A 283,452-nucleotide genomic window follows, 5' to 3' on the forward strand; every position below is an offset into this window, starting at 1 on the left:
TTCCCAGGCACATTAGCAAGGAGTTGGATTAGAAGTAGAGCAGCTAAGACTAGTACTGTTTTCCACATGGGATGCCAGCATCAGGGGCGGTGGCTTAACCTGCTGTACCACAATGCTGTTCCCATAAATGGCATTACTTTGTCTATTAAGTTGCATCTTTTTTCTTTACTTAAAAGTTTTGGGTGGGTATAACACATGATACTTGAACTCCTTCCTTGGTGTACAGCCACAAAAAAGATTAAGCATCCAAAGAATTGGGAAAGAGCTCTTTCTATCCTGCCATGGGAACCCTTTCTATCCTGCCATGGATGGTGGGCACCTGAATTCCGTGGACATATTGCCATTAGCGCCTCCTTGTGTGTTTAGTCCCCATTGGCCAGCTGCATGGAGAGGGAGGGAAGATATAAAAGGAAGATAGGGTGTAGCTTGGGAGAAGGAAAAGCCTGGGATGTTAATAACAGGGCATGTCTTACATTGATCAAGCAGCACAGGGTTCCTGGTTACACATCCCCTTGTAGACGACAGCTGGAAAAGTGGTCCAGTGATGTTGCTTAAACTTCATGAGGAACAGCTGTGTGGAATGGGCTAGTGCCCCTGGAAAAGGCAGATGGTGAGGGGGCAGGGGACTGACAGTACCCACTGTAAATAAGAAAGCTGAGAGTCCTCAAACTTCTTGGCTGTGGGAAGAAAATACCTTAGCATTACCTGGGAAGGAGATGAAGTGCTCAGTCTGAGCCACCAAATACAGTGCTGTGTAATTTGTGATAGTGAAGAAGTTGGGATTGCTCCTTGTCTAGCATGTCCTGTTGAGATGGTGGATGCAGTTGTAACCCTTGTAGAGCACTTTCGTTGTTAGGATGATTTTATCTTTAATGGGTTGCAGTTTAATGGACTCTTTAAACATGCCCATCATTGCTCTCCTTGCTCCCACTCACCCCACCTTCCTGGTATGTGGAAAGGAGCAGAAACACCTGCAAGTCTTCCCTAATTCAGGCCAGCTGATTCAGATTTCTCACCTGACCTTGTCCTCTTGTTCTTCTTCCTACCTTTCTCTCCTGCATACAGCAGTGCCACCAACTTGCAGACTATACCTAGGGCTGTGTCTGTGGCTTAGCCAGGAATGAACTCAGTTTCCTGCCAACAGGTTGAGGAAGATCCTCTGAAGGGAAATTTCCCTTTCATGGGTCTGTTTTTGGTTGCCCGGTGAGGGTCCTAGGAGAGTCTGGGGGGTGTCTGCCCTTCTTTAGGGCCTGGTTGCTGCCTAAGGATCTTGCAAGGAGGTGGATTACATGGCTACCAGGGAATAAAGTCAGTTTAGGCTCCAGTATTATTCAAGAAACGTCCCAAAAAGTTCAGAAGATGCCGAGATGTCCACCTGGCCACATTGCAGTCACTGCTCCTCCTGGCTGGGGGGACCTTTGTGAGTACAGCTCTGAGTGTGGCAGATGTTCTCTTAGGCTGCCCTCCTGAAGGCGGGGTTTTCAGCATGGACCTCACAGGGACATCTACTCAGCTCCTGGGGCTTCTTCACTTAAACACATAGGGTTGCAGAGAAACTGACATAGGAACTGATTAGGTGCTTTTCAAATGGAAGCTTTAATAGTTTTCCTGGGGTGATTATTGTGGCACAGTGAATATACAGCCCTTGGATACGCACACATCCCTTTTTTTAAACTTTTATTTAATAAATATAAATTTCCAAAGTACACCTTTTGGATTATAGTGGCTTTCCCCCCCCCATAACCTCCCTCCCACCCACAACCATTTCATCTCCCACTCCCTCTCCCATCCCAATCTCCATCAAGTGTCACTCCCCCATTCGCGGAGGAATGACACTGGACCCTGTGCTGTTCTTTTGTCTGCTCGGCCCTTTCCGGGTTTGCTGCTGGTCCTTCCAGGGTTGGCTGTCGACCCCTCCACCTCCGTGGAGGGGCGGCTCCCCCTGCCACTTTCCCCACTTCCGCGGAGGAGCGGCACACCGCCGGCCGGCTCTCTCGGGGGCTGCTCAGGTGTTCCTTCAGATGTTCCCTGTGCATGTTGTCTCTCTCCTCCTTTATAGTCCTCTTCCACCAATCCCAACTCTGCTACCCACACGCCGAGCACGCTGCTCTCCTCCAATCAGGAGCAGGATCAGCTCCTGCAGCTTGTCAAACTGATGAGGCAGCTGCGTAGAGGTTGTTTGGTCTCTTTCTCTCAGCGCCATATTGTGGGAGAGCAGATGCATAGAATAAGTCTTAATTCCAGTAACTTAGTCTAGTCCGAGTTGCTCCCCACAGTTCCCCCTTTCTTTTTATTCTTTGGCGTTGATACGCGCCTGTCTTCGGTGCCCCACGGCACACACTCTGCTCTGCTTGCTGGAGTTGCCCACAGGTGCTTACAAGCCCTACCAATCAGGCAAACCAAATCCGAGTCCTCTCTTCGCCATGTTGTGAGGAGGTTTTTAGGCGCTGATGCGTGCCTGTGTTCGGTGCCCTGCAGCGCATGCTCTGCTCTGCCTGCCGACAGGAGCTTACCACCTTACTAATCAGGCAGACCGAATCCGAGCCTTCTCATTGCCATATTGTGGGGAGACTTATTGATGTTGATTCGTGCCTATCTTCGGTGACCTGTGGCGCATACTCTGCCTGCAGGTGCTTATCGCCTTACTAATCAGGCAGACCGAATCCAAGGCCTCTCATTGCCGTGTTGTGGGGAGGCCTTATTTTTCTCTATTTCTCTATCTCCAGGCATTCCTATTTCTCTTATTTTACTTCTATCTGCCAGCATTCCTATTTCTCTCATTTTACTTCTATACTTCTGTTTCTCTTATCCCCGTGGCTTCCCGGCGCCCGCCCCGCAGTGGCTTCTCAGCGCCCCGCACCGCAGCAGCTTCCCGGCTCTGTGCAGCTTCAGCCCGCGCTTCTCTCATTTGCGCGGCTTCCTGGCTTCGCGCACACTCCGCGGTCTCCGCGCCCTTCGCGCCCGCACCATGGACTCCACGCCAGCCCCGCACTCTCCTATCTACTTGCGCCCCGTGCGCTCTCTCCGCTTGTGCCCCGCGCGCTTTCTCTGCGCTCGGCAGCTTCCGTAAATCACGGCCTAGCTCACATTTCTGCTTCTCAGTTTAGTTTTCAGTCTAAGTTCCCCGGGCTAACCTGATGAATTCCAACCTAGCTTATGTCTCCGCTTTTCGGTTTGGCTTCCCGTCTTTTTGCTCCCTGGGCTAATCTGATGGATCCCAACCTAGCTTACGTCTCCGCTTTTCGGTTTGGCTTCCCGTCTTTTGCTCCCTGGGCTGACTTGACAAATCCCAACCTAGCTTACGTCTCTGCTTCGACCTGCCCCCGCGGCTTCATTTTCCCTAGCTTATATTTTTCTCTACACGGTACTTTTCCTAAGTTTCTTCCAACAATATTTCTCTCATTTCTCCTGGCTTCTCCCCACAGTCTGTATCTGAGTCTAAGTTTTTTCTAGCTTTCACTTTCAACCTTAGCTTTCTCCTAGGTTCTCCCTGTAGTCCGTATCCGAGTCTAAGTTTCTTCTAGCTTTCAATTTCACTTTCAACCTTAGATTTCTCCCGGCACTTTTTCCGTCCGGCTTTCCCCTAGGCTCTTAGCTAGTCTCTCTCTCTGGTATTTTCCCGCTTTTTCCTGCTTCTTCCCTCCTAGGTTTCCTATCCGTGTCACGGCACCATTATGTCACTCCCCCATTCGCGGAGGAATGACACCCTGTGCTGTTCTTTTGTCTGCTCGGCCCTTTCCGGGTTTGCTGCTGGTCCTTCCCGGGTTGGCTGTCGACCCCTCCACCTCCGTGGAGGGGCGGCTCCCCCTGCCACTTTCCCCACTTCCGCGGAGGAGCGGCACACTGCCGGCCGGCTCTCTCGGGGGCTGCTCAGGTGTTCCTTCAGATGTTCCCTGTGCATGTTGTCTCTCTCCTCCTTTATAGTCCTCTTCCACCAATCCCAACTCTGCTACCCACACGCCGAGCACGCTGCTCTCCTCCAATCAGGAGCAGGATCAGCTCCTGCAGCTTGTCAAACTGATGAGGCAGCTGCGTAGAGGTTGTTTGGTCTCTTTCTCTCAGCGCCATATTGTGGGAGAGCAGATGCATAGAATAAGTCTTAATTCCAGTAACTTAGTCTAGTCCGAGTTGCTCTCCACAATCAAGATTCATTTTCAATTCTCTTTATATACAGAAGATCTACTTAGTATTTACTAAGTAAAGATTTCAACAGTTTACACCCACACAGATACACAAAGTTTAGAGTACTGTTTTAGTAGTAGTTTTACCATTGATAAACATAGTATAACACATTAAGGACAGAGATCCTACATGGGAAGCAGGTGCACAGTGACTCCATTGTTGATTTAACAATTGACACTCTTATTTATGATGTCAGTAATCACCTGAGGCTCTTGTCGTGAGCTGCCAAGGCTATGGAAGCCTCATGAGTTAACAAACTCCAATCTTATTTAGACAAGGCCAAAGTCACAGTGGAAGTTCTCTCCTCCCTTCAGAGAAAGGTACCTCCTTCTTTGATGGCCTGTTCTTTCCACTGGGATCTCACTCACAGAGATCTTTCATTTAGGTCATTTTTTTTTTTTTTTTTTTTTTTGCCACAGAGTCTTGGCTTTCCATGATTGAGAAACTCTCATGGTTTTTTTTTTTTTTTTGCTGGATCTGAACACCTTAAGGACTGATTCTGAGGGCAGAGTGCTGTTTAGAACATTTGCCATTCTATGGTCTGCTGTGTATCCTGCTTCCCATGCTGGATCATTCTCTCCTTTTTAATTCTATCAGTTAGTATTAGGATACACTAGTCTTGTTTATGTGATCCCTTTGACACTTAATCCTATCACTGTGATCAGTTATGAGTTGAAACTGATCACTTTGACTAGTGATATGGCATTAGTACATGCCACCTTGATGGGACTGAATTGGAATCCCCTGGCATGTTTCTAACTCCACCGTTAGGACTAAGTTCAACCGAGCATGTGCCGAACTGTACATATCTTCCCTCTCTTATTGCCACTCTTATATTTAACAGGGATCACTTTTCAGTTAAATTTAAACACCTAAGAATTATTGTGTGTTAATTAAAGAGTTCAACCAAAGGTATTAAGTAGAAAGAGAAAATACTAAAAGGAATAAAGTAGTAAGTTGTTCCTCGACAGTCAGAACAAGGGCTGATCAAGATATTATTTCTCATAGTGTCCATTTCACTTCAACAGGTTTCCTTTAAGGTGCTCAGTTGTTTGTCACCAATCAGGGAGAACATATGATATATGTCCATTTGGGACTGGCTTATTTCACTCAGCATGATGTTTTCCAGATTCCTCCATTTTGTTGCAAATGTCCAGATTTCACTGTTTTTTTTTTTTTTTTTTTTTTTTGCTGCTGTATAGTATTCTATAGAGAATACATCCCATAATTTCTTTATCCAGTCTACCGTTGATGGGCATTTAGGTTGATTCCATGTCTTAGCTATTGTGAATTTAGCTGCAATAAACACTGAGGTGCAGATAGCTCTTTCATTTGCCAATTTAATTTCCTTTGGTTAAATTCCAAGGAGTGGGATGACTGGGTTTTATGGGAGCATTATATTCAGGTTTCTGAGGAATTTCCAGACTGACTTCCATAGTGGCTTTACCAGTTTGCATTCCCACCAACAGTGGATTAGTGTACCTTTTTCCCCACATCCTCACCAGCATCTGTTGTTGGTAGATTTCTGTATGTAAGCCATTCTAACTGGGGTGAGGTAAAACCTTATTGTGGTTTTGATTTCCATTTCCCTGATGGCTAGTGATCCTGAACATTTTTTCATTTGTCTGTTGGAATTTGGATTTTCTCTTTTGAAAAATGTCTGGCCGGTGCTGTGGCTCACTAGGCTAATCCTCCACCTGCAGCGCCAGCACCCTAAGGTCTAGTCCCAGTGGGGGCGCTGGATTCTGTTCCGGTTGCTCCTCTTCCAGTCCAGCTCTCTGCTGTGGCCCAGGAGTGCAGTGGAGGATGGCCCAAGTCCTTGGGCCCTGCACCCACATGGGAGACCAGGGGAGGCACCTGGCTCCTGGCTTTGGATCAGCATGGTGCACCAGCCGCAGTGTGCCAGCCGCAGCGCACTGGCAGCAGCAGCCGTTGGGGGATGAACCAACAGAAAAGGAACACCTTGCTCTCTGTCTCTCTCTCTCTCACTGTCCACTCTGCCTGTCAAAAAAAAGAAAAAGAAAAAGAAAAATGTCTATTGAGGTCCTTGGCCCGTCTCTTAAGTGGGTTGTTTGCTTTGTTGTTGTGGAGTTTCTTGATCTCTTTGTAGATTCTGGTTATTAACCCTTTATCTGTTGCATAGTTTGCAAATATTTTTTCCCATTCTGTTGGTTGCCTCTTCACTTTCCTGACTGTTTCTTTAGAAGTACAGAAACTTCTCAATTTGATGCAATCCCAATAGTTAATTTTGGCTTTGACTGCCTGTGCCTCACTGTTCTTTTCCAAGAAGTCCTTGCCTGTGCCTATATCTTGCAGGGTTTCTCCAATGTTCTCTAATAATTTGATGGTGTCAGGTCATAGATTTAGGTCTTTAATCCATGTTGAGTGGATTTTTGTGTAGGGTGTAAGGTAGGCATCTTGCTTCATGCTTCTGAACATGGAAATCCAGTTTTCCCAGCACCATTTGTTGAATAGACTGTCCTTACTCCAGGAATTGGTTTTAGATCCTTGATCAAATATAAGTTGGCTGTAGATGTTTGGGTTGATTTCTGGTATTTCAATTCTGTTCCATTGATCTATCCATCTGTTTTTGTACCAGTACCATGCTGTTTTGATTACAACTGCCCTGTAGTATGTCCTGAAAGCTGGGTATTGTGATGCCTCTGGCTTTGTTTTTGTTGTACCAGGTTGCTTTAGCTATTCGAGGTCTCCTGTGCCTCCATATGAATTTCAGCATCATTTTTTCTAGATCTGAGAAGAATGTCTTTGGTATGTTGATTGGTATCTCATTGAATCTATAAATTGCTTTTGAGAGAATGGACATTTTTATGATATTGATCCTTCCAATCCATGAGCATGGAAGATTTTTCCATTTTTTGGTTTCCTCTTCTATTTCTTTCTTTAAGATTTTGTAATTCTCATCGTAGAGATCTTTAACGTCCTTGGTTAAGTTTATTCCAAGGTATTTGACTGTGCTTACAGCTATTGTGAATGGGATTGATCTTAGGAGTTCTTTCTCAGCCGTGGCATTGCCTGTGTATACTAAGGCTGTTGATTTTTGTGCATTGATTTTATATCCTGCTACTTTGGCAGACGCTTCGATGAGTTCCAATAGTCTCTTAGTAGAGTTCTTTGGATCCCCTAAATAAAGAATCATGTTGTCTGCAAAGACGGATAGTTTGACTTCTTCCTTCCCAATTTGTATCCCTTTAATTTATTTTTCTTGCCTAATGGCTCTGGCTAAAACTTCCAGAAATATATTGAATAGCAGTGGTGAGAGTGGGCATTCCTATCTAGTACCAGATGTCAATGGAAATGCTTCCAACATTTCCCCATCCAATAGTATGCTGGCCTTGGGTTTTTCATAAATTGCTCTGATTGTATTGAGGAATGTTCCTTCTATACCCAATTTGCTTAGAGTTTTCATCATGAAAGGCTTTTGTATTTTATCAAATGCTTTCTCTCATCTATTGAGATAATCATATGGCTTTTCTTCTGCAGTTTGTTAATGTGGTGTATCACATTGATTGATTTGCGAATGCTGAACCATCCCTGCATACCAGGGATAAATCCAGCTTGGTCTAGGTGGATGATCTTTCTGATGTGTTGTTGCATTTGGCCAGAATTTTATTGTGGATTTTTGCATATATGTTCATCAGGGAAATTGGTCTTTAATTCTCTTTCTCTGCTACATCTTTTTCAGGCGTAGGGATTAAAGTGATGCTGGCTTCACAGAAAGAATTTGGGAGGATTCCCTCTTTTTCTTTTTTTTTTTAAAGATTTTTATTTATTTATTTATTGGAAAGTCAGAGCTACACAGAGAGAGGAGAGGCAGAGAGAAAGGGAGACAGAGAGGTCTCTTCCTTATTTTTTTTTTAATTTTTGACAGGCAGAGTGGACAGTGAGAGAGACAGAGAGAAAGGTCTCCCTTTGCCGTTGGTTCACCCTCCAATGGCCACCACGGCCGGCACGCTGTGGCTGGCACATCGCTCTGATCTGAAGCCAGGAGCCAGGTGCTTCTCCTGGTCTCCCATGTGGGTGCAGGGCTCAAGCACCTGGGCCATCCTCCACTGCACTCCCAGGCCACAGCAGAGAGCTGGCCTGGAAGAGGGGCAATCGGGGCAGAATCCAGCGCCCTGACCGGGACTAGAACCTGGGTGCCAGCGCCGCAGGTGGAGGATTAGCCTATTGAACCGCGGTGCTGGCCCTCTCTTTTTCAATTGTTCTGAATAGTTTGAGAAGAATTGGAGTTAGTTCTTCTTTAAATGTCTGGTAGAATTCAGCAGTGAATCCAACCGGTCCTGGACTTTTCTATGTTCAGAGGGCCTTTCTTAGTGATTCAATTTCTGACTTGGTTATGGGTCTGTTTAGGTTTTCTATGTCCTCCTGGTTCAATTTAGGTAGGTTGTATCCACGAATCTATCCATTTCTGATCGATTTCCCTGTTTGCTGGCATACAACTCTTTGTAGTAATTTCTGATGATTCTTTTTATTTCTGTGGTGTCTGTTGTTACATTTCCTTTTTCATCTCTGATTTTATTGATTTGGATCTTTTCTTTTTTTAGTTAGTTGGGCCAATGGTGTGTCAATTTTATTTATTTTTTCAAAAAACCAGCTCTTCGTTTGGCTGATCTTTTGTAATTTTTTTTTGATTCAATCCTGTTGATTTCTTCGCTAGTTTTAATTATTTCTCTTCTCCTACTAGTTTTGGGTCTGGTTTGCTGCAGTTTTTCTAGATCTTTGAGGTGCACTGAAAGCTCATTTATTTGGTGCCTTTCCAATTTCTTGATGTAGGCACTTATTGCTATAAACTTTCCTCTTAACAGTGCTTTTGCTGTATCCCATAAGTTTTGATATGTTGTGCTGTCATCCTCATTTACTTCCAGAAAGTTTTTGATTTCTTTTTTGACTTCTTCTATGACCCAGTGTTCATTCAGGAGCATGTTGTTCAATCTCCATATGTTTGTATATGCTCTAGGGATTCCTGAGTTGCTAATTTCCAGCTTCATTCCATGGTGGTCTGAGAAGATGCATAGTATGATTTCAATTCTTTTGAATTTGCTGAGACTTGCTTTATGGCCTAGTATGTGGTCAATCCTAGAGAAGGTTCCATGTACTTCTGAGAAGAATGTGTATTCTTTATGTGTAGGATGAAAAGTTGTATAGATATCTGTTAGATCCATTTGGTTTATAGTGTTGATTAAATGTGCTGTTTTGTTGTTGATTTTCTGTCCAATTAATCTATTTCTGAAAGTGGAGTATTGAAGTCCCCTAATACTACTGTATTGGAGTCTAAGTCTCCCTTTAAGTTCCTTAACATATCTTTTAAATAAACTGGTGCCCTGTAATTAGGTGCTATATATTTATAATAGTTACATCTTCTTGTTAAATTGATCCCTTAGTCATTATATAGTGCCTCTCTTTATCTCACTTAACAGTTTTTCTGTTAAAGTTTATTTTGTCTGATATTAAGATGGCTACATCAGCTCTTTTTTGGTTTCTGTTGGCATGGAATATCTTTTTCCAACTGTTCACTTTCAGTCTGCATGCATCTTTGTTGGAAAGATGTGTTTCTTGTAAGCAGCAAATAGATGGGTTTTGTTTTTTAATCCATTCAGCCAGTCTGGGTCTTTTAATTGGGGAGTTGAGGCCACTTATATTCAATGTGCTTATTGATAAGTAGTGACTTTGCCCTGCCATTTTTCCAAAGATATTTCTAATATATGCTTTGAATTTCCTGTGATCCTTTACTGGGAGATTTTATTCCTTTACCTTCTTTCATATTGATGACGGTGTTTCTCTGTTTCTGTGTGTAACATGTCTTTAAGCATCTTTTGTAGAGCTGGACGAGTGGTGACAAATTCTTTCAATTTCTGTTTGCTATGAAAGGTGTTTATTTCACCTTCACAAATGAGACCTTTGCAGGATATAATATTCTGGGCTGGCAGTTTTTTTTCTTAGTACTTGGTCTATGTCTCACCATTCCCTCCTAGCCTGTAGGGTTTCTGATGAGAAGTTTGCTGTGAGTCTGATGGGAGATCCTGTGAGAGTAATCTGGTGTTTCTCTCTTGCACATTTTAGGATCTTTTCATTATTTTTCACTGTGGTGATTTGATTAAAATATGTTGTGGTGAGGATCTCTTTTGGTCATTTTTATTGGAGGTTCCATGTGCTTCCTGTACTAGGATGTTTCTTTCCTTCTCCAAAACCAGGAAGTTTTCTGCTACTATCTCACTTAAAAGGCCTTCTAATCCTTTCTCTCTCTCCATGCTTTCAGGAACTCCTTGAACCCATATGTTGGTTTTTTTTTTTAAGTATCCTGTAGATTCCCAATAATATTTTTTAGATTTCTAATTTCCTCTTCTTTTCTTTGGTTTGACTGTATACTTCCCTGTGCTCTGTCTTCTAAGTCCGATATTCTGTCTTCTGCCTCACTGATTCTGTTTTTAAAGCTCTTAAATGTGTTTTTTATTTGTTTTATTCAATTCTTCATTTCATTTTGGTTTCTCTTCAATATCTCAATTTCATATTCTACTAAATTCCTCATTTCAATTTCCTCCTTAAGATTTCATTTTCATGAAAAAGATTTTCTGTCCTTTCCTGTCTGAAATTCTGTAGTTCATGCATTTGTTTTTGAGAACTTCTAAATGTTCTAATCATAAATTTTTTGAAATCCGTATCTTGAATTTCTTCTATCTCATCATCTTCATAATCTTGTATTGGAGTGTCATATTCATTTGGGAGCATCATGATGTCTTTTTTGTTCTTGTTTCCTCAGTTTTTGTGTTTGTTGTTTGGCATTGTGGAGATATTCTTTGGTTTCTTTTTCTTTTTTCCACTGTGGTGGCTTTTCTTGTTATACTATGACTCTAGATGAAGTGGATTGTCTGCTGTTGGTGAATCTCTAGAGGTTTGTGGTGGGTGTGGCCAGAGAGCCCTATTCAGTTCTTCAGGGTTAAGGGTGTGCCAAGGTGACACACTCAGATTTGGCATGGTAAATCTTCTTTCTCTCTCTCTCTTTTTTTATTCTGAAGGGAAGTAATTCTGCTCAGCTGAAATCTTCTCTTCAATGGCAATCACTGCCTGAGTGCTAGCCCCAGTGGGTATAATATTTGTCTACTCTGTCCCAAGGACCGCACAAAGGATCTGTGCAGTCCTCAGTGTAAGCTCAGATTCCCCTGAAATGTCTCTCACCAGGCAGTCAAGGCTTCCCGAGTTTGTAGTGTCTCCCACTGAGACTACTCACGTGTCAGCCACACTGTGAGTTCTCCCACACACCCTGTTTTTTTTTTTTTTCCACAGTCCAGGTTCATAAGCTCTACACATTCACTAGGTCTTAGTCTAAAGTTATTACTTCCCACCAGAGTCAGGTTTTTCTTTTTGGCTGTGGGCGCGTGCAGCCCCGAGCTGGCGCAGCTGTTACGTATGTTCAAAATGGCACCTACTCTATTGTCTTACACGCCTTTGTAAGGTGTTTGGAGAGAGACAATCACATCTGTACTGTCCCTTTTATTTTTTTCTCTCCTCTAGTTAGGCTGGTATACTTTCCCCCACGGGGCTTCAAGCCTCATTCCCTCTAGGCTCTTCCTGCCACTTTTCCACCAGTGTCAGACTACTGAGGTTTCACCTCACCTCTCTTTCCAGTGCTGGTGCAGAGGAAACTCTCAGCAGCTGGGCTCCCAAGCCATAGGCACCTGTGTCCTTCACATAGATCCACCGTGTCCCTCTAATTCTGGAAGAGTTTCCTCTGCAGTTTTTCCCTAACTCTTCCCTGAGACTACACTATCTTCACTTTTATTAAGCTATCTTTTCCTGGACTATCAGTGAGCTCCCTCCTTATTCTGCCATCTTGGATCCCGCCCAGTGCCCACATCCCTTATCAAAGTGTTTTCAATACTGGCTTCCTGCTAATGCATCCTGAGAGACAGCAGACTTAGTACTCGAGTTCTTCCTGCCACCCACATGGGAGACTCTGATAATATTATTGGTTTCTAGCTTTAGCAAATTCCATACCTGACTCTGTGGGCATTTGTGGAGTGAACCAACAGATGGAAGACTGATTTCTGTCTCTCTCTGTCTCCCTCCCCCTCTCTCATCCTGCTTTACAAGTAAATGTAAATAAATAAATAGATAGAATGAGAACTTTCCTACTCAATGGATTCATGTTTCATATGGGCTGTTTTCTGCATTCTGCAAAAGTCCCTGTTCACAGCCTAAATTGACATTTTCTAACTTTGACATCTTAAAATAGTGCTGCTGCTAATAAGTTTACTCTCCTGTCTAAAACAACTGAAATACCAGTAGACAAAATACACAAAAGAATACTTTAAACATGAGAAAATAGGGAAAATGGCCATGTTGGGAAGCAAGCAGTAAGCCCCATCACTGCTGCACCTCCTTGCTGTGATAGGGTTTCCAGGTTAGGCACAGGGAGCAGATGCAGAGATCTTCAGTGGGCACTGTGAGATGAGCATACTGAGCTGAGGGACCAGGGAAGCCAAGAACACATGGAGTCCACAGGGGGGGAACCAGGGTGGGAATAGCAGAGAGAGTGAGATATGGAGAACCTCAGAAGGTGCCTGTCTAGTACATGACACAGTGCTGATTCCTGCAGGCATACTAGGAGAAGACCTATTGTCAGGGAAAAGCACTTCAAAAGCAGAGAGGGAGGCATGCCTGTCTCTCACACTGGGCTGGAACAAGGCCTGTTCCTCAAAGACAGACTTTTATAAATGCAATTGCTCACAAACAAAACATCATAATTCAGAGTGTCAGGGCACTAGGGAAGCTTTTGCCTGAGTAGTGGAAACTGATTAGCTGTAGACTGAGATTGCTCTACAACACCTAAAAATCATAAAACCAAGGATCTAAATGACCAAACTTTTCCCCAGCAACTTAACTGCATCCATGAACAGAACTCAAAATTCATATGAGCACAAAATAAGCATCAGTTGGTAAGATCAACTTGACCCTAATGGGTCACCATCAAAAGACAGGGAAATTACCACAATTGAAGGGACACACCAGCCATGTGAAACTAAGATAATGATGTAGATGTTAGAATGAACAGAGACAGTAAAATCATTGAGAAACTGCATCCCATATGTTCCAAAAATCAAGGAGACAAAAGGAAGAGAAAGAAGGCCCAGTGTAACTTTTTTTAACCCAGAAACCATTTATTTAAGGTATATAAACTTTATGAATTTTATATACACCAATTTAGGACATAATGATTCTTTCCACTCTACCCTCCCTCCCATCCATACTCCCACCCTTCTTCCTCTTCCCTCTCCTATTCCCATTATTATTTTTTACTAAGATCTATTTTCAATTAACTTTATACACATACGATTAACTATAAACTAAGTAGAGTTTAACAAATAATATGAAAATAAAACACCTGTTCCTCAACAGTCAAGACAAGGAGCTGTTCAAAGTCATCATCATCACATATCAAAGTGTTAATTTCATTTCTATAGATTACCTTTTAGGTACTCTATTAGTTACTACAGATAAGGGAGAACATATGGTATTTGTTTTTATGGTATTGGTTTACTTCAGTAAGTATAATGTTTTCCAGTTGAAATCATTTTGTTGCAAATGACAGGCTTTCATTTTTTAAAACATTGTGTAGTATTCCATTGTGTACATATACCATAACTTCTCTATCCAGTTTTTAGTTAATGCACATTTGGGTTGATCCCACATCTTAGGCATTGTGAATTCAGCTGCAATAAACATAGGTACAGATAACTCATTCATATGCTGATTTCATATCCTTTGGGTAACTTCCCAGGAGTGGGATGGCTGGATCATATGGTAGGTCTATATCCAGATTTCTTAAGTATCTCCATACTGTCTTCTACAGTAGCTATACCAGTTTACATTCCCATCAACAGTGGATTACAATACCTTTTTCCCACATTCTTGGCAGCATTTGCTGTTTATTGATTTCTGTATGAAAGCCATTCTAACAAGGGTGAGGTAAAACCTCATTGTGGTTTTATTTGCATTTCCTTGATGGCTAATGATCCTGAGCATTATTTCAAGTGTCTGTTGGCCGTCTGAATTTATTTTCTTGAAAAATGCCTGTTCAAGTCCTTTGCCCATTTCTTGACTGAATTGTTTGTTTTGTTGTTTTTTAGTTTCTTGAGCTCCTTATACATTCTGGATATTAAACCTTTATCAGTTGTATAGTTTGCAAATATTTTCTCCGATTCTGTCAGTTGCCTCTTCACTTTGCTGACTGTTTCTTTTGCAGTGCAGAAGCTTCTCAATTTGATGTAATCCCATTTGTCAATTTTGGCTTTGATTGCCTGTACTTCTGGTGTCTTCCAAGAAGTCTTTTCCTATGCCAATGTCTTGCAGGGTTTCTCCAATGTTCTCATAATTTCATGGTATTGGGTCATATATTTAGGTCTTCTATCCATTTTGAGTGGATTTTTGTGTAAGATGTAAGGTAGGGTGTTGGTTCATAATTCTTCACGTGGAGATACAGTTTGTTTAGGTTTTCTATGTGTTCATGGCTCAATTTGTTAAGTTGTAAGTGTCCAGGAATCTATTCATTTCTTCATTTCCATTTTTGTTTGCATACACCTCTTGTTAGTAATTCCTGATGGTTCTGTTTATTGCTGTGGTAGCTGTTGCTACATTTCTATTTTTATCTCTGATTTTAAATATTTGCAACTTCTCCCTCATTTTTTGGTTAGTTGCATCAATGGTGTATCAATTTTGCTTAATTTTTCAAAAAAAAGACAACTTTTCATTTCACTGATTTTTTTGTACTTTTTGTTTCAATTGTGTTTATTTCTTAAATTTTTTTTATTTGACAGATAGAGTTAAACAGTGAGACAGAGACAGAGAGAAAGGTCGTCCTTCTGTTGGTTCACTTCCCAATTGACCACAACGGCCGGCACTGCACCAATCCGAAGCCAGGAGCTATGTGCTTCTTCCTGGTCTCCCTCCCATCCTCCACTGCCCTCCCAGGCCACAGCAGAGAGCTGGACTGGAAGAGGAGCAACCAGGATTAGAACCCAGTGCCCATATGGGATGCCAGCGCCACAGGCTGAGGATTAACCAAGTGAGCCATGGCACTGGCCCCATCTTTAATTTTAATTTTATCTTTCCTCCTACTAATTTTGGGTTTGTTTTGTTCTTGTTGTTTTTAAAACCTCTGCAATTATTAGCTTATCAGTATCATCCAGGACTCAGATGTTCAGTATTCCTCCTGAAATTATGCAAGCAAATCCAAATGAAAATAATCTAAATCAAAATTATATAACAAAACAGCACTCCATCAAAAGCAATTGTAAAATTACAAGAATGCTATTTTAAAACATTGGCACTTTAAGAGAATGATAATCTCAAAAACCACAAAATTGCCAAATTGTTCTCTAAACTGCTAGGTAGATAAACATGATTGTAATGAATTAAACTTTGTAAAGAATAATCAAATAAATTGGATAAATCATATAAGACACTAAGTTTTAAGTGTCTTCTTCCTTAAATGGCCACTTGATTTTTAAAGAGGCAAGCCACAATATAGGAAAATACATCCTACTTTGAATGTGGCTTCCTAATTTCAATAGCTGGCCTAGTTAATTAAAGCTATTTTTAATGGAGAGTCTCAGATTCCTGAGCAATCCATAGTTAGATAAATGGGGGAGATATGGAAAGCCAGCACTTTTGTAGCCTCCACTGGGACTAATGGACAAGAAAAACTATTTCCTATACAGTCTTGTGTTTTAAGCTCACACTTTTGGGGACACATTCTCAAGTCTTTTTTTTTTTTTTTTTTTTGACAGGCTGAGTGGACAGTGAGAGAGACAGAGAGAAAGGTCTTCCTTTGCCGTTGGTTCACCCTCCAATGGCCACCACGGCCGGCACGCTGCGGCTGGTGCATTGCGCTGATCTGAAGCCAGGAGCCAGGTGTTTCTCCTGGCCTCCCATGCAGGTGCAGGGCCCAAGCACTTTGGCCATCCTCCACTGCACTCCCGGGCCATAGCAGAGAGCTGGCCTGGAAGAGGGGCAACCGGGACAGAATCTGGCGCCCCGACTGGGACTAGAACCCGGTGTGCTGGTGCCGCAAGGCGGAGGATTAGCCTATTGAGCCACGGCGCTGGCCTCAAGTCTTCTTTAATGTGGGAACTGCAAAATATAACTGCTATTACATGGTAATTGGAGTTAAATTTAGAATCCTCAGGTAAAGATTAGAATACACTTTTCTGTTAGTCCTTCAAGGACAGATTTTCAAAATGCTTGATTCTAATAATTCCATACTACGAGTAGACTGGTTACCCTTCACTTGTAGATGTAAGTGGGTTATGTGAAATCTGTTATTAGCTGATCAAAATTCTGTAGTTTCAGTTATAGATGCAAGCAATCTGAATTTAACTTCTACTAACCCATCATGATATGCAAGGTGTGTAGACAAAAGCTTTCTATCTGCTAACTACATGAAAAGATAAATAATTGATGTGATCCAAAGTTGGCAAAAGCAAGACTAGCTCATTCTTAAGAAGAAAAATTTCAGACCTATGAAAATGACAACAATACCAATTTTTTAAAAGATTTATTTATTTATTTGAGAGTCAGAGTTACACAGAGAGAGGAGAGGCATAGAGAAAGAGAGAGGTCTTACATCCGATGGTTCACTCCCCAATTGGCCAAAATGGCCAGAGCTGCGCAGATCCAAAGAAAGGAGCCAGGAGCCAGGAGCTTCTTCCGGGTCTCCCACGTGGGTGCAGGGGCCCAAGCACTTGGGCCATCTTCTACTGTTTTCCCAGGCCACAGCAGAGAGCTGGAACGGAAGTGGAGCAGCCGGGTCTTGAACCAGCACCCATATGGGATGCCAGCGCATCAGGCCAAGGTGTTAACCCACTGCACCACAGCACCAGCCCCAACAATACCAATTTAAAAACTGTATTTACTTAGAAGCATTCAGAATGTCAACAAAACAGCTACAACTTTTATTTTTGCAATTACAGAATGGGATTAAGTTAACAGAACAAAAATTATTTTGTATAAGCTGCATCAGAGACAACTGAAAATGAAAAACTACTGTCCCCTATATAACTAATTTGTGCTCTGCACCAACAAGAACCTGATTTAAATTTCCATGCCAATTTACAAACCCTTACCAGGCAAGGTTAGTGGCTATTGAAAATACCACCAGGACAGGGCTATCTAAAGACACATTCAGTAGTGTGTTAACCATACAAAAAAAAAAAAAAAAGGAAAGAAACTGTACAGCTTAAAAACAAATCTTACATAGCCCTAAATTTCAATTTTTTTTTCTTCAAAGGGAGTTGTGTACGGGGGGTTAAATGCTTTATAGACAACGGAATAAAAAACCTGCACTAGAACCAATTTATTTATCATCATCTTCTTCATCTTTCTCCTCCTCATCCTCTTCATCTTCCTCTTCTTCCTTTTTTTTTTTTGCTGTGTCAGGTTTCCTTTACCTCAGTACACAACAATATCCTTTTTGTGTTTTTCCTTCAATTTAGCAGCCTTATTTTCATAACATTGCTTGCTACCTGAAACAGTATTATTCCACATCTCTCCCAGTTTCTTTGCAACATCACCAATGGATAGGACAGGATGTTCTCCTTTGATTTTTGGGCGAAACTCAGGATAGAAAAAGAAAAAGGGTGAATTGGGATCCTTGGCCTTCTTCTTGTCTCCCCTTTAGGAGAGATATAAGTTTTCATTTCTGTTTCATAATGAGCCTTGTTCCCCTTTGCCATGTCTTCAAATTTTCCTCTCTTTAGCAGACGTGGTCTTCCACCTCTCAGTACTTCTTAGAAAACCCTGAGAAGTTGATGCAAGCATCTATGGAGCTCAATGTAATGTCTAATGTTGGTTATCTAGGTCCTTGAGATGCATTGATAGCTCTTTCATTTGGTGTCTTTCAAATCTCTTCACGTAGGCACCAATTGCTATAAACTTCCCTCTTAGCACTGCTTTTGCTTTGGCCCATAAGTTTTGATATGTTGTAATGTCATCTTCATTTGTTTCCAGAAATCTTTTGATTTCTCTTTTTAATTCTTCTATGACCCACTGTTCATTCAGAAGCATGTTGTTTAGTTTCCATGTGTTTGCAAATGTCCTAGAGATTCTTGAGTTGTTGATTTCCAGCATCATTCCACTGGGGTCAGAGAAGATGCATGCTGTGATTTTGATTTTTTGAATTCACTAAGACTGGCTTTATGGCACAGTATATGGTCTACTTAGTGAGAGTTTCATACACTGGTGAGAAGATTGTGTATTCTGCCACTGTTGGGTGAAAAATTCTGTAGATATCTGTTATGTCCATTTGGTCTTTAGTGTCAATTAACTGTTGTTTATTTGATGATTTTCTGTCTAGTTGATCTGTCCATTACTGAAAGTGGAGTACTGAACTCCCCCAATACTACTGTATTGGAGTCTATGTCTCCCTTTGGATCCATTAACATTTATTTTAAATAGTCAGGTGCCCTGTAATTGGGTGCATATGCATCTATTATAGGCACATCTTCCTGTTGAGTTGATCAATTCATCATTACACAGTGCCCTTCTTTATCTCTTTTAACAGTTTTGCTTGATTTTTTTTTATTTTGTCTTATACTGGGATGGCTACACCAGCTCTTTTTTGTTAGCATGTAATATCTTTTTCAACCCTTCACTTTCTGAGTGTATCTTTGTTTCTTTGTTCGTGAGACGGTTTCCTGTAGGCAGCAAATTAATGTGTTTTTTTTTAGTCTTTTCAGCCAGTCTGGAAGGTGTTTAACAGGAGAGTCGAGGCCATTTACTTTCAAGGTGACTATTGATAAGTGACGACATGCTCTGGCCATTTTTCCATAAATATTCCTATTGTTTACTTTGCATTTCCTTTGTATTTTTACTGGGAGATTTTTCTGCCTTCACCCTCTTTCATAGCCATGACCATGTTTCTGTGCTTCTGTGTGTAGCCCATCCTTAAGCAACTTTTGTAAGGCTGGATGAGTGGTGACAAATTCTTTGAATTTCTCTTTGTTATGGAAGTTGTTTATTTCACCTTCATTCATAAATGAGAGCTTTGCAGGGTACAGTATTCTGGGTTGACAGTTTTTTCCTCTTAAGAGTTAGACTAAATCTCACCATTCTCTTCTATCATGTAGGAGAGTCAGCTGTGAGTCTAACTAGAGATCCTCTGAAAGTAATCTGGTGTTTCTCTCATGCACATTTTAGAATCTTTTCTTTACGTTTTACTGTAGAAAGTTGACTCCAATGTGTTGTGGTGAAGATCTTTTCTGGTCATTTTTATTAGGAGTTCTATGTGCTTCCTGGACTTGGAACATTCCCCACTTTGGGGAAGTTTTCTGTTATTATTTCATGAAAAAGGCCTTCTTATACATTTTATCTTTCTATGCATTCAGGAACTACTAAGGCCCATAAGTTGTGTTGTTTGATAGTGTCTCATAAAGCTCTACCATTGTTTTTAATTCCTCTAATTTCTTCTCCTGTTTTTGGTCTGACTGTAAAATTCCCAGAGATTTGTCTTTAAACTCAGATATTCTTTCTTCTGTCTTACCAAGTCTGTTGTTAATGCTTTCCACCACATTTTTTATTTAATTATTGAATTCTTCTTTCTAATATTTCATTTTGATTTCTCTATAAAATCTAAATTTCATGGGGGAAAACCAGGGATCCCTGAGCATGTGGATCAACCCACAGCAACTGCCCAGTGACCCAGCCAAACCCTGTGCCCTCCCATGCAGCCATAGTATTTCCACAGTCCCAGCAACGTAACTTTAAGAAATGAGAACTACCATAAGTAAATGGAAATGTACTGCTTGGTAGAAACAACAGATTAGAAACTGCAAAGAAAAGGACAGGTAATGTGAAAGCACAGCAAAGAAATTATCCAGAGGAAAACATGGAGAGAAAAATTTATCAATTTTTTTTTTATAAAAAGCAGGTAGGAGCAGCCTTAAGCTGTGGGACAACTGAAGCTGCAAATCAGAGTCCACCAAGGGGAAGAAAGCACAGGTAGAAAGACAATGAAGAAGCAGTGACCAGACATTGAGCAATCCTAACCTGATTTATGAGTCCATGGTTCCATGGAAAGCCATATATCCAAGCAAAGAAACAGAAAGACATGATATAAGGGCCCTGCAGAAACTTCCTAACAGCAGTAAAGAGAAACAGTGACAAGTAGCCAGAGGAGAAACCCATGTAAACTATCCAGGGACAAAGACAAACAGGGAATCAGATTTCTCACCAGAAACAACACAAGTGAGAATACAGGGGAGCACCTCTTCTAATACTCCAGGATGAAAATTCTCCATACAGAATCTTACACCTTGCAGTACTTGCAAAAAAGAGATCATGATGTGCAAAATAAAATACATATAATAATAGAATAACAGTAATGAAGGGTAATATAGTTGGATTATCTTATTAGATATATCTCAGCATATGGGATGTGGCAGAATATCAGTATAAGACAGAGACTGTTAAGTAAAAGATATGTAATATGAAAATATATGTAAATATGTAAATTTTATGCAATAAAATTCACCCGTTGTAAATGTATAATTCCAAATTATAGAGTTGTTCAACCAGTTCCATCATCCAACTGTGGGGACACTTCCTTGACCCTTGCAAGTCCTGCTCCCTACTCTAGCCTCAAGCCACCTTAATCCATTCACTGTCTGTATAAGTGTGTCTTTTCCAGAGATGTATATAAATGGCATCATATAACATGGAGAATTTGATTGGCTTCATTCATTTGGCATAATCATTCTAAGTTTCCTCCATGCTGTGGCATGTAGCACATATCTAGCTTCTTACTGATGTTCTACAAATAAACCACATTTTATTTGTCCATCTATTGGCAATAGACACTAATGTTTCCAGTTTTTGCTCATATGGTAATATAGTCACAAACATCTCAAAATGCTTTTTCTTTGAACCTATATGTTCATTTGTATTGGATAAGATTTTTTATTCACTTTTAGAACTGTCTTTCATTATACTGAGTTGAAAGCTTTCTCTCCATATTGTGACTATAATATTTATTTGCAAATATTTTCACCTGCTCTGTAGCTTTTAATTTTTTTATATTTTTTTAAGATTTATTTCTTTATTTGAAAGGCAGAGTTATTGGAAGAGGGGGAGAGACATAAGAGATCTTCCATTTGCTGGTTCACTCCCACAAATGGCTCCAACAGCCAGGAGCCAGGAACTTCTTCCAAGTCTCCCATGTGAGAGAAGGAACCTAAGCACTTGGACCATCTTCTGCTGCTTTTCCAGGCACATTAGCAGGGAGATGAATCAGAAGTGGAGTAGTTGGGAACCAGCAATCATTTGGGATGCTGGCATCACAGACAGCAGCTTTACCTGCTGTGCCACAATGCCGGCCCCTATGGTGTCTTTTGAAGCACAGAGTTTTTAATTTTAATGAGATCCAAATCATTAATTGTTGCAGTTGATTTCTCAACAATGTTGCAGTGGATTGTGTCTGAGAGGAGGAGTGTGGTGGGGGCAAGAGGCGCGGAGTCACCACACAGACCCTCGGAGTCAGGTGAAAGCTTGCAGAATGGAAGCTCTCAGGAACTTCCCTTCATTCCACTCTGCTCACACAGTTGCTATGGTCTCTCATCCTGCAGCCTTCTTCCTCGCCACAGAAACAGCCTCCCACTCCTCCTCCCTGTCACTGATTCTGGGGACCCTTTCCTTTTTCACTGAGCTTCCCAAGTCTTAGGTCCAAACCCTGCACCCAGAGCAATATTGTCACCTCCCACTCCTACCTGCCCAGACCTTTATTTCTAAACATTGTTTCTGCTGTCCTGAGAATCCACAGTACATGTGTCTACAAAATGAAAAGGAAGTACAGGCCAAGACTCTTCATGGAGTAGGGGGATCTGTCTGCTGAGTCAGAAACCAGCTGGCCCAGGTCATTTTGGATGAGATTTCTGTAGATGTTAAACCTGAATGGTACAGGGAGGACGTGACTGAAAATACAAGGATTAGTGCATGATGTGTTACCCTGGGTCTACACATCCCGTGTACGCACTTTTGCTTGATGGCTTTCATAAAAGTTGCACAATCTGCACATTTTGGTTTGAGTTTTTTTAACCCACAATGGCTTAGATTAACATAACACAAGATCCTGTATTTCTGCTCCTTCTTGTATAACTCAGAGACATGGATGTCCCAGGACATCTTCACAAATTGAAAGCAACTCAACATTTCAGGCATGGAAAGCCAAGACACTTTGGCAAAAAATGTCCTACATGAAGGACCTCTGTGGGTGAGACCCAGTGGAAAGAGGTAGCCATCAAAAAAGGATGTACTTTTCTGTGAAGGGAGGAGAGAACTTCTACTTTGCTTATGGCCTTGTCTAAACACTGATGGAGTTTGTGGACACAAAAGGCCTCCATAGCCTAGGCAGCTCATGTCAAGAACTTCAGGTGATCACTGACATCATACATAAGAGTGTTAATTGTTAAATTAACAAAAGGAATCACTGTGCATTAACTTCCCATACAGGCCCTCTGTCCTCAATGAGTTTTATTATGAGAGTTTAGTGTAAAACTTGTTCTCAAAGATTTATTCCATTTTAGTATATTAAGTAGAAGATATATAAAGCCCTTGTGTCAACTGTGTGTATGTGTGTGTGTGTGCAAATTGCTGAAATCTTTAGTTAGTATAGAGCTGGTCTTCTGTGTATAAAGTTAATAAAAATTAATCTTAGTGGAGAATGGGACTGGGAAAGGGAGAAGAGAGAGGAGGAGGGGTGGGAAGGTGGGTAAAAGGGCAGGTATGGTGGGACAAATCACAATATTCCTAACATTGTACTTATGAAAGGCATGAAGTTTGTATTTCTTAAATAAAAGGTTTCTTTGAGAAAAAAAGCAACTCAAATGTACATCAATAAAAGAATGGAAAGACAAAGTCTGATTTTTTTTCATTGACACTGAGAATAAGAAACTGACGACTACCAAATCAGTAAGTTTAAATGACAAAAGCCATCAAGTATAGGAAAATAAACTCTGAGTAATAACAGATTAAAACCCAGACCTGTTCAGAGCACACAAGAAGCAGAAAATTGTAATCTATAAAAAGAATAGAACATTATGAAGATAAGATCATAATAAGTGCTCAGGGCAGGGAAGGAAGAGAGATAGGAAAGGGCATCTTGGAACCTTCCAGAAGCAACCTGTATTCTAGGTATTAATAGGAGTGCAGGATACATTAACTTGTTGCAATTTGTTAAGGGGCATATTTTTGTTTTATATACCTTTCTGCATATTGGTTTACACAGCTAAAGAAAATTTATCATTTATGCCAACATGATATACCAGGAAACAAACTGTGAAGAATGCAGTTGGGTTATGTCAATCTACAGGGCACAATAAGGTGTGAGGGTCACAATGTGCATAGGCTGCACTGGGAAATTACAGGACAGAGGAAGTATAAAAGATGACCCCTGGTCCCACCCAGATCAGTGACAGTGCTGGCACTGCAGGATGCTCCTTGTGTACACTGTGCTGGCAACCACAGACATGACCTGATGTCCCTGCACTGCAGCATTGCCTCTGTGGATTCAGGAACCCTTGGCATTCTACAGCCTTGAACTGAGATATGAACTCTTTCCAGTGGGTGACAGATGTGCCCTAATTTATGAAGCCTGTGCAAGAAGCAAGTGTGGTGAGCCTGGCAGAGTAGAGCATTTCCCATTGCTCCAGGTATTCCGAACTGAGGGCAGCTCCTGGAGAGTAGGACTGCTGGAGTGTTTCAGGTGATGAAGAGGCTTTTGGAAATTAGGCCCCAAAGCAGAGGAGAATGGTTGGTGGTTTCCAACAAAGTCTCACAAACTTGGAAATAAGTCACAGCCAGAGAAGGGGTAGTACCTACATCCTCATTCTGGTGTGTCCCTACAAGCCATCTCAAACACAAACTTATGGAATGGGGTGCACTATATGTGCACACATGCACAGGCATGTACATACCCATGTGCATGTACTGCACACACACACACACACACACTCCCATGCACACAGTATCTGACAGCAACAGCAATGAAGCACCAATGAGGTGCAGGAAAAAAGGACCCTCCACACAGCCAAAGTTGCTACTCCTCTGCAGTCTGCAGAAGTTTGAGGAGCTGTGCCAGACAGAAAGTGCAGGGAGCTGTCAATGTGAAGGGAGGATCAGGATAACCAGAAAGAAGAAAGGGATCTTGGAAGCTCAAGGTTAACAAAGAGGAGGAAGACTGGCTCAGGTGAGGCTGAGAAGATCTATTTGGCCAAGGCCTCCACTCGTGGGGGAAAAAGGAAATGAGCTTTCACCGAGGGCTTCTGCAGTCCCCACTAACGCTTACTCCGGCAGACGGAGCTGCCCAAAGCCCATGGTGGAGCCATCACCAACCCACCTCCATCCCTGTGCCACCATATGCCTGCCCCAGACACTGGAGCTACTGCTGTCATGACGATGCCCAGGCCACAGACCCCCGCATGGCCAACACTGCTCACGTCCATGGTTCAGAACCCAGCACCACCCCTACCGCGAGGCAGCCTCCATCCCAGCTCTTCATGTGTTCCCGGAGCCCAAACCAGTCACCTCGCATGCTCGCTCCCGCCATGGTCTCCTCTCCTCGGCGGTCACCCCCAGTCTCACCCCTGCTCAGCCCGCCCGTCGCCTCATTCTCTGACCCGCACAGCGCGTCTCCTCCGCCCGCACTTCACCTCGGCCGCAGTCCCTCACGCCACGTCTCTGCCCCGAACCTCCTGTCATGTTACTTCTCGCCTCCTCCGCCAGCCCCGACACTTCCGTCCGGCCTCCTCAGCCGGCCAGCAGCAGTCCTGTCCAGTCCTGTCCCCTCTGCCTGTCACACACGTCACTTCCTGTGTCCTGGGCCCACCACGTCACATCCCCCCTGGTCTCCTCAGCCCGCCTCGTCCCGTCCGCCTGCATATGCAGTATCTCAACGCCTCCCTGACTCGGCACCGTGTACGCAGTCGGAAGCTGCAGACACAGGACGTGCGACACCCACATGGCCTCACCTGGAGGAGCAGCCTCACGTCAGGACGTCCGTCCTTGTGCGCGAGAACACGCGTCACGTGCCGCAGGCTCACTTCCTGCACAGCACCGCAAGGTCTCCAGGACCCCGCACGCCTGCGTCCCGGGCCCCGTGCGAAGGCCGCACCCGGCCCCAGTCGGGCGGCGGTGCTGGACTTGGTTCCAGGGCCCCGGGAGTCCCAGGGCCCACTCCGGCCGGGGCCTCCACAGCAGCCCTCAAACGGCGGGAAAGGCCACGTGGGCAGAGGCCACGCCCCTCGTGCGTCATCGGCGCAGGCCCCGCCCAGCCGCGCCTCAGCGCCGCGGTCCCTCAGGCGGCTGAGGCCGCGCGCACCGACCGCACAGGGACGCCTCAGCCCTGCCTTCACCCTGGAGGACGTCGGCGGCTGGAGCCCTTGAGGCCATTGCTGGGGACACCTGCTCGAGGGAGAAGCCGCCGAGAGCCAACACCACGGCCGGGCCCAGGAGCGGAGGCGGCCTGGCGGGATGGCGCTGAGGAACAGCGTTTCCGGAGGGCAGAGCGCCGACCCGGCCTCAGAACTGACGCTCAGAGGGAGGAAGACGAGGGAGCGGCGCGCACAGCTTCCTGGGAAGAGCGAGGTAGGGAGGGCGGTGGCCGCGTGCAGGGGCTGGAAGGCGCGCCAAGGCCCGGCGCAGGCGCCCAGGCCGGCGGTGCAAGCCCAGGTAGCCAAGCCTTGGCCGCCCCGCCGGGAGAGGAGTCTCAGAACACCCTGCGTGGATCGGGCGGTAGGAAATGCTGCCTTCGTCTGTCCAGTCTCTCACAGGAATGATCGTTTCCTTCTGCGCGTGGGCGTGAGCGTCCTTCAACCCGCGAGCTTCGAGATCTGTCAGGGTTTGGTTGCACCGGACAGGAGCTGGAGACGTGTCCCTAGGAGCCCTGTCCTCCGTGTCTCCCGGAGCTGCGGGGTTGGAGGAGGCGCAGGGCCCTGGGGTGCTGCAGCACAGTACTTTAAAAATGAGTTTGTGGTTTACATCCTCTTTTTTTTTTTCTTTTTTTTTTTTTTTTAATTTTTTGACAGGCAGAGTGGACAGTGAGAGAGAGAGACAGAGAGAAAGGTCTTCCTTTGCCGTTGGTTCACCCTCCGATGGCCGCCGCGGCCAGCGCGCAGAGGCCGGCGCACCACGCTGATCCGATGGCAGGAGCCAGGAGCCAGGTGCTTCTGGTCTCCCATGGGGTGCAGGGCCCAAGCACTTGGGCCATCCTCTACAGCACTCCCTGGCCACAGCAGAGAGCTGGCCTGAAAGAGGGGCAACCAGGACAGAATCCGGCACTCCGACCGGGACTAGAACCCGGTGTGCCGGCGCCGCAAGGCAGAGGATTAGCCTAGTGAGCCACGGCGCCGGCCTTTTTAATTCTTTTTAAAGATTTATTCATTTATCTGAAAGTCAGTAATATAGAGAGGTGGAGAAAGAGAGAAAGATCTTCCATCCGCTGGTTCACTCCCCAAATGGCCGCAACAGCAGGAGCTGTGCTGATCTGGAGCCAGGAGCCTGGAACTTCTTCCAGGTCTCCCACGAAGTGCCATCTTCCACTGCTTTCCCAGGCCATAGCCGAAAGCTGAATTGGAAGTGGAGCAGCCAGGACTCAAACCAGCATCCATATGGGATGCCAGCACTGCAGGCAGTGGCTTTACCTGCTACACCATAGCGCCAGCCCCCCTCCACCCTGCTTAAATCATATGTTGAAAAATCTGGCCTTAACTCCAGAGATTTAAATTAATACAATACTAAACAGGATTTTGAAAATGAATCTGCCCTCCCACAAGGGTCAAAGCAATTTTGGGTCTTCTGTGCTTCCACATGAATTTTAGTGTTGTGTTTTCTAGTCCTGTAATGAATGATGTTGGCAGTTTGATGGCATTTGCCTTGAGTCTGTAAATCGCTTGGCTAGCACAAATATTTTCATAATATTATTTCTTTTGGATGTGTCTTCTCTTCATTAGTCTTGTGATTTTCTTTGTAGAGATATTTTACATCCTTGTTTAAATTTATTACAGTTTATTTTGTAACATTTGCAAATGGGGTTGCTTGTGTAATCTCTTCTACAATAAATTCATCATTGGTGAGTAAACATTTCTTTGCATGTTTATTTGATTTTGTGTATGCACCTTTATTGAAGTTGTTTAGTGTTGGTTGTTAGTCTCTTCACAGAGTTTTTAGGTTTCTGTCTATGCAGAATCATGTCATTTGCATACACAGACTATTTGACATCCCTCTTTCTTATTGGGTGCCCTTTATTTCTTTCTCTTCCCTTATTGCTCTAAATTTTCCAGTATTATATTGAATGAGAGCCATGAGAGTGTGCATCCTTTTCTGGTTCTAGTTCTTAAAGGAAATGTTTTCGGCTTCTCCCCATGCAATCTGTTGTTGGCTGTGGGTTTTCCTATACAGTCTTATGCAACTTCCATCACTACATTGGTTCAGTTTTATTATAAATGGAGGTTTGGTTTACTTAATGCTATTTCTGCTTTAACTGACATTATTGCAATATTTTTCTCATTGGTTCTGTTGATGTGATATATTATGTTCATTGATTTGTGGGTTTCAAATGGTTCCTAAATTTCTCGGATAAATCCCACTGGATCATGATGTATAATTTTTGTTTTTCTCTTTAATTTTTTTTGAATGGCCAGCATTGTGGCATATTCGGTAAAGTTGCTGCCTGTGATGCCAGCATGCCAAGTGTGAACCACTTCAAGTCCCGGGTGTTCTACTTCCAATCCAGCTCCCTCCTGAGGTGCCTGGGAAGGCAGTGGAGGATGGTCCAAGTACTTGGGTCCCTCTGCCCACTTGGGAGACACAGGAAAATCTCCTGGCTTCGGCCTGGCCCAATCCATGCCATTGGCAGCCATTTGGTGAGTGAACCAGGAGATTAAAGATCTCTCTCTCTCTCTCTCTCTCTCTCTCTCTCTCTGTGTGTGTGTGTATGTGTCTCCTTCTCTCTAATTGCATTTCTAGTAAATAAATAAATCTTTTTTAAAAATAAAACTAATAAGAATTGTCTTTGATGTGATATTGGATTAGATTTCCTAGACTTTTGTTGAGAATTTTTATGTCAAGGATGTTGGTCTGAAGCTTTTTTTTTTTTTTTTTTTTTTTTTTTTTTTTTTTTTTTTGTTATATTCTTGTGTGCTTTGTGGATCAAGGTAGTATGGCCTCATAAAATTAGTTTGGAAGCCTCATACCCCCTTTAAATGTTTGGAATAGTTTGGCTAAGGCATGTACAGAGAAAAACTAACCACATGCCCCATTTGGACACAAGCGAAGGTTCTCAGGGATCTGGACACTCACTAGGAGATGATGGCTTCCTGTCCTCATGGTGGTCTCTGGAACCTCAGCAGTGTATCTTTGGCCTTGACCCTGGCCTGCTGACAACTCTTGCACTGGGGGGACATCCTGGGCAATCGCTGTCCTCTTTCAGTGCACCAAGAGCTACCCTGCCTAATTGGGGAAGGACATGAAGAGCTGTCTAATCCAAATGGCAAAACCACACAGTGTCACTGCTGTTAGCAGTTAGGGATGGAGGGTTCTCTCAGTGTTAAAATTCAAATTTAACCAAGGGACTGTGATCACTACTTATCCCACCGTGGCCATGATGTGCAATCAAAGATCTGCAGAGCTGTGGTCAAAAGTAAGTTATCTGACTCAAGTTGGTGGTAGTAATCCCTCCTGGACCTTTTCCTTCATACCTGCCTCTCTGTCTTTCTATTTCCTGCCCCCATTCCAATCTTTCCCTCCCGCTCTCTTTAATTTTCTCTATTCTCTCCCTACTGCTATATTGTTGCCATTTTCTCCTCCTTGACTGACACATTGTACCCTCTTTCCACCTGTTGCATCCCCCTGGCTAAGTCAGCAACATTGTACTAGGTAGAGCACTCTGCATGAGTTCAGATGATGCCCTTAATGTTCCCATGATGGGAAACTTGCTTCAATGCCAGCATGAAGGTTCAAAGAATATTCACTTTTGAATGTCTTTCACATCCTCCCATTCTGAGATCCTCTAGAACTAAAAGTTTACTGGCACCTCAGGCCCTTGTAGCAAATATTTTCTTTTTTTTTTTTTCCACTGAGGATTTACTAGGCACTATCAGGTGTCAGGTCCTGCTCTGGAAGGGATGTGCATAAGAAGCACATCCTAAGTCCTTTGCTCATGAAACTCAGTTTTGGAGTCACTCAGAAGGAGCAGCAAGTGCCCTCCTAATTAATTGTGCCACAATTTTTTAAAACTGAAAATATGAATATATGTTTGTTAGGATATTCACAAGAATGAATGACACATTTGTACTGTCATGTGATAAAGAATCCATTTGACCTATGGTATGGTAGGAGATGGAGATAAGAGCCCTTAAAGCTCAAGTGTCCACTGAAGACATTGCTATTCACCAGAGAAAGGATGCTTCCGCGGATTCTATCATCTGCACTATGTCTTCCAGCTAGGTCTACCATGATTTTCCCAGATTCCTTCATTCTAGAAAATAATAGATCACTGAATTTCTTCCTACTTTATTATTGTAGACAATCCTGGCAAAACCACCAGGTCTTCACTCCTCTCTAAAATAATCTTACCGTGAGCATCTTCATACCCTCTCCTTACACATTTCCTCTAAGATTCCTAGGTTGTGTTACCTACCTTGCTGCAGCAAGCTCCAAACAGACCCAATTTGATATAAGGTGTATCTAATGTTATTCTGGGAGAGTTCACAGGTATGGAGATCCTGCCCAGATGCAACCAAGACTCCCTTTGCTAAAAACAGATCTTCCACCCAGTAAGAATCTACAAAGCACATGAAATCCTTTGTGTCTCAGTCTTCTAATAGTCACTCTGTGGAAAGCTGCAATGCATACTTTGAGCCTAGTATGTACTCTGATTATTTGAGTGCAGCCCTTCAGTGTTAGGTTTTATTTGTGTTCCTAAGACCAGTTGCTCCTGATATTTATTGGTCATCTGATCCTGATCTTAGTATTCTTTGGTGAAAAGCTTATGGCCTTGTAAAATTCACTGCTGTTTCCCAAGTGATAACCCAGTTCCTTGAGTCTCATTGTTCTGTAACAGGAAATGTCTCCCAGGGAGAGGACAGGCGCAGCCCCAAGGAGTCCTTTCTCTAAGGGGTGTTGCCTTTGGTCACTATTTCTAAACCCTTCAGGAACTTTCCCCCAGGTCTTATCTCTGTGTCCATTAGAATTTCCCTGTTCAGTTTTATGTCCCAAAGGTAGGAGGGCTCACTGGGGATGACTTCTCTTGGGGCAGGTTTTAGAGATGTGTGGTTTCACAGGCACCATTCTAATCAGCCAGTCTCAGAGGCCTCATTACTGTAAACTGCATCATCTGGGCCAAATAGCTACTTTATTCTTTTTTTTTTTTTTTTTTTTTTTTTTTGCTTTTTTTTCTACAGATCCTATTCTTGCCTATTTTCTTCTTTCTTCTAAGTCAGGGATAACATGGGTTGTTTTATTTATTTGCTTTAGGTGACAAATGAAAAGTGTGCTTGAGAGAACAGCATGATGTTCATGCACCTGTGTTTCTAACTGGCAGTTTCACAGAACAACTGTGCCTACAATGACCACTTTACAAACCATTGATAGGAGTAAGACTGCTCCTTTCAGACGCTGTTTGGAATTCAAGGACAGCAAAAGAAAACTCGACCTGCCAAATGCTCAGCTTTCTTTGATGAGTAGGACGGGTTTGCAGTCGCAGCTTTTCTTTTACAACTGTGTCTCTAAAAACTTTAACCAAAGCCATTGAGGAGTTTCAGAACATCAAGCAGTTGTACTTGTGGCTTCATGAGAGGGCTGCTCCCCTGTTCTTGTTTGTCTCTTTTTAGTTTTCCAGATTATGACTAGTACATACCTCTTAAATTTGATTCTGTTCAGATCCCTATGACATTTTTTAAAGATTTATTTATTTATTTATTTGAAAGGCAGATTTAACAGAGAGGCAGAGGCAGAGAGAGAGTTTTCCACTGTTTAGTTCACTTCCCAAATGGCTGCAACAGTCAGAGCTGGGCCAATCCAAAGCCAGAAGTCAGGAGGTTCTTCCAAGTCCCCAACATGGGTGCAGGGGCCCAAGGACTTGGGCTGTCGTCCACTGCTTTCCTAGGCCGTAGTAGAGAGCCAGATCAGAAATGGAGCAGCTGGTACTTGAACCGGTGCCCATATAAAATACCAGCACTGCAGATGGCAGCTTTACCTACTATGCCACAGTGCCAGCCCCTCCCTATGACATTTTAAAGATTTCCCAAACTCTCAGATGCAGAGAAAAAAGATGTGTTAAAGAATTTAGGCTTATCCTGGGCACACTCCCTCCAGACTTCCCTGATCACCATGTTTTGATAAGGCCAGAATACCAATACTTTGATTGGAATAAAAGAATTGGCATAATCCTGCTAATGATTTACAAAGTAATGCATTTTAAGATATTTATTTTTAATTTTCTATGATCATATCTGTCAAATTTTAAACAAGGGTTTATAGGAGAACTAACACTACCATCCAAACTAAAAGAGAAAGGAAAATATTAAATTTGTAATATGTGTTGTTTTCTAAATTGTATCATGCTCAAATATTAGCATTCCCAGGAAAAAAATAAGAGAGAGGTTTAATTGTGAGTTAAGCTAATATCGTTGGTTAAATTTGCAGGATTTAGAAACTGAATACATAGCGATGGGTATTTGACCTAGCCCAAGGTCCTAGGCTTATTGACTGGTTCTGGGTCCTGGCTCCAGAAATTTACTCCTAATGCACATGCTAGGGTAGGTGGGGTAGGTCAGATGGGTAATTATGATGGCTCAAGAAATTGGGTTCCTGCCACCTGCCTGGGAGATTTTGATTTAATTACTGCTTTCTGTCTCTGCCTCAACCAATACTAGCCCTTGTGTGCTTTGGGGCAGTGAACCAATAGGAGATTACTTGAGCTCTTTCTGTCATTTTGTCTCTGAAACAAATTAATTTAAATTTTTAAAGAATTCCAAAATGAATACACAGAGCTTTGGCTGTATTTCAATTTGATTATTAATGCAGAGGTTTATAAATTACCTTTTTGAAATGACCTGAAATATTCCTCATAAACAAGTAAATATTAGGACACATTAGAGTGAGTTAATACTGATTTAGAGACAACACCATGGATCATTTCTCAAATTTTTTCATATAAAAATTCTCTTATCACAATATTTTAACTAGTGCAAATTCATGATTAGGAATTATGATAATGTGCAGTGCTTTTGAAGTGACTTTACATTATAGGTTTGTTTTTGTCATATTACATTTGAAACCAAGAATATAAAATGTATGTCTGCTGAGAAACCAAAAAAAGAAAGGTAGCAAAACAATTCTAGTTTTTCTTTCCATTTGTTTTGTTTCTTTTTTTTTCTTTTAGTTTTGTTTCTTATTTGAAGGAAGCAGTATTGTTTACTTTTGTCAAATTTGGTATTTAATTAATACTTTATAGACAAAAATCCATTGACTATTTATCAAGAAAATTATTGCAGAAGATTAAGATCATAAATCCAATATAATTAATGTAGTTTTATTTAATACACTTATAAAATTATATATTAAGACTAAAGTTAAGAGGCTGGCATTGTGGCACAGAGGGTTAACACCCCGGTCTGAAGCGCCGGCATCCCATATGGGCGCTGGTTTGAGACCTGGCTGCTCCACTTTCTGATCCAGCTTCTGCTATGGCCTGTGAAAGCAGCAGAAGATGGTCCAAGTCCTTGGGCCTCCACACCTGCATGGGAGACCTGGAAGAAGCTCCTGGCTCCTGCCTTCGGATCAGTGCAACTCCAGCCATTGTGGCCATCTGGGGAGTGAACCAGAGGACAAAGACCTCTCTCTCTCTCTCTCTCTCTGCCTCTCCTCTCTCTATGTAACCCTGACTTTCAAATAAATAAATAAATCTTTAAAAAAATACTAAAGTTAAAAATCTACATTTATCATCTATTTGTATATTTATATATCTCTGTAAGTCTAAATATAACACAAACAATATTCAAATCTCTGCTAAAAATCTTCAGTTGTGATCCAAAATATATTATATCAGTTGGGAACCAAAAGAAGTGAATTACAACTTGGGTTGTTTTTCTGTAAAATGTGTCAGGTATTCTATGTCACAGTGGTACTTCATTTTTATCATTACAGTGGTCTGCTAGGCCTTCATTACTTTGAGCATGCTCCTAAATAATTTTAACCCAAATTACTTAAAGGGTAAAGTTCCAGTTGATTATTATTTCTTGTGTTGTACTTTTTTTTTTTTTTTGACAGGCAGAGTGGACAGTGAGAGAGAGAGACAGAGAGAAAGGTCTTCCTTTGCCGTTGGTTCACCCTCAATGGCCGCCGCGGCCGGCACACCGCGCTGATCCGATGGCAGGAGCCAGGAGCCAGGTGCTTTTCCTGGTCTCCCATGGGGTGCAGGGCCCAAGCACCTGGGCCATCCTCCACTGCACTCCCGGGCCACAGCAGAGAGCTGGCCTGGAAGAGGGGCAGCCGGGACAGAATCCGGCGCCCCCAACCGGGACTAGAACCCCGGGGTGCCGGCGCCGCAAGGCGGAGGATTAGCCTAGTGAGCCGCGGCGCCGGCCGTGTTGTACTTTTTAAATATTGCCTGGACAGAACAAAACATTGGTAACTGCTGCTTTCCTTTAGAGACTATGTCTTATGTTTACATCTTTTCTCATTTGATAACTTTAAAAACAATTATTGATTTATTTGAATTGCAGAGTTACAACAGAGTGAGGGAGAGGGAAAGGGAGGGGGGAGGGGGAGGGAAAAGGGGAGGGGCAGAGGATCTTCCTTCAGCTGATTCACTCCTTAAATAGCTGCAATGGCTGGGACTGGGCCAGGCCAAAGCCAGGAGACTGGAACTCCATCTGGATCTCCTATGTGGGTGGAGGAGCCCAAGGACTTGGGCCATCCTCTGCAGCTTTCCTAAATGCATTGGTGAAGAGCTGGATCAGAAGTAGAGCAGCCTGGACTTTGTGCTGGTCTGCAGCACAATGAACCAGGTTTCCTGAAACAGAGAGTGGGAATGGGGAGGACAAGGACGCAAAGAATGGAGCCAAGACAAATCCTGATCAAGGCTCATTTATTCAACAAGTCCAGTAGTATTTAAACATGACCAGTTGTATACAAGAAGGCACACAAAAGATTTACATATCTAAAAGACTTTTGGGGTTACAAAGAGTTCCCGACAAGGTTCTTCCACTTAACAGATTGTAAAATGTTATCAATCATTGATTACAAGGGTATAATAAAACACCTAGGTGATAAATGCAGGTTTCAGGTGTGACTGCTTATCTGCATCATCTCTTGTGAGAAGTGTAACAGTGAGATAGGGGTCTTCCTGCCTCTTCCTGGAACCTCCTTAGCCTTTTGTCTGTGCCAGGATGTCACCATTCATATGTTTAAGCGTAGACAAAAGGGGCGACTGCCTGTGGCTGCCCACAGGACTTGAGTTGGCACCCATATTGGATGCCAGCATTGCAGGCAGTAGCTTAATCACTGTACAACAACACTGGCCCCTCTCATCTGAAAACTCTTGATCTTGACTTTCTCAATTTCAGAAAAATAAAAGTGGATGACAGCATTGATTTTCAGTTGAACTGCAAATATTCTGTCTTATCTCTACATCTCTTGGATGGCATCTTCGATTCTGAGCCAAGAAAGGGGAAGTTTTATAATCTGTTGGTTAAAGGTAAACTTATCCTGGCAATTCCTCCAGCCCCAGAATCAGTTTCTTTACTGGTACTGCTCAACTGGCCTTACCTAAGTTAGCTGGGCTTGGTTATCTGGCTAAAGAGATCCAAGAATCCCTGCTGGGAAGTCCAGGCTTGAGTTCTGTCCTGAGCAGAGAATCCTCACGCAGACCCTGGTGGCCCTGTGTGTCTGTGTCTGAATGCTTGGAGCATTGTGGGGGTGGTTACCTCTGTGACCTCTAATGCCCTTCTAAACTCTCTGGCTGTACTTCTCCTCTGCCCTGCCTCTACTTCAAAGTGTACCTGACTACATTCTGGAGTCCAGTGAGTCCTTTAAATAGCCCAACTTGCTCAAACTTTTCACTTAGTTTAGTAATATCTTCTATGACTAACTTATCTTTGGATTTTTTTTAAAGAGGGATCACTAGAAATCAGAGATTTATTTTAAAAATAAGTAAAAACATTGATATTTGTTTCACATTCTCCAAATTTTAATTAATTTGGAGCTGTTGCACAAACTCTTCTGTTTACCAAATTAATAAGGAAGGGATGGAGGAAGAAAACTGACAAATCATAGTGAAAATTCTTCTCGCTTTAATCATGTATACATAAATATATTAATATAAACGCACATCAACATATATGTATGTATTTCTCAGGTTAAAAGAAATATACCATGTCTACATAAATGATCATAAAATAATTATCTACTAAAATATCTTTTTCTATGACTTAAGCATTTTTATCAATGGAAAACAATCAAACTAAACTTCATGGAATAAGTTAAAGGCCATGAAATGCATTATTGCTATCATTGTCTCTTCAGATACCACTGTCCTTACATTGAACACAGAAATTCTTCTTTCCTACTTGAACAAGAAAAATCCCTTGATTATTTAACTTATTTTAGGGAACTATCTGCATTTTGTACAGATCTTTGAATATTCCTTTTCTTTTTTAAAAAAAGTTTTATTTATTTATTTGAAAGCCTGAAATACAGGCAGAAAGAGGAGGAGGAGAGAGAGAGATCTTCTATCTGTTGATTCATTCCACAAATGGCTGCACTGACCAGGGCTGGGCCAGACTGAAAGCCAGGAGCCAGGAGCTTCTTCCAGGCCTCCCACGTGGGTGAAGGGGCTCAAATGCTTGGGCCATCTTATGCTGCTTTCCCAGGCCATTAGCAAGGAGCTAGACTGGAAGTGGAGCAGCCAGGATTAAAATCGGCACCCAAATGGGATGCTGGCACTGTAGGCAAAGGCTTAACCTTCTATGCCACAGTGCCAGCCCCGGATATTCCCTTTCTAAAGCATGCATTCATTTCACCTGGTCTGAATTGACCAAATACCTGTCTCTAGACCTGCCTAGAATATGATATTGATCCTTAACAATACTAGTGAGGGTATTAACTAAAAGTAAATGATGTTATATAACCTTGTGTCTCTGAGTTGCTTAAGAACAGCATACATCAACCTGTGTTTAATATTAATAATTAGATTTATAATTTGCCCCTGGTTTTGGTGCAGCTTGTTGGGGCTAAGGTTGGTCATATGATGAAATATGTCAATGAGACAAGCTCATGCTAAGACACTCTCTCCTAGAACAGGCTGCAGGCTTCCCAGTAATGAGGGGTTCATAGACAAAATAGTGATTTGATACCTGACAGCAAGGCATGCTTACATCCCATAATAGAGTGCCTGGGTTCAAGTCCTGGTTCCACTTGTGATTCCAACATCCTGTGAATGCACAGCCTGTGAGGTGGCAGGTGAAAGTTGAAGTACTTAGGTCCCTGCCACTTACTTGCTAAACCCGGCTTGAGTTCTTGGCTCCTAGCTTTGTTCTGTCTCAGCTCCAGCTGTATGGGCATCTGTGGGAGTGACCCAGCAGATGAAAGATCTCTCTGTCTCTGTTTCTGCCTTTCAGATAAAATGAAAGCAAAGCAATCAATATTTTTCAAAGGTAACTATTTGGCTGTAAAAATTTTTGAAATCCACACATATAAATGATCTTTAAGGTGTTTATGAAAAATGCATGTATGAAAAAAGTATGCATGGCTGGCGCCACAGCTCACTAGGCTAATCCTCCGCCTGCAGCGCTGGCATTCCGGGTTCTAGTCCCGGTTGGGGCGCCGGTTCTGTCCTGGTTGCTCCTCTTCCAGTCCAGCTCTCTGCTGTGGCCCAGAAGGGCAGTGGAGGATGGCCCAAGTCCTTGGGCCATGCACTCATATGGGAGACCCTGAGGAAGCACCTGGCTCCTGGCTTTGGATCGGCGCAGTGCTGGCCGTAGCGGCCATTTGGGGAGTGAACCAACAGAAAAGGAAGACCTTTCTCTCTGTCTCTCTCACTAACTCTGCCTGTCAAAATAAATAAATAAATAAATAAATGAAAATTTAAAAAATAAAAAAGTATGCATGAATTTCAAAAAATTTGCACTCAAAGAGACATAAATTTTAATTCTGTTTGTCCACAAACTTTCTAAGGTAATCTTTTTTTTAAAGATTTAATTTATTGAAATCTTTACTTAATGTATGCTAAACTGTATATAAAGAGAATCGAAAATGAATCCTCATGTGAATGGAAGGGGAGAGGGAGTGGGAAAGGGGAGGGATGCGGGTGGGAGAGACGATATGGGGGGGAAGCCATTGTAATCCATAAGCCATACTTTGGAAATTTATATTCATTAAATAAAAGTTGAAAAAAAGAAAGACTATAGAAATATGAGGAAACTGCGTGCAATCCTAATAAATACTAGCTGTCTATAGTGGCTGAAGTACATCCAAAAGAATGCCAATCAGTCCAACATCCAACAAGTATCTGAAATGCATTATCATATTTTAAATTTTTAATAAAAATGACAATTCATATCCAATTCATTATAATTAATAAAACATATTCAATTTCAAAAAAAAGATTTATTTTATTTGAAAGTCAGAGTTACATAGAGAGAGAAGGAGAGGCAGAGAGAGAGAGAGAGATCTTCCATCCACTGGTTCACTCTCCAGTTGGCCACAACAGCAGGAGCAGCACCAATCCAAAGCCAGGAGCCAGGAGCTTTCCCAGGCCATAGCAGAGAGCTGGATTGAAAGTGGAGCAGCCAGGACTTGAACTGTGGCCCATATGGGATTCCAGTACTGCAGGCAGTGGCTTTACCCATTACACCACAGCACTGGCACCTAAGGTAATCTTATACTGTTGCCTTTGAAAAATGTGTCTTATGAGTTTAAACTTTCATAGTGGCTGTACCAGTTTACATTTGGATCCAACAGTGGATTAGGGTACCTTTTCCACACATCCTTATAAGCATTTGTTGTTTGTTGATTTCTGCATGAAAGCCATACTAACATAAGTGAGATGAATTCTCATTGTGGCTTTTGTTTTGTATTTTCCCGACTTAAAGCAATCCTGACCATTTTTTCATGTGTCTGTTGGCCATTTGGATTTTGTATTTTGAATGTGTAAGTTTTTGCCCATTTCTTAACTAGGTTGTTTGTTTTGTTGTTGTTGAGTTTCTTGATCTCTTTGTATATTCTGGTTATAAATCTTTAATCAGTTGTATAGTTTGTAAATAATTTCTCCCATTCTGTCAGTTGCCTCTTCAGTTTGCTGAGTATTTTTTTTAAAGATTTATTTATTTATTTATTTATTTGAAAGTCATAGTTACACTGAGGGAAAGAGAGGCAGAGCAAGAGAGAAAGAGAGAGGTCTTCCATCTGCTGGTTCACGCCCAAGTTGACTGCAACAGTCGGAGCTGCACTGATCTGAAGCCAGAAACCAGGATCCAGGAGCTTCTTCTGGATCCTTCTCCCATGAGGGTGCAGAGAAGCCTAAGGACCTGGGCCATCTTCTGCTGCTTTCCCAGAAGTGGAGCAGCTGGGACTCCAACCAGCGCCCATATGGGATGCTGGCACTGAAGGTGGCAGCTTTACCCGCCTCACCATAGCACTGGCCCCTGCTGAGTGTTTCTTTTGCAGTACAGAAACTTCTCAATTTGATGTAACCTCATTTGCTAATTTTGGCTTTGATGGCCTGTGCCTCCGGGGACTTTTCTAAGAATTCTTTTCCTGTGCCAATGTCTTACAGGGTTTCCCCAATGTTCTCTAAATAATTTGATGATATTGGGCCGTAGATTTAGGTCTTTAATCCATTTTGAGTGAATTTTTTTGTAGGGTGTAAGGTAGGTGTCTTGCTTCATAATTCTGCATCCAGAGATCCAATTTCCACCATTTGTTGAAGAGACTGTCCTTGCTGCAGGAGTTGATTTTAGCTCCTTGGTCAAATGTAAGTTGGTTATAGATGTATGGGTTGATTTCTAGTGTTTCTATTCTGTGCCATTGGTCTGTCCATCTCTTTTTATACCAGTACCAGGTTATTTTGATTTTAACTGCCCTGTAGTATGTCTTAAAATGTGGAATTGATATGCCTCCAGCTTTGTTTTTGTTGTTTAAATTGCTTTAGCTATTCAGGGTCTCCTGTGTTTCCATATGAATGTCAGCATCATTTTTCTATATATGAGAAGAATGTCCTTGGTATTTTGAATGGTATCACATTGAATCTGTATATTGCTTCTGGTAGTATAGACATTTTGATGATATTGATTCTTCTAATCCATGAACATGGAAGACTTTTTTGTGTGTCTTCTATTTTTTAAATATTTTGTAATTCTCTTTATAGAGATCTTTGACATCCTTGGTTTAATTTATTCCAATGTATTTGATTTTTATTGGTAACTCTTGTGAATGAGATTGATTTTAGAAGTCCTTTCTCAGCCATAGCATTGTGTGTATATAAAAAGGCTGCTGAATTTTGTGTGTTAATTTTATATCCTGCTACTTTACAATACTCTTCTATGAGTTCCAATAGTCTCTTGGTGGAGTCTTTTGGATCACCTATATAAAGGATCATGTCATCTGCAAATAAGGATTGCTTGACTTCATCCTTCCCAATCTGTATCCCTTTGATTTCCTTTTCTTGCCTAATGGCTCTGGCTAAAACTTCCAGGACTATATTGTATAGCAGTGGTGAGAGTGGGCATCCCTGTCTGGTTCTGGATCTCAGTGGGAATGCTTCCAACTTTTCTCCATTCAATATGATGCTGGCCGTGGGTTTGTCATAAATTGCCTTGAAGGAATATTCCTTCTATATTAGAGTTTTCATCATGAAAGGGTGTTGTATTTTATCAAATTCTTTCTCTGCATCTATTGAGATAGTAATATGATTTTTGTTCTTCTATTTGTTAATTTGCTATATCACGTTGCTTGATTTGTGAAGGTTGAACCATCCCTACATACCAGGGATAAATCCTACTTCATTCGAGTGAATGATCTTTCTGATGTGTTGTTGGATTTTATTGGGTAGTATTTTGTTGAGGATTTTTGTGTCTGTGTTCATCAGGGAAATTGGTCTGTGATTCTCTTTGTTGCATCTTTTTCAGGTTTAGGAATTGAGGTGATAATGGCTTCATAGAAAGAATTAGGGAGGATTCTCTCCCTTTCAATTGTTTTGAAAAGCTTGAGAAGAATTGGACTTTGTTCTTATTTAAATACCTGGTAGAATTCAGCAGTGAAGCCATTTGGACCAGGGCTTTTCTTTGTTGGGAGGGTCTTTTTTTATTTTATTGTATCTCATAAATACAACATTAAGAACATAGTAATTCATTCCACCTTACCCACCCTCCCACCTACCCTTCTCCCCACTTCCTCCTTCCTCTCCTGTTTAGTCCAAGAAAGAAAGAAAAAAAGAAAGGATGAAATAAAAAAAAAAAAAACTAAGAGAAATGTTCCTGAACAGTCTAGATAGGGGCTGTTCTATTACTGCTTCTCAAAAGTGATTTTACTTTTTTTCCCCATTCCTCTTTTCCCTTCCTTCCTCCCCCTTCTTTCCTTTTAGAAACTTAATTGTTTTTAAAGAACCCAAGGATTGGGCTGGCGCTATGGCTTACTTGATTAATCCTCCACCTGTGGCGCCGGCATCCCATATGGGTGCCAGTTTCTAATCCTGGCTGTTCCTCTTCCAGTACAACTCTCTGCTGTGGCCTGGGAAGGCAGTGGAGGATGGCCCAGGTGCTTGAGCCCCTGCACCCACATGGGAGACCAAGAAGAAGTAACTGGTTCCTGGCTTCGGATCGGCACAGCACCAGCCGTAGCAGCCATTTGGGGAGTGAACCAACAGAAGGAAAACCTTTCTCCTGTCTCTCTCTCACTGTCTATAACTCTACCTGTCAAATAAATTTTTAAAAAGATTAAAAAAAAAAGAACCCAAGGATTATATGCCTTTTGTGAGCTCTTAAACATAACTATAACTTATGAGACATAATAGTATCCTCCATTTAATAAACTATAAAGAAGTAATTCTTGAGAACAAGCTTTACTATTAAGTCTTACGGTACAACTCTTTGGGGATAGAAGTCCTGCATGGGAAATTAGTGCACAATGACTCTTGTTGTGTATTTAACAAATAACAATCTTATGTATGATGTCAGTGATCATCCAAAGCTCTTGACAAGAGCTGCCTAGGCTATGGAAGCCTTTTGACTCCACACACTCCAACAATATTTAGACAAGGCCATAAGCAAAGTGGAAGTTCTCGCCTCCCTTCAGAGAAAAGTACATCCTTGTTTCGTGGCACTTTTTTCCAGGGATATCACCCACAGGGCTCCTTTATGTGGGACATTTTTTGCCAGAGTGTCTTGGTTTCCATGCCTGAAATGTTCCCTCTGAGCTTTCCAACCGGACCAGAGTGCTTTAAAGTCTGATTCTGAGGTCAGAGGAGAGGGTCTTTGTTACTGATTCAATTTCCATCTTGGTTATGGGTCTGTTTAGGTTTTCTATGTCTTCATGGCTCAGTTTAGGTAGGTTGCGTGTGTTCAGGATCTATCCATTTCTTCTAGGCTTTCCAATTTGTTGTCATACAGATCTTTATAGTAATTTCTTATAATTTTTATTATTTCTTTGCTGTCTGTTGTTACATTTCCTTTTTCATATCTGATTTTATCGATTTAGGTCTTCTCTTTCTTTTTTGGTTAATTGAGCCACTGGTGTGTCAATTTTGTTTATTTTTTCAAAAAAACAGCTTTTTATTTGGCTGATCTTTTGTATTTTTGTGGTTTCAATTTTGTTTCTTCTCTAATTTTAATTATTTCTTTTATACTAGTTTTGTATTTGATTTACTGTTGTTTTTCTAGGTCCTTGAGATGCATTAATAGCTCATTTATTTGGTTACTTTCTGTCGCTCCCCCTCTTCGTGGAGGAACGACACTAAGCCCTGCCTAGGCTTCACATCCGAGTCACGGCACCATTATGTCGCTCCCCGTTTTCGTGGAGGAACGACACAGGACCCTGCGCTGTTCTTTCGTCTGCTCGGCCCTCCCCGGGTTTGCTGCTGGTTCTTCCCGGGTTGGCTACTATCCCTTCCACCTCCGTGGAAGGGCGGTTCCCCCTGGCCACATTCCCCACTTCCGCAGGGGAGCGGCACACCGCCGGCCGGCTCTCTCGGGGGCTGCACAGGTGTTCCCTCAGATGTTCCCCTTAGATGTTCCCCGGTGCATGCCGTCTCTCTCCTCCTTTATAGTCCTCCTCCGCCAATCCCAACTCGGCTGCCCACACGCCGAGTACGCTGCTCTCCTCCAATCAGGAGCAGGTCCTACAGTTCATTGGCTGAACTGGAGGCAGCTGTGTAGAAACTGTTTTCTTCTCTCCCAGCGCCATATTGTGGGAGAGCAGATGCATAGAATAAGTCTTAATTCCAGTAACTTAGTCTAAGTCCGGGTTGCTCCCCACAGATCCCCCTTTCTTTTTATTTTTTGGCGTTGATACGCGCCTGTCTTCGGTGTCCCGCGGCACACACTCTGTTCTGCTTGCTAGAGTTGCCACAGGTTCTTACAAGTCCTATCAATCAGGCAAACCGAATCCGGGTCCTCTCTTCGCCATGTTGTGAGGAGGTTTTTAGGCGCTGATGTGTGCCTGTGTTCAGTGACCTGCGGCTCACACTCTGGTCGAGCCGCCTGCTGGTGCTTACCACCTTAATCAGGCAGACCGAATCCAAGCCTCCTAATTGCTGTATTGTGGGGAGGCCTTACTGATGTTAATTCGTGCCTGTCTTCGGTGACCTGCGGTGCATAAGCTGCTAGCCGCCCGCAGGTGCTCACCGCCTCCCTAATCAGGCAGACCGAATCCAAGCTTTCTCATTGCCATGTTGAGGGGAGGCCTTTCTATTTCTCTATTTCTCTATCTCCAGGCATTCCTATTTCTCCCATTTTACTTCTATCTTCCAGCATTCCTATTTCTCTCATTTTACTTCTAAACTTCTGTTTCTCTTATCCCTGCGACTTTCCGGTGCCCGCCCCGAGGCTGCCTCTCGGCGGCTTCCCGGCTGAGCCGCTTCAGCCCGCGCCTCTCTCATCTGCGCGGCTTGGCTTCGCGCGCTCCGCGGTCTCCACGCCCTTCGCGTCTGCACCACGGCCTCGCGCCAGCCCCGTTCCCTATCTATTCACGCCCCGTGCTCTCTCTGCACGCGGCGGCTTCCGCGAGTCACACAGCGTAGCTTGCGTCTCCGCCACTAGCATTCAATCTAAGTTCCCCGGGCTAACCTGGCGAATTCAACCCAGCTCACGTTTCTGCGCCTTTCGGTCTAGCTTCCCGTCCTTTGCTCCTCAGGCTAATCTGACGGATTCCAACCTAGCTCATACGTCTCCGCTTCTGGTTTCAACTCTTCGCCCCCCATTCCCGGGCTAACTTGAGAATCCCAAAGTGGCTTTCGTTTCCGCCTCGGCCTGCCCCCCGCGGCTTCAATTTCCCTAACATTTTTCTCTACCCGGTATGTTTCCCCAAGCTTTCCTCCAACAATACTCCTCCCTCATTTCTCCTGGCTTCTCCCCACAGTCCGTATCTGAGTCTGTTTGTTCTAGCTTTCACTTTCGCTTTCGACCTTAGAGATTTCTCCCAGCTTCCCCCCGTAGTCCGTATCCGAGTCTATGCCTAGGCTTTCAATAGCTTCTTCCGGCACCTTTATCGTCCGGCTTTTCCCTAGGCTGTTTGCTAGTCTCTCTCTCTCCAGTATTTTCCCATTTCTTCCCGTTTCTTCCCTCCTAAGTTTTCTATCCGTCCTAGGTTTCCTATCCAAGTCACGGCACCATTATGTCGCTCCCCGTTTTCATGGAGGAACGACACAGGACCCTGCGCTGTTCTTTCGTCTGCTCGGCCCTCCCCGGGTTTGCTGCTGGTTCTTCCCGGGTTGGCTACTATCCCTTCCACCTCCGTGGAAGGGCGGTTCCCCCTGGCCACATTCCCCACTTCCGCAGGGGAGCGGCACACCGCCGGCCGGCTCTCTCGGGGGCTGCACAGGTGTTCCCTCAGATGTTCCCCTTAGATGTTCCCCGGTGCATGCCGTCTCTCTCCTCCTTTATAGTCCTCCTCTGCCAATCCCAACTCGGCTGCCCACACGCCGAGTACGCTGCTCTCCTCCAATCAGGAGCAGGTCCTACAGTTCATTGGCTGAACTGGAGGCAGCTGTGTAGAAACTGTTTTCTTCTCTCCCAGCGCCATATTGTGGGAGAGCAGATGCATAGAATAAGTCTTAATTCCAGTAACTTAGTCTAAGTCCGGGTTGCTCCCCACACTTTCCAATTTCTTGATGTAGGCACCAATTGCAATTAAGTTTCTTCCTAACACTGTGTTGCTTTATCACATAAGTTTTGATGTTGTATTGTCATTTTTATTCATTTCCAGAAATGTTTTGCTTTCTATTTTGAGTTCTTCTATGGCCCACTGTTCATTCCAGTGCATGTTATTCAGTCTCCATATGTATGTTTATGTTCTAAAGTTTCTTGAGTTGTGGATTTTAAGCTTCATTCCATTGTTTTCAGAGGAAGATGCATGGAATGATTTTGATTTTTTTGAATTTGTTGAGGCTTGCTTTATAGCCTAGCATATGGTCTATCCTAGAGAAAGTTCCATGCACTGGTGAAAGAATGTGTATTCTGTCACTGTTGGGTGAAAAGTTCTGTAGATATTCATTATATCCATTTGGTCTATAGTGTCAATAAACTCTGTTGTTTCCTTGATGATTTTCTGTCTGGTTTATCTGTCCATTGCTGAAAGTGGAGTTTTGGTGTTCCCCATTAATATTGTATTGGAGTCTGTCTCCTTTAAACCCACTAACATTTATTTTAAATAGCAGGTGTCCTGTAATTAGGTTCACATATTTTTATAATAGTCACATCTTCCTGTTGGATTGATCCCTTAATCATTACACAGTGCCCTTCTTTGTCTCTTTTAACAGTTTTTGTGTTGGTTTTTCTGATATTAGGATGGCTACACTAGATCTTTTTTTGGTTTCTGTTAGCATGGAATATCTTCCTCCATCCTTTCACTTTCTGTCTGCATGTGTCTTTGTTGGTGAAATGTGTTTCTTGAAGGCAGCAAATAGATGGGTTTTGTTTTTTAATCCATTCAGCCAGTTTGTATCTTTTAACTGGAGAGTTGAGACCATTTACATTCAAGGCACTATTGATAAGTAATGACTTGGCCCACATATTTTTCCATAAATATTCCTGTTGTTTAGTTTGGATTTCATTTGTACTTTTACTGGGAGATTTTCTGCCTTCTCCATCTTTCATAATGATGACCTTGTTTCTGTGTTTCCTTAAGCATCTTTTGTAAGGCTCAATGAGTGGTGACAAATTCTTTTATTTTCTGTTTGTTATGCCAAACAATTCAGTTTTTAAAATAAGTGAAAGACTTGAACAGGCACTTCACTAAGAGGATACACTGATGAGAAATAAATACTTGAATCATCATTTGGTACTTGGGGAATAAAAATTAAAATATCAATGATATACCACAGAAAACCTATTAAATTAGTGTAAATTAAAACTAATGATAGGCCGGTGCTGCAGCTCAATAGGCTAATCCTCCGCCTTGTGGCACCGGCACACCAGGTTCTAGTCCCGGTTGGGGTGCCGGATTCTGTCCCGGTTGCCCCTCTTCCAGGCCAGCTCTCTGCTGTGGCCCGGGAGTGCAGGGGAGGATGGCCCAAGTCCTTGGGCCCTGCACCCCATGGGAGACCAGGATAAGTACCTGGCTTCTGCCGTTGTCTCTCTCTCTCACTGTCCACTCTGCCTGTCAAAAAAAAAAAACTAATGATAATAGTAAGTCCTGTCAATGTTGTGAAGCAACTACAACTTATATACATTTTAATGGTGATTCAAAATAAGACAATCACCCGTGCGGCAAGATGGTGGAATAAGAAGGGAGCACACTGATAGTCCAGGAAGAGACAGTTTAATAAAAGTGGAGATACTGCAGATTCAAGGAAGAGTAGGGGAAGAAACAACAGAGGAAATTCTTCCGGAACTAGTGATTCATGGTGGACCTGCGTGGAGGGTGTGGGAGACCACGGCTCAGGACACCAGCGACAGAATCAATGCACCAGCACTGGAACACGAGGTGAGCCTCAATAGCCCAAGACACCGGTGGGAAAGTGGAAAGAGGAGACTAGAGGGAACGAGGCTTGAAACCCCATGGGGAAAAGTTCACCAGGCTAACTAGAAGAGAGAGGAAAAAAAAAAAGTACCGGTATGGACACAAGTTTCTCTCTCTCCGCTCACCTCTCAAATGCGAGCAAGACAGAGCAGGTGCCATTTTGGACATACGTCATTAGCAGCGCGACCTCAGGACTGCACCTGCCCTCAGCCAAGCAGAAAAACCAAACTCTGGTGGGGGTGAAATAACAGGAGATTTGGACCTAGTGAATGTGTGGTGCTACTGAACTGAGACTGTGAAAAAAGAGACGGTGGGTGAGAGAACTCACGGAATTCATGTGAATACTCTCCAGAGACGCTACAATTTGGAAACCTTGGCAACCCAGTGGGAGACTGCAGGAGAATTTGAGCCCACGCTGAGGGCAGAACAGATTCCCTGTGTGGTCCTTGGGAAAGAGCTTCCGATCTCTGGCTCCTGTGGGTATATCATTTGCCTGTTAACTACCTTCAATTCCGCTCAGCCGTGCGGAATTATTTCCCTTCTGAATCAAAAAATAGAGAGAGAGATTTACCACGCCTAACTTGGAAGTGTCACCTTTGGCACACCCTTAACCCTGAGGAACCAAACAGAGCTCTCTGGCTACACCCATCTCAAGCCTGTAAGGCTCCATCAAAAGCAGACAGTCCACTTAATACAGTCATAGTATAACAAGAAAAAAACACCACAACGAGGGAAGAAGAATCCAAAGAATATCTCCACAATGCCAAGCAACAAACGCAGAAATTGAGGAAACAAGAACAAGGAAGACATTATAGCACTCCCAAATGAATAAGACACCCCAAGCCAAGATTATGAAGATGAAGAGATGGAAGCAATGCAAGATATGGATTTCAAAAAATTTATGATAAGAATAATTACAAGTTTTCAAAAACAAATGCTTGAGCTACGGAAATCCTTACTGGACAGGATAGAAAATCTCCTTCGAGAAAATGAAATCTTAAGGAGGAATCAAAATGAAATGCAGAAACTAGTAGGACAGGAAAGTGTGATAGTGAAGAGAAATCAGAATGAAATGAAGAACTCAGTAGATCAAATGACAAACACATTAGAGAGCCTTAAAAACAGAGTCAGTGAAACATAAGAGAGAATATCAGACTTAGAAGACAGAGCACAGGAAAGTTTACAGTCAACCCAAAGAAAAGAAGAGGAAATTAGAAATCTAAAAAATATTGTTGGGAATCTACAGGATACTATTAAAAAAACCAACATTTGGGTTCTAGGAGTTCCTGAAGGCATGGAGAAAGAGAAAGGATTAGAAGGCCTTTTTAGTGAGATACTTGCAGAGAACTTTCCAGGTTTGGAGAAGGACAGAGACATCCTAGTACAGGAAGCTCATAAAACCCCAGTAAACATGACCAAAAGAGATCCTCACCACGACACGTTGTAATCAAACTCACTGCAGTGAAACATAAAGAAAAGATCCTAAAATGTGCAAGAGAGAAATGTCAGATTACTCTCAGAGGATCTCCAATCAGACTCACAGCAGACTTCTCATCAGAAACCCTACAGGCTAGGAGGGAATGGTAAGACATAGCCCAGGTACTAAGAGAGAAAAACTGCCAGCCCAGAATATTATATCCTGCAAAGTTCTCATTTGTGAATGAAGGTGAAATAAAGACCTTTCATAGCAAACAGAAATTGAATTTGTCACTGCTCGTCCAGCCCTCCAAAAGATGCTTAAAAATATGTTACACACAGAAACACAGAAACACGGTCATCAATATGAAAGAAGGTAAAGGAAGGAAACCTCACAGCAGAAGATCACAGGAAGTTCAAAGCATATATTAGAAAATATCTTTGGGAAATGGCAGGGCAAAGTCACTACTTATCAATAGTCACATTGAACGTTAATGGCCTGAACTGTCCAGTTAAAAGACACCAATTGGCTGATTGGGTTAAGGAACAAAACCCATCTCTTTGCTGCTTACAAGAAACACATCTTTCCAACAAAGATGCATACAGGCTGAAAGTGAAAGGCTGGAAGAAGATATATAATGCCAACAGAAATGAAAAAAGAGCGCGCATAGCCATCTTAATATCAGACAAAATAAACTTTAACACAAAAACTGTTAAGAGAGACAAGGAGGAGCACTATATAATGATTAAGGGATCAATTCAGCAGGAAGATATAACGATTATCAATATATATGCACCTATTTACAGGGCACTGGTTTATTTAAAAGATTTGTTAAGGGATTTAAAGGGAGACTTAGAGTCCAATACAATAGTACTGGGGAACTTCAATACTCCACCCTCAGAAATAGATTAATCGGACAGAAGATCAACAAGGAGACAGTATATTTAAACGACACTATAGCCCAAATGGATCTAACAGATTTCTACAGAACTTTTCATCCTACACTTAAAGAATTTACATTCTAATAGTGAGGGCGTGCACCAATAGTCCGGGAATAGATAATTTAATAAAAGTGGAGTTACGGTAGCCTCAGGAAAAGGATCAGGAAAAAATTGCAGAGGAAACTCTTCCAGATCTAATGGATGTGACACGGAGGACCTACAGGGAGAGCAAGGTCACCAACGGCGTGGAAGCTGAGCCACGGGAGCCGAGCCGCAGAGTCTGCGTGCCAGCGCTAGAAGGGGAGGTGAGACAAAGACCACATGGACATTGAACAACATGCTCCTGAATGAACAATGGGTCGTAGAAGAAATCAAAAAAGAAATCAAAAACTTTCTGGAAGTAAATGAGGATAACAGCACAACATACCACAACTTATGGGATACAGCAAAAGCACTGAAGAGGAAAGTTTATAACAATAGGTGCCTACATCAAGAAATTGGAAAGGCACCAAATAGATGAGCTTTCAATGCATCTCAAGGATCTAGAAAATCTGCAGCAAACCAGACCCAAATCTAGTAGGATAAGAGAAATAATTAAAATCAGAGAAGAAATCAACAGGTTGAATCCAAAAAAACATTACAAAATATCAGCCAAACAAGGAGCTGGTTTTTTGAAAAAATAAACAAAATTGACATCCCGTTGGCCCAACTAACTAAAAAAAAGAAGAGAAAAGATAACAATCAAAATACCAAAGACATTCTTCTCAGATCTGGAAAAAATGATGATGAAATTCATATGGCGACACAGGATACCTCAAATAGCTAAAGCAATCTTGTACAACAAAAGCAAAGCTGGAGGCATCACAATACCAGATTTCAGGACATACTACAGGGCAGTTGTTATCAAAACAGCATGGTACTGGTACAGAAACAGATGGCTAGACCAGTGGAACAGAATTGAAACACCAGAAATCAATCCAAACATCTACAGCCAACTTATATTTGATCAAGGATCCAAAACCAATCCCTGGAGTAAGGACAGTCTACTCAATAAATTGTGCTGGGAAAATTGGATTTCCACGTGCAGAAGCACGAAGCAAGACCCCTACCTTTCACCTCACACAAAAATCCACTCAACATGGATTAAAGACTTAAATCTATGACCCGACACCATCAAATTATTAGAGAACATTGGAGAAACACTGCAAGATATAGGTACTGGCAAAGACTTCTTGGGAAAGACCCGGGAAGCACAGGCAGTCAAAGCCAAAATTAACTATTGGAATTGCATCAAATTGAGAAGTTTCTGTACTGCAAAAGAAACAGTCAGAAAGTGAAGAGGCAACCAACAGAATGGGAAAAAATATTTGCAAACTATGCAACAGATAAAGGGTTGATAACCAGGATCTACAAAGAAATCAAGAAACTCCACAAGATCAAAACAAGCAACCCACTTAAGAGATGGGCCAAGGACCTCAATAGACATTTTTCAAAAGAGGAAATCCAAATGGCCAACAGGCAAATAAAAAAATGTTCAAGATCACTAGCAATCAGTGAAATGCAAATCAAAACCACAATGAGGTTTCACCTCACCCCAGTTAGAATGGCTCACATACAGAAATCTACCAACAACAGATGTTGGCTAGGATTGGGGGAAACTAAATTGGCAAACAAACAGGCTGTCTGCACATTAATGTTTATTGCAGCTCAATTCACAATAGCTAAGACCTGGAACCAACCCAAATGCCCATCAATAGTAGACTGGATAAAGGAATTATGGGACATGTACTCTATAGAATACTATACAGCAGTCAAAAACAATGAAATCTGGTCATTTGCAACAAAATGGAGGAATCTGAAAAACATGCTGAGTGAATTAAGCCAGTCCCAAAGGGACAACTATCATATGCTCTCCCTGATCAGCGACAACTAACTGAGCACCAAAGGGGAAACCTGTTGAAGTGAAATGGACACTATGAGAAACAGTGACTTGATCAGCCCTTGTCCTGTCTGTTGATATATAATGTAATACTTTATCCCTTTTAGTATTTTTTTTGTTCTAGTACTATTGGTTTAACTCTGTAATCAACACACAATTATTCTTAGGTGTTGAAATTTTAACTGAAAAGTGATCCCTGTTAAATATAAGAGTGGGAATAAGAGAGGGAGGAGATGTATAATTTAGGACATGCTCAATCGGGCTTGCCCCAAATGGTGGAGTTAGAAACTTGCCAGGGAATTCCAATACAATCCCATCAAGGCGGCATGTGCTAATGCCATTTCACTAGTCCAAGTGATCAATTTCAGTTCACAGTTAATCACACTGATACGTGTTAGAGTCAAAGGCATCACACAAACGAGACTAGTGTCTGCTAATACTAACTGATAGAATCAAAAAGGAAGAGAACGATCCAACATGGGAAGTGGGATACACAGCAGACTTATAGAATGGCAGATGTCCTAAATAGCACTCTGGCCTCAGAATCAGCCCTTAAGGCATTCAGATATGGCTGAAGAGCCCATGAGAGTATTTTAGGCATGGAAAGCCAAGACACTCTGGGGAAAAAAAAAAACCACCTAAAGGAAAGATCTCTGCGAGTGAGATCCCAGTGGAAAGAACAGGGCCATCAAAGAAGGAGGTACCTTTCTCTGAAGGGAGGAGAGAACTTCACTTTCGCTATGACCCTGTCGGAATAAGATCAAAATCAGTGAACTCAAGAGGCTTCCATAGCCTTGGCAACTCATGACTAGAGCCTAGGGAGATTACTGACGCCATAAACAAGAGTGCCAAATTGTTAAGTCAACAACAGGAGTCACTGTGTACTTACTCCTCATGTGAGATCTGTCCTTAATGTGTTGTCCAATGTGAAGTAATGCTATAACTAGTACTGAAACAGTGTTTTTACACTTTGTGTTTCTGTGTGGGTGCAAACTGATGAAATCTTTACTTAATATATACTAAATCTATCTTCTGTATATAAAGATAATTGAAAATGAATCTTGATGTGAATGGAATGGGAGAGGGAGCGAGAGATGGGAGGGGTGCGAGTAGGAGGGAAGTTATGGGGGGGAAAGCCATTGTAATCCATAAACTGTTTTGGAAATTTATATTTACTAAATAAAAGGTAAAAAAAATAAAATGAGCCAATCCTTCTGATAAAGTTTTGGCAGTTTCTTAGCAAGTAAACACAAACTTACCAAATGAACAAATAATCCCACTCTTACATATTTACCCTAGAGCAATGGAACTTAATGTTCATATAAAATATCCTACACAAATGTTTACAGAAGTTCTATTCACAGTCACTCCAAACTTGAAACAAACCAAATACCTTCTATGGGGCAATATAGAAACAATCTCTGATATAAATATATATTATGGAACACTACTCTGAAATAAAAGAGGAAAATTTTTATACACAGTTGCATAGATGAGTCACAAAGGCATGCTGAGTGAAAAGCCACTCTCGAAAGATTACATGCTTATAATTCTATTGATATATTCATGTCAAACGATACAGCTATAGTGATGAACAGGTAGTTATTTCCAGGGTAGTAAAGGGAGAGTGTGACTATAATCAGGTAGATTGAAGTTCTCTGGGTCATGGAGCTTTCTGGTATCCCCATTATGGTATAGGTTATACAAATACATACATGTGCTAACATTCATAAACAGGAAAAAGTCAATCATAATAAAAAACAGAGTAGCATAAGTTAACCAACATTTAAGCATGCACAGCTTACACAATATGCACTTTTAAATCCATTTACAAATGATGTTGAATTCTCTTCTACCTGAGCTCTACACTGCCCGAGCCTAGTTTAATTACTGTGTCTGCTGGCTAATTATGTAGAAAGCAGCAGGATCACAATCTTTAACCAGCTTTGAAGCCATCAGGATCAAAGCTCTCATTTTACACACAGCACCGTCTTTTTGAGGAACACTGTAATGAATATTTGTTCATTGTTTCCCTAACGTTTACCTGTTTCCCAGCTGACCCTCATTCCAAATTTAAAAATTGCTTCTAATTATCTTAAGGCCACCAGTCTTTTATTTCCTTTCACCACTGTGATTGATTTGGTGATAGATCCATGATCCAAGAAAGGCAATTGAGGACAACATGACTGAATTTCTGCATTATTGTGTAAGTTAGAGAATAAGTGAAATTTCCTTCTCCTTGGGTTGATGCTGCCACCATGTCACTCCAAGGACAGGCATAAATACTTTTCAGTGATAATGGGAGAGTCTGCTGACAGATAGGGGAGGCAGAGAGACAGCCTGCAATGTGGTAAACTGGTCCTGGCCGTATTTGTTTCTCTAGTGTAGTGGTTCCCAAACTTTACTGGAGATAAAAATTAGAAATTTTCTCCTGGTCACGCTGCCTTCGGATCTCCAGGGAAATACTGGAAAACTGTTCTAGTCTCCCTGAATTTAGCCTTATTGCTAGAATTTCCAAGAATTATGAACCAATAAACTTCCTTTTTAGTTAAAGTGAATTTAACATAACGCCTTCATTTCCCACGAAGCACCTTGACTGCTAGACGTTAGATAAATTTGTTTCCTCTTTTTAAAAAAAAATATCTTTTTTAGAGAAATAAGTATACATTTCTCAAGGGATTATGTTATTTAAATGCTCTGATGACATTCAAAAGACAATCATCCTCAGGATTTCCTGGACAATCTGGAAAAACAAGATTGAGATATAGATCTGTCGATCTCTCTTTCCTCCCTCTGCTCCTCCCTCTGAGCCTCCTCTTTTAACTAAATATGCCTGAGACACCTTTTCAGAAAGACTCTCCCTCTGGTGATCAGAGCCACTCCTAGCAAGTTGAAAGCTCAGGCTCTGTCTTCAAGATGGACCTCAGTGCTACAAGTCACCGCATTCCTCTGGGTGATGGAAACAGCATTCCCATCATCGGACTCGGTACCTATTCAGAGCCTAAAACGGTAAGCTTGCTCTCTTCCCATTGTGTGTATATGTTTAGCAGTTGTCTAGAGCAAAATGTAATCTGTTTCTGCTTGAATCTTTTTGATTAACTTTTTGTAATAGTGGAAGCAGCCTCCAAGGAGTACTGTGCCTGAACATTGAGCCAAAGTTTAAACTAATCAGTTCAAGGTTACAACTAGTTTGGATATATGGGCGAATGGAATCTTTCCCTTCACTGAAATTCAGCTGAATACTGATGACTAGAATGACTTGAGGCACATGGCACTTGGATTTTACAGCTGTTGATGCTCATAAGAATAATGTCTTTCCTCAGTGCAGCTCTACAGGAAAGACTGATTCTCAGAATAAACAGTGGCATATGTGAAATGCTACTGAAATTTCAGCAATCATGTATGAATGAATTTTGTAAAGCTGAGTATGATTTAACCAGGCAGAGAAACAGAGCTGAGGCGCGACATCTTGGGAGGAAAGGTGAGTATAGACACAACAAAGATGTATGATATGTCCAGGGAAGGCCGAGCACATGGTGGTTGGCATGTGGAATTAATAGTGGAGGTGATGACAGCTGGATCTGAAAATGCAAGTCAAGCCTGGATTATCACTGACCTTGAATATCATGCTTAGGTGTTAGAACTTTGTTTTATAGAATGGAGAAATCATCTGTGTGGCAGGTATTTGACCTAGTAGTTAAGACACTAGTTAAGATGCTCGTGTCCCATATCAAAATAACTTAGTTTAATACTCATTTCTGGTTGCTGTCTCCACCTTCCTGCTAAAGCAGTTCCTGGGAGGTAACCATGCTGGCTCGCATAATTGAGTTCCTACCTCCCACAAGAAAGATCTAGATTGAGTTCCTGGCTCTTGATTCCAGTCTTAGCCTAGTCTTGACTGTTGTGGACAGTTAAACAGTAGATGGGAGCTCTCTCTCTCTCTAAAAAAACGAACATTTTTTTAAAAATTGAGGAGAGGAGAAACAGCATCACTGGATCTATGTTTCTAAAAGGTAACTGTGGTGACCACTTGAGAAATGGAAGTTAGGAGCAAAACTAAACCAGAGACATGATGATACATTGTATCACAATCCCACATTCCACCATAATTACCCACTTCCTTTGGGGCACAGCAAAGAAAATCACTTTCCCAACAATTACTAGTCTGTGCCCTTGACTGCTTCCTCTTCTTTCTTTGCTCATTGTCTTTGTATGATCTATTCATAATCTTGGTTTTTACTACGGACACGTACTCCTCAATGTGTATTTCCTGTTATGTTTGTTATATCTCCCTCATGCAGCCACAATAGAACCACCTGGGACTTATTTAATATACAGTTTCTTGGTCCTCCCCTCCAAACTAGTAAATATGGTTCTATAGGGTATAGTCTAAGAATCTGCATTTTAACAAGTTCCTTGCAGGGGAGGGGAATATAGGGAGCAGGCATTTGGTTCAACAGTTAAGAGGCTGCTTGGCATGCCCTTATCCCCTATTGGAGTGATGAGATTCAACTCCTGGTTCTCAATTGTAGCTTCTTGGTCATGTGTACCCTGGGAGTTAGTAAGTAATGGCTCAAGGAGTTGGGCCCTACCACCTACATGGAAGACCTAGACTGAGTTTTGACTCCTGGCTTTGGTCCGGTCTAGCACCACCAGTTATTTCAGGCATTTCTAGAGTGAACCAGATGGGAGATCAACCTAGCAACCTAGTGCTCACGCTCGCTCACTCTCTACCGCCCCCATCTTTCAAAATAAAATTAATTAGTTTAAAAAATAAAGTTCCTCAGGTACATCGTATGTACAGGCAGTTTTTCACTCTGCTTTCTTCAGGCAATTCTAACTCAACACAACAAAACTACACTGACCATCCTCCCTTCTCAAACCTCCTAGCAAATAACACTGCCACTAGCAATGACAGAAACCAAAAATCTGATTATGCCTTCACCCTGCCTGCTTCCTCATATCTCTCCTTCCTTTTCACACAGCTTTCAAATGATTGCTAAAACTTTGTTGACTTTTTTTCTCAAATACTTCCAATTCACACCCTACTGTGTATACACATTGTCACGTGTACATTCTTATCTTGGGTTATTCTTCCAGTTTTGTTTCTTTCCAATTAGTTATCTTATCCAGGCTGGGACTTATCAGAATCATTCTCAGACCTGAAGATAATTGTGTCATGGCCACACTTAATGCATTTCAATATCCCCCTATTATTTATGGAGTGATGGCCACTCTCCTTGGCTGTACACAGAGCTTTTATGGTTTAGCTAAGACTTGTCAGTCCAGATACATCAACCACCACTCTCCCACCTTTTCCTATTTATAAAAACATTACTTAAATCCCTTGAATAACTTCCATTTCTTTGAACTTTCTGCCTTCTACCTACAACACTCCTTTTCCTCATGTGCTCATTTTGTAATTTCTACTAAACCTTCAAGATTCAGTTCAAGGAATACATTCTCTGAGCAACCATCTCCTAGCTGCCACACCTTGACTGTCCTACATGGTCACATAGGACTTTGGGCTAGATTCTGTGTAGCACTTATCACATTGCATTGGAATCATTAATTCCCTATACTCTTCCTCACCAGCCTGCAAAATTCACCAAGAAAGGGACCATGTTTTGTTCAGCTTTATATTCCCAGGATAGGTCTAGTATGTAATGGCTATTCAACTAATTCTTGTCAAACTAATGAATGAGTTTGTAAGAGGGTAAGTTGTCGCTCCCCCTCTTCGTGGAGGAACGACACAGGACCCTGCGCTGTTCTTTCGTCTGCTCGGCCCTCCCCGGGTTTGCTGCTGGTTCTTCCCGGGTTGGCTACTATCCCTTCCACCTCCGTGGAAGGGCAGTTCCCCCTGGCCGCATTCCCCACTTCCGCAGGGGAGCGGCACACCGCCGGCCGGCTCTCTGGGGGCTGCACGGGTTCCCTTAGATGTTCCCCATAGATGTTCCTGGTGCATGCCGTCTCTCTCCTCCTTTATAGTCCTTCTCTGCCAATCCCAACTCGGCTGCCCACACGCCGAGTACGCTGCTCTCCAATCAGGAGCAAGTCCTACAGTTAATTGGTTGAACTGGAGGCAGCTGTGCGGAAGCTGTTTACTTCTCTCCCAGCGCCATATTGTGGGAGAGCAGATGCATAGAATAAGTCTTAATTCCAGTAACAGTCTAGTCCGGTTTGCTCCCCACAGATCCCCCTTTCTTTTTATTTTTGGCGTTGATACGCGCCTGTCTTCGGTGTCCCGCGGCACACACTCTACTCTACTTGCTAGAGTTGCCACAGGCTCTTACAAGTCCTATCAATCAGGAAAACCGAATCCGGGTCCTCTCTTCGCCATTGTGAGGAGGTTTTTAGGCGCTGATGCATGCCTGTGTTCGGTGCCCTGCAGCGCATGCTCTGCTCTGCCTGCAGGGGACTTACAAAACCTATCAGGCAAACCGAATCCAAGCCTTCTCATTGCCTTATTGTGGGGGAGACTTATTAGTGTTGGTTCGTGCCTATCTTCGGTGACCTGCAGCTCATACTCTGGTCGAGCTTTGCTGGCGCTTACCGCCTTAAATCAGGCAGACCGAATCCAAGCTTAATATTGTTGTATTGTGGGGAAGCCTTACTGATGTTAATTCGTGCCTGTCTTCGGTGACCTGCGGCGCATAAGCTGCTAGCTGCCCGCAGGTGCTCATCGCCTCACTTGATTAGGCAGACCGAATCCAAGCTCTCACATTGCAGTGTTGTAGGGAGGCCTTTTTATTTCTCTATTTCTCTATCTCCGGGCATTCCTATTTCTCCCATTTTACTTCTATCTTCCAGCATTCCTATTTTTCTTTTACTTCACTTCCAAACTTCTGTTTCTCTTATCCCTGCGGCTTTCCGGCACCTCGCCCCGCCGGCGGGTTCCCGGCTCTGCGCCGCTTCAGCCCGCGCGCCTCTCTGCGCGGCTTCCCGGCTTTGCGCGGTCCGCGGTCTCCACGCTTAACCCTTTCGCGTCTGAACCACGGCCTACGCCAGCGTTCCCTATCTATTCACGCCCCGTGCTCTCTCTGCACGCGGCGGCTTCCGCGAGTAACACAGCGTAGCTTGCGTCTCCGCCACTAGGATTCAATCTAAGTTCCCCGGGCTAGCCTGGCGAATTCAACCCAGCGTACGTCTCCGCCCCACGATCTGGCTTCCCGTCCTTTGCTCCCCGGGCTAATCAGACGGATCCCAATCTGGCTTACGTCTCAGCTTCTGGTTTCAACTTTTCGCCCCCTATTCCCGGGCTAACTTGAGAACCCCAAAGTGGCTTTCGTTTCCGCCTCGGCCTGCCCCCCGCGGCTTCAATTTCCCTAACATTTTTCTCTACCCGGTATATTTCCCAAGCTTTCCTCCAACAATACTCCTCCCTCATTTCTCCTGGCCTCTCCCCACAGTCCGCATCTGAGTCTGTTTGTTCTAGCTTTCACTTTCGCTTTCAACCTTAGAGATTCCTCCCAGCTTCCCCCCGTAGTCCGTATCCGAGTCTATGCCTAGGCTTTCAATAGCTTCTTCCGGCTCCTTTTTCGTCCGGCTTTTCCCTAGGCTGTTTGCTAGTCTCTCTCTCCGATATTTTCCCAGTTCTTCCCGTTTCTTCCCTCCTAAGTTTCATATCCGAGTCAGGTTTCCTATCCGAGCTGGGTTTCCTATCCGAGTCACGTTTCTTCCCTCCTAAGTTTTCTATCCGTCCTAGGTTTCCTATCCGAGTCACGGCACCATTATGTCGCTCCCCCTCTTCGTGGAGGAACGACACAGGACCCTGCGCTGTTCTTTCGTCTGCTCGGCCCTCCCCGGGTTTGCTGCTGGTTCTTCCCGGGTTGGCTACTATCCCTTCCACCTCCGTGGAAGGGCAGTTCCCCCTGGCCGCATTCCCCACTTCCGCAGGGGAGCGGCACACCGCCGGCCGGCTCTCTGGGGGCTGCACGGGTTCCCTTAGATGTTCCCCATAGATGTTCCTGGTGCATGCCGTCTCTCTCCTCCTTTATAGTCCTTCTCTGCCAATCCCAACTCGGCTGCCCACACGCCGAGTACGCTGCTCTCCAATCAGGAGCAAGTCCTACAGTTAATTGGTTGAACTGGAGGCAGCTGTGCGGAAGCTGTTTACTTCTCTCCCAGCGCCATATTGTGGGAGAGCAGATGCATAGAATAAGTCTTAATTCCAGTAACAGTCTAGTCCGGTTTGCTCCCCACAGTAAGTGTGTGTGTATATCAGAGTATCGAAATGTAAATGGATATGATATAATAGTTAAAATTTATGAGTCCTTAACATGAGCCAGAAACTCTTTTAAGAGTATGTGGTCTTTTTTTAAGGATTATTTATCTATACAAAAGTCAGAGTTACAGAAAGAGGAGAAACAGAAAGGGAGATCATCCATCTGCTGGTTCACTTTCCAAATGGTCGCAATGGCCAGAGCTGGGCCAGGCAAAGCCAGGAGCCAGGAGCTTCATCTGTGTCGCCCACATGATTTCCAGGTACCCAAGCACTTGAGCCATCTTCCACTGCTTTCCCAGGCCATTAGCAGGGAGTTGGATTGGAAGTGGAGCAGCTGGGACATGAACTAGTGCCCATGTGTGATGCTGGCATCTCAGGTAGTGGCTGAACTTGCTGGGTCACAACGCCAGCCCCTTAAATGTTTTATATGACATTCATTCTTTTTTTTTTCTTTCTCTTCTTTTATTTTTTTTTATTATTATTTTTTTCATTGTGTAATGTAATATTTTTTTTTTATCTTTTATTTAATGAATATAAATTTCCAAAGTACGACTCATGGGTTACAATGGCTTTCCCCCCCATACCGTCCCTCCCACCCACAACCCTCCCCTTTCCCACTCCCTCTCCCCTTCCATTCACATCAAGATTCATTTTCGATTATCTTAATATACAGAAGATCAGCTTAGTATACCTTAAGTAAGGATTTCAACAGTTTGTTCCCACACAGAAACATAAAGTGAAAAATAATAGATGATTTTTTTTAAATGATGATGAAATCAGATCAGACCTATTGTCATGTTTAATCCCAGTGAGAGTCAAGTTGGGAATTAATAATTTCTTTTTTTTTTTTTACAGAAGATCAGTTTAGTGTACATTAAGTAAAGATTTCAATCGTTTGCACCCCCATAGAAACACAAAGTGAAATATACTGTTTGAGTACTCGTTATAGCATTAAGCCTCAGTGTACAGCACATTAAGGACAGAGATCCTACATGAGGAGTAAGTGCACAGTGACTCCTGTTGTTGACTTTACAAATTGACACTCCTGTTTATGGCATCAGTAATCTCCCTATGCACCAGTCATGAGTTTCCAAGGCTATGGAAGCCCCTTGAGTTCTCCAACTCTTATCTTGTTTAGACACGGTCATAGTCAAAGTGGAGGTTCTCTCCTCCCTTCAGAGAAAGGCACCTCCCTCTTTGAAGACCTGTTCTTTCCACTGGGATCTCACTCACAGAGATCTTTTTGCCAGAGTGTCTTGGCTTTCCATGCCTGAAATACTCTCATGGGCTTTTCAGCCAGATCCGAGTGCCTTTAGGGCTGATTCTGAGGCCAGAGTGCTATTTAGGACATCCGTCATTCTATGAGTCTGCTGAGTATCTCACTTCCCATGTTGGATCACTCTCCCCTTTATTTATTCTATCGGTTAGTGTTAGCAGATACTAGACTTGTTTATGTGCTCCCTTTGACTCTTAGTATGACATTCATTCTTAATATAATCATCCTAACATAAACTACATAGCCAGTTGATAGATAAGGAAACTGATAAACAGAGAGAGTTAAGTTGCCCCAAGATTATATTGCTAAAGGACAGATCTGAGATTCAAATCCACATGGTTTGAGTCTAGACTCTATGCTCTGAATTTCATACTCTATTGCCATTGACACACACACACACACATACACACATAAAATTCTGTAGGGTTCAAGGTGCTGTCTCTACCAAAAAATATTAAGTGCGTACTGTGTGCCTAGTAATATTAAATCCTTGGACTGGAAATATTCATAGTGATCACATGCCATTCCCACAAAAAGTTGTAATTGACTTCAGAAGAGGAGGCACACTGCATAGAGAATTTGGCCTAAGAATGGAGATCACACATATGCCAACCACATTTGTAATCAGAAATATTACCAATTGACGTGTGATCTATTTGATTAACCAGTGTGTTCCACAAGATCAAAAACTCCGATGTTAAGAACATATAACAATTTTTTGGAAGATCTGAGGTAAAGAAAGTTGTAGAGCTGGGGTTATGGAGGGAGATGAGGAGTGGGGAGAACAGAGTATCTCAGAAAGAACAAACTCACATTTTTCTGCTCTGAGTCATACAACTGATCAACACTTGAGTCACCACCCCAGTAAGATGAGACAGAAACTTACACTCTCTCTGCCCAGTTTGATCACCCCAAAATAAAATCTCTGGATTAGCTATAATTTCAGAATCAGTCTTAGTCCTAGAGTAGCACTCAGATGCCAAAATTTGATGTTCTCCACATGTGACTGACAGTCTTTTCAAATCCATTAATTCCATAAGCAATAGATGGTGAATGCCATTAACTGGGATTTAGTCACATTCTGTGTGCAGAGTTAAATCTGTCAGTGTTTGTCCTGGGAGCCTGTTCAGTTTTTGTTGTTTTTTTTTTTTGTTTGTTTGTTTGTTTGTTTTTTGACAGATAGAGTTAGACAGCGAGAGAGAGACAGAGAGAAAGGTCTTCCTTCCATTGGTTTACCCCCTAAATGGCCGCCACAGCCAGAGCTACGCCAATCCGAAGCCAGAAACCAGGAGCTTCTTCCTGGTCTCCCACGTGGGTGCAGGTACCCAAGCACCTGGGCCATCCTCCACTGCCTTCCCGGGCCACAGCAGAGAGCTGGACTGGAAGAGGAGCAACCGGGACTAGAACCTGGCGCCCATATGGGATGCCGGCGCCTCAGGCAGAGGATTAACCAAGTGAGCCACAGCGCTGGCCCAACCTGATCAGTTTTAATAAGGAAGTTAGAGGATGCCTGGGTAAGATACAGGAAGGTGTGCAGGGGAATGCAGGGATAGGAGCTGAGTGGGGAAGACTGTCTATATAGAGCATGTTGGGTTGAAACTGAGAAAGCAGATTGGAAGAACATTATGTGGCACTGTGGGAAACTGAGAAGCCCAGCTTCCCCTGTCTTAATACCAATTTCTTTTCCTCTAGATATGTCCAGCTTCACGCCTGAACTCAAAATTTTTTTATGTAGGCCGGCGCCGCGGCTCACTAGGCTAATCCTCCGCCTAGCGGCGCCAGCACACCGGGTTCTAGTCCCGGTTGGGGCGCCGGATTCTGTCCCGGTTGCCCCTCTTCCAGGCCAGCCCTCTGCTGTGGCCAGGGAGTGCAGTGGAGGATGGCCCAGGTGCTTGGGCCCTGCACCCCATGGGAGACCAGGAAAAGCACCTGGCTCCTGGCTCCTGCCATCGGATCAGCGCGGTGCGCCGGCTGCAGCGCGCCGGCCGCGGCGGCCATTGGAGGGTGAACCAACGGCAAAAGGAAGACCTTTCTCTCTGTCTCTCTCTCTCACTGTCTACTCTGCCTGTCAAAAAAAAAATTTTTTATGTAACCAACATTTAGCAGCACAAAACACTCTGTGCATGACCTAACCACATTAATAACATCTATAACCTAATTACACAAATTTGTCCCATGGGACAAATGGGAGGTGGGCTCAGGTCCTTTCTTCAGAATGTGTCATCCTTTAGAGCAGGGTAGGAAGCCTTTTTACTGCCAAGAACCACTTTGATATTTATTTATAATACCAATGGCAGGTCATACAGAATTATGAACTTAAAAATTTGCCTGGTATAGATTAATTGAATTTGAACTCCTGACTGTGGTTGCTTGACAGGGCCATACCAAATGATTTATCTGACCTTATATGGCCCTCAGGCCAGATATTCTTCACCCCTGCTTAAACCTTTCTTCCTTTATTCCCAGTGCCTATCTAATTTCCTCTCTTCCTATCAACCCAGGGGACCCTATTTCATCTGGGAAAGGTAGAGCCTTGTGCTCACATCGAGTATCTTTGTCAGACCTGTACTTAAACTAGGAATGTGTTGAAGGCATCCCACAAACTCTCCCTGGACTGGACAGGGAGCATAAATAAGTGTTCTGGTGACCTAAGTCTATTTCTCAGATTTTCTTCCGCTTTCCCATTTAAAAAATATTTATTTGCAATATTTTATTCAAATATTTTATTTGAAAGGCAGAGTTAGATAGTGAGAGGGAGAGAAGGCGGGGACAGAGAGAATGAGGGAAAGAGAGAGAGAAAGAGCTCTTCCATCTGCTGGTTTACTCCCAAAATGGCCACAACAGCAGAGGCGGGGCAAGACCAAAGCCAGGAGCTTCACCTGTCTCCCAAAAGGGTACAGGGGCCCAAGGACTTGGGCTCTGCTGCTTTTCTCAGGAGCATTAGCAGGGAGCTGGATCAGAAGTAGAGCACTCAGGACGCAAACGGGCACCCATATGGGATGCTGGTGTTGCTGGAGGTGGTGTCACCCACTATACCAGTGTTGGCCCCAGCTTTCTCATTTTGAGAGTAGGCATGAGAGCAAGAAATGTTTTTATTTTTCTTTTTTGAATTTTTTAATGATTCATTTATTGATGTTGAAAGTCAGAGTTGCAGAGAGAGGGAGAAACAGAGAGGGAGCGAGATCTTCCATCTGCTGGTTCACTCCCCAGATAGCCACAACAGCCAGTGCTGGGCCAGGCTGCAGCCAGGCGCCTGGAACTTCATATAGGTCTCCTACATGGGTAGTGGGGACCCAAGAACTTGGACTATCGTTCTGCTGTTTTTCCCAGGCCATTATCAGTAGCTGGATTAGAAGTAGAGCAGCTAAGGCTCAAAATGATACCCATAGGGGATGTTGGCATCACAGGCAGTGGCTGTACCTGCTATGCCCCAAAACCAGCCCCTATTTTTTCTTTACTACAAGCAAAGCACCAGCACACCCTCAGTAGACTTGTTGAGGACACAATAAGTAGATCTCCAGAGATCATGTACTCCGTTCTACTGCAGCCAGTTGTCAGGCATAAACAGTACTCCAGTTGTTCCCTGGTTTGCTAAATTTTTTGAAATTTTATTTAAGCTATACAAGTTTCATGTATTGCATATATATGGATTTAGGAACATAGTGATACTTCCCCTCTTACCTCCCTCCTGGCCACACTACAAAACTACTTTCTACTCACTCTCACATTCCCAATCTTAATTTTTACAAAGATCTATTTTCAGTATACTTAATGATTGTATAGTTAACCCTACACTAATAAAAGACTTCAACAAATAGTATGAAGAAAAAAAAAAACAAATACTGTACCTCAATAAGATAAGGGCTGTAAGAAATCATTGAATCTCAAAATGTCTATTTCACTCCAATACATTACATTTCAGGTACTCTATCAGTTACCTGAGATCAGGAAAAACATATGATGTCTGTCTTTTGGGGACTGGCTTATTTCACTAAGAATAATGGTTTCTTGTTGCATCCATCTTGTTGCAAAAAACAGCATTCCTTTTTTTTTTCTTAACAGCTGAGTAGTACTCTGTAGTGTATTCATAATGTACGTTCTTTATCCAGTAAACAGTTGATGGAAATCTGCATTGATTCCATATTTCAGCTATTGTGAATTGTACTTTAGTAAACATGGAGGGTACAGATAACTTTCCTACACTGATTTCTTTTGGTTTGGGTAACTTCCCAGGAGTGGGATTGCTGGATCATATGGTAGGTCTATATTCAGATTTCTGGGGTGTATCCATACTGTCTTCCACAGTGGTTGCACCAGTTTACATTCCCACCAGCAGTGGATTAGGGTACCCTTTTCCCCACATCTTCACCAGCATTTGTTGTTAATTGATTTATGTGTGAGAGCAGTTCTAATTGGTGTGACCTCATTGTGGTTTCAATTTGCATTTTCCTTATGGCTTGTGATCTTGAGCATTTTTTCAAGTGTCTGATGGCCATTTGAATTTCCCCTCTTGAAAAAATGTCTGTTCAAGTCCTTTGCCCATTTCTTAACTGGATTGTTTATTCTGTTGTTGAATTTCTTGAGCTCTTTATAGATTCTGGATGTCAACCCTTTATCAGCTGTGTAGTTCACAAGTATTTTCTGCTATTCTGTCCATTGCCTCTTCACTTTGCTGAATGTTTCTTTTGCAGTGTAGAAACTTCTCAGCCTGATATAACCCCATTTGTCAATTTTGGCTTTGACTGCCTGTGGTTCTGGGATTTTTTTTTTTTTTTTGACAGGCAGAGTGGACAGTGAGAGAAAGAGAGAGACAGAGAGAAAGGTCTTCCTTTGCCGTTGGTTCACCCTCCAATGGCCGCTGCGGCCGGCGCACCGCGCTGATCCGATGGCAGGAGCCAGGTACTTATCCTGGTCTCCCATGGGGTGCAGGGCCCAAGGACTTGGGCCATCCTCCTCTGCACTCCCTGGCCACAGCAGAGAGCTGGCCTGGAAGAGGGGCAACCAGGACAGAATCCGGTGCTCCGACCGGGACTAGAACCCGGTGTGCCAGGGCCGCAAGGCGGAGGATTAGCCTAGTGAACTGCGGCGCCGGCCTAGTTCTGGGATCTTTTCTAAGAAGTCTTTGCCTGTGCCACTGTCTTGCAGAGTTTCTTCAATGTTCTCTAGTAATTAGAGGGTATCGGGTTTTAGATTTAGGTCTTTGATCCATTTTGAGTGGATTATTGTGTAAGGTGTAAGTATGGGTCTAGTTTCATACTTCTGCATGTGGAGATCCAGTTTTCCTAGCACCATTTGTTGAAGAGACTATCCTTGACCCAGGATTGATTTTAGCTCCTTCATCAAACATAGTTTCTTGTATATGAATGGGTTGATTTCTAGAGTTTCTATTCCTTTCCATTGGTCTACAAGTCTGTTTTTGTGCCAGTATCAGGCTGTTTTAATTATAACTGTCAGGTAGTATGTCTTGAAATCAGGTATTGTGATGATGCCTCTCGCTTTGTTTTTGTTGTATAAGATTGCTTTAGCTATTCAGGGTGTCTTGTGTTTATATGTGGATTTTAGACTAATTTTTCTAGATCTGTGAAGAATGTCATTGGTATTTGGGGAGGGATCACATTGAATCTGTAAATTGCTTTTGGTAGTGTGGACATTTTGATAATGTTGATTCTTCCAAAACATGAACATGGAAGATTTTTTTCATTTTTAAATGTCTTCTTGAATCGAGTGCTGTGGCATAGTGGGTAAAGCTGCTGCCTGCAGTGCCGGCATCCCATATGGGTGCTGGTTTGAGTCCTGACTTCTCTGCTTCTACTCCAACTCTCTGCAATGGCCTGGGAAAGCAGTAGAAGATGACCCAAGTCCTTGGGCCCCTGCACCCATAAAGGAGACCTGGAAAAGGTCCTGGCTCTTGGCTTCAGATTGGTGCAGCTGTGGCCATCATGGCCATCTGGGGAGTGAACCAGCAGATAGACTTCTCTCTCTGACTCTGCATCTCTCTGTCTGTAACACTGCCTCTCAAATAAACAAATCTTTAAAAAAGAAAAATAAAAAAGTCTTCTATTTTTTTTTTGTTTTGTCATTTTCATCATAGAGATCTTTTACATTGTTGGTTAAATCTATTCCAAGGTATTTAAGTCTTTTTGGAACTATTGTGAATGGGACTGATCTTAAAAGTTCTTTGTCAGTGGAGGATGACCCAAGTCCATGGGCCCTACACCCTCACGGGATACCAGGGGAAGCACTTGGCTCCCAGCATTGGATCAGCGCGGTGCGCCGGCTGCAGCAGCCATGGTGGGGTGAACCAACGAAAAGGAAGACCTTTCTCTTTGTCTCCCTCTCTCACTGTCCACTCTGCCTGTCAAAAAAATTTAAAAAAAAGTTCTTTGTCAGCCATGGCATTCTCTATATATACAAAGGCTATTGATTTTTCCGTGATGATTTTATATCCTGCCACTTTACCAAACTCTTTCATGCATTACAATAGTCTTTCAGTGGAGTCTTTTGGATCCCCTATACATAGAATCATGTCATCTGCAAATAGGGATAGTTTGATATCCTCCTTTCTAATTTTCATACCTTTTATTTCATTTTCTTGCCTAATAGCCCTGGCTAAAACTTCCAGGACTGTATTAAATAGCAATGGGAGGGCGCTGGTTCTGTGGCATAGCAGGTAAAGTCACTGCCTGCAGCACCAGCAAACCATATGACCTCCAGTTCAAGTCTCAGCTGCTCCACTTCTTTTTTTTTAAACTTTTATTTAGTAAATATAAATTTCCAAAGTACAGTTTATGGATTACAATGGCTTCTCCCCCCACAGAAACACAAAGTGTAAAATACTGTTTCAGTACTAGCTATAGCATTACTTCACATTGGACAACACAAAAAGGACAGAACCCATATGAGGATTAAGTACACAGTGACTCCTGTTGTTGACTTAACAATTTGACACTCTTGTTTATGGCGTCAGTAATCTCCCTTGGCTCTAGTCATGAGTTTCCAAGGCTATGGAAGCCTCTTGAGTTCGCTGACTTAGATCTTATTTAGACAAGGTCATAGTCAAAGTGAAAGTTCTCTCCTCCCTTCAGAGAAAGGTACCTCCTTCTTTGATGGCCCTGTTCTTTCCACTGGGATCTCACTCGCAGAGATCTTTCCTTTAGGTGGTTTTTTTTTTCCCCCAGAGTGTCTTGGCTTTCCATGCCTAAAATACTCTCATGGGCTCTTCAGCCATATCTGAATGCCTTAAGGGCTGATTCTGAGGCCAGAGTGCTATTTAGGACATCTGCCATTCTATAAGTCTGCTGTGTATCCCACTTCCCATGTTGGATCGTTCTCTTCCTTTTTGATTCTATCAGTTAGTATTAGCAGACACTAGTCTCGTTTGTGTGATCCGTTTGACTCTAACACGTATCACTGTGATCAATTGTGAACTGAAATTGATCACTTGGACTAGTGAGATGGTATTGGTACATGCCACCTTGATGGGATTGTATTTGGAATTCCCTGGCAAGTTTCTAACTCCACCATTTGGGGCAAGCCCGATTGAGCATGTCCTAAATTATACATCTCCTCCCTCTCTTATTCCCACTCTTATATTTAACAAGGATCACTTTTCAGTTAAAATTTCAACACCTAAGAATAATTGTGTGTTAATTACAGAGTTAAACCAATAGTACTAGAACAAAAAAAAATACTAAAAGGGATAAAGTATTACATTATATATCAACAGTCAGGACAAGGGCTGATCAAGTCACTGTTTCTCATAGTGTCCATTTCACTTCAACAGGTTTCCCCTTTGGTGCTCAGTTAGTTGTCGCTGATCAGGGAGAGCATATGATAGTTGTCCCTTTGGGACTGGCTTAATTCACTCAGCATGTTTTCCAGATTCCTCCATTTTGTTGCAAATGACCAGATTTCATTGTTTTTGACTGCTGTATAGTATTCTATAGAGTACATGTCCCATAATTCCTTTATCCAGTCTACTGTTGATGGGCATTTGGGTTGGTTCCAGGTCTTAACTATTGTGAATTGAGCTGCAATAAACATTAATGTGCAGAGAGCTTTTTTTTTTTTTTTTCCTGCTCCACTTCTAATCTAGCTCCCTGCTGTGGCCTAGGAAAGCAGTGAAAGACGGCCCAAGTGCTTGGGCCCCTGCATCCTGGGTCTCCCTGCATGGGAGACCCAGAAGAAGCTCCTAGCTCCTGGGAAGTGAACCAGCAAATGAAAGACTCTCTCTCTCCCTCCCTCCCTCCCTCCTCACCCCTCCTCTTCTCTCTCTCTCTCTCTTTCTCTCTCTCTCTCTCTCTCTCTCTCTCTCCCTCTCTGCCTCTCTGCCTCTGCCTCTACCTCTCTGTAACTCTGCCTTTCAAATAAAATAAATAAATCTTTAAAAAAAAAGCAGTGGGGAGAGTGAGCGTCCTTTCTGGATGCGGATCTTAGGGGGATGCTTCCAGCTTTTCCCTATTCAATAGGATGCTGGGCATAGGTTTGTCATAAATTGCCTTGATTGTGTTGTGGAATGTTGAGGAATGTTCCTAGCCTTCTCCCAGCCAGGTTCAAAGTCAATGGGGACTGCAGATTGTTCCCTCCACTCTGGATCACATGTGTACACAAGAGCCTCTGGCCAAATGCTGCTCTCTCTGCCTGCCACGCCATCAGTACTGCTGAGAAGATGTCATCCTATTTCAGCTAGTTGCTGTGTACATACACAAAATCTTTTGCAGCACCCACCCAAGCCCAAAATGTCTCCCACTCTCTCAGCCAGGCAGTGGGCACTGTGTGGAAATTGGGGTAAAATAATGATGTCCCCTCAACTTCCACTGGGTCGATGGGCAACTGCTAGCAACCACTAGCCCCCAGGGCTCCAGTCTGGACTCATGCCGTGCTCTGGCTATTTCACCATGGGCTGCTGCAGACCCACCTCACCTCCATCTCCACGCTGGTACCTGCTCGGCCCTTGGCTGCTGCAGCTGTCCACTGTGTTCATGTTCATGCTGCATGTCACACCCTCCATTCTCTTCCTCTTGTAGGAATTCCAGTGTGGTAGTCTCTCCAATTCTCCTCTTTAGAGTGCACTTACCATACCCTTTTCTCTAGTATTTATCCCTAGCCTAGCACAGTATGTTGTTCCCTAATCTGCTATCTTGGAATCTCCCTCTACTAAAATTTTTCAGGGAAGGCTGAAATTATAAACACGTAAGCAGTGGCATCTCATTCAGGTTTTTGTAAAAGTTGAGATGGCCTGTTATTTTAAGGGCCAAAGAACAAAAGAACAAATTCAATTGGTGTTTGTTTGTTTTTACTTCTAGAATAGAATGTGTCCTGGATTCTTGTTAGTACCTGTGACCCCTTCCTAGTCACACCCCTGCCATGGAAGCCTTGGCTTTTGGAAATCAGATACCAAGGACTGACTTCTGGGGTGTGCTGGGCAAATCCCCTCCAGAGGAAATACATGTTGTACATCAAGCTGCAAGGATGCTTTGGTGCTGGGGGTAGAGATAACAAAAAAAATTACAAGGAGGAAAGTATAAGTTCTTGTTACAAAATTTTTAACCTGCCAAACTTAAAAAGAACTAAAATGAGAACAGATGGCAGATAGAATAGATAGAATAAGTGAAAGAGCATCTGTAATAAATGAGAAAAATATGAGTACTGGAACTGTTTCCAAACACCACCTCAGACTGGTTGTAGGCTTTGGTGTAGAACATGCAAGCTGTGTCTGCTAACCCAACGTGGAGAAAGCCAATCACTGACCTTGAGATGGTGGAATAAAGTAGATATCTATTGCATAGTGAAGATCAAGGAACCAGTCAGTTATTGCTTAATTTCCAGGCTCCCTGAGGAGTTGGGAGTGAAGATTTTCATAGATTGAAATTGGGACTGAGAGGTGTATGATCAACTTGTATCTAACTTCCTGGTTGGTCAGTGGAACTTGTGACCTTCCATTTATTGGTCAGTGTTGCTGTACTCTTTAAGGAATTTATGGTGGCCACATGGGCACAAGTGGCCTGGGGTTTACATCAAAGCAGCAGTTACATTCTGCCCAGACCTGCAATTCACAAAAACCAAATCACCCCAGGACAACACTGGCCATCAAGGTTCTAATCTGAAGGAGAAGTAAATGACTCCTTGAATTCAGTAATTAGAACTTTGTAAGACTAACTGGATCACTCCCTTAGGTCAGTTTATTTCTTTTGATAAAGGGAAGGCAAGGACATCTTAGGCTAAGGGAGACAGACAAGAGTCTAGGTCCTGCTTTTATATAATGGGGGTTCAATTTCAGAACTAAGTTGATGACTGTGTGTTGCCTAGAAAAGAAATAACTTGTCCAGTTGACAAATCACTGAGGTAACTATACAAAGCTTGACTACCAATTGGATCCAGGCAAAGGACAGAGGGTAGTAGGTTTAAGACCATAAATAGGCCGGCGCCGTGGCTCAATAGGCTAATCCTCCACCTAGTGGTGCTGGCACACTGGGTTCTAGTCCCGGTCGGGGCGCTGGATTCTGTCCCGGTCGCCCCTCTTCCAGGCCAGCTCTCTGCTGTGGCCAGGGAGTGCAGTGGAGGATGGCCCAAGTGCTTGGGCCCTGCACCCCATGGGAGACCAGGAGAAGCACCTGGCTCCTGCCATGGGATCAGCGCGGTGCGCCGGCCGCAGCGGCCATTGGAGGGTGAACCAGCGGCAAAAGGAAGGCCTTTCTCTCTCTGTCTCTCTCTCTCACTGTCCACTCTGCCTGTTAAAAAAAAAAAAAAAAAAAAAAAAAAGGCATTTCAAACTCAGGTTCTTACATTTCTTCGACCTAAGGTTTCTTTTGGTTTTCTTTTTTTCTTATTTTTTTCTTTTATAAAGAGAACAAATGTCATATATTTCATATATACACTTTTAAAAACAAAATGACACCTCCTTCATTCCTACTCACCCCTCTCCTTTCTTATTTTTCTTTTAATTTTTACAATGAGATACTTTCAATTTACTTCATAATCACAAGCTTAACCTCTCAGTAAATAAAGAATTTAGCAAGTGGTAAATAGAAACATCCCTGTTTCTTAGGAGTATAGACAAGGACCGTAAACAAATAATCAAATCTTAAAATGTCAGTTTCATTTACATATATTATATTTTTGCACTCTGTATATTAGTTACCACAAATCAGAGAAAACATGATATTTGTCTTTTGGGACTGGCTTATTTTACCCAGCATAATGGTCTCCAATTGCCTCTATTTTTTTTTTTTTTTTTTTTGGTGGAAGACAGGATTTCTTTCTTTATTACAGCTGAGTGGTATTCCATCATGTATATATACCATTATTTCTTTATCCAGTCATCAACTGATGGACATTTGGGTTGATTCCATATCTTAGCTATTGTAAGTTGAGTTGCTAAAAACATGAGAATACACATAACTCTTTTACATGCCTATTTAATTTCCTTTGGGTAAATTCCCAGGAGTGGGTCATATGGTACATCTATTTTCAGACTTCTGAGGAATTTCCATTTCCATATGGTCTTCTATGATGGTTTACTAGTCTATATTCATACCAACTGTATATTAGGCTACCTTTTTCCTCACCAGTATTTGTGTGTGTGTTTTCTTTTATTTTTGGATGATAGCCATTCTAATTGGGGTGAGGTGAAATGTCATTGTGGTTTTTATTTTTATTTTCCTGATGCTTGGTGATTCCTGAGTGTTTTTCATACATCCTCTGGCCATTTTATTTCATCATTTGTGAAACAAGCTAAAATCACTCCCTTGGAGAAAGGATAGTCTCTTCAACAAATGGTGTCTGGAAAACTGGATTTCTGCAAGCAGAAGTCAAGACCCCACCTTATACCATATATAAAATCAACTCACAGTGGATCAGTAATTTAAACCCAAAACTGTAAACTATCAAATTACTAGAGAAAAACCTAGGGGAAGTACTGCAAGACATTGGCATAGGCAAAAATTTCTGCATAGATTTAAATGTTTTTGCTGAAAGAATAAATTTATCTTTGATTTCATTTCCCACAAGCACTTTGAAATGTCCTTATATGATCTCTGGTACGATAGAGCGTGCTGCATCAAATGACCTGAATGGCAGGGATGTCTGTGGCAAAGCCTGGACCTTCTGCTGAGCCCTTTCCCACACTGTGCCTGCTTGATCCTGACACTGTTCTTGTCACTAAGTACACTGGTAGAGAGAGCCTGTGAGTGTGAATCACACTGCTTCTAAATCCTCAGGAGCCAATTCTGGGCTTTATACTTCCTTCTTAATACTTTTGCAGTCTGCAATGATAGCTATGATTTTTTTCTTAAAAGAACTTTGCAGCAGTCTTTCAAAAATTCACACTTAATTGCTTGTCTTATGCAACTTTGGCAATACCCTATCAGCAGCCTATCTAATTTTCCCTTAAGTTAGGGTTGCCAGATTTAGCAAATAAATGTATAAGATGCTCAGGTAAATTTAAATTTCAGTTTAAAAATTGATAATTTTAATAGAAGCATACCATATCTAATTTAATATTTTGGTTGTAATTATACCAAAAATAATTCTTGCTCATCTGAAATGCAAATTTATCTTGGCATTCTTTCTTTTGGAAACTACCCTAAAATTTCATGTCCATAACCATGTCCATAGCTCTCTGTAGGTCATGTTCTCTGGCTAACACTCATTAAGATAACTTTGGCCACCTCACTTTGGAGCTTAACTGCTACCATGCGGCCCTATTGTTGAAAATTCTGTCATTTCTAATTTATCAATCAGCCCAGATCTGCAATAGCATCTCCCACAATCTGCCTTGGTCCACTGAGGACAGCTGTAACTGACCTCAATGATTTTGGTGTTTTTTGTTTTTTGTTTTTTGGTTTTTGGTTTTTTTTTGCTGAACTATTCCTATATTTTGACAAAAGGAATGTCTTCTGGGCCCTGCTGCAGAACATAGACCATTGTTGGGTTTTCTGGCCTGTACAGTATATTCATTCTCACAGTATATTTGTTCTCTTCTCTGAGGGTTTTGATCCCTCTCCTAACCATTTGCCATGGCATTTGTGGAAAGCCAACATCATTTAGTGTGGATCATTACTTTTTCCAAGGTTTCAAGAACTTTGCTGGTGGTATGTCTTTTTGGTGGTATAATATTCTTTTTTAAGGTGTTAAGTCATACATCAGAGGATAAGATTCCTGTATTAATAAGCTGTCCTTTATCCAGCCTGATGTTCAGCTGTCTCTTGGTGCAGTACCCCAAGAGCCACCCCTATATTTACTCCCCTACTTCTCTTGTACCTATTGTCTAGGTCTGCCATTCCCTCAGTATACCATCTTCTTCCCTTAGCAAACCCACGTTTCTTCCATAATAGATTGCCGAGATGTCTTGTGACTTAATCGTGCTTGTTGATCTGGTGGCTAGGAGAAGATGTACAAGTAGATCCTGCATGGAACACATGTTGCATGCAGAGCCTGCCACATCATTTTCAAAGGAAACAGGGAATGCTAGCCATTAAGAGGGAAGAGCAGATCACTTAAGAAGTGCTGCATCATTTCTTCTACTCTATCTTCCTTTCCCTAATTCTTTTCATCTCGTCTTTTTCCAATGTTACCTTTTATTTTTAGATTTTGTACTATATTTTTGTTTTCAGAATTGTTTTGTTGTTTAGATCTTTCCTAAATCTTTTATGGCACTTTTCACAATTTCCAGTTCTCTGAAGTTGCTTTCAAGTTTGTTTATTTTTTAATCAAAGCAAGCATACATGCTTTTTTTTTTAATTTGAGAAGTTCAGAGAGAAAGCGAGGAGCGGGGAGAAAGACTCCTCATGGCTATTTCACTCCCCAAATGCTCTCCAACAGTTGGGTTTTTCACTTGTCAAATATCCCCAAGAGTTGGAGCTGGGCCATGTAAAAGCTAGGAACTCAGTGGATCTCCAGTATGGGTGACAGGGACCCAACTACTTGAGTCATTACCTTCTGATGTGCAGAGTTTGCAGGAAGTTCAGTGAGCAGAGCTGGAACTCAAACCCAGATACTTTGTTGATATGGGATGTGCCACTATTGAGTTTAAATTAAATCCGTATGTATTTTGCATAGTAACCCCTTATTAGATATATGCTTTGTGAATATTTTCTCCCACTCCATGGGCTGTCTTTTCAGTCTGTTTCCCTTGTTGTGCAGTCCTTTTAGCCTGATGTGGTCCCTTGTGCTTTTGGTGTCATATCCAAGAAATCATTACGTAGTCCAATGTCATGACTCTTTTCCCTTTCTTCTAAGATTTTCAATTTTCTGTCAGAAATCTTTAATGCACTTTGAATTGATTCTTCTGTGTGGTGTACAAGTCCAACATCATCTTCAGGGTGATGCCAATTTTAAGTATCTGTGGCTGTGGTTGGGTGTTTGGTTGTTCCTGCCAGCTTTCACTATGGAATCTTATTTTCTTGGGTATCTTGATTCATCAAGAGTGCAGGTAAATGCTCCTAGAAAAAAGTAATTTTTAGCCTGCCTTTTTAAAACCAACTGTTATCTGTGCTTGCTTTACCCAGGTGCCCTAACACTTTCCAGTACTACCCAGTGACAATAATAAACTGGTCACAGATTCTGGAAGTGAGGGATAAAATTCTCCCGGGAACTAGAACATAGCCTTTGTCTTTACTTTCATTTTTTATCTCATAAACTCATTTTTGCATTCATATTTTCCACAAAAAAATCTCTGATAGATGCTTCCTGTCTTTTCAACATTTCAGTATTAAGACCAGTTTTTAAAAAGTTTTAATCTAACATTTTTTAATAAGTGCAAGGTGGTGCTGTCACTTTCAACGACAGAAGTCTTTGTCTTATTGCTCAATGAGATTACCCTTAACTCTGGAGTCAGAATTTAAAAAGGTTTTTTTGTTTATTTTTATTTATTTGAAAGACAGACACCTAGAGTGAGAAAGGCAGGCAGACAGAGATCATGCAACTGCTGATTCAATTCACAAGTGCCTGCAACAACCAAGGCTGGCTGGGCCTGACCAAATCTAAGATCCTATAATGGATTCTGGGTCTCCCAAATCCAAGAGCCTATAGCTGAGTTCTGGTCTCCCATGTGGATGGCGGGGATCCAAGTACTTGAGCCAGCACCCGCTGCTTCCCCTGGGTACACATTAATGGAAAGTTGGATTTGGAAGCAGAACTGGAACTTAAGCCTCGGCATTCTGATACGCAATTCAAACGTCCCAAGTAGCATCTTAAATGCTGTGCCACATGACCATCCTTGTAATCAAATTTTTGTATTTTAGATATCACCTACTTAAGTATCCAAATATGGTGTCCTGTTTGATATTTCTGATTTATATTAAAATGGATTTTTCTAAATTTATTTTAGAGTTTATGAAAAATATATTTTTGTTACTGCTATGAATTAGAAAGAAGGGCTTTTCTCATATTCACTTTTCCAACTAGTTCCTCCAGATTCGTTAGAATAATGCACCAAATAGTCATTTGTCTCACTACTGCTTTTGCCTATTGAGAGAAAATATATTTATGAAAAACACCAGGCACCCAGGCTTAAGAACAGGCTCCTTGATGATGCCTGAATAACTAAGACTCACTTGCTCCTGTGCCACACTCTTCAATAACACAGTATCACCCATAGACTATGTCAGACTGGACAGTGCGTACCAACTGCTACCTCAGCTTCTCCTTCCCTTTCTCACCTCTCTCCCCCTGCCCCCAATTCTCTGCCCTGTGCTTCCTTTCCTAGATTAATCTTTGAAAATACAAGCATATACTTAAATACCATTGATTGGGGCTTATCCTTTTGTCTCTTGTAGCTCTCTGCATCTCAGTGAACCAGTGGAGAACTCTCTTTTTCCCTCTTCCTTTTAAATAAAAATCAATAATAATACATCTTAAAAATTAAATCTTGGCCGACACCGCGACTCAGTAGGCTAATCCTCTGCCTGCAGCGCTGCCACCCCGGGTTCTAGTCCCAGTTGGGGCGCCAGATTCTGTCCTGGTTGCCCCTCTTCCAGTCCAGCTCTCTGCTGTGGCCAGGGAGTGCAGTGGAGGATGGCCCAAGTCCTTGGGCCCTGCACCCACAGGGGAGACCGGGGTCGGGGTTGTGGGGGCTGGCTCCTGGCTTCAGATCAGCGCAGCTCGCCGGCTGTAGCAACCATATGGGGGTTGAACCAATGGAAGGGAGACCTCTCTCTCTGTCTCTTCCTCTCTCACCGTCTAACTCTGCCTGTCAAAAAAAAAAAAAAATTAAATCTGTACCTACATATGTACTGGCTTTTTCTTGTCATTTTTCCCCAAACAGTTTAGTATAATAATCTTTTACACAGCATTTGCATTGTATCAGGAATTATAAGTAATCTAGACATAATTTAAAATGTTCAAGACACAATCAGTTATATGCAAAAACTACACCATTTTGTGTTATGCATTTGAGCTTCACGAAATTTTGCATCTTCAGGCAGTTCTGGAATCAGAACTGCCAAGGGCAGCCGTACGGGAAACTGAGTGATTTATAAATAACAGAAATTTATTTTATTGTAGTTCTGGAAATGGGGGAGTCCAAGATCAAGTTCCTAGCAGGTTCGGATCCTGTGTCTCTCTGCTTCCTAGATGGCACCATTAACACTGAATTCTTTGGAAGGAGGAGCACTATTTCTCACACAGCAGAGGAACAAAAGAGGGATGAACCCTGCAGGCCCTGTTCACAGCGCTGTCATGCTCTGTTCTCCCATTAGGCCCCCCTGCCCACACTGCTGCCCCAGGATCACATTACAACAGGAAGCCAGAGGGGCCAAAACATTCAAACCACAACAAATGGGTAATCTCTACTCAAGCGTAAAGAATCTGCCAGGGCTTTTGTCCTGTCAGTGGCCATATATTCTGATTCTTACGCTTAATGCAGATAAATAAAATGAAAATGATTTATTTACTAAATTTGATAAAAAAAAATATATCTTGAAATTGCTGCAGTATCTCCCAGCAGTCTCCACTTCTACCCTGCTTTACTGAGGTAGGCGTGACAGACAATGGGCTGCATATTCTGAAGAATGCATTTTGAGGAGTTTAGCAGATCTGTGCACCTGTGAAACTGGCACCACAGTGATGGTAATGAACTCAGCCATCAGGCCCAAAAGTCTGCTCATGCCACAGTGTGGTGCCTTCTTCCTACTGCTACCCCTCCCCTGGCATTCAGTGCCCTGTGTTTATCCCTACAGAGCAGTTCCTGTTTTCCAGCATTTTGTATACATGGAATCAATAGAGTATTCATTCTTGTGGGTCTGGTTTTTGAGATTCGTTGCTGTTGTGTGTATCAACAGTCCATTCTCCTTTATTACTGAGTCATGTTCTATTCTGTTTTGTTTACCTAAACCTTTATAATTCAGCCTTCTCCCAAGAACTTAGCCCCCCCCCCCCATAATAATGCTTTCCTGAATCCTCCTGCCCTGACAAGACTGATCAAACCAATTCTGAAGCCACATAGCTGAAGGCAGGCTTGGGATGAAGGAGTCTCCTGCTGAGGAAGGAAGGCCCCTGGAAGTCATTCCCTCCTATCACCAGACACCATTTTTTTTTTTTTTTTTTTTTGGACAGGAAGAGTAGACAGTGGGAGAGAGAGAGACAGAGAGAAAGGTCTTCCTTTACCATTGGTTCACCCTCCAATGGCCGCTGTAGCCGGCGTGCTGCGGCCAGCGCACCACGCCGATCCAAAGCCAGGAGCCAGGTGCTTCTCCTGGTCTCCCATGTGAGTGCAGGGCCCAAGGACTTGGGCCATCCTCCACTGCGCTCCTGGGCCACAGCAGAGAGCTGGACTAGAAGAAGGTCAACCGGGACAGAATCCGGCGCCCCGGCCAGGACTAGAACCGGTGTGCCAGTGCCACAGGCGGAGGATTAGCCTAATGAGCAGCGGCGCCGGCCCAGACACCATCTTCTGGTCACCAGTGAGGAACTGGGAACTGTCAAACAACTGTTCTGACTAATGATGACTAAACTACAGGCAACACTCATTTTTCTTCTCTCCAACCCCAACCTCCTTGTCATTTCAGACCCCTAAGGGGAGCTGTGCGACATCAGTCAAGATTGCCATTGACACGGGGTACCGACACATTGACGGGGCCTACATCTACCAAAATGAGCACGAAGTGGGCGAAGCCATCAGGGAGAAGATAGCAGAAGGGAAGGTGCGGAGAGAGGATATTTTCTACTGTGGGAAGGTGAGTTCTCGCCTCCACCCCCACCCCGACCCTGTCTCCTTTGTCAATGGTAGGTCCAGTACCTCCTTTCTCTGCTGAAGAAACTTGAGCTTGCCGAGGGGAGGAGGATGTGCTCCCTGTCCCTCACCACTGTGCTCTTCCTCACTGTGAGCCCCTGAAGGGGAGGGCAGAGCTCTTTCTTCATCCCTGGCTGTTGATTTAAGGGGGCTTAATGTGAGAAAAGCCGAATCTACAAAGCAGAACACTTGGGCAGTGACAGGAAGAGTGTTGGTTGTTCATATCCCATAAGCCTTTGCCAGTGCTGTCTTTAAAAGAGCAACCTCCTTCAAGTTTGTATGTACCTGCTTTTCTGTAGATCACCATTTTTTAATTGAGATCTAATTCATCTACCATAAAGTTCACCGTTCTTATCAGGGGTTTTTTGTACATTGACAAACCTGTGCAAGCATCACCTTTACGTAATTGTACAGCATTTGCATTACTCTAAAAAGATACTCCAACTCTGTTAGCAGATATTTTCCATTTATTTCTCTATCCTTGTCACTTGGAAGCCAGGAATCTGCCTTGTTATGTCTTTATAGTCTTTCTGTTCTGGACATTTTATACAAGTGGTATCTATGATACATGAACTTTCACATGTAGCTTCTTTTATGTAGTAGTATAATGTTTTTAAGATATACCCATGTTAAGGCAAAAAGGTGTACATCTTTTTAAAAATATTTATTTATTTAAAAGGCAAAGAGAGAATGTGGGATTGGAAGCGGAGCAAATGGGACTAAAAGAGGCACTCTTATTTGAGCTGTGGGAGTCTGGTGGCTCAGAGGGTTAAGCCTGCTTCTCCTGCATAACTTAAGACTTAGTAATTCTCTAATTATACCTTTACACCTACACCAGAGAGCACTTTTGTCTTACTTAACTACTGTCACTTGTAACAATATCCAGAGTACCGCTGTTTATGATGGCTGAGAACTAGAAACAAACCAAAGCCCCATCAACAGTGGAATGGGGGAATGAAACCAGCTGCTTCTCCCCGGACCTCCCTGCCTCAGAAGCCAGGAGGTCATGGTGCTGGCTAGGGTCCTAGGGCACCCCTGTGCTGAGAAACCTAGCTCCACACACCTGTCTGCAGGAGATGAAGGAAGAACCCAGATTCCCAGAGTGCACCAAAGGGGAACCAGGGACATAACCAGTGGCTCCCAACAGAGGGAGCCCCACCAGAGAGTGGCTGCCAGTGCTCAAAGGAATAAATTCTCGGCCCATGGATTTCCAGGAAATCAAGACAGCCTTCAAGGTTGAGCAGCGTTGGGTTGGCAGACAGGTGTTATCTGTCATTCTATTTTTACTGATAATGAGATCCGTGCAGAGCTGAGACAGAGAGAGCAGTGACAGGACTGATGACCACGGAGGGCCTGGAACAGGGAACGGGACTGCTGGGCAGTCAGCGAAGCCAGGTACTCACTCACGTGAACATGTGGGGAAAGTCAGGAACGGAGGCTTGGAAATCTGGGGTGGCGTTTGTTGAATGAAGCTGTGATGAAGAAGACTAACTCTAATACTGAAGACGTCCCTGTAGTCGTGCTTGACTGTGGCTTTGACCGCTGCCATCACAACCTTTTTTTCAAACTTTTATTTAATGAATATAAATTTCCAAAGTATGGCTATGGATTACAATGGCTTTCCCCCCATAACTTCCCTCCCACCCACAACCCTCCCCTTTCCCGCTCCCTCTCCCCTTCCATTCACATCAAGATTCATTTTCAATTCTCTTTATATACAGAAGATCAGTTTAGCATACATTAAGTAAAGATTTCAACAGTTTGCTCCCACACAGAAACATAAAGTGAAAAATACTGTTTGAGTACTAGTTATAACATTAAATCACAATGTACAGCACATTAAAGACAGAGATCCTACATGAGGAGTAAGTGCACAGTGACTCCTGTTGTTGACTTAACAAATTGACACTCTTGTTTATGGCGTCAGTAATCACCCTATGCACCAGTCATGAGTTTCCAAGGCTATGGAAGCCTTTTGAGTTCACCGACTCTGATCATATTTAGACAGGGTTGTAGTCAAAGTGGAAGTTCTCTCCTCCCGTCAGAGAAAGGTACCCCCTTCTTCATCACAACCTTTTTTAAGCAATTTTAATCTTTCAAAGGTAGACCTCAATGGTTGGGAAGTATACGAAGACAAATTAAACCTTTTATGTCCTTTTGTGTTTCACTCGCAGGAGTACACACTGAACTGACATTTAACCTCATCTTAGTTATGGTGCTCGCAAAACAAAGGAGGACATCAAGTAGCCCTTCTTACACAAAAATGATATCCCTTGTACACTTTGTGCCTTCTATGAGTAAGACTTAAAATACAAATTACTGTTATGTTTTTGGATTTTTTTTAGAGTTTGAAGAAGGCAAGGAGGTGGCAAGGTAAGCAGAAAAGACTTTTATTGAAGACTAAACAGCACAGCAGGGGAAAAGTCAGGTTTCAGCCTGCCAGGACAAGGGGCAGGAGGTCTGAAGGAGAGACTTGAGCCTGCTAGGCAGCGGTGGCAGCCAATTTATGCTCTTTATTGGTAGGGGCCATATGAGGTGGGCCTGAAAGGAGAGAAGGCCCCCTTGGGTCAGCAGTGTCCAGTGTGTGGTGTTATCAGCTCAGGATGTCCCTAGGAAGGAGTTGTGAAACTCAGAGTCAACCTAGAGGAATTTTAGGCAATAAAATAGCACAATGTTATCTTCAGGGCCATTATGCTTGTGCTCACTTTTACAAGATATGGAGTTAACCATTTGAGCCCCAACAACCTAGTAAGTCCTAACAATGATAGCATGTTGGGGTTAGGGATACCCACTTCCTCTGTGCTTACAGGTTTTAAATTTCCAAACTGTTCTGTGACCAGATGTGAAGAGGACTCTGTCTAGTCACTTCTTGTACAACTTGCCTGGTAAAAGAAATTCATGAAATGGATTCCTAGCAGTGTTTTAGTATTTATCAAATAACATCATTTCCTACAGAAAGTTAAGAAAGCTTAGGCTTTTTTAAAGGCAGAGTGACAGATAAGAGAGAGAAAGAGAGACAGATCTGGTTCACTCCCAAATGGCCACAACTGGGGCTGGGCCAGGACAAAGCCAGGAGCTTCCTTCAGGTCTCCCATGTGGATGCAGGAGTCCAAGGACTTGGACCATCTTCTGTTGCTTTCCCAGGTGCAGTAGCAGGGAGCTGATCGGAAGTAGTACTGCTGGGACTTGAACTGGTGCCCATATGGGATGCTAGCACTGCAGACGGTAGCTTAACCTGCTGTATTACAGAGCTGGTGCCAGGTTTGTTTGTTTTTTTTTTTTTAATTGGATGATACAGCACTTAGCTGTCATTCACTTTTCTTAACTATTGTATATATTTAATTCTGTAAGATAAGATTTTTATACATTGGTCTTCCTTAGCAATCATATATTGGCAAAGAAAATGCAGAATGTGAGACACCAGTATGTCTGACTTCATGCAATCATGATGAATCAGACGAGTTGAAAACCTTGATATTTTTGGATTATTATCTCCACTTCTTATTTAGCTCCCTGCTGGTGCAACTGGGAAATCAGTGGAGGATGGCCCAAGGGCTTGGGCCCTTGTCACTCATGTGGGAGGCCTGGATTGGGTTTTAGGCTCCTGGCTTCTTCCTAGCCCAGCTACAGCTTTTTCACCAATTTGGGCATTTAGACAGTAGATGGAAGATCTCTTTCTCTGTCTCTCCCATTTTCTCTGTCATTCTGCCTTTCAAACAAATAAAATCTTCAAAAAATTAACCGTATCCCCTATGTTATATCTTAATGTTAGCCGTCGCAAAGCACACCGGACACCGGAGTAAGGGAGAGGGTTTATTGGGGAACAACCTACAGACCAGAGTGAAGGGGCGGCGAAGGAAAAAAGGGGGTGCGTGTCTGGAATGGGGGTCTAATATAGTTTTTCCAGGGGGTGGGCAGTGAGGTAGGAATTAGGCAATCCCATTAGGTTGAGGGTGGAGCTAGGCACAGGTGATTTGGGCTATGTGGCTACCTGGCTTTCAGTAATGGTGGCTGGTACCGGGGCATAGAATGTAGATCGCGCCACAGATAAGAGACTACCCCTGCGCCAGTTGCCTAACATTCCCCCCTTTTGTTTTTTATAAAGCAGGCATTGTATGGGATAACAAACGCCCAGGAGGGGAGAAGGGGGCGATGGTCTGTCTTCCATAGCTGCTTCCTGCTGGCCCAGGCGATGAGTCTTAAGTTGTTGTTGTTATCTCCTGGGTGGGGAGCCGAGCATATCCCTGCAGCAGCACCTGGTTGACAGCCTGGTTGGTGAAGACTTTGGTTCGCTCCATGATTACTTCCTGTAAACACTTAAATAGACATGGTAATGCAAAAGACAGGGTTAAAATAGCGGCCAATGGTCCTAGGAGTGGCATTAACCAAGTGGCCAGTGGACTCCATAAGGGAGAGGAAAAGAGAGATTCTCCGGACCCTAGGGCAGACTGCTTTATAGAGGTGGCAATTTGCTGGAGCTTGTTAACATTTTGCTCTACCTGCCCTGATTGATTAACATAATAGCAGCATTGTTCTCCCAGGAAAACACAAGTTCCTCCCCTTTCAGCTGTTATAAGGTCCAGAGCCCGTCTGTCTTGTAACACTATGTTTGCCAGTGAGGTAATCTGGCTTTGGAGGCCTCGAATGGCATCTGCGGAAGTTTCAATGGACCTAGAGATCGCCTCTCGTAATTGCTGGAGCTGCTCTTGGAACCGGTTGATGGACATAATGTTGTGGCCCAGAGCAGTTCCCGAGACCACCACGGAGAAGAGGGAAGCTGCGAGGCTGACTCCAACCAGGACAGGGAGGAGGACTGCTGGTTTCTTGCGGACAGGGGGATTAACCTGTAAAAGAAACTCTGAGTAGTCGTATAATGTCAGATTGGGGGAGAGTATCACCAGTACACATGGGCCAGGTGTAGAATGGTTAATACAACTGTACAGGGTGCAGTTACAGAGAAATGGGGTTCCATGTGGACTAGAGAAGGAAGCTGTGGGATTAACTGTTATGTTAATAACACAAGGAATGTTAGTGGGCCAAATCCCGTTGGGTTGTTCTGTTATGGTGGTAGTCCAACACATTGTGTCCTGGCCTCCAGAATGCAAAGGAAGATGACTGATTATTCTCTGAGGATTGGGGGTGCAGGAGTTCCTAGAAGCAGGAACATTGGTGAGCAGGGTAGCTGCAATAAGAGGTTCCTGAAGAGGAGCACATATAAAGCATTGTTGTTGATAGAGAGCCGGGGGTAACGTAGAGTTGGGTAGTTGATAAAGTAAGGCAAGAGACAGATTGATAAGTTGTAGCCATGTTGGGGGAGGTTTGGCTGGGTTAATTAGCTGGGACAGGTGTTCAGAGGATTTCTTTACCATATCGACCACCACGTCCATGGGAGCTGTCGGGAGTTGAGTGTAGATCCTGATAATTTTTATGGTTCCATGGGGATCTCGCAGGTTATTTCCTCTGTACAAAGTGACAGATCCCTCGACCCCATCTTGCCAGACCTGAAGGTGGGGGTCGACTATGGTGAAGGCTAAGAGAGGTTGGGTCCAGTAGTCGGGGCCTAACTGTGGCCTCCTATTTAGAGTGGGTTTTCCCTGGGGAAGGACCTTATAAAATTGTTTTCTGGGGATGCCCTGTCCTTGGTCGGTGTAATAATAGTTACAGGACCATGATGAGCACCCTTTCCAATAGTTATCATTACATGAGCCTTTGTTATCCTTAGTTAAGCACAGATAATATGGATTTGCTATGAAGTGAGATAAACTGTATCTAGCCCAGTCATAACAGTTAAGTATGCAGGCCTGAGCAAAGTTAAAATATAAAGTGATCGGACCTGCACAGCCTGTGGTGGGGCAAAAGGTCACACTGAGTAGTTTGGGTGGGTGGAAGTAGTGTATATCTGAAATTGCCATGCATAACGCATTCCAGGGGCTGCTGCAGATGTGGGACTGACACAGAGGAGTAGAAGGAATGATATTATTGAGAGTTTCATTGTGGTGTATAGAAGAGGGAGTGAGACAATAGAAGGTATGGGAAAGTGTAGATCTCGGAGGGAGTGAGGTCTGAGAAGGTTCCCTGGAAGTGTAAGTCTTCAATATCCAAAAGGAGCTGAGAGGGGTCAAGAGGTAAGGAGTGTGTCTGATACTCTTCCCACAGGAGTTGTAGGAAGATCTGGTAGTGGTGTAAGAGGGGATCAATACTTATCCGGAATTGGAATTGGCGGATGGCTGGATGATTATTGCTTCTCCAAGGTGGGTTCATTAAGCACAGGAGGATCTGGGTTTTCAGGTATCGTTGGCAACGGAGCCTGAGACTGGGTAAACTTGGCTTTGAGTGGCCCTGTGGGAGTAACTGTATAATGAGGGGGAGGAGAATGCTTAAGGTGGGTGAAGTGGATCCAGTGAGGGGTTCCCTGCAACTTTGCTGCAGTAGGAGTAGTGAGAATAACCCAGTAAGGTCCAATCCATTTAGCCTGTAGTTTAGTGGGAGTGGGAGGTCAGGAGAGGTGTGAAGAGGACAGGAAGACCTCATCTCCCACTGTGATGGGAGGAGAGCTGTCTGAGGTAGTTGGACTTGGAGCTGGGCAGTGGGTGTCTGTATATTTCTGTAGCTCTGATTGGAGAAACCTAAGAGGTGAGAGTAGATGGGATGGTAAGAGTGAAGATTGAGAGTGTACAGTTGGAGGGATTAAGGGACGTCCGTACATCAGTTCAAAAGGTGAAATATTGAGAGGTTTTCTTGGAAGGGCCCTTATACAGAGCAGGGCCAGAGGAAGTAGTTTAGTCCAGTCCAGGTGAGGCTCAAGGGAAAGTTTAGTCAGTATTTTTTTTAGCGTATGATTTGCCCTTTCTACTTTTCCTGAAGATTGAGGGTGGTAAGGGATATGGAAGTGCCAGGGGATGTTAAGCACCTTAGTCAGCAGCTGAGTTACCTGAGATGTAAATTCAGGACCATTATCTGACTGCAGAGAGCTAGGAACCCCGAAACGGGGGATAATTTCCTGAAGTAGGATGTTGGAAACGGTTAGCGCCCGTTTGTTAGTAGTAGGGAAAGCCTCGACCCACCCAGAGAAAGTATCTACCAACACCAAGAGATATTGAAAACGTCTCACTCTGGGCATATGGGTGAAATCAACCTGCCAGTCAGAGGCAGGCAGGTGTCCTCTGGCCTGATGAGAAGGGAAGGGTGGAGGATGGAGGTTAGAGTTAGGGTTTGTCCTTTGACACACGGAACAAGAAGAGGTGAGTTGTTGAAGATATTTGGCATCTTCTGGTGAGAGAGGAAGGGTCTGTTTGACAAATGATAATAGAGAGGAGACATTGGGATGAAACAGGTGGTGGAGATAGAATAAGATAGCCCGAGTGGAGGGCTGTGGAGACAGCTGGTCCTGAGGGTGGATAGCAGGTGGAATGAAAGATGCAATGGAAGGAGTAGAGGACAGCGCCGCCTGACGAGCTGCCTGATCTGTCCTGTTATTACCGGCAGTGATGGAAGAATTATCAGTCTGATGAGCCTTACAGTGGACAAGTCCAATTTTTGTCGGAAGATGGGCTGCCTCTAGGAGAGGGGTTATGAAAGTAGCGTTGGACATGGCTGTCCCTTAGTAGTAAGAAGGCCTCTTTCCTTCCAAATAGCTGAGTGGGATAGGAGAATATGGAAGGCATATTTTGAGTCAGTATAGACAGTAATAGTTTTGTTTCTTGCCAGAGTAAAGGCACAGGTTAGAGCATAGAGCTCAGCCTGCTGATTAGTGGTATTAGAAGGGAGTGGTCCTGCCTCTACGATGTCAGTGGTTGAAACCACAGCATATCCTGCCTTTTTTGTTCCCTCATGAAAGATAGAGCTACCATCTGTGAACCAGACTAGAGTGGGGTTAATGAGGGGACCCTCCTGGATGTTTGAGAGGTGAGGTAATAGATGTTCAATAGTCTCAATGCAGGAGTGGACAGGTACTGAATAATCTGCAGATGGAGGAGGAGGGGGAAGGAGAGTCGCTGGGTTAAGGGGAGGACAAGGTTTAAAAGTGAGGGTAGGGTCCTCAATTAGCTCTACCTGCAGGGCCAGAGTGCGAGATGGTGGAAGAGACTGAAGGCCTTTGTAAGTCAGAAGCTCTGATAAGTGGTGTGAGGAGAGGATGGTAAGTGGTGAGCCAAAGGTGAGTTTCTTTGACTCTTGTATGAGGAAAGCTGCTGAGGCTAGCACTTGTAAGCAGGGTGCCCAACCCTTAACTGTGGGATCTAAAGTTTTTGAGAGATAGGCCACAGGAGCAAAAGAGGGACCCGCTTGATGTCCGAGAACTCCCAGGGCTGTTCCCTGCTTTTCGGTGACATAAACAAGGAAGGGCCGTGTGAGATCTGGTAAGTGTAAGGCAAGAGGCCTGTAGGATAGCCTGTTGGAGCTTACGATACTGGGAGGTAATTGGAGTCGCAAGGGGCTCCTGGAGGGGCCCCTTTGCGGCTTCATAGAGTGGACGGGCTAAGAAGGAGAAGTTTGGAATCCAGGATCGTAGAAATCCTGCCAGGCCTAGAAAGGAAAGAATTTCTTCCTTGGTAGAAGGAGGTGGGAGGTCAGCTATGAGGCGCTTTCTGTCAACAGTGATAGATTTGAGGGTGGGGGTAAGATGAACCCCAAGATAGGTTACCTCAGGCACACAGAGCTGTGCTTTGGCGAGGGATACCCGGTAACCTCTGGCTTCTAGGAAGCTGAGGAGAGTAGCAGTCTGTTGTTGGCTATCTATCTCCGAGGGGCTGCAAAGGAGGAGGTCATCGACGTACTGGAGAAGAAAGGAAGGTGTTAGGTCCAGGGTGCCCAGATCACTTGCCAAGGCCTGACCAAAGAGGCTGGGGCTATCGCGGAACCCCTGAGGGAGTACAGTCCAGGTTAGTTGAGTGGACACTTGGGTGTTCGGGTCAGTCCAGGTGAAAGCAAAGATGTCCTGAGAGTTAGGATGTAAAGGGATGGTAAAGAAAGCGTCCTTTAGATCCACGACAGAGTAATGAGATGTGGATGAAGGGATAGAGGAAAGGAGGGTGTATGGATTGGGGACCACAGGGTGTATTGGCACTACAGCTACGTTAACAAGGTGGAAGTCTTGTACCAGGCGAAAGGACCCATTAGGCTTTTTTACTGCCAGTATTGGGGTGTTGAAAGGGGAGCTAGTCTTGCGTAGCAGGCCCTGATGGAGAAGTTTAGAGATTATAGGCTTTAAACCTCGGAGGCTGGAAAGGGATAGAGGATACTGCTGCTGGGAAGGGAATGTGGAGGAATTTTGTAACTTTATTTGGACGGGAGGATGGTGGGCTGCCACTGTAGGGTGGCTAGTGTCCCATACCCGTGGGTTGACTGTGGACAGGGGTCCTGACATGGGTAGGGTGGCTGGGACCAGGTTATCTTGAGAGAGAAATAGTAAAGAGGGAGGCAAAGGCGAGCTGGAGGACACGGCCATAGGCTGAAGGGTAAAAACCACCAAATCGGTAGAGTATGTCCCTCCCCAAGAGGGGGGTGGGACAATGAGGTATAACAAGGAAAGAATGGGAGAAGGGTATCATATTAATTATGCAAAGCAGTTTTGGAGTCTGTAAGGGTCTATAAGGCTTTCCCTCCGCCCCGACTATGGAGTTGAGGCAGCAGAGGTAGGCCCCCAATACTGGGTAAGGGCTGAGAAGGTTGCCCCTGTGTCAATAAGGAAAGAAATTTGCCTACCTGTTACCGTCACAGTTACCCTGGGCTCCCGCGAAGTGATGGCCGTAGTCGGGTGGTGGGAGTCCGGGCCCCTTCAGTCCTCAGTAGCCAGCCCTAGAATGTCAACCTGGGGCATAGGTGAGGAGGATAGCCTACTGCCTCGATGGACAAGAGGACAGTCCACACCCCAGTGGCCCTTCTGGCGGCATTTTGGGCAAGGACCCGGTGGGCCTCTGGGATTAGGACACATCCTGGCCCAGCGACCCGTTTGGCAACACTTGAAGCATGGACCCGGAGGGTTTCTGCTGTCGGCAGGGTTCCTGCAGTTAGCTGAGTTACTGGAGGTAGCAGGTTGCTGGAAAACCTTGGCCAGCATCTGGAATTTTTGCTTTTGGGCTCTCTCGTCCCTCCCATTATATACTTTAAAGGCCACCTCTAGAATTTCTGCCTGTGGAGTTAATGGACCCTTCTCAAACCGCTTTAACTTTGCCTTAATATCTGGAAAACTCTGAGCAAAGAAATGATTCATAAGAAGACTGCGGCCATCGGGAGACTCCGGATCCAGACTGGTATATTGGAGGAGAGTCTGCGTTAGGTGCCGCAAAAAGGCAGAAGGATTTTCTGACCTATCCTGGATAACTTCTCCCAGCTTATCATAATTTACGGCCTTTCTGGTGGATTTCTTTAGGCCGGCTAACAAGCAGGTGATAAAATGATTTCTGGCTGTTACACCACCAGGAGAGTTGTAATCCCAATTGGGGTCTTGCTCCGGGACCGCGTCTGCACCTATGGGACGGGCAGGGTCCGTCTGATGGATCTCATCTGCGTGGAGACGGGCTTGTTCCCAAACTCGCCTTCGCTCTTCTGGAAGAAGGGTATTATAGAGAATCATAAAGATATCATGAAAGGTCAAATTATAAGATTGGCTCAAGCAGCAAAATTCCTTAATGTACGCTGTTGGGTTAGAGGTAAAGGAACCCAATTTTTGTTCGATCTGTGAAAGATCAGCAAGTGAGAAAGGGACATGGACCCTTACGATGCCCTCCACCCCTGCCACCTCCCGTAGGGGTAGCATGGAAGCGGGCTCCTTGGCTGCTGCTTGGGAGCGAGTGACTCAGGGACTGGGAGCAGGGGGAGGTAGGGGAAGGGCTTGAGGGAGAGGAAGGGCGGGGATGGAATATGGATCCTGGAAAGGGCAAGGGGGGAGGTTGAAGTGTAGATTGGGTTTGGGATAAGGTTAAGGGTATGGTGGGTGTGGTGGGAGCCGGAATGCCCTGAGGATGAGATAAGCAAGGAACTGGCAATAAGGTGGGGGAGGCACGGTAGGAGTGGGGGTAGGAGCTGAGGAGGAAGTACACGGCAGACAATAGTTTTGAGGAATAGATAAGCAAGAGGCTTTCGATAAAATGGAAGAGATTGCAGTGAAGGTGGGAGCAGTGGCTGACCCCACCCCCTGGAATTCGGTGGGAGGGGGAGGTGAGGACGCAGCCAGGGCTGGAGCCGATGGTGGACTCTGCATCTGCTGCGTGGGAGATAATGGCGCTGGAACTTCAGCCGCTGAGGCCTCGGGAGGCGGCTGAGTCGGTGCCTGTAGATTGGAGCGATACGGGGGAGGTTCGTCTGCAGGATCAAAGGAGGTTAGAGATAGGGAACGAGATTTTCTGCTCAGGCCTCTGACCCCGAGTGGGAGTCTTGGAGACCAGAAGGACCTGAGCGGGAGAGCAAGAAGTACACAGGGAAGGTTTAGTTCGAAGATAGGAAAAGGCTTGAACGTATGGAATCTCCCTCCATTTTCCCGAATGCTCACAGAAGTGATAAAGGTCCTGAATGATATCAGGGTCAAAGGTACCGTGGAGAGGCCATCCCAGTTGGCTGTCAAGGTCATACTTGGGCCACACCCGATTACAGAGAAAGATTAGGCGTCTCTGCTTGAGGGCTGGGGCCAATTTGAGAGGGACCATATTACTTAAAAGACAACCAAGAGGAGAATCAGATGGAACGCGGGAGGAGGAATTTCCCATGGCGACTCAGTAGGTCAGATCAGTGGACAGCAAGCGTCCTTGAAGTCCTGGCCGTCTGACTAGGAGAGGAATGGGAGCAGAAGGCGGGGTTGTCACCCAAGCGCCCACTGGAGCCCAGGGCCTAGCCTGTAGAGAGGCGAACAGAGATGGAGTCGTCACTCACACCCACTGTTGCCTGGACACAGTGTCCATAGAGGCTAAAGGCCTTAAGTAGAAGTAGGAGTGGTGGCTAGAGTTCAGTGCTATGACCTTTACGAGAGTAGTCAGGCGAGTATTCGACAGTAGACCACCACTCAAATAGCACTCGCCGTGAGGAATTTTCATCCCGTGTCTTACCTCAAAATTTGGAAGGCCAATGTGTGGATGGAGGTCGCGGAGCGATTGGTGGCTTGGAAAGAGTTCCGGAGATGTGCTTCACAACTGGCAAAAATCCAGGACCCCAGAGCACTGGAAGATGCTGGATTACCAATATAAGGCTATCCGAGTCACGGCCCCAATGTTATATCTTAATGTTAGCTGTCGCAAAGCACACCGGACACCGGAGTAAGGGAGAGGGTTTACTGGGGAGCAACCTACAGACCGGAGTGAAGGGGTGGCGAAGGAAAAAAGGGGGTGCGTGTCTGGAATGGGGGTCTAATATAGTTTTTCCAGGGGGTGGGCAGTGAGGTAGGAATTAGCCAATCCCATTAGGTTGAGGGTGGAGCTAGGCACAGGTGATTTGGGCCATGTGGCTACCTGGCTTTCAGTAATGGCGGCTGGTACCGGGGCATAGAATGTAGATTGCGGCACAGATAAGAGACTATCCCTGCGCCAGTTGCCTAACACCCTAGGTATAGCAGTCTTAGTAGTATCTGGACAGACCTCTTAAGTTAAAATCATGGATACTGTATTTCCTAGCTGTACAGACTTGATGAAGTTTATGTACCCACTATTCATAAACTGCTACTACTTCAAACCCATTGGGCTCCATGAAAACATTCAATGTTTGTTGATTGAATACCATGTTACAAATCAGAAAATCTGACAGACTAGAAAGAAAATGACCTTTGAGGCCACTTGATATATGATTTAAAATCATATGCCCTATGTTTGAACTTGCCACATGCTATTCGAAATATTGATTTCTCTGAGTCATACCTTCATTTTCAATACTATGTAACTGATACTACCTCCTATGATGATCTGTGCACAAAAGATAGAGTTAATTTGCTGTGGTTATTTTCTTGTTAGGTGATGAGAACATATTTTACTCCATTTGTTCTTATATTATGAAATCACAGCTAGGAAATTTTCTATGGAAGGCCAGATAGAAAATATTTCTTCTTCCTCTTCCTCCTCATCCTCCCCCTCCTCCTCCTCCCCTCCCTCCTCCTCTTCCTTCTCCTCCTCCTCTTCCTTCTCCTCCTCCTCTTCCTCTTTTTCCTCCTCCTGCCCCTCATCCTCCCCTCCCTCCTCCTCTTCCTTCTCCTCCTCCTCTTCCTTCTCCTCCTCTTCCTCTTCCTCCTCCTCTTCCTCTTCCTCCTCCTCTTCCTCTTCCTCCTCCTCTTCTCCCTCTTCCTCCTCCCCCTCCTCGTCTTCCTCTCCTTCCCCTCTTCCTCCCCCTCCTCCTCCTCTTCCTCCTCTTCCTCCTCTTCCTCCTCTTCCTCCTCCTCTTCCTCCTCCTCCTCTTCCTCCTCCTCCTCTTCCTCCTCCTCCTCTTCCTCCTCCTCCTATTCCTCCTCCTCCCCCTCCTTCTCCTCCTCCCCCCCCTCTTTATTAGCATAGAGTTCTTTTTAGTATTTTCCTTATGATCCTTTATATTTCAGTGGTATTGGTTGTAATATCTTCTTTTTCATCTCTAATTTTATTAATTTGAGTTTTGTCTCTTTTTTCTTTGTTAGTCTGGCTGGGGATTTACCTACTTATCTTCTCAAGAAAACCCTTTTTTGTTTTGTTGAACTTTTTATTTATTTCAATTTCATCTATTTCTGCTGTGATACTTGCCTCCTGCTGATTTGGAGTTTCATTTGTTCTTGTTTTTCTAAGTGTTCAGGATGCATCATTAGATCTTTAATTTTAAACATTTCTTTTTTCTTTTTATTTTATTTATTTGAGAGGTAGAATTACAGACAGTGAGAGGGAGAGAGAGAGAGAGAGAGGTCTTCCATCCACTGGTTCACTCCCTGATTGGCCACAACAGCCGGAGCTGAGCTGATCCAAAGCCAGGAGCCAGCAGCTTCCCCTGGGTCTCCCACAGTTGTAGGATGCAGGGATCTGTCCTTTGCCCCGCACGATGCCCTGACTCTGACTATGGTGCTGCTAAGAGCAGAAAAGAGGCACACTGTGCAGCTTTTCCCTGCTGAGTAAGGTGCTCTGCATGGGTGGAGAAGGGGAGAAAAGGAAAGCAGTACAGCTTCCTTGCTCCAAGCCCGGAAGTTGCTCAGACCCCAGTCAGCTCTGCAGGCTGAAGTGAAAGTCAGTGGGTGGCTGGGGAATTTCTTCTTTCCTAAAACTGCAAGCGGCAGGGCATGTGGCAATGACTTCCTACCTTGGCTTGGGAAGGTGGTGGCTCACAGCTGGCAGCTGACGGTACCACATGGCTGGCAGCAGCAGTGTCTGTCTCTCTCTTCTTGTCCTGGAGTCTTTTTTTTTTTTTTTTTGCTTCACCAAAATTTTCATCAGTCAGATCCCTGTAAACATAGTCCTTCCTTTATTCTTTTTATATCCCAGAGCAGCTTAAGTGTGGCTATACCCTATTCAGCCATCTTGGATCCATCATTTTTTTTTTAAGATTTATTTTATTTGAAAGGCAGAGTTATACAGGGGGAGAGAGAGAGAGAGAGAGAGAGAGAGAGAGAGAGATATCTTCCATCCACTGGTTCACTCCCCAAATGGCTAAACAGGACTGAGCCAGACCAAAGCCAGAAGCCAGGAGCCAGGAGATTCCTCCTGGTCTCCCAATTGAGTGCAGGTACCAAACATTGGAGCCATCCTTCATTGCTTTCTCAGGCACATTAGCAGGGAGCTGGATCAAAAGTGGAGCAGCTGGGTCTTGTACAGGCATCCATATGGATGCGGTGCTGCAGGCAGTGGCTTAACCTGCTATGCCACAATGCTGACCCCAGAAGCTTAGGTTTGTTTTACTACAACTTGTACATAGCTGTAGGACAGGGCACATTCCTTACTTCCAAGGTTTCTGTAGGGAGAATTAGAGGTTCAAAGGCTGGCAGAACTTTCAACTTTATTTGGACATCATCTGAGTGTGGGGGACAAGGATCACATCTCATGACAGGAATTTTGTGTGTTCTTCATTGCATGTTATTCATCATGGAACTGACATTAACAAAGTTCCCAACAGTGTAACAATGAAAATTATTCTGTTCACATTTTGCTTAACATTGCAAAGTTTTTGTTACGTTATTAGACTAAGTGGATGTTTAGGGTAAATTAGAAGAATGAATCTAATAGTTGAAGTTCTTACTTGTATTTTATTTTCTTGAATATTTTTTCCTTGGCTATTCGTTTAAGAAACAATGGAAATCATTGCACTTTGGTCAGAAAACTAATAAATGTATCTTATGGAAAATAAGAGTTTGCACTTAGATAGAATGATAACAGCAACATCAAATAGGCCACATTGATAACAAAAAACATTTTCCACTGCTGTCTCCACATTGAGTTTCTCTTCACTGTGCTTTTAGAGGAAGAAGGATTAGTCTGGGTATCCCATGGCACCATACATTTTATACATCTAAGGCTCACCTATTTCAGGATGAAAACCAAGCCTTAATATTCATTATGTAACACTATGGTAATAAAGCAGATTCAAAATATAAACTAACAGAATTGCCTGGAGTCTGAGAAGAAGCAAATGAGAACAAAAGAGCAGGAAAAGGAACTTAAATGTATGCAATAATTTAACATTTCACCACTCTTCTGTACCCCTGTTCTAAGGTGAAGGATTCCTTGAAACTACACATAACCATATCCTTTGCAAATTTGTAACATGTATTTTGTCATAGTGGCAGGAAAATGAGGTGACAGGCTAGGTCAGGATATCTGCTAGATGCATGTTCCCTAGTTTCATAAGAGGAAAAATGAACATGCTAAGGGCCAACTAGGAAATTATCATGGGTCAGGGGAAGACTTTGTCCTTGAGTTGTGCATTCTGTGGTCAAGTAGATATTGATATCTCTTGTACTATATTTGGGTAGTTTTACTTGGATATCAAGAATCTTTATCAACTCCTTTGATATTCAAATGATGCTGCAGCATAAGCATACTTTTGTGAAATGAGTGAATAAGATGTAGATTAATGCTTTACAAAGAAAAAGAGCTGTAATATTGTATATAAATAAGCTAATTCTCCCCCTTTGATTCTTTCAGCTGTGGGCTACACACCAAGACCCAGCGATGGTGCAGCCAACCCTGGAGAGGACACTCAGTATCCTCAAGCTTGATTATGTGGACCTTTACATCATTGAAATACCCATGGCCTTCAAAGTAAGTTCAGATGCTTACAAATAGGTCTCTGTAACCCAGTGACTATGAGCCAACAGCTATAGGCAAGAAGCTTGTTAGCATCCCTGAATGTGACTCAGTTTTGTTAGTATGGTTCAGAGCCTGAAAAATGCCAAAAAAGATTATGTTAGCAGACTTAGCTCTGGACCCCAAGTTTCTTGATTCTAAATTCAGTGTGGTTTCTTTTCTAAAAAAATTTAATTAAGTTATGCAAGTTTCATGTATTTCATATACACAGATTTGGGAATGAAGTGACACTCCCCACCCTCCCTCCCACCCATGCTCCAACCCTCCCTCCTCATTCCTCACATATTCCCATTCTTAATTTTTACAAAGATCTATTTTCAGTTTACTTAATCATTGTAGTTAACCCTACACTAAGTAAAAGAGTTCAACAAATATATTAACAAAAAGACGTACTGTTCCTCAATGGAAGAGACAGGAGCTGTAAACAATCATCGAATCTCAGAATGTCTATTTCACTCCAGCATATTACATTTCAGGTACTCTATTGCCTTGGATCAAGGAAAATATATGATATCTGTCTTTTTGGGACTGGCTTATTTCACTAAGTAAAATGGTTTCCAATTGTGTCCATCTTGTTGCAAAAGATAGTATTTAATTTTTTTACAACTGAGTAGTACTCCATAGTGTATTCGTAGCATAATTTCTTTATCCAGTCAACAATTGATAGAAATCTAGGTTGATTCCATATCTTAGCTATTGTGGATTGTACTGCAATGAGCATAGGGGTACAGATAATTTTCCTATGCTGATTTCTTTTGGTTTTAGTAAATTCCCAGGAGTGGGATTGCTGGATCAAATGGCAGGTCTACATTCAGATTTCTGAGATGTTTCCTTACTGTCTTCTACAGTGGCTACACAAGTTTACATTCCCACCCACAGTGGACCAGGGTACATTTTTCCCCACATCCTTGCCACCATTTGTCATTTGTTGATTTCTATATGAGAGTCATTCTAACTGGAGTGAGGTGAAACCACATTGTTGTTTTGATTTGCCTTCCCCTGATGGCTAGTGCTCCTTAGCATCCATTTTCTCAAGTGGCTGTTGGCCATTTGAATTTCCCCTCTTGAAAAATGCCTTTTGAAGTTCTTTGCCCATTTCTTACCTAGACTGTTTCTTTTGTTGACTTTCTTGAGCTCTTTATAGATTCTGGATGTTAACCCTCTATCAGTTGTGTAGTTTGCAAATATTTTCTCCCATTCTATCAGCTGGCTCTTTGTTGAATGTTGCTTTTGCATTTCATAGAAATATAGATTTGAAGACTTCACAATGGCCTTAATAACCACAAGCTTTTGTTAGATAGTGGTTTCACAGATAAGACAACATCCCTTAAAATCTTTACATGCTTTCAGTAAATTCGCATTCAGTCTGCTTCATGAATGATAAAAACTAGAAATCTTACATGGTCCCATTTTTTACATCTATTCCTTGGCCTATGGATTTTTGTCTCTTCATATAGTACCTGCTGGTTTTGCCCATCTGCACAGGCCTCAGCTTAGTGGCATCCCTTTTGGTCTCATTTGAAATAATACAAAACAAGCAGGCACAGGTAATGTTCTCCTTGCACCCATGTTGCATCCCCTTGGATGGTGCACCTATGTCGGGCAGAGCATCTGTGGCCTACAATCTTGCCTTCAGATGGAACTTGAGAACTATTATTCACCTAATATCCAATCACAAATCAACTTCAGTGTGTACTGACTACTTAGGCAGGTTCACTGTGCAATGGTTATTTAAATATCCTACTTCATCTTGGGCTGTAGTTTCTACCACTTGCATGAATCCAGAGAGATAGAATGCTCACATGACAAGTTAAGTGAACAACTTAATAAGTACAGGCAGGCAGCAAGGGACAACAGAAGCCCAGGATTCATGCAAGCGACTTCGCAGGCTCAGGAAAGTGCCCAAGGTGAATGGAGTCTCATCTGTGCATATACATTGGATGCAGATGAGGAATTCCAAGGAAACCCATTATGGATTTTAGTTTGTTGGTTTGTTTATCTCTAGGGTATACAGGGGATATAGGGTATATCCCTAGGGTATATATAGAACATCCTGTTTGGGGAGGGACAAGAAAAGACGTGGGGCTATTCTAAATATTTCTGTTTATCTTAAAATGTTGCATCCCCAGTACACTCTGCAATCACTCTTGAGAACTACAGGTATGAAAGGGAGAAGAGCCATCCAGGGACTTGTCCAGCACCAATCTTTCATTTCCCACTAGGCCGTTTACAATCCTGCCTTGGATGACACTGATTTTTCTAACTCTGCAAAGCTCAGATCTCACTTTTTACTTTCTTACAGTGCATCCCAAAGCATACAGAACCCATTTTAGCAAAGCATCATCTGATCTCTCATCTGACAAGTCCAGTAGCAATAAATACATTTATCTTTCTTACACTATCTGACTAAAGGCTACAAAATTGGTCAACTAACCCAGTGTTTTTCTACTAATATGCTAAAGCCGCAGCCTTAGCAAGTTCATTGTCTGAGTCTTAGGACACAACAGGGCAATAATTTATGTCATGTTATTGTATAGCAGAAATAGCCACATCTCGGCTCGAGACAGAAACATCCTCACTGATCACAATCCTTAGCCACTTCTGCATTTTTAGGTACATTATTTGCAATACTTGAAGACATCTGAATTAGTCATAACTCTGATTATAAATGACAGAGGTCAAAATGAAATTGGCTTTAGTTAAACAGGGGCATGAAGAAATCTGAGGAGTGTCTAATTCAGGTACAGCTTGATCCCAAAGTGCAAACTATGTCTGTATTTCTGGCCCTTTCTCTGTTTCTGTCTTCTGGTTGGCTTCTCAGAACTTCTTGTTTGTGGATTGCAAAATGACTGTCAACACACTAAGCCTAAATTCTTAGTACAAGTGAGAATTCATAGAAAGAGAGAACATACAGGTGAGCTCCAGGCCAAAGCCAGGAGCCAGGAACTCTGGTCTCCCACAGTGTAGCAGCTACCCAAGTGCTTGGCCATCCTCTGATGCCTTCTCATTTGTATTAGCAGGTTTGCTGGGTTGGATTCAGAGTAGCCACAACTCCAATATGGATGCCAGCACCACAAGTAGTGGCTCAACCTTGCATACTATAACAGCAGCCCCCTCCATTTCCATTATTTAGTTCCCAGATGTCCTGTGACCTGTGCAACAACTCTTCCAGGGTGAAAGGGGGATGGAATGCAGTGAATTAAGACAAGAGATTATGGAAAAATGAGGGGCCGAGGAAGCTTCTCCCTGAGCAGAGAAGGAACGTCTCTTTGTCTCTCCTGGCAGCTTTTATTCCCTCCAGAACATTCAGTCTTGCTGCATCAACAAAAGTCTGTTTGCTCACATCAGCACAGTTTTGTTTATTGGCAGTATGCTTCAGGCTATCTCTCCCAAGGCAGAGGAGAACATCTAGTGTGATAAACAGACCCTTGTCCATTATCCTGGAACAAGACTTCCAAGGCTTTCAAGGTGGGAGCCTTCCCACAATCTAAGGCCCAAGAGAACAGATCCCATCATCCTCAGCCTTCCAAGGGACGCAGCCATGATGTTCCTGTCTCTCTTCTGAGGAGATTGCTGAGATGGCACCCACATGGTCCCTGGCAAAGATATAAATGAAATAATTACACTGTTCTGTTTTGCAGCCTGGAGATGAAATCTATCCCAGAGATGAGAATGGCAAGTGGTTATACCACAAGACAAATCTATGTGCCACATGGGAGGTAAGTTCAAGTGGGCTTTTATTTTAGAACAGTTTATTGTAAACAGTGATCTGGTTGATGTTGTCAAATTTATACTAACAGGGCATGTGTTTCAAACAATATGTACAGATGCATGAAATCTCTACTTCCTGGAGCTGAATAATTCTTACTTTTGTTTTACTGGAAGACAAAAATTACAAGGAAAAGGAGGAGGAGGGTGTGAAATGCAAAAGAAAATGTAGAAATATGTTTTAAGATCAATTTTTTAAATTGAATTTTAAAGAGCCAATAACCAGATGTCTAAAAGAAAACCTTTAAAACAAGAGGATGTATGAGTGACTTGGAATAATTCTGGATCCAGTTCTGAGCCAACTGCTGACTCCTCTCCAAGATCACAGAGTGGAAACTGTGGGAAAACAAGGAGAAACTTATGGATTCATAGTGGGGAGGGAAGTTTGGAAGCTTGTGAGGTAGTTTTACAGCTTTGACCTGGAATAGGAGGCAACCCAAGGAGCAGTAAAGGACATTCGTCATAAGTATGGGAGAGGAGCTACTGAAGCTCTTTCTCCACTTCGTTCTCCCCTGCCATAGCCCGGGGGCAAGTATTGCCTGCTCCAAACACAGGTACAGACTGAGGACTCACGGTGAGAAGTCTTCAGAAATCACATCAGAGCAGCAGTGTTCCAGCGATTCGGGAAGCTGAGAAAAACACAAGTCACTGACCTCAGTCATTTGTTTCCAGTCACTCCCATTCCACATTCCAGAGCCTGGGAAGTCACACTGTGATGAATATCTCTTATTTACTCCCCCTGTGGGTAACAGTTGACGACTTATCTGTGTAAAGAAGTGGATTTTCAGGTGCTGGGCTCTACACCCAGGAGACCACGTGCTCACTTCTGACCTCAGTGTTGCTGATCGGTCTGCCTGGAAGGAACTACCTGGTAAGGTAGCAGTATCCCCAGGAGAAGATAGGTCCACAGTCAAAAATGACAGGGCAGCTCTAAGATTGCAGATTTAAACTCAGTGACACCAACAATCACAGAAAATGTAAATTTGTCTAAGTACCCCAATTAAAAGGCAGAGGTTGTCAGAATAGATAAAAACCATATTTCACTACATATTATATATTATTAGCTCATTTTAAATAAAAAGAATCAAACAAGATAAAAGGAAAATGTTTTCCTAAAAGGAGAGAAAAATGTATTAATCTAACAGTGATCTAACAGTGATCTAAACAAAGCTGGGGTGACTATTTTAATATCAACAAAGATTTCAGGATCCTCTTTCAGGTCCTTGGTTCCGAGATGACAAAGAAAAAAAGGAACAACGGCCGTGCGAAAAAGGGCCGCGGCCACGTGCAGCCTATTCGCTGCACTAACTGTGCTAGCTGCGTGCCCAAGGACAAGGCCATTAAGAAGTTCGTAATCCGCAACGTAGTGGAGGCCGCCGCCGTCAGGGACATATCCGAAGCGAGCGTTTTCGATGCCCGTGTGCTTCCCAAGCTGTGTGTGAAGCTGCACTATTGTGTGAGCTGCGCCATTCACAGCAAGGTGGTCAGAAATCGATCTCGTGAAGCCCGCAAGGACCGGACGCCACCTCCGCGATTTAGACCTGCTGGTGCTGCCCCACGGCCTCCACCAAAGCCCATGTAAGGAGTGTAATCTTTAAGGGCTGAAGAAAAGTTATCCTCTGGAAAAATAAAGTGGAATCTATGGTTAAAAAAAAAAAAAAAAAAGATTTCAGAGCATATAGAGCAAATCTCAAGGAATTTTAAATTTTTCTAATTATGCAAAGTATTCTCTCTGATACAATTGGAATATAATTTGAAATCAGTAATAAAAGGTTGTTTTATAAATCACGAAATATTTAAATAGCAAGAAGTATACATGTAACTCATAAGATGAAAAAGAAATGAAATGTATTTTATCTGTAATCCATATATTATCAACACACTTTGAAGTTCAATTTTAGCAGAAAAATATTAAATATTTAGAGGTTGATAAAATCTGTATGAGCTATACAGTAAAAACATCATATTACTGAGATAAGCCAAAGATCCAAATGAATGGATAGATATACCATGTCCCTTAATCTGATTAACAAAGTCAGTCTTGATAAATTTATCTATAGAGTTAATGTAATCCTAGTCAAAATCCCAACGAAAATGGAAATCTAATTCTAAATACAGAAATGCACATAGCTTATAATGGTCAAAGCAAGTTTGAAAAAGACAGAAGTTTGGAACACTTATACTAGTTTTGAGAATTGGTGCACAACTATAGCAATCATGATATGCCATAGAAGTATATAGATGGATGTCTAGATCAATGGAATACAATAGAGAGGTCAAATATGTGGTCATAAATATTTGTGGTCAGTTGAATTTTAGCAGAAGTGCCAAGGTAATGTAGAGGGGAGGGAGAATCTTTCCAAGCTCACACCAGGTTGTAAGAACTGATTGTACAGTTCTCTTTATAATTCACACTCAGTGATATCATATTATTAGCTGAGTGTGAGTGGTTGTACTATAGACATTTTGGCACAGAAAGACCCACATTGAAATCCCTAGAAATGATAATCTAAGTTAGAAGAGCAAACATCTGGCCAGCGCTGTGGCTCACTTGGCTAATCCTCCACCTGCAGTGTTGGCACCCTGGGTTCTAGTCCCGGTTGGGGCTCCGGATTCTGTCCCGGTTGCCCCTCTTCCAGTCCAGCTCTCTGCTGTGGCCCAGGAAGGTAGTGGAGGATGGCCCAGGTGCTTGGGCCCTGCACCGCATGGGAGACCAGGAAGAAGTGCCCTGGCTTCTGGCTTGGGATTGGTGCAATGTGCCGGCCGTAGCAGCCATTTGGGGGATGAACCAATGGAAGGAAAACCTTTATCTCTGTCTCTCACTCACTAACTCTGCCTATCAAAAAAAAAAAAAAAAAAAAAAAAAAAAAAAAAAAAAGCAAAATTCTAAGAGTTGCTCCCAAATTTGTGTAAAGTAAAAGTCATCAAATTGAACTAATAAAGTATTACCTATAAAAATATTTAATTCAAATAACAAGAGGAAAGTTACCCATAATAAAGTATACTTAGATTCTATGTGCCATTAACATCACAGATTTTAGGGGTAGATCAAGGTGTGTGAACATGGTAAATTCCTACCCGTATTAGTCAATATATACTGAAGTATAAATAGTGTATATAAATGTGTATATATATATACATATATATTTTATATTCACACACACACAAACCTTTTGAAAATAACAAAAAAGTTAAAAAGGAACATTAAAAAAGTAGGATACAGCTCTGGCCATTGCAGCCATTTGGGGAGTGAATCAGTGGATGGAAGATATCTCTCTCTGCCTCTGCCTCTGCCTCTCTCTAGCTCTGCCTTTCAAATAAATAAATAAATCTTTTTTAGAAAAAGTGGAATAAACTGAAATGGAAATGAAGATGACAGAAACAGGGGTATAAGCATTTAGCCCTGCTGTTAAGATGCCCATGCCCCAAATGATATTACCTGGGCTCAGCTGCCAGCTCTAGCTTCCAATTTCAGTTTCCACCAATGCTGAACATAGGAGCCCCTGGTAATGGCTCAGGTAATTGAGTTTTACCACCCAAGTAGGAAACCTGGGTAGCATTCCTGGGTCCTGACTCTGGTCACAGCCTAGCCTTGGTTCTTTCAGGCATCTAGGGAGTAAACCAGTGGCAGAACTCATTCATAATTTGTCTGTCTCTCTGCCATTCAAGTAAGAAAATTTATTTTTATTATTCATGTTTATATAACTATGTGACTATATATTTTCCCTTTGGAATAAAGGAAAACATTGATAAATCTAGCATTATAAAGATAGATATCTGACATTTTTTCACTTACAAAGAAGTTAATGTTGTATATTATATATATCTGTGCTTATTATATATACAAACATACTTGTGAAAGAGAACAGACAGAAAAAGACAGTTTTGCATCTGAATAGAACAGTGTATGTTTTTCACACACACTGAAACATTTATAAAAGCTGATCGATTACTATGCTATAAATAAAGCTTAACAAATTTCAAGAAATAGGATTTTATTGATGTACTGAAATAAATTGCAAAAATATAAGGGGACAGTATGAGATGCAGTATTTCACAAATTCATTCCATCATGAAATGCTGCCTCTCCCCACCCCTAAACATTTAATTTGGCTTCCTGTGAGGCCTCTTTCTTGACCTGTTGTCTCTTATAGGCTTTGGAAGCTTGCAAAGACGCTGGCCTGGTGAAATCCCTCGGGGTGTCCAACTTTAACCGCAGGCAGCTGGAGCTCCTCCTGAACAAACCAGGACTCAAGCACAAGCCCGTCTGCAACCAGGTACAGCTTCAGTTTCTACCGCGGGTGGAGGGGACCCAGGGCAGCGTTTACTAAGAGAGCAGGCTTGGACCAGGGGTCAGGAGGTCTTGTGGCTCCACAACAACCTCATCACAGGACTCTGGGGACACCTTTTGACCTCTCTCAATTTATGTCACCTAACAAAAAAGTTTTGAAAGTTCAAATCACACAAAAAGAACCAAAAACTTTTTGAAGAAGAAAACTTAATGAGAGGGAATGAGACCTGCCAAATATTGCAACATAACATAGAATGTTTAAAATAGTGCAAAGCTGGTCTAGGAAATGATATACAAGTAAGTGGAGATCAACAAGCACCTTAGAAACAGACTCCAATGTAATAAAACTTAATATAAAATAAAGTAATACAAACTGATGGCACAGAGATTTTTTTTTAGTAACTAGTATGAGGAAAATGAGTATATTTAGAAACAAATGTAGATAGTTACCTCATATCACACTTGGAAGTTTATGTCCCTTCTGATAAGTAGTTAAATAAGATAGTGATTTTAATACAAGAAAAGAGTGTTAGCTTCTAGAGTGATAAAAACCATAGAAAGATCACAAAAACAATAGTATAGTTTAATAGTATAAACATCTAGAAAGAATTAAAGAGCAAAGAAAAGTAAATAATAACATTTTCAGAAATTTAATAGAAAAGGGGTTTTACATTCTTATGAATTAAAAACCTAATTAAAATCAGTGGAAATAATCAATAAAAACATTAATACTCAACAAAACAATGTACAAAGGAAATGAAGAGAAATTCGTGAAAGACAGAATTCACAAAACTAGCCAATGTGAAGGTACTTCAGAAGTTCATGGAAAACGCCTATTATGAAAAAATCATGCATGGATTTCATGATTTTTTTTGCAGAAAAATAAACTTACCTTTAATTCTATTTTTCCACCTACTTTTTAAAGGGTCTTGATATATGAAAAATACTTAGCTCACTGTTTATTACTGAATTGTAAATTTAAGTGTGATTCTGCATTGCATATTAAATTAGCATAGTTTATGTTTTATATTTACTATAATGCTGCATATAAGCAAGTGATGTTGTGCCAGTGAATGCAAATTGACTCAGTCTGACTGGAAAGCAATGTGGCAATACCTATCAACAGTCTTAACAAAGCTCACAGGCTTTCGTTTTTAGGAGTCTATTTTAATTAAAGTATCTCAGTTCACCCCCATGGATTTAGGTATGTGTTTATCACAGCATTGTTTATAAGGGGGAAAAATGGAAATATTTGAAAAATTAGGGGAATGTTAAACATATAAAAACAGCAGATATTCCTGAATCATTTTGGAAAAAAAAAAAAAAAGAAAAATGAACGTGCTATTAAGGAGAAAGACCTAGATCCAAAATGTAAAATATAGTATGGGGTGAATATGTTGTTATTAAAGTGGATTTGGAAGCTGGTGTTGTGGTATAGTAGATTAAGCCACCACCTGTGATGCTGACATTCCCTATAGGTGCCAGTTCAATCCCACTCCCTGCTAATGCACCTGGGAAAGCAGCAGAAGATGGCCCAAGTACTTGGGCCCCTGCACTCATGTGGGAGAACCAAATGAAGCTCCAGGCTCCTGACTTCGCCCTAGTTCGGAACTGGCTGCTGTGGCCATTTGGGGTAGTGAACCAGCAGATGAAAGATCTATTTATTTTTCTTTCTCTTTTTTTTTTTAAGATTTATTTTATAGCCAGTGCCGCGGCTCACTTGGCTAATCCTCTGCCTGTGGCACCAGCACCCCAGGTTCTAGTCCCGATTGGGGCACTGGATTCTGTCCCAGTTGCTCCTCTAACATTCCAGCTCTCTGCTGTGGCCCGGGAGGGCAGTGGAAGATGGCCCAAGTACTTGGGCCCTGCACCTGCATGGGAGACCAGGAGGAAGCACCTGGCTCCTGGCTTCAGATCGGCGCAGTACACCAGCCGTAGTAACCATTTGGGGGTTGAACCAACACAAGGAAGACCTTTCTCTCTGTCTCTCTCTCTAACTCTGCCTGTCAAAAAAAAAAAAAAAAAAAAAAAAAAAAAAAAAGGTTTATTTTAAAAATCAGAGTTAGAGAAAGGGACAGAGAGAGAGGTCTTCCATCCTGCTGAAGGCAGGAGCCAGGAGATTCTTCTGGGACTCCCACGTGGGTACAGGGACCACAGCACTTGGGCCATCCTATGCTGCTTTCGCAGGTGCATTAGCAGGGAACTGGATAGGAAGTGGAGCAGCCAGCACTCAAACCTGCACCCATCAGGGATGCCAGTGCTGCAGGCAGCAGCTTAACCTGCTATGCTACAGCACCAGCCCCCTCTCTTTTTCTCACTCACTCTCTCTCTCTCTCTCTGTAACTCTGCCTTTTAAAGAAATAATAAAATTAATATTTTTCAAATAGTGGATTTTTTTAAAAGTAGATTTTACTGACGAACTTTTAAAAACATTACGTAAAATGCATTTGATTACAAGAAGCTAATTTTGCGCTGCCTCTGTTTTCCATTGCAACCATGTAGGTTGAATGCCATCCATATTTCACCCAGCCAAAACTCCTGAAATTTTGCCAACAACATGACATTGTTATTGTTGCATATAGTCCCTTGGGGACCGCTAGGAATCCAGACTGGTAAGTAATGCTGCATGTCTCTTCAGGAAGTAAGTCCTTAAGTGTACAGAATGAAACTAATGTCAATTATTTTATTGGAATCATTCCATTTGGCCATGTTATCTTAATCTATTATGTCCCATTGTCCTAAACAGTCCACCTGTAAAGAGTTATTGAGCAATAAATATACCTCTTCTGGTAACTTTGAAATAGCTAATATGTCACTGAAATATTAACACAATTGAAAGCCTGAGACTTTATGAGTTTAAAAAGTAACGATCTCTTCAAGGCATTGTCTTACATATGTTAGAGCTAATAACACCCATCTCCATGCAATGTGCAAGAATTGATTATCTGGCCGGCGCCGCAGCTCACTAGGCTAATCCTCCGCCTTGTGGCGCCGGCACACCGGGTTCTAGTCCCGGTCGGGGTGCCGGATTCTGTCCTGGTTGCCCCTCTTCCAGTCCAGCTCTCTGCTGTGGCCCGGGAGTGCAGTGGAGGATGGCCCAGTGCTTGGGCCCAGCACCCACATGGGAGACCAGGAGGAAGCACCTGGTGCAGTGCGCCGGCTGTAGCAGCCATTTGGGGGGGTGAACCAATGGAAGGAAGACCTTTCTCTCTGTCTCTCTCTCTCACTGTCCACTCTGCTTGTCAAAAAAAAAAAAAAGAATTGAATATCTAACATCTATGGAATTATAAGTGCCTGGTATATTGAAAAGGCCCAATAAATATTCATTCAGTTGTTATTTGGCAGAGTTTTTATAGTCACATTATGAAATACTTGAATTTTTTGTTCTTTTTATTGAATGTTGACACTCTTTAAAGATTTGTTTATTTGAGAGATAGAGTAGCAGACAGAGGGAGAGACAGAGAGAGGTCTCCATCTGCTGGTTCACTTACCAAATGAACAAAACAGCCAGAGCTGTGCTGATCTGAAGCCAGGACCCAAGAGCTTCTTCTGGGTCTCCCAAGTGGGTACAGGGGCCCAAGCACTTGGGCCATTATCCACTGCTTTTCCACGCCATATACTGTATGAGCTGTATGAGAAGAGGAGCAGCCAAGACACTAACTGGTGTCCACGTGGGATGCCAGTGCCACAGGCAGAGGCTTAGCCTACTACACCACAGTGTTGCTCCCCAGTGTTGACACTTCTACTGTGATGTGTTCCACTAATTTAAGTAGAAATGTATCCATTCCAAGACAATTCTGATTGTCATTCTGTTCTTCCACTTCAGTCTTTTTGCCTTTCCCTATGTGTCATCTTTAGCTGTCTCTCTAAGACTCATCAGAACACTATTATTACTTACCCTCCGGAAGAGGCATCTTCATAAACTTTCTTCCTTGATCTTCTCATACAAAGAGCAACTCTTCATTCAAGGGATTCTGTCACTTAGAGAAACTGATTACAAGTGACCTGCAGTGTCCTGGTGGGTCACCAGATAAAGAGGAGACAGGTAACAGAGGAGGAGGAGGTTTGGTTAACACTTGGTTGTCATCTCTCTGCCTAAATGTGATTTATGTCTTGATTTTTTGAAAGGGTGAATACATCTCTCCCGCCTTTGTTAAAGGACACACTGCTGAACTCACTGGGCAAAAAGTACAAGAAGACTGCAGCCCAAATTGTTTTGCGTTTCAACGTTCAGCGAGGGGTGGTTGTCATTCCTAAAAGCTTTAATCCTGAAAGGATCAAAGAGAACTTTCAGGTAAGAGGATTGCTTTTGGAAATGTGAAAATATGGGTACGTTTCTTGCCTTTGCTTTCAGAGCATGTCCTATTTGGCTCACTAAGCAATTTGTAATGCTGTGTTGCTTTATTTTATACAACTGCCCATATCTTTGTATAATTCCCAGTACTTCATGGAACATTCTCTAGGATTGACCATATGCTAGGGCATAAAGAGAGCCTCAACAAATTCAAAAAAATTGAAACTATGCCATGCATCTTCTCAGACCATAGCACAGTGAAACTCAAAATCAACAATCCAAGAATTTCTACACTATATGCAAACATATGGAGAATGGACAACATGATCCTGAATGAACAGTGGGTCATCGAAGAAATCAAAAGTGAAATCAAAAGATTTCTAGAAACAAATAAAAAAGATAACACAACCTATCAAAACCTGTGGGACACAGCAAAAGCAGTGCTAAGAAGAAAGTTTATAGCAATTGGTGCCTACATCAAGAAGCTGGAAAGGAACCAAGCAAATGAACTCTCCATGCACCTCAAGGATTTAGAAAAACAGCAGCAAATCAAGCTCAAATCCAGATGGAGGAAAGAAATACTAAAGATTAGAGAAGAAATAAACAGAATTGAAACAAACAAACAAACAAAAAAAACAATACAAAAGATCAACAAAACCAGGAGCTGGTTCTTTGAAAAAATAAACAAAATCAACACACCATTGGCCCAACTAACCAAAAAAAGGAGAGAGAAGACCCAAATCAGTAAAATAAAAAATAGTAATGGAAATGTAACAACAGACACAACAGAAATAAAAAGAATCATCAGAAACCACTACAAAGAGATGTATGCTAACAAATTGGGGAACCTGGGGGAAATGGATAGATTCCTGGACACATACAACCTTCCTAAACTGAGCCATGAAGATATAGAAAATCTAAACAGACCCATAACCATGGAAGAAATTGAATCAGTAATAAACGCACTGCCGAAAAAGAAGAGCCCAGGACCGGATGGCTTCACCACCAAATTCTACCAGACAGTTAAAGAACAACTAACCCCGGTTCTTCTCAAATTATTCAAAACAATTGAAAGGGAGGGAATCCTCCCAAATTCTTTCTATGAAGCCAGCATCACCTTAATTCCTAAGCCCGGAAAAGACACAACAGAGAAAGAAAACTTCAGACCTATCTCACTGATGAACATAGATGCAAAAATACTTAACAAAATTCTGGCAAACAGAATCCAACTGCACATCAGAAAGATCATTCACCCGAACCAAGTGGGATTTATCCCTGGTATGCAGGGATGGTTCAATATTCAAAAGTCAATCAATGTAATACATCACATTATCTCAATAAATGCAGAGAAAGCATTTGACAAAATACAACACCCTTTCATGATGAAAACCCTAAGCAAATTGGGGTTAGAAGGAACATTCTTCAACACAATTAAGGCAGTCTATGATAAACCAATGGCCAGCATCATACTGAATGAGGAAAAGTTGGAGGCATTTCCATTGAAAACTGGCACCAGACAAGGATGCCCACTCTCACCATTGCTATTCAATATAGTCCTAGATGTGTTAGCCAGGGCCATCAGGCAAGAAAAAGAAATTAAAGGGATACAAATGGGAAAGGAGGAAGTTAAACTATCCCTATTTGCAGATGACATGATACTATATATAGGGGACCCAATAAATTCCTATAAGAGACTATTGGAACTCATAGAAGAATTTGGTAAAGTAGCAGGATACAAAGTCAATGCTTAGAAATCAACAGCCTTTGTATACACAGACAATGCCGTGGCCGAGGAAGAACTTCTAAGATCAATCCCATTCATAGTAGCCACAAAAACAACAAAGTACCTTGGAATAAATTTATCCAAGGATGTCAAAGACCTCTGTGATGAAAATTATAAAACACTAAAGAAAGAAATAGAAGACAACACAAAAAAATGGAAAAACCTGCCATGCTCATGGATTGGGAGAATCAGTATCATCAAAATGTCCATTCTCCCAAAAGCAATTTACAAGTTCAATGCAATACCAATCAAAATATCGAAGACATTCTTCTCAGATCTAGAAAAAATTATGCTGAAATTCATATGGAGAAACAGGAGACCGCAAATAGCTAAAGCAATCCTTTACAATAAAAACAAAGCCGTAGGCATCACAATTCCAGACTTCAAGACATACTACAGGGCAGTTATAATCAGAACAGCCTGGTACTGGTACAAAAACAGATGGATAGACCAATGGAACAGAATAGAAACACCAGAGATCAATCCAAACATCTATAACCAACTCATATTCGACAAAGGACCTAAAACCAACCCCTGGAACAAGGACAGCCTCTTCAACAAATGGTGCTGGGAAAACTCGATGTCCATATGTCGAAGTATGAAGCAAGACCCCTATCTTACACCTTATACAAAAATCCACTCAACATGGATCAAAGAACTAGAGATATGCCACAATACCATGAAACTAATTGAGAGCATAGGGGAAACCCTTCAAGACATTGGAACTGGCGAAGAATTTCTGGAGAAGACCCCAGAGGCACAGGTAATCAAAGATAAAATAAACAAATGGTATTACCTCAAATTGAAAAGTTTCTTTACAGCAAAGGAAACAGGAAAGTGAAGAGGCAACCAACAGAATGGGAGACGTGATTCACAAACTACACAACAGATAAAGGATTAACAACTAGAATTTATAAAATGATCAAAAAACACCACAAAATCAAAACAAACAACCCAATAAAAAATGGGCCAAGGACCTTAACAGACATTTTTCAAAAGAGGAAATCCAAATGGCCAACAGACACATGAAAAAATGTTCAGGATCCCTAGCCATCAGGGAAATGCAAATCAAAACCACAGTGAGGTTTCACCTCACTCCGGTTAGAATGGCTTACATACAGAAATCAACCAACAACAGATGCTGGCAAGGGTGTGGGGAAAAAGGGACACTAATCCACTGTTGGTGGGAATGCAAGCTGGTAAAGCCACTATGGAAGACAGTTTGGAGAGTCCTCAGAAACCTGTATATAGTCCTACCACAGTACCCAGCCATCCCACTCCTTGGAATTTACCCAAATGGAATTAAAGGGGAAAAAAAGATCCATTTACACCTCAATATTTGTTGCAGCTCAATTCACAATAGCTAAGACATGGAATCAACCTAAATGTCCATCAACAGATGACTGGATAAAGAAATTATGGGATATGTACTCTATGGAACACTATACAGCAGTAAAAAAACAATGTAATAAGGTCATTTGCAACAAAATGGAGGAATCTGGAAAATATCATGCTGAGTGAAATAAGCCAGTCCAAAAAGGATAAATATCATATGTTCTCCCTGATCGATGGCAACTAAACCAGCATCTAAAAGGAAACCATTGAAGTGAAATGGACACTATGAGAGACAATGACATGATCAGCCCTTGTCTAGACTGTTGAGGAACAACTTACTATTTTATTCCTTTTAGTATTTTTTGTTGTTGTGTTGTTGCTCTGTTTGTTCTACTTAATGCCACTGGCTGAACTCTGTAATCAATACACCATTATTCTTAGGCGTTTAAAATTAACAGAAAAGTGATCTCTGTTAAATAGGAGTGGGAATAAGAGAGGGAGGAGATATATAGGTTGGCACATGCTCACTCGGACTTACCTCCAATGGTAGAGCTAGAAATGTGCCAGGGGATTTCAACTCAATCTTATCAAGGAGGCATGTACCAATGCCAGCTCACTTGGTAAAGTGATAAGTATAAGTACATAACTGATCAAAAAGATAGGGTAAGTGTTGAAGAGAAGTCACAAATAAGACCAGTGTATGCAAATAAGGATAGAATTAAAAGGGAGAGAATGATCCTGGGGGGAAGCAGGACACACAGCAGACTCATAGAATGGCAAACGCCCCAAACAGCACTCCGGCCTCAGAATCAACCCTTGAGGCATTCGGATCTGGCTAAAAGGCCCATGAGAGTCTCACAGGCATGGAAAGCCATGACACGGTGGCAAAAACAACCTAAATGAAAGATCCTGGTGAACAAGACCCCAGTGGAAGGAACAGGCCATCAAGGGAGGCGCCTTTCTCTGAAGGGAGGAAGGAACCTCCACTGTGATACGGCCTTGACTAAACAAGTTCAGAGTTGGTGAACTCAAGCGGCTTCCATAGCCTAAACAGCTCATGGCAAGAGCCTCGGGTGATTGCTGATGTCATAAATAAGAGTGCCAATTGTTAAATCAACAACGGGAGTCAATGAGTACAGGCTCCCCACGTAGGATCTCTGTCCTTAATGTGTTTTACTATGAAACTTAAAAACAACACTACTAGTCGAACAATACCCTATACCTTGTGTGGTTGTGAGTGCAGCCTGTTGAAATCCTTGCTTAGTATATACTAAGTTGATCTTCTGTATATGAAGGTAATTGAAAATGAAACTCAGTGAAGGGCGGGATGGGAGAGGGAGTGGGAGAGGGGAGGGCAGTGGGAGGGAGGGAGGTTGTGGGGGGGCCACAACAATACAAAAGTTGCACTTTGTAAATTCACATTTATTAAATAGAAAAAGAAAAAAGAAAAAAAATCCCGAGTACTTGGGGATTGATTTGCTGCTTGTTATTCATCTCCCTTCAATCTTCTTCCCCTTCTCTGTTGACTCTGGACACTCTCTACTCATTTCTACACAACAGAAATGTATAAGGTTCGACATTCATTATAAACTATCTCCTTTCTCAATGACTCTAGTAAAATTTGGAAACAAATTTGAAAATTATTACAAAAGATCACTTAGACTTCATGAATGTTAATTGTCTTTATTTCTACTACATGTAATTTGTGACCAGCATTGTTTCTTCCAGCTGAGAAAAGAAGGAAATAGACTACAGAGTAATTAATTACCACTAGACTAAATTCTAGGTATTTTACAAATAGAAAAGTAACAGTTCATGGAGGGAGGCACCAAGATGGTGGAATAGAGAGGGAGCTTACTGCTGTAGTCTAGGGGAAGATAGTTAAAAAATGGTGGAGTGCAATCTCAGGGAAGAATTGGAGAGAAAACAGCAGAGGAAGCTCCATGCAAGTTAGAGGAACACTGTGTACCTAATGTGGAGGCTGTGGATGGACACAACACAGGACCCCAGCAGCTAAGAACCATTCTCCCAGCACCAGCTTTGGAGAATGAGGTGAGACCAGACTGCAGCAGCCCAAACCACTGGTGATAAAGCCACAGGAAGAAAATGGCATGAGTCTGGCTTGGAGCCCTGTGAAGGACAGTATACGTGTCAATCTAGAGGAAAAGGCCGGGGGCACATTTCTCTCTCTCCCTGACTGCCTGGCACTGGTTTCCTGTAACTAGCCAAGAGAGGCAGGCGCCACTTTGGACACACATAACAGCTGTGCCAGCTGTTACATATGTATGAACATTGTAGTCAAACTCTCCACAGTAAAAGGTAAAGAAAAATCGTAAAATACGCATGCAAGAAACACCAGATTACTTTCAGAGTATCTCCAATTAGACTCCCAGCTGACTTATGACACCCAGCAAGCAGCTGAGAGGGAACACCTGAGTCAGACTGGAAGAATTAAGAGAGGGCTGGGTGCTTGGGACTGCGGCAGCCTGTGTTCTGGGACTGTGAAAACCCTGGGGCTGCTTGTGAAGGCACAGGGTGTGGCTGGGTCTTCGGACAGTCACTGTGGGTGGCTCCACACACTGGAGGCTCCTTGACTCCTGATGCAGGTCATTGCTGTGGGATCCGTGCTCACACCAAGGATTGCACAGAGCTTTTGTGTGGTTCTTGTGGCAGCACAGATGAATATTCTATTTACTGGGGCCAGCACACAGACATTGTTCTCCTTGGAGGAGTGGAGGTAAGCGTGAGACCACGCCAACAGAACTAAACCTCCACTCAGGAAAAAAAAAAAAAAAAAGATTTACTGCACCCAATTTGGGAGACACCTTGGATACCCCCCTCACCCTGGAGTACTGAACAGAGCTCTCTGGCCACACCCAGCACATGACGGCGTATTCACTAAAAGAGCAGACAATCCACTAATCCACAGAGGCATAGTCCAAAGATAAAAGCCACCACATGGAAAAATAATAAACTAGCAAGTATCTCCACAAATGCCTGAAAATAAATGCAGCAACTCAAGAAACAATAAGGAAGACCAAATGACACCTCCAAAGGAACACAACAGCACTTCAATACTAGAATGTAAAGATGAAGAGATTAAAGAAATGCCAGAAACAGAATTCAAAAAATTGATTTTAAGATTACTTAGAAGTAATCATAAGGAAATCCATGAACAAAAAAAATTCAACCAACATGAAAGAATATTTTTCTCATGAAATTGAGATTTTAAAGAGAAATCAAAATGGCATTTTGGAAATGAAGAATTCAATTGAACAAATAAAAAATGTGGTAGAAAGCTTTAACAACAGAATTGGTGAGGCAGAAGAAAGAATCTCTGGAAATTTTACAGTCAGACCAAAAAAAAAAAAAAAAGAATAAATTAGAAAACTAAAAAACAGTGTCAAAGATCTATGGGATACTATCAAACACTCAACATACAGGTCTTAGGAGTTCCTGAACGCATAGAAAGAGAGAATGGATTAGAAGGCTTTTTTGGTGAAATAATTACAGTAAACTTCCCTAATTTGGAAAAACAAAGGGATGCCCAAGTACAAGAAACACATAGAATTCCTAATAGACATGACCAAGAAATCTCTTCACCACAACACATTGTAGTCAAACTCTCTACAGTAAAACATAAAGAAAAGATTTTAAAATATGCATGAGAGAAACACTAGATTACTTTCAGAGGATCTCCAATTAGACACACAGCTGACTTCTCATCAGAAACCCTACAGGCTAGAAGAGAATGGCATGATATATTCCAAAGCTTAAGAGAAAAGAAACTGTTAGCCTAGAATACTGTATCCTGCAAAACTGTCATTTATGAATGAAGCTGAAATAAAGACCTTCCATAAGAAACAGAAATTGAAAGAATTTGTCACCATATCCAGCCTTACAAAATATGCTTAAGGATGGTGCTACACACAGAAACACAGAAACATGGTTATCACTATGAAAGAAGGTGACAGCAGAAAATCTCCCAATAAAAGTCAAAAGGAAATCCAAAGTATACAATAGGAATATTTATGGAAAAATGGCAGGGCCAAGTCGTTACTTTTCAATAGTCATCTTGAATGTAAATGGCCTCAATTCTCCAATTAAAAGTGTGGGGAGCAACCCGGACTAGACTAAGTTACTGGAATTAAGACTTATTCTATGCATCTGCTCTCCCACAATATGGCACTGGGAGAGAAGAAAACAGCTTCTACACAGCTGCCTCTTGCCAACTTGAGTGCTGACCTCCAGGAGCTGATCCTGCTCCTGATTGGAGGAGAGCAGCGTGCTCGGCGTGTGGGCAGCCGAGTTAGGATTGGCGGAGGAGGACTATAAAAGAGGAGAGAGACGGCATGCACCAGGAACATCTAAGAGGAACATCTAAGGGGAACACCTGTGCAGCCCCCGAGAGAGCCGGCCGGCGGTGTGCTGCTCCCCTGCGGAAGTGGGGAAAATGGCCAGGGGGAACCGCCCTTCCACGGAGGTGGAAGGGACAGTAGCCAACCTGGGAAGAACCAGCAGCAAACCCGGGGAGGGCCGAGCAGACGAAAGAACAGCGCAGGGTCCTGTGTCGTTCCTCCACGAAGAGGGGGAGCGACAAAAAGATACAGACTGATTGGATGGATTAAAAAATAAGACCCAAATCTATTTGCTGCCTATAAAAAAAACACATCTCACCAACAAAGATACATGCAGACTAAAAATGAAAGGATGGAAAAATATATTCCATGCTAACAGGAACCAAAAAAGAGCTGGTGTAGCCATCTTAATATCAGACAAAATAGACTTTAACACAAAAACTGTTAAAAGAGACAAGGAATGGCACTATGCAATGACTAAGGGATCAATCAACAGGAAGGTGTGACTATAATAAATGTATGCACGCCTAATTACAGGACACCTGGCTATTTAAAAGAAATGATAATGGATCTAAAGGGAGACATAGACTCCCATACAGTAGTAATGGGTGACTTTAGTTCTCAGTAAAAAAAATAAGAATTGGGAATAGGAGAGGATAGAGGAAGTAGTTTAGGAGTAAGGGGTGGGAGAGTGGGAACAGTGGGAAGAATCACTACCACTGTGTTCCTAAAGTTGTATTTATGAAATGCATGAAGTTCATATACCTTAAATAAAGTGTTTCTGGTGGAAAAAGAACCACAAAGGCAATAAATAAATAAAAATTAAAAATAAGAAAAAGCTACAGACAGCTGAGCCACTGGGCTGACTCCTAAGAAAAAGCTACCCCTGGCACAGAAAAGAAAGAAGTACCATGCAAAATTAGTCAGTTATTCATTAGTTAAAAATTTAAATTTCAAAGTATGTTATGTGTTCACCCCACTCATAATTAAAGAGAAATAAATATGGAATTGTGTTTGTTCCCTCATATAGAAAAATAATGAAAATGTTTGATAATATTTGAGAAAACAGGCACTTTCATATACTATGGTTGGACACATTAATTGGTATAAGGTTTAGAGTAGTAGGGGATCATTTTTTCAGTCCCATCAATATTCAAATGCACTTATCCATTGGCCCAGCAGTTTTATTCTGTAAATGTATTTGCACACATATGCATACATACAGGTTTATTTGTTTCAGCTTCATAATTCTTTACAATCTGGAAGTAAACTTCAATAGGATTTTGTAATAGAAAATCTGAGATATTTGTACATGAAAATGCTGTACAGATAATTAAAAACATGACATGGGAAGATATACATGAAATTTAGGTAACTGTATTTTCAGAGATTGTCTGATATCCTGTGACAGAATGCAAATCAAACTCAAGCAATGAAAAAGTGACATAAATCCTTGGCTCACAGAAATGTACAGTCCATGGGTAGATCGGACATAGCTGGACATAGGTACTCAGATGCTTTATAAAGGGACTTTATTCACTCCCTCCTTCCCTCTCCCTGTCTCTTTCTGTCTTCTGGACAAAAACATCCCTAATAGCTCCATGCTAGTCAGTTGCTCACACTCTGTAAATGATCACAGATAGACTTCTTTTTTTTTCTCCACCTAGTGGATCTGTTTGTCACATACCGTTCCTCCTCAGCACAAGAATAGGGGTAGAAGGACAGGGAACATATCAGGGTATCCTACTCACTAGACAGAGTGACCCACAAGGGGTCAACTGGGGATTACCAGAGAGAAAGCATTGATCTATCACTGATAGAAGTCTATCTGTAGGGCGGCGTCATGGCTCACTTGGCTGATCCTCTGCCTGCAGCGCTGGCACCCTGGGTTCTAGTCCCAGTTGGGGCACCGGATTCTGTCCCAGTTGCTCCTCTTCCAGTCCAGCTCTCTGCTGTGGCCCGGGAGTGCAGTGGAGGATGGCCCAAGTCCTTGGGCCCTGCACCCGCATGGGAGACCAGGAGGAAGCACCTGGTTCCTGGCTTCGGATCAGCGCGGTGTGCTGGCCACAGCACGCTGGCCGCAGCAGCCATTGCGGGGTGAACCAACGGAAAAAGGAAGACCTTTCTCTCTGTCTCTCTCTCTCACTGTCCACTCTGCCTATAAAAAAAAAAAAAGACATACAGATTTAAAAGGAAAATGGTAGTGCAAATCACAGCCAATTCTCACTCATCAGTCTATAGACTGTAACCATCAGTTTTGTTGAGTATGAAAACAAAGAGCTACACAATAGAAGATTATGCTCTCTTAGAGCTGAGGTAAATTAAACTTTTGGAAATGTGTTAAAGCAATAGTAAATATCAACAAAACAAAGGGAAAGGATAAAACTAAATATTTTGACTATAAAAAACAGTAAAAATTATATAATAAAAAGTTAAGCTAAACTGTCAGCTTAAAAAATAAAAACTAAATAAAAATGAAGAAAACTATTAAGAAAGAGCTAGAATATTTCAAAAGTTAAAACAACAAAGCAAAAGCATCAAATTATACCACCCCTGTCCATCTGTGTTGTATCATAGACCTCTGTTTGGGAAGAGTTTAAATCTTGGCTCACTCTGCCTTTCTCCACCACTGCTCTTCTGATAATTCTTAGTGAATTCAGTATCCACACAAATAGTTAGTTCTCTTTGCCTGACAATTCCTTGGTCACATATTGATCTAGTACTATATATTTCATCCACTAATTCCCATGATTATCCCATGGAAATTACAATCATTATCACCTAATAATTCCTCCATGACCTCTTTGTGTCACCTAGAATTTGGACTCGCTCTCTGGGCCTTCTCCTTGCCCTTCGCGATCTGGTGCAGTTCTGTGGAAGGAAGGGGCACGCCTCACCCCCAGTGAAACATGGGATACATGTTGCTTAGGAGAAGGTTTCAACAGAGATAACCTAGTGGAGAAAGGAAGGGCTGGAGTAGGGGAGGGAGGTGGAGGGAAGCGAGACCAATTCTACACCTGTGGGGGCAGCAGCTGCTTTGGGTGGGCACTTTCAGGGAAGAAGAATCCCAGCAGGCCCAGGCCAGTCGATGACCGCTCACACCAGCTCATCTGCTACTCTGGCAGCAGGGTAGTCAGCAATAGCTGAGCCTGGTAGCCTTGGCTGGATGAGTCACAGACCAAAAGTTCCATCTGCTCTGAAGTCGCTGGAAGGTGTTGAAGTTTCTCTTCTCCATCTTGAATTTTTTTACCTTCTTTTCCTTCCCTCCATCAAATTCATCATCCCAGGCATCAACCATGCTCTGGGTCAGGGCCAGCCTGCTGTCTTCAGTAGCATCCCTGCTGACTGCAGACACTTCCCCATCCCATGTCAAAACTTTTTTACCATAAGCTCTATCTGATGAACATTTGAGCAACTCCTGAACCACATCGGATTTTTGCTTTCTGTTCCAGCAACATTCCCCTCTTCTTGAAATATTTACTGGGAGGGGAAACTGCAAGAGAGTTAGGCTTTGAGAGGAGGATCAGGAGTTCAGCTTAGTAATATGAGGTTCTCACTCACTCATGATAATTTGTGCCATGAATATAAGATAAAAACATTGAAAACTGATCCACATAAACCAAGGAAAAGCACCACTTGCTATTCTTACAGTTAATATTGCAGCACTGGGTTAAGTCCCAACACCTCCACGTATGGCCCAGTTTCTTGCCAGTGCACCCAGGAAGGCAGTAGAAGATGACCCAAGTACTTGAGTCTCTGCAACCAGTGTGAGTCCAGGTTGGAGTTCCTGGATCCTGGCCTTGCCTTAGCCCAACCATTTGGGGAGTGAACCAGAAGACTGAAGAGCTGTTTGTCTCTGTCTCTGCCTCTTTCTTGGTTTCTCTGCCTTTCAAATAAATAAATAAATTATTTTAAAACCCCAAGGAAAAATAATGTATAGAAATAATGTAGGGAGAGGAATTAGTAAATGACCTGAAAATTTAAACCAAAATTTATGAAAAGAATTGTATTTCCTTTATTCTCAACAAAATGTTACATTTGCATATGAGCATTAACAGAAAAAACAAAGTGAATCAGTGTTGATTTTCTAAAATTATTTGAAAAATTATACATGTCCTTCATTTTACAGCTTTTTAAAAAATGCTTTGCCTCTAGATTTTCTTTAATTTTTTAAAATATTTATTTATTTGAAAGTTAGAGCTACACAAAGAGAAGAAGAGGTGGGGGGGGTCTTCCACCCGCTAGCTCACTCCTGAATTGGCCTCAATGGCTGGAACTGCGCCTATCCAAAGCCAGGAGCTTCTTCTGGATCTCCCACATGGGTGCAAGGACAAGCACTAGGGCCATCTTCCACTGCTTTCCCAGGCTATAGCTGAGAGCTGGATCTGAAGTGGAGCAGCCATATAGGATGCCAGCACTTCAGGCAGCAGCTTTACCCACTATTCCATGGCACCAGCCCCTCACAAGGAGTTTTACAGAATGATAATAAACAGAATAATTCTCATGGAAAAGTTGGAAAGTGTCATCTAAAAGAGATTTCTAATCCTTTGATTTTTTTCAAATCATATCATTTAGCTGTGTCTAACAAAGTAGATTTAAACTATGTTGGATTCTTACTTGAAAATTATTGTGCCTGTAATTAAAACAAGTTTCCAGCATCACTGTCACTGACTCCATGAAGTCCTGCATCCTTGTAGGATTTGCAACTTCACGTTGCCTTTTGGTCCCACTGCCCACCTGGCTGGATTCAAAGGATAGCACGTATGTTAAGCAAAAAGAAAGTTTAAGGATTCATTTGTGAGTGATTGGCTCATTCAGGACTATGATTATGTTATGAAAATTTTTGTTCTATACATAATATCATAAATGCAAGTACTTGGACAGTAAACCAAATAAAAGGGTTCCCTGAAAATAGCACTTGAAAGCAATCCATGGAGAAATGATCAAGCAAATCATTGTGAATGTTACACCTCATTGTGAATACCATGGTAAATGAATAAAGTAAGCCCATGTATTTCATGGAAAACATCCTGAGTTAGTAGGTAAACACTATGGATTAATGAAGATGAGTTAAAAGTACTGCCTCTTCCTCTTAATGTGTTTAATATGTGTGTGGGGGGGGGAACACTTGTGAAGGGAAGTAAGCCTGGGAACCTCCTTTTTTTTTAAAAAAAAGTGTACTCCTTTATTACACAGGATATTTTAAAACATACAAAGGAAGAGCCAGATGAAACAATACACAGGGCGAGGTCTGGAAGGGTCCCGAGCTACAGGAGGTTTCGTCCCTGTGAAGTTGGGATGGGATCCTCATGCACGCCTAGCTGGAAACTCAGGGTTTCTCACCATTCATTCCATGCGTGTCTGTGTGCTTCTGTTGGGTCTGCTTCTTTACACAGACCACATAGCTATGCACTACTCAGATAATTAAACTTTACACATCATCAAATATATTAAAAGTTAAAGGTTAGAAAGATAAAAGTATACAGTAAGAGAAGGCAAATTATCAGCAGATAAGGCAAATGCTAAAAATATAAATAAGTGGAAATATAATCAAAATGTTTAAAAAGGACAATTATAAAAGTATAGTATGGTGCCTGGCACTGTGGCTCACTAGGTTAATACTCCGCCTGCGGCGCTGGCATCCCATATGGGTGCTGGGTTCTAGTCCCGGATGCTCCTCTTCCAGTCCAGCTCTCTGCTGTGGCCCAGGAAGGCAGTGGAGGATAGCCCAAGTGCTAGGGCGCCTGCACCCATGTGGGAGACCAGGAAAAAGCACCTGGCTCCTGGCTTCGGATCAGCGCAGTGCTGGCCATGGCGGCCATTTGGGGGATGAACCAACGGAAGGAAGACCTTTCTCTCTGTCTCTCTCTCTCACTGTCTGTAACTCTACCTGTCAAATAAATAAATAAAATCTTAAAAAAAAATTATAGAGTACATACAAAGTATTTGAGTATATTTTTAAAAAAGAAAATGGAGTTAAAAAGGCAGCCAAGACACTGAAAATGATGAGAGAAAGGATTTCAGGATGAAGCAAAGAAAATTAAAAGTTAAAAATAAGCAAATTTAGAAACTGGGAAATATTTCTTTTAAAAGGTATAAGAAGGGAGGCTGCACTGCAGCTCAGTAGGCTAATCCTCCGCCTTGCAGCACCGGCACACCAGGTTCTAGTCCCGGTCTGGGTGCCGGATTCTGTTGCGGTTGCCCTTCTTCCAGGCCAGCTCTCTGCTGTGGCCAGGGAGTGCAGTGGAGGATGGCCCAAGTGCTTGGGCCCTGCACCCCATGGGAGACCAGGAGAAGCACCTGGCTCCTGCCTCTGGATCAGCGCGGTGCACCAGCCACAGGGCGCCAGCCGCGGCGGCCATTGGAGGGTGAACCAACGGCAAAGGAAGACCTTTCTCTCTGTCTCTCTCACTGTCCACTCTGCCTGTCAAAAAAATTTTTAAAAAGTATAAGAAGGCAGTGGTCAAGATTCAAAAACTCAGCATCTTATACAGAAATAATAATGATTCTTCACACTGGAATTTCAAGCGAGTTCCTGAACATCTGCTGTTTGACAGAGCATTTGGAATGTCTTACAAAAATGTTCTCAGCAGGATTATCTCAGAGATGAAGGGTTGAGCAGAATGTCAAGCCCTGCTTCCCCTGGTGGCTCCAACAGCAGCCCCAGCCTTCTCAGGCACCTGTGGAGACGCTCCTATACCTGAGGAGGGCGCCCTCTGCTGGCCATACTCTCTCACCCCAAGCTTAACCCTTCCACCATCAAAAATGTTTTGTTCTGATTGTTTCAGATCTTTGACTTTTCTCTCACTGAAGAAGAAATGAAGGACATTGAAGCTTTGAATAAAAATGTTCGATATGTGGAACTGCTCATGTAAGTTTTGGGGGATTGTTCATCAGAAATTTCCCAGTGGCCAACAGGGCTCCTACACACCCTGACCCATGTGTCCACAGAAAATGCAGGCTCAAGGATAGTGGGTTGCATGTTCTGAATATTAAACACGCCTGGGTGAGATATGTACATGTGGGGAGAAGAGTATGGGCAACAGAGGGACTGAGTGGGACTGGAGAATGATCCATGAAATTGTCAGTGACTTGGGTACCGGCATAGCTGTGTGACTTTTAGAGTGAATTTCTCCCTCTGGGGTTGTTTTGGCAGGTGGCGTGACCATCCAGAATATCCATTCCATGACGACTACTGACTTCAGGGAATGTCTGCACAGACTGTTCCTCCCCCTTAGTGCCCAGACCCTGAGATGCATGGTTCCCACAGAGGTGGGCATGAAACGGGCTGTATAATCCTCAGACCAAGTGTTAACTGAATCACACTTTTTCCTGATATAAGTGACTTTGATTTAGCTAGATTGAAGAAAAAAATGTTCAAATCAGATTAAATAATTATTTGGAAATTATCAGGTAATATTTTGTTGATCAATGTCTTCTAAGTCCCAGACTGAAAAACATCATGCTTTAAACAAGATTTCAAAAGCAACATACAAAGACAGTAACTCATAAAGCTGGATACCGCCATCAGTACTTAGTTCTTTAGCAGTTAACAGGACAACAGAGAGGGAAGAGAGCTGGCAGGTGCTGGCAGTAGCCTAGTAATGCCCCAGAGACAGTTGAGATCAATGTTTGCCCTAACAACAAGGATTGATTTACTGCACCTTGAGTACACACAGAGGGATAAGTGCAGAAAAGTCTTAGAGCATCATGAATATACCAATAGCCAGCAAAGCACTCAGGATATCGTTGCTATTTTTGTTTCCATCCAATTTGTGTTTTTGTAGCTTTTATCCAACTTGAAGGATGGATTATTACTGGTTCCCTCTTGCATCCCTTCCAGGGCCTGAGATCTCACACAACAAGTGACCCACACTGGCTCTTTCTTATCATCCTCCATGAAGTGTCTTAAGACAAAAAAAACCCACACAAATAAACTATATATCATGAAATTGGTCCAAAATTGCTGTTTTAAAAGAAAATCTTTTTAAAAAAGGCTTTTAAAAGAAGATAATTTGTAAAATTATTGTACTTAGGACTAAGTGCGTTATTTAGATTGCTATGTGAAATTTGAGAAAGTAGCAAGTTGAAAAGCAGATTGGTAATTTTACTATACATAAACTTTTGAAAAGTGAGTAAAAATATTAGAATTCAGCAATAGAGACCCAGCTATTTACAATTCACCGAGAGAGATGTGTATTTTATTTGTAATAAGTACTCACAGTTTTCAGCAATTATATTTTTTCAAGGTCAGTTGTTTATTTATCACCTTCAGTGCTGAAGACATATATTTTGAGAATTTACCACTGTAAATGCTTTTATGTATACTCTTTGTTTTGCCTGATGCTAATATAAACACCTACAGTGCTGTCTTAGGAAAATATTTTTTTTCTGCCACATGAATTTCCATTCATTCTCTAAGGTAGGGGGATTTGATTCAGTGAAAGGGCCTTTGGTTGAGCCTGCACTGTCAATTTATTATTGGGAGGAGAGGTTAAGGGGTACCACACTGCAAGAGCAGAAAGCTGAGTCCTGACCCTGCTGTCCCAGCCCTACAAATGCCCCAGAGGTCCTGCCCGGAGACAGAACAGAGACAACACCTATCAGACTGCTCTTGAAAGGATGCCATTGGAAAAGTGTCTCACCATCTTGTGTCCCCACAAAGTTCCTATGTTGAAGTCCTAGCACCCAGACCCCAGAATGTGGCCTTATTGGAACATAGGGTTATTGCATATATAATTAATTAGATGAGGTCGTACAGACAAAACCAGGAGAAATTCACCCTGTGAAGATGAGGCAGACTGGGGTAACACCTCCATAAGCCAAGGAACACCAAAGACAGCCGGCCACTACCAGGAACCTGGCAGGAGGCATGGTGCACGTGCTCCGTACAGACCTCAGAAGGAACCCCCACCCCTATGCTGACACCTGACTGCAGACTCCCAGCCCCCCTGGTCGTGAAACAACGGATTTCTGTGGGTTGAGCCCCCCGTTGGGTGGCACTTTGCTATGGAGGCCTGCAGAGTAACACCATTCTTCAGTAGAGATTTCCAGTCCCTCCAGCTGACATCTGCAGTAAAAATCGGCTAAGCCCAAGGATTGATAACCAGTAGTCATGACCTTCCTGGGGACTTTTGCAACCCCAAAATGATGTTTGCTTTTAGAAAAGTCAGTGTTTCTATTGTATGGCCTTTGATCAGCTATGGAGTAAGAGCCAGGACTTCCTGCCCCAGCCTGCACAATGGTTCTTGGCCTGCCTACCCTAACTGTTGCCACAAGGGCCTTCCCTGGGCAGTCCACAGCACAGTCACAGACAGTCCACAGCACTGGGGTGCCAGGAGAGTGGCAAGGCAACAATGCCATGTTCTCAGCCTTCGACACTTTGTCGTGTGCACATTTTGAGGCCAGTTATGAGGATTCATGAAGGTTGAACAACTTGCATGTCCCAGACTTGCCTTCTCTCTCTGGAACTCGTAACTTTCAGGCTTCCACTGCTGACTTCCCCCATTTCTGACCATTGCAGGGTAATAATGGAATCTGGTATCTTGTGGAGCCCTGGTCCTTAACTATGAACCTCCCTCAACTTTGAACGTAGTCTTGATGCTTCTGCCTCCACATACGAGATCTCCAAGTTCTGTTTCATTTCATTCAAGAGAACAGGCTAAGAGAGTGACACCTCACTAGTAGGTTCACCCTCTCACAAGGGCATCTGGTGGAAGCCTTTCTCACTGGGTAACATCTCCTCTGGCAGAGCCATACAATGTAGGGGGATTCCCACCATTCTGTGGTCTCCTCAGGGTCCCAGCTCGAGGTCAGGCTGCCCTCCAGCATTGGGGCAGACCTCTCCTTTTGCAAGGTGCGTGATGACTTGACTCAGCAGCTAGAGGTTGCTGCAAGCTTATCAGACCCTCTCATAAAGGTCACATTCTCTTCCTTGCTTTCCATGCACCTCCTCCTTAAACCAAATCTTTTTTTTTTTGTCAAGATTTAACTGAAGGCCAAAGGAAGCATCTACCACAGATCTCCTACCCCCGTCCTAAAACTGAGTATTGTCCAGCTAATGGTCTAAGTTGCAAAATGTAAGCATGTAACCTGTTGTTTTCAATGATAGGCAATGTATCCCACATTGTGCTTCAGCCACGTTAACTCCATCATTTCTGAATTTCATGGATTTCCACTTGCCCTGCCTCACTTCCAGCTAGCTGTTTTTGCAACAGGATTTTTTTTAGTTGATAATCAAATTCTAACTCATTCTAATTTAAGCAGAAAAAATGAGTTCAAAATTCCCAAGAATTGGCACCAAAGAAACACATGGATAAGGTGGCTGTAATCAGCTAGAGCTAGAGCTCAAACAACCTGCTCACAGCTTGCATGTTTTTTATTCTTCAGACATGTTGTCTCCCAACAGATAACAAGCCAGTGCTCAATAACCTTGAGCTCTCCTATGGCCAGCTTATGAGAGTCATTTATAAGAGTACTGCAGGGGAAATAAGTCCTGGCAAGAGCTCTTTTTGACCAGCGCACATCATACTTGAGGCAAGCACAATGTCCTGTGACAGCCATACTGTCAGGACCTGGGATATAAACTAATCTCTGAGCTTAGGAAGGAAAGAGGAGGGACACGGAGACTGAGAGAGTAAAAAGAGACAGCAAGAGGATGGGAGGAGGTGGAAAGAGAGGAACATGGAGGAGAAATGAAGGGTCCCACCTCCTTCAGCCCCAACTGAATTCTAAGGAGTAGATTCTCCTAAGAAGGAGGGAAGTATTCCAAGCAGACAAAATAGCAGATGTCCACACAAGTACTTTCAGTGTGTTGGAGCAAAAGGTGGTTTTAAAAATGATTTATTTATTTATTTATTTGAGAGGCAGAGTTACAAAGAGAGAGAGAGAGAGGTCTTCCATCCGCTGGTTCAGTCCCCAAATGGCCACATGGCCAGGGATGCACTGATCCAAAGCCAGGAGCCAGGAGCTTCTTACAGATCTCCCATGTGGGTGCAGGGGCCCAAGCACTTGGGCCATCTTGTGCTGCTTTCCAAGGAGCATTAACAGGGAGCTGGATCAGAAATGGAGAAGCCAGGATTCAAACCATCGTCCATATGGGATGCCGCCATAAGCAGAGGCTTAACCTGCTACACCACATCGCCAATCCCAGAGCAAAAGGTTTTAGTTTTTGCTCCATTACTTCAGATTTAAAAAAAAAATGAAACCATGGAGATCTGTACCAGCACTGAAATTCAGGATTGACTACCTATTAGAGTGTGTAAATGATAAAGTATCAAAGTATAATTTTCAAAACCCTAAGATGAGGGTGGACATCTGGACAGTACATAGTATCTCTCTGACCACTGATGGGACTGGGGATGAGTGACTAAGATCACCCTGTGGGATCTGTATGATGAAGTCCCAATAAAAATGGTCAGCTCAAAGCGGCAGTGAGTTTCTCTGGCCGACTTACTCTGAAGGTGGTGTCACACATCATTGCTAGGAGAAGCACACTTTGCCCATGCAGCTCTACTGAAAGAGAACATCTGGAACTTTGTGCCTGGTCCTTCTCCTGGACTCTTCTCTGTGCTCCTTTTAACCCCTGGCTCACTTTCATCTGCATCCTTTCACAATAGTGAATCATAACCATGACTATAACAGCTTTTCTGAGTTCTGTGACTCCTACTAGCAGCTGAAATTTAGGATGATCTTGGGGACTGCTTAGCATAAATAGTTATGGCTCCCTGGAGAACCAGATAGTCCTTGAGGAAGTTGCTAGACAGTGTCCATCACAGCACTGACAGTGTACACAACAGTTCCTTTCACCCATGAAAAGTTAGGGTTCTTTTTTTCATTTTTATTTATTCCTATTTTCTATTTGAAAGACAGAAACAGAGATAGAGACCAAGAGACAGAGTGATATATTCCAAACACTGGTTACTCTCCACATCTCTGCAATAGATAGGGGTGGAATAGGCAGAAGCCAGGAGGCAGGAATGGTATCTGGATCTCCCAGGTGGGTGGCAGGGACCCTAGTATTTGAGCCATCATCAGCTGCCTCCCCATATATGCATTAGCAAGAAACTAGGTTGAAAGCATTGGAACTAGAACTGATTGGTATGTGCGCATCCCAAGTGACTTCTAAACCACTGAGCTAATAGCTTGTCCCAGATTTTAAATAAGTTTTTTAAGACATATTTGGTTTTTTTTTTGTTTTTTTTTAACTTTTATTTAATGAATATAAATTTCCAAAGTACGACTCATGGGTTACAATGGCTTCCCCCCCATAACGTCCCTCCTACCCGCAACCCTCCCCTTTCCTACTCCCTCTCCCCTTCCATTCACATGAGGATTCATTTTCAATTCTCTTTATCTACAGAAGATCAGTTTAGCATACATTAAGTAAAGATTTCCACAGTTTGCTCCCACACAGAAACATAAAGTGAAAAATAATAGATGACTTTTTAAATGATGATGAAATCAGATCAGACCTATTGTCATGTTTAATCCCAGAGAGAGTCAAGTTGGGAATTGCTAATTTCTTCTTTTTTTTTTTTTTTAACAGAAGATCAGTTTAGTATACATTAAGTAAAGATTTCAACAGTTTGCACCCCCATAGAAACACAAAGTGAAATATACTGTTTGAGTACTCGTTATAGCATTAAGCCTCAATGTACAGCACATTAAGGACAGAGATCCTACATGAGGAGTAAGTGCACAGTGACTTCTGTTGTTGACTTTACAAATTGACACTCCTGTTTATGGCATCAGTAATCTCCCTATGCACCAGTCATGAGTTTCCAAGGCTATGGAAGCCCCTTGAGTTCTCTGACTCTTGTCTTGTTTAGACAAAGTCATAGTCAAAGTGGAGGTTCTCTCCTCCCTTCAGAGAAAGGTACCCCCTTCTTTGAGGACCTGTTCTTTCCACTGGGATCTCACTCACAGAGATCTTTCATTTAGGTGGTGGTGGTGGTTTTTTTTTTTTTTTTTTTTTTTTTTTTTTTGCCAGAGTGTCTTGGCTTTCCATGCCTGAAATACTCTCATGGGCTTTTCAGCCAGATCGGAATGCCTTTAGGGCTGATTCTGAGGCCAGAGTGCTGTTTAGGACATCCGCCATTCTATGAGTCTGCTGAGTATCTCGCTTCTCATGTTGGATCACTCTCCCCTTTATTTATTCTATCGGTTAGTGTTAGCAGGTACTAGACTTGTTTATGTGCTCCCTTTGACTCTTAGTCCTTTCATTATGATCAATTGTGAACTGAAATTGATCACTTGGACTAGTGAGATGGCATTGGTACATGCCACCTTGATGGGATTAAATTGGAGTCCCCTGGTATGTTTCTAACTCTACCATTTGGGGCAAGTCAGCTAAGACATATTTGTTTATTTGAAAGGCAGAGTTACAGAGAGAGAAGGTGAGACAGAATGATCTTCCATCTGCTGGTTCACTCCCCAAATGGCTGCATCAGACATAGCTGGGTCAGGTTGAACCCAGGAGCCTGGAACTCCATGGGGGTCTCCCACATGAGTGGCAGGGCCCCAGGCACTTCCACTCTTTTCCTAGGCACATTAGTAGAGAGCTGGGTCAGAAGTGAAGCAGCTGGGACATGAAATAGATATTTTTTTAAAAAATTTTAAAGATTTATCTATTTTTACTTGAAAGGTGGAGTTACTCAGAGGGAGAAGCAGAGGCAGAGAGGGAGGGAGGGAGGGAGGGGCGGAGAGAGAGAGAGAGAAAGAAAGAGAAAGAGAGAGAATGAATTTTCCATCTACTGGTTCACTTCCCAAATGGCCATGACAGCTGGAGCTGGGCCAATACAAAGCCAGGAACCAGGAGCTTCTTCTGGGTCTTCGATGTGGGTATAGGAGCCCAAGGACTTGGGCCATCTTTCACTGCTTTCCTAGGCACATTAGCAGGGAGCTTCATTGGAAGTGAAGCAGCTGGGACTTGAACAAGTGCCCATATTGGATGCTGGCACTGCAAGTGAATGCTTAAACTACTGTGCCATAGCACCGGCCCCTTTTAAAATTTTTTGCCTTTTCCCTGAAACTAACAATCTAGATGTCAACTGTTTAATTACTACATTTATTTAAGTAGCAATGTAAGACCAGAAACATAGAAATCCATTTCCCTAGATATAGTTATACATTCTTTTTTCACTTATTTAAATACTTCACTAACCTTACCTATATCTCAAGTAATTTTTCATTTTTATTTGTCCTTATTGGAAGTTTCCTCTATTTTAGAAATCTCTGCCTGCCATTACTCATCCTAGAATCTGTATCTAGTGTTTTTGTGGGTTTTTAGCATTTTTAGATATAATGAGCAAATGAAAATATTAATTTCCAAGTTATGTGATGGGATTTTTTTAAATTATTTTTTACTTTTTTAATTTTTTTAAATTTTTTTGACAGGCAGAGTGGACAGTGAGAGAGAGAGAGACAGAGAGAAAGGTCTTCCTTTTCCATTGGTTCACCCCCCCCCCCCAATGGCCACTGCAGCCAGCGCGCTGCTGCCGGAGCACCGCGCTGATCCGAAGCCAGGAGCCAGGTGCTTCTCCTGGTCTCCCATGTGGGTGCACATGGGCCATCCTCCACTGCACTCCCGGGCCACAGCAGAGAGCTGGACTGGAAGAGGAGCAACCAGTATCGAATCCAGCACCCCAACCAGGACTAGAACCTGGTGTGCCAGCGCCGCAGGCGGAGGATTAGCCTAGTGAGTCGCGGCACTGGCCTGGGATGTTTTGATATACATATTCATTGTGAAATTATTTACACAGCCAAGTTAGTTATATCATCACCTCACATAATTATCTTTTTCTTTTGTATGTGTAGTAAGAATACTTAAGATTTATGATCTTAGCAAATCACGATTATATAATTCAGTAATATTAACCATACTCACCAAGCTATACTTTTATTGTCAGAATTACTCATCTTTAACTGCAACTTTGTACTCTTTGACCTTCTTCTATGTCTCTCACCCCACCCTCCCACAACCCCTAGTAACTGCCCTTCACTCTGTTTCTATGCATTCAGCTGTTTTGAATCCCACATTTAAGTGAGATCACAGAACATTTGTCTTTTGGGGTCTAACATTTTTCACTTAGTTCAGTAGACTCCAGGTTCATCCATGCTGTTAGACACTGAAGGATTTCCTTCTTTATTAATGTAAATCATATTCCATTTTGTATACTCATATATACCATAATTCTTTATGCTCCTATCCATTGACAAAAATGTTCCCATATCTTGGCTATTGTGAATAGTACTGCAGTGAGCAAGAAAATGCATATTTCTCTGTGTGTGTGTGTGTGTTACTCTGCTTTCAAATAGATGAAAGGTAAACATTTTAAAGTAAGTTTATAACAATAATTGGCAGGGCCGGCACTGTGGCGTAGCCGGTAAAGTCGCTGCCTGTGGAGCCAGCATCTCATATGGGCACCGGTTCGAGACTCAGCTGCTCCACTTCCAATCCAGCTCTCTACTATGACCTGGGAAAGCAGTGGAAGATGGCCTAGGTGCTTGGGCCCCTGCTCCCACGTGGGAGACCCGTAGGAAGCTCCTGGCTCCTGGCTTCAGAAAGGTGCAGCTCCGGCCCTTGGAGCCATCTGGGGAGTGAACCAGCAGATGGAAGACTTCTCTCTCCCCCGCTCTCTCTGCCTCTTCTTTCTCTGTGTAACTGTTACTTTCAAGTAAAATAAATCTTAAAAAAAGATACTCTTTAAAAAAAATAATTGGCTACATTAAAAAAGAAAGATGCAAAATAAGTAACCATGGATAAACTAATTGGTTTCCTGCTACCCATGTGGGACCTGGATGGTGTTCTTAAATCCTGGCTTTGGTCTGAACCCAGTTGACTGTTGTGAGCATTTAGGTAGTGAACCATTGGATATAAGCTATCTTTGTCTGTCTCTGTCTCTCTGCCTTTCAACTTAAAAGCAAAATTAGCTAACTAAGAACAACAGAGAGAACGTTGAAATAAATGAAACCAGAAATGAAAGATGAGCTAATACTGCTGATACCAAAGTAATACAAAGGATCATTGTAAATTATATGAATAATTACAGACAAACTGGATGATCTAAAATAAAACATACATTTTTAGAAACATACGACCTAACAAGATTGAATCATTAACATGCAGAAAATAGGAAATGAGCAGTAAAGAGATCAAAAGTAATTAAAAATCTTCCATCAAAGATTAACCCAGGACCTCATGTTTTCATTGTTGCATCTACAAATATTTAAAGAGGATTAATGCCAATTCTTATAAAACTCTTAAAAAATGAAAAGAAACTTCCAAAATTGTTTTGGCTAGCCCAAAATTACCATCATAGCAAAACCAGACAAGAGCACTACAAAAAAAGAAAATTACAGACCAATATCCCTAATGAACATAGGTCCCAAAAGCCTCAATAAAATACTAGAAAACCAAATTCAACTGCATGTGAAAAGGATATCCATCATGATCAATGTGGATGTATCTCTGAGATGCAAGGATGGCTCAACATATGCGAATCAATCACTGTTACAAAATTTATTAACAAAATGAAAGATAAAAATCATATAATTACCTCAATATATGCATAAAAACCACTTGACAAAATTCAATACCCTTTTAATGATAAAAACTCTCAACAAGTTAGGTATAGAGAAATGTACCTCAATACAGTAAAGGCCATATGTCACCAGCCTAGAGCTAACATGGTACTCAACAGTGAAAAGATGATGACCCTTCCTTTAAGATCAAGAACAAGACAAGGATGCCCACCAAAACACTATTGTTTTTCCTACTCTCACACAACACTTCTGACACCAAATGGGTGGAGTTTTTCCCTGTAGTCCAAACAGTTCTCTACAGCTACACTTGGGTTTTCCCCAATTCAACACAATCCAATTCTGACACTGTCCACCTGGAGAAAATGCCACACTGCACAGATTAGGAGCTCAGTCTCATCAGACTTCGTCCACTGCAGATGGCAGGCCCAGGCTGTGACTTGTGCTTCTGACCAACTGGCAGTAAATCAAAGTTCCTCTAATTTCCTCCTTAGGTTCAAAATACAGGGGCTGATGGAACTCAAGGAAGCATTACTTACATGTATCTATTTCTGACCAAGGGCATTTTAAGGACACAGATGATGCACACCCTGGGAGGCAGCAGGTGGGTCCTTGTCAACTCAAGCAGTTGAGTCCTTACCACCCACAGTGGAGATTTGGATTGAGTTGTGAATTCTTGGTCTAGCTTTAGCCAGTGGGTTTTGGAGAGTGAATCAACAGATGAAAGATATAGATAGATAGATAGATAGATAGATATCTGTCTGCCTATCTCTATGTATCTGTCTCTGTGAATATCAAACAAAATGAAAATAAATAAAATTTGAATACTCAGGAGGGCTTCCAAAGATGGCAGCATAGGGAGGGAGCTTACTGCTCTAGTCTAGGAGAAGATAGTTTAAAAAGTGGACTGAGTACAGTCTCAAGGAATAGTTAGGGAGAATACAGCAGAAGAAACTACGCAAATTAGAGGGACACAGTGGACCTACGTGGAGAGCATGGATGCTCACAACTCAAGACCCCAGCAGCCAAAAGCTTCTGCAGCAGTATTGGAAGTGAGGTGAGACCAGACTGCAGCAGCCCAAGCCACTGGTGATAAAGCTGCAGGAAGAACCTAGAGGGAATCCGGCTTGGAGCCCTGTGGGGAATAGTGTACCTGCCAAACTAGAGGAGGAAAAAAGAAGGGAGGGGCCTTTTCTTTCTCCTTGATCGCCCTGCAATGGTATCCTGTAACATGTGATAGAGCAGGTGCCATTTTGGATATACTTAACAGCCGTGCCAACTTGTGTCCACACTCAGCAACCAGCCAAGTAGAAGACTCCTGACTCTGGTGAGGAGAACTAACAGGGGGCTGGGTGCTCATGACCGTGGGAGGCTTGCGTGCCAGGACTATGAAAAATCAGGCTGTGTGGGAGGCTTACAGTGTGGCTGGGACTTTGGGCAGTCACTGTGGGAGAGTCCACACACACAGGGCTCCCTGGATTCCTGGTGAGGGACATTGCTGGGGAATCTGAGCTAAGATTGAAGACTACACAGATCCTTTGTGTGGTCCTTGTGGCAGAGCAGATGAATACTACACCCACTGGGACTAGCACTCAGGCACTGGTCTCATTTGAGGAGAGGAGCTCAGCTGAGTAGAATAAACCTCCCCTATGATAAAAAAGAGAGAGAGAGAGAGAGAGAGGAGAGATTTACTATGCCAAACCTGGGTGCTTCACCTTAGACACACCCTCCACCCTGGAGAACCAAACAGAGCTCCCTGGCCACATACACTATACACCTCTAGATGTTCAGTGAAAGAAAACACCCACTAATCTACAGAGACATAGTACAAAGATAAAAGCTCCCATAAAGAAAATAAAAAGAAACCAACGAGTATCTCCACAAAAGCACCAATTCAAGAAACAAGAGGGCCGGCGCCACAGCTCACTAGGCTAATCCTCCGCCTTGCAGCGCCGGCACACCGGGTTCTAGTCCTGGTCGGGGCACCAGATTCTGTCCCGGTTGCCCCTCTTCCAGGCCAACTCTCTGCTGTGGCCAGGGAGTGCAGTGGAGGATGGCCCAAGTGCTTGGGCCCTGCACCCCATGGGAGACCAGGATAAGTACCTGGCTCCTGCCATCGGATCAGCGCAGTGCTCTGGCCGCAGCACGCAAGCCGTGGTGGCCATTGAAAGGTGAACCAACAGCAAAAGGAAGATCTTTCTCTCTGTCTCTCTCTCACTGTGCACTCTGCCTGTCAATAAATAAATAAATAATAAACAAGAATAAGGAAGAATAAAGAAGACATGATGCCCCAGAAGAACACCACACTTCAATACTATATTGTGATGATGAGATTCAAGAAATGCCAGAAATGGAATTCAAAAAATTGATCATAATATTACATAGAAGTAATCAGAAGCAAATGCATGAACTACTGAAATCTGTACATGACATGAAAGAAAATTTATCCTACAAAATTGAGATCTTAAAAAAAATCAAAACTAAATGAAGAATTCAATAAAAATGCAGTGGAAAGCATTATCAACAGAATCAGTGAAGCAGAAGAAAGAATATCCAACTTAAAAAACAAAGCACAGGACGGCACTGTGGTGTAGCGAGTAAAGCCTCTGCCTGCAGTGCTGGCATTCCATATGGGTGCCAGTTCAAATCCCGGCTGTTCCACTTCCGATCCAGCTCTCTGATATGGCCTGGGAAAGCAGTGGAAAATGGCCCAAGTCCTTGGGCTCCTGCACCCGCATGGGAGACCGGAGGAAGCTCCTGGCTTCTGGCTTCGGATTGGTGCAGTTCCAGCCATTGCAGCCAATTGGGGAGTGAACCAGCAGATGGAGGACCTCTCTCTCTCTCTCTCTCTCTCTCTCTCTCATTCTCTCTGCCTCTCCTTCTCTCTGTTTGATTTTGACTTTTAATAAATAAATAAATCTTTAAGAAAAAAAAAGGCAAACCACAGGAAATTATACAGTCAGACCAAAAACAGAAAAGGAAATTAGAAAAGTAAAAAAATACTATTGGGAAATCTACAGAATACTATCAAATGACAAAAATACGGGTTCTAGGAATTCCTGACGGTATGAAAAGAGAGACAGGATCAGAAGGTCATTTCAGTGAAATAATAACAGAAAACTTACCTAATGTGGAGAAATAAAGGGAACATCCAAGTACAGGAAGCACAAAGAACTCCTAATAGACATGACCAGGAAAGAAATTCACCACAACACAATGTAATTGAACTCAACACAGTAAAAAAATTAAACAAGGAAAGTTGCTAAAATGTGCACAAGAGAAATGCCAGATTACTTTCAGAGGATCTCCAATTAGACTCACAGCTGACTTCTCATCAGAAACTGTACAGAAAAGGAGAGAATGGCTGAATTCTACCAGACATTTAAAGAACTAACTCCAATTCTTTTCAAGCTATTCAAAGCAAGTGAAAGAGAGGGAATCCCCCTCAATTCTTTCTATGATGCCAGCATCACCTTAATTCCTAAACCTAAAAAAGATGCAAGAGAGAGAATTACAGACCAATTTCATGATGAACATAGACACAAAAATCCTCAACAAAGTCTAGCCAATAGAATCCAACAAAACATCAGAGAGATCATCCACCCAGACCAAGTGGGATTTATCCCTGGTGTCCAGGGATGGTTCAGCATTTGCAAATCAATCAATGTGATACACCACATTAACAGACTGCAGAAGAAAAACCATATGATTATCTCAATAGATGCAGAGAAAGCATTTGATAAAATACAACAGCCTTTCATAATGAAAACTCTAAGCAAATTGGGTAGAAGGAACATGCGGATCCGGCTGAAATGCCCATGAGAGTATTTCAGGCATGGAAAGCCAAGACACTCTGGGGGGAAAAAAAAAACTAAATGAAAGGTCTCCACAAGTGAGATCCCAGTGGAAAGAATGGGTCATCAAAGAAGGAGGTACCTTTCTCTGAAGGGAGGAGAGAACTTCCACTTTGACCATGGCCTTGTCTAAATATGATCAGAGTCAGTGAACTCAGGGGGCTTCCATAGCCTTGGCAGCTCATGACAAGAGCCTAGGGTGATTACTGAGGCCATAAACAAGAGTGTCAATTTGTTAAGTCAACAACAGGAGTCACTGTGCACTTACTCCTCATGTGGGATCTCTGTCCTTAATGTGCTGTACATTGTGATTTAATGCTATAACTAGTACTCAAACAGTATTTTTCACTTTGTGTTTCTATGTGGGTGCAAACTGTTGAAATCTTTACTTAATGTATGCTAAACTGATCTTCTGTATATAAAGAGAAATGAAAATGAATCTTGATGTGAATGGAAGGGGAGAGGGAGTGGATAAGGGGAGGGTTGCGGGTTGGAGGGACGTTATGGGGGGGAAGCCATTGTAATACATAAGCTGTACTTGGAAATTTATATTCATTAAATAAAAGTTAAAAAAAATAGGTACCATTTATCTAATACTTATTATATAAAGAGTAGTTAGATGTATTATTTTTACTAAATACACAATAAAAATGAACACATTCAGTGTTTTGAAAAAAAAAAAAAAAGAGAGAGAGAAGGAACATTCCTCAACACAATCAAGGCAATTCATGACAAACACACAGCCAGCATCCTATTCAATGAGGAGAGTTGGAAGCATTCCTGTTGAGATCTGGCACCAGACAGGGATGCCCACTCTCACCACTGCTATTCAATATAGTCCTGGAAGTTTTAGCCAGAGCTATAAGGCAAGAAAAAAAATTAAAGGGATACAAATTGGGAAGGAAGAAGTCAAACTATCCGTATTTGCAGAAGACATGATTCTTTATATAAGGGATCCAAAGAACTCTACTAAGAGACTATTGGAACTCATAAAAGAGTTTGGTATAGTAGCAGGATATAAAATCAATACGCAAAAATCAACAGCCTTTGTATACATAGACAATGCCATGGCTGAGAAAGAACTTCTAAGATCAATCCCATTCACAATAGCCACAAAAACAATCAAATACCTTGGAATAAACTTAACTAAGGATGTCAAAGATCTCCACAATTAGAACTACAAAACATTAAAGAAAGAAATAGGAAAAGACACACAAAAAATTGAAAAAATCTTCCATGTTCATGGATTAGAAGGATCAATATCATCAAAATGTCCAGTCTTCCAAAAGCAACTTACAGATTCAATGATATACCAATCAAAATACCAAAAACATTATTCTTAGATCTAGAAAAAATGATGTTGACATTTATATGGAGGCACAGGAGACCTCAGACAGCTAAAGCAATCTTATCCAACAAAAACAAAGCCAGAGGCATAACAATACCAGCTTTCAAGACATACTATGGGGCAGTTATAATTAAAACATCCTGGTACTGGTACAAAAACAGATGGATAGACCAAAGGAACAGAACAGAAACACCAGAAATCAAACATCTATGAATAACTTATATTTGATCAAGGAACTAAAACCAATTCCTGGAGCAAGGACAGTCTTTTCAACAAACGGTGCTCTGAAAACTGGATTTTCACATTCAGAAGTATGAAGCAAGGCCCCTACCTTACACCTTACACAAAAATCCACTCTACATGGATTAAACATCTAAATCTATGACTTGACACCATTAAATTATTAGAGAACCTCAGAGAAACCCTGCAAGATATTGGCACAGGCAAGAAATTCTTGAAAAAAAAAACAAAAACCAGAAGCACAGGCAGCCAAAGCCAAAATTAACAACTGGGATTATATCAAATTGAGAAGTTTCTTACAGCAAAAGAAACAGGAAAGTGAAGAGGCAACCGACAGAATGGGAGAAATTATTTGCAAACTATGCAACTGATAAAGGATTAATAACTAGAATCTAAAAAGAGATCAGGAAACTCAACAACAACAAAACAAACAACCCAGTTAAGAAATGGGCCAAGGACTTAAACAGACATTTTTTCAAAAGAGGAAATCCAAATGGCAGACACATGAAAAAAATCTTCAGGATCACTAGCCATCAGGGAAATGTAGATCAAAACCACAATGAGGTTTTACCTCACCCTAGTTAAAATGGCTTTCATACAGAAATCAGCAAACAACAAATATTGGTGGGGATGTGAGGGAAAAGGTACCCTAATCCACTGTTGCTGGGAATGCAAACTGGTAAAGCCTTTATGGAAGACAGTATGAGATACCTCAGATCTGAATATAGACCTACCATATGACCCAGCCATCCCATTCCTAGGAATCTACCAAAGTGAAATTAAATTGGCATATAAAAGAGCTGTCTGGACATCCATGTTTATTGCAGCTCAATTCACAATAGCTAAGACATGGATTCAACCTAAATGCCTTCAACAGTAGACTGGATAAAGAAATTATGGGATGTGTTCTCTATAGAATACTATACAGCAGTCAAAAACAATGAAATCCATTCATTTGCAATAAAATGGAGGAATCTGGAAAACATCATACTGAGTGAAATAAGCCAGTCCCGACCAGCGCCATGGCTCAATAGGCTAATCCTCCACCTAGCGGCGCCGGCACACTGAGTTCTAGTCATGGTCGGGGCGCCGGATTCTTTCCCGGTTGCCCCTCTTCCAGGCCAGCTCTCTGCTGTGGCTCAGGAGTGCAGTGGAGGATGGCCCAAGTCCTTGGGCCCTGCACCCGCATGGGAGACCAGGAGCACCTGGCTCCTGCCTTCAGATCAGTGTGGTGCGCTGGTCACAGCGCGCCAGCCGTGGTGGCCATTGGAGGGTGAACCAACGGCAAAAGGAAGACCTTTCTCTCTGTCTCTCTCTCTTTCTCTATCCACTCTGCCTGTCAAAAAAAAAAAAAAAAGAAAGAAAGAAAGAAAAGAAATAAGCCAGTCCCAAAGGGACAGATATCATATGGTCTCCCTGATCTGTGACAACTAACTGAGCACCTAAAACAAAATCTGTAGAAGTGAAATGGACACTATGAGAAGCAATGACTTGGGGCCTGCAATGTAGCATAGCAGATAAAGCCACCGCCTGCAGTGCTGACATTCCATATGGGCGCCAGTTTGAGTTCTGGATGCTCCACTTCCCATCCAGCTCTCTGATATGGCCTGAGAAAGCAGTAGAAGATGGCCCAAGTCCTTGGGCCTCTGCACCCGCATGGGAAACCCAGAAGAAGCTCCTGGCTCCTGGTTTCGGATCAGCACAGCTCCAGCCATTGCGGCCAATTGGGGAGTGAACTAACGGATGGAAGACCTCTCTCTATCTGCCTCTCCTTCTCTCTGTGTGTAACTCTGACTTTCAAATAAATAAATAAATCTTTAACAAAAGAAAAATAAGAGAAACAATGAACTTGATCAGTCCTTGTCCTGTCAAGGAAAAGCTTATTATTTTATTCTTCTTACTATTTTTCTACTTAATATCATTGGTTGAACTCTTTACATTACACAGAACTATTTTTAGGTGTTTAAATCCAATTGAAAAATGATCCCTGTGAAAAACAAGAGTGGGAATAAGAGAGAGGAGATATACAGAATGGAAGAAATTATTTGCAAACTATGCAACTGATAAAGGATTAATAGCTAGAATCTATAAAGAGATCAAGAAACTCCACAACAAAACAAACAACCCAGTTAAGAAATGGGCCAAGGACTTATAAACAGACATTTTTCAAAAGAGGAAATCCAAGTGGCAAACAGACACATGAAAAAATGTTCAGGATCAGTAGCCATCAGGGAAATACAATTCAAAACCACAATAAGGTTTCACCTCACCACAGTTAGAATGCCTTTCATGCAGAAATCAACAAATAACAAATGCTGGCATAGATGTAGGAAAAAAAGTACCCTAATCCACTGTTGGTGGGAATGTAAACTGGCAAAGCCACTATGGAAGACAGTATGGAGATACCTCAGATCTGAATATAGACCTACCATATGACCCAGTCACACCACTCCTGGGAATTTACCCAAGGGAAATGAAATCAGCATATGAAGGAGTTATCTGCACCTCCATGTTTATTGCAGCTCAATTCACAATAGCTAAGACACGGAATCAACCTAAAATGCTCATCAACAGAAGACTGGATAAAGAAATTATGGGATATGTATACTATGGAATACTACACAGCAGTTTAAAAAATTAAATTGGTCATTTGCAACAAAATGGATGAATCTGGAGAACATCATACTGAGTGATATAAGCCAGTCCCAAAGGGACAGATATCATATGTTCTCCCTGATCTGTGACAACTAACTGAGCACCTAAAACAAAATCTGTAGAAGTGAAATGGACACTATGAGAAGCAATGAATTGAGCTGTTGAGGAACAGTTTTAGTTTTTTTCTTTTTTTTCTTCATAATATTTGTTGAACTGTTTACTTAATATAGAGTTAATCATATGTGTATAAAGTCAAATAAGGATGGATCTCATTACAAAACAAGAGTGGGAATAAGGTAGGGAAGAGGGAATTCGTAACTGTAAAGCTGTATAGTTCTGCATACATTCCTACAGACTTTCTTCTAAGAGTTTAAAAATTTGTCATGGGACCCCAAATCCCATTAAGCTGGGTGGAAAAAAATGCCATCTTAAGATTTAAAGTCATCATATTAAGTGTTAAAGTGATCATATAAATAGGATCAAGTGTCTGGTAATAATAGATAGGTAGAATTAAAAAGGAGAATATATTCCAACAAAGGAAGCAGTCCACACAGCTGACACATAGAATGCCGACTGCATTAAGTAGCACTCTGAGCTCAGAATCAGCCCTTAAAGCATCCTGGTCTGCCTGAAAAGCCCAGGCATAGAAATCCAAGACAATGTGCCCCCTCCCCACCAAAAAAAGTTCTACATGAAGGATCTCTGTGAGATTCCAGCGGAAAGAAGTGGCCATCAAAGAAGGATATACTTTTCTCTGAAGGGAGGGGAGAACTTCTACTTTGCTTATGGTCTTGCCTAAATACTGACAGATTTTGTGGACTCAAAAGGCTTCCAAGGCTCAGGCAGCTCATGTCAAGAGCCTTGGGTAATCACTGATACCATACATAACAGTGTTAATTTTTCAGTTAACAACAGGAGTCACTGTGCACTAACTTCCCATGCAGGTCCTCTGTCCTTGATGAGTTATATTTTGAGAGTTAATTGTAAAACTTGTTCTCAAACAGTTTGTGTGTTTGTGTATGTGCAAATTGTTAAAATCTTTACTTAGTATAGAGTTGGTCTTCTGTGTACAAACTTAATTGAAAATGAATTTTAATGGAGAATGGGTATAGGAAGGGGCAGGGCAGGAGCAGGAGGGGTGGGAGTGGGTGGGAGGGTGGGTATGGTGGGAAGAACAAGTATATTCCTAAGGTTGTACTTATGAAATTTTTATTCATTAATAAAAGGTTTCTTTGGGGAAAAAAAGAAAGAAAATAAATTTTTTTAACTTTTATTTAATGAATATAAATTTTCAAAGTACGGCTTATGGATTACAATGGCTTCCCCCCCATAACGTCCCTCCCACCCGCAACCCTCCCCTTTCCCATTCCCTTTCCCCTTCCATTCACATGAGGATTCATTTTCAATTCTCTTTATCTACAGAAGATCCGTTTAGCATACATTAAGTAAAGATTTCAACAGTTTGCTCCCACACAGAAACATAAAGTGAAAAATAATAGATGATTTTTTTAAATGATGATGAAATCAGATCAGACCTACTGTCATGTTTAATCCCAGTGAGAGTCAAGTTGGGAATTGATAATTTCTTCTTCTTTTTTTTAACAGAAGATCAGTTTAGTATACATTAAGTAAAGATTTCAACAGTTTGCACCCCCATAGAAACACAAAGTGAAATATACTGTTTGAGTACTCGTTATAGCATTAAGCCTCAATGTACAGCACATTAAGGACAGAGATCCTACATGAGGAGTAAGTGCACAGTGACTCCTGTTGTTGACTTTACAAATTGACACTCCTGTTTATGGCATCAGTAATCTCCCTATGCACCAGTCATGACTTTCCAAGGCTATGGAAGCCCCTTGAGTTCTCCGACTCTTATCTTGTTTAGACAAGGTCATAGTCAAAGTGGAGGTTCCCTCCTCCCTTCAGAGAAAGGTACCTCCTTCTTTGAAGACCTGTTCTTTCCACTGGGATCTCACAGAGATCTTTCATTTAGGTGTTTGTTTGTTTGTTTGTTTGTTTTTTTGCCAGAGTGTCTTGGCTTTCCATGCCTGAAATACTCTCATGGGCTTTTCAGCCAGATCGGAATGCCTTTAGGGCTGATTCTGAGGCCAGAGTGCTGTTTAGGACATCTGCCATTCTGTGAGTCTGCTGAGTATCTCGCTTCTCATGTTGGATCACTCTCCCCTTTATTTATTCTATCGGTTAGTATTAGCAGGTACTAGACTTGTTTATGTGCTCCCTTTGACTCAGTCCTTTCATTATGATCAACTGTGAACTGAAATTGATCACTTGGAATAGTGAGATGGCATTGGTACATGCCACCTTGATGGGATTGAATTGGAGTCCCCTGGTATGTTTCTAACTCTACCATTTGGGGCAAGTCAGCTTGAGCATGTCCCAAATTGTACATCTCTTCCTCTCTTATCCCCACTCTTATGTTTAACAGGGATCACATTTCAGTTAAATTTCAACACTTAAGAATAACTGTGTATTAATTACAGAATTAAACCAGTCATATTAAGTAGAACAGACAAAAAAAACTACTAAGAGGGATAATGTATTAAGTTGTTCATTAACAGTCAGGGCTATGCTGATCAAGTCACCGTTTCTCATAGTGTCCATTTCACTTCAACAGGTTTCCTTTTTGGTGTTCAGTCAGTTGTCACCGATCAGGGCGAACATATGGTATTTGTCCCTTTGGGACTAGCTTATTTCATTCAGCATGATGTATTCCAGATTCCTCCATTTTGTTGCAAATGACTGGATTTCGTTGTTTCTTACTGTGGTATAGTATTCTAAAGAGTACATATCCCATACTCTTTAGAAAATAAAATTTTAACACAAAAAATTGAAGAGTGGTGTGCCAGGAATAAGAGACAGAGCCCAAATATGTCTATCTGATTATATCACAACATCACACTAATTCTTCCTTTTTATTAATTTATTTTTTTGAAAGGCATTGTGACAGAGATTGAGGGAGAGACAGAAAGAGAGACGTCTTTCATCTACTGATTCACTCCCAAATTCTGGAAACAGGTGGGGCTGCTAGGCAGAAACCAACTACCAGGAACTCCATCCAGGTATCCCATGAGGGTGCAGGATCTCAAATACTTGGACTATCTCCTGTTGCCTCCCAGGTGTGGTAGGAGGAAGCTGAGTCAGATGTAGACAAGCAGGGACACAAGCTGGCACTGAGTATGAGAAGAAGGTGACTTAACCTGCTGTGCCATGGCACACACCCTCCACCTACACACTTGTTCTTCCCTCTCCTTCTCAACATGGTGTTGGAAAGTCTTAGTCACAACGGCTGGACAAAAAAAAAAGTAAGTTACCTAAATCAGAAAGGAATAAGTTAAATTGTCTCTATTTGCTAATGACATGATCTTATTTATGGAAAACCCCAAAGACTCCACTAAAAAACTCTGAGACCTAATAAACTCAGTAAAGTTTCAGGCTAAAAAATTAACATAAAAAGTCACTTGTGTTTCAATACACCAACAATAAATTACCTGAAAAAGAAACTAAGGAAGCAATCACATTAACAATAGACTCAAAAGAAATCAAATACTTAGCAGGAATAAATTTGATCAAGAAGTGAATGATCTGAAAATTATAAAATACTAATGAAAGAAATTGAAGAAGAGGAATAAATGTTTTCATGAATTGGAAGAGGCAATATTAATCAACATGTCCATATTTACCCAAAGTGATGCACAAATTCAATGAAACCCCTATCAAAATTCCAATTGAAATTTTTCACAGAAATACACTAAAATGTATATAGAAAGTCAGAGTTACATAGATCAGGGAAAGACAGAGAGAAAAAGAGATCTTTGATCCGCTGGTTCGCTCTGTAGATGGCAGCAATGGCCAGTGCTGAGCCAGGCCAAAACCAGGAGCTGGGAGCTTCATCCAGGTTTCCCATGTGAGTGGCAAGGGCCCAAACACTTGGTCCATCTTCCGCAGATTTTCATTAGCAAGGAACTGGATCAGAAGTGGAGCAGCCAGAACATGAACCAGTGCCCATATAAGATGCTGGTGCCATTACCCATGCTCTTCTTCTGATCCAGCTTTCTGCTACAGCCTGGGAAAGCAGCAGAGGACATGGCCCAAGTGCTTGGACCCCTACACTTTCGTGGGAGACCCAGAAGAAGCTCCTGGCTCCTGGCTTTGGATCAGCCCAGCCCTGGCCATTTTGGCCATTTGGGGAGTGAACCAGCGAATGGAAGACTTCTCTCTGTGTCTGTAACTCTGCCTCTCAAATAAATAAATAAAATTTTTTTTTTTAAATCCAAACAAGGGCTGATGCTTTGGCATAGTCAGCTAAGCTTACTCCTGCAGTGCCAGCATTCCATATTGGCACCAGTTTGTGTCCTAGATACTCCTCTTCAGATACAGCTCTCTGCTATGGCCCAAGTGGGTCCTCTCTGTCTCTCCCCCTCTCTCTGTTGCTCTGCCTCTCAAATATATATATATATACACACACACATATATATATACACACATATATGTATACATATGTGTGTGTGTGTGTATATATATATATATATATATCTCCAAATGAAAGTTCTCAGAGTTTTCTTCTGATACATAATAAGAAAATTTAAACATACATGATTTGGATAAAATAGCTTAGCACAAATTATTTTTGCACAAAGACAAAATAACAAATGTTCTGTCTCTGGTAGTATCCCAATAACCTCCAGGATATGCAGCTTTGCAGTCACTGCCACTGAAGCTTCTTTACTGGAAATGTTAACAGAATGCAAATGAGAGGATATGGATTGAGGAGGAGCAGGTGAGAACCGCCTGGAGTGCCGAGGTGTTCTGTCTCCTGACCTGGGTGCTGGTGGTGGTGTGTGTGTGTGCACAAAAAAAACCCCTGAGCTGCACCCTGGAGATTAGTGTGCTAAATGCACTTTCCTGTCTCTCTCCCTGTGTGTGTATATGTGTGTATGTGTATACATACTCTCTATATATATATATATTATAATTTAATATATAAACAGCAACTTTAATATGCAAGAAAAATGTTTCTTGTCAAGAGAGGTATAGGGCTGGTGCTGTGGTGTAGCAGGTAAAGCTGCTGCCTGCAGTGCCAGCATCCCATATGGGTGCCGGGTCAAGTCCTGGCTGCTCCACTTCCGATCCAGCTTTCTGCCATGGCTGGGAAAGCAGTAGAAGATGTCCCGTCTTTGGGCCCCTGCACCCAGTGGGAGACCCGGAGGAAGCTCCTGGCTCCTGGCTTCGGGTCAGCACAGCTCCGGCTGTTGCAGCCAACTGGGGAGTGAACCAGTGGATGGAAGACCTCTCTCTCTCTGCCTCTCCTCTCTCTGTGTAACTCTTTCAAATAAATAAATCTTTTAAAAAAAAGAGAGAGAGAGAGAGAGAAAGAGAACTAGACGTATAGTCCAGTATTATTCACTTTGTATCAATCACCTTTTCCTGTGAATATCAGGGTGACTTGGGGAGATTACAATATATCTTCACAGTTCAAATTTGTAGAGTAGATAAGTATCATTTCTCGGCCTTTTGGCTAAGATCAAGTGTAGGGTAGGTATATAACTTAGATGACATTGAAGGTGTTGTATCCCAGCTATGATTCATTAACAGGACAAAACTTTGTTTACTCAAAGGTATTTTTAAGAAAAATTATATGGGATTGGGGGAAGCCTTCACTGCAATGGTGTCCTTTGGACACCCACATCATACATCAGAGTGCCAGTTTGAGTCCCTGCCATTCTGCTTCTGATCCAGCTTCCAGGTTAATGTGCACCCTGGGAGTCAGCAGATAATGACTCAAGTATTCGAGTCTCTACCGGTTATACAGGTGACCCGGACTGAATTCTCAGCTTCTGGCTTCAGCCTGACCCAGTCCTGGCTGTTGGAACCAGAAAATGGAAGTTCTGTCTGTCTATGTCTCACTCTCTTTTTCAAATAAAAAATGAAAATAAATAAGTGAAAAGCAAAAGAAACAGAAAATCTAACATTTGATGGGTGAGAGGAACTGTCTTGTGCACTATCAGTGCTCTTATGGACATTGTCTAGCAGCTTCCTCAAGGACTGTCTGGTTCTCCCTAACTATTTATGCTACAGGGCCTGAAGACCAGCATAAATTTCAATGATTTGTCAGGAGGAGTCACAGAACTCAGAAATGCTGTTATACTCATGGTTATCGTTCATTACTGTGAAAGGATGCAGACGAAAGTGAGCAAAGGTAAAAGGATCATAGAGCAGTGTCCAGCAGAAGGACCAGGCAGAGTTCCAGATGTTTTATTCCAGTAGAGTTGTGTGGACAGAGTGTGCTTCTCCTAGAAATGATGTGTGGCGCCACATTGCTGGTACTCTGAGCAGGGAGACTCCCTGCAGCTTCTGGGTGAACATTTTTATTGAGACTTTGTCACATAAATCCCACAAGGCTGACCTTGCTCACCCATTCCCAAGGCCCTCAGTGGTCAAAGTGATACCATGAGGGTGAAGGCCTCCCCACCATAAAGCACATCATTAGCATAAGCTATCTGACGTGGCCCTATGTCCCAGCTTAAAAGAAATAAAAAGCATTCTTCTCAGGAATGGCATTCCTAGGGTTTCAAAGTCATCTCCCAAGAGAAGTCAAGGGCCAGAACTTTCTTGGAAATGTGCAGAGTTTTTGATCCTTCCAGATCCACTGTGTGAAACATCGGAAAGGATATTCCATAATTCTGATTTTATAGAATAAGAAAATTTAATTTTGTTTTTTAATTGCATTTTCTTTTTTATTTTTTTAAACTTTTATTTAGAAAATATAATTTTCCAAAGTACAGTTTGTGATTTACAATGGCTTCCCCCCCCATAACTTCCCTCCCACTCGCACCCCTCCCATCTCCCGCTCCCTCTCCCCTTCCATGCACATCAAGATTCATTTTCAATTCTCTTTATATACAGAAGATCAGTTTAGTATATATTAGGTAAAGATTAGGCCGGCGCCGCGGCTCACTAGGCTAATCCTCCGCCTTGCGGCGCCGGCACACCGGGTTCTAGTCCCGGTCGGGGCGCCGGATTCTGTCCCGGTTGCCCCTCTTCCAGGCCAGCCCTCTGCTGTGGCCCGGGAGTGCAGTGGAGGATGGCCCAGGTGCTTGGGCCCTGCACCCCATGGGAGACCAGGAAAAGCACCTGGCTCCTGGCTCCTGCCATCGGATCAGCGCGGTGCGCCGGCCGCAGCGCGCCAGCCGCGGCGGCCATTGGAGGGTGAACCAACGGCAAAGGAAGACCTTTCTCTCTGTCTCTCTCTCTCACTGTCCACTCTGCCTGTCAAAAATAAAAAAAAAAAAAAAAGATTTCATCAGTTTGCGCACACACACAGAACATAAAGTGTAAAATACTGTTTCAATACTAGTTATAGCATTAATTCACATTGGACAACACATTAAGAACAGAGATCCCACATGAGGAGTAAGTACACAGTGACTCCTGTTGTTGACTTAACAATTTGACGCTCTTATTTATGGTTTCAGAAATCTCCCTAGGCTCTAGTCATGAGTTTCCAAGGCTATGGAAGCCTCTTGAGTTCGCTAACTTCGATCTTATTTAGACAAGGTCATAGTCAAAGTGGAAGTTCTCTCCTCCCTTCAGAGAAAGGTACCTCCTTTTTTGATGGCCCGTTCTTTCTACTGGGATCTCACTTGCAGAGATCTTTCATTTAGGTTTGTTTGGTTTTTTTTTTTTTTTTTTTTTTTTTTTTTGCCAGAGTGTCTTGGCTTTCCATGCCTAAACTACTCGCATGGGTTCTTCAGCCAAATCCGAGTGCCTTAAGGGCTGATTCTGAGGCCAGAGTGCTGTTTAGGACATCTGCCATTCTATGAGTCTGCTGTATATCCCACTTCCCATGTTGGATCGTTCTCTCCCTTTTTTATTCTATCAGTTAGTATTCGCAGAAAATTTAATTTTGAACTGCAAAAGGAATTGTTTCAGAAAACTGGGAGTAATAAAAATGATTATTGTGCAATCAAAAGGCTAATGGTCTTGTCTAGTAGAGATATAAGTTTTATTATGTCTGGAAAGAAAAGATAAACTCAAGGCTGATTTGGTTACTGACCTTTGGAAGATACTGTTTTGGTATCTAGTGAAGAAAGCCACTTCACTTCTGCACTTCTTTGCTTCCAGTTCTGCAAGGAATTTGAATTCAGTTCTTGCTTATACTAGTTTGAGTTGGGTTTCTCTTACTACCAACTAAAATATCCTGATACAATAGTTCCTAAAAGTGGGACATGGCAAGTGGAAAATCCTGGAATTCAGAAGTGACTGAGTTAAACATGGCTGAAGCACAATGTGGGATACAGCTCTCATTGGAGTCAGCACGGCTATGACATCACTGAAAAATAACAGGTTACATGCTTGTATTTTGCAACTTAGGCCATAAACTAAGATCTAAGTTTTAGGGATGGAAGAGAAGATCTGTGGTGGATGCTTCTTTTGGCTTTCCATTAAATCCTGACAAAAAGAAATAAGTGTTCAAGCTGGAGGTGCAGAAACATAAATGGGCAAGGAATGTGGCCTTCGTAAGAGGGTCTGATAAGCTTGCAGCAACTTCTAACTGCTGAGTCAAGTCATCACGCACCTTGCAAAAGGAGAGGTCTGCCCCAATGCTGGAGGGCAGCCTGACCTCGAGCTGGGACCCTGAGGAGACCACAGAATGGTGGGAATCCCCCTACATTGTATGGCTCTGCCAGAGGAGATGTTACCCAGTGAGAAAGGCTTCCACCAGATGCCCTTGTGAGAGGGTGAGCCTACTAGTGAGGTGTCACTCTCTTAGCCTGTTCTCTTGAATGAAATGAAACAGAACTTGGAGATCTCGTATGTGGAGGCAGAAGCATCAAGACTACAGTTCAAGGTTGAGGGAGGTTCATAGTTCAGGACCAGGGCTCCACAAGATACCAGATTCCATTATTACCCTGCAATGGTCAGAAATGGGGGAAGTCAGCAGCGGAAGCCTGAAAGTTACGAGTTCCAGAGAGAGAAGGCAAGTCTGGGACATGCAAGTTGTTCAACCTTCATGAATCCTCATAACTGTGGCCTCAAAATGTGCACACGACAAAGTGTTGAAGGCTGAGGACATGGCTTTGTTGCCTTGCCACTCTCCCGGCACCCCAGTGCTGTGGACTGTCTGTGACTGTGCTGTGGACTGCCCAGGGAAGGCCCTTGTGGCAACAGTTAGGGTAGGCAGGCCAAGAACCATTGTGCAGGCTGGGGCAGGAAGTCCTGGCTCTTACTCCATAGCTGATCAAAGGCCATACACTAGAAATACTGACTTTTCTAAAGGCAAACATCACTTTGGGGTTGCAAAAGTCCCCAGGAAGGTCATGACTACTGGTTATCAATCCTTGGGCTTAGCCGATTTTTACTGCAGATGTCAGCTGGAGGGACTGGAAATCTCTACTGAAGAATGGTGTTACTCTGCAGGCCTCCATAGCAAAGTGCCACCCAACGGGGGGCTCAACCCACAGAAATCCGTTGTTTCACGACCAGGGGGGCTGGGAGTCTGCAGTCAGGTGTCAGCATAGGGGTGGGGGTTCCTTCTGAGGTCTGTACGGAGCACGTGCACCATGCCTCCTGCCAGGTTCCTGGTAGTGGCCGGCTGTCTTTGGTGTTCCTTGGCTTATGGAGGTGTTACCCCGTCTGCCTCATCTTCACAGGGTGAATTTCCCCTGGTTTTGTCTGTACGACCTCATCTAATTAATTATATATGCAATAACCCTACGTTCCAATAAGGCCACATTCTGGGGTCTGGGTGCTAGGACTTCAACATAGGAACTTTGTGGGGACACAATTTTCCTATAGCAAGTGAGAAACTTCAGAGGGGCATGAGAGGGAGCAGAAGTGACTTTGGAAAGGCAGGTCCCACTGTTCTTCTTTCTTGACCTTCCTAATTTCTGTCTCCAACAATTCCCCCATCTGTGAGGACTGAGATAGGAATCCCTTCCTCCATGTTTAGAAGAATTTTCTTCCTTGGTGGATCGTGGGACTCTTTTTCCAATGTGATCCTTTAAACAATGGTCTGATAGGTGTTGTCTCTATTCCACCTCACTTAGGACCTCTGGGGGCATGTTGCAAGACTCAGGCAACGTGGATCAGGATTCAACTTTGTGCTCTTCCACTGTGGTAGCCCTTTTACTTCCTTCTCTTCCCATTGCTAGATGGACAGTACTCAACTGAAGGCCTTTTAAATTTTTGAATTAAGATGATTCTTCCCTTTTACCCAACTTAGAAAATGGAGATTCATGTGGAGAAAAATCATTCAACTTTTATTGTTTCTTGTGAGCAAAATATTTTCCACAGGACAGAATTGTACAAATGTTAGATCACTGGAAACAAGTTTACAAATCAGATTTTTTTTTATTTGAAAGGCAGAGTTACAGAGAGACAGATCTTCCATCTGCTAGTTCACTCTCCAAATGGCTTCAATGGCCAAGGCTGGGCCAGGGCAAAGCCAGGAGGCAGGAGTTTCATCTGGGTCTCCCATGTGACTGCAGGGGCTCAAGGATTTGCACCGTCTTCCACTGCTTTCCCAGGTGCACTAGCAAGGAGCTGGATTGTAAATGGTGCAGCTGGGACTCAAACCGACGCCCAAATGGAATGCCAGCATTGTAGGTGGTGGCTTAACCTGTGCATTCCAATGCTGGCCCCTCAAGATCAGACTTTTGTAATCAATAAAAATATATGTGTAAGCAATGGAAATTATAAGAAATTGGTTTTGAAAAATATAATTTTTGAAGAACTCACCTTATGACAGTGACCTATAAGACATCTAATTAACTTATCTGTAATGCTGAATTCTAATAGTCTTCTTATTCGCTTTTCAAAGATTTATGTAAAGCAAATCACCAGTGTTATTTTCAGCTTGCCACTTTTCAAAATTCATATAGCTATCTCAATAACACTCAAAGTTGTAAGTATAATAATATTATGTCATGTCATCATGCTTCCTAAATCCTCCTTTTAAAATATATTCTTTTAAAATATATTCCTTTAAAATAGCAGTCAGTACAATTTCTTGATACAGAGTTTATTTGTGCATGTGTTTTCTCAAGTCACTTAATAGTGGTTTTTGATGGCTGTGGACAAGGGGGATAAGACAGAGTCAATGCGAGTCATCAGTTGTGTTAGAGCCCAGGCCTTTTAAGGATGCAAGATAGAACTAGTAATAATCCACTCTCCAAACTGGGTAAAGGCTACAGAAACACACATTGGATGGAACAAAATAGCAGCACAACAATAGCAGTAAGATCACCAGGGCTTTGTCTACCACTGTGTTAATTACATAGCTCAATTTTAAGACTTTTTCCACACTTAGCCCTCTACATCTACTCATGGTGGGACAAATCATTTCCTTGTTAATCATGCATGTGTGCATCTCATCTTGGCTGTGTCTGCATTTCAAGGCCACTGTCAGGACACTGGTACCTGCAGGCTCTCCCCACTCTTGGTTGTCCTGTTAACTGCTAAAGAATTCAGACTACCAACAGTAGTACCCAGATTCATGAGGTATTATCTTCACATGTCTTTTAAATATTTTCTAAATCTTTCCATATGGAATGCAGAATACATTGGTCTTTGCACTGTTAGCTAATAATTTCTAAAGAATTATTTCATGAGATCTGAACAGTTTGTGTTAAAGTTCAGCTAAGTTAAAGTCATGGTTGCTACACAAAAGTTGGGCATCATTCCATTACCACTTTTTCTGAGGACAGTGAGGCCCCTTTCTTGTGCGCATCTTTGGGCACTTGTAGGGAGGAAGAATCTGAAGTCAGTATTCATCATTAAATGGATATTCAGGATGATCACGCCACCTGCCAAAACAACCCCCAGAAGGAAGAAGTTCATTCCAGAAGTCGCACAGCTGTGCGGGTTACTCACACCCTTGGTTATTTCATGGATCACTCTCCCACTCCACTCATTACCCCTCTGTTTCTCGCATGCTTCTCCCCTCTTTTCCCTCAAGCCAGGGCCTTTTCCTGCAGCCCTGGACAGTACCCTTGGTTGTAGGTGTGAGTGTGGGTGTGAGGTTGGTTACCACATCAACATTTTACTCAGCACAACAACAAAAAAACTAGAGGTGAGTCCCGCCTGTCTGTGTTTTCAGGACTTTGCTCAATTCCATCCTCCTCTGCTCTCTTGACCCTGGCTCCCACCCACTGCAATGAACTAAATAAACTTTGCTCTTCAAAACTCCTTTTATGGGTCTGTGTCACTCTCTCCTCATCAGTTTTTACTTGCTGCTCTCGCTAGACCTCCTGAGTGTGGAAAGTTTTAAAATCTACAAAGGGAACAAGCAGTGAAGTGTCCATTACTAGTGATTGTGATGATGAAACTGTATCTTAAATAACAAAGGTGAAACAGGCTATAAAAGGTCTGGAGTGGGTATCCCTGACATGGTGCTTGTCCAAGATTCAGTTCTTTCCAAGCTACCATGAACTAAAAGTATAAAACAAAAGAGGCTCTCAAATGTAAAAGATCAACTAAATGAAAAACAGAAAAAGATTCATGACCCTAAATGATAGTTTGCTGACTCATGCAGCCTAATATTTGCTTCATCTTGTTAGTTTTCTAGGTATTTCCTGCACAATAGATTATTCTCTCCCAGTGTTACTAGAACTGGTATTAAATAGGTGGAATGTCTGACTGAATCATGTCACAAATGTCTGTGAAATAATCAATACAGTGGTGGATTGATTGCATCTTGCTATTACATCTTGCATCTTGCTATTTCATCTTAATTTAATGACATTTATTAAATAAAAACTGGCTGTCCTGAAGAACTATTAAGTCACCTCTAACTATCTGTTAGTTCAGTCAAAATGTTATGAGTTTGTGTTTTCTTTTTGTCTTGAGGTTGAGTACTACCTTTTGATATCACACTCTTTCCCTGGAAATCCACACTCACAAGTTTTTACTACAGTGGTTCAGATATTCAATATTAGCCCTACCAGAGTACCTTCCACCTTATCCAAAAAAGGAGAGTCCAAAGGATAAGTGTCCAAATCTTCTTAATGAGCATTTTCTAAATGCCACTAAAGTTAAGATTACAAAATGAAAATGACTGTTTAGGTGATGAGAAAAAATGGAAAGATTAATAGAGAATGATGAAGAAGAAAACAATGTGTGTATATGCAGATAAGTGCATGTGTAAAAACTGTATTTTTGTCTTAAAATTGTAATATTTAGAGAAAAAATGGCCACCTAGGTGGATTAACTGATTGTGGCAATACTCTAAAGAAATATAAGGAATTCTGCTTGTGGGAAGTTAGTTAATAGGTGGATCTAGAAGCTCTAATTCTTATAGGTAAGAAATTTGCAACTGAAGGTTCTTTCTTCCCAATCTGATTCTCTTTCTAGTACATTACAGTGCCTTTCTTCCAGGAACTTTTTCAGTTAAAAGATTTTTATATCAATTTGCTCTAATTTATGCATCACTTTGCTTTTGGAGAAGAAATAAATATATTTGGATACTTTTGCCGCTGTTGTTTTAACATATATACATCAAGAGTTAATTCTCTAACATGTATACATTGCATTAATTGTTTAACATGTACACGAGTTAATGCTCTAACATATGTATGTTATTAGCTAATTCTCGAACATATGTACATCATGAGTTAATTCTCTAACATATATGCATTATGAATTCTCTGACATGTGCATAGTGAGTTAATTCTCTAACATGTGCATATGAGTTAATCCTAAAACATATATACATAATGATTTATATATATATGTATTATATGAATTCTCTAAAATATCTATGTAACGAGGTAATTCTCTAATATGTATTCAATGAGTTAATTCTCTGATGTATATACATTATGAATTAATTCCTTAACATGTACATAATGAGTAAATTCTCTAACACATGAACATCGTGAGTTAATTCTCAGAGTTCTTAGCATGCCACACTTTAAGCCATGAAATGGCACAAATCCAGGATTCTCTTAAATAAGTGTAGGCTAACATTTCTCAACCTTTTGGCTAAGATCAAGTATAAATAGAAGTTTGGGGTTGTAGGAATTTTGGGGGCAAGGAGGCTTCAAAGAATTCATGGACAACGCATGTTATCTAATACCATTTTCACATGAACTTTTTGAATCCCTCTCACAATGTATATATCTCACCCAGGCGTGTTTAATATTCAGAACATGCAACCCACTATCCTTGAGCCTGCATTTTCTGTGGACACATGGGTCAGGGTGTGTAGGAGCCCTGTTGGCCACTGGGAAATTTCTGATGAACAATCCCCCAAAACTTACATGAGCAGTTCCACATATCGAACATTTTTATTCAAAGCTTCAATGTCCTTCATTTCTTCTTCAGTGAGAGAAAAGTCAAAGATCTGAAACAATCAGAACAAAAGAACATTTTTGTTGGTGGAAGGGTTAGGCTTGGGGTGAGAGAGTATGGCCAGCAGAGGGCGCCCTCCTCAGGTATGGGAGCGTCTCCGCAGGTGCCTGAGAAGGCTGGGGCTGCTGTTGGAGCCACCAGGGGAAGCAGGGCTTGACATTCTGCTCAACCCTTCATCTCTGAGATAATCCTGCTGAGAACATTTTGTAAGACATTCCAAATGCTCTGTCAAACAGCAGATGTTCAGGAACTCTCCTGAAATTCCAGTGTGAAGAATCATTATTATTTCTGTGTAAGATGCTCAGCTTTGGAGCCAGCATTTTGGTGCATCCCCTTAAGCCACCACTTGCAATGCTGGTGTTCCATATGAGTGGCACTCTAAGTTCTAGCTGCTCTATTTCCATTCTGCTCGCTGCTAATGCACCTGGGAAAGCAGCAAATATGGCTCAAATGTTTGGGTCTCTGCCACCAGATGGAGTTCCAGACTCCTGGCTTCAGCCTGGCCCAGTGTTGTGGCCATGTGAGGGAGTGGACCAGCTTGCAATGGAATAGTCTTGCCCCTCCCCCAAACCCACCACAGTTGTCACTCTCTTTCAATTAAATAAAATAAATCTTTTTTAAAAAATGGTCAGTTTTTTATTTTGGACTACTGCCTTATACTTTAAAAAAAATTTCCTAGTTTCTAAAATTGCATATTTTTTGAAATTTTGATTTTTTTATCTTGAAATATGTTCTTATATAGTTTTCAATGTTTTGCCTACCGTTATATTTTAATAGCATTTTCCATTTTAATTTTTCTTTATACTTATATACTTTGCACATACTCTGATTTTTAAATACATTTAATGATTTGTGAAGTTTAATTATCTGTGTAGTACCTAACTATGTGGTGTGTGTAAAGAAACGGACACCACGGAAGTACACAGACAAGCATGGAATGAAAAATGAGGAATCCGAGCTACCAGGTGAGTGAGCAAGAACACAGCTATGGGAGTAATGCACCTCGGCTTGTCAGGGACAGAACCTCTTGTGATTCAATCTCTCTCCCTCTCTCCCTCTCTGTGTGTGTGTGTGTGTGTGTGTGTAACTCGGCCTTTCAGATAAATTCATTAATTAAAAATGTACTTTGGTAGACACAGAAGAATATTATTTAAGGGGCTGGTGTTGAAGCACAGTGAGTTACATCACTGCCTTCAATGTGGATACCCTATAAGGGTACCAGTTTATGCCCCTGCTGCTCCATTTCTGGTATACTTCCCTTCCAATGTACCTGGGAAAGCACTGAATGAAAGTGCTTGAGCCCCTGTACCTAGGTAGGAAGCCCTGGATGGAGTTTCTGCTCCTGGCTTTGGCTTGGTGCAAACTTGGCTGTTGGGGCCATTTGGGGATGGGAGCCAGCAGACAGAACACTCTCTCTTTCTCTCTCTCACCATGCCCCAGTTTCTCTCTCTCTCTCTCTCTCTCTCTCTCTCCCTCTCTCTCTCACTACCTTTCAAGTAAAATAAGTAAATTTTTCTAAAAAAAAAAAAAAAAAGAATGGTTTGAAAAAAAATCAAACAATTCGGAATTTCATTCAGTTGAAGCCTTCCAAAGATTTTAGAATTGTTCTCTTTATGATCATTCTGCAAAACCCCTTGTGAAATATAGAATATCATGGTGTACAATTTTGTCAAACATTTTTTAAAAATCAGCAATGAGGGCCGGCACTGTGGTGTAGCAGGTAAAGCTGCCACCTGCAGTGCCGCAATCCCACATGGGCACTTGTTCTAGTCTCAGCTGCTCCACTTCTGATCCAGCTCTCTGCTGTGGCCTGGGAAAGCAGTGGAAGATGGCCCAAGTGCTTAGGCCTCTGAACCCGCATGGGAGACCTATAAGAAGCTCCTGGCTCCTGGCTTCGGATGGGCTCAGCTCTTGCCATTACAGCCATTTGGAGAGTGAACCAGCAAATGAAAGACCTCCTTCCCCTTCCCCTTCCCCTTCCCCTCCCCCTCCCCTCCCCCTCCTCCCCCCCTCCTCCCCCCCCCCATCCTCCTCCTCATCCTCCTCCTTCTCCTTCTCTGCAATAATTTTCAAATTTGTTTCCAAGTTTTACCAGAGTCATTGAGAAAGGACATAGTTTATAATGAATGTCAAACCTTACATATTTCTGTTGTGTAGAAATGAGCAGGGAATGTCCAGAGTCAACAGAGAAGGGGGAAGAAGATTGAAGGGAGATGAATAACAAGCAGCAAAGCAATCGCCAAGTACTGGGAATTATACAAAGATGTGGGCAGTGGTAATCAAGCAACACAGCATTACAAATTGCTTAGTGAGCCAAATAGGACATGCTCTGAAAGCAAAGGCAAGAAACGTACCCATATTTTCACATTTCCAAAAGCAATCCTCTTACCTGAAAGTTCTCTTTGATCCTTTCAGGATTAAAGCTTTTAGGAATGACAACCACCCCTCGCTGAACGTTGAAACGCAAAACAATTTGGGCTGCAGTCTTCTTGTACTTTTTGCCCAGTGAGTTCAGCAGTGTGTCCTTTAACAAAGGCGGGAGAGATGTATTCACCCTTTCAAAAAATCAAGACATAAATCACATTTAGGCAGAGAGATGACAACCAAGTGTTAACCAAACCCCCTCCTCCTCTGTTACCTGTCTCCTCTTTATCTGGTGACCCACCAGGACACTGCAGGTCACTTGTAATCAGTTTCTCTAAGTGACAGAATCCCTTGAATGAAGAGTTGTTCTTTGTATGAGAAGATCAAGGAAGAAAGTTTATGAAGATGCCTCTTCTGGAGGGTAAGTAATAATAGTGTTCTGAAGAGTCTTCTATTTTAAAAAAATATTAATTTTCTTTATTTGAAAGGCAGAATTACAGAGAGAGAGAGAGAGAGAGAGAGAGAGAGAGAGAGATTGATCGTCCATCCGCTGATTCACTCCACAAATGGCAGCAACAACTGAGGCTGAGTCAGGCCAAAGCCAGCAGCCAGCAGCTTCATCAGATCTCCGATGCAGGTGCAGGAGCCCAGGCATTGGGCCATCTTCTGCTGCTTTCCAAAGCACATTAGCAGGGAGCTGGATGGGAAGTGGAGCAGCTGGAACCCGAACTGGTGCCCATAAGGGACACACCACAATGCCAGCCTCCTCTGATGAGTCTTACAGAGAGAACTGGATCAGAAGTCCACACAGGGAAAGGCAGAAAGACTAAAGTGGAAGAAACAGAGCCACAAGTTTTGGTATCATCTTAGAGTAGAAAAATTTCTACTTTGTGGAACACCTCACATTGAAGTGCCACCATTCTATACACAGAACAAAAGATTCAAATATTTCAGAACCTAACCATAAAAACTCTTTGTCAAATAATAATTGAAATAACATTTATTTGGCCTTTCATATATACCAGGCACTGACAGATAATTTTACACTCGTAATGAATTCTAACAACACTTCAGGGAGAAGCGTATTAAAAGCTCTATTGCATATAAGTATATAATGATTTGAACAGATTACTGTCTTAACCAGTTAAGTGCCGAGTTTTCAATTTCTATTTCAATGAAATATTTATTTCATAGTTGCCAGAAGTAGTATATTTATGGTTCAATTCAAGTATTTATGTGTCCTATAAATAGGACAATGGGACATAATGGATTAAGATCAAACAGTCAAATAGGTCATTCCAATTAAGTAATTCACAGTAGCCTCACTACACCGAATGAACAACTTTCTGAAAAGATGTGACACAAACTAATGCCAAACTACTTACCACATTGGATTCCTACAAGTTCCCAAAGGGCTATATGCAACAATGATGATGTCGTGTTGTTGGCAAAATTTTAGGAGTTTTGGCTGGGTGAAGTAAGGGTGGCACTCAACCTATGTAGTTGTATTGGAGAACAAAGCACAAATTTAGTTTCTTGTAGTCAAATGCATTTCACATAGTTAAAAAAAAAAAAACTCTTCAACAAAATCCACATTAATAACATAACCACATCCATACTATATGCTACAGTTTGTATCTAGGTCTTTTTCTTAATGGGATAAATTAATCTCTCTTTCTTCTATTAAGGTCTTATATATTATGAATGCTTTAAAATTTATTTAATCATTCTCCTAATTTTCAATGTTGTTACCATCCTCTCTCCTCTTAATAAGCCATGCTTTGATAAACACACACGAAGTCTATCTGAGCATCCTGAGATTCTTTAATCAAAATAGATTCCTAGAAATGGAATCCTCTGAACATTGTTAAGGCTCTTAATATATATTGCCACATTGATCTCCAGTCAGACTGAGTTAATTTATATTCTCTGGTGCCTCATCACTTGCTTATGCAGAGCATTATAATAAGTACAGCATATGTAAATGTACAACAGACACTTTGCTAATATGAAATACAGAATCACACTTATATTTGCATTTCTCTAATTAATGGTGAGTTGAATATTTTTCATATATAAAGCTCCCTCAAAAACGTCCTGGAAAATGAAATTAAAAGAGGAGGTTATTTTGGTGCACACATATATAAGAAATCTGGAAATCCATGCACAATTTTTTAATAATATGCATTTTTTCATGAATTTCTGCAGTATCCTCATATTGACCAGTTTTGTAAGTTCTGTCTTTGTGAATTTGTGTTCACTTCTTTTACACATTTTTATGATGAATCTTAATTTTTTTTACTTATGTTTCACTGATATTTACTAGATTTTTAATTCATAAGGAGGTGAACAACTTTTCTATTATATTTCTAGAAATGTTATTATTTCTTATTTATTTTTCTTTGCTCCTTAATTGTTACTAGATGTTTATATTAAAATTTTAATAATAGTTAAATAATATTTAAATAAATACTAATAATTTAAAGTTGTCTTTGTGATTTTTTCCATGGTTTTTTGTTTCTACCCATTGCTCCAGAAAACTAAAGCTCTCTTCTTGTATTTCTGGGTGATTTTGTCTTCTTTAACTACTGACCAAGGGATATTAACTTTTTAGTATGAGGCAAAGATCTACATTTGTTTCTACATGGAGTCATTTTTCTCACACTATTTACTAAAAAAAAAAATCCATTTTAGAAGTACGGATTAGGCTTCTGTCTTACATGATGACTTCAGGGAAACTATCTCACCCTTTAGCATGCCCTAGATGTCAAAGCTATAATAATGTGACCCTTGAATATGGATGTATTCAATGTGTATTTGCTGAATGAATTAAATTGTCACTTTATTTTTAAAAGAAAAAAAAAGAAAATCATCCCTTTGCCATTAATTTGTGTTACTTTACATTACATTTTTATTATACTTGGTCCTATTTCTAAGGTATTTGTTAACATCCATTTATTTGTACAATGTTTCCTGCAATGGCTTCACATTATTTTAAATACTCTGTACTATGTCTCCACATTGAAAGGTCTTATTCCACCTCATTCTTTTCTTAGTTATTTTTCTATGGATTTGAGCTTCAAAGCTTTTTTTAAAAAAAAAAAAAAAACTTTTATTTAATAAATATAAATTCCGAAAGTATACCTTTTGGATTATAGTGGCTTTTCCCTGCATAACCTCCCTCCCACCCGCAACCATCCCATCTCCCACAACATCTCCCATCCCATTCTTCATCAAGATTCATTTTCAATTATCTTTATATACAGAAGATCAACTTAGTATATACTAAAAAAAGATTTCAACAATTTGCGCCCACACAGATACACAAGGATAAATTACTATTTGAGTACTAGTTTTACCATTAATTCACATAGTACAACATATTAAGGACAGAGATCCTACATGGGGAGTAGTGAACAGTGACTCCTGTTGTTGATTTAACAACTGACACTCTCATTTATGATGTCAGTAATCACCTGAGGCTCTTGTCATGAGCTTCCAAGGCTATAGAAGCCTTTTGAGTTCACAAACCCTGATCTTATTTAAACAAGGCCATAATCAAAGTGGAAGTTCTCTCCTCCCTTCAAAGAAAGGTACTGCCTTCTTTGATGGCCCATTCTTTCCACTGGGATCTCACTCACAGAGATCTTTCATTTAGGTCTTTTTTTGCCAGAGTGTCTTGGCTTTCCATGCCTGAAATACTCTCATAGGCTTTTTAGCCAGATCCAAATGCCTTATGGGCTGATTCTCAGGCCAGAGTGCTATTTAGGACAGCTGCCATTCTATGAGTCTGCTGTGTATCCCATTTCTCATATTGGATCATTCTCTCCTTTTTAATTCTATCAGTTAGTATTAGCAGACACTGGTTTTGTTTATGTGATCCCTTTGACACTTAATCCTATCTTTATGATCAATTATGAACTGAAACTGATCACTTTGACTAGTAAGATGGTATTGGTACATGCCACCTTAATGAGATTGATTTGGAGTCCCCTGGCACATTTCTAGCTCTACCATTAGGGGTAAGTCTGAGTGAGCATGTGCCAAACTATACATCTCCTCCCTCTGTTATTCCCACTCTTATATTTAACAGAGATCACTTTTCAGTTAAATTTAAACACCTAAGAATAATTGTGTGTTGATTAAAGAGTTCAACCAATGGTATTAAGTAGAACAAAAAATACTAAAAGGAATAAAATAGTGAGTTGTTCCTCAACAATCAGGACAAGGGCTGATCAAATCATTGTTTCTCATGGTGTCAGTTTCATTTCTACAGGTTTCCTTTTAGGTGCTTAGTTAGCTGTCACTGATCAGGGAGAATATATGATATTTTTCCCTTTGGGACTGGCTTAATTCACTCAGCATGATGTTTTCCAGATTCCAGCATGATGTCTTCCAGATTCTTCTATTTGTTGCAAATGACCAGATTTTTTTTGCTGCTGTATAGTATTCTATAGAGTACATATCCCATAATTTCTTTATCCAGCCTTATGTTGATGGGCATTTAGGTTGATTCTTTGTCTTAGCTATTGTGAACTGAGCTGCAATAAACACTGAGGTGCAGACAGCTCTTTTATTTGCCAATTTAGTTTCCTTTGGGTAAATTCCAAGGCATGGGGTGCTGGGTCATGTATTAGGGCTATATTCAGGTTTCTGAGGAATCTCCAAACTGTCTTCCATAGTGGCTTGACCAGTTCCCATTCCCACAAACAGTGGATTAACGAGCCTTTTTCCCCACATCCTCACCAGCATCTGTTGTTAATTTATTTCTGTATGTAAGCCATTCTAACCGGGTTCAGGTGAAACCTCATTGTGGTTTTGATTTGCATTTCCCTGATGGCTAGTTATCCTGAACATTTTGTCATGTGTCTGTTGGCCATTTGGATTTCCTCTTTTGAAAAATATCTATTTAGGTCCTTGGCCCATTTCTTGCATTTCTTCTGTCTCACTGTCTTCATAATCTTGTATTGGAGTGTCATGTTCTTTTGGGAGTGTCATGTTGTCTTCCTTGTTCTTGTTTCCTCAGTTGTTGTGTTTGTTGTTCGGCATTTGTGGAGATACTCATTGGTTTCTTCTTTTTTTCCCCTCCCGCTGTGGTGGCTTTTCTTGTTGTACTATGACTCTGTAGATAAGTGGACTGTCTGCTTTCAGTGAATCTCTAGAGGCTTGTGGTGGATGTGGCCAGAGAGCTCTGTTCAGTTCTTCAGGATTAAGGGTGTGCCGAAGGTGACACACCCAGGTTTGGTTGGTAAATCTTCTCTCTTTTTTGTTTTAATCAGTAGGGAAGTAATTACACTCAGTTGAGCTCTTCTCCTCGATGGCGATCAGTGCCTGAGTGCTAGCCCCGGTGGGTATAATGTTCACCTGCTCTGTCCCAAGAACCACACAAAGGATCTGTGCAGTCCTCAGTGTAAGCTCAGATTCCCCTGAAATGTCTCTCACCTTGTAGCCAAGGCTACCGAGCTTATGGCATCTCCCACAGAGACTACTCACATCTCAGCCACACCATGAGTTCTCCCACACACCCTCAATTTTTTTTTCCACAGTTCCAGTTCATAAGCTCCACACATTCACTAGGTCTTAGACTCCTGTTATTACTCCCCACAAGAGTCAGGTTTTTCTGCTTGGCTGATTGCCAGACACAGCTCCAAGCTGGTGCAGCTGTTACGTATGTCCAAAATGGTGCCTGCTCTGTTGGCTCGTACGCCTTTGTAAGGTGATTGGAGAGAGAGAATCATGTCCGTACCTTCCCTTTTATTTCTTCTCTCCTCTAGTTAGGCTGGTGTACTTTCCCCCAGTTTCCCTCTAGGCTGTTCCTGCTGCCTTTCTGCCAGTGTCTCGGGCTACTGCAGTTTCATCTCACCTCTCTTTCCAGCGCTGGTGCAAAGGCTCTCGGCAGCTGGGGTCCCAAGCTGTGGGCGCCTGTGCCTTCCACGTAGATCCACCGTATCCCTCTAATTACGGAAAAGTTTCCTCTGCAGTTTTTTTCCCTCTTTCCTGAGACTACACTATCTACACTTTTATTAAAATATCTTCTCCTGGACTATCAGTAAGCTCCCTCCCTATTCCGCCATCTTGAAACCCTCTCTCCCAAAGCTTTCTTAAATTGAGAGAGGTCAAAAGGTGTCCCCAGGGTCCTGTGATGAGGTTGCTGTGGAGCCACAAGACCTCCCGACCCCTGGTCCAGGCCTCGCCCTCTTAGTAAACGCTGCCCTGGGTCCCCTCCACCCACGGTAGAAACTGAAGCTGTACCTGGTTGCAGACGGGTTTGTGCTTGAGTCCTGGTTTGTTCAGGAGGAGCTCCAGCTGCCTGCGGTTAAAGTTGGACACCCCGAGGGATTTCACCAGGCCAGCGTCTTTGCAAGCTTCCAAAGCCTATAAGAGACAACAGGTCAAGAAAGAGGCCTCACAGGAAGCCAAATTAAACGTTTAGCAGTGGGCATTTGGCTGAGCAATACCACAACGAAGTTGCCACATGGAATACACTTTCCAATAAGATGAAAAATAAAAATTAATAAATGCTTATGAGGGTTGAAAAGGAAAAGACCTTAGGCATCTCAAGAGGCATTCTGTTAGGAAAAAGGGTGGGGGGTGGAGAAAGGCAGGAATTCCATGATTGCATGAGTCTGAGAAAAACTATATACTGGGGCTGGCACTGTGACATACAGAGCAAAGCTGCTGTCTGAAGTGCTGGGATCCCATATGGGCACCAGTTCAAGTCTCGGCTGCTCCACTTCTGATCCAGCTCCCTGCTGATGTACCTAGGAAAGCAGCGGAAGATGGGCCAAGTCCTTGGGCCCCTGTACCCATATAGGAGACCCTGAAGAAGCTCTTGGCTCCTGGCTTTGGATCATCCCAGCTCTGGCCATTGTAGCCATTCAGGAAGTGAAACAGCAAATGGAAGACATCTCCCTCTCTCTCTCGCTCTCGCTTTCTCTCTCATGCTCTCTCTCTCTGCTTCTGACTCTCTGTAACTCTGCCTTTCAATAATAAATAAATAAATAAATCTTAAAAAAAGAAAGAAAAACTACATACCATATCTACACATTGTATTTTTGCAGCATATACATTATATATTATATATTAGTATACATTAATAAAATCAGATTTCCTGAAATTTTTTGAGGTTTCTTTATGGCATAGGCATATTCATTTTTGTAAATGTTTTAGTGTATATGAAAAGCATATACACACCTAATTTTGGATGTAAAACTATCTTTTTCTCCTCTCTCTTATACAAATGAGTATGTATGTACAGCATACACAATATATATAAAATCAGGCCTAACTTTACTTTTCTCAGTATGTGAAAGGAATATGTTATAAATTACCATTATAATGCTGGATTTATCAATAGCTTCCTGCTGTCCACACATATACAAAAATTATAAATTTTATTTAGGCAGAGGGACAGAGAAAGCCCTGATCCAGTAGTTCAAATCCTAGATGCCTACAAGTGTCAGGGATGGGCCAGGGCCACAACCACATTCTGGGAATGCTATCCAGGTCTCCCATTTGAACCCTATTACTTGAGCCATCATCATTGCTTCCCAGGGTCAGCACTAGTAGAAAACTGGAATAAGAAACCAGAGCTAGCAATTTTTTAGAGAGCTTTTATTTAAAAAATATAAATTTCACAGGTACTTTTGGAATATAGCAGTTCTTCCCCCCATACCCATCCTCCCACCCTCAAACTGCCGCTCTACTCACTACACCTCAGCATCAGCCCTGACTTTCAAGTAAATAAATAAAACTTTAAAAAAAAAGAAAATATTATTATCTTTTTACAACCAGTGTAACTGAAAATAAAACAAAAGAGATACTAATTTCATTGTATGTTATTAGTTCTTTCTGTCTGGAAGTTTTAATTTTTATTTTCATTTAAATATATAATATATTGAGTTAGAACCGATACACAATAAACTACACATATTTGAAGTGTACATTCTGGTGAATTTTAACATATAAACACATCAGTCAAATCATCAGTGCAGTCAAGATAATGAACACCTCTGGTGGAATGCTGATAAATATCTAACAATTCACTATCCAGGAGAAAAAGGCCCCAATTTGTAATTTGATAATTTCTACAATATGACCATTCACATCAGGCTGCACTCAGACTATCAAGACATCACCAAATTATAAGTTATAAAGGGATTTGCACAATCAGTTCTTGCAAGGTGATATGAGTCGGCTTCAGTACCCCTGGAAGATTCTCCCTCTCCCACTGAATTGCCTTGGCAATTCTGCTGAAAATAAACTGACCACACATATGCATATGTATGAGACCATATATGTGGCTTCTCTATTCTGTTCAATTGATTTAGATATCCATCTATGTCCTACTATGACATGATCATGATTTCTACAGTTGTATAGAACTTCTCAAAATTAGTATAAGTCCTCCAAATTTCTCCCTCATTCTTTCAGAATTGTTTTGACAATTACAAGCTATTTCATTTCTATATAAATTTTAGAAATAACTTTTCCATTTCCATTGGGATTTTTACTAGGATTATATTTTTTATGATTTATTCGTTTATTTGAAAATCAGAGTTAAACAGAGAGAGGAGAAGCAGAGAGAGAGAGAGAGAGGTCTTCCATCTGCTGGTTCACTCCCCAATTGGCCGCAATGCTGGAGGTGCGCTGATCTGAAGCCAGGAGCCAGGAGCTTCTTCTGGGTCTCCCACGTGGGTGCCCAAGGACTTGGGCCATCTTCTACTTTCTCAGGCCATAGAAGAGAGCTGGATAGGAAGTAGAGCAGCCGGGTCTTGAACCAGCACCCATATGGGATTCAGTGCTTCAGGCCAGGGTGTTAACCTGCTGTGCCACGGCGCCAGCCCCTTGACTAGGATTATATTGAGTCTACAGATAAATTTAGTGAGACTGATTAGGCCAACTATATCAAGGGATGTGGTGTATCTCTCCTTTTATTTACACCTTTGACTTATCTCACTAACATGTTATAGTTTTTATTAGATAGGTCTTAGACAAACTATTATATGATCTACAAATATTTAATATTCATTTAAAATTCAGTTTCAAATTGTGTTGCTAACATTTAGGTGATATAGAAAAATAGATTTTATTTCCTTTATTTGCTAATTGGTTTCTCACAGGTATGCTTCTTAGTTTCCAAATATCTGGTGATTTTTCAGATATGTTTTTGTTAATAATTTCAGGTTTAATTCCAATAGTATCAGGCAGCATATTTTGCATAATTAGAAAAATTTAGAACTCATTGAGACAAATCTTTATGGCTCAGGAAATGGCCTGTCTCATTAAATGTTCCATGTACATGTGAAAAATAGCATTCTCTTTGTTTTGATAAAATGTTCTATAAATATCAGTTAGATAAGAAATATTGATAATGTTTAAATCTCCCATATACTACAGAAGTACTATATACTTGCCGGCACCATGGCTCACTAGGCTAATCCTCCACCTGTGGCGCCGGTACCCTAGGTTCTGGTCCAGTTGGGGCGCTGGATTCTGTCCCGGTTGCTCCTCTTCCAGTTCAGCTCTCTGCTGTGGCCTGGGAAGGCAGTGGAGGATGGCCCAAGTCCTTGGGCCCTGCACCCACATGGGAGACCAAGAAGAAGTACCTGGCTCCTGGCGTCGGATTGGCGCAGTGCGCCGGCCACAATGCACTGGCCATAGCGGCCACTTGGGGGGTGAACCAACAGAAAAAAGGAAGACCTTTCTCTGTGTGTGTGTGTGTGTGTGTGTGTCCCTCTCTCTCACTAACCCTGCCTGTAAAAAAGAAAAGAAAAGAAAAGAAAAGAAAAGAAAAAGTGCCAGCACCGCGGCTCACTAGGCTAATCCTCCACCTGTGGCGCCAGCACCCCGGGTTCTAGCTGTAGTGGCCATTTTGGGGGTAAACCAACAGAAAGAAGACCTTTGTCTCTGTCTCTCACTAACTCTGAAAGAAAGAAAGAAAGAAAGAAAGAAAGAAAGAAAGAAAGAAAGAAAGAAAGAAAGAAAGAAAGAAAGAAAGAAAGAAAGAAAGAAAGAAAGAAAGAAAGAAAGAAAGAAAGAAAGAAAGAAAGAAAGAAAGAAAGAAAGAAAGAAAGAAAGAAAGAAAGAAAGAAAGAAAGAAAGAAAGAAAGAAAGAAAGAAAGAAAGAAAGAAAGAAAGAAAGAAAGAAAGAAAGAAAGAAAGAAAGAAAGAAAGAAAGAAAGAAAGAAAGAAAGAAAGAAAGAAAGAAAGAAAGAAAGAAAGAAAGAAAGAAAGAAAGAAAGAAAGAAAGAAAGAAAGAAAGAAAGAAAGAAAGAAAGAAAGAAAGAAAGAAAGAAAGAAAGAGAGAGAAAGACAGACAGAAAGACAGACAGAAAGAAAGAAGAAAACGTTTTCCTCTTAACCTATTTTTGAGTCTTTAAAAGGGTTTCTTGTGTATTAATACATACTGGGTTATGGCTTCTATCCATTCTTACAACCTCTGCCTTTTAACTGGATTGCTTAGACATTTCTGTATTCTCTGATTATTGGTATCACTGAGCTTAAATTTATATTTCCCATCTCGTATCTCCTGGGGATACTGCTACCTTATGAGGCAGTTCCTCCCAAGCAAACCTATCAGCAACACTGGGGCCAGAAGTGAGCACAGGTCTCCTGGGTGCAAAACCCAGCACCTGAAAACCCATTCCAAGCTTCTTTACACAGATAGGTCAAGTTCCCAACCATTACACAGGGGGAGTAAATAAGAGATATTCATCACAGTGTGACTTCCCAGGCTCTGGAGCGTGGAATGGGAGTGACTGGAAACAAATGACTTGTGTTTTCTCAGCTTCCCGAATTGCTGGAACACTGCTGCTCTGATGTGATTTCTGAAGACTTCTCACCGTGAGTCCTCAGTCTGTACCTGTGTTTGGAGCAGGCAGTACTTGCCCCCGGGCTATGGCAGGGGAGAACGAAGTGGAGAAAGAGCTTCAGTAGCTCCTCTCCCATACTTATGACGAATGCCCTTTACTGCTCCTTGGGTTGCCTCCTATTCCAGGTCAAAGCTGTAAAACTACCTCACAAGCTTCCAAACTTCCCTCCCCACTATTGAATCCATAAGTTTCTCCTTGTTTTCCCACAGTTTCCACTCTGATCTTGGAGAGGAGTCAGCAGTTGGCTCAGAACTGGATCCAGAATTATTCCAAGTCATTCATGCATCCTCTTGTTTTAAGTTGGTTTATTCTGGACATCTTACTATTGGCTTTTTAAAATTCAATCTTTTTAATTTATCCTGTTTAAATATTTTTAATTACTGTTCTTAAGAAATATTTTCTATACTTTCTTCTTCCACACCTTCCCCTTCCTTTTCTTTAAAATTTTTCTCTTCCAATAAAACAAAATCAAGAATTATTCAGCACCTACACATAGAGATCTCACGTATCTGTGTATATTGTTAGAACTGTCTGCTCTGTTACTTTAAATCTGACAAATCAATCAGATCACTGTTTAAAATAAGTTCTTTTAAAATAAAAGCCCATTTGAACTTACCTCCCATGTGGCACACAAATTTGTCTTGTGGTATAACCACTTGCCATTCTCATCTCTGGGATAGACTACATCTCCAGGCTGCAAAACAAGAACAAGTGTAATTCACTTCATCTATGTCTGAGAACTAAAATCACAGTATTTGAGGGGACAGTGTTGATGCACAGTAGATTAAGTTCCCACTTGCAATACTGGCATCCCATTTCAGTGTGCCAGTACAAGTCCTGGCTGCTCTGCTTCCAATCCAGCACTCCTGCTAATGTGCCTGGGAAGGCAGTGGTGGATAAGCACAAGTACTTGAGCCCCTGCCACCTATGTGGGAAACCAGGATAGAGTTTCTGGATCTTAGTTTCAGACTGCCCCATACCAGACGTTACTTCCATTAGGAAAGTGAATGAGCAGATAAAAGATCTCTGTCTCTACCTCCTTCTATCACTCTGCTTTTCAAATATATACAGAAAGAAATATTTTTAAAGAAAATTTATTTATTTATTTTTGAAAGTCAGAGTTACAGATGGTGGGAGAGATGGAGTTCTTCCATCTGCTGGTTCACCCCCAAATGCCCACAGCAGCCAGGGCTGTGCCAGGCCAAAGCCAGGAGCCAGGAACTTCATCTGTGCTTTCCACGTGCCCAAGCACATTATCAGGAAGCTGGATCAGAAGTGGAGCAGCCAGGACTCGAATTGGTGCCCATATGCAATGCTAGTGTTGCTGGTGGTAGCTTAACTTGTTATGCCACAAAGCAAACCCCAAGAAATCTTTTTAAAAATGAATAAAATCAATGGGTCTGCTGTGTATCTCGCTTCCCATGTTGGATCGTTCTCTCCCTTTTTTATTCTATCAGCTAGTATTTGCAGACACTAGTCTTGTTTATGTGATCCCTTTGGTTCTTAGTCCTATCATTATGATCAATTGTGAACAGAAATTGATCACTGGGACTAGTGAGATGGCATTGGTACATGCCACCTTGATGGGATTGAATTGGAATCCCCTGGTATGTTTCTAACTCTACCGTTTGAGGTAAGTCAGCTTGAGCATGTCCCGAATTGCACATCTCTTCCCTCTCTTATTCCCACTCTTATATTTAACAGCGATCACTTTTCAGTTAAGTTTCAACACTTAAAAATAACTGTGTATTGATTACAGTATTCAACCAAAAGTATTAAGTAGAACAAACAAACAAAAAATACTAAGAGGGATAACGTATTAAGTTGTTCATCAACAGTCAGGGCAAGGGCTGATCAAGTCACTGTTTCTCATAGTGTTCATTTCACTTTAACAGGTTTCCTTTTTGGTGCTCAGTTAGTTGTCACCAATCAGGGAGAACATACAATATTTGTCCATTTGGGACTGGCTTTTTTCACTAAGCATAATGCTTTCCAAATTCCTAACAGGGATCACTTTTCATTTAAAATTTAAACACCTAAGAATAATTGTGTGTTAATTAGAGTTCAACCAGTAGTACTAGAACAAAAAAAAACTAAAATGGATAAAGTATTACATTGTACATCAACAGGACAATAGCTGATCAAGTCACTGTTTCTCATAGTGTCAATAAACAGCACTCTGGCTTCAGAATCAGCCCTTAAGGCATGCGGATCTGGCTGAAAAGCCCATGAGAGTATTTCAGGCATGGAAAGCTAAGACACTCTGGCAAAAAAAAAAAAAAAAAAAAAAAAAAAAAAACCACCTAAATGAAAGATCTCCGCGAGTGAGATCCCAGTGGAAAGAACAGGTCATCAAAGAAGGAGGTACCTTTCTCTGAAGGGAGGAGAGAACTTCCACTTTGACTACGACCTTGTCTAAATATGATCAGAGTCGGCGAACTCAAAAGGCTTCCATAGCCTTGGCAACTCATGACAAGAGTCTCAGGTGATTACTGATGCCATAAAAAACAATGTCAATTTGTTAAGTCAACAAAAGGAGTCACTGTGCACTTACTCCTCATGTAGGATCTCTGTCCTTAATGTGCTGTACATTGTATTTAATGCTATAATGAGTACTCAAACAGTATTTTTCACTTTGTGTTTCTATGTGGGTGCAAACTGTTGAAATCTTCACTTAATATATGCTAAACTGATCTTCTGTATATAAAGAGAATTGAAAATGAATCTTGATGTGAATGGAAGGGGGGAGGGAGAGGGAAAGGGAAGGGTTGCAGGTAGTAGGGAAGTTATGGGGCGGGGAAGCCACTGTAATCCATAAGCTGTACTTTGGAAATTTATATTCATTAAATAAAAGTTTTAAAAAATGAATAAAATCATGTAATTTGAGAGGATAATATACCAATATACCTTGCCCTAGGGAAAATAGTTCAAGTTTATTTTCTTATATGTTTGTATAATCTCTAATAAACATAATTTATATATATGTATATATATATATCTGTCACTCTGTCTTTCAAATAAATAAATATTAAAAAATAAACAAGAGAGGGGTTGAGAATTAGTACTTTCAGTCTTCATCCTCTGAGGGTCAATCCTTGAAGAAGTTGAAGACAGCCAATTTATTTTTTCTTATTAAAACCCAAAGTTACTCACTGAGGGTGACAAGAAATTCTTTGGCTAAGAAAGGTATCACCAAAGACGGACATGCTTCTTAAGTTTAAGGGAGCTACATAGCATGTAGCTCTCCATTCTCTTTCCCTTCCTGGACCTGCCAGAGTTCAGCATCTTATTTTCTACCCAAGGTCAAATTCCTCCAGTTTTTTTGGAGACCCTCTCTCAGATTAGACTAACTATGGTATGAAGCATTCTCTTTCAGATCTCTCCTTTTCTTATGTATTTAAAAAAGAGACTTATCACTTTGAAGGAGAATTTTTTTTTTTTGACAGAGTGGACAGTGAGAGAGAGAGAGACAGAAAGGTCTTCCTTTTGCCGTTGGTTCACCCTCCAATGGCCGCCGTGGCCGGTGCGCTGCGGCCGGCGCACCGCGCTGATCCGATGGCAGGAGCCAGGTACTTCTCCTGGTCTCCCATGGGGTGCAGGGCCCAAGCACCTGGGCCATCCTCCACTGCACTCCCTGGCCACAGCAGAGAGCTGACCTGGAAGAGGGGCAACCAGGACAGAATCCAGCACCCCAACTGGGACTAGAACCTGGTGTGCCAGCGCCCAAGGCGGAGGATTAGCCTAGTGAGCCGCGGCGCCGGCCTTTGAAGGAGGATTTATAACTATTAAGGAAGAAGGAACACAAGATTATCCACCAATACGACATATGGTGATATTGAAAAATTCCAGAAATTTTACAAAGTAGAATAGCCTAAATTCCTTTTCAGGATGGACTAAAATAAAATCCTAGCACAAGACATTGATTTAAGGAAATACTTTTGGGGCCAGTATTGTGGAGTGGCAGGTTGGGCAGTACCCTTCTATGCCAGCATCTTGTTTGGGTGCTGGTTCAAGTTCCGACTGTTCCACTACTGATCCAGCTCATTGCTAATGGCCTGGATAAAGCAGCAAAATGGCTCAAGTACTTGGGCCCCTGCAGCCACATAGGAGACCTGGAGGAAGCTCCTGGCATTGGCCTGGCCCAGCCCCAACCGTGTAGCCATCTGAGGAATAAACCAGTGGATGGAAGACTTCTCTCTGTGTAAATCCAACTTTCAAACAAATAAATCTTCTAAAAAATTTTTGAAAAGAAAAAACAAGGGGAAAAAAAGGAAACACTTTCATTGACTCATGCCACAAACCCTGGGTAATGAGTGACCTTCTCTGGTGATGCTGGTAATATTCGTATCTGCAATGACCACAGTCCATCCTGTTATCTTCTCTTCTGTAGGACTTTGCCCCACTGATATACTACCAGACCAAACATCCCATTTTTAATGTGGAGGTTAATGAAATCTCCCTTTCTCTTCCATCAGCAACTTCTGAGCATTCAGGCCACTTCTGAATCACATGGTTCATCACCATTATTTTCATATCCTACTCCCAGACATTTCTTGTCCTGTTCTATTCTCTACCTTTTCAACTCAGTCCCATATCTCCCAAGTGAATGCTGATTATGTGCCATAATTTTTCTGAGCTCTGAGGACATAATGGTTGATAAGACAACCAAGACTCACTTTCTAATGAGGATTACATTCTGGTATGCATAGAATAATAACAAGCTAGATAAGCAAGAAGCTAAAAAAGTGACCTATGTTAGACAGAATGACTTGTAGAGGATGATTTTTGATGTGATTTTAAGAGGCTCCCTAAGAAGATGATAATTGAGTTGTATTCTAGCCGGCGCCGTGGCTCAATAGGCTAATCCTCCGCCTTGCGGCGCCGGCACACCGGGTTCTAGTCCCGGTCAGGGCGCCGGATTCTGTCCCGGTTGCCCCTCTTCCAGGCCAGCTCTCTGCTATGGCCAGGGAGTGCAGTGGAGGATGGCCCAGGTGCTTGGGCCCTGCACCCCATGGGAGACCAGGAAAAGCACCTGGATCCTGGCTCCTGCCATCGGATCAGCGCGGTGCGCCGGCTGCAGCGGCGGCCATTGGAGGGTGAACCAACGGCAAAAAGGAAGACCTTTCTCTCTGTCTCTCTCTCACACTGTCCACTCTGCCTGTCAAAAAAAAAAAAATTGAGTTGTATTCTAAAAGGTGAGATCAAAATAGCTATTGGAAAATTTAGGGGGAAGAACACTCTAGACGGAGGGAAATGCAAGTGCAAATGACCACAAGTAATGGACTTGGCATAAATAAAGCAGCAAAAACAGTATGACAGTGCCTAAATGGGTATGATAGTAAGTAAAATAAAAGAGAAAGGCAAGGGCTGCATCATGGAATCTGTGGTCTATTGTTAACACTTTGCACTTGACTCTAAAGCAATGGGAAGTCTTTGGACTTCAGCAGGGAAGTGTCTTACTGGGTTCCTGCTTTAAAAAGATCACTACAGATATTTTGGAGGGTGCATTTGGGGGAGTGTTATAGGTTGAAATGTGTCCCTCCAGAATATGTTCAAATTGTAGCCACTAGTACCTGTGAAAATGATCTTGTTTGGAAATAGAGTCTTGGGCTGTTTTGGGTTGCTATAACAGAATACCTGGTGCTGGGTGATTTATAAAGGAAAGAGATTCATTTCACCATGATTCTGGTTGTTTGAAAACTAAACATCATTGGGTCAGCACCGAGATTGGGCCCTGTGGCTGCATCACCACACAATGAAGCAGAAGGGAAGTGGGAGAATGCACAGAGACAGAGAGATGTTGGGAGGGGGGAGATGCCAGGCTTTATAACAACTTGTTCCCCTTATAACCAATCCAGTCCCATGACACATAACCTATTCCCATGAGACAGGCATTAATCTCTTCTGGGGGATTTTCCACAATAAGCCAAACTCTTTTAGGACTCACTACCTCCCAACACTGTTACACTAGGAACCCAGTGTCCAGCTCACAGATTATGAGGGATGTTGAGGGACAAACCATATCTAAACCCTAACAAGACCTTTGCATATGATTTAGTTATGATGGGGTCGTTAGCTGGGCCTGTTACAAAGGTGAGCCCCAAATAACCTCTGTGTTTTATTTCTTCACTACAGGTTGTGACCCATTAATTTAGGAGTCAGCCTGAATTCACTTTATACATATAACTATTTGAAAAATTATTCAAACAAGTAGATGATTAGTCATTTAGAACCTGAAAACTGCAGCCAGCATCTGATAAGACAGGACCTTCTGGTTATGCTCTCAGCTACCATGGGCCTTTGGAGCTCCCATCCAGGCACTCTCTACTACGCCGCTACACAACGTAACTTCCAAAGGGATGGTCTCTCCCTAATCCCCCTCTCTCAATAAGTTCTTTCACCCGTCTCCCCTGCCAGATGGTTGATCTCTTGCCATGCTAAGTCTCTGAATAGTCTCATTCTATTGGACACCATTTCTCATGCAACCCTGCCCTGGTGTTGCCAAATAAAGCTTGTGTGTTACTGCTTCTCTTGTGGTCATTTCTTTTCCTTTGATCAGTGCACAAATACTTTCAGCCTCCTACAGGGCTCTAATATAATGACTGTGTCCTTAACTAAAAAAAGGAAGGTGGGTGGGAAATTTGACACCAAGACAGACATGCATACAAGGAGAATCAGATAAAAATAAAGGCAGAGGTCAGAGATTACATCTATAAGTAAAGGAATGTCAAAATAATCATCAGCAAATCACCTAAACGTGGGATAGAGGCACAGAACATATTCTATCTAACAGTCTGCAAAAAGAACCAATCTGCCAACAACTTGACCTTGAACTTCTACCCTCCAGAATCATGAGATAACAAATGTCTGTTGTGTAAGACATCTTGTTTACAGCACTTTGTCACAGCAGCCATAGGATACTAATACAGTGAGTAAAATGTAAGAAAGCACATTAAGAGCAGGCTAGGAGCAGGAGTATCATAGTTCTGTGATGCATCATAGTATCACAGTTATGTGATGCTATGGTCTGAATGTCTATGTACCCCTTCTATAAATATATGGAAACCAAACCACCAAAGTGATGGTATTAGAAAGCGGGGCCTCTGGGAGGTAATTTGGTCATTGGAGCCCCACCTTTGCAAATGGGATTAATCCCTTATAAAAGAGACCCCACCAAGTAAGGGCACATAGAAGGTGCCATCTATTTGAGAGAGCTCTCACCAATCACTGAATCTGCTTGTACCTTGATCTTGGATTTCCCAGCTTCCAGAACTATGACCATCAACTTTGTATAGTTCAAAAGTCACCTAGTCTAAATTATTTTTGCTACAACAGCCTTGATAGATTAAGACACCTGCCCATAACTGCTTGGACACCAGGCCTGGATTTGCATCTGTGCTTTCATTCCCCACAGCAAGCTTGTAGGTCTATTTGTCACAGAACACATCCCAGGCTGCTGGAAACTGTCTACTCAAATTGGACAGGGCCATGAATTTACAAACCCCTGTAACTCCAAGGCAGCCTCGCATGCATTCTCTTCCTCTCAGAGTCTGCTTCTGGGGAATTCAATCTAAGATATTATTGCAACAGGCAAGAGCTGAGCGTTCCCAGGAATGGGCCAGTAGCAGTAGAGAGGAAAAGAAGGGAAGAGCTTAGCATATGAATTGGGATTAGAGCTGATATACCTAGATGTTGACTTGGAAATGAGGGAGGGTGGTGCTAGGGAGAGAAGAAGCCAAGATGATTCCTGGACTATTTGTGTACATGATGGTAATAATTTCCTGAGATTAACACTAGAAATTAAGAGTACAATTTTGAATATTTTGATTTTGAAATGACCATAAGATATTTAAGGAGGTAGGCAACAGAGAATTCTGGGACTCACAGAGGTCACTACCACAGATCAAATTTGGGAATCATCAGTCTGTGGAATGTCATTAAATCCATGTGATTGGATGAAATCACCTATCCAAAGAGCATGGTTAGTAAGATTAGAATATTGAGAATAGAACACTGGGTATAACAACAGTTCAAAGTTGGCAGAGAAGTTACCAGGCCATCACGTGGGAGTGATAGCATAGATATCAGCAGAAGAAAATGTTTAAAGGAGGCCCCAGTCAACTATGTTGCAAGAGATCAAATAATTGAGGACAAAGTATCTGTTGGCCTTGGCAGTATGCATGTCTGCTGACTTCAATAAAAGGGTTACTTTGGTTTGTTTTTTTTTTTTTGGAGATGGAAAATTGCTGTGTTCTGAATGTCCCTCAGAACTCCTGTGTTGGAATCTTTGTCTCCAGTGCATCAGTGGTGGGAGGTGGGCCTACTTTGGAGGTGTTTGAGTGTTTAGGTAGGTGCATTGGGTTATTTCATTTTAAAAAGAGTTCAAGGGAGTTGGTTTGCTCTCTTGTGCTCTTTGCCCTTCCACCTCCTACCATGTAATGATGCAACAAGAAGGGACTTCTTTTTTTTCTTTATTTTTTATTTATTTGACAGGTAGAGTTTACAGTCAGTGAGAGAGAGAGAGAGACAGAGAGAAAGATTCACTCTCCAAATGGCCACAATGGCCGGAGCTACACCGATCTGGAGCCAGGAGCCAGGAGTATCTTCCTGGGCTCCCATGTGGGTACAGGGGCCCAAGGACTTGGGCCATCCTCCACTGCTATCCCAGGCCACAGCAGAGAGCTAGACTGGAAGAGGAGCAACCAGGACTAGAACCCGGCACTCATATTAGATGCCAGTGCTGCAGGCAGAAGATTAATCTAGTCAGCCACAGTGCCAGACAAGGGCCTTTTTCTAGATTCTGGTACCTTGATCTTGGACTTCTTAGCCCCTATCCTTATAAACCTCATGGTCTCTTCCCTCCATTCCTGTTCCTCACCATCAGGTGACAGAGGAAGAATAATCTAACTCTTTAAAAGCCCACATTGCACACCGGGTTCTAGTCCCGGTCAGGGCGCCGGATTCTGTCCCGGTTGCCCCTCTTCCAGTCCAGCTCTCTGCTGTGGCCCGGGAGTGCAGTGAAGGATGGTCCAAGTGCTTGGGCCCTGCACCCGCATGGGAGACCAGGAGAAGCACATGGCTCCTGGCTTTGGATCAGCGCGGTGCACCGGCTACAGCGCACAGGCCGCAGTGGCCATTGAGGGGTGAACCGATGGAAAAGGAAGACCTTTCTCTCTGTCTTTCTCTCTCTCACTGTCCACTCTGCCTGTCAAAATAAATAAATAAATAAATAATAAATAAATAAAAAGCCCATGTTGCTGACTCTCATTCCTGTTTTCTCATCTCCTAAAAAATCTCATAAATTTTTGCAATTTGTATTTTGTTATTCTGAAATTAAGATGGTGTTTTTTTAATTCCATGCTTTAAAAAACAGAGTGCTAAAATGTTTAAGTAAGAAAAGTTTTTTGTTTAAAAAATCATGAGATTCAAAAAGCATGGACATTTTAGCTTCACATTGATTTCTCAAACAGGTTCAGTTGACAGTAATGTTATTATCTTTTATCATTTCTTACTGCTAAAAAATACCTTATGGGTCCTTGAGCATTGATCCCATCAAGAATACAAATAGAAATTCTCTGTTACCTTCTCCAAATAGATTCTGAAAGTAATTTGTCAGCCACAGAGAAACACATTTCATTTTATAACATTTAAATGCTACTCAGAGTAGAAATGTTCCTTCAATCAAGTCATTAATAAGTCAATGATGCTGGAGACTAAGATCATAACACCCAAGAGCTTCCTGCCAAAACAATACTCAAGTCCCCAGGGTGCTGGGATAGGTAGACCTGGGAGGATAAGGTAGAAGGTGCAGTACTGTGTAGGAGAATGGGGTTGGGACTGGCACTACAGACCTCCAGATCTGGCCCTACAAATGATAGACTTTAAAACAGTACACAATGCTGGCACTGTGCTGCAATAGGTTAATCCTCCACCTGCAGCGCCAGCATCTCACATGGGCACGAGTTCTAGTCCCAGCTGCTGCTCTTCCGATCCAGCTCGCTGCTATGGCCTGGGAAGGCAGTGGAAGACAGCCCAAGCACTTGAGCCCTTGCACCCATGTGGGAGACCCAGAAGAAGTTCCTGGCTCCTGGCTTCAGATCGGCTCAGCTACGGCCGTTGCGGCCATTTGGGAAGTGAGCCAGCAGATAGAAGACCTTTCTCTCTGTCTCCCCCTCTCTCTGTAACTCTCTCTCGCAAATAAATAAAAATAAAATCCTAAAAAAAAAAAGCAACTGAGTATACTACTTTATCACTTGAGGCCTTAACTTCTGCTTCAATGAAATGAGGTTTTTAGACTATATAAGTGCAGGGGCCGGCACTGTGGTGTAGCGGATAAAGCTGCCGCCTGCAGTGCCGGCATCCCATACGGGTGCCAGTTTGAGTCCTGGCTGCTCTACTTCTGATCCAGCTCTCTGCTATGGCCTGGGAAAGCAGTACAAGATGGCTCCAGTTCTTGGGCCCCTGCACCAGTGTGGGAAACCCAGAGGAAACTCCTGGCTCCTGGCTTCAGATTGGCGCAACTCCGGCCATTGCGGTCAACTGGTGAGTGAACCAGCAGATGGAAGACCTCTCTCTCTCTCTCTCTCTCTCTCTCTCTTTCTTTGTCTCTCCTTCTCTCTCTGTGTAACTCTGACTTTCTAATAAATAAATAAAATCTTTTAAAAAAAAGAATATATAAGTGCAAAAGTTCCTTTCCGCCTGAACATTTCATGATTTCATCTTTCAATTATTACCTATGAAATGCCAGACATCCTGTCACTGACTTCACATACATAATTTTAATGACTTCTCACAACACTCTTCAAGTTAGTTATAATTGTCTCTATTTTAACAATGACGTTGAAATTCATAAAGATAAAAGTGACTGTTTTAGTAAGTACTGAACTTGAAATTCAACCCTTGCTCTGTATGATTATAAAACTCATACTCTTCACTACACCATGTTTAGGCGATATAGGAGAGAGATTAGGCAGAACTTGATCAGTTGTCTGGCTTTTAGGGACAGGGATAAGATTACAAACAGAGCCCATAATGCTCTTTCCCATAATGTGAAGGGACATTTAGTTCATGAGGACAGTGGAAACCTAGTATTCGTTTTTGTTGTTTTCTCGCAACCATCTACCCTCTTTCTGGAGGAACTCATTCCATGTTGTTTGGGTAGACTGACTCAGCTCCCATTCTTGGCTGTAAAGACTAAATGAGTCAACAATAGATACACATCCCCAAGCACATTCATCAGTAGTTCTCCATGATGTTTAATTTGTGGTCTTAAAGTGGGAGAGGTGGCATATAGTTTTTTATTCCAGGTCTTTACCTTCTACTTAAAGGAGCATTCTAAGCACAGATATTTATATGGTGCATGTAATGTTTATTTAAGAGGTGAGAAGCGCACACACACATAGAGGCATAGGTAAGGAGTAGAGAGGGGAGAAAGAGGTAGGAGACAGGAAGTAGAGAGATGGAGCAGCTCAGCACCTCCATTAGTCTTGGACTCCAACAAGATGGACAAGCAATTCCCAGCTCCTCCTTTTATGATGTAACGTGGTAAACTGAGAGTTTATGATACCTCCATAAAATTCCATGTGGAGCTTAATATACATATTTACATGGTGAATACTGCCCAATTCCCAGAGGGAATTAGGTATCCTGGATAAGGAGATATTCGGATAGACAAGTACGATAGAACTACATGGGGCAGAGACTTGTAGTTAGTGACTTCCAGCTCAGCTAGCTACCTTATCCCATTTCCGTCTCTCTTTCTGTGATTTCTCAAGCTTGGCATGTCAACAATCATTCTGCCATCATACAGACAAGGAGTTCTGAGAAGCCAACCAGAAAAGGGAGACAGAAAGGGCCTGAAATACAGAGACATTGTTTGCACTTTCAGATCAAGCTATACTTAAATCAGACAGCCCTTGGAATTCATGGCTTTTATTTATTTATTTTTTTGACAGGCAGAGTGGACAGTGAGAGAGAGAGACAGAGAGAAAGGTCTTCCTTTGCCGTTGGTTCACCCTCCAATGGTTGCTGCGGCAGGGGCGCTGCGGCCGGCGCACCGTGCTGATCCAAAGGCAGGAGCCAGGTACTTATCCTGGTCTCCCATGGGGTGCAGGGCCCAAGCACTTGGGCCATCCTCCACTGCACTCCCTGGCCACAGCAGAGAGCTGGCCTGGAAGAGGGGCAACCGGGACAGAATCTGGTGCCCCGACCAGGACTAGAACCCAGTGTGCTGGTGCCGCAAGGCAGAAGATTAGCCTATTGAGCCGTGGCGCCGGCTGGCTTTTATTTTTTACTAAAGTCAATTTTAGTTTGATTTCTGTCATTTATAAGTAGAGTATGACTAATTCAGAGGTCTTCAAGTATTGCAAATAACATGCCTAAAAAATGCAGAATTGGCTAAGGATTGTGCTCAAGAAGGATGTTCCTGCCTCCAGTTGAGAAGTGGCAATTTCTGCTACACAATCACACAACATAAATTATTGCCTTGCTGTGTTCTAAGATTCAGACTGCTAAGGCCTGCTAAGGCTGCAGCTTTAGGGTACTGACAGAAAAACACTGGATGTCTCATCTCCCCTTCTTATCCGAAGTTCTCAAGAATAACAGCAGAAATGTGCTGAGAATGCAACAAGGGGGAACTGTCCAGAATAGCCCCAGAGTATCTTCCTATTCCTCCCAGAACTCGATGTCCTACAGTGTTTTAGCCCTACAGTGATCCCATATAAAACAAAACAAAACAAAATTGGATTGCTACAGGAATCTCTCATCTGTATCCAGTGAGATTTACAGATGAGATTCTATTTACCCTGAAGGTAGCTTTCCTGAACCTGGGTGGGGATGGAGGTGGGGGTGGGAACTGGCTTCCTTGAATCCTAGGCTTCTGTTGTCCCTCATTACTTAGCTGTGACTTATAAAGTTGCTTCACTTAGTATGTTACATGAGTTTTATGTCTCTTAGGGCTAATGCAGGTGGCAGAAATTATAGCCCATGATGCAGTCTGGAATAATCATTGCATGGTGAATCTGCCAAAGTAGCCTAGTACGTAATGAACTTGCTTTGGGACTTGAGTGAATAACAGTTCTGAAGTTTCCTCCAAAGACAAGATCTCAGGCCACAGACGCCCAACTTGCTCTGCATTATTTCAAGTCAGAGATCAGGATGGCTGCCACTAAGCTGAGGCCCCTGCAGATGGGCAGAGCAAGCAGCTGCTATAGGGAGAAAGAAACCCAGAAGCCAAGGAATAGACGCAAGGAATGCGGCCCTATAGCATTTCTAGTTTTCATTATTCATTCATGGACCTGACTGAATGTGAATTTACCAGAACCCTGTCAAGATTTTAAGGGATATTGTCTTGTCTGATAAATCCCTACCTAACACAGCCTATGATTACCAAGGCAACTGTGAAGTCTTCAAACCCAAATCTCTATGAAGTAGGATGCAAAACAGACTTCCCCAAAGTCTGTCATGGATGATGACAACAGAGGAGAGTCAACTTTTCTGTTGACTCTGAGAACACAGAATGATACGATAGATTGGTTGACTAAAGGAATTTTGGCCTCTGCAGGGATAGAGGGTCCCCATTCTTCCTAAGCAGCAAAATCTGATTTACCTCATGGACAACTAGCCAATTTCATTTTTCAATCTCTCCTTCCCTCAATGAATTCTTTTTGGTTTTTTTGACAGGCAGAGTGGACAGTGAGAGAGAGAGACAGATCAGATCAAGTGGTTGGGCCCTGCATCCCATGGGAGACCAGGAGAAGTACCTAGCTCCTGCCTTCGGATCAGTGCGGTGCGCCAGCCGCAGCACCCCAGCTGCAGCGGCCTTTGGAGGGTGAACCAACGGCAAAGGAAGACCTTTCTCTCTGTCTCTCTCTCTCACTGTCCACTCTGCCTGTCAAAAAAATAAATAAATAAAAGCCATGAATTCCAAGGGCTGTCTGACTTAACTATAGCTTGATCTGATCTGTCTCTTCCTTTACCGTTGGTTCACCCCTTAATGGCAGCTGCAGCCGGCGCGCTGTGGCCAGCACACCACGCTGATCCAAAGCCAGGAGCCAGGTGCTTCCTCCTGGTCTCTCATGCGGGTGCAGGGCCCAAGAACTTGGGCCATCCTCCACTGCACTCCCAGGCCACAACAGAGAGCTGGACTGGAAGAGGAGCAACTGGGACAGAATCTGGCGCCCCGACCGGAACTAGAACCCGGGGTGCCGGCGCCACAGGTTGAGGATTAGCCTATTGAGCCGTGGCGCTGGCCTCCTCAATGAATTCTTTTTTTTTTTTTTTTTTTTTTTTTTTTTTTTTTTTTTTTTTGACAGGCAGAGTGGATAGTGAAAGAGAGAGACAGAGAGAAAGGTCTTCTTTTGCCATTGATTCAACCTCCAATGGCCACTGCGGCCAGCGCACCGCGCTGATCCGATGGCAGAAGCCAGGTACTTATCCTGGTCTCCCATGGGGTGCAGGGCCCAAGTACTTGGGCCATCCTCCACTGCACTCCCTGGCCACAGCAGAGAGCTGGCCTGGAAGAGGGGCAACCGGGACAGAATCTGGTGCCCCGACCGGGACTAGAACCCGGTGTGCCAGCGCCGCAAGGCAGAGGATTGGACTAGTGAGCCACGGCACCGGCCCTTCAATGAATTCTTAAAGTGCGTACTGCTCTTCATCTGTGTATACTGGGCACATTCTTGGTTTTCAAATTAATATTGAGTCTATACACTAAGAAAATTCAAAGAAGGACTGCATTTGATCTAGAAGAACACAAATCATCTGAAAACTCTCACCTTGGAGCTGGCTCCAAAAATGTGACAATTCTTTGGGTTTGCTCCCTCTGGAGGGGTAGAAGGGGGGCATGTTGTTAGTTGTCTATATTATTTTGCTTTATATTGAGCAGGGCTTGGTTTTATAACAGTGTGATTGAGAAGAAGGTTGTGTCTGGACACTAGACAACTATAATGTGGAGTAAAGTTAGGGACTGGTTTGATAAAGGGAATTTAAGCTGTAGTGGTAAAAACATGCTTTACAGAAACTACACTGAATTAAGAATGAAGAAACTTGGGATCCAGGCTTGAGTCTACTAACATAATAATCTTTTGGGGCATTTGTCAGGTTCTGTTCTATAATAACAACTACCATCACATTCAGTGGTGCTAGGTGATTAACAAGCTTCCTGCCTGTAACTGTTGAATCATGGTTGCTGGGGTGCAGAGGCCTAATTTCTAGGCATCTGAACTTACCTTGAAGGCCATGGGTATTTCAATGATATACAGATCTATATAATCAAGTTTGAGAACCTTGAGTGTCCTCTCCAGGGTTGGCCGCACCATCACTGGGTCATGATTCGTAGCCCAGAGCTGAAAAAGTCAAAGGGAGAGAGTTAGCTAATGTACACACTATTTTCACAATAACATAGCCTTTTATCTTTTGTAAAGCATTCACCTGTCGCTCCCCCTCTTCGTGGAGGAACGACACTAAGCCCTGCCTAGGCTTCATATCCGAGTCGCGGCACCATTATGTCGCTCCCCGTCTTCGTGGAGGAGCGACACTAAACCCTGCCTAGGCTTCATATCCGAGTCACGGCACCATTATGTCGCTCCCCGTCTTGGTGGAGGAACGACACAGGACCCTGCGCTGTTCTTTCGTCTGCTCGGCCCTCCCCGGGTTTGCTGCTGGTCCTTCCCGGGTTGGCTGCTGGTCCTTCCCGGGTGGGCTACTGTCCCTTCCACCTCCGTGGAAGGGCAGTTCCCCCTGGCCACATTCCCCACTTCCGCAGGGGAGCGGCACACTGCCGGCCGGCTCTCTCGGGGGCTGCACAGGTGTTCCCTCAGATGTTCCCCTTAGATGTTCCTGGTGCATGCCGTCTCTCTCCTCCTTTATAGTCCTCCTCCGCCAATCCTAACTCGGCTGCCCACACGCCGAGTACGCTGCTCTCCAATCAGGAGCAAGTCCTACAGTTTATTGATTGAACTGGAGGCAGCTGTGCAGAAGCTGTTTACTTCTCTCCCAGCGCCATATTGTGGGAGAGCAGATGCATAGAATAAGTCTTAATTCCAGTAACTTAGTCCAGTCCGGATTGCTCCCCACATTCACCCACATCTCTTCCACTTATTTAACAATCATATGTTTGTGCTGCAACTATCCAAATATAGTACAAGAAAAGTCAATATCTACTTGACCACAGAGTGCATGACTCAAGAACAAAATCTTCCCCTGACCCATGCTAATTTCCTAGTTGGCCTTTAATGTGTTTATTTTTTCTCACTGTAAAACTAGGAAATGTGCATCTTGCAGATGTCCTGACCTAGCCTGCCATTTCATTTTCCTGCCACTATAACGAAATACATACTTTAAATTTGCAAAAACTATGGTTATGTGTGGCTTCAAGGAATCCTTCACTTTGGAACAGGTGGTACTGAAATCTCATGAAATGTTAAATCATTGTGGGGCCGGTGCTGTGGCACAGCACGTTAATGCACTGTCCTGAAGTGCTGGCATCCCATATGGGCACCAGTTCGAGTCCTGGCTGCTCCACTTCTGATCCAGCTCTCTGCTATGGCCTGGGAAAGTAACAGAAGATGGCCCAAGTCCTTGGGCCCCTGCACCCACGTGGGAGACCTGGAAGACCTCTCTCTCTCTCTCTCTGCCTCTCTTCTCTCTGTTATAACTCTGACTTTCAAATAAATAAATATATCTTTAAAAAAGAAGAAATGGATAAAGTATTATATTGTACATCAACAGTCAGGACAAAAAAAGAGTGTCAATTGTTAAATCAACAACGGGAGTCACTGCACTTACTCCCCATGTAGGAGCTCTGTCCTTAATGTGTTGTACTATGTGAATTAATGGTAAAACTAGTACTCAAACAGTACTTCACACTTTGTGTATCTGTGTGGGTGCAAACTGTTGATATCTTTTCTTAGGATATACCAAGTTGATCTTCTGTATATAAATATAATTGAAAATGAATCTTGATGAAGAATGGGATGGGAGAGGGATTGGGAGATGGGATGGTTGCGGGTGGGAGGGAGGTTATGGGGGAAAAACCTCTATAATCCAAAAATTGTACTTTCGAAATTTAGATTTATTAAATAAAAGTTTAAAAAAAAACTTTAAAAAAAAAGAAAAGAAAAGATTCTAAAACGTGTTCGAGAGAAACGCCAGATTACTTTCAGAGGATCTCCAATTAGACTTACAGCGGACTTCTCATCAAAAACCCTATAGACTAGCAGAGAATGGCGAGATAAATTCCAAGTTTTAAGAGAAAATAACTGTCAACACAGGATAGTATACCCTGCAAAGCTCTCATTTATGAATTAAGGTGAAATAAAGACCTAAAAAAATAAAATAAAATAAATAAAAAAGAAGAAATGTTAAATCATTGCATACATTTAAATTCCTTGTCCTGTTCTTTTGTACTCATTTTTTTAAATTTTTTTAAAATTTTTTTGATAGGCAGAGTTAGACAGTGAGAGAGAGAGAGAAACAAAGAGAAAGGTCTTCCTTCCGTTGGTTCACCCCCAAAATGGTCGCTACAGCCGGCGCACAGCACCAATCCGAAGCCAGGAGCCAGGTGCTTCCTCCTGGTCTCCCATGCAGGTTCAGGGCCCAAGGACTTGGGCCATCCTCCACTGCCCTCCCAGGCCACAGCAGAGAGCTGGACTGGAAAAGGAGCAACCAGGACAGAATCCGGCGCCCCAACCGGGACTAGAACCCGGGGTGCCGGCGCCACAGGCGGAGTATTAGCCTAGCGAGCCGCGGCACCAGCCAACTTTTGTACTCATTTGTTTCATCTCAGACTTTGGGTTAATTCTGCCAGTTCCCACTAAGAATCTGCTTAATTTCTAGTGCTACATAATGAAGTATTAAGGTTTGATTGGTCATCTTGAAACATCCTACATAAAAGGGTGCCCAGAGATGTTCAGACAAACGCTTTTTGCCTTGGAAGCACAGAGAAAAGAAAATTGAATGTGGATAAACCAGAACTGTGTTTTGTCATTACTGTGGGCACATTTGGGTTATGGTTATGGTTCCACTAAGTGAAAATTCTGCTTTTTTCAATAACTTATTTTATTTTCTTATTTTAATAACTTTCACTCAATACCTAGAATATTAGTTTTGTGCTAGGTATTGTGCTAGGTATTATCTTATTATTTCCCCTTTACAGAGAGGGAAACTGAGGCCCAGAAACTCTGAACTACTTACAGCCCCTCGTGACACATCTGACATGCTGGCCTGGCAACCTAGCACCAGGATCTATGCCCTTAACCACTGCCCAACACTGCCTCTCAGGCCCTGCCAATGAAAACCAATCCTGCTGGAGCCATAACAACTGAACCTTACATAAACTCAGTACTCCCTCTCCTTCTGTTTCCTTAACCAAAGACGGTCATATTCTGCCTGTGGGAGCTTTAGTCTACACAGCACATTACTGAATTGCATATATATAAATATAGGGATAAAACACAATTATACTTTTGAGAAAATTTAAGGATTTTACAGAGTGCATTAGGTCTAATGGTTAAGAGGCCCAAATCCCACATCAGCATGCCTGGATTAAATTCTTGGCTCTTCTCCTCACTCCAGCTTCCAGCCATTGCGAACACTGGGAATCAATCAATCTCTCTCTCTCTCTCTCTGTCTCTCTCTCCCCCCATCCCCCTGTCAGTCAAATAAGAAAAAGAAGGATTTTAAAAAATATTTTGACCACTTTCTTGTCAGATGCTAGCTTCAGCACCTGCCATAGTGAAAATGACACTCTAGGACATCAAGCCAGAGGCTTGCATGGTGTGCCTCCCCAGGATGATCAAATAACTAGCTACCCGATTTGTGAACTTCTTTTATTTTTAAAATTTATTCATTTATTTATTTGAAAGGCAGAGCTACAGAGAGAAAAGGAGAGAAGGAGAAAGATCTGCCATCCACTGGTTCACTCCCAAAACGGCGGCAACAGCCAGAGCTGAACCTGACTGAAATCAAGAGACTGGAACTCTGTCTGATTCTCCTAACATGGGAGCAGCGGCCCAAGAACTTGGGCCATCCTCTGCTGCCTTCCTAGGTACATTAGCAGAGGGCGGGATTGGAAGTGGAGCAGCCATGGCTCAAACCCGTGCTTACATGGGATGCTGGCACTGCAACTGGTGACTTAAATGCGCCAAAATGCTGGCCCCTAGGTTTGTTAACTTATTGACTGATTTTGGATATATGCTTGATTTCTTTTAATAACCAAAGTCCACTGGTTGCAAAAGTTGACCCCATTTCCTTCCTCAAAATATTACTAAATTTGCTATATTTCTCCCATAATCTGATAACATAAGAATGTTGAAAATTCTATTTTGCGGCTGGCGCCACGGTTCAATAGGCTAATCATCCTCCTGTGGCGCCAGCACACCGTGTTCTAGTCCTGGTTGGGGCGCCGGTTCTGTCCCAGTTGTTCCTCTTCCAGTCCAGCTCTCTGCTGTGGCCTGGGAGTGCAGTGGAGGATGGCCCAAGTCCTTGGGCCCTGTACCTGCATGAGAGACCAGGAGAAGCACCTGGCTCCTGGCTTCGGGTCAGCGCGGTGCGCCGGCCGCAGCAGCCACTGGGGGGTGAACCAACAGAAAAGGAAGACCTTTCTCTCTGTCTCTCTCTCTCACTGTCCACTCTCTGGAGGAAAGAAAAGAAAGAAAAGAAAAGAAAAGAAAAGAAAAGAAAAGAAAAGAAAAGAAAAGAAAAGAAAAGAAAAGAAAGAGAGAAAGAAAGAAAGAAGGAAAGAAGGAAAGAAAGAAAGAAGGAAAGAAGGAAAGAAAGAAAGAGAGAGAGAGAGAGAGAAAGAAAGAAAGAAGGAAGGAAGGAAGGAAGGAAGGAAAGAAAGAAAGAGAGAGAGAAAGAAAGAGAGAGAGAGAGAAAGAAAGAAAGAAAGAGAGAGAGAGAGAGAGAGAGAAAGAAAGAAAGAAGGAAGGAAGGAAGGAATGAAAGAAAGAAAGAGAGAGAGAGAAAGAAAGAGAGAGAGAAAGAAAGAAAGAAAGAGAGAAAGAAAGAGAGAAAGAGAGAGAGAGAGAAAGAGAGAAAGAGAGAAAGGAAGGAAGGAAGGAAGGAAGAAAGAAAGAGAAAAAGAAAATTCTATTTTGCATGATTTTGGTATCATCTAAGTTTACCTTAAATAGAAAATACAAATTGTTATTATACTAAATACAGCATGAAATAATTTCTCAGTATCTACAGGGGATTGTTCCCAAGACTCAAAATGCATTATGTAAAAGGGCAAAAATTTGCATATAGTCTATATAATTCTCTCCCCCATACTTTGACTCATCTATAAATTACTTGTAATATCTGATAAAATGCAAATCCTATGTACTTATTGCAATGTATTTTAAGTAATAATGACAAGAAAAAGTGCACACATTCAGTACAAATGTATTTTTCTGATTTTTTTGATCCATGATTGATTGAATCTATGGATGCAGAGCCCGTAAACATAAAGGGCTGAGAATACTTACACGAGTACAATTAGATTACACACACATAAGCACGCAGATAGAGGGAAGCTGGATAATAATATGAACACCCAGACACTTCCCTTCAGGGAAGTCAAGAAACTGAACCATAACCAATCTAAGAAGTCCTAGAAGGGCTCCGTTCCTCTGCACAGTTAAAAACTACCCTGAAGAGTGAAGAGGCAACTGACAGAATGGGAAAATATATTTGCAAACTATGCAACAGATAAAGGATTGATAACCAGAATCTACAAAGAAATCAAGAAACTACACAACATCAAAACAAACAACCCACTTAAGAGATGGGCCAAGGACCTCAATAGACATTTTTCAAAAGAGGAAATCCAAATGGCCAACAGACACATGAAAAAATGTTCAAGATCACTAGCCATCAGGGAAATGCAAATCAAAACCACAGTGAGGTTCCACCTCACCCCAGGTAGAATGGCTCACATTCAGAAATCTACCAACAACAGATACTGGCGAGCATGTGGGGAAAAAGGGACACTAACCCACTGTTGGTGGGAATGCAAACTGGTCAAGCCACTATGGAAGTCAGTCTGGAGATTCCTCAGAAACCTGAATATAACCCTACCATACAACCCAGCCATTTCATTCCTTGGAATTTACCCAAAGAAAATTAAATTGGCAAACAAACAAGCTGTCTGCACATTAATGTTTATTGCAGCTCAATTCACAATAGCTAAGACCCTGGAACCAACCCAAATGCCCATCAACAGTAGACTGGATAAAGAAATTATGGGACATGTACTCTATAGAATACTATACAGCAGTCAAAAACAATGAAACCTGGTCATTTGCAACAAGATGGAGGAATTTGGAAAACATCATGCTGAGTGAATTAAGCCAGTCCCAAAGGGACAAATATTATATGTTCTCCCTGATCCGCGACAACTAACTGAGAACCAAAGGGGAAACTTGTTGAAGTGAAATGGACACTATGAGAAACAGTGACTTGATCAGCTCTTGTCCTGACGGTTGATGTACAATGTAATACTTTATCCATTTTAGTATTTTTTGTTCTAGTACTATTGGTTGAACTCTGTAATTAACACACAATTATTCTTAGGTGTTTAAATTTTAAATGAAAAGTGATCCCTGTTAGGAATCTGGAAAACATTATGCTGAGTGAAAAAAGCCAGTCCCAAATGGACAAATACCGTATGTTCTCCTTGATAGGTGACAACTAACCGAGCACCAAAAAGGAAACCTGTTAAAGTGAAATGAACACTATGAGAAACGGTGACTTGATCAGCCCTCACCCTGTCTGTTGATGAACAACTTAATATGTTATTTCTCTTAGTATTTTTTTTTGTTTTTTCTACTTAATACTTTTGGTTGAATACTATAATCAATACACAGTTATTTTTAAGTGTTGAAACTTAACTGAAAAGTGATCGCTGTTAAATATAAGAGTGGGAATAAGAGAGGGAAGAGATGTGCAATTCGGGACATGCTCAAGCTGACTTACCTCAAACGGTAGAGTTAGAAACATACCAGGGGATTCCAATTCAATCCCATCAAGGTGGCATGTACCAATGCCATCTCACTAGTCCCAGTGATCAATTTCTGTTCACAATTGATCATAATGATAGGACTAAGAACCAAAGGGATCACATAAACAAGACTAGTGTCTGCAAATACTAACTGATAGAATAAAAAAGGGAGAGAACGATCCAACATGTGAAGTGAGATACACAGCAGACTCATAGAATGGAGGATGTCCTAAACAGCACTCTGGCCTCAGAATCAGCCCTTAAGGCATGCGGATCTGGCTGAAAAGCCCATGAGAATATTTCAGGCATGGAAAGCCAAGACACTCTGGCAAAAAAAAAAAAAAAATGACCTAAATGAAAGATCTCTGCGAGTGAGATCCCAGTGAAAAGAACAGGTCATCAAAGAAGGAGGTACCTTTCTCTGAAGGGAGGAGAGAACTTCCACTTTGACTATACCTTGTCTAAATATGATCAGAGTCGGCGAACTCAAAAGGCTTCCATAGCCTTGGCAACTCATGACAAGAGCCTGGGGTGATTACTGATGCCATAAACAAGAGTGTCAATTTGTTAAGTCAACAACAGGAGTCACTGTGCACTTACTCCTCATGTAGGATCTCTGTCCTTAATGTGCTGTACATTGTGATTTAATGCTATAACGAGTACTCAAACAGTACTTTACACTTTGTGTTTCTATGTGGGTGCAAACTGTTGAAATCTTTACTTAATGTATGCTAAACTGATCTTCTGTATATAAAGAGAAATGAAAATGAATCTTGATATGAATGGAAGGGGAGAGGGAGCGGGAAAGGGAAGGGTTGTGGGTGGGAGGGAAGTTATGGGGGGGGGGGGACATTGTAATCCATAAGCTGTACTTTGGAAATTTATATTCATTAAGTAAAAGTTAAAAAAAAAAACTACCCTAAAATTTGCCTTGCTGGTTTCATAGGATTTTATGGTCTGTAAATGTATCTCCAAACAATACAGTGTTAAGTTCTGCTTTTGCTGATCTCCATATGAATAAAATCCTATTGATGACTTGCTTTCCCCTCACTACATGTTGCTGAAACTCATCCCATTGGATTCCTTTAGCTGAATTTAGTCATCATTGCTCATGCACTGTGGCACAGTCATTTCCCCATTCCACTGTTGATGGACCACTGGGCTGTTTCTAGTTCTCAGCCATCACAAACAGCAGTACTCTGGACGTCATTAGAAATGATAGTGGTTATATAAGATGAAAGTGATCTCTGGAGTAGGTGTTAAGGAGGGGAATTTTTAGGTTATAAGGTGTGCAGGAGGGCAGGTACTGTGTGCAGAGGGCTAAGTTGAAGCTTAGAATGTCTGCAATCCACATCAGAGGGTTTGGTTTGAGTTTTGGATACTCTGCTTCCTATATAGCTTACTGCTAATGCACCTGAGTAGGCAGCAGATCATGACTCAAATACCTGAGGCCTTTCCACCCACACAGGAGTTCCAGATGGAGTTCCCAGCTCCTAACTTCAGCCTGGCACATCGTTGGCTGGTGGCAGCATCTGGGGAGTGAACCAGCTACTGAAAATCATCCCTCTCTCTCTCTTTCTCTCTCTCTCCCTCTTCTTCACTGTTTCTCTGCCTTGTAAATAAAGGCAAGTATAAAAAGAGATGTACACATTTTTACCTTAAGAAGAGTAAACCTTGAAAACATTATACTACATAAAAGAAACTACACGTAAAAATTCATGTATTGTAGATTCTATCTGTATGAAATATCCAAGACAGAAATACTATAGAAACAGAGTAAGGGAGATCCATGGTTGCCAGTGACAAGCAGAGAGTAACAAATGGAAAATGTCTGCTAATGGAGTCAGGGTATCTTTTTTGAGTAATGTAAATGCTGTACAATTAGATAAAGGTGATGCTTGCACAAGTTTGCCAATATATAAAAAAACCATGATGAAAATGGTGAACTTTATGGTAGGTGAATTAGATCTCAATTAAAAAATGGTGATCTACAGAAAAGCAGGTGCACACAAAGGAAAAAGAAGGCTGCTCTTTTTAATACAGCACCGGCACTCTTCTGGGATCTGAACAGCCTACACTCCTCCTGTCACTGCCCAAGTTTTCGGCTTTGTAGATTCGGCTTTTCTCACATTAAGCCCCCTTAAATCAACAGCCAGGGATGAAGAAAGAGCTCTGCCCTCCCCTTCAGGGGCTCAGAGTGAGGAAGAGCACAGTGGTGAGGGACAGGGAGCACATCCTCCTCCCCTCGGCAAGCTCAAGTTTCTTCAGCAGAGAAAGTTATGTTACCACTGACATAAGGAGACAGGGTCGGGGTGGGGGTGGAGGCGAGAACTCACCTTCCCACAGTAGAAAATATCCTCTCTCCGCACCTTCCCTTCTGCTATCTTCTCCCTGATGGCTTCGCCCACTTCATGCTCATTTTGGTAGATGTAGGCCCCGTCAATGTGTCGGTACCCCGTGTCAATGGCAATCTTGACTGATGTCGCACAGCTCCCCTTAGGGGTCTGAAATGACAAGGAGGTTGGGGTTGGAGAGAAGAAAAATGAGTGTTGCCTGTAGTTTAGTCATCATTAGTCAGGATATTTTGCATGTACATTGTTTGACAGTTCCCAGGACCCTTATATAAAATGGCATAGGATTTGCATATGACCTACGGCATCCTGAATATTTTAAACTTTGTCTAAAGATCTTAGAATACCTGCTACAATGTAAATATTGTGTAAGTAGTTACTATATTGCACTATTTAGGGAATAAAAACAAGAAAAAAGTCTGTCCATGTGCACTATAAACCCAATTTTTTAAAAGATTTATTTATTTATTTATTTGAAAGGCAGAGTTACAGAGATGCAGAGGCAGAGAGAGAGAAGTCTTCCATCCACTGGTTCACTCCCCAAATGGCCACGTTGGCTGCAGCTGGGCTGATTCAAAGCCAGGAGCCAGGAGCTTCTTCCAGGTCTTCCACATCAGCACAGGGGTACAACAACTTGGGCCACTTTCTACTGCTTTCCCAGGCCATAGCAGAGAGCTAGACTGGAAGAGGAGCAGCCAGGACTTGAACTGGCACCCACACAGGATGCCAGCACTGCAGGCCATGGTTTTACCTGCTACACCACAACACCAGCCTGCAGACCCAATTTTTAAAATTGATTGATCAATTAACATATGAAGGATGGAGAGAGTGAAAGAGAGACAGAAAGCCAGCAAACAAGCTCATCCATCAACTGCTTATTTCCCTAAATGCCCACAACAGCAAGGGCTGGGCCAGATTGGAGGCAAGAGTCAGAAATTCAATCCAACTCTTTCACATGGGTAGCAGAGACCCAAGTACTTGTGTCATCACCACTGGCCCCCACAGTCTGCATCAACAGGAAGCTAGAGACAGGAGCAAAGCTGGGAACTGAATCCAGGTATTGTACATCCGCTCCTGAATTTTTTTCTGAGTATTTTGAATATCTGGTTGAATCTGTGGACATCATATAGAGAGTCCACTGCAGTGTGTTATAGCAGCACAAAGCAGGCTAAGACTGTTTTTCAGACTCCACATATATCATTGTACTTCAGTTATGCTATTTAAATAAACACAAGTTGTGTCGAATTTAGTTACAATTTTCTTAATGAAAAAAGAAAGGCCTAAAGTGATTTCCATCCATCAAGAAACACATCTAATCTCATCAAATAAAATTTTCAAATTATCTTTTAGAGTGTGTGTGGGAGAAGGTTAATCCAATTTGCTGACTTTTTCAACTTCATAATCATGGTGATTGATCTGGTCTTATGCAATGGATGTTGAGAAATACTTGTACCTGTTTCTGTTTTTCACTCTTCTAACCAAATGCCTGACAAGTCATATCAGACATGAGGTCTCCAACCCACAGCTACTGATTTGTTGTAAAATGAACAGGATAAGAAGTCTGGAATGTATTTCTTTTTTTTATTATTATTTATTTATTTATTTATTTTTATTTATTTTTTTTTATTTATTTTTTTATTTATTTTTTATTTTTTTGACAGGCAGAGTGGACAGTGAGAGAGAGAGAGACAGAGAGAAAGGTCTTCCTTTGCCGTTGGTTCACCCTCCAATGGCCGCCGCGGCCGGCGCGCTGCGGCCGGCGCACCGCGCTGATCCGATGGCAGGAGCCAGGAGCCAGGTGCTTTTCCTGGTCTCCCATGGGGTGCAGGGCCCAAGCACCTGGGCCATCCTCCACTGCACTCCCTGGCCACAGCAGAGGGCTGGCCTGGAAGAGGGGCAACCGGGACAGAATCCGGAGCCCCTACCGGGACTAGAACCCGGTGTGCCGGCGCCGCTAGGCGGAGGATTAGCCTAGTGAGCCGCGGCGCCGGCCCTTTATTTATTTATTTTGACAGGCAGAGCGGACAGTGAGAGAGACAGAGAGAAAGTTCTTCCTTTCCCATTGGTTCACCCTCCAATGGTCGCCACGGCCTGCTCGCTGTGGCTGGCGCATCACGCTGATTCAAAGCCAGGAGCGCCTCTCCTGGTCTCCCATGCGGGTGCAGGGCCCAAGCACTTGGGCCATCCTCCACTGCACTCCCCGGCCACAGCAGAGAGCTGGCCTAGAAGAGGGACAACCGGGACAGAATGCGGCGCCCTGACCGGGACTAGAACCCCGTGTGCTGGCGCCGCAGGCAGAGGATTAGCCTATTGAGCCGCGGCGCCGGCCCTGGAATGTTTTTCTAATTACTTTATAGACCCACAGGAAACAGCCCAAAATCTAAAATGCAATGGAAATGCTGGAAGCATATTGCACAGGGCAATAAACAATAGTGAATGGAATACAGATCAGAAGAAATGACACAGCACTGCGAAAGTGATCTCCCTGTTAGTGTCTGACATTCCCTGTTTCCTCTGAAAATGATGTGGCAGGCTCTGCCCTGAATGCAACATAATTCCATGAAGGATCTACTTGCAAATATTCCTCCAGCCACCAGATAAGTTTTGAGATTTCTTGGCAAGCAAAAGCAATAAAAGTGGGTTGCTAAGGGAAGAAAGAAGAAACCATACAGAAGGAATTATAGTACCAGACAACTGGTACAATGAAAACTGGAGAGGACATACAAGAATGGATCTTAGGAGCACTGCCTCAAGAGGGAGCTGGATATCAGTTTGAATAAAGGATAGAGTTATTTTTTTTAAATATGGGAACCCTATCCTCTGACTCAACACCTCAAAAAACAATGCAAGGGCTGGCACTGTGGCGTAGTGGGTAAAGCTGCCACCTGCAGTGCCGGCATCCCAAATGGGCACCGGCTTAAGTCTCAACTGCTCCACTTCCAATCCAGCTCTCTGCTATGGCCTGGGAAAGCAGTGGAAGGTAGCCCAGGTCCTTGGCCCCTGCACCTGCATGGGAGATCCTGGCTCCTGGCTTCGGATTGGCACAGCTCCGGCCATTGCGGCCAATTCAGGAGTGAAGCCTCGGATGGAAGACTTCTCTCTCTCTGCCTCTCCTCCTCTATCTGTGTAACTCTGACTTTCAAATAAATAAATCTTTTAAAAAAATGCAAATGTACTACCAGCAAAGCTCTTGAAAATTTGGAAAAAGTAATGGCCCATACTAAGCAAAGTAGACTTTCCACAAATACAAATGGCAGATGGTCAAGAAAGGGATCAAAACTCTCAGAGCGGGCTGGCATTGTGGCATACTGGGTAAGGCCGCTGCCTGCAGTGCCAGCATGCCATATGGACACTGGTTCGAGTCTCGGCTTCTCCACTTCCAATCCAGCTCTCTGCTATGGCCTAGGAAAGCAGTGGAAGATGGCCTAAGTGCTTGGTCCTCTGCACCCACGTGGGAGACCTGGAAGAAGCTCCTGGTTCCTGGCTCCAGATCAGTGCAGTTCCAGCTGTTGCGGCCAATTGAGGAGTGAACCAATGGATGGAAGACCTCTCTCTCTCTCCCTCCCTCTCTCTCTCTCTCTCTCTCTGTAACTTTTGCAAATAAATAAATAAATCTTAAAAAAAAAAAAACTCAGAGAAGAGGACAGACTAGGGTGAATCTACAGTGTTAGGTGAGAAAACCCAGTGATGGTTTGTGTTCTGTAGCAAGGACCAGAAGACATTCCTTTAATCAAAGAGATAAGAATGCTTCAATGACAGAAACACCAAAATCACTGCAGTCAGTTACAGCTGTCCTTGGGGGGCCAAGGGAGTCTGTGGGAGATGCTGTTGCAGATCTGGGTTGATTGATAAATTAGAAATGACAGAATTTTTAACCATAGAGGCCATGTGGTAGTAGTTAATCTCCAAAGTGAGGTGGCAGAAGTTATCCTACTAAGCGTTATCTGGAGAACATGACCTACAGAGAGCTATGGAGATGGTTGTGGACATGAAACATTAGTTTCCAGAAGAAAAACAGGATGTCAAGATAAATTTGCACTTCAAATAAGCAAGAATTTTTTTTTGTTATAACCACAACCCAAATATTAAATGGGACATACTTAAATTAAAAATTATTCATTGTTGATCTGAAATTTACCTGAATATCTTATATTTTTATTTGATAAATCTGGTAGTCTTATTCTAAGGGCAAATTAGATAGGCTGCTTATAAGGATATTGCAAAATTTACACAAACCAAAGCAATCAAGAGTACATTTTTGTGGTACTGCTAGAAGTTCTTTAAGAAAAAGTCACATATATGGCTGCAGCCTGGGAAAGTGTTAAGAATGAAGCCTCTTACCCAGAGTTAGGCTCCTGAGGTTCCAGAAGCAGTGTATCCACACTTGCAGTGCTTATTCTTACCAGTGTTCATGAACACAATCATAAATTCACAAATGCCACGTGCTTAGGTCACTTGGAATTTGCATTCAGCCAAATTTCAGTGAAGGAAGTAGAAAGATTCCATTTTATTACCCAAACCAGTTTTTAATACTGAACTGATCTAATTTAACCTTTAGCTCAATACTCATGAAGGCACAGTACTCCTTGGAGACTGCTTTCACGATTACAAAAAGTTAACCAAGAAGATTCAAGCAGAAACAGATTACATTTTGCTCTAGACAACTGCTAAACACATACACACGACGGGAAGAGAGCAAGCTTACCGTTTTAGGCTCTGAATAGGTACCGAGTCCGATGATGGGAATGCTGTTTCCATCACCCAGAGGAATGCGGTGATTTGTGGCACTGAGGTCCATCTTGAAGACAGAGCCTGAGCTTTCAACTCGCTAGGAGTGGCTCTGATCACCAGAGGGAGAGTCTTTCTGAAAAGGTGTCCTAGGGCACCTTTTAGTCAAAAGACGAAGGTCAGAGGGAGGAGCAGAGGGAAGAGACGGAGAGTGACAGATCTATTTCTCAACCTGTGTTTTTCCACATTGTCCATGAAATCCTGTGTATGGATGTTCCCTGAACTTCATAGAGGCACGCAAATAACATAACCCGTTGAGAGTTTATGCTTACTTCTCTGCAAAGAGAAAGTGGAAAGAAAAAAAAAAAAAACAAGAGGGAACAATTCTACTGGCTTCTTCCAGTTAAGATGTTGCTATGGGTGAATGAAGGACCTATGTTAAATTCTCTTCAACTACAAAGGAAGTTTATTAGTTCTAGCATTAAGGCTATAGTCGTGGAGACTAGAACAGCTTTTCAGGATTTCCCTGGATATCCAGAGGCAGCAGGACTGCGAGAAAGTCTTGAATTTTTATCTCCAGTAAAGTTCGGGAGCCACTAGACTAGAGGAACAAATATGGCCAAGATCAGGTTCCCACTCTGCAGGTGGTCTCTCTGTAGACTCTCCCCTTATCACTGAAAGGTGTTTATGCCTGTCCTTGGAGTGACATGCTGACAGGAGCAAACCCAAGGAGAAGGAGGTTTCACTTACCCCTTAACCTACACAGCAATGCAGAAATTCGGCCCTGCTCTCAATTGCCTTTCTTGGATCATGGGTCTGCCACCAAATCAATCACAGTGGTGAAAGGAGAGAAAAGACTGATGGCCTTGAGATAATTAGAAATCACTTCTAAATTTGCAATTAGGGTCAGTTGGGAAAGAGGGAAACAATGAACAGATGTTTATTCCAGTGTTCCTCAAAAGGACTGTGCTGTGTGTAAAATGAGAGCTTTGATCCTGATGGCTTCAAAGCTGGTTAAAGATCACGGACATGAAGCCTGCTTTCCAGTGCTTTGCCGCCTCCCTGGGATAGTTCTCCTAGCTATCACCATTGATTAGACAGCAGACACAGCAAAAAACCAGGCTGGGGCAGTCTGGGGCACGGCAGCAGAGGATTCATCACTAGAAAACAGATCCAAGAAATGCTTACCGTGCACCCTTGAGTGCTTAAATGTTGGTTAACACATGCTTCTCTGTTTTCATTATTACTTTTTGCTGTTTATCTCTAGAATTTTAGCATACGTGTAGATTTGTATGATCTGCATTACAATGGGGATACCAGAAAGTGCCATGACCCAGGGAACTCCTTCATTCTACCTGATTGTGGCCACACTCTCCCTTCACCTCTAGCCCCTGGAAATCAATCACTGTCTCTTCTCTATTACTATAGGTGTATCTTTTTTTTTTTTCACAGGCAGAGTGGACAGTGAGAGAGAGAGAGACAGAGAGAAAGGACTTCCTTTTGCCATTGGTTGACCCCCCAATGGCTGCCACAGCTGGTGCACCGCGCTGATCCGATGGCAGGAGCCAGGTGCTTCTCCTGGTCTCCCATGGGGTGCAGGGCCCAAGCACTTGAGCCATCCTCCACTGCGCTCCCTGGCCACAGAAGAGAGCTGGCCTGGAAGAGGGGCAACCAGGACAGAATCCGGTGCCCCGACAGGGAATAGAACCCGGTGTGCCGGCGCCGCAAGTGGAGGATTAGCCTATTGAGCCGTGGCGCTGGTCCACTATAGGTTTATCTTTTAAGGTGTTCATGCAGGGGCCCGCGCTGTGGTGCAGTGGATTGACATCCTGGCCTAAAGCACTGTCATCCCATATGGGTGCTGGTTCAAGACCCGGCTGCTCCACTTCCGATCCAGCTCTCTGCTATGGCCTGGGAAAGCAGTAGAAGATGGCCCAAGTCCTTGGGCCCCTGCACCTGTGTGGAGACCTGGAAGAAGGTCCTGGCTCCTAGCTCCTGGCTTCAGATGGGTGCAGCTCCGGCCTTTGCAGCCATCTAGGGAGTGAACCATCAGATGGAAGACCTCTCTCTCTCTCTCTCTAGTTCTCTATGTAACTCTGTAAGAGATTTTAATTTTTATAATATTTATCAATATTTTATATCCTACTTTGAAGGTAATTTCAAAGAACTTTTTGTCTCACTACAGATCTTTTTTTCTGAAAGTTTTATGATTTATGTTTTCCATTTAGATCTATGATCCATTTTCAATAGATGTTTATTTAATGTAGCAGATTTAGGTACCATTGTTTCATTTTGCATAATACTGTCCTTTTGTTAAAATTACATTTGTTGATGGGAGTCACTGTGCACCCGCTCCCCATATAGGACCTCTGCTCTTAATGTGCTGTACTATGAGAATTAATGGTAAAACTACTACTCAAACAGTACTCTATACTTTGTGTGTCTTTGTGGGTGCAGTCTGTTGAAGTCTTTATTTAGTATATACTAAGTTGATCTTCCTTATATAAAGATAATTGAAAATGAATCATGATGAAGAATAGGATGGGAGAGGGAGTAGGAGATGGGATGGTTGCAGGTGGGAGGGAGGTTATGGGGGGAAAAGCTGCTATTTATAGTTATTAAATAAAAGTTGAAAAGAAAAAAAAAGAGCAGCACCAAAAAAATTACATTTGTTGAAAGAGTTGCTTTCTCCATTGAATTTTTTTACATCATTTTTATAAATCAAAGAGCAGGTTGAGTGAGTCCATTTTGAACTTTTTATTCTGTTTCCATTATCTAGACATCTCTCCCTTCATGGATAACAAGTGACCTTGATTATTCATCATAAGACTTAAAATCATGTACTGTATTGCTTCTCGGCCTTTTGGCCAAGATCAAGTATAGTAAATCATATAATATAATCCCTCAAACTTTATTTACTTTTCCAAAAATGTTTTAGCTAATCATCTTCCTTTACTTTCTTTTTTTAGAAGATTTTATTTATTAGAAAAAATTATATATAGAGAGGGAGAAACATAGAAACAGTTCTTCTGTCCACTTGTTCATTCCCCAGATGGCTGCAATGGCCAGGGCTGAGCCAGGCCGAAGCCAGGAGTTTCTTCCAGGTCTCCAACATAGGTGGAAGGGGCCCAACACTTGGACCATCCACTGCTGCTTTTCCCAGGCTGTTAGCAGGAAGCTGAATCAGAAGTGGAGTTGTGGGGAGCAATTCGGACTAGACTAAGTTACTGGAATTAAGACTTGTTCTGTGCATCTGCTCTCCCACAATATGGCGCTGGGAGAGAAGAAAACAGCTTTTACCCAGCTGCCTCTCACCAACTTGACAAGCTGCAGGAGCTGCTCCTGATTGGAGGAGAGCAGCGTACTCGGCGTGTGGGCAGCCGAGTTGGGATTGGCGGAGGAGGACTATAAAGGAGGAGAGAGACGGCATGCACCAGGAACATCTAAGGGGAACATCTAGCTGAAGGAACACCTGTGCAGCCCCCGAGAAGAGCCGGCCGGCGGTGTGCCGCTCCCCTGCGGAAGTGGGGAAAGCGGCCAGGGGGAACCGCCCTTCCACGGAGGTGGAAGGGATAGTAGCCAACCCGGGAAGAACCAGCAGCAAACCCAGGGAGGGCCGAGCAGATGAAAGAACAGCGCAGGGTCCTGTGTCGCTCCTCCACGAAGAGGGGGAGCGACATAATGGTGCCGTGACTCGGATATGAAGCCTAGGCAGGGCTTAGTGTCGTTCCTCCACGAAGAGGGGGAGCGACATAATGGTGCCGTGACTCGGATAGGAAACCTAGGACGGATAGGAAACTTAGGAGGGAAGAAACGGGAAGAACTGGGAAAATATGGGAGAGAGAGACTAGCAAACAGCCTAGGGAAAAGCCGGACGAAAAGGGTGCCGGAAGGAGCTATTGAAAGCCTAGGCATAGATTCGGATACGGACTATGGGGGGAAGCTGGGAGAAATCTCTAAGGTCGAAAGCGAAAGTGAAAGCTAGAACAGACTGACTCGGATGCGGACTGTGGGGAGAGGCCAGGAGAAATGAGGGAGGAGTATTGTTGGAGGAAAGCTTGGGGAAACATACCGGGTAGAGAAAAATGTTAGGGAAATTGAAGCCGCGGGGGGCAGGCCGAGGCGGAAACGAAAGCCACTTTGGGATTCTCAAGTTAGCCCGGGAATAGGGGGCGAAAAGTTGAAACCAGAAGCGGAAACGTAAGCCCGGTTGGGATCCGTCTGATTAGCCCGGGGAGCAAAGGACGGGAAGCCAAACCGTGGGGCGGAGACGTAAGCTGGGTTGAATTCGCCAGGCTAGCCCGGGGAACTTAGATTGAATGCTAGTGGCGGAGACGTGAGCTGGGGCTGTGTGACTCGCGGAAGCCGCTGCGTGCAGAGAGAGCACGGGGCGTGAATAGATAGGGAACGCGGGGCTGGCGCGAGGCCGTGGTTCAGACGCGAAAGGGTTAAGTGCGAGACCGCGGAGTGTGCGCGCAAAGCCGAGCCGCGCAGATGAGAGAGGCGCGGGCTGAAGCGGCTCAGAGCCGGCGAGGCGCCGAGAAGCAGCCTTGGGGCGGAGCCCGCTGGCGGGGCGAGGCGCCGGGAAGCTGCACGGAGCTGTGAAGCTGCCGGCAGGGCGAGGCGCCGGGAAGCTGCGGGGATAAGAGAAACAGAAGTTTAGAAGTAAAATGAGAGAAATAGGAATGCTGGAAGATAGAAGTAAAATGGGAGAAATAGGAATGCCCGGAGATAGAGAAATAGAGAAATAGAAAGGCCTCCCCACAACACAGCAATGTGAGAGCTTGGATTCGGTCTGCCTGATTAAGTGAGACGATGAGCACCTGCGGGTGGCTGGCAGCTTATGCGCCGCAGGTCACCGAAGACAGGCACGAATTAACATCAGTAAGGCCTCCCCACAATACAACAATTAGGAGGCTTGGATTCGGTCTGCCTGATTAAGGCGGTAAGCACCAGCAAGCAGCTCGACCAGAGTATGAGCTGCAGGTCACCGAAGATAGGCACGAACCAACACTAATAAGTCTCCCCCACAATACGGCAATGAGAAAGCTTGGATTCGGTCTGCCTGATTAAGGCGGTAAGCGCCAGCAGGCGGCTCGACCAAAGTATGAGCCGCAGGTCACCGAACACAGGCACGCATCAGCACCTAAAAACCTCCTCACAACATGGCGAAGAGAGGACCCGGATTCGGTTTGCCTGATTGATAGGACTTGTAAGAACCTGTGGCAACTCTAGCAAGTAGAGCAGAGTGTGTGCCGCGGGACACCGAAGACAGGCGTGTATCAACGCCAAAAATAAAAAAAAAGGGGGATCTGTGGGGAGCAATTCGGACTAGACTAAGTTACTGGAATTAAGACTTGTTCTGTGCATCTGCTCTCCCACAATATGGCGCTGGGAGAGAAGAAAACAGCTTTTACCCAGCTGCCTCTCACCAACTTGACAAGCTGCAGGACTTGCTCCTGATTGGAGGAGAGCAGCGTACTCGGCGTGTGGGCAGCCGAGTTGGGATTGGCGGAGGAGGACTATAAAGGAGGAGAGAGACGGCATGCACCAGGAACATCTAAGGGGAACATCTAGCTGAAGGAACACCTGTGCAGCCCCCAAGAAGAGCCGGCCGGCGGTGTGCCGCTCCCCTGCGGAAGTGGGGAAAGCGGCCAGGGGGAACCGCCCTTCCACGGAGGTGGAAGGGATAGTAGCCAACCCGGGAAGAACCAGCAGCAAACCCGGGGAGGGCCGAGCAGACGAAAGAACAGCGCAGGGTCCTGTGTCGCTCCTCCACGAAGAGGGGGAGCGACATAATGGTGCCGTGACTCAGATATGAAGCCTAGGCAGGGATTAGTGTCGTTCCTCCACGAAGAGGGGGAGCGACAGGAGTAGCCAGGACATGAACCATTGCCCATATGGGAAGCTGGCACTGCAGGAATCAGCTTTACTTGCTACACCGCAACACCAACCCCTCTTCCTTCACTTTCTATGTAAGCTTTAGAATCAGCATCTCTATTTCTTTTTCAAAAATCTTGCTAGAATTATTGTGCGTTCCAAACTTTTTTTCCTGGATGACTTTCAGCTGGGGCTGTGTCGCTCCCCCTCTTCGTGGAGGAACGACACAGGACCCTGCGCTGTTCTTTCGTCTGCTCAGCCCTTCCCGGGTTTGCTGCCGGTTCCTCCCGGGTTGGCTACTATCCCCTCCACCTCCGTGGAAGGGCAGTTCCCCCTGGCCACATTCCCCACTTCTGCAGGGGAGCGGCACACCGCCGGCCGGCTCTCTCGGGGGCTGCACAGGCGTTCCCCCTAGATGTTCCCCCTAGATGTTCCTGGTGCATGCCGTCTCTCTCCTCCTTTATAGTCCTCCTCTGCCAATCCCAACTCGGCTGCCCACACGCCGAGTACGCTGCTCTCCTCCAATCAGGAGCAAGTCCTACAGTTTATTGGTTGAACTGGAGGCAGCTGTGCGGAAGCTGTTTACTTCTCTCCCAGCGCCATATTGTTGGAGAGCAGATGCACAGAATAAGTCTTAATTCCAGTAACTTAGTCTAGTCCGAATTGCTCCCCACAGGGCTGCTATAATAAAATCATAGACTGAATGGCTTGGAAAGTAGCTGCTTATTTCTCAGTATTCTTTAGACTGGGAAGTCCAATTTTGAACTGCCAGCCAATTCACCTCCTAGTAAGGGTTCTCTTCCTTTCTTTTAAATGACTACAATAGAAAAGGGGGCAACATCCAGGCTAATGATTTGAATACCTTTGAATATGAAAATTCTAGAGTCTGAGAACTCTGACAATTTTTAGAATTCCCTTGCTTTCTCTACATTTGAAAGATAAAGGATAGGGACAAGAAGCATGTGAGGAAAAGGCAAAGCCATCAGAGTTCTCTCATGACAGCAAGAAAATTTCTCACTCCATCCAAAAATAAGTAAAGAAGGAGAAAGTCTAATAAAAAAGTTTTTTAAAAGTTCATAAAATATTTACGTTATTGGCCGGCGCAGCGGCTCACTAGGCTAATCCTCCGCCTAGCGGCGCCGGCACACCGGGTTCTAGTCCCGGTCGGGGCGCCGGATTCTGTCTGGGTTGCCCCTCTTCCAGGCCAGCCCTCTGCTCTGGCCAGGGAGTGCAGTGGAGCATGGCCCAGGTGCTTGGGCCCTGCACCCCATGGGAGACCAGGAAAAGCACCTGGCTCCTGGCTCCTGCCATCGGATCAGCGCGGTGCACCGGCCGCAGCGGGCCGGCCGCGGCGGCCATTGGAGGGTGAACCAACGGCAAAGGAAGACCTTTCTCTCTGTCTCTCTCTCTCACTGTCCACTCTGCCTGTCAAATAAATAAATAAATAAATAAAAAATATTTACGTTATTAAAACACTATACATTGGCCGGCACCGCAGCTCAATAGGCTAATCCTCCACCTAGTGGCACCGGCACACTGGGTTCTAGTCCCGGTCGGGGCATCGGATTCTGTCCCGGTTGCCCCTCTTCCAGGCCAGCTCTCTGCTGTGGCCCGGGAGTGCAGTGGAGGATGGCCCAAGTGCTTGGGCCCTGCACCCCATGGGAGACCAGGAGAAGCACCTGGCTCCTGGCTTCGGATCAGCGCGGTGCGCCAGCCGCAGCAGCCATTGGGGGGTGAACCAACAGAAAAGGAAGACCTTTCTGTCTGTCTCTCTCTCACTATCCACTCTGCCTGTAAAAAAAAAAATTAAAAAAAATAAACTTATGGCTTATTTCTATTTCTACATGATTTTTCGAAGTGCTCTTGTACTGTCTGGAACATATTTGCTCTTTTCTTTCATGCTAACTGGTAGATGAAATGGAGGGAAATTCATTCAGCTAATTGAAATGAATTAACATTCAGAAAGGTTCAGATACCACGGGTGAATCTGAATGATATAGTATAGCACACATCACAATCTCCAGTTTGGGTATTTAAGTATGAACTATTAATCAACAAAACTCAACTAAGTTTATTTAAAAAGTACATTAATTATTTTGGTTAACAGTTTAGTGAAAGGATTCACAAGATTCAGTTTAGGACACCTTCATGAAAGGCAACAAATACAAGAGTACATAAAAAATTGTGGACAAATGGTATTAAAATTTGCTTATTTGAGTGCAAAGAATTTTGGAAATTCACACACTACTCTTTTTTAAGATTTATTTATTTATTTGAAAGTCAGAAGTACAGGGCAAGAGAAGGAGAGGCAGGGAGAGACAGGTCTTCCATCTGCTGGTTCACTCCCCAGTTGGCCGCAACAGCCAGAGCTGTGCCGATCCGAAGCCAGGAGTTTCTTCCAGGTCTCCCATGTGGGTGCAGGGGCCCAAGGACTTGGGCCATCTTCCACTGCTTTCCCAGGCCATAGCAGAGCGCTGAATCAGAAGTGGAGCAGTTGAGACTTGAATCAGCACCCATATGGAATGCCAGCACTGGAGGCAGCAGCTTTACCCACTATGCCACAGCACCAGCCCCATACCACTTTTTTCATAACATGTGTTTTTCATGAACTTTTTGAAGACCATTCACGTGCATGGGTTTCAAAATTTTTTGCACCCAAATAGTTACTCTTGGAAAAAAAAAAACTTACTTTATCTTCATTTTATCTGAAAGAGAACAGAGAGAGAGAGAGAGAGATCTTCCATCTGCTGGTTTACTCCCCAGACGCCCATAACAGTTGGAGCTCAGCCACATCAAATCTAGGATCCCGGATCTCAATCCAGGTTTACATATGGATGGCAGTCTGCCTCCCAGGCTGTGTACTATCAGGAAGCTGGAACAGAAGTGGATCCAGGATGTGAACCCAGGCACTCTAATATGGGATGTGGGCATCCCATGTGACATCCTAACTGCTGCACCATAAGCCCTCCTTTAAACCTATCTTTAGACTCCATATTTTCCATGAAGTTTTGAAGTACCCTCAGATAATATGGTAATAAGAAGAGAAGGAAATTCATTTGGAGGGCTCAGAGATCTCAGGTCCAGGTTTCCTTACCCCTGCCCTCAATCAATGGATTGTTCCGGACACCCTTTGTTGTCAGGAATTAAACTACTATTGACGTGTGTGAACCCCTTTGTACTGGGAAACCCACAGCCTATTTCAGGCAAGGGTATCTTAGCATGAGCTTATCAAACAGACACATTTCAGCATGCAACCAACCTTAGCCCCACCAGGGTACACCAAAACCAGGGGCACAGATGGTGTTGTAGCACAGTGAGCTAAGCCACTGCCTGAAAAGCCAGCATCTCATATGAGTGCCAGTTCATGCCTTTACTGCTCCACTTCCAATCCAGCTCTCTGCTAATGCACCTGAGAAAGCAGTGAACGATGGCCCGAATGCACGGGCCCCTGCAACACACGTGGAAGAGCTCTTGGCTCCTGGCTTTTGTCTGGCTCAGCCCCAGCTGTTGTGGCCGTCAGATTGAAGATCGATCAGTCTCTTTCTCCCTCTATGTCTGTAACTCTGCTTTTCAAATAAATAAAATAAATCTTAAAAAAAAAATTATTGACAGGCTGATTATATTGTTCTCAAACAACTCACAGATCAAAGATTATTTAATATCATTTACCTTTAGTTAATATATTCCACAGTACTGTCAAGGGTCAATGTCATACTCCAGGCAGGTCCAGAGAAAAGTATTTGGTCAACTCAGACAAGAGATTAACCCGTGCTTTAAAAAGGGAATATCCAAAGGTCTGTACAAAATGCAGATAATTCCCTAAAACAACTTAAATAATCATCTGAGTTTTCTTTTTAAAAAAAAAGGAAAGGAGAATTTTGGGGTTCAAAGTACTAAAACTAAGGATAGTGATTTTTTTTAACTTTTATTTAGTAAATATAATTTTCCAAAGTACAGTTTATGGATTACAATGGCTTTTCCTCCCCATAACTTACCTCCCACCCACAACTCTCCCATCTCCAGTTCACTCTCCCATTCCATTCACATCAATTCATTTTCAATTATCTTTATATACAGAAGATCAATTTAGTATATATTAAGTAAAGATGTCATCAGTTTGCACCAATACAGAACATAAAGTGTAAAATACTGTTTGAGTACTAGTTATAGCATTAATTCACATTGAACAACACATTAAGGACACAGATTCTACATGAGGAGTAAGTGCACAGTGACTCCTGTTGTTGACTTACAAATTGACACTCTTGTTTATGGCATCAGTAATCACCCTAGGCTCTTGTCATGAGCTGCCAAGGCTATGGAAGCCCCCTGAGTTCACCGACTCTGATCATATTTAGACAAGGCCATGGTCAAAGTGGAAGTTCTCTCCTCCCTTCAGAGAACAGTATGTCCTTCTTTCATGGCCCGTTTCTTTCTACTGGGATCTTACTTGCAGAGAACTTTCATTTCGGTGGTTTTTTTCTTTCTTTCTTTCTTTCTTTCTTTCTTTTTTGTTTTTTTTTTTTTTTTTTTTTTTGGCCAGAGTGTCTTGGCTTTCCATGCCTGAAATACTCTCATGGGCTCTTCAGCCAGATCCGAATGCCTTAAAGGCTGATTCTGAGGCCAGAGTGCTGTTTAGGACATCTGCCATTCTATGAGTCTGCTGTGTATCCTGCTTCCCATGTTGGATTGTTCTCTCCCTTTTTCATTCTATCAGTTAGTATTGGCAGACACTAGTCTTGTTTATGTGATTGCTTTGACCATTAGAGCTATCAGTATGATGAATTGTGAACTGAAATTGATCACTTGGACTAGTGAGACGGCATTGGTACATGCCACCTTGATGGGATTGAATTGGAATCCCTGGCACATTTCTAACTCCACTATTTGGGGCAAGTCCAATTGAGCATGTCCCAAATTGTACATCTCCTCCCTCTCTTATTCCCACTCTTATATTTAACAGGGATCACTTTTCAGTTAACTTTAAACACCTAAGGATAATTGTGTGTTAATTACAGAGTTCAACCAATAGTATTAAGTAGAACAAAAAAAAAGTACTAAAAGGGATAAAGTATTAAATTGTACATCAACAGTCAGGACAAGGGCTGATCAAGTTACCGTTTCTCATAGTGTTCATTTCACTTTAACAGGTTTCATTTTTGGTGATCCGTTAGTTGTCACTGATCAGGGAGAACAGATGATATTTGTCCCTTTGGGACTGGCTTATTTCACTCAGCATAATGTGTTCCAGATTCCTCCATTTTGTTGCAAATGACCAGATTTCATTGTTTTTGACTGCTGTATAGTATTCTATAGAGTACATGTCCCATAATTTTTTTATCCCATCTACTGTTGATGGGCATTTGGGTTGATTCCAGGTCTTAGCTATTGTGAATTGAGCAGCAATAAACATTAAGGTGCAGACCGTTTTTGTGTTTCCCAATTTAATTTCCTTTGGGTAAATTCCAAGGAGTGGGATGGCTGGGTCATGTGGTAGGGCTATATTGAGGTTTCTGAGGAATCTCCAGACTTACTTCCATAGTAGCTTTACCAGTTTGCATTCCCACCAACAGTGGGTTAATGTCCCTTTTTGCCCACATGCTCGCCAGCATCTATTGTTGGTAGATTTCTGAATGTGAGCCATTCTAACCGGGGTGAGGTGAAACCTCATTATGGTTTTGATTTGCATTTCACTGAAGGCTAGTGATCCTAAACATTTTTTCTTTGTGTCTGTGTCTGTTGGCCAATTGGATTTCCTCTTTTGAAAAATACCTATTGAGGTCCTTGGCCCATCTCTCAAGTGTCTTGTTGTGGAGTTTCTTGATCTCTTTGTAGATTCTGGTTATTAATCCTTTATCTGGAGCATAGTTTGCGAATATCTTTTCCCATTCTGTCGGTTGTCTCTTCACTCTCCTGACTGTTTCTTTTGCAGTACAGAAACTTCTTAATTTGATGCAATCCCAATAGTTAATTTTGGCTTTGACTGCCTGTGCTTCCCGGGTCTTTCCCAAGAAGTCTTTGCCGGTACCTATATCTTGCAGGGTTTCTCCAATGTTCTCTAATAATTTGATGGTGTCAGGTCGTAGATTTAAGTCTTTAATCCATGTTGAGTGGATTTTTGTGTAAGGTGTAAGGTAGGGGTCTTGCTTCATGCTTCTGCACGTGGAAATCCAGTTTTCCCAGCACCATTTATTGAACAGACTGTCCTTGCTCCAGGAATTGGTTTTATATCCTTGATCAAATATAAGTTGGCTGTAGATGTTTGATTTCTGGTGTTTCTATTCTATTCCATTGATCTATTCATCTGTTTCTGTACCAGTACCACACTGTTTTGATAACAACTGCCCTGTAGTATGTCTTGAAATCTGGTATTGTGATGCCTCCAGCTTTGTTTTTATTGTACAAGATGGCTTTAGCTATTCGAGGTCTCCTGTGTGTCTCCATATGAATTTCAGCATCATTTTTTCTAGATCTGAGAAGAATGTCTTTGGCATTTTGATTGGTATTGCATTGAATCTATTAATTGCTTTTGGGAGAATGGACATTTTGATTATATTGATTCTTCCAATCCATGAGCATGGAAGACTTTTCCATTTTTTGGTATCCTCTTCTATTTCTTTCTTTAAGATTTTGTAATTCTCATCGTAGAGATCTTTGACCTTTAATGTCCTTGGTTAAGTTTATCCCAAGGTATTTGATTGTTTTGTAGCTATTGTGAATGGGATTGATCTTAGAAGTTATATATATATATATATATATATATATATATATATATATGATTGTAGACCTTTACTTTCTTGTAACTCTCCTAGTAAAAACGTTAAACTGTCTTTCAAGATTCCAAACTGGTGCTGCACAGACCACTTGCTTTCCAAAAATATCTCTAATATACTCTCCCTATACAAAATCTGAAGTCCAGGAGCCATGACACCTAGTCATTGAGCCTGAGGGGACAGGGAGTTGAGGACAGGGCTCCCCAGGGGGGCAGGGCCAGGGCTCCTGACCACTCGGGCCCCAGCCAGCATTGATTTGGTTGTGGTCAATTCTGAGTCCAATGACCCTGGCCCAGGGCCTGGTGTGGGAGGACGCGACAGGCTGTGTCTCCTTCTGGGGCAGGTGGGGTCACAGGGGTCTCTGCAGCTGTGCCAACGCCAGTAGCTCTGAGCCTACAGCCTGGGACTCTGCATCAGAACCCTCTCGGCAATGTGCTGTGAAACTGTTTACATACAGCTGGGGAAAATACCATGGCTTAGGTGAGCAACCACTTAAGGCTATCAGGACTACTTTCTATTTCTCACATATTTATGCCCTCATGAAGAAGCACAGGTCTATTAAAGAAATCAGAAGCCTTTCTTCAGTCAATTAACTCAGCTGAACTGGACCCAGGGCGCAGAGCTCATGTATTCAAAGATGAGTCTGACAGGATTTCACAGTAAATAAATGAAATTGTAGTGTTTTTTTCTTTGTTATGTTATTATTCACTTGGCATTCAATTCCTTAATATTGTGTATTTATTTATTTATTTAACTTATTTGAAAGGCAGTAAGACAGATAGACTGAAATCTTTTATCTGTAAGTTCAATTCCCAAATGCCTCAACAGCCAGGGATACACCAGGCTCAGGCTAGGCGCTCAGAACTCAATTTAGGTCTTCCACAAACGTGGCAGGGTCATCACTAACTGAGCTATCATCACTCCTGCCTCACAGAATGTGCATTAGTGGGAAGTGGAGCTGAGAATAGAGTCCAGTCGCTCTGATGGGAGGCAGGCATCCCAAGCAATGTCTTAACTGCTGTGCCAAATGCTCACCCCTGGAATTAAAATTTTTGAAGCACTATGCTGACAATTGAATGGAACCACAAAAGATACAGCATAACAATGCAATCTTGAGCAAGAAAAACAATGCTGAGGCCATCACACTACTGATTTAAAACATACAACATAGCTATAGTAAGCAAACAGCATGGTACTGGCATAAAAACAGACATGCATACTCCAGAAGTAAATCCACAAGTTTACCATTGGTTTGCCTCAACAAAGGCAGCAAGAAAGCAAGATAGGAAAAGCACAATCTCTTCAATAAATGTTGAGAAAATGGGTTATCTACATGTACAAGAATTAGACTGGACTCTCATTTCATATCACATACAAATATCAACTCCGAATAAAGAAGATGGCAGGGGCTGGCATCTTGCTGCAGTGGATTAAGCCACAGCCTGCAACAGTAGCATCTTATATGGGCATCAATTTGAATCCTGGCTGCTCCGCTTCTGATCCAGAGCCCTGTTTACGTACCTGGGGATGCAGTGGAAAATGGCTCAAGTGCTTGGGCCCCTGTACCTATGTGGGAGACCGGGATGAAACTCCAGTCTCCAGGCTCCTGCTTTAAATTGGCCCAGCCCTGGTGTTGCAGCCACTTGGGGAGTGAATCCGTGGAAGAAAGGTCTTGGTCTCGGTCTCGGTCTCGGTCTCTCTCTCTCTCTCTTTCTCTCTCTCTCTCTGCCTCTAGCTCTCTAACTCTGCATTTGAAATAAATCAAATAAATCTTTTTAAAAAATAAAGGAAAGAGTATGTGGCTTAATGATTAAGCTACCCACATCCTAAATGGGAGTTCCTGGGTTTGATTCCAGCTCTGGCTCCTGACTCCAGCTTCCTGCCAGTGCAGACTCTGCAAGGCAAGTGGTGGCTCAAGTAGATGGGTCCTTGCCAGCTGATTAGGAGGCCTGGATTGAGTTCCTAACTTCCAGTTTCAGTCCCAGCCAGTCCTGGTTATCAAGGGCATTTTATGGGGCCGGCACTGTGGCACAGCAGGTTAAAGCCCTGGCCTGAAGCGCCGGCATCCCATAAGGGTGCAGGTTCTAGTCCCAGCTGCTCCTCTTCCCCAGCTCTCTGCTGTGGCCTGGGATAGCAGTAGAAAATGGTCCAAGTCCTTGGACCCCTGCACCCATGTGGGAGACCCGGAAGAAGCTCCTGACTCTTGGCTTCAGATCAGTGCAGCTCCGGCCATTGTAGCCATCTGGGGAGTGAACCAGCGGATGGAAGGCCTCTCTCTCTGTCTCTACCTCTCTCTGTAACTCTGTCTTTCAAATAAATAAAATCAATCTTTTAAAAAAAAAAGAGCATTTTATGAGTGAATGGATGAAAAGTTTCAGTTGTATGAAGTGAAAAAGGTTTGGACAACTAATATACATAGTGATTACAATTAATAATATTGTATTTTATCAAAAGTTATACTGGAAATTTGCTAACAGAATATGTAGATCTTAAGTATTCTCATCATACACATAAACACACACAAAATGTAACTATGCAAAGCAATGGACATGCTGGTCAAGGTAATCATTTCAAAATGTATTTATATGTTGAAATATCACAATATATAATTAAAATGTATACAATTTTGTTGATTATACATCAATAAAACTGGAACAAAATTAAACACAAATCAGGAACTTTTTAAGCAGATAACAGAAAAGCATACAATTTATATGATTCACAATACAAGAGTGCTTCAAAAAGTTCATGAAAAATGAAATTAAAAGTTAAGCTTATTTTGGTTAAAAAATATTAAATCCAAGGATAGTTTTTCATGATCTGCATTTTCCATGAATTTTTGGAAGATCCTTTGTATTTTTATCATATATATCACTTTACTAATATGCAATAATAGCATCTAGGATTATCCTCAGTTATGATGAGGGCAGAAAGTAACTCTATGTGGCTAAAAAGAATCTTTATGAGCTGAACTTTGATCATGCAGAGTGACAATTTTACCAGGCATTCTTAAGAAAAATTGTCTACTTGTAGGTTCTGTTTAATAAGCTCATCCAAGGATTCAATTTTCTAGTGTCCTTCATTATTTGATAAGAGTCTAAATACTGAAAATTTCGTTTTTAGGGGCCAACGCTGTGGCACAGCAGGTAAAGCCACCAGCTGCAGTGCTGGCATCCCATAAGGGCGCTGGTTCAAGTCTCAGCTGCTCCACTTCCTTTCTGGCTCTCTGCTGTGGCTTGGGAAAGCAGTAAAAGATGGCCCAAGTCCTTGGGCCCCTGCACTCGCGTGAGAGACCCAGAAGAAGGTCCTGGCTCCTGGCTTCAGATCAGCTCAGCTCTGGCCATTGTGGTCAACTGGGGAGTGAACCAGAGGATGGAAGATCTCTCTCTCTGCCTCTCCATCTCTCTCTGTGTAACTCTGAATTTCAAATAAATAAATAAGTCTTTTAAAAAAATCCTTTAAAAATTGTAAATATTCTCCAGTGGGAAAGATCCTCAATTTATAATTACATTGCGGGGGGTGGGGGGAATGACCACTTTTGTATCTGGCACAGTGGTTTCTTCCCTATATTTAAAATGCTTTTCTCAATGAATTATGGATGTCCACTTATCTAAAATTCTACTGGAATTATCTTTATCATCACCTTTTCTCTGAAATCTAAATTCCTGAAAATCCAAAACTTTTTGAATGCTGACATGGCAGCCATAGTGGAAAACTCCTATGAAAGATTAGTCAAAATGTGGTTCAGAGTACCAAAGCTTTGTATCATGTACAAAATTATTATAAATACTACCTATAATTACATTCAGGCTATCTGCATAAGTATATATAAAACGTAAGTGAATTTCATATTTAGAATTGAACCTCACTCCTAAGATATCTCATTATTTACAGGCAAATACACCAAAATCTGAAAAAAAAAATCAAAAATAAAAGAAATCTGAAATATTTCAGGTCCCAAGCATGTTGAATGATCGTGTACAAAGAGCAAGATCAAGAAGACAGTGGGGCTGCCATTGTGGCTTAATGTTAAAGTTGCTGCCTGCAATGGCAGCATCCCATATGCATACCGGTTTGAGTTCTGGCTGCTCCACCTCCAATCCAGCTCCCTGCTAATGCACCTGGGAAAGCAGCAGAAGATGGTTCAAGTGGGTCCCTGAACCCACGTGGAAGAACCAGAGGAAGCTCCTGGCTCCTGGCTTCAGCTTTGCCAGCCCCTGCAGTTGCAGACATTTGAGAAGTGAACCAGCGGATGGAAGATCAATCTCTCACTATCTCTCTCTCCCTCTCTACCCACTGCCTCTGTAATTCTGCCTTTAAAAATAAATAAACAAATCTTTAGTTTTTTTTTAAAAAGGTGACAGTGGAGTGTTTTAATCTCTTGACATGCACCAACCTGGAATATGGATGGTCCAAACTCTGGAACTGACAGAATACATTTTTTTTTAGTTTTAAGCCATTCATTCATTGTGTTTTATTACAATAGACCCATAGATGGTAGATGGTGAATGGGGTTAGGGAAAGAAAAAGGAAGGAGCTGATGTATTGCTTAGAACTATAAATGTTCTTATGGTCCCCACTGTTACTTTTAAAGCAGCTTAATTAAATAGTAATTTGCATTTAATAAGAGTCATCCATTTGCAGTGTATAGTTGAATGAGGTTTGGCTAATGCACAATAAAATGACTATGATGACAATCAAATGATGTAGCACTGCTTAATCCAATATGGTGGCTGTTAGCCACATATGGTCGTTTAAGTTAGGGTTAATTAACACTAAATAAAATTTAGTATGCATTTTCTTATTTTAACTAACTACATTTCAAATGCTCAATAGCCCTATGTCAGAGATGGCTACTAAATTGGACAGGGAAGATTATGATATATGTCCATCAAAAAGTTCTATTGCAGGGCAGGCATTTGGGCTGTGGTTAAGACACTGCCTGGGACATCTACACCCCAGTTTGCCATACCGTACTCTGTTTCTGCTTCTAGCTTTCTACTAATATGCATTCTTGGAGGCAATGGGTTATTTACCCATGAGGGGAACTAGATTTAAGTTTCCACTCTAATGTATTTGGGGAATCAACTGGTAGATGGTAGGTTTCTCTCTTTCTCTCCACCCCTCAAATTAAACAAATATTTAAATAAGAAAAATATTCTATCACATAGTCCTAATATAGAAATTTTTCTACCACTCTCAAAACTTCTATTATAATTTTTGTAGTCAATTTTCTGCTCTCATACCAGCTCCAGAAAATTATTCATTTGATTTTTGACACTATATTTTGGTCTTTTCTAGATTTTCATGTAAATAAAATCTATACTGTGTGTTTGTGTATGCCTTCATTCATCGAGTGCAATATTTTAGGGATTCTTCATATTGTTGTGCATTTCAGTAGTCATTTCTGCGTATTGCCAAATAGCATTTCATTGAATGCCTATACCATAATTTGTTCATCTACTCATGAGATGAAAAATACTGTGCATACAGGTTAAGATTTAGGACATTAACAGCCTTCACTGACATGCCTGTGTTTGAGTCCTGGTTCCACTTCCAATTCCAGCTTCCTGATAAAGTGTGCCCTGGGAGGCAGCACATGATGGTTCAAGTAGTCGGGTCCCTGTCACCCACTTGAGAGAACTAGACTGAGTACCAGGCTCCTTGCTTTGGCTTGGCCCAGCCCTTTCTCTTGCAGACATTTGGGAAGTGAATCAGCAAATGGAAAATCTCTCAATCTGTGTGTGTGTGTGTGTTTGTGTGTGTTTCTTTACCTTTCAAACAAATAAAAATAAAGGCTTAAAAACATATTTAAAGACATTTATGTTCTACATATCCAGGAAGCAGACAGGTGAATAGACAGAATGAGAAAGAGAGCTTCTATCCAAAGTTTCACTCCCCAAGTGTCCACAATAGCCAGGACTGGGCTAAGCAGAAGCCAGGAGTCCAGGACTTAATCTTGGTCTCCCACAGGGGTGACAGTTATCCAGTAACTGAACAATCACCTCTGCCTTCCAGGGTCTGCATTAGCAGGAAGCTGGAGTCAGGATCTGGAGCCAGATGTGAAACTCAAGTACTCCAGTGTGGGTTATAGGTCTCTTAATTGCAATCTTAACTTTTAGGGTAAATGCTCACCCCCAGATTTGTACTCTTAAGGATAATGTTGATAGGAATATTTGCTTATTAGTTTTGTGGGACTATGCACATCAATTGGTCAATAACAAATCACCACACACAAACTTATCAGTGCAAGACAGCATCCACTTACTGTTTCACAACCCTGTGGGTCAGGAATCCAGATATTACTAGGCTGGATCCTTTGCAATATTCTGTTGGCCAGAGCTGGGTTCTCACTTGGAGGCCCAACCAGGAGAAAATCTGCATTCAGGCTGTCTCTGGAAGTAAGCAGAAAATATTTCATTGTGGTTTTAAAACGGAGGGCCCTAATTTTTTTCATTTGATAGCAAGAGGCCACCCAAAATTCCTTGCCACGTGGGCTTCCCCCAAATGACCACTTATTTCATCCATCCAGTGAGGGGAGTCTAGGATGAATTTTTTTGTATAAGCTACGATTTATTATTTTTTAGCTAAGAGACCCTTTATTTAAGGCATATAAACATCACGCATTTCATACATACAAATTTAGGAACATAATGATTCTTCCCACTCTGCCCTCTCTCCCACCTGTACTCACACCTTTCTTCCTCCTTCCTCTCCTATTTCCATTCCCATTTTTTACAAAGATGTATTTTCAATTAACTCTTAAACACATCAGATTAACCCTACACTAAGTAGAGAGTTCAACAAATACTTGCACTAGGATGAATCTTGTAGCTAATGAAATCTTGGATAATGTTATGCGATCACAGGGGTGAATGACATTCTATCACCTTTGCAATGTTCTATTGGCTGGGAACAAGTCACAGGTCTTCCCCACACTAAATGGAAGAGGATTATATAAACACCTGGACTCCAAGGGGGTAGGGATCATGCGGATGGCAGCAGTGCAGAGTCTGCCTACCACATGTCTTTCATTTCTCTTGAACTTAGAAGTGGAATTAGTGAGTCACATTGCAAATGTGTGGGTAACTTTGTGACAAAGTGCCAAACAGTTTTCCAAAATGGTTACACTATTTTGTACTCCTAAAAACAAGGCCCTGTTGCTTTCTGTCACTATCCGTAAATGACACCTATAGAGGAATCCCTATTCATGGCTCTATTTTTAACATGTATAAGCTTTTAATTTATGTGTTTATTTAAATGAAAAAATCCAGGAACTCTTTCTCTTTCAAAACAGAAATTTACTCTGCTTATTGTGATTAGATATTTTTTCACCATAATGAAAAGCCATTTGGGTAGACACATGGAGCCAAAGCCATTTGGGGGAAATTCATGAGAACACAGGAAGCAGAAATCTGAGCAGCAAGCAGAGACAATTCTTTATGAATTTTTCATAGAAGATCAGATAAATGGTCTATATGAAGGGTCATGTTTTTATGATTCTTTCTAAAATTTTTCACTTTTTTTATTTATTGATAGGCAGAGAGAAACACAAAAAGAGACATAAAGATAGACACACAAATTTCTCCCATCTTTTGGTTTACTCACCAAAAGCCCTCAACAGCTGAAGCTGGGGCAGGCTGAAGGCAAGAACCTGGAACTCAATCCTGAACTTCCACATCCTGGCAGGGACCCAAGTACACAGCAATCATTGCTTTCTCCAAGGACACACTTTGGCAGGAAGCAGGATCCTAAGCAGAGCCAGGAGTCAAACCCAGACACTCCTATATGGAATGTGGGTAGACAGCTTGATAGAATTTGGTGGTGGAAGAATGTGATCACTAGCTTGCATGTGGCTGAGCCGTGATGCACATGCGTTCAGTCTCACTGCTGAGTTCAGGCACCTAACTACTTCACTCTGTTGCCAAGTATACCTACACCTTCTCAGAGTTATGCATTTTTTTGTAACTTAAATTGCTGAATAACAGAAACTCATAGCGGTTCAATCTAACAACTTAATTCTTGCTAAGGCTTTGCTTTCTCTGACAAGGAAAAAAGACTTAGAGACAAGCTTAGTCCTGTCACTTTTCAACTTTTTTTTAGTAAATTCGAGTTTTTGAACTGTGAGTTTCTCTAGTGTTTCTAAGTAAGCCCCTTGATGATCTTCACCTTGTAAAACTCTATCCTATTTGCCCCCTTCCTTCAGAGGCAAATTTCCTGAAAGTGTATTTAACAGTCACGGCCACATTTTTCATTCATTCATCAATTCATTGCATTATGAATTTATGGGTTTGCTGGCCACTGTTCCTTTTATACTCATCTCTAAAACATGACCAAGATTTCTAAAAGGTCAGGCCTCTTGGGTTTATCCTGTTTAACCTCTCTTTAGCTTTTGACTTGGTTGGAAATATGTACTTTATGAAGATATATTGTCATTTAGATTATATCATACAACTTATTCCCCCTTCTTTTTCCAATTGCTTCTTGTTGAAACAAATGTTTGTCTACCATAGGCTATTTGTCCCTAGCCCTAAAATGTTAGCTGTTTTACACATATTAAGACTCTTAAATTCACAACTCCGTTGTCAACATTTCTTCTGGAGCAGTCCCACAGACCAAACTGCCTAAATAACTACTATTACCTGGTAGTCTCACAAGACCTCAAAGTTTGCATGTGGAAAATCTAAATCTTCTCTCATCTTCAATGACACAATGTGTGTATCCGTAGCATAGACCCAGACTCTCATATCTGATACATTGTGTTATAGTACTCTTTGTACTGCCTTTCAAAAGCCGGTCTTTCCTATAAAAACATCAAAAATGCAAATTCACTCCATTGACAATGAAGAGTGACATGATACTAAAGTTATTGTCAAAATGTGTTAGGAATTTTTACAGTTGCTACTGATTGAATAGGAAAGTGATATCCACTCAATTGTCCATCCATATTTTACATCCAGAACAGAGAAAATGTGGCCATGTAAATGTACTGTCCATTAGCTCAATGCTACTGTATAGCTCTTGAATAAGAAAAAGAAAGACTGTTCTAAATAGGCAGTGTGCCAGCCATTTGTCTATGCATTCTGGAAAGTTTCTGATGGCAGTTAGAGAGCTGTTCAGCATCCATACCTTCATTCTCATTCCCTCATTCATTCTCTCTCTCTCTCTCTCTCTCTCTCTCTCACACACACACACACACACACACACACACACACACACCAGAAAACTGTGCAGGAAGCATGTCATAATTGAAGGGGCATAGAACTGCCCAAGAGGCAGTTCTGTAAGTGATGCATTCTGAAGAGATGAGATTTTCATGTGTTGTATCTCTCATGGTATCACAGCACCAGGGCACACATGTTAGGACACAGAGATCTCAAGCAGTAAATGAAAGCCTTCTACATACAAGAAATAGAAATTTCCTCCTTGCATATTGTGTGTATACACAATTGTGTGTATACGTGTGTGTATATACATCAAACATCAGAGAAAAAAAACAATTCCTAGGAAAGGTAATTATTCAGGATTCAAAATAGTTTCAAAAATGTGTTGCATCTCACCAATGAAGAATCAATCAATAGAAATTCCAAAGGGGACATGCTAAAGTATACAGACAAGAGAATGAGATATAAAGTTAGGAATGAGAAATAAGGGAGAATTATAAAGAGAATGAAATTAGTAGAATTTTAAAACATATGATACATATAGGTTAGAATTGTCACTCAGAGAAACAGAGGAAGATCTGCGGAGATTTCATAGAATATAGAGGAAAATTTTAAAGGTAAAATTGATGGAAAACATCACAGATGAGCAAAACAGAAAATGGAAATGCAGCCTAAGCATTATAGATTAGGGTACAGAGGACTTTTTGAGCAATATGAGAACAATTAAAATATAATTCAAATATATTTTTCTCAAGTAAAATAGTTTTAATAATGAGATTATCAAGGATACTCTAAAAAATCTCATCAAAATATTCTGCCATATCTTATCAAATAATGTTTAAGTCTAAGGCTGAAAATTCTTAGAATCATCCCTTAAGTGAGAGAAAAACACACCTATCTTTTCCCAAATAAATGCATTATGTCCATGGATATACATCTAGATAACATCTACAAACTATGTATCTCAAAAATTTTATACCTACCAGTTTTTTTTTGCATGAGTAGAAGAAACAGATAATCTTTTTTAAAAATAGATTTATTTGTTTATTTGAGAGGAAGAGTTTATACAGAGCAAGGGGTAGACAGAAAGGTCTTTCACCCACTGGTTCACTTCCCAAATGGCTGCAGTGGCTGGAACTGGGCTTATCTGAACCCAAGGAGCCAGGTATCCCAGGCAGGTGGAGGAGCCAAAGCACTTGGGCCATCCTCCACTGCTTTCCCAGACCACAGCACAGAGCTGGATCGAAGAAGAGGAGCAGGGACTAGAACTAGCACCCATATAGGAAGTTGGTGTCACAGCTGGAGGCTTTAGCCCACTATACCACAGCTTTGGCCCCCTTACGCAAGTTTTTAAAAGGTCTCTTGAAGTCTTGCCCTTAAAACTTGGTTCCAGTTATTCAACACAAGAGTAAAGATCTTAAAATGTTGATATTGTGACTTAAAAATATGTTTTGCATATTTGTTCTTGGAAAACTATTTCTGGCAAAACTATTTACCACACTAGCCAGGTGGATAACACTTGGACAAACAGTAACACTAACAACTCTCTAAAGGCAGCTGAAATATAGAACAGTAATACTGTTGGCAAAGTGATTTCCTAACATGCTAAGTAACACCTGGTAAATTTCTGAACAATACAATCTTCAATCAAGTTTAATAGTAGTTCCCATTCCTTGAAAACTTACTGTTAATCAAAATTGTGCAGAAAATATTCTGTTATATGTAAAAGAGGGATATGTTCTAGATGGACACAATTATGAGCAGAGGTTAATACACAATAATGTTGTGTCATGGTGACAACCAAAAACACCAAACAAATTTCCAAAGTACACCTATGGGGCAGTACTACCTTTCTTTGGAAACTGATTTAGAATTAGCTTGTGTTTATTACAGGAAAGACTATTGTAAGCTCTAGCTCTAACTGTACCTGTAGTGTATGTAAACATATTGATACTAATAGGAAATAATTTGAAATGTTCTCAGGAATATTTGTATTTCTACTTTTGGTACACTTAAACTCAATTATCAAAATGGATTTTCCTCTTCTTTTAAAATTCAAGGAACACTGCTATATTGGAAATAATTGTTCTTAAATTCTCTAAGAGCTGATCTTAATTCATCAAAATTTTATAGGTGTTGATAGAATTTATTCTGACATTTCTAAGGGAAAGAAAAATTACTTTGTTTTAAAAATCAATGCCTTGGGGGCTGGTGCTGTGGCTTAATAGGCTAAGCTTCTGCCTGTGGTTCCAAAATCACATAAAGGCACTGGTTCCTGTCCTGGCTGCTCCTGTTCCCATTCAGCTCTCTGCTTATGGCCTGGGAAAGCAGCAGAAGATGGTCTAAATGCTTGGGCCTCTGTACTGGAGAACTGGAGGAAGCTCCTGATTCCTGGGCCTTCAGATCAACCCAGCTCTGGCCATTGCAGCCATTTGGGGAGTAACAAATGAATGGAAGACCTTTCTATCTGTCTCTCCTTCTGTCTGTCATTATACCTTTCAAGTAAATAAATAGAATTTTTTTAAAAAATCAATGCCTTTATTTTACAATAATATCAATAAATATATATGTTTTAATATAACAATTTTGATAATCTGAGAGATGCCTAAATTTTATTAATATCAATTAAAATAATAAATTAGCATATGCAAATGATATGGAAAATAAATAATGAAGTGAATTATCAGAATGTGCTAAAATTAATTGGGAAGGCACTCTTGTAAGAAATTTAAAAATGTAGCTGGAAAGGATAGAATGTCAGAAAAGACACGATTGCATTTGAAGAAACTCATGGAACAAGAAAAGAAATAAAATGAAACAATATTTCAATTACTAAGGTCTAGAGATAAGGTTAAGTTTTTTCTTTACTTTGGTATTTTTCATTTATTTTAATAGGATGTCGAAAGGCAGAATTTTGAGGATATTAACTAAACTTTAAGCAATTTGACTGCTTAACTGAGGGCACTAATCCCATTCTATGACTTTCATACTGTAGTTTCTTATTTCAAAGCAACATTTGAACAAATCAATTCCTTCAGGAATTCGTGAAAAAACAGCAGATATTATTTGATTTTGAAGTACAAATACAAAACATTGTTCTATAACCCAGAAAAGCTATTTTTGTTCCGAGAAAGACCAATGATTCAATTTGACATGTGAGAGAAAACAACAAGGAAGTCAAAAGGAAACTGTTACAGGTATCCTTAGTACATGTATTTGCAAACACAGAAAACTTCATGAAACTCCGAACACCAGTAAGTCAGGTGGCCTGGGAAAAACTGGGGAAGATGTCTGAGCCCTAACTATACACATGGGAAACCTGGTTGTTGCTCCCAGCTCCTGGCTTCAGCCTGGCCCAGCCCTGGCCGTTGTGGTCATTTCGGCAGTGATCTCTCTCTCTCTTTCTCTCTCTTTCCTCCCCTCCCCCATCTCTGTAACTCTTTCAAATAAATATATGAAATCTTTAAAAAAAGAAAACAAGTCACATTGAAAATGATGTGAGTAAATGCTAACAAATGCAGCAGAAAAAAAATATGGTCACCAGGAAATTAAGCTAATATTACCAAATAACATAAAGGAAATTAAAACAAACATAGGATTACAAAATAATAGCAAGACCAGAACAAAGAAGGTAGAAAATAAGTCTTCTAAACAAAAACAAAAGAATAATACAAGAAATGTTAATGACAATCTAGGAAAGATTAGAAAAGGTAATTTCAGAAATGAGTACTAAGAGAAAGGCCCACATGGGCATCTTGAAAGGCTAAAGATTACCATTTACAATAATACATAATATGGATAATACATGGAATGGATGACTTAGGAATAATGTCAAATTTCATAAAGGAGAAATTGCACTGACCCAAGTAAAGTAGGAGAATGAGCCGGTAGTGGAAGACTTTGACATCTGTCTCTCCAACAAAAGCATGGCCACAGAAAACATAACATATTCATAAGGCAGCTCTTGCATCCTTAGGTACTTTCTGCTCAGGTCATCCACTCCTAATCATCAGATACCCTGTGGGACAACACTAATTGGAAGTCCCATTTCCCATTATTTGAAATGAGCAAAATGTTCTATATCAAACTCAACATCTCAACTGATGTTTTTCTATCATTTTTCTTTTTTTTTTTTTCATTTATTTTCAACTTCAAATTGTTGTTGATGTAAGTATTTAATGTGATGGATTTTCCTAGGAGCATTACTTTTTCTACAAACCATAGATTCTAGTATTTTTATTTCATTGTAATTATTTTCTAGAAATTTTGTATTCGAATTCCCTTTTTACCCTAAATTTTTGTTATTAAGCAAATAAAACATTGCTGGAAAAATTTAAAAATAGAAACAGACAAAAATGGAAAACTAAATTTCATTTGTGAATTTAATGCAAAAATCTTAAACATAATACTAGTAAACAGAAGCTAGCATTGTATTCAAAAGCTAGATTCTGATGTACATGTTTATTTAGCCTACCATTTAAAATGCTGCACTCTGTATCATTTTGCCTGGGTTTGGTTCCCAGCTATAGTTCCTGTGGCCAGGTTGCTGCTAATGCAGACTCTGTGACAAAATGATGATGGCTCAAATAATTGGATTATTGCCATCCACATGGAGGACCTGGGTTGTACTTCAGGCTGGCAACTTCAGCCCCACTAAGCCCCGGCCATTTCGGCCATTTCAGCCATTTGGGGAGGGAATACGCAGATTGGATTGGAGATGGCTCTCTATTCTGTCTCTCTCTTTCTATCTGTCCTGCTCTGTCTCTCTGCCTTGCAAATAAATAGAAATAAATGAAACTGAATCATACTCAACCCTTAAAATATATGTTCTGGCCAAATGGAACTTTCTATAGGTATACAGTTGCCCATAATTAGAAAATACATTAAATAACTCACTATATTAATAATTAAAAGAAGAAAAAAATATAGATATAAAAACATATTTGAAGAAATTGAAGTTATTAAGGAATATCCCTCTGTCTCTTCCTCTCACTGTCAGTAACTCTACCTCTCAAATAAATAAGTAAAATCTAAGAAAAAGAAAAGCTCCGAACAGTACTATCAGAGGGGCTGGTGCTTGCAATTTAGGGGTATTTATATGTCTTTAACACGTTATCTCCAAGGAACAAAGGTAGTGGTTATACATTAGTTACCGTGAAGACCTGAGTTGGGGGGGGGGGGTTGGCAGTCTTAATGGAGCCCTTTCTAGCCTGTTTTTATGGAGACCTAGATCTTGTCATTGAAACTTAGGTCTTGTCACCTTTGATAAGTATTTGTTACAAGGGGTTTCCATCCTGATTTATTTAGTGTGTATGTGCTGGGAGGGAGCCTTAGCATACGTGTTGAAAGGAGCTGCAGGATACAGCCAGTCTGGCCTGCTTCTAGTTCTATGCATTCCCCCTCTCTGCTTATGGAAACCCTGGCTGATGACAGGGCTTAGAGCAGAGATGGCTCTGGCTTCTTCAAGCTGAGTAGGGGAGAAGCAGGGGCCCTCAGTCAGGCCAAGGTCCCAACACTGGGTGGCCTTTCAAGGGGGCCTCTGTACCAACTCACAGCACTGTTTCCAACCGAGGTTCTATGTGCATGACCATCTGGAGTTTCATTGCTTCAAGTATAGAAGAAACAAATTTAATAAGCAGGTTAAAAATGTAGGGCCTAAACATTAGAGTACAGATTATCATAGACAATGGGCCCAGCAGAGCAAGTATCCACGCTGTGGATGGCAACCAGGGTTTCATTTGTTCCCAGACTTGACCCATCATTTGTGTCTTAACTGAAAGACTTTTTTACCACATGGCCTTTTGTAGGATTTTATCTGTTCAGGTATCTATGGCTCCTGAGATGTGGATATGGAAGCAGCAAGAGGTGTTTGGTACTGCATGCACTCCTGCTTGCTGAGCTAACATATAGTCCAAACCAAGTCTGTGGTCTAAGACCATCTGTACTAATAAGTTAAGAAATTTTTGTAGGTCTTTGAGGTTGAGATGAGCTTCCTGAGCTATGTCACCTACAGTGTTGGTAATATTAGTTTCTTGTGGGTGAGTACTAACTGCTCCATAGGTTCACCCAGCCAGCGATGCCACTCGGTCAGCAACACCCAGTACAATCAAGGTGTTCTCTGGTTCTCTTTTGGTTCTGGCTTGGTAAGCCCTCTCAATCAATGTCTGATTGATTTGAGAAAGAAGATTCCTTCTGAGTCTGGCATTAATTGGCCCAGTGTCCAACATCCTCTGGTTTTACCTGGATGGAAGCATCTTATACCCAACGCCTTTCTAGACTGGCTATTGTAACCTACAAAGAACATCCTCAGGGAAGACAAAGAAGCTTTTTTGTGGGCATGCTGTTAAGATTATTTTTTAATGTTTTTTAAGATTTATTTATTTATTTGAAAGGCAGAGTTACAGAGAGGCAGAGGCAGAGAGAGAGAGAGAGAAGGTCTTCCATCCAATAGTTCACTCCCCAAATGGCTGCAATGGCTGGAGCTGAGCTGATCTGAAGCCAGAAACTTGGAGCTCCTTCTGGGTCTCCCATGCAGGTGCAGGGCCCAAGACTTGGGCCATCTTCTACTGCTTTCCAAGGACATAGCAGAGAGCTAGATTGGAAGTGGAGCAGCCAGGACTCAAAATAGCACCCATCCATATGGGATTCCAATACTGCAGGTGGCATCTTTACCAGTTATGCCACAGTGCCAGCCCCGAGTAACATTATTACTTAGCGGTGGATCATGATGTTGAACATCTTAGGGGATGAGAGGTTTATTTCATTTTGTTTTAGTTTTTGCCTTGCCTTTACTTCACTGGTTTTACCCTCCCTCTGTTGGAGCATGCTGATCACATCGCCAATAGAGTAGGATGACTCTTATTTTCATAGACTCCCTTTCAGCCAAAGCCCCAGCCAAAAATAGAAGTAGAGCAATAAAGTCCTCCCATATTTATGTAGGAAGTTACTTGTCCCTCCCACAAGAGTTGATCTATGGGCATGACAGGGTTAGAGAAGGACAGATTTTTTACCTTTTACTATTTGTGTCAACCCATTTCAAATCTGAGGCTTAAACCACTAAGGCTCAATGGCTGTTCTTAAAGAAGAAAAACACATCCAGCAATTGTTAAGTCGGTGGCTGCATTTGCCATATGGACAAGGGAGTTGTGATCAACCCTGATAAAAGAACCAATAGCTGTACCCATCAGTGTTACATACATACAACATAAGAAAAAGAGCCATCACACCCAGCAGAGGAAGAGCTGTACTACTATGATCCCTTTGTCAACTGTTTTATCAGAGAGGTTGTTACTCCTAGTCTCACTGCCACAGTCAAGATTCACTGAAGTTAGTGATGTTACCAGATGAGGACACTAGTCTTGGCTTACCATCAGATCTGACCCTTTTGAAGAAGAATCTGAGGTTTTCAGTGAGCTCACAGGTGTACGTGTCTGGGTGGGTCATCTTTTCCTGATCTTGTTCTTTGCGTTGAGATGTCTACGGTTTGAATCTGGAGTGGTGGATCCAGCAGTCAATCCCATTCACCTTGACAAAGATGGGTATGGATAAAATCATGATATATGATCCCTTCCAAATGAGTTCTAAGGAAAGGGAGAGAGAGGGCAAAGCCTTGATTAGTACATTATCCCCTGGGTTAAAGAGTGGATTTCCTTCTTTCCAGGGCTGAGAGTCAGTTGTCAGATAGTTTATTGGAAGATTCTTTCTTAACCTGATAAAATCTAACTATATCTGCCCCAAAAACAACATATTGCTTAATAAGGAAATATTAGATGCATAGCAACTAACATCAGAAACAAAATAATGATATTCATTATCTCTACTACTATAAATGTATTCACTAAGTTAATTAGTCCAGATAAAGAAATTCAGTGCAAAAGAAACAGAAAGAGGTGGAGAGGCATAGATTGTGGGAGATCCCACACCCCAGCCTCAGGCAAACGGGATTTGCTTTCTGCCTGCCACGGATTGAAGTGTCCATGATGGAATTACCCAAGAAGGAGAAAATCTGTTCCAGCTGAGCCCAGGCCACCCCAGAAATGCGATGGCTGTGGAGCAGGCAGGCAGGACCAGACTGAGGTTGAGTTTCCAACAAAGATACTGGATTCTTCTAGTTAGGATAAAGAACTTCGAGTCCTTAGCAGTGAAAATGGCATGGTCTGCATTAGCATCCCACAGTTTGAAGGCATGACAGTTAAGGAACACACATGGAAATGCATGCACAGAAAAAAGGAAATCTGTAATTTTTAGAAGTAGGAAGACATTCTTCTGTGCCAAAATGGGTACATTCTGCTCAGTTATCAAGTTTGAAAATCTCCAAGAATCAAAGATATTGTATCACTGGGGTCCCATCATAGCCCTTGGTGTTACAGCAATATGTTCAACGATGGCCATAATTGACTCTGTGCTGTGGTACTGACCCTTACTAAACTGCAGGAAGTGTGAATTTCACCATGTTGATAAATTGGACTGTCATGATTCATTATAATTACTTCAATGCCATGTTTTTTGGTCCTGGCTTTGTCCCTCTGGGGTGGAAACCGGAGAATTCTCAGGATACCATGTATCTCCAGTTTTGTAGTCTGCCAAGCATCCAAGGCACCACATTCACATCACTGCAGAAAGTGTAACAGATGTGTAATGAATATGGATCATCACTGTCCTTAGATCAACAATTGTAGTTACCAAAATCATGCTTCATTCACACTGTTTCTCCTGTTAGCACCACTGGGTTATTATTTTTTTTGACAAGCAGAGTTAGTGAGAGAGAGAGAGACAGAGAGAAAGGTCTTCCTTTGCCGTTGGTTCACCCTCCAATGGCCGCCGCGGCCGGCGCACCGCGCTGATCTGAAGGCAGGAGCCAGGTGCTTCTCCTGGTCTCCCATGGGGTGCAGGGCACAAGCACCTGGGCCATCCTCCACTGCACTCCCGGGCCATAGCAGAGAGCTGGCCTTGGAAGAGGGGCAACTGGGACAGAATCAGGCGCCCCGATCAGGACTAGAACCCGGTGTGCCAGCGCCGCAAGGCAGAGGATTAGCCTGTTGAGCCATGGCGCTGGCCTGGAGACAAAATTCTTAATGATTCCTTTGTAGAAGATGTTTCAAGAATCAGAGGACGGTTCCCAAGCAACTGTGTGGAAAAGTGTCCCTGTGATGCAGAAACAGATCTGGCCCCAGAGGGCGAGAAGAAAATAAATAGCCACTGTAAATGTGAAGTGATTCTTTAAAGCTGCTTTACTACTTGAAAATTGTACATAATTACTCAAGAATTATGCAAAGAGTCTACTCTGGTGAAGGTGTTCTTTTCCTCAAAGGTGCCCTAGTGCCACGATCTAAAAATTTTTATACTGTTTTGAAATGGAGAAGCCATTCTGCATATGCCTTTGAATCCTACTCTTTTAGCCACCTCTTCTTCTGCCCAAAAGGGAAAACCATTTTACCAAGCAAGTTGAAATTGCATTTTCTCTAGGATTTTTCATGTGCTACACACTCTGGACCTTACCTGCAGATGTGGTTTCTCTCTTTGCAAGGAACAACTGAATGTGATGCTTTTATTTCCCCTCAGTTCATATATCTTATATAATATTCTAGATCCTGCAGAATTAATTTGTCAGATTCAATATAAGCTCAGATTTTGTTACTTGTCTTTTAATAATGCAGATTTTGTCAAATCAAATAAAGATTAATGGACGTTGTTAAAAAAAAAACAGAAAGAAGCAAAACTTTTTTCTGTTCATAGATAGCATGATTAAAGATTTGGAAATCTCAAAAGTAGTAATGGAGAAACCATTTCAAGCCATAAGGAAAAATAATAAAATTTCAGGAAAAAAATGAGCATACAGGCTTCACATACAGAAAAAATGTCTGGAGTTGGACAGGTTTTGTTCATAAAAATCATAAGGAAGAAAATCCAAGTAAAAATTGTCAGGAAAACTTCAAGAACAATAGGAGAGTGAGTTTAAAACATTAAAATAAACACAGAAAACATACAAACCCACAGTAACTAAAATATTTGTGCTTTGTGGCTGTATGAATAGGCAGACATCCTGGAACAGAAGATATAGGAAAATATACACAAATGCATGTAGAAATTTAGCATTTGAGCAAGTAAGGAAAAGATGAATTTTTAATTAATTACATTAGGACAACTGGACTACAACACAGTAAAGGTAAAAATTAAACCTGCAAATACCATATACTTCTAGAAATTCCAAAATGATCAGAGCTGGAAAAGAAAAAGTGCCTTGATATACAGAAGAAAACTTTCCAAACTAGGCTTAAATCCAGAGGCAATAGTAAGAAGTGTGTGCAGGTGTGACAAAGGATTGATATTCCTGATAATCAGTTTCTTAAAAATGGAGCACTGCAGAAAATGAATTACTTAAAAATTGCGTAACAATTCAGAATAAAAGAAGTTAAAATGGACCTTATATTTTGTTACATGTTGTACAACCTCTTTTATAATAAGAGCAAAGCAAATGTAACCATATTAAGATCTTATATTTATATGAGATTGGCAAAAATCTAAAAGCTTGACATCATGCCCTGTATTAGAAGCCATGGAAAGTAGGCATTCTCATGCTCTGATGTGGAAAGGTAAAATGGGGCAACTCCTATGCGGGGAAATTTGGCAGCATTTACTAAAATTACATAAACATTTACTCCTTCATCCAGCAATTCCTATTTTGAAAATCTATCACTGAAAGATATTTGCAAAAGTATAAAATTATGTGTGTGCACAGTATTCACTTTATGAATTACTCATTTTTTAAGAACTAAAATGTAGTGTCTGCTAATACTAACTGATAGAATCAAAAAGGGAGAGAACGGTCCAACATGGGAAGTGGGATACACAGCAGACTCATAGAATGGCAGATGTCCTAAATAGCACTCTGGCCTCAGAATCAGCCCTTAAGGCACTCAGATCTGGCTGAAGAACCCATGAGAGTATTTTAGGCATGGAAAGCCAAGACACTCTGGGGAAAAAAAAAAAAAGAAGACGACCTAAATGAAAGATCTCTGCGAGTGAGATCCCAGTGGAAAGAACAGGGCCATCAAAGAAGGAGGTACCTTTCTCTGAAGGGAGGAGAGAACTTCCACTTTGACTATGACCCTGTCAGAATAAGATTGAAGTCGGAGAACTCAAAAGGCTTCCATAGCCTTGGAAACTCATGACTAGAGCCTAGGGAGATTACTGACGCCATAAACAAGAGTGCCAAATTGTTAAGTCAACAACAGGAGTCACTGTTTACTTACTTCTCATGTGGGATCTGTCCTTAATGTGTTGTCCAATGTGAAGTAATGCTATAACTAGTACTGAAACAGTATTTTACACTTTGTGTTTCTGTGTGGGTGCAAACTGATGAAATCTTTACTTAATATATACTAAATTGATCTTCTGTATATAAAGATAATTGAAAATGAATCTTGATGTGAATGGAATGGGAGAGGGAGCGGGAGATGGGAGGGGTGCGAGTGGGAGGGAAATTATGGGGTGGGGAAAGCCACTGTAATCCATAAACTGTACTTTGGAAATTTATATTTACTAAATAAAAAAAAAGAAAAAAAAGAACTAAAATTAAAAAAGACACACACACACACACACACACACACTAAAAAACCATCTGCCAAGGACTGTTTTTGCTGTACTGCAGTGCACTGCAGTTTTTTTAAGGCAACGGCTGCTGGCTGATATTAGACCATGAATTCTACAGGTATGATTTGTTGTTCTACTGTATTTGCTGATACATAAGGTATCTGTCAGAGGTATTACTGTGCAGTAAAAAGTTATAATATGTGAGGTATCCTTTTTTTAAAGATTTATTTTATTTATTTGAAAGAGTTACAGAGAGAGGTAGAGACAGAGAGAGGTCTTCCATCCGCTGGTTCACTCCCCAGATGGCCACAATGGCCAGAGCTGTGCTGATCCGAAACCAGGAACCAGGAGCTTCTTCCAGGTCTCCCACGCCGGTGCAGGGACCCAAGGACTTGGGCCATCTTCTACTGCTATCCCAGGCCATAGCAGAGAGCTAGATGGGAAGAGGAGCAGCCAGGACTAGAACTGGCACCCATATGGGATACCGGCGCTTCAGGCCAGGGCATTAACCTGCTGCACCACAGCGCTAGTCCCCATAATATGTGTGGTATTCTATGCATCTGCATACACTGGCAGAAGTCCTGTGGCCAACGAAGGCAAATCTATGCTAAAGTCCCATGTTAATGAGGACAAACACTATCCCTGCTATGATAGAAGGAAGCCTCGTGTAATCAATCTTCACCAACAAAATTACTGGAGTCCACCAGGGAAGATAGCTATATCTCCTTTTGTCTTTTGGGTACTAAATAGCATCAGATCAGCTTTGGAAAGGAAAAATTCAATGTCTTCTTTGTCTCTTGGGTCATCAAGCAAGCACCAACCTCACTGCAGATGCCGTATTAGGAGGATTTATATGGGAATTGCCTATCTTCAAACGTGGTGTGCTTCCTAGTAAGTCCAACCTATAACCAGCCACACAATTTGTTAAATACTGCCTATGAATTAGTGTTGACCTGGTCTTCAGGTTATTTCTCCTTTCACACAAAGTGAATTCTTAGATCCACCACAAATATTCTACCTAATGGGAGAATTTTCCTTCACGTGTGTCCTAAACTATGAGTAAGGCCATAGTGCAGGAACCATGCACTTCCGTCTGCTTTAGGTCACTGTACATATTGATCTACCTATGAAACCATGTCTTTGGTTTTTCTTCACAAGAAAACACTATGGGTGAGGAAACCACAAAATTGCAGGGCAGCAACAAAGGCAGTCATTATCATTGCTGAACCTGAAAGCAGAGGAAGAGGGAGTGGTTCCTGGAACAAGGCAACAGAGAAACTATGCTTCAAATTTGGTTTATTTATTAACTTGTTTGATTATTTGTAGCTTTTTTGCTATGATCCACTTGCTTATGATAACATGTCCACCCAGAGACTTGCACACAGCAGAAACGTTAGGGGGCAGGGGATATGTGGGAACCCTCTGTACTATTTGCTCAGTTGATCTGTAAACACAGAACTACTCTAAAAAGAATGTCTATTAGAATTGTATCAATGGAGGCCAGCACTGTGGTATAGCAGGTAAAACCTCTGCCTGTGGTGCCAGCATACCTTTTGGGCACTGGTTTGAGTTCTGGCTGCTGCACTTCCAATCCAGCTCCCTGCTAATGGCCTGGGAAAGCAGTGAAAGATGGCCCAAGCACTTGATCTCCTGTACCCACTTGGAGACCTGGAAGAAGCTCCTGGCTCCTGGCATCATATTGGACCAACTGCAGCCACTGCAGCCATTTGGAGAGTGAACCAGCAGTTGAAAGACCTTTCTCTCTGTCTCTCCCTCTATTTGTCTGTAACTCTGCCTCTCAAATAAATAAATCTTAAAAATAAAAGAATTGCATCTATGAAATAATTGAATCTGTTAAAAACTAATTAAAAGTTAAAATAAAAATATCTTTAAAAGAATGTCTATTAATATTTTATGTCAGGATACAACTATTCATAATCACAGTGTTGGTGGCATTCTAGGATACCATGGTTAATATAGCATATTGACCTGCATCAACTAAAGTCAGAACGGTTGGTCAGTTCCTCACATGTGCCCTCACCTGCAGGTACTGGGAGTACTCCTAGAGTGCAGGTGCTGGTTCACCTGGGTCAGAGAAGCTCACCCCATGATAGTGCAGGCAGACTAGGGGCATCTGGTAAGGACAGGGAGAAACCAATGAGCTGTCAGGGCACAGTGCAAACTTCCAAACATTGACACTTCACAGCTACCCAGTAGCACCCACACATAAAATCAAAAGGATACTGGGAGGATCTGAATGTGGCAGTGACCCCCCTGCCTGAAAGATACAACAGCTTCAGGGACTTGAGTAGATGTGAAAGAATCAGGAGCCAGAAAAAACTTAGGTGACAACTAGAACATCTGAGGACTAGAAGATCCTAGGGTTTGAGCCACCAACCTTTTCCATTAACAGCCACACACCAAACAAGTATATCAGAGATGACGTACTATAATGTCACAGAGTGTTCCCAGGTGGTGAGAAGACACTCCCAACCCCTTCATTCTCACTTGAAGACACATTCACAACCAGCTTGTGCTGGTCACAATAATTCTTATCTTTAGCATGTTTGATCATTGACATGAATGAGCTGTTGCACTGTACACTCAAACACAAGGCCACAAGTTGATCCCACCTGCTTCTTGCCTTGTAGAAGGCAGCCCTCTTCTGGTGATAGCTGTACCACTCAGGCCAAAGTCATACATTTACCATTCTTCACCATGCTTCATCCTCATGGTCACCCCAAGTCAAACAAGACCCAGATGGTAGGCACACAGGAAGGACTAGAATAAGCTCTGCACCTACTTTGCTGCTCCTTCTCAATGTCTCCACAAATGAACTTCATGATCAGGGGACCTGAGATGTGCTCCTTATGCAGTGCCCTTCCAGTGCAGGACCTGACACCTGATAGTGCCCAGTAAATGATCAGTGGAAGGAGGTATTTGCTACAAGGGCCTGGGGTATCACGAATTCCATTGCATCATGTCAACTTTTAGTCCTAGAGAATCTCAGAAGAGGAGGGTATAAAAGACTTTCAATGGTGTGTTCTTTGCAACCTTTATGCTCACAGCCAAGCAAATTTCCCACCACAGAAACATTACAGGCATCATCTGCATCAGTGCTGAGTGCCCTATCCAGCACAGTGAAGCTGACATAACCTGGGAGATGCAGGTGTTGGGAAGAGGGTACAATGCGTCAAAAAGGAGAAAGTGGCAGAAGTGTGGCAGCAGAGAGAGAATAGAGAAAATGAAAGAGAGAAAAAAGAGAAAGTTTGGAATGGGGGCAGAGAAAAGAGGCACAGAGGAAGCCATGAAGGAAAAGGTCCTGAAAGAATTACTATTACCGACTTAAATCAAACAACTTACTCCTGGGGCCAGCGCTGTGGCTCAGCGGATTAACGTCCTGGCCTGAAGTGCCGGCATCCCATATGGGTGCCTGTTCTAGTCCCGACTGCTCCTCTTTTGATCCAGCTCTATGCTATGGCCTGGGAAAGCAGTGGAAGATGGCCCAAAATCCTTGGGCCCCTGCACCTACGTGGGAGACTCAGAGGAGGCTCCTGGCTCCTGGCTTCGGATTGGCGCAGCTCCAGCCATTGTAGCCAATTGGGGAGTGAACCATCGGATGGAAGACCCCTCTCTCTCTGCCTCTCCTCTCTATGTGTAACTCTGACTTTCAAATAAACAAACAAATCTTAAAAAAAAAAAACTTAACTCCTGACCACAGCTCTACAGATTGTAGATGGCAAACCATGATCATGGTTGGATAAGTAGGGGTCATGGTCCCTTGGTTCAAGTCTGCATTTCAACACTAGAGGACCTTCTGTCCCTGACTACAACCTGCAAAGCTGCTGTGCGGTTTTTTTCCTTTGGGTCAGGCAACTTTCCACGTCCTTCTATAATCAGGCAAGATGGCTGATGCTGCACTGCATCAGGACAATTCTGTGTTCAGAGGCTCAGTGATGTCACAGGATGTCCCTCCAAGGCAGGAGGTGACAGCACTCCAGAGTGAATTCCAAGAGCACAGAGTGTTGGGGCTCCAGATAGCAGCAGGACAGGAAGCCATGATCTCTTGTTGAGTGCCAGATGCCTGAGAACTTTCACTTCTGTCTAAATGAGGAATGTGGCTAGTTCTTCTCTGGGCAAGCTCTAGCCAAACTATTCCAAAACATTAAAGGGGGTGCTCCAAACTAATTTTACGAGGCCAGTATTATCTGGAACCAAAAGCCAGTCAAAGCAAAAACAGCAAAGTTATAGGTCAATAGATGCAAAAATTCTCAACAAAGTCTAGGAAGTTGATTCCAACATTACATTAAAACAAAAGAAAAGGAAAAAAAAAAACATACATCACAGGGGCCAGTGCTGTGGTGCAGCAGATTAAGGCCCTGGCCTGGAGCACCGGCATCCCATACGGGCACCAGTTCTAGTCCCAGCTGCTCCTCTTCCAATCCAGCTCTCTGCTGTGGCATGGGATAGCAGTACAAGATGACCCAAGTCCTTGGGCCCCTGCACCTATGTGGGAGATTCAGAGGGGACTCCTGGCTCCTGGCTTTGGATCGGCGTAGCTCAGGCCACTGCGGCCATCTGGGGAGTGGGACAGCGGATGGAGAACCTCTCTCTGTATCTCTACCTCACTCTGTAACTGTCTTTCAAATAAATAAAATAAATCTTTAAAAAAAATACATTGCGATCAAGTGGGATTTATTTTAGGAATGAATCAACATCCAAAAATCAATAAATGTAAGGTATCATATCAACAGAACCAAAGATAAATATCACATGCCCATCTTAGTTAATGCAGAAAAAGCATTTGATAAAATACTACATCAATTCATCATGAAATCTTGAACAAATTGGGGTTGGAATTTGCATACCTCAACCTAATAAAGCTGTATAGGAAAAATCCACAACCAGAAAAATAGTTAATGGGGTAAAGCTGAAAGCATTTCTTCTAAAATCTAGAACCAGAAAACGATGTCCACTGTCACCATCCATATTCAAAATACTAATGGAAGTATTTGAGCAATTAGAGAAACAAAATGAACAAAAGCCATATGGGAAAGGAGGAATTCAAATAACCCATGTAAGCAAATGATAGACTAGAGAGAGAGAGAAATCTAAAGACTCTACTAGGATATTAATAAGCAATTTAGTAAGAAAATTAGATAAAGGTGCATTATGCAAAATCAACATACAAAGACATAGCATTTTTATGCACCAATGAAGAATTTGCTAAGAGATTATGTAAATGTCATTCCCAAAAGCTAAAAAAAAACTGTGTAATAAATTTAAAGATGAGACACATCTCTACAATGAAGAGATACTAACAAAAGAAATCCAAACATATGCATAAATAAAAAGATCTTCTATATTCATAAACTGGAGAACTAACATAATGAAAATATCTGTATTACCCAAGCCATTTAGTACTCAAGGCATTTGTCATCAACTACCAACAGCATTCTTCTCAGGACTAGAAAACACAACACTAAAATTCACATGGAAGCATAGAGATGCAGAATTGTTTTGACCCTTGTGGGAGGGCAGATTCATTTTAACATCCCGTTTAGTGCTGTATCAATATTTTTTTTACTTTTATTTAATGAATATAAATTTCCAAAGCACAACTTATGGATTACAATGGCTTCCCCCCATACCGTCCCTCCCACCCACAACCCTCCCCTTTCCCACTCCCTCTCCCCTTCCATTCATATCAAGATTCATTTTCGATTATCTTAATATACAGAAGATCAGTTTAGTATACATTAAGTAAGGATTTCAACAGTTTGCTCCCACACAGAAGCATAAACTGAAAAATAATAGATGACTTTTTAAATGATGATGAAATCAGATCAGACCTATTGTCATGTTTAATCCCAGTGAGAGTCAAGTTGGGAATTGATAATTTCTTTTTTTTTTTACAGAAGATCAGTTTAGTATGCATTAAGTAAAGATTTCAACAGTTTGCACCCACATAGAAACACAAAGTGAAATATACTGTTTGAGTACTCGTTATAGCATTAAGCCTCAATGTACAGCACATTAAGGACAGAGATCCTTCATGAGGAGTAAGTGCACAGTGACTCCTGTTGTTGACTTTACAAATTGACACTCCTGTTTATGGCATCAGTAATCTCCCTATGCTCCAGTCATGAGTTTCCAAGGCTATGAAAGCCCTCTGAGTTCTCCGACTCTTATCTTGTTTAGACAAGGTCATAGTCAAAGTGGAGGTTCTCTCCTCCCTTCAGAGAAAGGTACCTCCTTCTTTGAAGACCTGTTCTTTCCACTGGGATCTCACTCACAGAGATCTTTTTGCCAGAGTGTCTTGGCTTTTCATGCCTGAAATACTCTCATGGGCTTTTCAGCCAGATCCAAATGCCTTTAGGGCTGATTCTGAGGCCAGAGTGCTATTTAGGACATCTGCCATTCTATGAGTCTGCTGAGTATCTCGCTTCCCATGTTGGATCACTCTCCCCTTTATTTATTCTATCGGTTAGTGTTAAGTGCTGTATCAATATAACCCTCTGAGGTTCAGGTCAGATTTTTCAACATACTGTGGGGAGCAATTCGGACTATACTGTTACTGGAATTAAGATTTATTCTATGCATCTGCTCTCCCACAATATGGCGCTGGGAGAGAAGTAAACAGCTTCTACCCAGCTGCCTCTCACCAACTTGACAAGCTGCAGGAGCTGCTCCTGATTGGAGGAGAGTGGCGTGCTCGGCGTGTGGGCAGCCAAGTTGGGATTGGTGGAGAGGACTATATAGGAGGAGAGAGACGGCATGGTGGTGTGGGTTGGTTGGAGAGTGCGTTGGAGAGTTCGCGGGGAAGTTCGTTACTTCGTTCTTTCTCATTTCTCTCTACTCATTCTTGCTTTGGGAGTTTGCTGTTTACTTATTCTTACTTTACTATAGAAAGGACTTGTAAAAAAGGGAACAACAAGCGCCCGGTCCGGTGCGGCTCCTCCGCGTGCAGAGGAGCAGCAAGTGGTGCCGTGACTCGGATAGGAAACCTAGGAGGGAAAGACCGGGAAGAAGTGGGAAATTACTGGAGAGAGAGACTAGCAAAGAGCCTAGGGGAAGGCCGGACGGAAAGAGTGCCGGTGAAAAGCTAGTCAGAACCTAGGAAAAAAGCCGCGGGGGAAGAAAATTAGAAGCTAGGAAGGAGGTATTAACTGGGAACGTCTGGGAGACTCGGTCTTCCATTACGCTCACTGCTCCAACATGTCACAGACGGTACAGACAATGGAGTTCTTTGGCTACTCTTTGCCCACTGGCTACCTCTTCCTCCTCCTGGGCACCATCCTCTGTTTCTCCCTAAAGATCATCTATGGGCTAAATATGGTTTCTCTCTCTCTCTCTTCCTACTCCCCACCTCGTCGCAGCTTTTCCTCTAAGCAAGGGAAACGAGGGGGGAGGAAAATTCATGCATTCGTAAGAGCAATCGTAGAGACGTCCCCCTGGTTTCCACAGCAGTGGAGGCAGGTGGGACGGAAAATGCGCGAGGCTGGGGAACCGATAGAAGTGCTGAAGCTGTGGCAACTCGTTGATCAGGTGCTTCAGAACCCCACGGAAGGGATCGAGTTGTTGCTTAATGAGGGGAGTGAAATGCAGGAAGAATTATGGCAGGGCAGCCAGGCGAGCAACTATTGTAACGAACAAGTGAGAAGAAAATCAAAGAAGGATTTAGAGAGCCAGGAAGCTTATGGGGGGGAGAAGGAAGCTGAGGAGGGAACCTCGCCCCCGAGAGAGATGCCTGGCCATACAAGGCTGGCAAATTCAACCATAAAGGATGAATCACCACCCCGGTATCGCCCATTGGTACTACCAAAGTTTCCTCCTGTAAAGAAAAGCCCCTTTTTTCCCCATGAGATTGAAGAAGAGTGGGAGGAAGAAGGAGTGATGGAGGGAGTAGGTATGCAGGAGGAGCTAGAAAGGCCAAGAACCGAAAACAAGCAAAGGGGAGCTGTTTATAGAAAACCTGCTTGGGAGCAGTACCAGGAACCAGGCCAGGTGTTTCCTGTAATTCAGGATCCACAGGGAAACAGGGGATGGACGCCTCTTGACCATAAATTACTTGAGTTGCAGCAATCAGTACAATTGTATGGGCCCCATGCAAGTTACACTCAGGCAATCCTTGATAACATCGGGCAGCAAGGCCTAATACCTGAGGATTGGAGAAACTTAGTAAAGGCGGTGTTAGGCGGGGGTGACTTCCTCTTGTGGCTAGCTGCCTATAAAGAATTTGCGCGAGAATATTCAAAGCAGAACTATCAAACAGGGAATCAAGCATGGGATGAGGAAATGTTAAATGGAGAAGGGCGATTTGCCTGTCCCGATGAGCAGGCCCGATTACCAACAGCTGTCCTCTTACAGGTGAGAGAGATAGCAAGAAGAGCCTGGAAGGTGATACCCAGAAAAGGAGAAGTAAGACACAGCCTAACTAAGATAGTACAGGGCCCTACCGAACCTTACGCTGATTTCGTGAACCGATTAATGGAAGCAGCAGGAAACATTTTCGAAACCGTGGAAGAAGCAATGCCCTTAGTCAAAAGATTGGCGTATGAACAGGCCAATAAAACATGTCGGGAAGCTCTTAGACCATGGCAGCATAAGGACATCCCTACCTTTTTGAAAATCTGTAGGGATGTCATGGATGATGTAGTTTCTGGATCACATGCTGCAGTAGCAGTAACCCGACAATTTAGACAGAACATGAGGGGACGTATATGCTTTAGATGTGGTCGAGAAGGGCATCTAATGAGGGAATGTAGGGCCAGATTTCCAGCCCGAGATCGGCAGGGCATAGAGAACTCGAGAAGACCAGGCCTTTGCCCACGCTGTAAAAGAGGAAATCATTGGGTCAGTGAATGTTACTTTAAAATAAACAGCGCAGGCAATCCCCAGAGGATGCCAAATGAGCCGGGCCCCATAAGAAGATCAGGTGTATATGGTCAACAGCAAAAAAACGGAATGTGGGCCCCTGCACCCCGGGGCCAAAACAATCGGTGGGTGCCACGGTCCCAAAACCAAATATTTACCGCGCAGAGTTACGAGCCACCGAATATTCGGTACTGACACCTCAAATGGGGCCACAAGCCATAGAGGTGAGGGCAGAAGCAATTTCAGCGGAGCATAACGGACTTGGAATAATCGTAGGAAAAGAAACAAATGCTTTGAGAGGCCTAATGGTCATCACCGGAGTCATTCAGTTACCTTTTGATAAGTTAAAAGTGCTAATACAATCTACAAAGGGTATTATTCAAATCAAACCAGAAGAACCTGTGGCTCAAATACTGATCATGATTGGAGCGCAGGACGTTCATGGACCCCAAGGGGAGAAATTTGCAGCCTTGTCCCTATCTCTAGCAGATCGACCTCTGTGGACCTTAACCATTAGAGGAAAGTCGATTCAGGGCCTGCTAGACACAGGTGCGGATGTAAGTATAATTTCGGAAAATGATTGGCCGAAGTCATGGCCCCTTCAGCCAGGAGATAATACTTTAGTAGGCCTAGGTGCGGCCATGACACCATCAAGGAGTGCTCAGGTGCTTCATTGGCAGGATCAAGAAGGGAACAAGGGAAATGTGCAACCTTATGTTAGTGCACTCCCCATCACATTATGGGGAAGAGACATTTTAGAACAATTGGGACTGACGTTAACAAATGAGGATCAATTGGAGAGTTCTACAGGACGGCGTATTATGTATAAAAAGGGATATCAGGAGAGAGGATTAGGCTCCAGAGAAGGCAGAAGGGACCTAGCCCAGCCCATAGGCGATTTTAAAAGACAGGACACGGGTTTTTCGTGGGGGCCACTGAGATGCAGCCGCTGCCATTGTCATGGCTGGACAACAAGCCAAAGTGGATACCACAGTGGCCCCTTACCCAGGAAAAGTTGGCTGCGGTAAATGATATAGTATCACAACAATTAGAGGCAGGCCATTTGCAACCATCAACCTCCCCATGGAATACGCCAATATTCGTGATAAAGAAAAAATCAGGGAAATACCGGTTGTTGCATGATTTACGGGCTGTTAATCAGCAGATGCAACCCATGGGGGCATTGCAACCCGGACTCCCGGTTCCTACTATGATCCCAAAGCACTGGCCACTAATAGTACTCGATCTGAAGGACTGCTTTTTTAGCATACCTCTACATGAACAAGACACTCAGAGGTTTGCTTTCACCGTACCTTCCATTAATCATCAAGGTCCCGACAAAAGATATGAATGGAAGGTGCTTCCCCAAGGAATGACTAACAGTCCTGCCATATGCCAGCTATATGTTGACCAGGCAGTAGAGCCGGTTCGACAACAGTGCCCAAAAGTACAAATTTTACACTACATGGATGACTTGTTAATAACGGCTGAAAGTGAAAGTCACCTAATGGAAGCATATAAGCTGCTGCTATTATATTTGGAAAAAGTTGGGTTACAAGTAGCGCCAGAGAAGATACAAAAAGGGGAAGTAGTACAGTACTTAGGACTTAAAGTAACTTCTGAAAAGGTAACCCCATTAGAATTTGAAATTGCAATAGATGGGACTCCCGGCAAGATGGCGGAATAGGAAGGGAGCACACTGATAGTCTGGGGAGAGATAGTTTAATAAAAGTGGAGATACTGCAGGTTCAAGGAAGAGTAGGGGAGGAAACAGCAGAAGAAACTCTTCCGGAACGCGTGACTCACAGCGGACCTGCGTGGACAGCGTGGGAGCCCACAGTTTGGGACATCAGCGGCAGACTCAACACACCAGCGCTGGAACGCGAGGTGAGCCGAACCTCAATAGCCCGAGACACCGGCAGGCAAGCGGAGAGAGGAGACTAGAGGGAACGACCCCCCGGGGGGGGGAAGTTCACAAGGCTAACTGGAAGAGAGAGAGAGAGAGAGAAAAAAAAAAAAGGGTGACTCTAGTACGGACACGGGTTTCTCTCTCTCCGCTCACCTCTCAAGGACGAGCAAGACAAAGAGCAGGCGCCATCTTGGACATACGTCATAAGCAGAGCGACCTCAGGTCTGCACCGGCCCTGAGCCTAGCAGAAAAACCTGACTCTGGGCGGGGTGAATTAACAGGAGATTAGGAGCTAGTAAATTTGTGGTGCTACTGAACTGAGACTGTGAAAAAAGAGACGGTGGGGGAGAGAACTCACGGAATTCACGTGAGCACTCTCCAGAGACGCTACAATTCCGTAACTTTGGCAACCCAGTGAGAGGCTGAAGGAGAATTTGAGCCCACTCTGAGGGCCGAACAGATTCCCTGTGGGGATCTTGGGAAAGAGCTTCCGATCTCTGGCTCCTGTGGGTATATCATTTGCCTGCTAACTACCTCCAACTTCATTCAGCTGTGCGGAATTACTTCCCTTTTGAATCAAAAAAAAAAAAAAAAGAAAGAGAGAGAGAGAGAGAGATTTACCACGCCTAACCTGGGAGTGTCACCTTTGGCACACCAAACAGAGCTCTCAGGCCACACCCATCTCAAGCCCTAAGGCTCCATCAAAAACAGATAGTCCACTTAATCTAGAGTCATAGTATAACAAGAAAAAGCACCACAGTGAAGAAACCAAATATCTCCAATATGCCAAATAACAAACGCAAAAACCGAGGTAATAAAAACAAGGAAGTCACCATGACGCCCTCAAATGAAAAAGACACCCCAATTCAAGATTATGAAGATGATGACATAGAAGAAATGCAAGAAGCAGATCTCAAAAAATTGATAAGAACATTAAGAAGTTCTCAAAAACAAATTCTGGAACTACACAAATCCTTAATGGACAAGATAGAAAATCTCTCTCGTGAAAATGAAATATTAAGGAGGAATCAAAATGAAACGAAACAACTAGTACAACAGGAAACTGTGATAGTGACTGAAGCGAAGAATTCAATAGATCAAATGAAAAACACAATAGAGAGCCTTACAAACAGAATGGGTGAAGCAGAAGAGAGAATATCGGACTTAGAAGACAGAGAACAGGAAAGGATACAGTCAGACCAAAGAAAAGAAGAGGAAATTAGAAATCTGAAACATATTGTCGGGAATCTTCAGGATACTATTAAAAAAACCAACATTCGGGTTCTAGGAGTTCCTGAAGGCATGGAGAGGGAGAAAGGATTAGAAGGCCTTTTTAGTGAGATATTAGCAGAAAATTTCCCAGGTTTGGAGAAGGACAGAGAAATCCTAGTACAGGAAGCCCACAGAACCCCTAATAAACACGACCAAAAGAGATCCTCACCACGACACGTTGTAATTAAACTCTCCACAGTGAAACATAAAGAAAAGATCCTAAAATGTGCAAGAGAGAAACGTCAGATTACTCTCAGAGGATCTCCAATCAGACTCACAGCTGACTTCTCATCAGAAACTCTAAAAGCTAGGAGGGAATGGCGAGATATAGCCCAGGTACTAAGAGAGAACAACTGCCAGCCCAGAATATTATATCCTGCCAAGCTATCATTTGTGAATGAAGGTGAAATAAAGACTTTTCATTGCAAACAGAAATTGAAAGAATTTGTTGCCACTCGTCCAGCCCTGCAAAAGATGCTTAAAGATGTGTTACACACAGAAACACAGAAACATGGTCATCAATATGAAAGAAGGTAAAGGAAGGAAACCAAGGAAGGAAACCTCACAGCAAAAGATCACAGGGAATTCAAAGCATATATTAGAACTTATCTTTGGCAAATGGCAGGGCAAAGTTACCACTTATCATTAGTCACTTTGAACGTGAATGGCCTGAACTGTCCAGTTAAAAGACACCAATTGGCTGATTGGGTTAAGGAACAAAACCCATCTATATGCTGCTTACAAGAAACACATCTTTCCAACAAAGTCCATACAGACTGAAAGTGAAAGGCTGGAAAAAGATATACCATGCCAACAGAAATGAAAAAAGAGCGGGCGTAGCCATCTTAATATCGGACAACATAAACTTTACCACAAAAACTGTTAAGAGAGACAAAGAGGGACACTATATCATGATTAAGGGATCAATTCAACAGGAAGATATAACAATTATCAATGTATATGCACCTAACTACAGGGCACCAGTTTATCTAAAAGATTTATTAACGGACTTAAAGGGAGACTTAGACCCCAATACAGTAGTACTGGGGGACTTCAATACTCCACTCTCAGAAATAGACAGATCATCCGGTCAGAAGATCAACAAGGATACAGTAGATTTAAACGACACTATAGCCCAAATGGATCTAACAGATATATACAGAACTTTCAATCCTACAGCTAAAGATTTTACATTCTTCTCAGCAGTACATGGAAGCTTCTCTAGGATTGACCACATACTAGGCCATAAAGCAAGTCTGAGCAAATTCAAAAGAATTAGAATCATACCATGCAGCTTCTCAGACCATAAAGGAATGAAGTTGGAAATTAGTAACTCAGGAATCCCTAGAGCATACGCAAACACATGGAGATTGAACAACATGCTCCTGAATGAACACTGGGTCATTCAAGAAATCAAAAGAGAAATCAAAAGCTTTCTGGAAGTAAATGAGGATAACAGCACAACATACCAAAACTTATGGGACACAGCAAAAGCAGTGTTAAGAGGAAAGTTTATATCAATAGGTGCTACATCAAGAAATTGGAAAGACACCAAATAGATGAGCTTTCAATTCACCTCAAGGATCTAGAAAACCTACAGCAAATCAGACCCAAATCTAGTAGGAGAAGAGAAATCATTAAAATCAGAGAAGAAATCAACAGGATTGAATCAAGAAAAACATTACAAAAAATCAGCCAAACGAAGAGCTGGTTTTTTGAAAAAATAAACAAAATTGACACCCCATTGGCACAACTAACTAAAAAAAGAAGAGAAAAGACCCAAATCAATAAAATCAGAGATGAAAAAGGAAATGTAACAACAGACACCACAGAAATAAAAAGAATCATCAGAAATTACTACAAGGACTTGTATGCCAGCAAACAGGGAAACCTATCAGAAATGGATAGATTCCTGGACACATGCAACCTGCCTAAATTGAACCAGGAAGACATCGAAAACCTAAACAGACCCATAACTGAGACAGAAATTGAAACAGTAATAAAGGCCCTCCCAACAAAGAAAAGCCCAGGACCAGATGGATTCACTGCTGAATTCTACCAGACGTTTAAAGAAGAACTGACTCCAATTCTTCTCAAACTATTCAGAACAATCGAAGAAGAGGGAGTCCTCCCAAATTCTTTCTATGAAGCCAGCATCACCTTAATTCCTAAGCCAGAGAAAGATGCAGCACTGAAAGAGAATTACAGACCAATATCCCTGATGAACATAGATGCAAAAATCCTCAATAAAATTCTCGCCAATAGAATGCAACAACACATCAGAAAGATCATCCACCCAGACCAAGTGGGATTTATCCCTGGTATGCAGGGATGGTTTAATGTGCGCAAGACAATCAATGTGATACACCACATTAACAGACTGCAGAAGAAAAACCATATGATTCTCTCAATAGATGCCGAGAAAGCATTTGATAAAATACAACACCCGTTCATGATGAAAACTCTAAGCAAACTGGGTTTGGAAGGAACATTCCTCAATACAATCAAAGCAATCTATGAAAAACCCACAGCCAACATCCTATTGAATGGGGAAAAGTTGGAAGCATTTCCACTGAAATCTGGAACCAGACAGGGATGCCCACTCTCACCACTGCTATTCAATATAGTTCTGGAAGTTCTAGCCAGAGCTATTAGGCAAGAAAAAGTAATTAAAGGGATACAAATTGGGAAGGAAGAACTCAAACTATCCCTCTTTGCAGATGACATGATTCTGTATTTAGGGGACCCAAAGAACTCTACTAAGAGACTATTGGAACTCATAGAAGAGTTTGGAAAAGTAGCAGGGTATAAAATCAATGCACAAAAATCAACAGCCTTTGTATACACAGACAATGCCATGGCTGAGGAAGAACTTCTAAGATCAATCCCATTCACAATAGCTACAAAAACAATCAAATACCTTGGAATAAACTTAACCAAAGAAGTTAAAGATCTCTACGATGAAAATTACAAAACCTTAAAGAAAGAAATAGAAGAGGATACCAAGAAATGGAAAAATCTTCCATGCTCATGGATTGGAAGAATCAATATCATCAAAATGTCCATTCTCCCAAAAGCAATTTACAGATTCAATGCAATACCAATCAAGATACCGAAGACCTTCTTCTCAGATCTGGAAAAAATGGTGCTGAAATTTATATGGAGGCACAAGAGACCTCGAATAGCTAAAGCAATCTTGTACAACAAAAACAAAGCCGGAGGCATCACAATACCAGATTTCAAGACATACTACAGGGCAGTTGTAATTAAAACAGCATGGTACTGGTACAGAAACAGATGGATAGACCAATGGAACAGAATTGAAACACCAGAAACCAACCCAAACATATACAGCCAACTTATATTTGATCAAGGATCTAAAACTAATTCCTGGAGCAAGGACAGTCTATTCAATAAATGGTGCTGGGAAAATTGGATTTCCACGTGCAGAAGCATGAAGCAAGACCCCTACCTTACACCTTACACAAAAATCCACTCAACATGGATTAAAGACCTAAATCTACGACCTGACACCATCAAGTTACTAGAGAACATTGGAGAAACCCTTCAAGATATTGGCACAGGCAAAGAATTTCTGGAAAAGACCCGGGAGGCACAGGCAGTCAAAGCCAAAATCAACTATTGGGATTGCATCAAATTGAGAAGTTTCTGTGCTGCAAAAGAAACAGTCAGGAGAGTGAAGAGACAACCGACAGAATGGGAAAAAATATTTGCAAACTATGCAACAGATAAAGGGTTAATAACCAGAATCTACAAAGAGATCAAGAAACTCCACAAAAACAAAACCAACAACCCACTTAAGAGATGGGCCAAGGACCTCAATAGACATTTTTCAAAAGAGGAAATCCAAATGGCCAACAGGCACATGAAAAAATGTTCAAGGTCATTAGCAATCAGGGAAATGCAAATCAAAACCACAATGAGGTTTCACCTCACCCCGGTTAGAATGGCTCACATGCAGAAATCTACCAACAACAGATGCTGGCGAGGATGTGGGGAAAAAGGGACACTAACCCACTGTTGGTGGGAATGCAAGCTGGTCAAGCCACTATGGAAGTCAGTCTGGAGATTCCTCAGAAACCTGAAGATAACCCTACCGTTCGACCCAGCCATCCCACTCCTTGGAATTTACCCAAAGGAATTTAAATTGGCAAACAAAAAAGCGGTCTGCACCCTAATGTTTATTGCAGCTCAATTCACAATAGCTAAGACCTGGAACCAACCTAAATGCCCATCAACGATAGACTGGATAAAGAAATTATGGGATATGTACTCTTTAGAATACTATACCGCAGTAAGAAACAACGAAATCCAGTCATTTGCAACAAAATGGAGGAATCTGGAACACATCATGCTGAGTGAAATAAGCCAGTCCCAAAGGGACAAATACCATATGTTCTCCCTGATCGGTGACGACTGACTGAACACCAAGAGGGAAACCTGTTGGAGTGAGGTGGACACTATGGGAAATGGTGGCTTGATCAGCATAGCCCTGACTGTTAATGAACAACTTAATACATTATCCCTCTTAGTAGTTTTTTTTATCTGTTCTACTTAATATGACTGGTTTAGATCTGTAATTGATGCACAGTTATTCTTAAGTGTTGAAAATTAACTGAAATGTGATCCCTGTTGAACATGGTGGTGGGAATGGGAGAGGGAAGAGATGTATAATTTGGGACATGCTCAGGCTGACTTGCCCCAAGTGGTGGAGTTGGAAGCATACCAGGGGATTCCAATTCAATCCCATCGAGGTGGCATGTACCAATGCCATCTCACTGTTCCAGGTGATCAGTTTCAGTTCACAGTTGGTCATGGTGAAGGGACTGGGAGTCAAAGGGAACACATAGACAAGTCTAGTACCTGCTAACGCTAACCGATGGAGTAAATAAAGGGGAGAGTGATCCAACATGGGAAGTGAGATACTCAGCAGACTCATAGAATGGCAGATGTCCTAAATAGCACTCTGGCCTCAGAATCAGCCCTAAAGGCATTCGGAGCTGGCTGAAAAGCTCATGAGAGTATTTCAGGCATGGAAAGCCAAGACACTCTGGCAAAAGATCTCTGCGAGTGAGATCCCAGTGGAAAGAACAGGTCATCAAAGAAGGAGGTACCTTTCTCTGAAGGGAGGAGAGAACCTCCACTTTGACTATGACCTTGTCTAAACAAGATAAGAGTCGGAGAACTCAGAGGGCTTCCATAGCCTTGGAAACTCATGACTGGAGCATAGGGAGATTACTGATGCCATAGACAGGAGTGTCAATTGGTAAAGTCAACAACAGGAGTCACTGTGCACTTACTCCTCATGTAGGATCTCTATCCTTAATGTGCTGTACATTGAGATTTAATGCTATAACGAGTACTCAAACAGTATATTTCACTTTGTGTTTCTATGGGGGTGCAAACTGTTGAAATCCTTACTTAATGCATACTAAACTGATCCTCTGTAAAAAAAAAAAAAAAAAAAAAGAAAAAAAAAAAAGAAATTATCAATTCCCAACTTGACTCTCACTGGGATTAAACATGACAATAGGTCTGCTCTGATTTCATCATCATTTAAAAAAATCATCTATTATTTTTCACTTTATGTTTCTGTGTGGGAGCAAACTGTTGAAATCCATACTTAATGTATACTAAGCTGATCTTCTGTATATCGAGATAATCGAAAATTAATCATGATGTGAATGGAAGGGGAGAGGGAGTGGGAAAGGGGAGGGTTGTGGGTGGGAGGGACGGTATGGGGGGGAAGCCATTGTAATCCATAAGTCGTACTTTGGAAAATTATATGCATTAAATAAAAGTTTAAAAAAAAAAAAAAAGAAATTGCAATAGATGGGTTACAGACCCTTAATGACTTCCAAAAATTATGTGGCAATTTAAATTGGTTGAGGCCCTATTGTAAATTAACTACCGAAGATATGATGCCATTATTCAATATTTTAGAAGGAGATGCCCAGCTTGATTCCCCTCGTAGATTGACAATAGAAGCCCGCTTGGCGTTACAGAAAATTGAAAAACAAATTAAAGCAATGCAGATGGAAAGATGTGATCCACAACAAGCCCTAGAAATATTAATTTTTATGGAACAGCTGTATCCCTTCGCAGTCATTTGGCAAGGAGGACCCTTGTTGTTTGTATACCCACATTCACATGCACCGCGTGTACTATACACCCAAGGCATTGCGGTGGCCGATTTAATATTAACAGCAATAAAAAAGGCGACAGAAATGGCGGGGAAGACTCCAAAGCGATGTGTAGTTCCCTTTGCTCAAGAGGCAGTAGAAGCCTTTACAAGGGAATGCTGGCAATGGGCATACATAGTTCTCATTCTACAAATAGAGATTGACAATCACTACCCTCGCCATCCATTTGTTAACTTCTGCACACAGGTTTCAATAAAACGGGTGCAGAAGGTGCGAAGGGATCCAATTCAAGGGGCAGTTACCGTATTTACGGATGGAGCTAAAGGCGGAACAGGAGCAGCTATATTTAACAATCAACGATATTTCGTTTTAACAGCATCCCCTTCTCCACAACATGCAGAATTAGCTATTATCGCAACAGTATTACGCAGAGAGAGTGCACCCATGAATATTTTGTCTGATAGTGCATATGTGGTGAATGCAGTTCAGATGCTCGCTACACAGTGCCTTATTCTTAAATCCTCCTCAGTCTATTCTTATCTAAGTGAAATTCAGGGGTTATTAAATCAAAGAGAGCATGCTATTTACATAGGCCACATAAGAGCTCATTCTAATTTACCTGGCCCACTTACTCGAGGAAACATGATGGCAGATCACTATTCAAGATTCTTGCTTGCATGCACCGCTTTGGAACAAGCTAAAGAATATCACTCTAAATGGCATGTTAACACCCACACTTTAAGTTTTAAATTTAATATTCCCCGCAAGCAAGCAGAAGATATTATTAGATCCTGTGAAAAGTGCGTTGTTACCATAGTTCCAAAGATTCCTGCGGGAGCCAGTCCCCGTGGCCTTAAACCAGGACATATCTGGCAGATGGACGTTACACATATCCCTTCTTTTGGGCGACAAAGCTGTGTTCACGTCACTGTAGATACATACTCAGGTGTAATTATGGCCACAGCCATGAATAAAGAAGGAGTACAACAAGTAATCCAACACTGCTTGCAGGCTTTTGCAGCCTGGGGAGTTCCTCATGTGATCAAAACGGATAACGGCCCAGCGTATACATCAAATCGTTTTGCTGCATTTTTGAAAGAATTTGGAATCTCCCATATTACCGGTATTCCATACAATCCACAGGGGCAAGCTGTGGTAGAACGCGCTCACTTATATTTAAAAAATTTAATAATTAAACAAAAAGGGGGAATAGGGGAAATGGCCACATCCAACAAGGATGTCTTGGCCCTAGCTCTTTATACAATTAATTTTTTGAACAAGAAAAAGAACGGTAAAACACCTGCAGAAATGCATACTCAATCAGTTGATAAGGAATCAATACAGTGGGTAATGTGGAAGGATTTACAGGACAACCAATGGAAAGGCCCGTTCCCCTTACTCAGAAGAGAACGAGGCGCCGTTTGTTTTTTTCCACAGGGTGCGGCACAACCAATATGGACCCCTGAGAGAAGAATTCGGTTGATAAACCTGCCAGCAGAAGATCTAGAAGAAGAAAACTCCATTTGAGGAAGAAAACAATGAATAACCAATCCCTGGGATCTTTGGAATACGGGACATTTTTCAACAAACTCTGAAGTAGCACGACAAATAAGAGTCAATAGCATGAAGATCACACTGAACTTTACACAGGCGCGTATCAACGCCAAAAAAATAAAAAGAAAGGGGGATCTGTGGGGAGCAATTCGGACTATACTGTTACTGGAATTAAGATTTATTCTATGCATCTGCTCTCCCACAATATGGCGCTGGGAGAGAAGTAAACAGCTTCTACCCAGCTGCCTCTCACCAACTTGACAAGCTGCAGGAGCTGCTCCTGATTGGAGGAGAGTGGCGTGCTCGGCGTGTGGGCAGCCGAGTTGGGATTGGTGGAGAGGACTATATAGGAGGAGAGAGACGGCATGGTGGTGTGGGTTGGTTGGAGAGTGCGTTGGAGAGTTCGCGGGGAAGTTCGTTACTTCGTTCTTTCTCATTTCTCTCTACTCATTCTTGCTTTGGGAGTTTGCTGTTTACTTATTCTTACTTTACTATAGAAAGGACTTGTAAAAAAGGGAACAACAAGCGCCCGGTCCGGTGCGGCTCCTCCGCGTGCGGAGGAGCAGCACATACGATTTAAAGCTGAGGGAAGGATGACATGGGGGAGTCTGGTTAAGACAGAATGTAAACCAGGACTCAAAACCCAGAGTCCTTAGCGGGCCTTGAACTATCACCTTTCAGTGAGCAAATAAGGGAACGAATGATTTCCCAGCTGACACAGACCTTGCGCCTCCGTGCACCTTCTCCTGCCCCCAGGCTGCAGCACCCCAGGGCCCTGCGCCTCCTCCAACCCCGCAGCTCCGGGAGACACGGAGGACAGGGCTCCTAGGGACACGTCTCCAGCTCCTGTCCGGTGCAACCAAACCCTGACAGATCTCGAAGCTCGCGGGTTGAAGGACGCTCACGCCCACGCGCAGAAGGAAACGATCATGGCTGTGAGAGGCTGGACAGACGAAGGCAGCATTTCCTACCGCCCGATCCACGCAGGGTGTCCTGAGACTCCTTTCCCGGCGGGGCGGCCAAGGCTTGGCTACCTGGGCTTGCACCGCCGGCCTGGGCGCCTGCGCCGGGCCTTGGCGCGCCTTCCAGCCCCTGCACGCGGCCACCGCCCTCCCCTACCTCGCTCTTCCCAGGAAGCTGTGCGCGCCGCTCCCTCGTCTTCCTCCCTCTGAGCGTCAGTTCTGAGGCCGGGTCGGCGCTCTGCCCTCCGGAAACGCTGTTCCTCAGCGCCATCCCGCCAAGCCGCCTCCGCTCCTGGGCCCGGCGTGGTGTTGACTCTCGGCGGCTTCTCCCTCGAGCAGGTGTCCCCAGCAATGGCCTCAAGGGCTCCAGCCGCCGACGTCCTCCAGGGTGAAGGCAGGGCTGAGGCGTCCCTGTGCGGTCGGTGCGCGTGGCCTCGGCCGCCTGAGGGACCGCGGCGCTGAGGCGCGGCTGGGCGGGGCCTGCGCCGATGACGCACGAGGGGCGTGGCCTCTGCCCACGTGGCCTTTCCCGCCGTTTGAGGGCTGCTGTGGAGGCCCCGGCCGGAGTGGGCCCTGGGGCTCCCGGGGCCCTGGAACCAAGTCCAGCACCGCCGCCCGACTGGGGTCGGGTGCGGCCTTCGCACGGGGCCCGGGACGCAGGCGTGCGGGGTCCTGGAGACCTTGCGGTGCTGTGCAGGGAGTGAGGCTGAGCCTGCGGCACGTGACGCGTGTTCTCGCGCACAAGGACGGACATCCTGACGTGAGGCTGCTCCTCCAGGTGAGGCCATGTGGGTGTCGCACGTCCTGTGTCTGCAGCTTCCGACCGCGTACACGGTGCCGAGTCAGGGATGCGTTGAGATACTGCATATGCAGGCGGACGGGACGAGGCGGGCTGAGGAGACCAGGAGGGATGTGACGTGGTGGGCCCAGGACACAGGAAGTGACGTGTGTGACAGGCAGAGGGGACAGGACTGGACAGGACTGCTGCTGGCCGGCCGAGGAGGCCGGACGGAAGTGTCGGGGCTGGCGGAGGAGGCGAGAAGTAACATGACAGGAGGTTCGGGGCAGAGACGTGGCGTGAGGGACTGAGGCCGAGGTGAAGTGCGGGCGGAGGAGACGCACTGTGCGGGTCAGAGAATGAGGCGACGGGCGGGCTGAGCAGGGGTGAGACTGGGGGTGACCGCCGAGGAGAGGAGACCATGGCGGGAGCGAGTGTGCGAGGTGACTGGTCTGGGCTCCGGGAACACATGAAGAGCTGGGATGGAGGCTGCCTCGCGGTAGGGGTGGTGCTGGGTTCTGGACCATGGACGTGAGCAGTGTTGGCCATGCGGGGGTCTGTGGCCTGGGCATCGTCATGACGGCAGTAGCACCAGTGTCTGGGGCAGGCATATGGTGGCGCAGGGATGGAGGTGGGTTGGTGATGGCTCCACCATGGGCTTTGGGCAGCGCCGTCCGCCAGGGTAAGCGTTAGTGGGGACTGCAGAAGCCCTCGGTGAAAGCTCATTTCCTTTTTCCCCCACGAGTGGAGGCCTTGGCCAAATAGATCTTCTCAGCCTCACCTGAGCCAGTCTTCCTCCTCTTTGCTAACCTTGAGCTTCCAAGATCCCTTTCTTCTTTCTGGTTATCCTGATCCTCCCTTCCACATTGACAGCTCCCTGCACTTTCTGTCTGGCACAGCTCCTCAGGCTGCTGCAGACTGCAGAGGAGTAGCAACCTTGGCTGTATGGAGGGTCCTTTATTCCTACTGCTAACTGGTGTTTCATTGCTGTTGCTGTCAGATACTGTGTGCATGGGTGTGAGTGTGGGTGTGTGCAGTACATGCACATGGGTATGTACATGCCTACGCATGTGTGCACACATGTGTGCACCCCATTCCACGAGTTTGTGTTTGGGATGACTTGTAGGGACACACCAGAATGAGGATGTGAGAACCTCAGGCTGTAGGTTCTACCCCTTTTCTGGCTGTGTCTTATTTCCAAGTTTGTGAGACTTTGCTGGAGCCCACCAACCATTCTCCAGCTGCCCTGCCCTCCAGGAACTGCCCTTAGTTCGGAATACCTGGAGCAATGGGAAATGCTCTACTCTGCCAGGCTCACCGCACTTCCTTCTTGCACAGGCTTCATAAATTAGGGCACATCTGTCACCCACTGGAAAGAGTTCATATCTCAGTTCAAGGCTGTAGAATGCCAAGGGTTCCTGAATCCTCAGAGGCAATGCTGCAGTGCAGGGACATCAGGTCATGTCTGTGGTTGCCAGCACAGTGTACACAAGGAGCATCCTGCAATGCCAGCACTGTCACTGATCTGGGTGGGACCAAGGGTCATCTTTTATACTTCCTCTGTCCTGCACTCTCCCTTTGTAACCTGAACACATTGTGATCCGCATCCCTCATTGTGCCCTGTAGATTGACATAACCTGACTGCACACTTTGAGGGTTTTTACCTGGTGTATTTTGTAGGTATAAATGATAAATTTTTAGCTGTGTAAAACAGTATGCAGAAAGACACATAAAACAAAAATATTTCCCTTAACAAATTTCTACAAGTTATTGTATCCTTCACTCATATTAATACCCAGAATACAGGGAGTTTCCAGAAGTTTCCAAGATGTCCTTTCCTATCTCTCCTCACTCTCCGCCCTGAGCACTTATCATGCTGTTATCTTCACTGTGTTCTATTCTTTTTAAAGATTATAATTTTTTGCCTCTTGTATGTTCTAAACAGGTCTGCATTTTAATCTAATCATTCAGGGTTTATTTTCCTATACGTGGTTGCTTTGTCATTAAAACTTACTGATTTGGTAGTCACTTATCCTCAAGGTCAATGAAAAAAATCATAATTTGTCTTCCTTTTTTAATTAATTTATTTTTAAGGAATAGAAATTTTACATGTATGTTAGGAATATAGTTATTCTTCCCACTGTACCCACCCTCTCACCCCTCCCTCTGCTCACTCTCCCATTCCCTGTCCCATTCTCCATTAAAAATCATTTTCAGTTAATTTTGTACACAGAAGACCAACTCTATACTAACAATTTCAACAATTGCACACACACACACACACACACAAACACACAACTGTCTGAGAACAGGTATCATAGTTAACTCTCATAATACAACTCACTGAGGACAGAGGTACTGCATAGGGAGTTAGTGCACAGTGACCCTGTTGTTAATTTAATAGTTAACACTCTTATGTATGATGTCAGTGACTACTCGTGGCTCTTGACATGAGCTGCCTAGGCTATGGAAGCCTTTTGAATCCACAAACTTCATCAGTATTTAGACAAGGCCATAAGCAAAGTGGAAGTTCTCTCCTTCCTTTAGAGAAAAGAACATCCTTATTTGATGGCCACTTCTTTCCACTGGGGTCTCACTCACAGAGATCCTTCATGTAGAACATTTTTTTGCCCACTATTGGCTTTCCATACTTGAAATGCTCTCATGGAGTATTCAGCCAGACCAGGAAGCCTTAAGGGCTGATTCTGAGGTCAGAGTGTTACTTAAAGCAATTGGCATTCTATGAGTCAGCTGTTTGGACTGCTTCCGGTGTTAGAACATTCTCTCTTTTTGAATTCTATCTACTATAATTACCCTACACTTGATCCTACTTATATGATCATTTTAACACTTAATCCTATCTATATGTTCACTTGAACACTTCATATGATAACCTTAACACTTAAGTTGACATTTTTATCACCCAGCTTAATGGGATTTGGGGTCCCATGACAAGTTTTTAAACTGTACCCTTAGAAGTTAGTCCTTAGGAAAGTATACAGAACTGTACAGCCTTCCAGTTGCAAACTTTCTCCTCCATCTCTTATCTCACTCTTATTTCTTACTGAGATCCATCCTTAATTGACTTTATATACAAACAATTAACTCTATGTTAAGTAAAGAGTTCAACAAATAGCATGAAGAGAAAAAATGAAAAAAACAAAACTGTTCCTTGATGGTCAAGACAAGGGCTGCTCAAGTCATTGTTTCCGCACGTGTAAATTTCACTTCTGCAGATTTCATTTTAGGTGCTCTATTAGTTCTTTTTTTTTTTTTTTGACAGGCAGAGTGGACAGTGAGAGAGAGAGACAGAGAGAAAGGTCTCCCTTTGCCGTTGGTTCACCCTCCAATGGCTGCCGCGGCCAGCATGCTATGGCCAGCGCACTGCGCTGATCCGATGGCAGAAGCCAGGTGCTTCTCCTGGTCTCCCATGGGGTGCAGGGCCCAAGTACTTGGACCATCCTCCACTGTACTCCCTGGCCACTGCAGAGAGCTGGCCTGGAAGAGGGGCAACCGGGACAGAATCCGGCAACCCGACTGGGACTAGAACCTGGTGTGCCGGTGCTTCAAGGCGGAGGATTAGCCTATTGAGCCACGGCGCCAGCCACTCTATTAGTTCTTACAGATCAAGGACAATATATGGTATTTGTCCCTTTGGGATTGGCTTATTTCACTAATTATGATGTTTTACAGATTCATCCATTTTGTTGCAAATGATTGGATTTCATTTTTTACTGCTGTGTTATATTCCATAGTATACATATTCCATAATTTCTTTTTTAGTGTGGTATTTTCTTTTTTTAAATTTTTTAAGGAATACAAATTTCATAAATACAACTTTAGGAATATAGTTTTTCTTCCCACCACACCTGCCCTCCCACCCATGCTTCTACCCCTCCCATTCCTCCCTTTCCCCTTGCCAGTCCCATTCTCCATTAAGATTCATTTTCAATTAACTTTGTACACAGAAGACCAACTCCATGCTAAGTAAAGATCTCAACAATTTGTATTCACACACACACACACACACACACACTATTTCAGAACTGGTTTTATGCTTAACTGTCAATACCACTCATTGAGGACAGAGGTCCTGCCTGGGAAGTTAGTGCATAGTGATTCCTGTTGTTAATTTAACAATTAGCACTTTTATGTATGACGTCAGTGACCACCCAAGGCTCTTGACATGAACTACCTAGGCTATGGGAGCCTTTTGAATCCACAAGCTCCATCAGTATTTGGACTAGGCCATAAGCAAAGTGTAAGTTCTCTCCTCCCTTTAGAGAAAAGTGCACCCTTCTTTGATGCCCACTTCTTTCCACCGGGGTCTTACTCACAGAGATCTTTCATGTAGAACATTTTCTGCCACAGTGTCTGGCTTTCCATGCCTGAAATGCTCCCATGGGCTTTTCACTGAGACCAGGATGCCTTAAGGGCTAATTCTGAGATCAAGTGTTACTTGAAGTGATTGTCATTCTATCATTCTGCTGTGTGGATTGCTTTCCATGTTGGACATTCTCTCCATTTTAATTATATCTATTCTTATTACCAGGCACTTGATCCCATTTATATAATCTCATTAGCACTTAATCCTATCTATATGTTCACTTTAACACTTAATATGATCACTTTAACAATTAATATGGCATTTTAGCACCAAGTTTAATGGGATTTGAAGTCCCTTGACAAAGTTTTAAACTATACCCTTAGAGGTAAGTCCATAGGAATGTATTTAGAACTATGCAGCTTTACAGTTACAAACTTCCTGCTCCCTCTCTTACTCCCATGATTACTTTTTACTAAGATCTATTTAAAATTGACTTTATATACATATGATTAACTCTGTGTTAAGTAAAGAGTTCAACAAATAGTATGAAGAAAAACATGAAACTCTTCCTCAATAGGCAATTCAAGGGCAGCTCAACTTATCCCTTCTCAAAGTGTAAGTTTCACTTCTACAGATTTCTTTTTAAGTGCTCTATTAGTTCTCACAGATCAGGGAGAATATATGGTATTTGTCTCTTTGGAATTGGGTTATTTCACCAAGTATGAGGTTTTCCAACTTGCTCCATTTTGTTGCAAATGACCAGTTCCATAGTGTGCATATCCTATAATTTCTTTATTCAGTCTTCATTTGATGGGCACTCTGATTGATTCCATGTCTTAGCTATTGTGAATTGAGCTGCAATAAACATGGGGTGCAGATAACACTTTCATATGCTGATTTCATTTCCTTTGGGTAAATTCTGAGGAGTGGGATGGCTAGGTCATATGGTAGGTCTATATTCAGACTTTTGAGGTATCTCAATACTGTCCTCCATAGTGGCTTTACCAGTTTACATTCCTACCAACAGTGGATTAGTGTACCTTTTTCCCTACATCCTCTCCAGCATTTGTTGTTTGTTGATTTCTGCATAAAAGCCATTTTAACTGGTTTGAGGTGAAACCTCACTGTAGTTTTGATTTGCATTTACCTGATGGCTAGTGATCCTGAACATTTTTCTATGTCTGCTGGCAATTTGGAAAATTTAAAAATGTCTGTTTAAGTCCTTTAACCATCTCTTAAGTGGGTTGTTTGGTTTGTTGTTGTAGAGTTTCTTGATCTCTTTGTATATTCTGGTTATTATTCCTTTATCAGTTACATTGTTTGCAGATAATTTCTCCCATTTTGTCAGTTGCCTCATCACTTCTCTGAGTGTTTCTTTTGCAATACAGAAACTTCTCAATTTGATGTAATCCCATTTGTTAATTTGGCTTTGATTGCCTGTGCCTCTGAGATCTTTTCCAAGCAGTCTTTTCCTATGCCCAGTGGTCTCTAATAATTTGATGTTGTCAGGTCATAGATTTAGATATATAATCCATTTTGAGTAGATTTTTGGGTAAGGTATTTCTGCATGTGGAAATCCAGTTTTCCCAGCACCATTTGTTGAAGATACTGTCCTTGTTCCAGGGATTGGTTTTATCTCCTTGGTCAAATATAAGTTGGTTGTAGATGCTTGGATTGATTTCTGGTGCTTCTATTCTGTGTCATTGGTCTATACATCTGTTTTTGTAACAGTACCAGGCTGTTTTGATGATAACTTCCTTTAGTATGTCTTGAAATCTGGTATTGTGATGCCTCCAGCTTTGTTTTTGTTGTATAAGATTTCTTTAGCTATCTGAGGTCTCCTGTGTTTCCATATAAACTTCAGCATGATTTTTTTCTACATTTGAGAAGAATGTTTTCAGCATTTTGATTGGTATCACAGTGAATCTGTAAAATACTTTTGAAAGATTGGAAATTTTGATGATATTGATCCTTCCAATCCATGAACATGGAAGATTTCTGCATTTTTTATATATTCTTTTATTTCTTTCTTTAATGTTTTGTAATTCTCATTGTAGAGATCTTTGACATCCTTGATTAAATTTATTCAAGGGTATTTTATTTTTTGGCAGCTATTGTGAATGGGATTGATCTTAGAATTTCAGTCTATTGCTTGTCATTAATTGTACATACAAAGGCTGTTGATTTTTGTGTATTGATTTTATATGCTGCTACTTTACCAAACTCTTCTATGAGTTCCAGTAGTCTCTTGGTGGTGCCTTTTTGATCCCCTATATATAAGATCATGTATATGGATAGTTTGACTTCCTCCTTCACAATTTGTATCCCTTTGATTTTTTTTCTTGCCTAATGGCTCTGGCAGAAACTTCCAAGATTATATTAAATAGCAGTGGTGAGAGTAGGCATCCTTGTCTGGTTCCAAATCTCAGTGGGAATGCTTAACTTTTCCCCATTCAATAGGATGCTGTCCGTGGGTTTGTCATAAACTGTGGTAGAATTAGAAGATGAGAAGATCATGAATGTGGTGGAATGAGAAGGTGAGAAGGTCATGCCAAGATGGCCACCGACAACAGAAATTGCCTGGCAACAGGCGTGATTGGATGGCTTTGGAAATCACATGACAACAGAGCCTGACTGACAACAGGATGTGATTGGATGGTTTCAGAAACTGCCTGGCAAAAGAGCCTGACTGGCAGCAGGCTGTGATTGGATGGCTTTGGAAACTGCCTGGCAACAGGCTGTGATTGGTTAGGGCATAGACCGCCCCTTAACTGGATTGGCTACCTTGGCTACATAAGCAGCTGTAGCAACTGAAATAAACAAGTCTTTGGGCTGCTCACCTCTGGCCCACTTTCACCCGACTCCCGGGGTCTGTGTGGTGACTCCATGCCTCTCGCCCCTGCCATGCTCTTCCTCTCAGAAACAAATCCACAGCAACAATAAACTCTTGATTGTGTTGAGGAATGTTCCTTCTGTACCCAATTTGTTTAGAGTTTTTATCACGAAAGGGTGTTGTATTTTATCAAATGCTTTCTGTGCATATATTGAGATAATCAAATGGTTTTTAATTCTTCAGTCTGTTAGTGTTATGTATCACATTGATTGATTTGCAAATGTGGAACCATCCCTACATGCCAGGGATAAATCCCAATTGGAATGGGTGGATGAGCTTTCTGATGTGTTGTTGGATTTGATTGGCTAGTATTTTGTTCAGGATTTTTGTGTCTATGTTCATCAGGGAAATTTGTCTGTAATTCTCTTTCTGTGTTGCATCTTTTTCAGATTTCGGAATTAAGGTGATGCTGGCTTCATAGAAAGAATTTGGGAGAATCCCTCCCTTTCAATTGTTTTGAATAACTTGAGAAGAATTGCAGTTAGTTCTTCTTTAAATGTCTGGTAGAATTCAGCAGTGAAGCCATCTGGTCCTGTGCTTTTCTTTGTTTGGAGGGTCTTTATTATTGATTCAATTTCCATCTTGGTTGTAGGTTTTCTGTGTCTTCATGGCTCAATTTAGGTAGGTTGTATATGTCCAGGAATCTATCCATTTCTTCTAGGTTTCCCAGTTAGACAATGGAATGAAGCTGGAAATCAGCAACTCAGGAATCTATAGAATATATGTAGGAGGCCAGCACTGTGTCACAGTGTGTAAGCCACTGCCTACAGTGACAGTATCCCATATGGACACTGTTTGAGTCCTGGCTTCTCCAAACTCTATTCAGCTCTCTGCTATGGCCTGGGAAAGCCATAGAAGATGGCCCAAGACCTTGAACCCATGAACCTGGCTTTGGATTTGCACAGCTATGGCCATTGTGGCCAATTGGGGAGTGAATCAGTGGATGGAAGACCTCCCTCTCCCTCTCTCTCTATCTCTCTCTCCCTGTCCTTCTTTCTCTATGTAACTCTAACTTTCAAATAAATAAATATGTCTTTTTTAAAAAGAACATATGTAAACACTTGGAGACTAAACAACATGTTCCTGAAAGAACAGTGAATCATTGAAGTAATCAAAGAGAAATAAAAAATTTCTGGAAACAAATGAAGATGACAATACAACATATCAAAACGTACAGGATATAGCAAAAGCAGTGTTAAGAGGAAAGTTTATATAAGGAAGAATCAAAATGAAATGCAGAAACTAGTAGAATAGGAAAGTGTGATAGTGAAGAGAAATCAAAATGAAATGAAGAGCTCAATAGATCAAATGACAAACACATTAGAGAGCCTTAAAAACAGAATGGGTGAAGCAGAAGAGAGAATATCGGACTTAGAAGACAGAGAACAGGAAAGGATACAGTCAGACCAAAGAAAACAAGAGGAAATTAGAAATCTAAAACATATTGTTGGGAATCTACAGGATACTATTAAAAAAAACAACATTCGGGTTCTAGGAGTTCCTGAAGGCATGGAGAGAGAGAAAGGATTAGAAGGCCTTTTTAGTGGGATACTAGCAGAGAACTTTCTGGGTTTGGAGAAGGACAGAGACATCCTAGTACAAAAAGCTCATAGAACCCCCAGTAAACATGACCAAAAGAGATCCTCACCATGACACATTGTAATTAAACTCTCCACAGTGAAATATAAAGAAGAGATCCTAAAATGTGAAAGAGAGAAACGTCAAACTACTCTCAGAGGATCTCCAATTAGACTCACAGCAGACTTCTCATCAGAAACACTACAGGCTAGGAGGGAATGGCGAGACATAGCACAGGTGCTAAGAGAGAAAAATTGCCAGCCCAGAATATTATATCCTGCTAAGCTCTCATTTGTGAATGAAGGGGAAATAAAGACTTTTCATAGCAAACAGAAATTGAAAGACTTTGCCGCCACTCATCTGGCCCTGCAAAAGATACTTAAAGATGTGCTACACTCAGAAACACAGAAACACGGCCATCAATATGAAAGAAGGTAAAGGAAGAACACCTACCAGTAAAAAAGCATGGGAAGCTCAAAGCATATACTAGAAAATATCTCCGGGAAAATGGCAGGGCAAAGTCACTATGTATCAATAGCCACATTAAACGTTAATGGCCTGAACTGTCTAGTTAAAAGACACCGATTGGCTGAATGGCTTAAGGAACAACACCCAACTATTTGTTGCCTACAAGAAACACATCTCTCTTAACAAAGAAGCAAGCAGACTGAAAGTGAAAGGTTGGAAAAAGATATTCCATGCCAACAGAAACCAAAAAAATCAGGTGTAGCCATATTAATATCAGACAAAATAAACTTTAATACAAAAACTGTTAAGAGAGAAAAAAAGGGGCACTATATAATGATTAAGGAACAGGACAATGATTAAGGAACAACGGGAAGATGTTACTATTATAAATGTATATGCACCTAATTACAGGGCACCGGTCTATTTAAAAGATATGTTAAGGGACTTAAAGGGAGACTTAGATTCCAATACAATAGTACTGGGGGACTTCATATTCCACTCTCAGAAATAGATAGATCATCCGGACAGAAGATCAACAAGGAAACAGCAGATTTAATCGACACTATTGCCCAAATGGATCTAACAGATATCTACAGAACTTTCAATCCTACAGCTGAAGATTTTACATTCTTCTCAGCAGTGCATGGAACCTTCTCTAGGATTGATCACTTACTAGGTCATAAAGAAAGTCTCAGCAAATTCAAAAGAATTAGAATCATACCATGCAGCTTCTCAGACCACAGCGAAATGAAGCTGGAAATTAGCAACTCAGGAAACCCCAGAAAGTATGCAAACACATGGAGACTGAACAACATGCTCCTGAATGAACACTGGGTCATTCAAGAAATCAAAAGAGAAATCAGAAACTTTCTGGAAGTAAATGAGGATAACAACACAACATATCAAAACTTATGAGATACGGCAAAACAGTATTGAGAGGCAAGTTTATAGCAATAGGAGCCTATATCAAGAAATTGGAAAGACACCAAGTAAATGAGCGTTCAGCGCATCTCAAGGACCTAAAAAAACTGCAGCAAACCAGACCCAAATCTAGTAGGAGAAGAGAAATAATTAAAATCAGAGAAGAAATTAACAGCATTGAATCCAAAAAAAAAAAATTTACAAAAAATCAGCCAAGTGAAGAGCTGGTTTTTTGAAAAAATAAACAAAATTGACACCCCATTTGCCCAACTAATTAAAAAAAGAAGAGAAAAGACCCAAATCAATAAAATCAGAGGTGAAAAAGGAAACATAACAACAGACACCACAGAAATAAAAAGAATCATCAGAAATTACTACAAGGACTTGTATGCCAGCAAACAGGGAAACCTATCAGAAATGGAGAGATTCCTGGACACATGCAACCTACCTAAATTGAACCAGGAAGACATAGAAAACCTAAACAGACTCATAACTGAGACAGAAATTGAAACAGTAATAAAGGCCCTCCCAACAAAGAAAAGCCCAGAACCAGATGGATTCGCTGCTGAATTCTACCAGACACTTAAAGAAGAACTAATTCCATTTCTTCTCAAACTATTCAGAACAATCGAAAAAGAGGGAATCCTCCCAAATTCTTTCTATGAAGCCAGCATCACCTTAATTCCTAAGCCAGAGAAAGATGCAGCACTGCAAGAAAATTATAGGCCAATATCCCTGATGAACATAGATGCAAAAATCCTCAATAAAATTCTTGCCAATAGAATGCAACAACACATCAGGAAAATCATCCACCCAGACCAAGTGGGATTCATCCCTGGTATGCAGGGATGGTTCAACATTCGCAAATCAATCAATGTGATTCACCACATTAACAGACTGCAGAAGAAAAACCATATGATTATCTCAATAGATGCATAGAAAGCATTTGATAAAATTCAACACCCTTTCATGATGAAAACTCTAAGCAAATTGGGTATAGAAGGAACATTCCTCAATATAATCAAAGCAATTTACAAAAAACCCACAGCCAGCATCCTATTGAATGGGGAAAAGTTGGAAGCATTTCCACTGAAATCTGTCACCAGGCAGGGATGCCCACTCTCACCACTGCTATTTAACATAGTTCTGGAAGTTTTAGCCAGAGCCATCAGACAAGAAAAAGAAATCAAAGGAATACAAATCAAGAAGGAAGAAGTCAAACTATCCCTCTTTGCAGATGATATGATTCTGTACTTAGAGGATCCAAAGAACTCTACTAAGAGACTATTGGAACTCATAGAGGAGTTTGGCAAAGTGGCAGGATATAAAATCAATGCACAAAAATCAACAGCCTTTGTATACACAAGCAATGCCATGACTGAGAAAGAGCTGCTAAGATCAATCCCATTCACAATAGCTACAAAAACAATCAAATACCTTGGAATAAACTTAACCAAAGAAGTTAAAGATCTCTACGATGAAAACTACAAAACCTTAAAGAAAGAAATAGAAGAGGATACCAAAAAATGGAAAAATCTTCCATGCTCATGGATTGGAAGAATCAACATCATCAAAATGTCCATTCTCCCAAAAGCAATTTATAGATTCAATGCAATCCCAATCAAGATACCAAAGACATTCTTCGCAGATCTAGAAAAAATGATGCTGAAATTCATATGGAGGCACAAGAGACCTCGAATAGCTAAAGCAATCTTGTACAACAAAAACAAAGCCGGAGGCATCACAATACCAGACTTCAGGACATACTACAGGGCAGTTGTAATCAAAACAGCATGGTACTGGTACAGAAACAGATGGATAGACCAATGGAACAGAATTGAAACACCAGAAATCAACCCAAACATCTACAGCCAACTTATATTTGATCAAGGATCTAAAACTAATTCCTGGAGCAAGGACAGTCTATTCAATAAATGGTGCTGGGAAAACTGGATTTCCACGTGCAGAAGCATGAAGCAAGACCCCTACCTTACACCTTACACAAAAATCCACTCAACGTGGATTAAAGACCTAAATCTACGTCCTGACACCATTAAGTTATTAGAGAACATTGGAGAAACCCTTCAAAATATTGGCACAGGCAAAGAATTTCTGGAAAAGACCCGGGAGGCACAGACAGTCAAAGCCAAAATCAACTATTGGGATTGCATCAAATTGAGAAGTTTCTGTACTGCAAAAGAAACAGTCAGGAGAGTGAAGAGACAACCGACAGAATGGGAAAAAATATTTGCAAACTATGCAACAGATAAAGGGTTAATAACCAGAATCTACAAAGAGATCAAGAAACTCCACAAAAACAAAACCAACAACCCACTTAAGAGATGGGCCAAGGACCTCAATAGACATTTTTCAAAAGAGGAAATCCAAATGGCCAACAGGCACATGAAAAAATGTTCAAGGTCACTAGCAACCAGGGAAATGCAAATCAAAACCACAATGAGGTTTCACCTCACCCCGGTTAGAATGGCTCACATACAGAAATCTACCAACAACAGATGCTGGCGAGGATGTGGGGGAAAAGGGACACTAACCCACTGTTGGTGGGAATGCAAACTGGTCAAGCCACTATGGAAGTCAGTCTGGAGATTCCTCAGAAACCTGAAGATAACCCTACCGTTCGACCCAGCCATCCCACTCCTTGGAATTTACCCAAAGGAGTTTAAATTGATAAACAAAAAAGCGGTCTGCACCCTAATGTTTATTGCAGCACAATTCACAATAGCCAAGACCTGCAACCAACCTAAATGCCCATCAACGGTAGACTGGATAAAGAAATTATGGGATATGTATTCTTTAGAGTACTATACCGCAGTAAGAAACAACGAAATCCAGTCATTTGCAACAAAATGGAGGAATCTGGAACACATCATGCTGAGTGAAGTAAGCCAGTCCCAAAGGGACAAATACCATATGTTCTCCCTGATCGGTGACAACTGACTGAACACCAAAAAGGAAACCTCCTGAAGTGAAATGGACACTATGGGAAACGGTGACTTGATCAGCATAGCCCTGACTGCTAATGGACAACTTAATACATTATCCCTCATAGTATTTTTTTTTGTCTGTTCTACTTAATATGACTGGTTTAATTCTGTAATTATCACACAGTTATTCTTAAGTGTTGAAATTTAACTGAAATGTGATCCCTGTTAAACATAAGAGTGGGAATAAGAGAGGGAAGAGATGTATAATTTGGGGCATGCTCGGGCTGACTTGCCCCAATTGGTAGAGTTGGAAACATACCAGGGGATTCCAATTCAATCCCATCAAGGTGGTATGTGCCAATGCCATCTCACTACTCCAAGTGATCAATTTCAGTTCACAATTGATCATAATGAAAGGACTAAGAGTCAAAGGGAGCACATAAACAAGTCTAGTATCTGCTAACACCAACCGATAGAATAAATAAAGGGGAGAGTGATCCAACATGGGAAGTGAGATACTCAGCAGACTCATAGAATGGCGGATGTCCTAAATAGCACTCTGGCCTCAGAATCAGCCCTAAAGGCACTCGGATCTGGCTGAAAAGCCCATGAGAGTATTTCAGGCATGGAAAGCCAAGACACTCTGGCAAAAAGATCTCTGTGAGTGAGATCCCAGTGGAAAGAACAGGTCTTCAAAGAGGGAGGTGCCTTTCTCTGAAGGGAGGAGAGAACCTCCACTTTGACTATGACCGTGTCTAAACAAGATAAGAGTCGGAGAACTCAAGGGGCTTCCATAGCCTTGGAAACTCATAACTGGTGCATAGGGAGATTACTGATGCCATAAACAGGAGTGTCAATTGGTAAAGTCAACAACAGGAGTCACTGTGCACTTACTCCTCATGTAGGATCTCTGTCCTTAACGTGCTGTACACTGAGGCTTAATGCTATAACGAGTACTCAAACAGTATATTTCACTTTGTGTTTCTATGGGGGTGCAAACGACTGAAATCTTTACTTAATGTACACTAAACTGATCTTCTGTAAAAAAAAAAAAAAAAAAAAAAGAAAGAAAGAAATTATCAATTCCCAACTTGACTCTCACTGGGATTAAACATGACAATAGGTCTGATCTGATTTCATCATCATTTAAAAAAAATCATCTATTATTTTTCACTTTATGTTTCTGTGTGGGAGCAAACTGTTGAAATACTTTTAAGGTATACTAAGCTGATCTTCTGTATATCGAGATAATCGAAAATGAATCATGATGTGAATGGAAGGGGAGAGGGAGTGGGAAAGGGGAGGGTTGTGGGTGGGAGGGACGGTATGGGGGGGGAAGCCATTGTAACACATGAGTCGTACTTTGGAAATTTATATGCATTAAATAAAAGATTTAAAAAAAAAAGAAATTGGAAAGACACCAAGTAAATGAGCGTTCAGCGCATCTCAAGGACCTAAAAAAACTGCAGCAAACCAGACCCAAATCTAGTAGGAGAAGAGAAATAATTAAAATCAGAGAAGAAATTAACAGCATTGAATCCAAAAAAAAAATTTACAAAAAATCAGCCAAGTGAAGAGCTGGTTTTTTGAAAAAATAAACAAAATTGACACCCCATTTGCCCAACTAATTAAAAAAAGAAGAGAAAAGACCCAAATCAATAAAATCAGAGGTGAAAAAGGAAACATAACAACAGACACCACAGAAATAAAAAGAATCATCAGAAATTACTACAAGGACTTGTATGCCAGCAAACAGGGAAACCTATCAGAAATGGAGAGATTCCTGGACACATGCAACCTACCTAAATTGAACCAGGAAGACATAGAAAACCTAAACAGACTCATAACTGAGACAGAAATTGAAACAGTAATAAAGGCCCTCCCAACAAAGAAAAGCCCAGAACCAGATGGATTCACTGCTGAATTCTACCAGACACTTAAAGAAGAACTAATTCCATTTCTTCTCAAACTATTCAGAACAATCGAAAAAGAGGGAATCCTCCCAAATTCTTTCTATGAAGCCAGCATCACCTTAATTCCTAAGCCAGAGAAAGATGCAGCACTGCAAGAAAATTATAGACCAATATCCCTGATGAACATAGATGCAAAAATCCTCAATAAAATTCTTGCCAATAGAATGCAACAACACATCAGGAAAATCATCCACCCAGACCAAGTGGGATTCATCCCTGGTATGCAGGGATGGTTCAACATTCGCAAATCAATCAATGTGATTCACCACATTAACAGACTGCAGAAGAAAAACCATATGATTATCTCAATAGATGCATAGAAAGCATTTGATAAAATACAACACCCTTTCATGATGAAAACTCTAAGCAAACTGGGTTTGGAAGGAACATTCCTCAATACAATCAAAGCAATCTATGAAAAACCCACAGCCAACATCCTATTGAATGGGGAAAAGTTGGAAGCATTTCCACTGAGATCTGGTACCAGACAGGCATGCCCACTCTCACCACTGCTATTCAATATAGTTCTGGAGGTTCTAGCCAGAGCTATTAGGCAAGAAAAAGAAATTAAAGGGATACAAATTGGGAAGGAAGAACTCAAACTATCCCTCTTTGCAGATTATATGATTCTTTATTTAGGTGACCCAAAGAACTCTACTAAGAGACTATTGGAACTCATAGAAGATTTTGGCAAAGTAGCAGGCTATAAAATCAATGCACAAAAATCAACAGCCTTTGTATACACAGACAATGCCATGGCTGAGGAAGAACTTCTAAGATCAATCCCATTCACAATAGCTACAAAAACAATAAAATACCTTGGAATAAACTTAACCAAAGACGTTAAAGATCTCTACGATGAGAATTACAAAATCTTAAAGAAAGAAATAGAAGAGGATACCAAAAATGGAAAAATCTTCCATGCTCATGGATTGGAAGAATCAATATCATCAAAATGTCCATTCTCCCAAAAGCAATTTAGATTCAATGCAATACCAATCAAGATACCGAAGACCTTCTTCTCAGATCTGGAAAAATTGGTGCTGAAATTTATATGGAGGCACAAGAGACCTCGAATGCTAAAGCAATCTTGTACAACAAAAACAAAGCCGGAGGCATCACAATACCAGATTCCAGGACATACTACAGGGCAGTTGTAATCAAAACAGCATGGTACTGGTACAGAAACAGATGGATAGACCAATGGAACAGAATTGAAACACCAGAAATCAACCCAAACATCTACAGCCAACTCATATTTGATCAAGGATCCAAAACCAATCCCTGGAGCAAGGACAGTCTATTCAATAAATGGTGCTGGGAAAATTGGATTTCCACGTGCAGAAGCATGAAGCAAGACCCCTACCTTTCACCTTACACAAAAATCCACTCAACATGGATTAAAGACCTAAATCTACGACCTGACACAATGAAGTTACTAGAGAACATTGGAGAAACCCTTCAAGATATTGGCACAGGCAAATATTTTCTGGAAAAGACCCGGGAGGCACAGGCAGTTAAATCCAAAATCAACTATTGGGATTGCATCAAATTGAGAAGTTTCTGTACTGCAAAAGAAACAGTCAGGAGAGTGAAGAGACAACCGAAAGAATGGGAAAAAAATTTGCAAACTATGCAACAGATAAAGGGTTAATAACCAGAATCTACAAAGAGATCAAGAAACTCCACAAAAACAAAACCAACAACCCACTTAAGAGATGGGCCAAGGACCTCAATAGACATTTTTCAAAAGAGGAAATCCAAATGGCCAACAGACACATGAAAAAATGTTCAAGATCACTAGCAACCAGGGAAATGCAAATCAAAACCACAATGAGGTTTCACCTCACCCCGGTTAGAATGGCTCACATACAGAAATCTACCAACAACAGATGCTGGCGAGGATGTGGGGGAAAAGGGACACTAACCCACTGTTGGTGGGAATGCAAACTGGTCAAGCCACTATGGAAGTCAGTCTGGAGATTCCTCAGAAACCTGAAGATAACCCTACCGTTCGACCCAGCCATCCCACTCCTTGGAATTTACCCAAAGGAGTTTAAATTGATAAACAAAAAAGCGGTCTGCACCCTAATGTTTATTGCAGCTCAATTCACAATAGCTAAGACCTGGAACCAACCTAAATGCCCATCAACGATAGACTGGATAAAGAAATTATGGGATATGTACTCTTTAGAATACTATACCGCAGTAAGAAACAACGAAATCCAGTCATTTGCAACAAAATGGAGGAATCTGGAACACATCATGCTGAGTGAAACAAGCCAATCCCAAAGGGACAAATACCATATGTTCTTCCTGATCGGTGACAACTGACTGAACACCAAAAAGGAAACCTGTTGAAGTGAAATTGACACTATGGGAAACGGTGACTGGATCAGCATAGCCCTGACTGCTAATGGACAACTTAATACATTATCCCTCTTAGTAGTTTTTTTGTCTGTTCTACTTAATATGACTGGTTTAATTCTGTAATTAATACACAGTTATTCTTAAGTGTTGAAATTTAACTGAAATGTGATCCCTGTTGAACATAAGAGTGGGAATAAGAGAGGGAGAGATGTACAATTTGGGACATGCTCAAGCTGACTTGCCCCAAATGGTAGAGTTAGAAACATACCAGGGGATTCCAATTCAATCCCATCAAGGTGGCATGTACCAATGCCATCTCACTATTCCAAGTGATCAATTTCAGTTCACAATTGATCATAATGAAAGGACTAAGAGTCAAAGGGAGCACATAAACAAGTCTAGTACCTGCTAACACTAACCCATAGAATAAATAAAGGGGATAGTGATCCAACATGGGAAGTGAGATACTCAGCAGACTCATAGAATGGCAGATGTCCTAAATAGCACTCTGACCTCAGAATCAGCCCTAAAGGCATTTGGATCTGGCTGAAAAGCCCATGAGAGTATTTCAGGCATGAAAAGTCAAGACACTCTGGCAAAAGATCTCTGTGAGTGAGATGCCAGTGGAAAAAAAAGGACTTCAAAGAGCGAGGTACCTTTATCTCAAGGGAGGAGAGAACCTCCACTTTGACTATGACCTTGTCTAAACAAGATAAGAATCGGAGAACTCAGAGGGCTTCCATAGCCTTGGAAACTCATGACTGGAGCATAGGGAGATTACTGATGCCATAGACAGGAGTGTCAATTGGTAAAGTCAACAACAGGAGTCACTGTGCACTTACTCCTCATGTAGGATCTCTGTCCTTAATGTGCTGTGCATTGAGATTTAATGCTATAACGAGTACTCAAACAGTATATTTCACTTTGTGTTTCTATGGAGGTGCAAACTGTTGAAATCTTTACTTAATGTATACTAAACTGATCCTCTGTAAAAAAAAAAAAAAAAAAAAAAGAAAAGAAAAGAAAAGAAAAAAAGAAATTATCAACTCCCAACTTGACTCTCACTGGGATTAAACATGACAATAGGTCTGGTCTGATTTCATCATCATTTAAAAAAAATCATCTATTATTTTTCACTTTATGTTTCTGTGTGGGAGCAAACTGTTGAAATCCTTACTTAATGTATACTAAGCTGATCTTCTGTATATTAAGATAATCGAAAATGAATCTTGATGTGAATGGAAGGGGAGAGGGAGTGGGAAAGGGGAGGGTTGTGGGTGGGAGGGACGGTATGTGGGGGAGCCATTGTAATCCATAAATCGTACTTTGGAAATTTATATTCACTAAATAAAAGTTAAAAAAAAGAAGATGGAAATATATTTTAAAATTAAAATAAAATAACTTGTGGATGAACTGTGAAAAAAAAAATCAGCCAAACAAAGAGCTGGTTTTTTGAAAAAATAAACAAAATTGACACCCCATTTGCCCAACTAATTAAAAAAAGAAGAGAAAAGACCCAAATCAATAAAATCAGAGGTGAAAAAGGAAACATAACAACAGACACCACAGAAATAAAAAGAATCATCAGAAATTACTACAAGGACTTGTATGCCAGCAAACAGGGAAACCTATCAGAAATGGAGAGATTCCTGGACACATGCAACCTACCTAAATTGAACCAGGAAGACATAGAAAACCTAAACAGACTCATAACTGAGACAGAAATTGAAACAGTAATAAAGGCCCTCCCAACAAAGAAAAGCCCAGAACCAGATGGATTCACTGCTGAATTCTACCAGACACTTAAAGAAGAACTAATTCCATTTCTTCTCAAACTATTCAGAACAATCGAAAAAGAGGGAATCCTCCCAAATTCTTTCTATGAAGCCAGCATCACCTTAATTCCTAAGCCAGAGAAAGATGCAGCACTGCAAGAAAATTATAGACCAATATCCCTGATGAACATAGATGCAAAAATCCTCAATAAAATTCTTGCCAATAGAATGCAACAACACATCAGGAAAATCATCCACCCAGACCAAGTGGGATTCATCCCTGGTATGCAGGGATGGTTCAACATTCGCAAATCAATCAATGTGATTCACCACATTAACAGACTGCAGAAGAAAAACCATATGATTATCTCAATAGATGCATAGAAAGCATTTGATAAAATACAACACCCTTTCATGATGAAAACTAAGCAAACTGGGTTTGGAAGGAACATTCCTCAATACAATCAAAGCAATCTATGAAAAACCCACAGCCAACATCCTATTGAATGGGGAAAAGTTGGAAGCATTTCCACTGAGATCTGGTACCAGACAGGCATGCCCACTCTCACCACTGCTATTCAATATATTTCTGGAAGTTTTAGCCAGAGCCATCAGACAAGAAAAAGAAATTAAAGGGATACAAATTGGGAAGGAAGAACTCAAACTATCCCTCTTTGCAGATTATATGATTCTTTATTTAGGTGACCCAAAGAACTCTACTAAGAGATTATTGGAACTCATAGAAGATTTTGGCAAAGTAGCAGGCTATAAAATCAATGCACAAAAATCAACAGCCTTTGTATACACAGACAATGCCATGGCTGAGGAAGAACTTCTAAGATCAATCCCATTCATAATAGCTACAAAAACAATAAAATACCTTGGAATAAACTTAACCAAGGATGTTAAAGATCTCTACGATGAGAATTACAAAATCTTAAAGAAAGAAATAGAAGAGGATACCAAAAATGGAAAAATCTTCCATGCTCATGGATTGGAAGAATCAATATCATCAAAATGTCCATTCTCCCAAAAGCAATTTAGATTCAATGCAATACCAATCAAGATACCAAAGACATTCTTCTCAGATCTGGAAAAAATGATGCTGAAATTCATATGGAGACACAGGAGACCTCGAATAGCTAAAGCAATCTTGTACAACAAAAACAAAGCTGGAGGCATCACAATACCAGATTTCAGGACATACCACAGGGCAGTTGTAATCAAAACAGCATGGTACTGGTACAGAAACAGATGGATAGGCCAATGGAACAGATTTGAAACACCAGAAATCAACCCAAACATCTACAGCCAACTCATATTTGATCAAGGATCCAAAACCAATCCCTGGAGTAAGGACAGTCTATTCAATAAATTGTGCTGGGAAAATTGGATTTCCACGTGCAGAAGCATGAAGCAAGACCCCTACCTTTCACCTTACACAAAAATTCACTCAACATGGATTAAAGACTTAAATCTACGACCTGACACCATCAAATTATTAGAGAGCATTGGAAAAACCCTGCAAGATATTGGCACAGGCAAATATTTTCTGGAAAAGACCCGGGAGGCACAGGCAGTCAAAGCCAAAATCAACTATTGGGATTGCATCAAATTGAGAAGTTTCTGTACTGCAAAAGAAACAGTCAGGAGAGTGAAGAGACAACCGACAGAATGGGAAAAAATATTTGCAAACTATGCAACAGATAAAGGGTTAATAACCAGAATCTACAAAGAGATCAAGAAACTCCACAAAAACAAAACCAACAACCCACTTAAGAGATGGGCCAAGGACCTCAATAGACATTTTTCAAAAGAGGAAATCCAAATGGCCAACAGACACATGAAAAAATGTTCAAGATCACTAGCAACCAGGGAAATGCAAATCAAAACCACAATGAGGTTTCACCTCACCCCAGGTAGAATGGTTCACATTCAGAAATCCACCAACAATAGATGCTGGCGAGGATGTGGGGGAAAAGGGACACTAACCCACTGTTGGTGGGAATGCAAACTGGTCAAGCCACTATGGAAGTCAGCCTGGAGATTCCTCAGAAACCTGAATATAACCCTACCATTCAACCCAGCCATCCCACTCCTTGGAATTTACCCAAAGGAAATGAAATTGGCAAACAAAAAAACGGTCTCCACCTTAATGTTTATTGCAGCTCAATTCACAATAGCTAAGACCTGGAACCAACCCAAATGCCCATCAACAGTAGACTGGATAAAGAAATTATGGGACATGTACTATATAGAATACTATACAGCAGACAAAAACAATGAAACCTGGTCATTTGCAACAAGATGGAGGAATCTGGAAAACATCATGCTGAGTGAATTAAGCCAGTCCCAAAGGGACAAATACCATATGTTCTCCCTGATCGGTGACAACTAACTGAGCACTAAAGGGGAAACTTGTTGAAGTGAAATGGACACTATGAGAAACAGTGACTTGATCAGCTCTTGTCCTGACTGTTGATGTACAATGTAATACTTTATCCATTTTAGTATTTTTTTGTTCTAGTACCATTGGTTGAACTCTGTAATTAACACACAATTATTCTTAGGTGTTTAAATTTTAACTGAAAAGTGATCCCTGTTAGGAATTTGGAAAGCATCATGCTGAGTGAAATAAGCCAATCCACAAGGGACAAATACCACTTGTTCTCCTTGATAGGTGACAACTAACCGAGCACCAAAAAGGAAACCTGTTAAAGTGAAATGAACACTATGAGAAACGGTGACTTGATCAGCCCTCACCCTGACTGTTGATGAACAACTTAATATGTTATCCCTCTTAGTATTTTTTTGTTTGTTCTACCTAATACTTTTGGTTGAATATGTAATCAATACACAGTTATTCTTAAGTGCTGAAACTTAACTGAAAAGTGATCGCTGTTAAACACAAGAGTGGGAATAAGAGAGGGAATAGATGTGCAATTCGGGACATGCTCAAGCTGACTTTCCCCAAACGGTAGAGTTAGAAACATACCAGGGTATTCCAATTCAATCCCATCAAGGTGGCATGTACCAATGCCATTTCACTAGTCTAGGTGATCAATTTCTGTTCACAATTGATCATAATGATAGGACTAAGAACCAAAGGGATCGCATAAACAAGAATAGTGTCTGCAAATACTAGCTGATAGAATAAAAAAGGGAAAGAATGATCCAACATGGGAAGTGAGATACACAGCAGACCCATAGAATGGCAGATGTGCTAAACAGCACTCTGGCCTCGGAATCAGCCCTAAAGGCATGCAGATCTGGCTGAAAAGCCCATGAGAGTATTTCAGGCATGGAAAGCCAAGACACTCTGGGAAAAAAAAAAAAACCTAAATGAAAGATCTCCATGAGTGAGATCCCAGTGGAAAGAACGGGTCATCAAAGAAGGAGGTACCTTTCTCTGAAGGGAGGAGAGAACAGAGAACTTCCACTTTGACCATGGCCTTGTCTAAATATGATCAGAGTCGGTGAACTCAGGGGGCTTCCATAGCCTTGGCAGCTCATGACAAGAGCCTAGGGTGATTACTGAGGCCATAAACAAGAGTGTCAATTTGGTAAGTCAACAACAGGAGTCACTGTGCACTTACTCCTCATGTAGGCTCTTTGTCCTTAGTGTGCTGTACATTGAGATTTAATGCTATAACTAGTACTCAAACAGTATTTTTCACTTTATGTTTCTGTGTGGGAGCAAACTGTTGAAATCTTTACTTAATGTGTGCTAAACTGATCTTCTGTATCTAAAGAGAATTGAAATTGAATCTTGATGTGAATGAAGTGGAGAGGGAGTGGGAAAGGGGAGGGTTGCGGGTGGGAGGGACGTTATGGGGGGGGGAAGCCATTGTAATCCATAAGCTGTACTTTGGAAATTTATATTCATTAAATAAAAGTTAAAACAAATATTTAAAAAATAAAATAAAATTAGAGATGAGAAAGGAAATGTAACAACACACACCACAGACATAAAAAGAATCATCAGAAATTACTACAAAGAGCTGTATGCCAGCCAACCAGGAAACCTAGAAGAAATGGATATATTCCTGGACACATACAACTTACCCAAATTGAGCCATAAAGACATAAAAAAACTAAAGAGACCCATAATGAAGATAGAAAATTAATCAGTAATAAAGACTCTCCCAACAAAGAAAAGCCCAGGACCAGATGGCTTCACTGCAGAAACCTGAATATAGACCTACTGTATGACGCAGCCATCCCACTCCTGGAGATTTACCCAAGGGAAATGAAATCAGTAAATAAAAGAGTTATCTATACGACCATGTTTATTGCAGATAAATTCACAATAGCTAAGACATGGAGTCAACCCAGATGCCTGTCACCTGAAATCTGCATGAAGAAATTATGGGATATATACACTATGGAATACTACACAGTGATTTTAAAAATGAAATCTGGTCATTTACAACAAAATGGATGAATCTAGAAAACATCATACTTACTGAAATAAGCCAGTCCCAATGGGACAAATAGCACATGTTCTCCCTGACCTGTGAAAACTAATAGAGCATCTAAAAGGCAATCTGTAGAAGTGAAACTGTCATTTTGAGAAGCAATGATTTGAAAAGCCTTTTTCTTAACTGTTAAGGAACAGATTTTTTTAAATACTATTTGTTGAACTCTACTTAACATAGAGTTAATCATATATGTATAAAGTCAATTGAAAGTAGATCTCAGTAAAAAAATAAGAGTGGGAATGGGAATAAGAGAGTAAGGAGGAAGTTTGTAACTGTAAATCTGTACATAGCTCTACATGCATTCCTACGGACTTAATTCTAAGAGTACTGTTTAAAAATGTGCCATGGGACTCCAAATCCCCTTAAGTTGGGTGGTTAAAATACCATCTTAAGTGTTAAAGTGATCATATGGATAGGACTAAGGGCCTGGTAATAATAATAGATGGAATTTAAAAGGAGGGAATGCTCCAACATGGGAAGCAGTCCACACAGCAGACTCATAGAATGACAATCATAGCACTCTGACCTCAGAATCAGACCCTAAGGCTTCCTGTTCTGAATGAAAAGCCCATATAAGAGCATTTCAGGCATGGAAAGCCAAGACACTCTGGCAAAAAATGTCCTACATGAAGGACCTTGGTGGGTGAGACCCCATTGAAAAGAAGTGGTCATCAGAGAAGGATGTACATTTCACTGAAGGGAAGAGAGAATGCCTTGTCTAAATACTGATGGAGTTTGTGAATTCAGTAGGCTTCCATATCCTAGGCAGCTCATGTCAAGAGCCTCAGGTGATTACTGATGCCATACATAAGAGTTTTAATTGTTAAATTAACAAAAAAAAGTCACTGTGCATAAACTTCCCATGCAGGACCTCTGTCCTCAAAGAGTTGTATTTTAATTATGTCTAAGTGCTCCCCAAAGATGTATCAATCTTGGGTGCTTCTTTAAAGTTAATTAAGTTTAATTAAAAAGAAGTGAAATTCAAGATGTAATTACTTTGAACAGCCCTTCTCTCAACTATTAAGGTAGTTTTTTTTTGGGGGGGGTGTTTTTTTCCATTCAAATTGTTGAACTTGGGGCTGGCGCCATGGCACAGTAGATTAATCCTCCACCTGTAGCGCCGGCATCCCATATGGGTGCCAGTTCTAGCCCCGGCTGCCCCTCTTCCAATCCAGCTCTCTGCTATGGCCTGGGAAAGCAGTAGAAGATGGCCCAAGCCTTGGGCCCCAGCACCCACATGGGAGACTGGGAAGAAGCACCTGGCTCCTGGCTTTGGATTGGCACAGCTTCTGATCGGCATGGCTCCAGCCGTCATGGCCATTTGGGGAGTGAGCCAATGGAAGGAAGACTTTTCTCTCTGTTTCTCCCTCTCACTGTCTGTAACTTTACCTCTCAAATAAATAAAATCTTTTTTAAAAATATATATATATGGTTTTTTTAAAATGTTGAACTCTACTTAGTATAGAGTTGGTCTTCAGTGTATAAAGTTCATTAAAAAAGGATCTTAGTGGCGAATGGGACTGGAATGGGAGAGGGGGAAGGAAGAGAGTTGGGAGCGTGGGTTGGAGGGCAGGTATGGTGGGAAGAATCACTATATTCCTAAAGTTGTACTTATGAAATGCATGAAGTCTGTATTCCTTAAATAAAATATTTCTTTGAGAGGAAAAATAGATTAAAAATAGTAAAGCAAAAAAAATAGATCTTATTAAAAAAAGAATGGGAATAGGAGTGGGAGGAGGAAGGGGCAGGAGTGGGGATGGAATGGCAGATACAGTGGAAAGAATTACCATATTCCTAAAGTTATATTTATGAAATGCATAAAGGCATGAAGTTTGTATTCCTTAAATAAAAGGTTTCTGTGGGGGAAAAAAAGAAAGAAAGAAAGTAGACTAGTAGCTTTCCAGGGTTGGAGAGAGTGTAAGAATGTGTTAGTATGTGTGCATGCAAGGATGGGAAGAATGAAAGGTACAGGCTTCTTTTTAGGGTGATAGAAATATTCTAAAATTTATGTTACAGATAGTTTCAGAACTCTAAATACAATCACTGAATTGTATACTTAAACCAGGTGAACTGTATGTTTGTGGATTATTTACCAGTAGAGCTGATACCCAAAGAGAAAAAAAAACATAGTTTTTATTTAAACCTTTTTATGTATGAACTTGCTTGAGCTATCACAGGTGAGAACAGTGCCACTCTTTTCATTTACTGTCAAACCTACAAAGTACATGTAGTTATACCATGGCTAGTTTCTTGTTTCTTCAGAATCACTATCATGAAACTATGATTTGTTTATCCTCCGTCAGACCTTAGGAATCACTGATATTGTATAAGAAGGAATCCATGTGATATACATCTCTGCCTTTCAGAAAGATTGTTTTGAGATTTACTTTCTTTAACATGCATTATGAAGTATCAGTTTTTCACCAAAGTTATGCTTCATATTGATAATCTTTTCCATATGACACATATGCCTCTTCCTGCCGGTTTTGGGGAAATCGCTGTCTCCTTTTTCTCCAATGTAAGCCTGTCTCAAAGATGGTTCAAGTCCTGTGTTTTACATTGTTTTCATCCTTGCATCACACCAGATACTCTGTCCTTGAATCTCAGACTTCAGGATTCTGAGACATGCAGTGGAGATTTACAGCCAACTGTGGATCCTTCAGGCCATGACTTAGCCAGTCCCTTTGTTTCTTCTAGCCCAGAGGTTCTCAGTTCATCAGTTTACGGAGCACCTGCAGATCTTAAGTAAAATGTAGGTTCGTAGGCTTTAGCCCTAAAGCTTTTGTAACAAACTCCTCATGGGGTTTGGATGTCCACAGCAAGTACAGAAAGTACTGATTGTCTTCTATGTTGCAGAACTGGGCTAACACTACAATGCATGGAATTTCATGTAAGCATCCACTGACTCCACCAGAGGAGTGTTGTAACCATGACCTTACATGGAACAAGACTGGGGCTTAAAGAGGCTGAGGGAGTAGCCATGTAAAGTCTATGGATTATACAGCTTCCTCAGAGGTCTATTGGGAAGAAAGGGTGGATCTAGAGTCACTTTGTAAAAATTAGTTACTTTAGTCTATCTTACCTCAACAACTGTGAATGTTTGTGTGCCAGCCACCTTGGTATATGTCGCTCCCCCTCTTCATGGAGGAACGACACTAAACCCTGCCTAGGCTTCCTATCCGAGTCACGGCACCATTATGTCGCTCCCCCTCTTCGCGGAGGAACGACACAGGACCCTGAGCTGTTGTTTGTCTGCTCGGCCCTCCCCGGGTTTGCTGCTGGTTCTTCCCGGGTTGGCTACCGTCCCTTCCACCTCTGTGGAAGGGCGGTTCCCCCTAGCCACTTTCCCCACTTCCGCGGGGGAGCGGCACACCGCCGGCCGGCTCTCTAGGGGGCTGCTCAGATGTTCCTCAGGTGTTCCTGGTGCATGTTGTCTCTCTCCTCCTTTATAGTCCTCTTCCACCAATCCCAACTCTGCTACACACACGCCGAGTACGCTGCTCTCCTCCAATCAGGAGCAGGTCCTGCTGTTTATTGGTTGAACTGGAGGCAGCTGTGTAGAAGCTGTTACTCCCTTCTCAGCGCCATATTGTGGGAGAGCAGATGCATAGAATAAGTCTTAATTCCAGTAACAGTCTAGTCCGAGTTGCTCCCCACAGGTATATACTTGCCTTCTCTTGCTCCTGACAGACAGTCCAGCAAAGAAGGTGGGAAGTTCTGTTCTCCCTTCTTTAGGGATGGACCTGGGCTTAAAGAGTAACTCTCCTGAAGGCAGAACTAACTCTGGTCCCCAGAATTTCCTGACTTCTCGTCCCATCTGTAGGCTGCATGCATGTGCCCTGTTGGTTTTCTGTGCCCAGGTCATGTGATTGGCTGGGTTATTGTTGAGGTTTGTGTTTTTTTTTCTTAAATTTATTTATTTATTTGAAAGTCAGAGTTACACAAATAGAGAAGGAGAGGCAGAGAAAGAGAGAGGTCCTCCATCCGCTGGCTCATCCCCCAGTTGGCTGCAATGGCTGGAGCTTCGTGGAAATCAAAGCCAGGAGCCAGAAGCTTCCTCTGGGTCTTCCCACACAAGTGCAGGGATCCAAGGACATGGGCCATTCTACACTGCTTTCCCAGGCCATAGCAGAGAGCTGGATTAGAAATGGAGCAGCCAGGACCCAAACTGGCACTCATATAGGATGCTGGCACTGCAGGCGGGGCTTTACCTGCTATGCCACAGTGCCAACCCCATTGAGTTTTTTAATACATTTTGTATCTTAATCTTCTATCAGATGAAAAGCTTGCAAGCATTTTCTCTATTTCTGTTGATCTTTTCCCTCTGTTGAATATTTCCTCTACTGTGTAGAAGCTTTTTATTATAATCCCATCTGTTTAGTTTCAGGTTTTCTTTGCCTGTACTTTTGGAGATTTGTCAAAAAAAAATCATTGCATATACTGAGGTTGTGAATTGTTTGTCCTACATTTTCTTCTGTTGCTTTCATAGTTTCAGTTCTTACCTTCTACTCTTTGATCCATTTTAGTTGATTTTTGTATTATGTGTGTGGTGGAGGGTCAAGTTTCAAACTTCTGTGTATGGATAGCCAGCTTCTCCAGCATTTTTTATTGAGAAGACCATCCTCTTTCCAGTGTCAGTTTGTGGTGCCATTTTTGAGAGCCATGTGGCTGTAGATGCATGGATTCATTTCTGGGATCTCTTTTCTGTTCTGTCTATGTGTCTGTTTTCAGGCCAGTGTAATGCTATTTTGATGACTGCAGCTCCGTAGTATTCTGAAGATCAGGAATCATGAGGCCTCCAGCTTTGTTCTTTGTGCTCAATATTGTTTGTCTATTTGGGATCTGTTGTGTAAAAGTCATAAACTTTAGGATTATTTTTCTAGTTCTAGGAAAAATGTCATTTTGCATTGAATTTGTAAATTGATTTTAGTAGTATGGATATTTCAATATTAATTCTCCCAACTATGCACAACAAAGGGTTTTTAGTTATTTTTCTCTTTCATTTCTTTCATTCATGGTTTGTCATTCTCATTGTAAAGATCTTTTTCATTCTTGCTCCAATTTAATCCAAGGTTTATTCTCTTTTTAAAATTTTTGTTCTTTATTTTTTTAAAAAAAATGTTTATTTTACGAGGGAGAGAGAGAAAGAAAGAAAATCTTCCATCTACTGTTTACTCCCCAGATGGCCCACCCAGAACACGGGCAGGTAACAGGCAGAAGCCAGGAACACAATCCGGGGATACCACAAGGGTGAAGTGGCCCAAGTACTTGGGCCACATCTGTTACCTTCCGGGTGCATTTGCAAGGAGTTGGATTAGGAATGGAGTGGTTGAGATCTAACCAGCACTCATATGAGATGCTGGCATCACAGGTAGTGGTTTAACTCTGTCCTACAACACCAGCCCCTACTCTTCTTTCTTTTTAATGGGTTTATTATTGGCAATCAAACTGCTACTGGCTTTTGGTTATTTATTTTGTATCCTGAAACTTTACTGAATTGGTTTATCAATTCTGATATCCACAGTCTTTGGTGGAGATATTAGGTTTTCCTATATAGATATTCCTATCATCTACAAACAGGGATGTTTAGACTTACCCTTTCCAATTTGTATGCTTTTATTTCTTTCTGTTGCACAATTACTCTGGCTGAAACTTCTAGTACTATATTGGATAAGAGTGTTAGCATTGTACATCTTTGTCTGATTCCAAATCTTAGTGGAAATGTTTCTAACTTTTCTGTATTCATTATGATATTGATGTGGGTTTGCATTTATTGCCTTTATTATGTTGAAGTATGTTCCTTCAGTATCTAATACATTCAGGTTTTATATTTTAAACGGATGTTGAATTGTGGCAAATGCCTTTTCTGTATCTATTGAGATACATATCATTTTAATCTTTGATTTCATAGATGTAATATGTTACATTTACTGATTTATGTATGTTGAACAATCCTCACATCTCTGGGATGAATCCCACTTGGTTGGAATGAAGGATATGTTTTAATGTGCTGTTGGATTCCGTTGGCTAATATTTTATTGGGAATTTTTGCATCTGTGTTCATCAAAGATGTTGGCCTGCAGTTTTCACTTGTGTGGTGATGGTTGTATTATTGCCTGGTTTTGAAATCAAAGGAATGCTGGCCTCATGGAGATTTAATTTGGAATGGTCCCCTCTGTTTCAATTACTTTGAATAGTTTTTTTTTTATGTTAACGTCTTTTATTAACTCCTCATATACAGTTACTTGTCTTCTGGTTTGTTGAAGCAGTAAGTCAGACAGCATTTGCCACAGTAATGTCTGTCGAAGTGGCTGGCCATGAACACGCCAGCACCACATTCATCTGAAGGGCACTCGCGACGCAGCCGACTGATCTTGCCGTTCTCATCCACCTTATAGTACTTCAGGACAGCCAGCTTAACCTTCTTTCTCTTATGCTTATTCTTCTTGGGAGTGGTGTAAGACTTCTTCTTCCTTTTCTTGGCACCCCCATGAAGTCTCAACACAAGGTGAAGAGTAGACTCCTTTTGAATGTTGTAGTCAGATAAAGTCCATCCATCTTCCAGTTGCTTGCCAGCAAAAATCAGTCTTTGCTGATCAGGAGGAATTCCTTCCTTATCCTGGATTTTGGCTTTTACATTTTCTATTGTATCCGAGGGTTCAACCTCGAGCGTGATGGTCTTCCCGTAAGGGTTTTCACGAAGATCTGCATCCTGGTGGCGGGCCCACCTGCGCGCAGATGGCAGATCGAAAAAGCTTGAATAGTTTTTAAAAATTGCTGTTGGTTTTCCTGTAAAAGTTTAATAGGATTCAGTAATGAAAGCAGCCCTGGACTTTTTTATGAAAGAATCTTCATTCTTGATCAATCTCATTGTTTCTTGGTCTGTCCAGTTTTCTGTCTTACTGGTTTACTTTTCATATGTTATCTGTACCAGAAATGTATCCAGTTCTGCTAGGTTTTCCATTTCTAGTGTATGGTTGTCCATAATGGTTCCTATTGATCCTTTTTTTTTTGAAAGGCAGAGTGGACAGTGAGAGAGACAGAGAAAGGTCTTCCTTTTCCATTGGTTCACCCCCCAGTGGCCGCCATGGCTGGCGCACTGCGGCCGGTGCATCGCGCTGATCCAAAGCCAGGAGCCAGGTGCTTCTCTTGGTCTCCCCTGGGGGTGCAGGGCCCAAGTACTTGAACCATCCTCCACTGCACTCCCGGGCCACAGCAGAGAGCTGGACTGGAAGAGGAGCAACCAGGACAGAATCCAGTGCCCCGACAGAGATTAGAACCTGGGGTGCTGGCGCCGCATGCAGAGGATTAGCCTATTGAGCCACAGCGCCAGCCCCTATTGATCCTTTGTAATTCTGTGATGTCAGTTGTAACATTTCCTTCTTGACTTTTTATTTTATTTAATTTCCTCTTTTTTCTTCAGTGAGTCTAGGTAAGTATTTAATGGTCTTGTTTATATTTTCAAAAAACCAAGTCTTCATTTCACTTGTTGTTTGAAAGGTGTGTGGTAGAGCCTGCCCTGCAGGGGCCCCCAGCCACTTGCCTACAGTGGTCTTTCCCCTCACACTCTCTTCCCAGGCTACAGTCACTTGGAGGCCACTCCTTCCATACATGGTTGTCCTGCCCATGCCAAAGCAGGACATCCACTCTTGGAGGAGAACAGGCCTCCTGTGCAATCACAACTTTGGCATATAGGAAATCCACTGAGAAGAGGCATACAAAACCCAAACACTCAACCCTTCATGTTCTATTTCATTCCATGACTTGAGAATCCAGGGTTTTCTGCTGGGTTGGGATAGTATCTTTGGGAGATACAGGATAGATGCCTCTGATGGCAACCTTGTCCTGCACCCCACCACTCCAGCACTCTCAGGAAACACAGTGCCTGAGGGGGCTCTGCTCTGCCTCCATCTGAGCTTCGGGAGCTGGAAAATGTGCTACAGCACCGAGACAGAGAGATAGCAGTTTTGTTTTGTTTTAAAGATTTATTTATTTATTTGAAAGTCAGAGTTACACAGAGAGAGGCAGAGGCAGAGAGAGAGAGAGAGGTCTTCCATCTGATGGTTCACTCCCCAGTTGGCTGAAGCTGAGCCGATCCAAAGCCAGAGGCCAGGAGCTTCTTCTGGGTTTCCCATGTGGGTGCAGGGGCCCAAGGACTTGAATCATCTTACACTGCCTTTCCCAGACACATTATCATGGATCTGGATCAGAAGTGGAGCAGCTGTGACTCGAGCCGGTGCCCATTTGGGTTGCCAGAGCTGCAGGTAGCGGCTTAACCCACTATGCCACAATGCCAGTCCCCTACTACTGTTCATTAACAAGAACACTGGTGGAGTAGCAAGAAAACTGAGCTCATGTTCTAATGTACCTGCAGTATGGTTGCCCATCCGTTCTGACGGATACCCCACCTCCATTAAAACTTGCTACCTTGCTTACCACTACTCTCTTGACTCACGCCCGAATTCTTTCTGGTGAGAACACAACAACCTCTATTCCAGCCATCTCCGCTAACAGTTAATTATTCCGTTCACATAGAAGAAATGTTTTCTGCAGGTTAGTGTGCCTTGTGGTAAAATTCAGAGCAACTGAGGTATATGCATAAACCAGAAATTCAGGATGTTTTAGGACAGGTAAGATTTTTAAATGCCTTTGTCTTCAAATTTCAATACATATTAATATTTTATTCTTATTGGGCAGAAAATCATTGTTCTTATGTATTTTTTATTCAACCATGAGTACCTTGACTTTCCTACATTCATTATTAAACTGTAGTTGTGCTGTATCATTAATTTTTGTAATTTGGTATCAAGAAAGGGATATCAACATTATCACTCCTCAAAGATAACTACCCAATGTACAAGATTTAAAGTAAAGAAATAGGAGTCTGTCTTCTAGGCCAATTCTAGGCTCAATTCACCTTCAATTCTTTTCTGCCTTAAAAGAATTTCTTCTTGGGGCCGGTGCTGTGGTGCAAGTTAATCCTCC

At 42.2% G+C, this 283,452-nt stretch overlaps 2 protein-coding genes and 3 pseudogenes across 3 annotated transcripts; 2 read left to right on the forward strand and 3 right to left on the reverse strand.

The window, feature by feature from the left end:
• Nucleotides 1-13,472: 13,472 nt before the first annotated feature.
• Nucleotides 13,473-24,689, reverse strand: LOC100351996 (high mobility group protein B1-like; annotated as a pseudogene).
• Nucleotides 24,690-25,507: 818 nt separating this feature from the next.
• Nucleotides 25,508-123,658, forward strand: AKR1D1 (aldo-keto reductase family 1 member D1). 2 transcript variants are annotated; one of them, XM_070071342.1, is made up of 9 exons: nucleotides 25,508-25,830; nucleotides 78,219-78,386; nucleotides 94,510-94,626; nucleotides 98,313-98,390; nucleotides 102,594-102,716; nucleotides 105,233-105,342; nucleotides 106,859-107,024; nucleotides 121,289-121,371; nucleotides 121,657-123,658. In XM_070071342.1, the coding sequence occupies exons 1-9, from the start codon at nucleotides 25,717-25,719 to the stop codon at nucleotides 121,697-121,699; spliced, it is 1,002 nt and encodes a 333-aa protein (XP_069927443.1). In that variant the 5' UTR covers nucleotides 25,508-25,716; the 3' UTR covers nucleotides 121,700-123,658. The 2 variants fall into 2 exon arrangements, with proteins under 2 accessions (XP_069927443.1, XP_051705811.1); XM_051849851.2 differs by lacking the exon at nucleotides 25,508-25,830 and adding an exon at nucleotides 51,882-53,722 and having other exon boundaries at nucleotides 121,657-123,656.
• Nucleotides 99,644-100,121, forward strand: LOC100343644 (small ribosomal subunit protein eS26 pseudogene; annotated as a pseudogene).
• Nucleotides 123,659-150,924: 27,266 nt separating the features above from the next.
• LOC100008612 (aldo-keto reductase family 1, member D1 (delta 4-3-ketosteroid-5-beta-reductase)) lies at nucleotides 150,925-195,881 on the reverse strand. The gene is given in 9 exon segments (NM_001081997.1): nucleotides 150,925-150,967; nucleotides 153,422-153,504; nucleotides 155,902-156,067; nucleotides 157,262-157,371; nucleotides 162,129-162,251; nucleotides 167,367-167,444; nucleotides 181,978-182,094; nucleotides 191,069-191,236; nucleotides 195,789-195,881. Coding segments are annotated over 9 exon segments (981 nt in total).
• An 84,783-nt stretch (nucleotides 195,882-280,664) lies between these two features.
• Nucleotides 280,665-281,193, reverse strand: LOC100343890 (ubiquitin-ribosomal protein eS31 fusion protein-like; annotated as a pseudogene).
• Nucleotides 281,194-283,452: the final 2,259 nt, after the last annotated feature.

Source organism: Oryctolagus cuniculus, chromosome 3, assembly GCF_964237555.1.
Source record: "Oryctolagus cuniculus chromosome 3, mOryCun1.1, whole genome shotgun sequence".
Taxonomy (NCBI): domain Eukaryota; kingdom Metazoa; phylum Chordata; class Mammalia; order Lagomorpha; family Leporidae; genus Oryctolagus; species Oryctolagus cuniculus.

Excerpts from the sequence above, each read along its gene's own strand:
- AKR1D1 (XM_070071342.1), top strand. The coding sequence starts at position 25,717 with ATGGCGCTGAGGAACAGCGTTTCCGGAGGGCAGAGCGCCGACCCGGCC. Across the intron at positions 25,831-78,218 it reads AGCTTCCTGGGAAGAGCGAG|ACCCCTAAGGGGAGCTGTGC; the intron begins GTAGGGAGGGCG and ends TTGTCATTTCAG. Across the intron at positions 78,387-94,509 it reads ATATTTTCTACTGTGGGAAG|CTGTGGGCTACACACCAAGA; the intron begins GTGAGTTCTCGC and ends TGATTCTTTCAG.